Source organism: Anabas testudineus, chromosome 9 (assembly GCF_900324465.2).
Source record: "Anabas testudineus chromosome 9, fAnaTes1.2, whole genome shotgun sequence".
Lineage (NCBI taxonomy): Eukaryota > Metazoa > Chordata > Actinopteri > Anabantiformes > Anabantidae > Anabas > Anabas testudineus.
Genome location: NC_046618.1, coordinates 11,996,934 through 12,264,766, shown reverse-complemented (window position 1 = coordinate 12,264,766; position 267,833 = coordinate 11,996,934). Strand labels below are relative to the sequence as shown.

Genomic DNA, 267,833 nt, shown 5'->3' with positions numbered 1-267,833 from the left:
AATTTGCATTAAACCAAAAGCACAGCTGAGGCTGCTGGGCATGGCATTCATTTTGCAGATATCTGGACATAAACAAGTTATACAACACCTCAAAGCGAGCAATTTCAGGGGAGGACAAAGGAGCAAACACTATCATCCAGCTGCATTATGTTGTATTTAATTGTGCTACAAAGTGCTGTAATTTTTGTTTTGTACTGCCCCTGTGCGTTACCAAAGAAACAAAACAAAGTCAACATCCAGTCATCTTTGGGTGGGTGATGAAAATAATGAGCCACCCACAGTTGCTGAGTCATTTTTGTGTGGTGTAAGATGTGCATGTTGGAGCAGAAATTGGTACATTTGACAGAGTTGGCGGCATGCACACCCACTCCTCTGAACAGCTGAGGCCAGTGTGGAAGGGAGATAATGAAACAGAGAAACAGCAAGAAGCACAGAGGTCCTTGGTAATGACCGGCCCTCAGTGGAGAGCTAATTATTTCTCCTCTGTCTATTTACTCACCTGTTTGTCCTGCTGATTCCCTGGAGCAGGTGACCAGCCCGCAGGCACCAGACAGAGCAGAGGAGACATAGACTGAGGCACAACATCTATAATCTAAGGTTAAATACAGAAACAAGCATATATGGCAATACTCAACACATCAATCTATGACCACAGATCAGTTGCAAACACCTGCTTATTTTGTACTGTCCCAGAACAAATAATGTTTCCCCTCACACAAAAATCACTGTCTGTAGTTAAGTCATTCATAAAGAGTGTTGTCTTTCTTCAGGGGACTGTGACAATGAGAAAAAGGACAGACTGACGGGATCATTACCTGAATAAATCATGTCAGGTCACTGAAGGTTTAATGCAAAGTCAAGCCAAAAAGGAGAAGCATTGAGACTACCATCTTCACTGTTGGTGAACTTACTGCACTATCATTCATCTGATTTACGTATGGCGGCATTTTATAATCTCTCCATAACATGTAAGTTCAGTCAGCCAGCTCAGTCATATTACAGTTAATATAGTAAACACCAGATGAGCTCCAGGGAAAAAGAAAAGGTGAAGTTAAATAAACTTACTGTAGGTAAGGAACAGAAGGGAAGACAGTGAAAAATGTAGGGACAAAGCTTCAGTAATTATCCATTTGACACCTAGAGAGGCCACCACAGGTGCACCACATCTCTTTGTTTTCCTCTGACCGACTCTGAGCTCCATTAAGCAGGGACAGCAGAGGGGAGTCTCATTATGCACGGTGAGGCTCATCGGGCCGCTGGATTGAGGGAGATGGAGGATACATCAGATTACTGCTGCTGTAAAAGAGTTCATGTTAGAGCTTGTAATCTGGACAAATCATTGCTGTTTTAATTGGTCTGATTTTATGGAGGCGCTTCACCTGAGCTGAACCTGAACTGGGTGAGGGAAACCAAACACAACCCTCTGCCCTCTACTTTAGACGTCTTAACCTCCCAAACTGTCTTGTAACAGCACCTGTCAGCCTGTCAATGAGTGGGTTGACATTGCATTTTGGTGCAAACCCCCTATTTAGAAAGGTATTTTGAATGCTGACAAGGCCGTTGTTGCTCCCAGTGCAGCTCTCCTTCACTCTGACATCCATTTTATGACCCCCTCATCCCTGTTTTCTTAGCCATCCACACTCAGAAAGCGGAAAGAAAGCCACCATCCCTCTCTCTCTCCTACTGTCTAACGAGATCCTCTATCTCTGACACCTAGCTCTGTCACCCAGAACAAAGCCCCTTCTCAGACAGAGAGGCAAGCAGACTGACGGCTCCACAGAGACTGCAGAGAGGAGACCGAGCCAGTAGGGGAGGAGGCGAGGCGCCTGTGCCAGAGGGATTTATTTCCTGCCCTGACAGGTCACTTTTTTTTCCAGGTGGGCAGATGGATTTTCTACCTCTTGAAGCACAGTTCCAGCAAGTACTGAGAAGACAGGTTGTTATTTTAACAGTCTGTGACAGGTCATCTCTGGAGTGTGCTTCAAGTTAACGTGTCAGCTGGTGTGAGGATCATACTGATGCATGTAGCTGCCTATTCTTTTACAAAATCTGAACAATAATCAGATGAAACACGGAAACACGAGTTTTTTCACTCAGATTCATGAGAAAGTTCATGTTTCATGTATCACTGTAATTTAACAACACAAATATAAGGACTGAAAAATGCACTGTAAGAACGTGCCTAACTTTTCATGAGACCTTTCCATTATGATTTTGATATCAAAGTGACATGAGGCAACAGTTACATTAATTAATCTAAACAGAATTAGTAATCATCACTGATTTTTACTTCAGACTAGTGGTTTTATCCATTTCTGTAGCTAAAGGGCTTTTAGCCCATATGAACATATGCCAGATGGGCAAATATTCAGTCCACAACCTGACCTAAAAGCCATTCATTTCACACAATAATTTCTCCCTCATCAGCTGCTCTTTTCATCATATTTGTCATGGCTTTTCAACTCAAATGGAGTTTAAACTCGACTGTTGTGAAGTCTTTTGTGCAGAATGTGTCTGTAAGCTACTGCTTTGATGCTTGTTTGTGCTGCATGCAGCTGGATTGCTCCCAGATAAGATAACCCAAGAAAGGAGCAAGACTGACACCTAACACAAGTTCAGCTCATTCTTCATCCTAATTAAATTCCTTCTCACCACTGTTTTGGGAATGGTATGCCAGTTAAAAAAAAAAAAGGGGGGGGGGGGGGGGGGGGTCTCTGGCTTTCAAGAGAAGAAGTCACAGTTGGCTTCACAGGAAACCTTGAAAGAGGTCTGAACGTCAGATCCTGATTTGAAGACGCATCAGTCACTTTTTTTTTTAAAGGAAACACTCCAACAATAGCTTACCACTTCCAACAGTTGGGTAATCACCAGAATCTGATTTTAAAATAAATAGCCAAAATCAATGCAAACACAGCCAGGCTGTGCTGATTTTTGTACACGGCAAGAACTAAATGTTACAAACACAGGATTCTACATTTTCTATGATGCAACTAATGGCACCTTTTCATTAGACTCTGTCTGCCTCGTAAACATCACATTATTAGTCTGTAACTCAGGTTTTCTGTCAGGATTCATAGTTATCTTCATGACAGGTAAATTAACTTCAGTATATAAAATTAGTTAAGTACTTCTTTGTGTGAAGACTAACAATACAAATATGTCCATCAAAAGCAATAGATTGTCCTCGTGGCACTGACATTAGTGAACATAAGATAACCTCCTCAGAGATGATCATCTCTGAATCTGCATGTGTCTGAAAACAAAAATATGAAACCTCTACTTATTTTCCATATGTTGACATGACTGACTGTATCAACTACTAGTGTAGCAGAATAACAGACTCTTATGGCGTCACACCTGACACCAATATATGACCAGTGACATCATTAATAATTCACACAGGTGCATGTTGGCTAATCACAACACAGAAAACTAGAAAAAGACATGAAAACAACACACACTTAAGCCACATAGCCTCCATAAAACATGTATTAAGGATTATGACTTTATTGCATAAATACCATAAGCTATATATATTTTGCAAAAATAAGGAGAAAACAAAGAAATTTGCAAATAATCCCAAACTTTTGAGTGGTAGTGTATATTTTTTGTGAAGGATATGTAGAAGTGTGGGTGTTTTATGTGTTTTCCTGCATTTATGTTCTGTGATGAATGTAGCTGCACCTTGTTTAATTGCTGATAGTGTCCCTGAATGTGCACTAAGATGTGTGGACATACAGTAAAAGTAAAACTTTTTACCTTGAAGAAGACAAGATAGGCTTGAAACTTTGGTCTCAACAAGAAATTTTACATATTGTGTTACATGTTACATATTTTTGTCGTACGCTGTCATGTCCAGTAGCTATATTTTGGTGTGCACTAAGTTGACCTGCCTTTTTAAATGTATTTGTTTGCATGTAATACCAAAACACAATGGTTAGAGAATATTATGTGAAGGCACAATTCTTACTAATAAAGAGTAAATACAGAGAAACTAGGCCTGGTTTCATGCATTCTGGGCTAAGGACTGCACCCAAGTCAAAAAGTAATAATAGATTTGAGTCTGATCTGTGCTACAAATGAACAAAATGCCAATATGATACATCACAGGCAGCAGTTACCTTTCCTGCAGTCACTGTTAATTATTGGCAGCATATTGATGAAATAACCTTTCTTTCTCTCTGAGAAAACATGCTTTCTGTAAACATGCTCTTGGCTACTTCCACTTGCTACAGCCTTCCCCTTTTTAAGAGGTCCATGTTAAAGCACTGAAATAACACAAGTAAAGAAATTCAACTCACATACACCCAAACAGGCTGCTCCATTACCCTGCAATGTTAAAACTGCTGTGGGTCAGAGCAGCACAGAGGGAATCTGTGGTGGTAAACGATGTTAGCGTGCAGCTGCAGAGCTCACTGTGAGTACACTGTGCAATGTGATTGGACAAATTAAAAAATCCCAAATTATAGATCTATAGACCTCCAGAATCTCTAACCCGATAAAGCATCATCTGTTGTTCATTCATAACTTTCCCTGCTCTGTTGCTGCACAGTCTCAGGCATGTGTGAATATGAGCGGTTGAGCTGATGCATGTAGCGGCCCATCTGCTGAAGATACATCTAATAGTGTTGGCTTTGGCACAAGGCCCGGAATCAATCCTCATCACTACAGGCTGTTCACAGCTGTTGGTAATTTCTGCAAAGGCAAATTCACTATAAATAGAAAACACATATAAAAGTATGAAAGCTTTGAAAAATACATAAAACTGAGACAACTGAATACCAAGGACACAAAGGACAAGTATAAATAGAAGGGTTATTAGAAAGGGGAGAACAAAAGGCTGAAGAGGAAGATATCAATCTTTCTTCAAACAAATACAGAATCATTTTTACTGCATTCAATATTTGGATGAATTAAGACCAACTCTTGATTAGATTGATTTTTAGAGGAAGAGTGCTGCTGCAGTCTTCTGAGAATACCCTGTACTAGGACTGTGACATTTGCAAAACAGAGCCATGCTGCCCTCTTCTGTTAGGAAAGCTGCATCAACATGTAGTTGTAGGAAAACTTAACAATTTGAATGAAATAATCATCAAATATGATCAGAGTGGTAAATATTGTGTTTAAAAATTGAATAACCACTGGGTAGCTTAAGCCCCCAAATATCAGACCAGCTCAGCTCCGCAAGTATTTGCACCAATAATTAATTAATAATATTATAAAATCTACCTGACGAAGCAGGTCACTTTAATCATGGGGCTGTAGGAGTCAACCTGAACCCTATGCCCTGAACTAACATTTCAGGTAATGCGACTAACTACACAGAACATCCGGCTTGTGTTTAGGATTTCATTTCCATTGTCGTGGAGTTGTGTATATTATATCCTGTCTGCCGTAAGCTGTCAGATTTATGTATGTTGCTACTTACTATGATCCACCAGAGTAGATCCACTTAGGTTAGAAGAGGGAGAGAGAACCCATGTACCCTCCTGTAAAGAAATTCAGAGTTTTAAAACATTTTTTATTATCCAACAGACTAACAACCAACTGTGATTTCAACCCAAGCACAATAATTTGATTTCTCGAGAACATGCATTCTTTGTTATTTGCTTTAATGATTAATAATGCTGTGCGTTTAAATACAAAAATGACAAGAAACTAAATTGTTTAGATAACACAAAAAGTAAATAAAAGAGTAACCAAATAAAAACAAATATAAAATGACAAAAAAGATGAAAGAATAATCACAATAAATACACAATGTAAAATATAAAAATAGTTTAATCTTATATTGATCGCACTGTTTTGGCGTAAGCATTACCTGCGAGGCTAAACTTTGGGCAAACCGTACCTCCAATCATCCAATCAGAAACAGCTACGAACCCTGTGTCGTATTGGTGTGTTTTCAGCCAATCAGCATCATTCTTGATATCACTGTGACCAATGAAATTTCGGAATGTTGACACGACAAACGGGAGGAAGTTGCTGATGTAAATTTTGTACACAAATGTAGTGACGCTAATAATTAGTCAACCATTTCTTCGTCGTTAATTTACTCAGTGTTTCAGTGTCTAAAGTTTCAGTTCGGAGCTACGTCAAGGAGTCAGAGCGCGAATAGACCAAGCTAGCTCACTTACGAGCTGGGAAAGTTGTGTAACTGAGCTCCCAGCTGTCACGTTGACCGTGTTTTCCCTCCTGTGAGCCGCCCTTCGGCTCTCCTAGCTGGGGTGCAAGCATATGGGGGACGGTATCACCAGAGTATGGAGGGTTTAACTCGGGACCATTATGGCTGCTGTAACGGTGTGGCGCTACACCAGCGGCCGTGTTCTCGGAGGATGGGGCCCGCTGCTGTGCGTCTTTCTCGGCTCGCTGGTGGCCCTCCTGTTGCCCCTGGTTGGAGTGGAGGACCAGTGCTGCGCCGGCCTGAAGGGTATAGCTCAGCTTCGATGTCTGCTGTGGGGAAGGTCTCGGCAACCGCCAGCTGTGCAGTCCACCAGCCTCACTGTCCCTTTCACTGCCCTTGATTTGCTGCCTCAGAGGTCCAAGCCGAGCATAGGTATAAATATAATGAGGTTCACTAAATTTACAGTTGAGTTTAACGTCATCTATCAAAGCTAACGTTAGATTCACATAAATAAAGACCACATAAGGACATACAGTATTTATATATACACCTGAGACCCTTAAAGTTACCATTCACTGTTCCCAGGAGGTTTTTAATTGGTTGCTAAACAAGGAATTTGAAGACATCTGATTATTGAAATATGTTATTACCTCTGTGCTGTTTACCTGTGTTGGAGTTGAGTTTCTTGTGTTCTCTGTGCAGAAATGAGGCTGGAGGCCAAAGCCGCGCTGCAACAGGCTCTAGAAATGAAGAAATTGGGGAAGAGGGAGAAGGCTCACAAGCTGCTGGTGCATGCACTGAGTATGAACCCGGACTTTGTGGATGCTCTGACGGAGCTGGGAACCATTCTGGAGGAGGAGAAGGATGTTGTCCAGGCAGACCATCTCTACACCAAGGCCTTGGCCATCTCACCATGTAATGAGCGAGCTCTGGTCAGCCGAGACCGAACTCTTCCGTTGGTGGAAGAGATAGACCAGCGTTACTTTAGCATCATTGACAGTAAAGTGCGCCAGCTTATGTCCATTCCTAAAAGTAACTCTGCACTCCGCCGTGTGATGGAGGAAACCTACTACCACCACATCTACCACACAGTGGCCATTGAAGGCAGCACGCTCACTCTGTCTGAGATCCGTCACATCATTGAGACGCGTTATGCTGTCCCTGGCAAGAGCCTGCAGGAGCAAAATGAGGCCATTGGCGTGGATGCTGCCATGAAGTACATCAACACCACACTGTTGTCCAGATCAGGAGCCATCACCGTCAGTGATATCCTGGAGATTCACCGGCGAGTGCTTGGCTATGTGGACCCTGTGGAGGGAGGGAGATTGCGCACCAACCAGGTGTTCGTGGGTCACCACATTCCACCTCATCCTCGGCACCTGCAGAGGCACATGGAGGAGCTGGTTCAGTGGCTCAACTCAGATGAAGCATTGCAGCTGCACCCTGTGGAATATGCAGCTCTTGCCCATTACAAACTGGTGTATGTGCATCCATTTTTAGATGGCAACGGGCGCACATCACGCCTGCTCATGAACCTTGTGCTCATGCAAGCACGATATCCACCAATCACAATACGCAAAGAACAAAGGGCTGAATATTATGCAGCCCTTGACACAGCCAACGAGGGTGATGTACGGCCCTTCATTCGCTTTATAGCCAAATGTACAGAGATCACACTGGACACACTGTTGATTTCTACAACAGAATACGCTGTGGGGCTGCCAGGAGCCAGCCACGGCCAGGCCTGTCCCGACTACAAACAGACTATCCCGATCCACAACTGAGCTGAAGACAGGAGAAGGGAAGCATGAGATACTAGCATGCAGGGATATGTTTCCATTAATCTGAAAGCTCTTTAGTACCAGTCCTTAAAATCTGCTGAATTCCCTTCATTCAATCATTCTGTTGTTTCAGTTTGGTTCTGTACCTGCTGAATTCCCTGAAACTGGTGCAAGAAATCTGACTGTGCTGTGTTTAGATTTGCTTTCATGCAGATTTTTTTTTTTTTTTCTGTACAATGAAAATAATTTCCCACTTTTCCCACCAGTGGTGATACAGTACATATTCATTTCCATCAGAATGGAATCTGAACATTAAGTACAATTGATGTAAGAAACAAAGCTTTTATCATCATGTCATTTGAGGTTTGTGATTTCCACTGCAAATTTGTACAGTGTGTGAATGTTTAGTTGACGTTCTTTGGGATAAAGATGGCGACATTACACTGTAAAGCACTTTAACGTATTTGACTATTTATTTTATTTTAAAATAAATCTGTTCTATTACCTTTATGTCTGTGGCTTGTAAACTTTTAGAATGAACAAAGCTAAAACCAAGATTTACATAACTTTATTAGAATAAGTTTTAGACCAGAAAAAAATACAACATGACATTATCTTCTTTATTATACAGGACCCAAAAACACAATGGTAGGAAATGGAGAAAAAGAAAGTCATTAATTACCTCTATACCAAATTCAAAACGCCTATAGAAATTATACAAAACAGCAATGCACACATACCACCCTACAGTATTAGAACATGAAACTGAAAGTGACGTCTAGAGACCAACATATGCAGATATTCTTGTTATAGATTAGGCCACTGTGGTGAGAGCAATACATATAGCTTGTATCCCATCTGTTCTGAAAACATAGATATATATTTATTACAAACTATGGTGACCTTTTAAAATTAGCTTACTGAACATTATCTACAGAGGATGATTAATATCCAAACAAGACAGGTGTGATGGGCACATGGTCAACTCCAAACGTGGGAAAACACAAATGGAAAAACTGCATAGATTCTCTTCTCTTGTATCGAAGGAGTTGCAGAGTTAAATCATGTGTGGATTTCCCAGAATACTGCAGAGCTGTGTCTGAACTGTGGCTCATTCAAAGTGAAATCAGCTCCTAACCACATTTGCAAAACTGACCATTCATTTGGAGGTGATGTAATGAGATGTCTGGATGTCATATCAATAATCTAAAACCCAAAAACATTAATCTTACTATAATGTGAGAAACAGAAAAGCAAATCATCCTTACACTTGAAAATGCAGGAAATACAATATGCCTATATAATATGTAAAAGTTTTTTTTTTGTTAATGAACTAACTGCTGCAGCTCTTAACTGTGGGGCAAATTAGTTTAATGTAAAGATAAAGATCAAAACCATAGAAAACATGTTTTATAAACAAAACTAAAGCACAGACACAATAGTCGAAATGTGTGGAGCTGCGTGCACACTATGAATTTCACAGGGTGAAGGGAATCTGGTCCATTTCCCTCTAACTCTTTCAGTCCACAGCACAACAACTGAACTTACATGATCATGCACATTTTTACCCTCAAAGACCGGTCACAGCAACAGTGATGGAAGTGACAATAAACAGGTAAATCATAAGATGTTATATTTAGAGCAGCTCTGTAAATATTGTAACTTGATATAAAGCGCTGGTGTATGACAAGACCTGAGCACAGTTCACAAACTGTAACAACTCAGGTCGTGATGAAGCCAATTAGCTACCCTCTAGGGTTACTTCATAGTCTCCAATACTGATGACAGATAGCAAATGGTAAGTAAGACGCGTATTTAAACCGATTTATAATGAGTTAGATGTAGTATATAAAAAAAAATCATTGCTTGCCTTGTTAGCTGTATCCTTAGAGGTCAAAATAAGTTACACAACAAAGGTTCTAGGTTTTCTAAAAACATCAGAAGAATATGTCTTATTATCACTGTAGCACAACCAACTTATGTACACGCACACACCAACTATATTACAGCACATACGAACTGTCAAACATTTGCATATACCTTTTAAAACAACATTCACAAGTTTGGCTGCTATGAATATTTAAAAAAATACTCTCCCACTGCGTTTCCTTCGCATCCCTTTCACATTACACAATAGAAAGACATCTTGCACCATGAGGCTTACAATTTTAGATACAGTATATTTACACACAAATATTATACACAAATTTTATAAAATGGCCTGCCAACCACCTTCAAACACACCCATCAAAATCTGACACACCGGTGCAAAGTCTTGGGCGAAAAGGTTTTGTGATGGAGGGCAGGAGTTCGGCAATTAAGGCAATCTCGCAGAACAGAGAATGAAAACAAGACGGAGATTAAAGGGAAGTCAGATAACCAATTACAGAAAAATTACCAACACTCATTTGTAAGGTCACAAGATGGCTTTCAGTGTGAAGGTGGGCATAATTCTCTTGCTTGTCTTCTCACTTGTTGAGAAGCATTCTGGCAAAGTCTGAATTGGATAAAGGTTTCGGCTCTCCAGCTGCGCTCACTGATTCGCTCGCCATCGCTTGTACTCTCTCATTGGCAGTGCCGTTCTCCACTTTGTTTCCAGGCGCACTCTGTCGTTGCAAGGAACGAGGGAGTAATGACAGCTGTGTTCGCCCTCTTCCTCTCCTGGAAAAAGGAAAAAAAATATTCTTAGTGTCTGCACAGTTACACGTCAGACAAAGAGGAACATTTTAGGTGAAATGCATCAATCAACTCACGATCCATAGACTTGGCGAGGCATCATGTCTGACATGGGTCTACTGGAACCAGGTTTATCCATCATGTTTCTGCGAGGAGGGTTACTTATAGCAACAGAGATTTTGTTGCCCTCAACCTCCATGCCATCCATTTTCAGAACTGCCTGAGATGCCTGGGTTTCGTTTGCAAACTCGACATAAGCCAAACCCTGCACAGCAACGGGACAGAAGGAGTTAATACATTAACACCAGACTCTATTCACATGCCCCCTGCAGATGCTGCTTATGAGGCAGCATCTGCAGGGGTCGGAGGTGATAATCATTAGGTTCATCAAGAAAACTATTTTTAACTGAACATCTGGACACTGTCCTCCACCTTACGCCTCACCTTGGGTTTTCCTGAGCGATACGTGACCAGTCGAACTTCTTTGATGGTGCCATAACTTTTGCAGATTTCCTCCAGTTGCTCTTTAGTGCACGAGAACGGCAGCCCAGAAATGAAGATTTTGTGTTTCTCCATTGATGTGTTGTACTTAAACACCTACAAGGATATTAATGTGTAAATTAGTCATTTGTATTGCACCTTTCTAACACCACATAGATTAAATAATTCAAGACAACAATTTATTAAATACCTTTTAAAGCCCTTTTTGAGGAAAACTGATTCATTGACTTAGGCTACACTTACTGTTATGAAACAAAATTTGTGTTCATATTTTATTAATTACCTTAAAGTCAGGATTTTTGTTTTTATCCACACAAGGAGACACAAACATTGGCCTGCCCTCCACCTCCTGTCTGTCCAGTTTCAGGGCTCCAGGGACTGACACTGAGGATTCAAACTGAATATAGCAGTATCCTTTGAAGTTCCCTTTGTTACTGAAGACTGGCCGAATCTGTTTAATGGGTCCACACGTCTCAAACAGCACCCTGAGCTTTGACTCCGGCTCCTCCAGGGTGTAGGCCAGGTTGCTGATGAACACACTGCAGTCATCATTTCGAAGTTCTGGCTTGTCGTTACTCTGCCTCTGGGCAGTTGCTGCTGCTCCCTGCTGAACATTTTTAGTTTCAGGTGGAGGAGGCTTAAATACAGGAAGAGCGTTCCTCCCAAGGAGTCCTGTCTCTGTTTCCATGTACTCCTCTGCATTTTGGTCACCATTTCCTCTGTGTCTTTTAGGGGCTTTGGAAAGTCAAATTAGGAGAACACATAATGAATAATACTGTATAACACTTAGTTTTGGTGAAAATTTTAATCTCCTATGATTAGTAATCTATCTTACCTGAATCCTCATTCCACTCATTCTGATAATCATCCTGGTCTGCTTTCCTTTTCTCCCCAGCTCGATTTCCTTTCTGGACCTTTTTCTGAGCCTTCTTGTCTGCCTTGGTCTTCCGCCGCTGCTCAACTCTCTCCTCCTCTTGCCGAGCCAGGTTGGCTTCTTTCTCAGCTGCCTAACAGAAGGGCAGAACACCGTAACATTAGCCAAAAGCAGCTAAGTGATACTCCTGCACAGTACATTGCTATATGTGCTCTTACCTTTGCTCGTTGCTCATTAATCCTGTTTAACCGAGTCTCTGTCTTCTGCACTGCTATATCCCAGTCCTCAAGAGAACCTGTAGATGAGGATGTAAAATATTGAGGCACACCATCATTAGTCAAGCCCCCTTTATGACCATTGATGTTGATTTTTATAGTAGAACTCACCTTCCACCCTCTCAAAGGTGAGCAGGACTTCACACACATGCTCAGGGTAGTCCGAGGTGCACTGAACTGCTCTGTGGAGAGCTTTCCGACAGTGAACAGGGTCCCCATAAGACCTACAGATGAAATAAAAATATAGGTGGCATACCCAAGTTTTAACTAACAAAGACTACACTTAAAATAACATTTTTTTGGAAGATGCCTATTGACAGACCTTTCAAGATTATAATACTCCAGCCACATGTTTGCATATTTGGCATTCCCTTTGGTCATGATACTGTCCCAGAGTTCTCTGGCTTTCTGCATGTTCTTGCAGTGGAGAGCCTGGCATGGAAAGGAAAGATAAATTACGTGTTTTTTGTCACAGTACAATAGCAATACTGACAGCATGACAAAACAACACTGTTCTCAGTTTGAGTCCTACACGAGAAGAAAGTGGTCCTTTAATTATTTACCCTGTATCTCAGTGGGTCTTTAGCAGTGCTACGAGAAGCCTATAACCAGTTTAAACGCAGTCAATTTTGTTATATAACGCCTTAGTCAGGTCAGTAGTTGCATAACAAATATTTACTCTAACATCAAAATAAAAGACTTGATTAAGAATAAGTACAATGTGTTAAATGCTTTACTTGACACAATTCAACACTGCAGAACAAACACCGAAAATGGTTGTCATAGTAACAATGCTTACTTCTATCCTTGCCCAGATCTGCATTATGATACAAGAGGGATCTCCACTTTCACCAAACCCTAAAGAGCAGCAACACATTGAATTACATGAAAATCAAACAAAGAACATCACAAAAATAAATCTCACTGAAATCCACTTACTTTCTTCAACATCTTGTTTCATGTAGTCTAGAGATCGCGAGAAGGCTGCCCGTAATTCCTCTAACTCTTTACTGGACTCTGCAAAAAACACAGGCACACCATAAACAAAGAACAATCTGAATTCAGTGTTTTTTGGGGGTTTTTTTAAACAGAGTGACACACTGCTGTCTTCTCATATGAACTCCAGACAACATCTGATGAATCAGGTGTGAACATTGCTATTGCAAACAACAGGAGATTGTTCAAGTCAGATTCATTCTCCCTTAATATGCAAAATACTCTGTTTGGTCTAGGTGAGGGGTGGTGCTTGCAAAATGTGCAGAAAGCACAATGTGAAACCTACAATGGAAATTTCAATGTTTTGTTAACAGCACATCGTGGCAGCTGCAGCGTTGTCAACATGCCCACTCACTCACTGTGAATTCTTTGGACAACGTGCTGCAACAACTATCCACACATGGGCTCAATCGGATATTACCAGTACGTGTCTGAAAGTGGCTTTTGACACCAACTGCTCTCACCTTTGCTGAAATCAACACGTCTCCTCAGGTAGTCAAGGTCTGCCTGCCAGATTTCCACATAATCTGTAGCTTGGATGAAACCTGCATTCAGCGCCTTCTCAAAAATATCTGTGTGCAGTGAAAAGAAACAACATGACAATACCAAAAAAAGAGCAACTATTTATAATTTCTTGCATTTTGAATCAGAAACATGTACGGATCAGGTTCAGCAATGTTTGTTGCAAAAACCTAAAACTTAAATGACATTAACACAGGTTACATGAAAACAGTGACTCAGTGATCATCTGAATAGCTTCATGCTGCACGCATTGTTACCTGAGACAGTCTGATGATCAGCTCCATGCCTCTCCAGAGCTAGTATGTAACTCTTCCACAGACCCATGGTCCAGGGGCAGTTCCTGACTGCACGTTCATGACTGGAGAGAACCAGGTCTTTGATCTTCAGCTGACGATCCTGTAGATCCCAGAAAAGACGAATAAAATAAAATGGTTAAAGGAACCTTGAACATATCGGAAAATGCAATACTCAAGATGTAAAGACTTCCATCCATTTTCTAACATTTAAATACAGTAAAAAAAAAAAAAAAAAAACATGATTCCCTTTCAAGAAGTGGCCAATTCCAATTCAAAAAACTCGTACACTGCAACAATTTCATCATAAATGTTCAGTCTCTGCTGCTGTCAGCTCTCCAAATTTTAGATTTTAGGAGTTGAATAGGACCCGTTAGACTGGGAGGCAATGGCATGTGAGTCAAACCTCTACACAGGCTGACTGGGAGTCCTCAAAGCTTGCATCACACCAAACACTAAATACTCACAAGATAGATGGTGTATTTTGCCCACATGTCTGGTACCAGGCAGTTCTCTGCCAGAGCCCTCTCAAAGGTTATCTGGATCCGTGCCGGGTCGCCCTCCTTTAGCTCAAAGTTGATGTACGCCTGATATTCTGCTAGCTTGGGAGGTTCTGCTACAAACTGCAGCAAGACAACAACACACAGATGTTATGCATCACACAAATGTGTGTAATGATGTGAGTCATTGTTGAAAGTCAGGACAACTGTAACAGATGTCTGTTGCAGCCAACAAGATAATTCAACATAATCAATGCAAGTCAGGTACCAGTGATTCTTCAAAAGATTTGCGCTTCTCCATCTCCTGCAAAGCCTTTTTGTACTGATGTGCGACTGTCTCTGGCACCCCCTGTTCAGACCACTCTTCATATTCTGCATAGGTGGCTTCCATGTCTACAAAGCACAATTCAATTATCATGCTTTCGCTCATTATCACTGAAGATGCATTCAATATGCACAGCTTTTCCAAAATATATAAATAGTGACATTGCCAACATATTTCAAGTTAGTGTCAGTGAATGTTTTCATCTCTGCCCCACACTTTAAACAATAATTGTGAATAACTGGGAAGTTTGAAACAGCTGAATTGCCACTAATAATCCCATAAAGCGGCGTCTTTTTTAATGGGGTAATTCACAGTTTTTCAGGTGGGCTGTAACATTCAGACCTCACAACAGGAACCATGCCCATTTATAGCAAACCATCTGGACCATGAGGCATCATGCTTACCCATTAAGGGGACAGCCAGCTGGCGGCGAAACAGTGTATGGATTCTCTCGAGCTGAGTGTTCAGCAGCTCCTGTTCTTCGCGGCTGGGAATTCTGCCAGGAGGAGGCTGAGAGGGAAGTCAGAAGAGAAAATGGTGTCAAAATTTAGTAAAGGCCTATTTAGTCTGACATCAAAGAACTGATTTAAAATGTAAGTTTCTGCATTTATTCTGAGGTACATGTAGGTTTACTTCAGAATGAAGTTAATTGACTAAGACAGTTTTTAAAGTTTTGGGGCTGAACTATATGATAGGCACATATGGCATTGTCATCCACAATTAGATAATCATATTTATAATACATATTATAAAGATAATAGAAGAAATTAAAATAATTCTCAAATCACATGTCAAAGCTTCTAACACACACACACACACACACAAAGAGAAACGCATAAAGCTTCTTCATTATGAATGAGTATCGCAGCAAGATCAATAACAGGAAAAATAAAAAGTTTCCTAGTGATGGAAATACAAACTTGTACTGTGGACAAAATGGCGTTCTCAAACTCTCGATATGCCTCCCACACTGTCTGCCCCTTGGTCATGTGAAGCCCCACAGCTGTCACAGCTCTTTCAAAGATGGATCTCACTTTGTCTATCCCACCTGGTGAGCCCATGCCGCCAATTGAATATTGAGCATATTCAAGCCAGATATCTGGACCTGTGAATAAAGGCACAAAATTAAATGCTAGTTTCATATAGTAATCAAATGTCAAACCAAAAGGTAGAAACAATGGTGTCGCACAATGAAGCACTCACAAATATAGTCTTTTGTAGCTCTCTCGAAAAGTTCATATACTTTCTCCCGGTTTGGCTCCTCTTCAGTCAGGCGGATTTCATCCTTCAGCCAGTCTAGCCAAATCTCTGCATAATTAAACAAAATATGGTTTCAACTGCACAAATATTGCAGGGCAGACTGATTATTTTGACACCCAAAACAGAATTTTCCATACACCAACCTTCAGTGAGAGGGAAGAGTTCACTCATCTTCTGTCTGGCCTTTCGCAGACGTATAAGTTCTCCCTCCTGCTTAAGTAGTTTGATGAGGTCCACGTGGCAGTTGTAGTCGAAAGCATTGATCGACAGCTGTATAAACATGCAACAATGGTAAGCTACTGAATAACAATACAATTACATTTATGTGGATTAGCTTATGCTCGTTCTGTATGTTTGCCACATGGAGCCAAGACATTAAACTTGAAATTATAATTAGATTTATAATGTATATAATATATTATATATAGTCTTTAACAGCTAACTTCACTGATTCCAAAATCTGTCTAAGAAATACAACTGAAGCCGACCAAGACGTACTCAGACACAAATACAAGGTACAACAGCTGCAAATACTTTCACCAGTTGCCAGTTTATTAGTCATATCCAACTAGGAGTAATACAGTCCAATACTACAGCCCTGCTGTAAATCCTGCTTGAGATGATTCATGAAAATTTAACTAAAACTATTTTAATAATCAAGACTTTTTTTCCTAAGTAGAAATAAAAGATCTCCCGTGTTTTATTGATTTTACTTCGAAGGCTACAAATCCATCATGTTAGTCTGTTTATTAGGGAAAACAAGCAATTTAGGAGAAATCAAACAGGTTTATTTAGTATTTAACACATAAACCAACTTAATGTTTAGTTTTCTGTTATCTGCAGAGGTTGAGACAGATTCAACACCTTCATGTGACTCGCAATAAAGTTAGGACAGTACGCACTTTCTATTTACATGTGCACTTTTTTCTAACGTGAGTAAAAAGGCGCCTGTGACACTGAACAACCCATTAGCATCACAGATTTAGCCAACAGCTAATCACGACAGCTATAGATGACGTACTGTACGCGCCCATTTAATTGATTTGGTTAATAGCAGCTAACAAAACTAAACATACAAATAATGATGTGGTTGCTATATGTTCAGTGTTTATTATACCAGAGCAGGACAGAGCACCCCACATTGTGAGGCTGCTGCCTTGTTGTAGTGCACTGTGTTTACCATCCATTCATTCTCATTAGCTCGTCGGCTAATGTTGAGCTTGGCTCGCTTGTTGGCTAATTACCTGCTCCTCCAACCGCTGGATTTCGGCTTCATTTTCCTTCTCATCTTCCGACGAATCGTCCTCGTCGTCGTCTGAATTTTCTGCTCCCATGCCCACCTCCTCCTCTTCGTCCGACTCCATCTCTCTCTCCTCGATCCCTGCATCTTCCTCCTCCATATCTTGCAACTGCGTTTGTTCTGCGTTACTTGACGCTGCCATGTTGGAAAGGCTGTCTGCCTGGTAACAACCTAACGAGGCGGCCGTGTCGTGAGAGGAGGAGCCTGTTTCTGAACTCCCCGTGGATCCCCCGATGTGTAACGGCCAATGCTAACCGCTAGTAGGGGCTCCGTCGTCGGTGAACCCCGGGGTGAAGCCTCCCTTCTTGACTTGTTTGTCAACAGAGTGTTCGTTTCCGTTCGTGTTTACTCGTTCGTTTCCGTTCATCACTCGCTAGCTGAACATGGCGATCTTCCTACGAAAGTCAGCGACCTCGCTGTTGTTATTTAGCAGGTTTCTCAGACCGGAGCTGAACGCTCTGTGTTCATATCACAAAAAGGTAACAGAACTAAAACGATTTCAGTCCGATTATCGCCATTTGTCACTGAGCTATGTCATTTGAGTTATGTTGACAGTTAGCTAGCGTCAGTGCTGTGCGTGTGATGTCTGTGTTAACTGAGACCTTAGCTAACGAGAAGTCTTTCTAACTTACTACCCTAAGCAGCAAAGTAGTAATGTGTGCGTGTTTTCTGTATTTGTTACTATCCTAAAGGTGGTAGACCACTATGAAAACCCAAGAAATGTTGGCTCTCTGGACAAAAACTCCAAGAATGTGGGGACAGGATTAGTGGGTGCACCAGCCTGTGGCGATGTCATGAAACTTCAGGTAAATTGAAGGTGACGAGCGGGGATTACAACCCACTTCCTGCTGCATTAGTGACTCTGCATTGTTTTCAGATCGAGGTGGATGAAAATGGGAAGATCGTGGATGCAAAGTTCAAGACATTTGGCTGTGGGTCAGCCATTGCCTCCAGTTCTCTAGCAACAGAGTGGGTGAAGGGGAAGTCGGTAAGTGTAAAACAGGAAGCTTTATAAACTTTATAGACAGCTGTTTTAGATTGTTTGTTGGCCATCTGCTCAATCTGCCTTCACCCTTCAGGTTGATGAGGCTCTGAAGATCAAGAACACAGATATTGCCAAAGAACTATGCCTTCCCCCAGTAAAGCTTCACTGCTCTAGTAAGTACAAAGATACTATAAAACCAACAGAACAACGTGCCTGCTGTCACAAAGTTAGTAGTATTACACACATCGAAGCCCAATTACTATTTCATTTGGTGTTTTGATGATGTGGTACAGTGTTTTTATTGCATTGTTTTGTTTTGTTTTTTACTATTTTAAAATGTATTACATTACAAAATGGCATAAATAATGTTGTTTTGTTTAACTATTCTATGATGTAGTTTTATTTGCAATCCATACCTCTATTTTTCAGTCAAATCAATTCATACCCAGAGTATCTCTGAAACCTCTGCACTTCTCTTTCAGTGCTTGCAGAAGATGCCATAAAAGCAGCGCTGTCAGACTACAGAGTTAAACAAGAGGACAAGACAGAGGAACATGTCAAAGCCAGCAGCTAATACGTTATATAATAACTATTCATAATGGGGTGTCTCATTGATATCTCAACACCAGCTAAAATCTGGCAGCAGTGTGATGCTGTATGGATGATGAATTTCCATTAACACTACTTCAGGTCTTACAGCCTTCTGGGAGTTTTATACCCTTTAAAAAGCTCCAAGACTCCCATAGTGTTCCGATGCCAGATGTTAATGCTGTTCATTTGTTTTTCATCAGATGATCAGAAATGTTTATTAATCAATGCAGATTTTGGAGTTGGAAAAACAAGACAGATGTGTGAAGATAACTGCTTCTTAAGGTTAAACAGGGGAGTTCTATGGAGGTCCCTACATTGCAGGTCTTTTCTACACAAAACACAAACAAACTATGTCCTGAATCAGATGCTAAAGGTCTGTATGTGTTTTTTTGGCGTTTAAGCTCAATTTTGGCTTGATTGTAAAAAAAACAATGGTCTCTTTTTGAGTATTTTGTATGAAAATACAGTTGAGGTAAGAACAAAGAACATATCCAAAAACACACTATAGAATATTTTATGACACTGTGTGCCTAATGTGAATTAAATAAGTAAAAGCATGTTCACTGTGTCTGTGCTGATGTCATCCACTTGATCCTACATCAAGAGGAGCCACCCTCAGTTGGTGCAGAAGAACATTTTTCAGTACCACCAACACTGCCAGCAGTAGGAGAACCACTAACACACACAACACAGCCAGCAGAGAGACAACCACTGCAGAGTGTTGTGTGAATAGTTGTGGGTCAGCAGTGGGCAAAGGGGCTTCTCTGTTGGTGGAAAACAAAGATTGTGTCCCTCCAGCAGATGTTGCATTACTCCGAGGGTAACGACCTGTGACGTTGTTCTGACATTTCTGTTCATCTAATATAGAAGTAGTAGTTTTTAAATGGGGAGGGTTCACAGGCTGTGTTTTATTTAGGGATAAACACTCCTCATAGGTAAGGGTCTCTAAAGTGTAGTGTTCAAGTAATACACGGGTTTTGGGAACATCTTTTGGAGGGAGTCCAACAGTTGTTTGTGTTGATATTTGCTCAGAAAAATCCCTCAAGTCCCTTCTGTTTTCTAATGAGCTATGTGCTGTTGGCGTCATTGTCGGCGTCTCCAGCTTTCTCTCCAATGCAGCATTAAGATCCAGTTGGTGTGTCCGCTCATGCGGCTTCAGGACATGAGGACAGATAGCCATCACTGAGAGGTTCAGAAGCAGACACTGAGCAAGATGTACAGGCTCAGTGCAAACCAGGTCTGTGGCCATTTTCAGTCGACCGCTCAGCAGCCAGCGGTAAAGATACAAAATGTCACACTCACACACCCACAGGTTGTTGGTGAGGTCCACAGATCTGAGACGTGGCAGGCTGTCGAAGGCACTCTCTGGGACTGAGCGCAGGCAGTTGCTGTTGATCTTCAAGACCTGCAGGTTGACCAGAGTAGACAGCGAGGGCAGGTCCAGGACAGAGATACAGTTAGCTGAGAGGTCCAAATGGGTGAGTGATGGAGGGAGATTCACTGGGAGGCTTGTAAGCTTGTTCCCCTTCAGTGTCAGGACCTGCAGCTTGTTAAGTCCCTCAAGTGCCCCAGGTTGAATGGCACGGATGCGATTGTCCTCCAAATCCAGACGAGTGAGATTCCCCAGGTGTCTCACTGCGCCTGAGGTGATAAAAGTTATACGGTTTTCTTGCAGCAGCAGGGACTCCAGGCTAGAAGGGAGGCCACGAGGGAAGCGGGCCAGCAGGTTATGGCTGAGGCTGAGCTCCTGGAGGCCGGAGAAGGGCCGGAGCAGGTGGTCCACATTACACAGCTGGTTTCTGGCCACAGACAGAGCTGAGGTGCTGAGAGGGACAGAGCGAGGGAGAGACCTCAGACCCAGAGACTCGCACAAAACCAGAAGTCCTGGCTGAAGGCAGCAGCACCCAGGAGGACAGGGGGACATGGTGAAGCAGACTAGAAGACAGATGCAGAGAACCAGTAGGACACCACATCTCCAAAGCATGACTCACTGTGAAGAATAATAGATGCACGATGCATCAGTAAATAATCAAATACATCACTTAGTTTTGCTATAAGACACCCTTTCTAAAGGTCTCTGAGACATAATTCATGGCCTGATAAACAGTTATATAAATAATTTACTGTAGTTTTGATGGACTGTTATTGTTTAGAAGTGCCTTACTTTCGCTATTGTTCGCAGGTGATTCCTACATAATTACTATCTAAGTGGTTATACTTTATTTACAAATTTACAATAAGTTAACATCTGTAGCTGGTGGCAATAGTCTAAAATTATTGAGTATTTATTAATGACTTAACTATTAATGACTAGATTTTAGGTTTTTCCACAACCAGACAACTAAAAAGGTGTTCTCATCAATAAATGATGTATTCATCATTTGTAGTAAGTCGTTAAGGCAACTTAAAGTGGTATTATATAAATAAATACAGGCCAAAGCACTTACCATTTTAATATTTCTGTAAAATCTGCTCTTCTGAAGAGATGAGCAAGTAGAGTGTGTTTCCCGTCGGTCCTTATATGATGCACCGTCTAAAGATAACCACTGTCGCTGTTGAGAATTCCAGGCAGATGCTCATCAAAGTTTAACGACAGCCTTAAGGTGCTGTATTACCTAATCTGGATCCTCTTCACCATTCAAATTGATTGAGAGGTCCTATTGTTTATCAGTGGCAGATGCGAAGAGGATCAAAATACACAGAACGAGAAGTTGAGCAAGAGTTATCTTGTGAAAAACACGAAAAGAAAACAACACCGGTGTCCTAAGTAATCCTTAATGTGAAGTTACCACAGGCTGAGACTCCTGAGACTCACACACACAGTGAGTCTTGTGAATGTGCCCAGTGTGAGAAAGTGTCACTGTGTGGTTCTGTTGAGCGTCTTCTATGTCACATGGTGAGAAGACTGAAAGTGAAGGGGTTGTATTTTCTCGAATTATTGAGCACCTCATTGACAAAAGAGTGAGGAATCTGACCCCTGTGCAAGGCTCTCAGGGTTCAGGTTTCAGCCAGCACAGGATAACATTTGCCTTTCAGGTGGAGTGTGGTCATCTTTAATGTTTGATCTTTGACAGGTCAATCCACTTATGATTTTTATTAAAATCTGGTTTGTCCCTCAGAACAACATTTAAATACAGAGTGGGTGAAAGGAAACATGAGATAAGGTCAGAATTTACCCAAGAAGGGGATATAGCATAAAAAGAAGCACTAACACACAAATCTGATTCAATAATACTTAAACTGTTCACATGAGGGCAGTAGTGTATTACATAGCTTGTTCAGAATATAGAACCAAAAATAAAATGTGTTTTAGTTTAAACTTCACTGAAACAAATCAGTGTCTCCAAGATTTATAAAGACAATACATTGGCTCATGTTTTGGAGCAAAGGGCTGCGTATGTATCTGGTTTACTGCTGTTGAAATATTTAAACATACTTGTACAGTAGCCAGTGAAGGACAAAGAGGGCTCTCGTCACCTCCAGACTAATACCTTCAACAGTCTTTGTGTTTGGGTGTGATGATATCAAGTCCTGAAAACTGCTGGGGAACTGGTTTCTTGGGCTTCAGAAGTCAAGTCATAATACAGGATACATTTTCACAGCAAAGATATCTCAGATCTAGCATTTGGGTAATTATCTTTAAAATAGTTCCCATCATTCTTGAGTGGACGTAGCTTAAAATTACAGCTGAACATAATATGCACGTAGAGAGAAACCTCTCTCTTAGCCTTCCCATGTCGCCTCTAATTTTAGGTTTCTTCACGGCTGTGTTTGCGTTTCATCATGGCACCGCTTCAATCATTTACACTGCTAAAGATTCAATAATAACAGAAACTTTATTATTAAAGGTTTTATTAAACATCAGTAAAACAAATTGCTATTTTGTAAACAATACAGCTGTCACTTACAGAGGAGCATCTGTCTGGAAACATCTGAGGACTGCAAACAGTCTGAGGTTCAGTGGAAAAAAGTATTTAAACAGGACAAAATTGGCCCATAACTCAAATAAAATGGAAATCACACACTCGTTTTCAGGATTTAAAACTTCAGTAACGGGACAGTGTGTTGGGGAGTTTATACAAAGAATCATCTAGGCCTACTGTGTAATCTGGATTTTTAATCAAATAAAACCTTTATGACAAACGCATACTTCAGATTTTTAAGTACTTTTTAGCCACAACTCATTATCAAACCTGTTACACCAGCCAACCATCTATCCCTGTACTCAAGTTTTTTACTAAAGATGAATACATTACAAATTAAAAAACATAATTTATCTCATACATAATTATTGCTTACCTTAAACAGAAATAAAACCCTTATTCACAAAGTTTTTCAGCCATAAAAAAGCCAACTTTTCATGTAATTAAAGGCAGATCAAAATTATCCACTAAATAAATATGTAGACAAAAAGTAAAGAGATCTTTTAAATTCAGCTACTCAGAAATAATGCAGTTGCAAGTTGTGCTTCTGATGTAAAGCTTTGTGAAATAGGTTCTTAAAGTAAAATAGAATATATGACTTAAAATAACATTTTGCAAACAAAATTAAGTAAATATGAAAGTAAATATAAAGAAATTTTTTCTTAGTTGTCAAAACTAGCCACTCAAGTTCACTGGTGCCTCACTTTGCTTTAGTAACAGCACCGAAGATTTTACTTTGAATAAGTAATTCAGCCTTATAGCTGCTAAAAAGGTGTCATGGTGTACAGCAGGACTTACTGAGGAGATTCCTCTGTCTTGGCAGGCATGTGGAGTTAAACATATTAAAAACATTAATATTTCCTATTCATCTCTTTGTCATTTGACATAGAGTTTTTTTTAATTCACTTTATTTTCAATGTGTGCTACTTTCCTCTAAAAAATGTCTTGCATAAGGAGAATGTGGGATGCAGCATCGACAGCGACATACTTGCTGAGTGACCATGGCAGGAAATCAGCTGTATTTGCCAACATTCCCCGTTATTAATATGATTAAAAACCTTAAAGATGTAAATAAAATTTGTAGCTGTCTTTCTGGTCACATATGCATTTTTTTTAGTCCTGTCCTTTTTTTTTATTGCTTTAGATAAAACATGATATTTTTATGAATCTTTACATTTTCTTGCTCCAACATTGGATGGCATTTCATGTGAAGCTTAGATATTTATATAAGATATTTCTAATTAAAACATTTTGACATATTTTGCTGTTGTGTGGAATAAACAACATGTTTTAAGGTTTATGTCACGGCTGAAATGTTTCACCTCTATTTCCATCAACATCCCTCGTCGTGCCCTAGTGGTGGGCCTTCTTCAAATGGCAGGTGCAGACCGGCTGGCTGGAAATGGAGCTGGAGCTGGAGCTGGAGCTGGAGCTCTGCTGCACTTCCTCCTTGTGCCTCAGCTGCTCTTTGTGCTTGGGCTCCTCTCTCCGCTTTTCCACCACCTCCTCTGCCTCCCTGACCTTTCTGGCCTCCTGACGAGGTGACGACCTGACATCTCTTCCTCTCTCTCCCACCAGAGCCTTGGAGGGAACGCGCAGGTTCTTAGGGGAGGCCGTGCTCTGTGTCTGGACCCTCTTGACATGGTCAACGGCATACGGCCTCTCCTGGAGCTCGCTTGAATTCTTGGGTCCACTAGTTTTATCTGCCACATACTTCCTAGGTGCATTAGGTGGGGGCTTGTAGGCCTCCAGCTTGCGCTTATGACTCATGGCAGAGGCACAGCAGATGATGAAGACCATGACAATGAGAAGAGAGGTCACTACAATGATGATGAGCAAATTCTCCTGCAGGAAGTCCACCACTCGGCTCAAGACAAAGTCCTTCAGTCGGACCATGGTGGTGGTGATGGTGTTGGTGAGGCTGGGTGGTTCAGTGGCAGCGGTAATGTGAACAGGCGCACGGGTAGAGAAAGAGGTTGGGAAAAGAAGTCCCAGCTCTGCTTCATCACCACTGCCGTCCATGGAAATGTTGTAGAACAGAGGAGTGGAGTGACACACACCGCACAACAGTGAGAGCACGGTGACACAGGTGAGCTGAACCAACCGGGACTTCATCTTTTTTACTTTTCTTCCTGCAACAGCAACAAAAAGCTGTTAGTTCAGACCTCATCCATTAACACTGTGCTTTGATTCTTGTTGTCAACAACAAATCTGGGAAATACACAAAACTGTAAATGAGGAGGTTTTTTATTAATTGTTGGTAGAATTAGGAGTTAATAAACATCAGTCTTAACAGAAAGACTGGAAACAAAGGGAAAGTTCACCGACACTTTTATACTCCAGAAAGTAACCAGCACTTAAAAAATCACCAATTAACACACATTGTTTTTAAAGGAAAAAAGCTTCTTGCAAACCTTCATAACACTAACAAGACTCCAGCTTTAGCTGAGTTGATTTGGTTTTGGACAGAGACAGATTCACTGTTGCCTTTAATTTAAGTCAAGCTAATTGCCTTCTAGCTCTAGTTTTCTCTTTAATGAACAGGCCAGAGAGCAGTGTCTCATCTCACTCTGGGCAAGAACACAAGGAACCACATTTCTCACAATGCACATGTTGCACATACATTCTCTTAGCTTATTTACTCACTTTTGTTATATCCTCATGACCCCATATATTTGTCGTGGCACCTGTTGATCAACCACTGTACGAATTAAAGTCAAGCTGTATTTCATGCAACAGACAGACACTGATAAAAACGCAGTGAGTTCAGAACTGTTTCCATTTGATATGTAGCTGCAGTATCTTTCTTAAGTCAGGGTTTTCTAGGTTTTCTGTCGTCTCAGTCCTGCCCCACATCTATTTTAGCAGGCAGCAGAGTAGCCATTACTTATTTGGGGTGGAGACAGAGAGTTTGGTGCTGAAGGCCTTATAATTTGTAAAGTAGAGGGAGGCCACCCAGCCACCACACCAAAGCCAGGAGGAAGCTATGTTCCAGAGGGAGCGCAGAGGCGTGGGAGATCTGTGGCTGTGGCCTCTATATTTACACTGGGCAGCAGCTGCTCTGCAGCAGCCCACAGCAGCACAGACCCAACAAAGATATTTCTGCCTCCAAGGAAACCTGCATTTACTTACAGTACAACCGACTGAATAAACTTCCCCACCCCACATTGTTTTTTTTCCCCGTTATTCTCAAGTCAAGTTTTAACAAAGAAAACTGCAACCTTTTGTGCTGAGCTCAGACTGTTGTAGTTTAAACCCGACTTTTAATTGGCTGTACAGTTTTAATTCGGTGTAATTACACAGCACAGAGCTGTAAAGACAAACTTCCAAACTGCAGCTATGGTGAAGCTGATGCTGATAAACCCCCCCTTCTTGTGTGGTTAAACATACAATCTCTGCTGGACCAGATGGGAGGCTGGGTCTTCATCCTTGAATGTGCAGCTACAGAGGTGCACTGCTGCCTGAATCCCCACAATTACAGCTATAATTACATTTCCTGTATTTTACTCATGGGTTGAAAATACCTTCCGCTGGAGGTCATCCAGATACAGACATGCAATTAATAGCTGGCATTACATTTGAGTACTTAACCACCCAAACTCTTTTGATCTAGTTTTACCTCCTTACATATTTTACCACACGGTGCGACAGCATAATTCATGTGCTTGTTTAGTAAAACTTACAATGAGTGAAATACACTTCCCATCCAAAAAAAAGTTACCAGCTGGATTTAACTAATCAAAAGCCTCCCATTGAATAATAACTGCATGGATGGTTATTTTTTAACTTACAACAAGTTATTTTACTGATATGTAACTGATGCAGTGAGTAGCTTCTCATTTCTTAAACAACTATGTTGGAAGACACAACCTGTGATTGTGAAAAAGATGTTAATCTGTTTCAGGAGAGTTAAATTACTGGCATGAAGCAAAGAAAACACTCTGTTCCAGAGTGATGGCGCATCAGGGTAAGAAGAGAGGAGGGTGAAGTGATGCACCCATCATACTTAGTGCTTACTGTACAAGCCTGTGGGGGCAGTGCTATGTTCTGGGGTTGCTGCAGTTGGTCAGGTCTAGATTCAGGAATGTTATGTGTCCAAAGAATGAGGTCAGCTGACTACCTGAATATACTGAATGACCAGGTTATTCCATCAGTAGATTTTTTCTTCCTTGATGAAACTGGCATGTTCCAAGACGACAATGTCAGGATTCAACAGGCTCAAACTGTGAAAGAGTGGTTCAGCAAGCATGACACATTTTCACATCTAGACCTTAACCCCATTGAGAATCTTTAGGATGTGCTGGAGATGACTTTGCGCAGATTTGACTCTCCCATCATCAATACAAGATCTTGGTAAAAAATTAATGCAACTCAGGACGGGAATAAATGTTGTGATATTACAGAAGCTTATCGAAACAATGCGACAGCAAATGCGTGTCTTATTCAAAGCTAAAGACAGTCCAACTAAATATTAGAGGGTGTGCCTTCTGTTTTTTTTTTGGGACGGCCAGCGTATTTAAAATGTAGGATGCCATGTTTTTGAGAACCTTGGCACTGGTAGAGGTTGGATCAGCTCAACACATTATCTTATGTAAAACTGTATCACTTTAAACACTGTACAAGCTGTACTGTAAAACATACTAAAGATTAATACTGGTTTAAATTAAATCATGTAATGTCAGCAGGCGTTTAGTATTCAGTATGTAGACATCTGATTAATCATGTTTTACTTACTATAAGTAAAAGCAGCAGATCAACAATGCATAAATATATTTCATTGCAAGTAAAAGTTGTGTATTCAAAACCTTATTTGGATTAAAGTACAGAAGTACTAATGCCAACAAGTGTCTATAGGGATCAAAAATAAAGGTCTTTAGTATGTAATAAGAATTACCCTGTAAATGTAATGGAGCAGAAAATAGTAGTAAATGTATAATATTCCAGTACAAATACATAAAAATTGAACAGCATAGTACATGTACTTTTAAAATTCAAATGTATAATGAAGTTAAATATAGACTTACTGGATGTGTGATCCCTGGTTTATCTGCTGGGCAGCACAACGCAGTGCAGAAGTCAGAGAGGAAAAAAAGGAGGGAGAGGGAATAACAAGAGGAAAGTAAGAGTGAAAGAGAGCTGCAGAGCATTTACCCTCCCTGCTAAGTTTTTACTGCGCTCTAAAAGTCTCCTCACTGCACACTCATGTCCAGCCCTCTATCTTCAGTGTCTCCTCCCTGTTTCTCAACCCACCTTCCTGATTCTCCCTCCTCCTGCATCCATTAAACATCTATATGAAACTGTGATTGTTACTGTAGTTTTTATGTTATGTACCATATTATGGGGAGAGCATCCATGTAGAAGTGACACTTGTGCATGATGACATTTTATAGCATGCGGATAAATTGCCGCCTCTAGAATTGAGGAAACAAGTGTTTTTTGGAAACAAGTGTGATCTATAAGAGAACTGAATGTTTTGATGCATTCAAGGTCAAAAAGGCACAACTTAACCTGAGTTTTCTGCTTTACAATTTACTGTAAAGTTGTTACAGTTGGTACATCGAGTCCATGTTTCAGAGAAATGGATATTTCTGTTCTTGGCTGGGCGAGTCCCAAGACTTCTCTGCCTCCCACTGTGTCCTCTCTAATTTAGTCCTTGTAGATTACAGCCTGTCTTTACAGGGCACACATGACCAGTGGAGGGAAAAGCATCCCTTTCATTCTGAAACATATGTACAGAGCGAACATATAAACTTAGTCTTTTAGGAGTACTTATCTCTGGACACATCTCTAAATGTGCAGGACCTCTATTTAAAGCTGCCCATGACTCCTTTCTTATTTCATTGCTCCTTATTGTGACAGACGACGTGAGATGGTGATATTATAGCTGTCCAACCTGACAGTTCAAGTGTGAACAAGGTGGTAATTTCTTTTCTTTCTAGACAACACTAAAGTGTGTTTGCCAAACGGTTGAAGATTTGTTTGTATCATGTGTATATTCTGTATGTCTAGGGGCGACCGTGCTGTAATTGGTAAGGCAGGAATCCTTGTTCGCCTGATTTCTTACTGGGATCACAAGTTGGAAACACCAGTGCAGTTTTTATAAAATCTAGTTTGAGCTTTTTCATATTTTCCAGGCAGAGGAAGAAATATCAGGAACTAAAAGGAGAGAGTCTCCATACCAAAATAATGGATGTGATCACTGTAACTCACAGTGGTTATGTATTTAGAATTGATGATGGCTGCCCATACCTTATGAATGTCTAAATAGTTTCTATAGTAGAAAAACACATTATTAAAAATATATATCAAAGACACAAATGAGCCACAGCTTTGCACTAGACTGGCATCTTTGTTCTTTATAGTGAATATTGGCACAGCTTGTTTTGAATCCCACAAACAAATCACATTACTTCTTGAAATATTCACTAGAACACCAAGTGTGAGATAAATTCAACAGATGAAAATAGTCCCAGCCGTGTTCATACAAGGAGCAACAGCGCTTGATAAAGAGTCAATCGCTGCCGAAGACAGGCTGGGAAGGTCTTTAAGAGAGAGACTAACTTATTAGAGCTGGTATTTTCATGGGGTTTGTTGACAACATACACACGTAGTTCACCTTCAAATTCAAAACTATACAATGAGCCCATTTTAAAAATTCTTTATTAAGTTTTCTTAAATCAATGTTTGATACTTGAAGCAAGAATGAACAGAAATGCTGAGCAGACATCCACATGATGAGGATTCATCCTGGTTTGTTCAGGTACACTTTTCTTTCTTGATATTCATACAGCCTCCAATATAACAGAGGTTCTGCTTTTTTTTCATGAGACATTATGGCAAGGTGCAGGGAACGCAGACAAGAGGAAACATTTAAAACCCACCTCCCATACAAATACCCTCTTCAGCACAACCACAGAACAGAAAAAAAAAAAACAAAAAAAACAAAACACCTTTTCCTTTTACACAAAATATGGTCATGTTATTTACACAACTTTCACTCACCTAGACCATAAGGTACAAACATACATCTATCTTTCAACTGCACATTTCTCCAACCTACAGTGTCCCTTTGGATCGCTACTCACTACTACATCTTAAAACGTAGCTCTCATGCCCACAGTGCTAGCAAGAATCTATAGAGTGGCAGTCTGATATACCACACAGGGCAGTATAATTTGCATCAGACCCAGATTTCACTAATATTCTGCAACTCACTGTTCAAATTGCATCTTCAAGCCACGATGACGCAAAAGGGTGCTCAGTAGACAGCGTCTCGGTTTGACATCATTATTAAAGATGTTTTTAATACCCGTACCGAGATGGAAAATGTCAGTGTCAGGGGCACAACGCTTCTCAGCAGACCCCAACCAGTTGTGCTGCCTGGTAGATTGTGGTATGTGTCGGCAGGACTTCTTGAGGTCATCCAGGTGGCTGATATACAGTACTTTGGGAACAGGGTCTTAGAACATAACATCTGAACTAACTATAGCACCTCAAAGTGGTTTGAAATCCGGGCACCTATGAACTCTTCCATTTACTATACAAATCTACTCGCATAACAGTCTCCTACAAACACTTCCATGGTCACCTCTATGGCACTTTCAGGTCTTTACAGTGGTAACAATTATTAAAGGCAAACAACAGACTGAACCATTACCCGTCTCAGCTTCCCCCTGGGAAACAAATCTAAACATCAAGAAAATAGAGCCTTTTATTTTAGCAAAACAGCTCAGAATAGACAATTCAATGGTTCCTAGTTTTATACTGGTTTGGGGCTTCTGAGAAACAACCATTAAAGAAAACAAAACCAAAAAAAACAAACAAGTGGAAGTGCTAAGAGGGATATAAGCACAGCTGGAACAAGAAACGGGCTAAAATTAACAGTGAAGTAATAACCAAATAATTAGATCATCCAAGATACAGGCAAGTCTCGGATGTCCATTTTCAAAGCCCTCAAATAAGGATGAAAACAGGAGTTTATAGTGAGAGGTACCCGAAAGGCCAATGACACGAGGCACATATTCACACACAATCTAGGCCTTTAGGGTCGATCATGAGCAGTTTCTGTAGCAATCTCCAGTTTTATCACCAGATGGGGTTTTTCTTTTATTAGCCAAGTCAACGTGTGATTACTTGGTGTCATTATGTGTCTATTCCTGTTTTGTTTGTACAGAAAATATAGATCTGAGATGTGACATAATGTAAAGGTACGGTGACAAAAAATAATCCTACTACACTTGACTATAGTGGTGTGTTGAACAGACCCGTGGATACTAAACAGTGAGGTCATTAACTGAACCTCCCACAATAACAAAACAGAGCTGAGACAAAAATCCACAAATTTGGTCTTTCCCCGGGCAGCAAATTAAGTGTCACAATAACAACCAACCAGTGTAAATGAGTTACTACAGTAAAGTGTTTACAGAAAGAAGTTTTTTTTTCCCCTACACCATAAAGGGACAACGGGATTTGTGGAATGTATGTTCTCCAATATGTACACAGTGCATGTTCAAGAATCAAGACAGAAGGGAATGCATGTTTACATAGACACATGTGTCCATAGTCAGGTTGTCAAGAAGCAACTGAAATACAAAAGAAACAAGACAAAGCAGGTACTGATTTGTGCAGAGTCAACACAGACAGCAAGAATTCATCATCCATGATATATCTGAGTGTTGTATAGACTGTGGCAGCTAAATGTGGTTTCAATCAAAAATTATGACCTTCTAATTACAGGGCATGTGATGTCAACCTTCCTTTCACAACTACTGTACTTAAATCATTATAATTTCATAGTAAATTACTGATGAAATTCTCCTTGTAGCATAACCAGTCTACTGCACATAACATCACTGTTATCGATGGTGAATATTACCACAAAGGGAGAGAAAGAAATACTGTTAGGGAGGTGTAAACAAATTTCAAATTTGGCAACATAATCATTTTGGAATGTCCTAACACGAAACACTGATAACTATTTAAAAAAACATTTGGGTATGCAATAGTAAATGGGAACTGCTGACATGGAAATTTCCTTGGTAATTATTCTAAAACTTTATTAATAATTATGTAAGACCTTTTTATACAAGTAGAGAAAATAAAAATGACTGCCACAGAATAAAAGGAAGTCCTCTGTATTTGCGTAATTTCCGCTAAATTTGCCACATGTCCTTATTCCACCTGTGTTAAACTGAGGGTCGGGGGCTGGCTAAGAAAAAGTTCATCTGGAATGTTGCTAGGGATCGTTGCTAGGCAGGACTCAGACAAAGCACGGCCACTGAGGCAGACAGTGACTGGTCCCGCTCACCCCCAGCTGATGAATGTCCTGAATAGTAGCAGGTTGGGTACAGGGTCTTTAAATGGCAACTTTGGACATTTGCTCTTCAAGTTTGATGATTCGCTTCTCCTGACTGCTGACCAGGTCCTTGAGAGATTTGATTTCTTTCAAGATCTCCTCCAGCTTGGCTTCAGATTTCTGTGAGAGACAGAAAACACAAGTGAGACTTTTCAGCATGTTTATATTCATTTCTATCACAATACAGCTAAAGCCACAACTATAGTCACATCTGAACCAATGTTTGACCTGACGTCTTAATAGTGCACAATACACCTCGTGTGTTAAAGATGCTACTTTGAGTCTTGCATTGTATATGCCATGTGGCAGGGCCTGGTATCCTGAGGGTTAATATGTGGCTTGTGATTACAGAGCAAAACTGCAGAGAGACGAATGGGCTTGGTCCCAAGAGCTTGGCTGTATTGTGGGTGAGGTGCGGCAGGACGCCCAGCAGCAGGCGCCCAGAGCAACAGCAGACCCCTCAGTTTGTGGGTCAGAGAGTAGGCTGAACAACTTCTTCAAACCACTTCATGAAGACAGGGAGCAATTTGCCATGTTTCTTACACATATTATTTGTCCTAACAAGCACCAGACATGAGTCCAGCGGTGAGGGGCATTAATGACTAAGTTGGGTCAGTTTCAGCTCTAGACCAGACCAGAAAGTGTTGTTTTACTAAATGTGAAGTATGTAAAGTGACTGTTTGACAAATCTTTAGTTTAATTATCAGACACACTGGATAAACGTAGAAAAAGCAAACACTCACAACCGATACATTTGGGGAGGCACACTTCTTGTCAGGACTTGGGTGCTCCGTCTTCTTTGGGCCCTTGTGGTCTAAAACGTTCTTTTTGACCACCTTAATTTCACGGTTCTTGCCCGGGACATAGCCATTCTTGAGGGAGATGAGGATGGGGTCTCCATTCTTGCCTTCACACCACTCCTCAGCCTCCAGGGCAGAGTCTGGTCCAGCTGTATCTGGGTACAAGTCATCCTGGAACAGGTCCGACTGAAAGGAAAAAACAGAGTGTCAAGGCATGATGAAAACAAAATATTATAAAACAAGTCCTCACTGAGTTGCCTGTGATTTAACAAGCAAATCAGGTGCAACATGGACCCTCCGGACAAAGACCCACCTTTCTTGGTACAGTCATCACAATAGGCTCACACTTCCTTTCATGCAGTTTGTAGAACCTGGCAACATACAAATAAAACCAGTTATCGAAAGTTTACTGCTTTAGAAAATACAGAATAAAAGCAGCAGAATGTTTTAGTGGACTGTCAAGAGATTAGCAATTCTTTTGTTATTACATTCTGCCTCCTAGTGGAGAAGCTGGGAATTGAACTGACCAAAAACTCAAAATGAAGTGAACTCCAGAGGAAAATTTGTGATTTCTCTTTGCTTACCTTGCAATTTCACATTTATTGACATCAAGTCCCCTCTTGGGCATGTAGCCCATGCCCCTTTGGGGTTCCTTGCTCGCAAAGGTGTTGAGGAAGTGAACATATGGTGCCTCATCCGTGATTTCAAAGTAACGAATGCTGCTGTCCCCCTGTGAAGGAAGAGTGTTTTAATGTAGTATTAAAATTTGTGTCAATCAAACTTTTCAAACAATTCCAACTTTGTGCAGCTACAATAATGCTTGATTTGACTACTGAGCATTTACCTTTCCACAGAGGTAAACAACATTGGTGTCTGGATCATAGAATGGCAGGAGCACTCCATTGCTGGTGTCCATCTCATTAACAGTCATGGGCTCCTCCATGTTTTCCTGAAAACAAAAAAAAAAAAAAGGAGGAGGAAAAAAAAGCACAATTATAAATCAGAGCTTTGTTAAAAAATAAATAAATAAATTTAAAAGAAAATACACAAATGCTGTTAACTTTGTAGGGCAATTCTAACACTCCCGTTTTCCGCAGAAATTGAATATTGTGTCAAATATAGAATCTAAAATCACTTGATGTAGTTAGAAGTATGAAGCAACTTACAACGTTCCACAGGGCCAACTGTCTCTCACTCATGCGACTGAAACCTGTGGTGAGGATGTTGCCATTAGCCAGGAAAATGGCCCTCATGGGTCGAGCCCCCTCGTGGGCCTTCTCCTTCTCCTGTGAAGTAGAGTTTATAGATCAGGTCTTGTGAACTATGTCACAGTTTGCTAACCAATTCATTTTGTGCAACTTTAACTTTGTTTCTTATTGCTAATCCTGTCCTCTGTTGTAATTGTTGTGTCAATGTCTTTATACTAATGTAAGCATGACTTTTAGATTAGTAGCAATACATGGCATACATTATTACAATAAAAATTACTCCTAAAAAATTACAGATACAGTAAAGTATAAATAAAATGCCAAAACAAAGAAATCTTTGAAAACTACATACCGCAATAATCTCCCCTTTGCGTGGGTCGATGACACGGATGGATTTGTCCTTGCAGGCGGTGCAGATAAGGCTACCATCGCGATTCCAGCTCACATTGTAAATGACATCAGGGTGCATGTCTTCCATGGTTATTATGGCCTCACCTGTGCCCACGTTCCAGATAATGATCTGGTTGTCACAACCTGGAGAAACAGTGAAGTACAGGTTATTCTTGTGCCTTTTTTTTTTTTTTTTTTTTTTTTAAATATATATTTTGTCATTGAGACAGCTGCCACCATGATGATACATTTAAAGATTAGTGTTCAAACTCAACTTTAGCAGGTTCATATTGTAGATTTTATGTTGCAAGGACTTTACCTGCACTGAGAAGCATGTTGCGTGCTGTTGGATGCCATGTAATGATGCCAACACGCTTGGAGTGGCCTTCCAGTACCACCACAGGCTCAGACATGGAAGTGACAAGGCCATTCTCAGGAATTTGCCACACCTGTGGAGTACATGAATATTATAGAGGTCAGGAAACAAAGCACACACAAGAATGGGGGAGATTCCTGTTAGTTCAACAATTTAATTTAGATTTTACATGCACTTATGTAACTACATTACTGTCAGTCTTCTCCAGTAAACCGATTTAACAGTCATGTAAATAAGAAATCTGATATCTTTAATTGGGGTAGGGAATCAGGAAAATGCAAATTCACAAGGTAGATTTCTTCTGGTCAATGATGATTTCTCAATGCTGCTTTTACACATGCACTGAATCCTGAACTTCTCCAGACTCCAGAGACATGTGCATGTGAGAACACAAACGTCTGAGTCAGTCACCACTGAGATTAATTTATCTTTCATACCCTTTACTACAAAGTCTGTGAGACCATGTGAGCTCATGTGTGAATACAGCAGGTATTAGTCCAGTTTAATTACAGCGAACGAGGGGGAATTTTCTTTCAGACGATGCAATCAGCACAACACCAGAAAGTATAGGAAATATTTACCATGCTTTATGGTGTTGTATTGCACTTCTCTCTGTAAACAAAACACTTTTGCAGTGTACATTTGTGTCACATCATTGCTCTCGCATGCTTTACACAGCAACCACCCCCCAAAAGCTGAAACCAAATGAACTATATCCCTAAATGACAATGCATGTCACCCAGACTTTATCCTGCTGTGAGCTGCGTGTGTGAACGCACAACTCCACACAATGTCCAGCCCTGATTCTCCAGACATCGCAAATGTGGAAACAGCTCTAGTATAACTAGTTTTCCAATCAGCAGACAGTTAAAATTAGCAGAGTTGAGTGGCTGGATGAAAGGAGATCAATTATTCTGGGATTCAGTCTGTGTAAAATCTGTAATTTATGCTTCCAAAATAAGTTAAAGGTGAGGGAGAGATCGCATTTATTATCTGTTGCATGTGTAAGCATATTTGAAATAACCTGGAAACTTACCTGTTTATCTAAACATAGTCATGATCAACCCCAGTATTTCAACTGGCACCAGGCACCAATAATTTGTAGTTACACAAATATACCTGAGAGGGGCAGCAGCAACTAAGATTTCACTGGCCAACAAGAGACTATGATTCAGAGATGGCAAATACAACAAACAGGGTTTGTGTTTTTTGAAGGGTTAACTCTAACCTTAATGTATGTACTAAGTTCTATTTGAAAAACTAAACCAACACAAACTTCCTCATAGTAAAAGTATAAAGGCTGCAGCTGCTTGACAAGATTTTAATAATGAGTTAACTTGGAGGTTTCAATACGTGCAGTTATTCTGAACAAAGTTCTCATAATAAAGCTTTGAGATAGGAACAATTATGTGAATCACTGCACTGTTATCTGACACATCATCCCATCATACTTTCATTCATGTTAACCGAATGCAATAAAAGACTGCACGTGGCAGTTAAGGGCGGCATGCGGTTGAAGTTATTATTAGTCATTCACATTTTATTCAATCATGGTGGGAGTCACTACAAATTCAGTGTACAAATTAATCAGAGAGTGTATGCTCACATGATTTAAATGGCCTATATGTAACATATAATATGAAATTGAAATGGACTAGTAAATTACCAATAATATATCCACTATATATAGTATAGATATTAGATATTCATAATAATTGATATTCATAATAATGGCTATATATAGATATAGCCATTATTATGAATTATAGCCACTTCTGTCTGCTAAACTAAAAATCACAGACAACTATTTAGGTTCTAAAACCTTTTAAAAATGAAATGTTACAAAGACTGGAACTATTAATGGTTAGATTTTGTAATGACAGCCCAGTCTCCTTTACATGGCTTATACTTCTGCAAGCATGGAATGAATATGGCATTTATTCAGAGGGATTAACAGGAAGTAAGGACTTTCAGGTGAGGAAGTGGCAGCACAGGCAGCAAGGCAGCACAGGCAGCACACTAATCTCAGCCTAAATAAGGGCATATGGTGTAAAGAACAAATACAGTCTCAAAAAAGTCAGTGACCTCATCTTAACAAACAGCTAAATCATTCCCCAGCTCTGATTCCTACAACACATATTTGAGCTTAATCTAATCCACAGGGTGAGGCCCAAACCCATCCCTTTTGTACAACAGAGTAGCCTTTCACAATAAAAGCATGCAGTTTCTTGTGTCAGTGAGATGCCATTTCCACACAATTGGGTTTGAGTTCAAGTGTACAAGTAAACCTTACCATCACTGTGCAGTCCTCAGAGCCGCTGGCGATGACCTGATCATTGTGGGGGCACCAGTCAATGTCTAACACTGGACCTGTGTGACCACACACTGTGGGGTAGGATTTGTCAATACGTCCCGTCTGTAAGACAAAGATAAACAACAGAGAGTAATGAGATTAGTCTTAGTCTAGTCCCGCTTAGAGAACATTGTCCATGTTTTGAAACAGGACAATTACAGTATAATCCTAATCCCACCTGTGAAATTAAGCTCACATACACAACATCCAAGAAAGGCGCTTAAACGGATTCATCCTACAGGGGAAAATTAAATTACATGTGAATGGCGCAGTCTCAGAGGAACTACAGCATTTTGAATGTTACCAAACATCATAAGAGAGTCAGAATTCAGAACTGAAAAAGACAAGTTGCAAAACTTTCTATTTACAAATTAAAAGACAAACTCAGGGGTAACTTCACATTTAAATCCCTGTTCCACATAAACTCTGAAATTAAAGCTAGAAAATCATCAGTCTTGATTTTTCACATCCTGGCTAAGCCAAAGAAGAGGCTTGGGCTTTGTTGGTGCTACACAGAAGCAAACTGAGATTAGGCTTAGCCCCTGGTTTGGCCCACTGACCACCCACAGTAATTAAGGAAAGTTATTAGTGGGGATTCCATTATATAGTAGACACATGGCAACAGATGCTTAGTTTTGCCACAGCATCCTCTTACTTTAAACTGGTAACTGAGCACTAAACTATCTCCTTTACATAACCTACTTACACAACTTGGGTCACAAATGAATATCTTGTGAACATAAACACACACATGTTGTAGCCATACACCTAAAGGACCTTCATTATAGTATGCATCATCCTCTATTCTCTAAAAATAATTCTGCAGCTGCATTAAACCTCTGGACTCTATGAGCCAGGAGAACCAGGTGTTCTCTCCACTTGAAACCAATGCTATAGTGACTGCTTTGGGTGTCTGAGACACACCCTAGTCTGTGTACCACCGCAGGGCCAGAGAAATGATGTCACTTACTGTGGAAACAGACCTGCTGCTGCAGCAGCCCTATTTCAAGAGTGATGGCCTCCTTAATACAGAAAAAGAAGAGAATCACCCACTGCCTGTAGCCATTATTCTGGGAATAGTAACAATTGAGACATGAGAATAGCCGCTACATCTAAGAACTGTATATGAGTACTCATCAGTGATGAGTAAGAGGTACAACCAAAACCATAATTAAACTCATGAGAACATAACTTGAAGCAATTACTAATGTTAATCCAAACATTTAACATGTTGTACCAAGCAGTCACACACAGTATACAGTAATACAGTACACCAAACACATCTACAGGCCACACAAGCACCAGGGCATAATTCTGATTAAATACTAAATTAAGTTGGTACAGTGTGTGCACACTGGCCAAATTGAGTTTCAAATTTGTAACTAGTGTTTTCACCACCCCGATACACCATGACCTGCAACTGTGTGCCATGTAATTGGTTGCATTTCTTTAGTGGTCTCCAGGACCCATCTTTCTTGTTTTAAAAAGACACTGCTTAGTTATGCAGTATCATCTTCCATCACAGCATGGTTCATATCTCAGAGGTGTCCACATTCAGTAACACTAGGTTAGTAGATGCATAGTTTACTGGGTCACTACAGTCCTACTATGGCATCCATAACAAATAGCGAAGTGTGAGTTCCTGTACTACATTGAATTGTTTTTTCTGTAACCATGCTGGCACATGACTGATATTGTAGGGATGTGACACATCCACAGCTTCAAGTTTATCAGTGAGTATCTGTGTAAATCACAAGAACTTGTCTAAACCTGAATCCTGAAAACATACTTAAGCAGACTTTGACACTGATGTCAAGAGGGACCTACTGTACTGTATGAGCTACTTAGCTAGTAATTTGTGTTGTACATTTATTTTTATATTTATGCTTTAAAGTGAATTAAAACAGATCCAATAGATTATGTTTAAGACCAAAAGGCAGTCAAGTGACACGGAATGAGTATATTATCACTGTTTAGTCAACACATTTATCTCAACCCCATAGTTCAGCTTAACCATCAAAAACATGTGGTGTGCTGTGAATGTGTTAGGTTAAATACTGATGCAACCATATAAACTGAAAATTTCCAATAAGCATACATTCATGCTTTATGTCTGTCCTTGCAGAAGCCTGGTTGACTAAGCTCATTTTTACCATCTACAGAAGCAATGAGCATTTAGCCCATCTCACACATTAACTCAAGTCCAGACATGCCGAGAAGACTCCTGTGTGAAATACATAAGTCTCAGTTCTCCATAATTTTCCTTCAAAACGTATTAATTTAGTGAAAAAAACTGCTGCTACATACAGCTGACTTGCAGCAATGAACCATTAATCTTTGGAGCTCGACCTCTTGATCAACCCGACCATGGCAAAGGACACAACAGTTCGACCAGAGAGTCAGGCGTTCTTCACATTCCACACCTCAGGCCCAGGCAGCTCTGGTATGGATATGACTAATGAGAGCAAGAGGGCTGCTAGGGTGTCAAATGTAGCACCCTTTGAGGTGTTAATGCTGTTTGTGTACATGATTAGGAATGTCAGGGTCTGAAAAACAAACACAAATGGATCTTGCCTCATGCCTGCATAAATATGTGATAACATGAACTATACGGCAGGAATTCTGTTTGTATGGAGTGAGATCACCCCATATCACAGAGTGTATAAGCAATCTTGTAGCTAGGTCCTACACCAGAAATGTGGAATCCTGGTACTCAGTTGAAAATGTAGATACTCTCTCTGATCATCTACTACTACTGCTACTGCTACTAGAAGAAAATGTTGTTTAACATATAGGAACATATCTTAAATTAGCCTGAAGGAGCTGATTAAAAACCCTGAGCAGTATACAAAATATCTTGTCCTAAAGCTATGTGGTAGCAAACATTAAATATTTGAAAAAAAGGCAGTATACACCTGTGCAGAACCAGCTGGTTATATTAACAATCTTACATGTTGGTGGATGGGTCACAAGTTAAATAGGACTCCTAGTAATGTCACACTTTCACAATACTGATGATAAAACAAACCCTCAAACAGACTAAACTAGCAAAGCAAGAAAATCTTAAAGGGACTCTACCCACAGGTATGGGGAACGTGCTTAACAAGACTTTGTAGCAGAAGTGAGCATAATTGTGTCCAGAACAAGAAACATGAAAACTGCACAAGCAGAAAAGAAAACCACCCAAACCAGAAGAAAAGGGCTAAACTCAGCTGCTCAATACCCAACATGTCCAAAACTACACTACAGACATTTGTGTCCTTCGAGAGGAATGTCTGACGCCTAGAAAACAACCAGTTGCATAGCAACTGGTAAGACAGCAAGAAATGAGAGTGATTCACACAGCGACAGATACACGCCATAACAATAAAACACACACACACACACACACACACACACACACACACACACACACACACACACACACACACACACACACACACACACACACACACACACACACACACACACACACACACACACACACACACACACACACACAAAAAATGGATGAACAACATTCCCTCAAGGCAAAAAAGGACATTCTTTTCATTCACACAAGAGGCCTGCACATTTCCTTTACTAGCAGCTCAACATGTGATTCACACATGCACTAAAGGGTCTTCCATGCATGCTGTCCAGTGCTGCCTGGAGCTCCATGGAAATTTCCACTTTTACAAGTTTCTATGCCTGTATGGTTGAGACACCCGCCTCTTCAGATCTTAAGATTTACAACCTATGAATGATAGGGCAGAACAATACAATGCAGCAGACTACAGGCTGAGTGGAAACCTGAGCTATAAATAGCCCATGAGATGAAGGAGACATACCTATACAGAGATGTGCCGTAACGGTACATTTCATGGCTAGGGAAACTACCTTGGTGAAAAGATGAATTCTGAGTGGTATCAGAGACATGTTTCAACAACATTTCAGGTTGTTCAGATCGGACAGTTGCCAGTAAGGCAAGTTAGGGCAACTTTACTTTTAAACCATACTTGTTATCAGTATCTAAGTGCTCCTGCAGCACAAAATATTTGCACAGTCTAAAGGCGTGATTAGTGGTTTATGATGACTGATGAGTGAAAACAGGTTTTCCAGTGTATCTACAGGCATAGCAAGTGGGTACAAGCGAGTAGTTGATTACAATATAAGAGGACATCTAATGAGAATCAGAAGGGTCATTTAGTTTGGCAATTTTCTTTGATGAAACTGCTCTGAATAGATATTGTATGCCCTGTAATTGATAGCCACTGTCTCCAGCGTCTCCACATCTTCCTACTGTTTCCTCAGTGCATGCTGTGACCAGCATCTGTGGTGCAAAAAAATACCAACATAAGGAAAAAAAAAAAAAAAAGATAGCATATGTAACAGCAGATATTTATTATATTATAAATAAAAAAACAGTTTTGAACATATAAAAAGCAGCTTTTCTCTGGCAGACTAGTTAGTTTGTGACTGATTTGCTCTTTTACAGAAAATATTAAATGAATCAAGACTTTAAATTGAGTACACAACACAGCATTATATTTATAGATTATAAATCACCCAGTGATCATTAAGTAAAATAATTATTAAAATCTGGCACTCGAATACAGTGAGTGACTCTGTGACAGAGACAAGATGTGACTTCAACCCATTTCTCTCATCCTGGCCGCTCTTCATATTTCAGCCTATCCCAGAATTCACAGTGTACCAACACTGCATGGAGCAGCCAATGGCAGCACAGGGAGGAAATGGTCTTGGAAGGCCGTCAGGCAGGGAGCAGTGAATGACCATATATGGTAAAATCTGCAGGCAGCGGGACTGAGCGGTAGAAGCGGCAAAGGCAGAGGCAACCGGGCGGTATAGAGGACTTGGATCACAAACTGACCCAAGTATGGGGAAGACCCTGGATGTCACCCAGAGTATTTTTGTGTGAAATGACAGACTGTGGCTTAGTTAGCAGCCAAACTGGTGTATGCGAGACAGAACATAAATAATGTGTCACTGTGCACACACCCAGGGACTGCTAACAGCAAAGGTTGAGCACTGGATGAATGGTGCATTGAGGGCTTGAATCCAAACCAAACACACACACTCCACATCCGAGTATCCTGTCCGTACAGAGACAGCATTTGATGAACTAACATGGAACATGTCTTCTAAATAAGGAAATACACTATGTGGTGTTAGGACTGTGGTTTAGGGCACCCTTAAAAAGAAACTAGAGATGCAAACTATTGAGAAGACGTGGAAAATAAAAATGTTGATGACTAAACCGTAGGAGACAGCATGTAAATTTTATCAGTGGCACAAATAAAATTAGAGATTTCTACTTAAGGAACATCATTCTCAACTACTGTAATCACTTACTGATACTTCCCCACTGTTATGCTGAGCAGACAGAGAGGAATTATCAGGAATGTTTCACTTGCTAGCGGCCACATTCACTCCCACTGCTTCCTTCATATGGAAATCAGGGAATAAATTAGGAGGCATCCAGCTAAGAAAGAGAAAGAGAGAGACTGAAAGCATGAGGGAAGGGAATGACATGTGCAGAGCTGGACATCTGATGCCGTCTCTATAAATCTGTGCTCTGACAGGGGGGAGCAACAATAGTCATGGCTGTGCTGAGTCACAGCAGTCTGCTGCCCTAACCTCACAGGCTGCACTAACCTCTACTTCCGTGTTAATCATGTGATACACACTGACCTAAAAAACATTTTCCCCCCACACAGTAATTGGAAAAAGGAGTGACTGCACAGCAGCAAATACATATTCTGAGTATAACAAACCCAACAATAAGACTTTATTAACAGAATTTAATCCATTTAGTTACTTTACGTCATTGAAACGAAAATTGTACAGAGACCCAACAGGACCCGTAGGCCGGGGGCTGGTTAATAGAGAATATTCCCTTCTGGCTGAACTAGAGACAGTACTATGCATGCTCTGCATGCCCAGAAAGGAGGAAGCCCACTCCAACATGTGCAGTTTTCAAGTGAATAACTTTCACAGGAATGAAGGAGACGACAACTTTAAAACCCAGTTTGCTTTAATACATTAGTGGGTTCATTTCTCAAAATGCATCTCAAACCACAGCTAAAGTCATAGATCCACAAGATCACAACCTATAAACTCCAGGAGACGATTTCCTGTCCATTTACAGACACGGAAGGTTTTGACAAATAGATTATTCACAACATAAATAGAGGAAAAACTATACCTTTTTAAAAGGACCAAAATTTCAACAATTCATTCCCCTACCATTAGTGCATCACTTCAACAAAGACTGTGCACAGTTGGCTTTATTGTGAAGGGGGAAGGAGCGTCATCACACTTCTGCCTCCCCCTAGATGAAGTGTAGTAATGACAAAGGGCTGTGCTGGGAGTAAACGTAGGACAAAGGCCCTGAGCAGCTGGCTACCCACAGAGGCTGAGAGCAAAACAGCATAGGCAGATGGGTTAGCTGGACAGATGCACCCCCACATTAGGGACAGGAAGAGAGGGTGGGGGTGTTTAAGGGATATGTGTCCTTGCAACAAAACTGAAAACAACTGATTTAAATCTCAACTATCCCACTATCCAACTATTATTATTATTATTATTATTATTATTATTATTATTATTATTATTATTATTATTATTATTATTATTATTATTAATTTATTATTCAGTCCCACGAAAACCTCTGAGTGAAGCACAAAATTGGCAATACGATCTACAGAAGTTACTTAAACCATGTGACAACGAAAATACGGCTTTATCATCATTGCTTATTTAAAAAAAAAAAAAAGCTCAGGTTCTGAGAGCAACTCTGTATTACTAGTTACACTAAGAACAGACTTTTGAGACCTGCACTACCAGCCTGTACTGAGATTTCCAGATGAACCTGCTATAAAAATAAAGGAACACAAATGCATATAAAAGGGAATGCCTATTAATTAATTCTTCATTTCCATGCCCAGTGACTGACTTTCTCCATTAAGCCCAACTGTAACTGTTTGGTGGCAATATACACTGGTCACACTGTGCAAGCATACATATACACAACAAAATAATATTCTTTTGACAAAAAGATCAACTCCAGCCTGTCAATGCAATTGCCTGTTGAAATGAGAAAAACACAGTATATAAAGAATTAGCCTGTGTCAGCCTGCCAGCTTGTATGTGGGTTGAGCTAAAAATCAAGAGAGCTTCTTTAATGTCTCACTTGAGGAAATTGCCTAAGGTTTGCTTTGCACATAAAAATCCCCATCTCCCACAACTTTTCAACTCAGTAGTGAAAGTGGACTTTGTTCAGCAGACACACCATTACTGTACTGAAACATGGCATGCAGAGGGCAGCTCTTTGAAACTCCGACACAGAGAGGAGGGCAGGACAAGTGTGAAACCGGTCGAGTTTGCAGTCCACCTCCAGCACAAGCTCCGCATTGAATGAGGTGCTGAGGGGTGTAAGCTGTGTGATGACAGGCCTAATGACCCTGTACCCTATGCCAGAGCATTCTAAAATGATAAGGCAGTTTGTACTGGTGTACACTAATTACAGGCACAGGTTAGATCTGTCAACAATATTGCAGTACTTGTGTCCGGACCTGCCACTTGGCCACTGCTTAGAGGTGCCAAACAGAAACACCAGCAGCCAGCAATTCATCCCTATCAACCATAATAGCACCTAAGGGCTCCCTGAGGGACATGCTCTATCACACTCGGGAATGTACCTCAAAAGACATGCTGAGGCATGGATTCAGTGTGACCTCTCCTGTACCTTAATTAGACCAATTATGAAAGCAGGGTTAAGACAAAACGTAGGTCGTGTTCACCCAGCAAACCTGTTTACAGCCAAATGCTCTTCAAATGCTGTGTTGCCCAACCCATTTCTAGTTAGAGTGGAGAGATTCCTTATATGGAGGCAAGGATCAGGAGACACAAGTTCACTCCAAAGGTTCAGAGTAGTTTCTGTTTTACAGTTGAGGGGTATACGACACAGCCCGCTGGTAAGCATAAATACTAGGTTACACTGACATGAAGGCATGACAGTCATCTTCAATGCAAATGACCAAGTACTGTCCACAAAACAAAGAAATACTATCAAAAAACAGGAAGGAATCCAGATATTTAGGTCAACTTTCTATCGTGCATATGTACTATGAACTTAGTGAACACAAAATATTATCCCTCAGAAAGCATGGCTTTCTTTCTTCTTACATAGTCACTGACATAAAGGATCTTAGCTCTACTCCTGTCTCTGTAATTTGATTCTGTATTTAAATAAAAAAATCAAATCACATGCTAAAAAGACACATAATTCTTTGAAAATGTTTTACAATTGTATTCACTGTGTATTTAGTATAAAGGCAAAACACTTCACATACACATTTATTTGTGTAAGTGAAGAATCTCACTATCAGTGAACAAACTTTGATGTTAGAACCTATAAATGCAAAGTTGTCATGGGGTTATATGTGCAGTTTGTTGTGCAGCAGGTCATTAGAGTTGATAGGACCTGAAAGTTCAAGGAAACCAGAGTCAACCAAACAAAGTATCTGATTTCACCTCACCAGCACCAAGCAATAAAAAAATACCATTATCCAGTGCATTATTAGGCTCACTCAGCATACACTACTCAAGAATCAAGAAGCAGTACGTGTAAACATGCTTTCCCATCCACTTTATCACTGCCTGGTTGTTTTGAGGCCAGCTCTGTCTGATGGGCTCTTTTCAAGAACCTAATAGTAGTATTAACTACTATACTGCACACTATAAATCTTACCTTGTGAAGGGGGAGGACCAGGAAAGCTCCACCACCACTGGCCTCAATAATTATGGCAACATATTTGGGATTGACTGCACAGAAAGCACTGTCCCATGTGACCCTTGAAACTCGGATATCGTCATAGCATTGGTCGTTCTTCGCCGCCTGGCCAAAGACGTGACGGAATTTGCTCTGCCGTACAACTCGTCTCATATCTGTGGAAAGAAAGGCAGAGGATTTAACGTGTTGCTCAGAAGATTTATATTACAATTTAAATTACTAGTCAAGTTACATTAAAAGACCTAAGAATACACAACATCCCTTCCACACACTGCAGCAAAGCTGCTGAGACCGACTAAGATCATGTGTAAGCTTTTGTTCCTAACATTCCCTTTGCAGATGTGTTTGAGTGTCTCACTCTGAGGGTGTTTTGTCCTTCCTGGTATTTCTGGGCGTCACGGTGCCGAGATATTTAAAGAAGAATTACCAATCTATGTTGCAGGCTGTTACAATCGTTCAACATCCACTTTTAGAAGAGAGAGATGACAGTGAGGATAGAGCGGAGAGCGTGGGTGTAACTTCATTGTTTCATTAACTGCTTTTGCAAACAAGTCTTACAAACTGTCTTAAAAATAACCTTTTTTGGTTGTAATATTGAAAGGGGGTTTAAACCCTTTGTTTTACAGAGATAGAGCACAGGAATTTTTATAGGGGAATATCTATCTCACAAACATGATTGAGAATTCATATGACGTGAAACTTTTCTTACTGCCTATTTGTTTCATTTAATCTTCTGTTGAGTCAAATATCAAACAACAACTTAAATACCAACACTCTTTATCTGGGGCACACTTCCAAAGGAAAACAGGACATATCCGATCCAAACAAAAACACACTTATAGCTGGTTCAGCTAAAACCTTCACCAAGACAAGAATCTGCTGGCACACAAGAGAGCTTTGGAAAACAAGTCCATTCAAAAGCTACAAGTCCCACTGCTCTGCTTACAATAACACTCCACTTCCAAACATAATGGAAAGCTGGGCAGTTTTAGATAAACGACTAAGGCCGAACCTAACCTGAAACATAAAGGAAGACAAAAGCTCTTGAGTGCTTTTACTTTTGTGAAGCTTCTTAAATGTTTTCCTTCTTGGATACAGCACATGGTAACAGTTTACCAGCCTGGATTACCAACATGACCAAAGCACAGCACAGGATGTGGGACATGTTTGGAAGAGGTTTCCATTGTGACTGTGCATGTGTGTGTGTAAATGTGAGAGAGTCGAGACAAGATGGAAAGAATGAGCAAGAAACGGTTGCATGGCATGTTACTGACAGGACAAGCATTGAAACACAAGCAGGAAGTTCTTCCTGTGAGGATAGGGGAGTGTCTTAACTCCCCAACTCTTCTGTAAAACCCGACAGAGCTGCCTGTTCATTTCCTATATCTCAAACAACAGTGAGCTAAACACAATTTTACTAGAATCAAACTTACTAACACCTGAGAAAGAGTCACAGAAGTTCATATACCACCATATCTTAACACAGCCGAATGAACAGCTGTAATACTTCATTAGACTTTTTAATAACCCAGCCTATTCTCTTTAACAGGGTGAAAACACTGTAAAAAACAAACATGTTGTGATAAAAAAAATATAACACTAATAAATGTACAAAATTACAAAGCAAACAGCAGGTTTGGTAAGCCGGCTAGCTAGCTAGTTAGCATTAACGGTCTCCGGGAGAGGCGAGACTATGTCCCTAGGAACTAGATTAGGGTGTGAAGTAAGAAAGAGCAAAGATGCACCAGAAGACCTTGTTCCCAAGACAGAGGCTGTGTCTGCAGTTTGCAAGTAAGTTTTGTTTGAATAAATCCAAATTAGATTAAAGGACTACATATTGCATATTTGTTGAGCCACAATTGTTATCGCTGGCAGCTTACTCCATCACCAATACCGATACCAAAAGTGGATTACATTCATCATTTAAAACCATAAAGCCACAGACATGAAGAGGCATTTTCTTCAGGCACTGCATGTGAATTAAAAATCAACAGTGGTGCTTGATTTTGAACACACCGAACCTATGCTACAAGGAGAGAAGACAGTTTCAGAGCAATAATTAGAACACTGGATTGGAGGTATGTCTTACCAGGATGAAAATACTTTAGGCAAACTTAAAGGATATATTAATTAAGATGCAATTATGTTAAAAATTAACATTTTTAACATTGTATTTGTTAAAGGAGAACCCAGGGAACTGGGAAAAGATGAGTTGTTCTACTTTACAGTAATGTGATGGTAGTCTGGGGCAACATTCAACAAAGATAACTTTGTCATGAGGGGTGAGGCTTGTTTGCTTACCTATAGAGTTATAGCTATGTCACGCGGCCTGGTTGGAATAGAAGCTATATGTGAACAGACACCTAAATCAGCTACCTGTCTTGTGGGAGACTTAATAACTGCATTGAAAACTTCAAAAAACTTTTTGTTATGGTGTGAGCAGAGCCACTGCTGCTGCCTTTTCCATTACTGGAGGTTTGCAGCTTTTTACTTGGCTGTGCTGTATCTGTACAAAATACCAGGAATCCTCAATGAGGAACACTCTGTACCACAGATGTGACATGTGTCTGCCCCAAATATACAAACACACACAAATTACATGAATACTGTCATGATTGTATATACTGTGACTAAAATCAAGTTTTTTTTGTCACTTTGCGGCTCAACTTATATATAATTGTTTTTTTTTTAATTATTATTTCTGTGGTGGATGAATGCGCTTTAGAAACATTTTCACAATCACAGGCTTGATTCACACAGACATTTGCCCTGTGTTATAACAACACAAAATGCTCTGCTGGTGGGGGTGGCTCATCTCATGTACTGCTGAGAAAATGAAATACGATCCGGTAAGTCCAGAGGGATGGATTTATGTGTTTAAAGCTTATTAAACACTAAAACACAGCACAGTGGTTTGTAACACTGAAAGACATGACTGTATAACTTAAGAAGTGTCTCCCAGAAGAAACTGTTTCATGTTTGGTTTTGACAATCTCCAGGTAAATAGAAATTCAGTATCTAAGTTTCAAAGTAAACTCCCAAGAACATGCATTTAATTGTAGTGATTGGCCAACACAGTGCCTTGTCAGATGAACTGATAGTGTGTTGTAGAAAAAGCTGAGTGAGATGAAACTTTCTTCCTCTCGCATAATGAAGCACCTTTAGCCTCCAGTGCCACTCCCCGATGCTTTAGGCATTTCCACTTCTACATTCAAATCACAAAGAACTAGATTTTTCCATGCAGAAACAAAGCCAGCATGAATCTAGACACTCGGGTCTAATGTGAGCCATCAAATAGTTTAAAGTAGTTGCAATTAGAGATGATGGCACAGTGAAGTTTTAGTAGTTATTTGGCTAATAAAATGTTATTTGTCTTTTACCTAGGCTTGGTTGCTCTGTCTGAAAATAAGAAAAAAACTCCCTCATGATGGCCTCGCCAAATATGGGATTAAAAACCCTATAAAGTAATATACTAGGGTAAAATATTTCATTGACATTGGAATTTGGTATATTATTTTAAATCAAAGCTTTGTCAAATGTTTGACAGGCCAATTGAGGAATACTCCAAATGTTCAAGTTTCTACCGTTGTCTGTTGGAAACATGTGTTCTCTTGGCTCAAGTGACTGACTCTTTCCTAGAAGGAAATCAGTGAAAAAATGAGGAGCAAAGCAATAGCTGACACTCATGAGGTCATTGCTAATTCATCACAATTTAGCAGGAAGAAGAAAGAAAAGTAATCGACTGTGGTCATTTCTGCTCCGTAGTAAGTTGTAGCTACACTGAATTTAGTTTCAGTTCCTCTACAGTGATTTGCGATTGCATAGCTCTGTGAGACAGCTTAAGTGTGTGCCAGTCAGTATCGTGTCTGCCCATTATTGACCTCTACCTGTGAGTATCCATCAGGGAGCTAAACAGCTGCTCTCTACCTGTACTTGTTGGTCTGTATCACTGAAAATGATTCTGCTCTTGGAATTATGCTTAGTCTTGTATAAACAGGTGGGAGCACCAGTAACTTAGCCTTCCAGCAGCAAGAGAAATAGTTGTGTAGAAAGAAAAAAAAAAATAAGTAGAGCAAGTAGAGCAATTCACTTTATACCATAGCCAATTGCATGGGTGTTTTGTGCACTGCAATCTGTTTCCATGACATGTTTAGCAACACAGACACGCTGCTTAGCAACATCAGTGAAATACCAACCCAGGTAGGAAACATAACAGTAAGAAATAAAAACTAATGTTTCTTATGATGCCAAAATACAAAGATCTGTTTAACTTAATTATACCTCCTCACCTTGCATAACCAGCCAACGTTTAAAGGGCTCAGGTTTCTCAACATAATTTTAGGCTACAAACATCCTCTGACAATGAACTGTGCTGAAGCCAGACCAGTAACATAACTATGCGGATAGGTTAAGATGATGGATGAGAAGAAGCAGGCCTGTATTTGTAATTTTAACTGAACTCACTACTTTGACGTAGGAGATATAATGCCGAGCTCTTGCAGGACATAACAAAGAGGGAAGGACCACACAGTGACAATTAAAGTAAAAATAAATATTTATTAATAACAACTCAAATTGATAAAGGCAAGTTATGCCAAGTAAACAATCAGTAATGAATAAATGAAGGTGCAATTGAAGCCTGCATGTTCCCATGAACTGAACAAACTAACCAGCACAACCGAACCGAACCGAACCAAAGCAAAAACTATGTCGGATGCCTCCAAGGCACCAGCCTTCCAGAAGAAAGAAGAGAGAGAGAACGGTTGACTGCCACCAGTTTTTATACTGCAGCTAGATCAGGTGAGCTGAATCTAACTGACAACCCAACTCAGCCAACCTGGCTCCTGCATTGAGAAAAGCCTGAAAAGGCAAAAGGCCCTCACAGAGAAAATGACAAAATAGTGAAGTATGACTGCATGGCTTATTTCTCACCTGAAATGTAAACTGACTATTTAGGTGTTGTTTGAAAACAAGATAGATCCTCAAGGCAAACTATCCAGTCAGGTGAAGTTGAGTTAGCTGAATAAAGGCCATTGATGACACACCTGACTCATAGAAATGCAATGGAGCGTTTCACAATACAGAACAAGTATTCACAGTTATTTATCTCAGTCAATTTGCAGCAGAATAGCACATTATTTTAAGAGCTTTATAACGTGTTGTTTTATCTCCACAATAGTGGGACTAGCTTAGACAAAACAATCACGGCATTCTTGAGGTCAGTCTGGGCTTGTACAAAGATTCCCAGTCACACTATGCTTTAGCTCTACAAATAGTAGTAAATGCCCAATATAATACAGTATGATACTACTGAAAAAAAACAAGACAAAGAGAAGACAAATCAGGGCTAGTTTTGTCCCAATGTTCCCAAGGTAATACCTGAATATGAGCTTTAAAACAGAACAGAACTAAGTTTAGCCAAAATATTCTCATGAAAAGAAATCACTTAACAGTGTTCACCATACCAACTCATCATTACGCCTGCTTTTGTAAAATGTGTAAAACATCTCAGATAAACTAGATTGCAGACATTGGATATAAAACCTTTAAGGAATTTAAGGAGGGTTGGGCTGTATCAGCATACACTGCAGGTCGAAGCAGAATGTGCAGAGTTACAGTCGATTGTGCAACACTGGGTCTTGGTGAGTAAGCCTTGGTGGTGTATCCTGATAATCCTTTTCAGGAGCATGTCATAATATCTTAGGACACTCACCATTTAACAGCCACTCCTATTGTTCCAAGTGTTGCACTTGCACATTAAAAAAAGTAAACAACAACTATACAACTCAAGTCCTAGACTCACATCAGAAAGTTGAAATCACCTCAGGCTCAACACAGAGCTGGAATCATTTTTAGATTCAGTCATCTCTGTCCTTATAGCACATGAAGGGACTTGCTGAGCCTTGCACACAAAACGTCAAACAAATCCCACCTCCTTTACTGTGAAAGGTAGAGCCTAACCCTATCATGGGCAAATGCCAAGCCTGAACTCCTTTATCTAACAGAGCTCTTATGTAAGAGCATCATTATCCCCTACCCACACCTGCCGAGCTCAGTCTGAAGCAACAAGCCCACAAAGACACCAGGGGCTACACAAAATGAGGCTGAATGCTTGTGCAGCACCAGCATATGTTTTTAAATAGGGCTCTCCCGTTCACCTTTAGGGTCAATTAATCATCTTTTTACATAAAATGTCAGAAAATAGTCTTCAACATCTCACATTGCAAAGTAAAAAATGTGTCATGTCACTCTTATTTAAATAAGTTACCTTGTATGTCTATGTTAAACTCTTGTGGCTACCACAGAAATCCCTGGAAGCAATAGTAAACAGTCCTGCTCAATAACTGTATGAGCTAAATTGAAAAATAAATAGGCAATGCTGTAACTCTGTATTTTTACTCAATTATTTGGTTTTCTTGACCTATCCCTAACCGAACATCAATGATCATGACAGTTGCAAGTTACAGTGTGAGCAGGGTCAGTGTTGAGGCGGTGAAGGGTTGGCATCAGTCTGACAGCCTCAGGCATACACCTGAGATACAGACATGTCCCTTGGTGGGACACTCTCCAGAGATTTACAGCTCACTGATCCTGTCCTAATTCGAGCACAAATACATCAAGTATCTGTTGGGAAAATCAGATGAAAGGAGAGCTATGTACCTTACTGCCCCTGAAACAGTAGAGATGACCCTGATGTGCAGAGACAGAAGGACCCCACAGCCTGAGGAAATGGCCAAACAGTGTGACACAGTTTTTAATATTGTTCTCGTTTCTCCTCAACTCCACTCACATCTGACAATACTGTTGACAAAATGTGGATCTTATGATAAACTGGGCAAAATACTTTCTTATACTAATATATTACTATAATACTTTGCTTTATTATTATTATTATTATTTTTTTTTTTTTTTATTCTAGCCATACCAAAGTAAAAGAACTAATTCTGTGCTGCTGCATTTTTTTTGTATTATTACCAAATAATAATTAAAGAAGTATGAAATTATATACAACCCTACACTTGAGGAAATGGTTTGAAAAGCAGTCGATAATGACAGAATCTATGGTTGCTCTTAGGATCACTTTGCTAGACTATCAAAGGTCTACCCTACAGTGATAGTACACACTGCTGCCTTCCATTAATCCAAGGGGAAATTGTTTCGCTCTGACATAAGACTGCAAAACAGCTATAGAGGGGAAAGTTTAAAAAGAAAGCTCATATTTGGCCACTGATAACATTTTACTGTAAGAACAAACAGCTTTTTCTGTCACTTGATCCACAATGCATTTCAGTAACTGAACACTGTAATCAATAAAGCACTTAGAGGTGACCACCATCCACAAACAGCTGAATTTCTCCTCTTACTGTTATTGAGTCGTCTACACACACCATTTTTGAAAGAGACCATGTACAGATTTTGGAGCATGTGCATAATTATGTAAGTATGTTATGGCACGCCTTCAGTGACGAGAGACATTTAACACCGCCTGTCCTGCCACGTTCAGTTATGTTCAAACATTCAAATGAAAACATGGAGCCACCTCATTATGTCAACAGCTATTTGTACTCCAACTGGTTTCTTACTGGCATAACTCATGTAGAGTACACGTCTTACACGTTACTGTCCCACCTTCATAATAACGACACAGTGGTAGTAAAAGAATTACTGCCTTTCCAAGAGAAAAGATAAGATTTACTGAACAGCAACAGTTGGACTTTAAGATCTTCAGCCTAACCTGAATAAAAAAAACTCACGGCCTAGTGCAGCTCTGTGAAAACCAAAGAAAATAAATTAATTTGGACATTGCAAAACAAGCGAGATCAGTGTTTATTAACACAAACTAGACAGACTTGTTGTTTGAGTTGCTTAACAGTCTCTGATGAGCTGTGTTTGAGTGAAGGAGGGGCAGCAGAATTAAAGTGGAATTAGGACAAAGCCACAATGATTTTACAGAACAAATCCATACTGTGTGTACTAGTGTCGACTATTTGTACTGCTCTATATCATTTGAGCTATTGCCATCAAACATGCCCAACATAAATACGTCTCAAATAGTTTTTCCTGTGGTTCTGACCCTAAACTGACTTTACTGTTGGCAGAAAACAGACCCGTTTCTCACCATGGTTTGGAGCTGACTAGGAAGCAAATGTCTATAAGTTCTCCCACAGGTCAGCACTGGTAAGTACACACCTGCACAACATAGCAGCTGCTACAACTGCAGTAACACTTATTTTATTCCTGTTTTCATCTATATTCTCATTCATTCAAGTTCATCACAGCCCAACGTTTGTCCCATTTGCAGTTCTTTACCTTATAAACAGTATGAAGTCTAAAGATTAGGAGGATAATATCCATACAGCTCATCTCTGGACACATGTAATAACTAAACAAAACAAGACAAACCCATGTTGCTAAATGGGACTTCTCTTCCCCAAGCTAAGTTTGGCAATTGCTTTGTTTGTTGATGCTTTTCATTACCAACAAGCAAAGCTGACCTCCCTTCAGTGTGGCCCCCAACGTCATCTTGGCAGCTGCAGTCCAGATCACAGTCAACCTGGCATAGGGTATATCCCTCCAACAAATGGCAGACTATTATCCCAGCAATACAGGGCGTATAACATGTGATGTACATATGCGAAGGCATAACAGCCTTTTCTTTCCCACACTTTGATATTCATGCCACCCTTGCCCCTACTACACACACCAGTGATGTCGCCTCAGTGCTCTCTATGCACCGGCTGACTTTTGCCTTTTGTCACCAAGAACGCATGAGACACCACCTAAATCCCTTTCCTGTAACCAAGGCCACGGATCACCATTGTAACTAGATTCCAGCTACATTCCACTGTGTTTTGCAACAATGAGATAAGGTGCAGTTTTTTCCACTTCTCTCCAACCCCAAGTGACCATGCAGTCAGTTCTCTTCTCAATTCAAATACTACTGGAACACAATACATTACGCACTGTTTCAAGTAATGCCATTGTATTCTTTTATACTTTGTAGAGGAAATGACATTTGCAGACACATGGGTATTGTGGCTGAAAGTCCAGCTCAGTTCAAGGTACCACATAGACAGGACCCATTATAAGCTGAAATACAATTTCTAAAACTAGGTAAAGACTATATACATTTGTCATTAGCACGTCTTTATAGGACATTTACAGATAAACATCACAAGTGAATTGACTGTTCCAACTTCATCATTCCATAACAGGAAAAACAGACTCCTTAGATGCAGACAATGCAGGAAACAAATGTGCCAGATAATGACTAGCTGAGCATACTTTAAACTATATTTAATCAATAAGCCCATTTTAAACTCTATCACTTTCTGTGCCATGAGACATTAAAGTTGAATCCTAAATGTCTTATCCTACTTAAAGTCAAGGTTTAAAAGCTTTAAATCCCGTAACATTTCAAAAGAAAAAGCTCCACTTTTTGAGAGCCTGCATGGTGGGTTACTTTTGCAACCTTCCTCTTCCTGATCAGCTTCTTCCCCCTCCCCCAGTGAACAAAGGACAAACCACCGTTCCATCCATTTCAGCAGATGTAGTCAGCTGAACTGAGAAAGACAAAATTGGTATTTGTCCATGTGCATCTGCTGGAATTGCAAAGCTAAAAGAGCAGGTTCAACAAAAAAATCCACACCTGAACTTAATCTTCGATGGAGATTCTAAGAAAAAAACATTTCTATTATATCATATTTAATTGTGCATATTAAATGAAGAGGATGAAGAGGTTTGGCTTGTTTTCCAAAACAATTTTGTGTTGTTTTCTTTTTCTGTCATTTATGCGCATTCAGTTAAACTGTGATGAATATTTGGTACAGTCAGTAGGTTGTGTCAGTATCGATTTTCTGGTGTGTAAACAATTAGTGCCACAGATTTAGGCATGTGATCCTTCATTTATTAGACTGTTCCAAACAAACAAAACACAGTAATGTGCTAAGCAGATGGTTGGATGGATAAAAACAACAACAAGATCTACCAGACATCTTGTGAGGGAAAAATAAATTTATAGCAAAACAAACCCATAAAAGAACACAATCCTGGAGTCAAAGTGAGAATCAGATTTAGTTAAGTTCTATGTATGGTATACATTCCTTAGTCCACAAAGCCCAAACCTGAAAAGCTGCTTTGTAACAGTATCAGTAGTGAACAGTGTCACCCAGGGTCCGGACTTGTGCCAGACATCAACCAGCAGATAAAATAAATGTAACGGATATGCTTGATACTGGACAAATCTCCATGACATCTTCCTGCAACTAAATCAAATGTTTAAAGAAATACACTCAAAGAGTTCATCACAGTCGACATAAGAGCGCCTTGCTGCAGCTGATAGGAACCAACACTCCCTCACATCTTATGCTTAGCTTCCCTCTGCTTCCTGACCCACTTCCTCTCTCAGCACTGCCAGAGGAAGACAGGCTACGCACTTCTGACAGCCTTGTACTGGAGCACAACCAGCAGAGCTTGATGTGTCTGGAATGGGTAACAAACCCAAACACAGCTGTAGTACTGCTGACCTGGGGTCACTCTGTCAGCCTTCACCTGTTCTGCATCACAGAGCGAGACTGAAGGTGGGAAACTCCTTCGACTCCAAAGATGATTACACACAGGAGCTGAGTATCCTTGTTCAAGGCGGGCCAAACATGTAAATCAAGTGCCCCTTTTTGCACACTAACCATGGCCTTTACAAAATCAAACTAATCTATTATTGCAAGGGACAAATTAGTTGGTGGCATACAAACAGAGGGTTCACACAGAGCGTTACATGGATCATCAGAAAGACACTACCTAAATGCCAATTGAAAAGGGAAGTACCATCAAGCCTTTAAAGATACCCCTTTAAACTTCAGTTTTGGATCAATCTCTAATACACTGCTTTCCTAGAACTGTTTTTAGGAGTTGAAAATACCATTACTCACAGCTCCAGGGCTGAACCAAGACAAATTTAAAAGGGATAGTATAATTCATAATACTTGTAACCAAGGATGAAAAAAGTCCATTAATTGATTAGCTGAGGGGAAGAAAACTAGCTAACTGGTTATCGAAATTCATTCTGTAATTCATGCTGTAGCAACTCAAAGTGAGGTTTTGCTGCTTTACCTGTGCCCTATTTCTCACTCAGACTAAATTTCCCTGCCACACCAGTAATGTGCAAACCCATTTTAGTTACAACATATGTGGTCGAGTTGCAGAAACACTGATTAAAAATATTTAAGCAGCTCAAACTAATCAGGCAATAAAAATGTCTTTAAGTACATGCATACTGCATACTAGTAAATAATGTACCCTATTTTAATTAGACTAACCATAAATAAACTAAAAACCTTGTGCTTTTGCTGTGAATGGACTGTAATAAAAAACATCTGTCAACATAATGCTGATGGGCTCCGTCATTTCTAAATCAGGAATATTAACCTAAGGTGCAGCAACATGACATGTCTCTGCCTGCCCTCATTGGTCAGTAGTATCCATTTATTCTGCATAGTTCCTCTACATGCTACAACCAAACAATCTGAGCTGGTGGAGGACGATATGCAAATGGTTGACACATCTAACAGCAAGCAAGGAAGGAAGCGACCACTTCTTTTCTATGACCATCTTTATTTATCATCTACCCTCCACAGCAGTGTGTTAGTGGGTCAAATCTGAGCCTTGCATCTGAATGAGCATTTTAGATTTAAATCAAAGGGGACAATTGAACAAAAACACTAACTGTGTGTGTGTGTGTAAATGAAAGAGATGAGTCGCAGGTAGTTTGCAGCCTATCCAGTTCATTTTGAAGAGATTATATTAATGCCAGTACAGCACACCAGGGGCCAGGGCGCGGTTGTTCTGCCTTCACCTCCGTCTATGTGGCTTTATCGTTTCGAGATAAGTTTTCCTGCCGCACTGTGGTGAGCTACCCCACCCCACTACAACGACCAGCAGCACATTTCATGTCCTCAATTGTCCAAAAAAAAAAAAAAACCCACCTCGCACCGAAAGGAAGAGAAACCTTTCATGAAAACAGCATTTTCTCCCCCTCATTGTAAGAAACCTGTTTGGTCTTGTAAGTTAACTGCCGCTGAAGGCTAATGCTAGCAACAATGAAAAAAACAATTCACATTATCAGCCGATTCATTTTTAGCTAGCGCATGCACTTTCCTGTGTGGACGGCCGGAGGTGGACAGGCGGGGAAGGAGGGGGAAAAAACACCCAAAAGACCCAAAACAAACCACGCACTCTGTCACGTACCTTCTGAGGGGAAAACGAAAGTATTCCTGAAAGCCGAATGATAAAACACAACCTAATCCTTATCCCAATTGATTCCTCGTCCCTGCGCCGGAGCCTCTGCTGAGCTGACGCCACTCGCTCTCTGAGCTCTTTCCCAATTCTAACGGCAGCCCGCCCCCTTCGCTCGGCTTGGCGAGCTCAGATTGGATCAAACTGTTTGACGGACAGCACCAAACGCCAATCACCAATCGCTGTGGCGTTTTCACGCCTTCTTCCTCCAGGTTCCCACTTAAGGAAAATCACAGTTGTGTGTTTGGATTTCTGGCGCTTTTATCTCTACTTCTGTCATTATTTAATAATAATATTCATCCATTATTATCTGTCATATTATTCATAAATGTACTATCTGGTAATATTTTCATTCATTCATTTGATTCATGAAGTTATTCCTTAGAGAGATAGACACATGAATCTAACTGTATATGACAGCATTTAGCAACTTTATGAGTCAAGATAAATATAAATCAGATCAGAGCGATTTCACAATAATTATGTACATGTGCGTTTGGGATTAAGTGGGGGTGCCTTTAGAGATAACAAACATAATGACATAACCACAAAGCTATATGGCTGATTGTTCTCTCTGAGGAAGTAATTCATAGATTTAATTAGTTTTTATACTGAGTGTCCATAAATATAACACAGACTGACACTGAAGTTCATTTTATGATTAGTAGAAAGAATAGCACATGCTTATACAATGTTGATGTTCTGTATTTCAGTTCACTGCAAGAACACAATGTACCAGTGTATTACTGCACCACAAGATGGCAGTACTTTGCAAATCCAAAGTGATGCACACTCCTGACAGAAGCAGCTGGATTCCATCATCTAATCTACTTTTTCTTCCTCCTCTGTCAGTCTTGTAGATAGGGTTGATGCAAATGTTTGTGGTGACATCTAAGGGCCCCCATACCAAGAGAGCAGACCTCACTGATTAATTAATTTACTGATTCACTTACCTGCTATGTTGTTACCAACAGTGTGCACTGCACTACTACAGTTTCTGCTTATTTGATGGTGCATTATGCTCTGAAAAAAGATTTGAATGTCCTTACCTTTTCTCACTGATGGCTTCCTTTCAATCGCCTTGTCTGGGGATTTCTGAGCGGAGTCGAAAGCCGCCTTCATCTGTGCCACTTTCACAGACTGGCACTGCTCTTCAGTCTTGACTTCAGCTGGCTTGGGTCGCTCCTGGTGCTGCAGCTTTTCATGCAGTTGAATTGTCTCCTTTATGAGGTCTGATACAGGCCTAGATTTAGGAGCAGTCTGGGATTTGTCCCTCCTGGAGACATTGTCATCTTTCTCTTTACCTGGATTTTTATCAAGTTGGTCTGGGTCTGGTTGTGTTTCTGTGTTCAGTCTTATTTGAGGATCCTTCTTCATACTGGTTGTGACCTGGCGACTTTCCTCTGGCATAACTGTCCTGCCTGCAACCAAAGCTGAGCCATCATCAACAACCACTGCATCAGTGTCCTCAGTGGAGTCCTCCACCTTCTTTATGCTCACAGAGTGACTTTCTGCCCTCTCTGATCCAGATAACTCTGGATCAGGTCTGCAGTCACTGTCACTCTGTATTTGTGGAGGTGACCTCATAGTACTGGTGTTTGTCTCCTCAGCAATAACTGATTGGCTTGAGTATGTGATTCCCCCATCACTTTGTGTGGGTGGAGTCTTTGTATCAGACACAGAGGTAGGTGCAGATCCCTCAGTGATCACACCACTCACTTCACATGACGCTCTTTCAGATGAATCAGCTGATGTAAGTTGTAAGTTGTCTGAGAACAGGGTTTTAGAGGGACATTCATCCGGCTTTACCTCCATCTTACTATTTAGTGAAGAAACTGTGTGAATGTTCATCCCTGAACTCTGACAGCCAGCTCTCGAATTATGTGGTTTTGTGAGTGGGTTCTCACAAATATTATTTCCAGGCTGGAAACAAAGTCCATCTGAGGTCACATGTGTCTGTTTCATGTGCATGCCCTTAATGTGGTCATCTTTTGTTATAAGGTTTGCTTTTGAATCTGCAAAGGAGGGTAGAATACCCTTTGTGTCACATCCTGAGTGATCCAGCCCATCACCAGACAACTCTGTTGCTGCACTAACGCTGTTTGCATTTAACTCCACTAGAACATCTCTGCTCTCCTTGCTGTCGATGTTGACCTCTTTTATTTTAGAAATATCTGGGTTTGCCTCCTTTTTGTTTCTTTTCAGTAACTTCTCCAAAATAGAGCTGGGTTCAATAGATAAGGCTGGATTTGATGCAGAATCCGAGTCCATCTCTCGATGTGTGGCTGCTTCAGCTCCGTACGTTTGTAGATAAGGCCTCACTGACTCTTTTTGAATATCAGCGTCAGTGACCTTTGCTTTTGCTAAGGAGTATTCACTTAAAACCGGCCTCACCTCATTATTATTATTCTCTTTTCTATAGTGAATGGCATCACTCATGTCCAATAAAGACTCTTTCTGCTGACTGTTTTTCAAAGGATGTAGGGGCTGAGCCGGAGGCGGTTCCTTCCTCTCCCTCAAACTCCACACTGTTCCTGCAGTTAATTCAGTATCTTCATTCTCAACTTCTGCTATGATGGTTTGAATTTGAACAGACAGCAACTCACTTCCTCCTGGATGAGCTCCACGTTGGCTGGTCCTTACAGAGCCCTCTCCACTGTTGTCCAAAGTGTTTACATCCTCAGAGGTACCAAGGCCAGGCTTTTCATGTGAAATTTCCTCTTGGATCTCCTCGTGTGGGACCGTTCCATCATCCTGATACTCCATCTTGATCTTTGAGGATGTCTGAAGCACCTCCTCAGCCAGCCTTTCCTCTCCCTTTATTTGATTGAATAGCTTGTATGCTCTGGTCCTTTCCTCAGTCTTTGCACTACTTCTTTGGTTCGTGTATGTCTCCTGTAGAGCCACTGGAGCGGTCCTGCCTCCTACTCCTCCCTCCTTTCCTGCAGCCCCTCCCTGCCTCACCTCTTTTGCAACGAAACTCGAACTTGTGCACAAATTTATACGCTTCTCATTAGAAGGTGTTGTTGCCTCTTGGCAGGGACTCCCATCCAGATCCTCAGTGTCTGGCTCCCCTGAATTTTTCCTGGTAATACCAGCCTCCTCCTCACAGGAGCTTCCTCCCTCAATGACATCACCTGTTAGACTGCCGGCACCTCCCAAATCAGGATACAGCCTTGTCTCCTCCAATCCTTCACAGAGGGCCTGCTCTTCCCCTTCCAGTTTGTCTTGGTTCTGTCCCATACTGATCTGTGGATAAAGATATGGTGTTGACGTCACAACAAGATCCTCTCAAATAATGCCACGTGTTAACAATGCCAGCACAGAAGCATTTTCTTTTGCCTGAGGACCATAAGTGATCCCTGCTCCACCAAAGCAAATGTTAACATCTCCAGTAATGTTTGCTGTGTATATAGTAAACTGAAAAGCAGGAGCTGCTGAAAGAAAAGAGGAGGAAAAGGAGAAGACACCTGGGATGAACTTCACAGTCTTCAGATCAGAAATGGTTTCATTCGTGGGAACAGATCAGCTACCGTGCAAAAAACAATTCACTCTCACACAGTCATTTTCAAGGAAGTGGTGAATCGTCGTATCATATGACTTGAACTGCTATAATATACCCTCTGTTGGGTTATTCATGCACTTGCAATGTCTATACCAAGTTCAACTGGATGATAAATTACAGTCACAAGATGTTTCTACAACCTGACATGTGAATTTTAAAGTTCCCCCTGTCTACTAAATGTCTTATGCTTATTTTTAAAACACTCTCAATATGACCTTGACTATAACACACTGAATATGCTGAATTTAAACTGGGAAGCTTTTATTATATTAACCTGTTGACCAGAGAAAGTTGAAATCACTTGAAATAAGAGTTTAACAAATGCACACAAATGATGGTCAAATAGGAAACTTACACATATGTTGTATAGAACGTTTAAAACAATTAAAAAATTAAAAAAAACAACAATTATACAATTATATTTATACATAACATACATGTGGATTTGAAAAAGAATAAATGAGCTTTGAAGAATTGTTAATGTGGCAATTAAAGTTTACATCAAAATGCATTTCAGACATAAAATATTATACAACATAGATTATTTTTAAATGCCTTAAAGTACTCTAAAATAAAAACTTATAGTCTGTTGTGATAGCTACAGTATTGTTTTCTTTTAACATTATGAGTAAATATTTGCCTGTGAACAGTGATTTGGAGGAACAGACTGCGACGACAGGAACTGACTCTGACAAACGTAAATAGTCAAAGCATTTTTAGTTGCAGTAGGCACAGGATGAGTGTTACATGAATGCAAAATGTTGTATAATTCTTTAATAGGTGTTTGACCTCTAAACTGCAGCAGCAAGCAGAGAAGATGGTGAAGCACAATACACAATGATCTGAACCATGAGTCTGTTTTCTATCAGCCATCTGTGTGTCAACATATGACTGCTGTTGTCTTATCATCTGACAGGCCTGCACACTTCCCAGATACATGGCTAAGAAAGCTAATGTTGCATGAAAATAGTGCCATAGCAGAGCAGAGAAGATACAGATGTTTTCCATATTGATATATTGAAAGACAAAGTACAACAGTACACATGTATGATCAAATGCATAAAGAGCAAAAGCATAAAGTTTGCATAGCTGTCTTTTCTCCTCTTCCAGCTGATCTGGACCCGTCACATTGAAGCCACTGTCAGAGCTCAGTGGAATTTGTGTTCATTGATTATCCTCCACTTACTCTATAAGTAAGTGTGGGTAACCCCTTTCCTTCAGGCAGTCCATCCCTGTTAACAACTAGTTTATTATCTCCTGTCATCCTCCTGAATGCCTAAAGCTGATCACTTGATCACCATGTGTTCCACTGCTTCAACATGCTCGGCAGACATGCAGGAATTCAAATCCACAAACCAAAGCATCTGGGAAAACGGACTACTTATTTCTTCAGCTCTGACGATTACAAAACGAAACACTGGACACACGCCACATGACAGCTCACAAGTCTTACAGACTGCAGGATGTAATATTGATCTCCTATCATATGTTGACACTTACCAGTTAGATGCTGTGGAGTTGATCGCTCTCTCTCAGGACCCACAGAGTGCTCTTTGTTGGCTGTTGATGTGATGCTCAATCCTCCCTCAAATGCACAAGCAATGGGAGCCTTATATTGCAACCATGTGACGTCACAACACATTTGACTAATACAATCAGGGTAAATTCAGACTTGTAGTTTTACTTTTTGCTGTCTTGAGAAAATTTGGACAAGTTATCTCTTTGTTTGCTTGTATGGAGTTTGGTACATGGAGAATGTGTTTTCACTGTGGTCAGATATTAGAAACATAAGTGGTAACCGTTTCACCTTTTATCCGACTGCAAGATGGGAGAATAAAACTAGATGTTACACAAAGATAAATACAAGACACGGCCTAATTGTAGTGTTTCCTTCACCTAACACTGCTGCTGCCGCGTCCCACAGTTTATACTAGTTCACTTCAGGAGCCCAGTTAAGCTTGAAACCTCGTTTCTGGGATAAATAGTAAGTAATTGTAGCAAACCTGTGCACATCCAGCTGTGTGGGAAATTATCTGAAAAATAGCTCAGACCTTTTTCCTTTGTTTGTCTTGGTCTCTATAGTAACATACAAAACAGGATACCTCCTCAGATAATACAACAGAAGTGGAGGTATGGCAGCCAAGAAGTGACCGGTAGAAGAAGGGGCTGAGGCCCACACCCAGAGACTGTAACGATAAAGCCTGCTGTGCTGACAGACAGGCGGTTCAAGGTCCTAAAGTTCTTGCCAACCAGTGTTTTTGTTTTTAAAAAGTGCTACAGGTCATTCTCAATCTTGTCTAGACTAAAGCCAATCTGTCTCTAATTTAAGCTCATAATTAATTCAAAACAGACTCTGCAGGCTTCTTGGCACACTAGCGATGAGGTTTACAAAGCTTCTTATTTAGTCTCTCTGTCATTTAAATGTTTACAAGTTTACAGTAGTCACACACATTACTTTTCCACTTAACATGAAATCTGAAAATACCAGTCTCAGATTTCATGAACATGCACAAAAAACAGTAGCTTTACACTGGTGTGTATCAATCCACACACAAACAATACTTAATAACATATTTACAGCATCTGTGGCCTACGCACATGCTGTACTGCAGAGAGGGCTTGTCTGCCATTCATTAAACAGACACCCACAGTCATATAGGCCGGGACGAACAAGAGCGAGTAACTTAAGTGATTCAGTGATGTCATGCAAACAGTGACGGAAAGCCAAATGTTATATAACTTGGCTGTTAGAAAAAGGCTCGCCTGCCAAAGCATAGAGATGGGGGCACGATGATGTAATTTGAGGTTACACACACACACACCATCATAATCGAGTCATTGCACAGATATTTAGTTATGTCTAAACAGCATCTGGATCATACAGCGTGTTAAAGAATATATTCTCTTTCCATTTTCTGTTCATGCCAAATTGCTGCATCATTTCCCTGCAGGCAGCTGTTTAACAAATTTACCACTTCAGACTAAATTACTTCAAATAACCACTACTGTAAGTTTAACAAAAATTATGTTCAGGAAAAAAAAAGAAACAGGATCCATGATACATTATGTAAAAGAAATGTTTATTTCCATAATTAGCACATACAGTACATTATTTTGACCAACATAAAAAGTGCAATATGCATTCAAACTACAGCAATGTACAGTACAAAAGTTACTGCATACTTAAATATAAAAAGAAAATGGTTACAAAACTGCGACGTAACCCTAGTGATCGTTGTCACGTCAGTGTGACAAAAGCTTTAAAACTCATTGATGATATGAGCATAAAAGCTTAACAGCTATGAGCCTGATGACTCCACCGAGTCTCTTTTGTTTCTCCCAAAAGGTGCAAAAAAGATGTGACAGCATTTAAATACGTACATGATTGACATTATGATTCACATGTTTTTGTACAGCTTCAATGGTGTTTCCAATTTGTCGAGACAGTCAAAGAACTTTGGTCTTTCACATTTCAAAAAGCACAAATGAGTTTAAAATGTTGGCATGAATTTAAGGTAAAGATGGTTTGGAAGTAAAATATTTAGTTTAGTCCGTTGTGATTATAACTTGTCAAAAATGTTCCAATAACTCCAGCTTGGGAACAAAAACCCACTTACTGTACATTACACTGTACGCTGCCATAAACCCTCAGTTCCTGTCACATTAGGCATTTGTAGGATGACTTCAAGCCATGCAGTGTGACTCCTCACTCTGCTCTCCTACGAACATCGTACATCGTAGGGAATGATGAGGTCAATAACATTAATCTAATGTTATTTTGGAAGATAGCTTGCTAAAAAACAGTGCAAAGGAACAACAAACTCAGAAATGTTTCTGTTCTGTTTGTTGAAAACAGTGAGCATGCCTCTGGCAAAACAAAGCCTCAGCCTTCTCTCAACCCTTTCATCCCATTCACCCACTCACAGAGACTCACACATAGTTACGCATTAACGCACTAAGATACACCTTTGCATTAAAACAAGTTCAAAAGTGATTTCCTTACTTTTACTCCACAATCAGCAACTGAATTTAACTCTAGCCTGGAGTTCATCTGAAAAGAGCTCCGTGAATGTAACATGAGGTAACCATTAATTTAACAACCCTCTAGCATCTAAAACATCAACAGTGCGGTAAACAAGTCTACATTTATTAACACTATACTTTCTGTCAAGCTCCACTGAGGGACTCAAGTTCATCAATGTAGGCTACCACTTTCTACCAGATGGGTAAACATAAACTAAGTGCCAATGGATATACCATACCATAGTTCGGTAGATAACAGGTACTAACAGCTGTGAAGTTAAAGGTTATAAAGCATGTTGTACCTTCTCATCCTGCGGTCTAACACAGCTCTGTGCCTCTGGTCTCGTGGGTAAGGCACTTGTTTGTCCACGAATCGAACCAAGTTAGAGGTAAAGTAATGGCTTTACGCACTTGTCAGATACAGCAATATGACTTTCATCACTGTGAACAGCAGTTTGAGAAACAATGTGGCAAAGGAGAGTGTCCGCTCCTTACAACAACAGTTGGCATCGTTTTGTTTGTTTTCATTTGCTTTCTACGTTTCAACTCCTCCTGTTTCGACAATCTGTACAACCCTCTCCGGCACAACAGGATGGCTGGAGTGCATACAACCTCCACTTGATGTGTCAGCTTCTGGGCTCACCTGGCAGTGCTCTCTCTGGAGTGTACAGGTCTTTGCAGGGTCGGGGCAGAGCAGAGGTGGCAGGGGATTCCCATTCCAGGCCTGGGTCTGGCTCTGGGGACAATGAGAGGAGCAGAAGGGTTCCTGCATCGGAGGAACAGGCTGAGCACAGGTCCTCAGAGGAGAAGTTTAGGCTTCCCAACTTGGCCAGCGAGTTGGATCGCTTCAGCCTGGAGGATACAGTTAGGCCTGCCAGTCGCATGCGGGTCTCGATCTCCTGTGCCCTCTGACGTACGAGGCCGGGTTTCCCCCTCACGCTTCGTAGACTGTCACTGCTGGAGCTGCGTGTTAGGGTTGAACCATGAGGTGACGAGGTTGGTGTGAGCAGCCCAGACCCCACCACCCCCAACAAAGAATCGCTGGTCAGTGGCACGACGAGTGGCTCTAACCGCACTTGGCATGGTGTAGAAGATTTAATATAGTCCCCAGAAAAGCTGGAGAACTCATCGTCCTCTTCGGTGTGAAAGGGACCCTTCTTTGACCTTTGGCATGCATGCAAAGGCTTCAGAGATTCCAGGCTCTCCTGAGACAAACCTGAAAGTCTCTCAAGTCTTTCTGCACGCCGGCGGACCAGTCCAGATCTCTGCAACTGTGAAAGGGTCTCCTGTTGTTGGCCAAGATAGCAAGCCACTGCAGGCTTCTCTTCCTCCAAATCCATTCTCATCAGCTCAGGGAGAGCATCCGAGGGAGCTGCAGGTTGCCTTTTGTCAAGCTCAGGCTTTACTTTCAACGAATCGCCACTTTCCTCAGGCTCCTCTAAGAGCAGTGATTCTCGTGGCTGCTCCTCTGTTTCGAGCAGAGCTGTGGGCACGGAGGCAGCACAGTTGGCACAGTCACACAGGGGGTCGCATGGGCACAGCAGTCCCACTGAAGACGTGACGTCTTCAGAAGAGGTAGTATGGGACTGTGGGAATGAAGCACTTGGGACTTCAAGAGGACTGGGGTTAAGGCAAAAATTAGAAGCCAGGGTTGGAGAGTCTTGTTTCTGATTGGACTTACAATCCCTCCAAGACACTGTAGAAGCATCCGCTGGAAAAAAGATAGAGGAAGCTTTTTCCTAAATAAAAGAAAGAAAGAAAAATAATAGCCTGTGGGAATGTGGTTATTTTATTTTAAATGCAGGTTAATCATATTACTCCAACTTACATTGTGGTTGTGTGGCACACTGAAATGGTTGTTATTGTTGGAATTTTCATTCAGGGTTGCCAAGTCCATCCCGTTACCCTCTGTATCCCCTTCTACCTCCACATCTTGCGTTTCCTCTCCTCCACCTTCTTCTCTGCCCCCACCGTCATCTGGCTGCATTAATACCTCCATCTCTGCCTCCTCCTTTTGCACCTCTTCCTCATCCTCTTCCTGCACAGTGCTAAACTCCAGCCTCAAACGTAGTTCCTCGAGGGGCTCAGGGCCACGACTGCATGTCTGGGCAGCCGTTCCCTCTGCTGTAGGCCCAAAGTGAGGCAGGGGTAGGCCTTCACGCCCATCAAAGGCCTCATCATCCAGAAGAGCGTCCCGCTCCACATCCTCAATTTCTATAAAGACCTTTTCCATGCCAAGAAGTGGGGGACCACGCACAGGCGTTGACGGCTCACTGTCCAGAGCAGAGTCAGAGAGCCGGCGAAAATAGTAGTTGTTGTAAGTGGGGTCAATCTCTAGTGCAACAGTCCTGCATGGGGAGGGGCATGCCGCACCTTTATCAGACAACGCCTCCTCACAACAGGGAGACATCCCTGGCTCTGGAGTCAGGTGAGCTCCCTCCTCCCCTCCACAACACTGAGTCAATCCCTGCTGCCCCTCTGTCATCTCACAGTCTCCGTCTGGATGCCACAACTTGTTATGACGCTGTTTGCTGTGTAATAAAATGTACAAAAGGAAAACAGACGTCAAACTGAGAACAGACAACTAGTGAGCAACACTGACTGCACATGTCAAGCGAGGGACTGTACCTGGCATCCAGGATGCCCTCATACTCAGCCAGCTGCCTCATGAAACCCGGATTCGGTCGTGTGATGCTCCTCTTTTGCTTGACAAAGTTATAAGCTTTCTCTAGCGACCAGCCATACTCCTTCATGGCGTAAGCAATGACAGTGGAGGCAGACCGACTGACACCCATCTTGCAGTGAACTAGACACTTTGAGTGGTTCTTTCTGTGGACAAGAATTATATTTTCATAAAAATATACATGTAATCTTTTTCGAGCAAATGGTTTGATTAACTGTAAAGCAACAAGAACTAAACTCTAGGAGCTAACACAAAAAAACCCAAAACAAAACAGAAAGTGCAGAGTGAGGCAATTTGGTCCTACTTTTAGGAGTAGGAGTAAAAGCAATTTACCAACATTTGCAAGTTAGGAAATTACTCCCTTCTCCACCAAAATGTAGCAGGGCTCCAGGTGTCCTATTTAGTTAGGAGTTGCCAGGAGATAGTACAAGATGTGCTCAAATTCTGTGGGAGTAGAGTTGTTTCTAGCACTCAATGACACAGAGCTTATTGGGGGAAAAAAACAGATCCTGTTCGTGATGAAACAGCTCCATCAAGAAGAAAAACAAATGTTTACACAGAAACCACAGTCACTGCAACAGACAAATTAACAAAGTAGATGTGACTGATTTGGGTCCGTCATAACCAACAATTCTGACAACATAAATGGTCTGCAACAGTGGATGACACATTGACAGTGCTTTATGTTATCAAGTTGATGATAAATTGGCAAAATAGTCTGATGAACATAATTTCAAACATTGGACTAATTACACTGTGGCTCTCCAATAAACTACTCTGCTACAGAAACAGAATTAATGTAAAGCATATTATAAAGGTTTGTCTTGTGTCATCTTCTTTTACCTATATGTTAAAGACTCCACTTGAAAACAGGTATTGATGTTAACATTGAAATGTTGAACAGTCTAAAACTATGAAGTGTCGCCCTCCATGCTAGAGACCGGGGTTCAAACTCATCTACCGTAGGGGTCCTTAGGCAAGACCTCCTTACGCTTACCCTGCTTTCCCTTGTACTTTGTAAGAATCTAGGAGTGATTCTAAAACACCTGATAAATACGAGCACTATGCGAAACAAGCCTATGAAGATACCAATATGTTTCCTGTTCCACTTAGGACTCACTTTGCTTTAACAATGAAGTTGTACGTGTCATTCCAGTGAGCCAGCAGGTCAGTGGCCTCTTCATCGTAAACACGTATGTTGTGATAACTGAATGTGCCTGGAAAGAAGTTGTCTATCTCCCTGGTAACGTTGAGAATATAACCCACCCTGGAGAGGAAAGATAATGTTAACTCACACCAACATTCTTTCTTGCTCAAATCATAATCAAAATATGTTTTATGTATGGTTATCTTAGCTCCTCAGTAATGTCAAATAAATCACCCGGTCTCTTGCAACTCCTCCAAATTGGATGCATTCCATTCAGATCCCTAAAAACAAATGAGAGAACAAAAATACTATTTAGATTGAGTATATTCTCAAGATTTTGTAAGATTGTGCTTACTCTATAAACAATCCTTAGACAATTTCTTTAGACACCAGTCCTTCTTTGGATGGAAAGAAAATTATTATTTGTTATTATTATTTTATCTCCATTGTCCACCGGAAACAAATATACTGATAACAGATGTTCTTGCATGTGTAGCATGATCAGGAACAGCTGTCCTACCAGGTAGACATGGTCAAAGATGAGAGTGGCTTTGTCCATTTGACCCAAGATCAGCAACATCTCGTTGTCAATGAACTCTTTGTACTCCTTCAGGTTGCAATTCATGTGCTGCTCCAACTCTGTGCGGATCTGATAAAACATATACAGCATTACTTCAGTTGTGTTTAGAGGGTTATTTTTCATGTTGTTTTAATGTGTTACAGACAAAATGAGACAGTGAGTATGCTTGCGTGATATTTCCCAAGAATAGATGAACTTATGTTATGTCTCCATCTTGAAATAATACAAACTACAACAAAGATATGCAAAGCAGTGATTTACTTCAGTATAAGTGTATATTTACCTGTTTACATGTGACGTTCTCAAGGTCTTGGCACGTCATGATGCTTCTGAGTTTGGCTTTGATAAGGCACTCGGTCCTCTCCCTCTCTGAAGGCCTATCAAAGATTCAAATCTCAGCACTTATCTTTTTCTGAAATTTCAGGCTACTTCAACAACAGGTATATGAGTGGCTAGTTTTGGCATTTACGCACAGAATCAGGTTTAACTTTGTTTGTTTTTACTGACTTGTCATCAAACATAGTGGGCGAGTCTGGCCGTGTCGTCTCCAAGTCTTTCATGGCATTCCATTCGTTGATACAGCTCTGGTCTGAAGCAATGCAGCTCTCATAGTAACCCATCCAGGTGAGAGCCATGCCTCCAGGGAAGTAGTTATACCTGCGTGACACCTCACATGCCTTGTGCAGCACCTGCAGGGCTGACCTAGATTATTGTTGTTTGAAAAGAATAACACTTAAGAGTTGTAGATTACCACTTTTATAAGCTATACGTTTAAAATCAATTAAAAGACTGCATTTACACTCTGGCTTTGCTGCAATTCTGTGTAATTGCCTCTGGGAGCCAGCAGGTGGCAGAACGAATAAGTACTGCCTTCACCTGACTCACTGCAGCACTGTGAGTCTATCAGGAAATTTACTGTGGTGTGTCATCACGCTAAAACATGGTAGACAGCCACTGTGGCTCTAGAGGTTGTTCATTACTCACCACATAGCCTGCACTGACACGGGTTTGAAAACATGAGTCCGACCTGCCGTGTTCACTGTAAAGCCCCTGAGGACCAAACAAAACAGATGGTCATTCCCTGAGCTGGAACAGTGTGTAGCTACTGTATGTGTATATCATGTCTAGAAGCAGAGTTGGATAAATAGTAGAGAAAAATCACTGGGTTAAACGGCTGCAGCTGTGTTCTCTTTGCTGACAGCAGGGGTCACACTGACAAAGAAGACTCACCCATCTCCATCCAGATGGATCTTAGTATCACTCCACAGAGGTAGCACCATGCCAATCGAACAGCTTTTGCTGGCATAGGAGAGAGGGAATCAAATTGTTTTTCACATGTTTACAGTGATACTTGTGTGTAGTAATACATATCTTATATAGCAGCTTCAGTCACCACCTCATATAAAGCATCTTGTCTACAGACCAATTGAACTATGAGCTCATAAATTATCCTTCAACAATGTTCATGAAATTGTATACACTGGTGCTCTTCGTACCAGTCTTTGTTAGTAAAGTCGATTCCCAGTAAGATGTTCTCCTCTGTGTCCTGTCGCCCACTGGTGTACACTACCACCATGTACCGCACGCGATCTGACCATGCACTCTCCAGCCGCACCGCCTGTACAGGGCACAGAGAATTTACCTTCAAAATGTTTCCTGTTGTTACTACCTATTACTACCTCAGAACTACCAGGCTCATAAAGTTCCTTACCATTTAAAAGAGATTAGTATTGGCATAGAAAAAGTTTTCTTTTAAATAATAATAATACTAAAAATAATTGTGGGATGTACATCTGTAACCCTTTACATCTTAATGTGCAAAAAAAAAAAAAAAAAAAAAAAAAAAAAAAAAAGTGGAAAAAAAATTGAATGTAATAGGGTAACAGATTCCTCAGGACATGTAAAACACAGGGCTGGTAAACATAAAATGAAATAACTCACAGGAAAGCATCCACACACAGCATGGACACATAAGGTAATGCTCTCCTGAGTGTGTTCAAACCTCCCCTTACAAGTTAATAACCTACACAATAAAATGCATTCTGGAGGACTTGCTATGCCAGACTGTTAGTCACTGGCCATTAAATTAGTGTGTGAGCACATGTTTTTATTTTGATGTATGCACATACTTATGGTGTCTCTTACCAGTTTGATTCTGTCTTCTGAGCGAAGAATGTTTATCATCACCTGCAGATGTTGAGGTAAGTCGCCTGTTGAGAAAGATTATACAGAAAACTTATGTATGATGACCTATTTGGTGCCAGTGGTTATAGATCTATACTAAATGGGCACCTTATTAGGTACACCTGTACAATCTAATGCAATCCAATACAGCAGCTCTGCTGAATTCTACTTTTACAAGGTTTTAATTTCTCAGTTTTTGTTGAAACTGTCTGAAAGGTGATAAATCTACTATATGTTTATTATCACAGAGAGTGCTGGAGTCAAACTGGAAAGAAACTCTAGTACATTATATTGAGGGGTGGTTCTAATAATTTGATTATGCCATTTAAAAAAATCATGGTAGAACTGCTGTATTGGAATGCATTGGATTGTACAGATTTATCTAATAAAGTGACCAGCGAATGTACATACGTTCATGTTCATACATACTGATGCAGTTTGACCTGAGAGAGAAGATGTAAGGATGATAAATTAATGAAGATCAGATAACATTTGGTGACCAATTGATGCAGGAAACCAGGAAACTGCCGTTACTTTTCCTTGCGACTGAAAAACCTGGTGAGTGATTTTTGTTCGTTTTGTTTTCCATCTCCGCGTGAACAGATCTATCAGCCTCAAAACACAATTCAAGAACCTGTCTTTGTGCATGTTGCACCCCTCAGTGCTCTCTGTGTCAAGACATGTCAGTAAAGTGAAACAGCAAAACAGGTTGTGGAAATAGCCCAACAGCAAAGTGAAGTAGCAGTTGATGGAGAGCCAACTATGTTGAATTATGTCACAGCAGGTCTAACAAACAAATAACGACATTCTCACTGTTAACTATAGATACTGGCAAGAAGCAGAAGGTGTCAGACTCTCTGGCCATGTTTAGCATGATTTACAGCCTTAAGTCTCTCTCGCTATGAAAAGCATTTAAAGCAAAATTGCATCTACTGCAGAAAACTTAGTTTCACTTTAAAGACACGTAGAAGAAACAAAATTCACTTATAAACAAATCCTTCACAACTTTAATAGACACACATACTAAATGTTTTATCCTTCTGTAAGCAAATAAAATAAAATTATTGGCTTCTGTCAAGATGTTACATTTAAGCGGGCTGAAAATCAACCCCAGCAGTTTCATGTACTAATACAACATATTTTTTGAGTTTATTATTGTGGTGCATGTATGTAAAAACTGTATCTACTATGTGTTTTATAAAAGTTTTATCTGTACTTGGAAGTATTCACGGATTCATGCAAAGTAAAAGAAGACACTCGGATATAAATGTCTGGTCGACTCATCTCATAATTCTGAGATCACTGACTCTTAGAGCAGAAATATCCTTATAAAGCACGTTGCTTAACTTTTTTCAACCAAAAAGGCACAGTTACTGGGCAGTAAGAAAGTTATACCCCTAGCTCACCATTTCTGAGAGCAAACAGCAGGAGAACAGGAGCAGCAAATATGTGAGTTACCCGACACCATGACTTGCAAATGAACTGGCAGTATTTTGGTTGTTGGCTGGTGCTGAACCTGCATCATGTCCGAGGACTGTCTGGTCACACTTGTGTCTCTAATGCATTAACAATGACTTTCAATGTGGACATTTTAAAATCAGTCACTGATTTACCACTATGTTGGAGTTTGGGAAACAAAAACTCTGTGGTTATCAGCTGTACAGTGGCCATTACCGGTACTCTAGAACAACTGACAGAACATGCATAGCATGACTGCTGTAAGAGCTGTAAGTAATGTGTCTACTGAAACTGACTCTAAAATAAACATTGTAATCTATCAATGTCTTTTCCATTTTCAACTAACATACAAAATACCAAAAGCTGCTACACCTTTAATCTCAATTTTACCTTGAAACCTACACCTGAAAGGTAGAAATATAGTCACAGGGGAATAATACGAACACTCACATTAATCTTATTTACCCTTTACTCTGTAAAGTTACCACAATGAGAAAAGCAGAGAACACTGGTAATACAAACAATAAGACTCTTTTCAATCACCAACAGAGGTTTTGGCCATGCGCTGGACTGAAGCACTAATCTGCTTAAGCTATATGTCTGGAACATGCTTATCAACAAGTTTCCATCCTCCTCACCTCAGCTACAAACATCTGCTGCAGCGCAAGTGAGTGCAGCACTTGTAATCATTATACAAACGCACCACTTAACTTGGACAAGAACTCTGACGAGCACATTGATGCGATCCAAACTACCGTTTGGGTAAATTATGGGTGTTAGAGAGAATGAGCCTTTTTTGATGTTTTGCCTTGTGGTTCTCACCTGCATGTTTGTGGTGAGGATGTGCTTTCTGGCCCTGGTGACTGCTCCCCTGCTGCAAGAAGAGAGCAGCGCCCTTTACCATGAAGAAGCTCTCGCTCAGGCTGCAAAACAGAGGAGAGACAATAAGTACTAAAACACAGATGCTGTACATGAGACACGGTGCTGCAGAACAACAGCTCAGCACAGTCGTTTCACCTTGTTCAGTGGACAGCGAGGCTGCGAAGTGGAATGCAATACAAATATTCAGTTTTACCAGGACAGTTCTGTTTTCTAGTGAATTACCTGAAGAGCTGAGTAGGAAAGTCCAGCTGCTATGTTACAGCGGCAGACTTCAGGGCTGCAACAGCAGTGAATCAAGCCTTGATGCTGAATGCTTATCTCGCTTCTTTTCTGCTGCATGGACTACGCTCACATTTGACCTGTCAGGTGTCTGCTGGCTTGGTGTAATACAACACAGACCTGAATAACTGACCTAACTGCAGTTCTTTTCAACACTTAGCTTTCACAAAGACTAAAAGGCAGAAATAACCAGTTCACACCTGCCTCTAAAAGTGTCGACCTTTTCAGGTTAGGCTTTAGAGCTGTCAACAGAGCAATGTGTCCTCCAGGCTGAATTCAATCATTCCACTTAATTGAAAAACAACCTGAGCACATTCATAAATCAGACAACAGGGTGGGACACATTCACTGTGTATTCTGTGTGTGCAGTCTGGTAAACCAGGACATCATTAGGAAAGTACAAAACTGATGAGTGACAGCTGCAAAACAAAATCCAAACAGGTGTTTAGGACATACCTTTGCATAAATACAGATGCACTGTATTCAGTATATGTATACAGGACAGCATGAATACAGCATTACTGGTTGACTTTAAAAGCAATACTGACCAGTCTACTATTATTTTTTACTAAAGCTAGGCATGTCAGAAAAAAAACAAAAAACGTATACTGTAATACTATAAAGTAAAGTTTAAAGTACTGTCCACTGGAAAACGCTGATGATTGGTATTAGTTAAAATTACCTATATTGTGAATGCCTGGCAAAACATTTTGTATGGATCACCTATATGTCCCAAAACACACAAACAATTGACCAAATGTCTTCTGTTTACAGAGGTATTTTTATCAGTTCTCGTCTAAACAGCATCACAAGTTTCATCCACCATTTTTACCTCTGGCCATAAAATTACGCTGTCAGGCAGCTCACTATAATCACACTTTCAAAAACGACATACAGTACAGAAGCACAAGCCAAACTGATGATTCTGTGGGAACAATGGACTTCGTTTTTTGCACCTCACAATAAATTCCCTCCACCCCAGCACCAAAGAAAAAAGAAAAAAGTTCCACAGTGACAAAGCACGGGGGTAGACACATCTCAGCGAGCACTTTTGTCTCTCTTTGGTGGATTTTTGTTTCAGTTAGTTCCCTGTTTGCTGATTTATGAGAATGTCAGGAGGCTCTACTGTCAGGGATGATATGTGGTAAAAGTGGTGATCCTAAGAGCAATAAGAAATCAAACAAAATCGATGGTGCTCATTTTTTCTTTTCAACTTGTAACCCAACTCTAAATCCACGGGTATTAACATGATACCGGATAACTTCCCGGGGATAGAAAAAACACTTGAAGGTGCACTTCAGTGAAATGTGAGGATGTGTGAAACTTGTCCTTAGCTGTAAATCAAGAGCTGTCCCACTGCTTCACAGTCTGTACTCAGACATCCTAATTAAATAGCCTCAGCTCTACTGTCTCTTGCCCCACGGCACCCTGCTATCAGCTTCTCCACAAACACTCGGGCTAAAAATACATCTGGTATCAAAGCAAACAAAGACAGAAAAGCTTGCCAGATAGCCTCAGTGATTCCACATGATTACAACCTAGAGCACCGACCTCCTTCACAGAAAGACAAAACAAAATGCCATTAATGCAGTGATTTGTGCACCCTAACTGATTCCCAGCTGCCAGCGTGTGAACCTGTATCAGCTGGACAAGTTCAGTGATTCAGTCTGCTTGTCTAAAACTGACATATAATCTGTTATAAAGTGATCCAGTCGACATTCAAACTCAGAACTGAACTAAAAATTTTTATATTACATAAATATAGCAACCTGAAATGTATTTAAAAAGTTCAAAAACATTATCAATGATCTCAAAACAAGTCCAAACATTAGTCTGTGTTTGGTCTCAAATCTGATAAGTAAAGGTATCAGTTTTCAACAATAAACTACACTTACATGCGGTTTATCTCACTCTGGGTCAAGACAGCATTCTCTACAAAATAGGGCAGCATCTTCATCACGACCTCCTGAAAGGGTTCTACAACCAGATGCATCCTGTTGACTGGAGCAAAACCCAGGCGTCTGACTTGAGCTAACTCCTCTTCATCAGCCTCCAGAAACAGTGAATCAGCATCATTCAAATGAAGAAGAATGGCAATTTAAGGTCTTGGCCCGCTGCTTATGAATGACAGACCAACTGATATAGTCTGCACTCATCTGTGTCTCTCAGAAGTGAATAAGTGTGGTCTGTTCAGACGCCACTCCCTCTGTTGCCTCCTCCTCCTTCATCTAAGAGTCTGTGTGTGCAAGTCACTTCTGCCTGCAAGGACATAGTGCAACCTCCACCCACTGCTTTAGGCACACACACGTGTGCTGCTAGTCTCCCCATCCCTAAGTCTGTTTTGTCAGTATCACACTAACTTAAAGCCTACCATAGGTTACACATTCACATCTATAACAAGGACAGCAACAGTTAATATTGCTCCGTTATTCCTAATCCACTCTAATAAAGAGACACAAAGTCACTTGCATGCATTGTTCTGGTTTATAAAAAAAAAAACAAACATGACCAATCAGGCAGAAAGCTGCAGAGGAGGATAACAAATTCTATGCAATTCAAGAAACTGATTTTCTGTTGCTTCAGCATGAACTCTGTGATTCTTTTCTTTCATCAACGTTCACATCTGAACCAATAAAAAAGAGAACAACAGGTTTCCTTTTTAGCCACTGCAAAACATGTCCACTTCACCAACAAAAAACATGTCTTCAAAACCAGAGAGAAGGGGAAATGCAAAACCACTTGCTTAACTGGAGGAAGACAGAAAAGAGACAAAGGAATTTTGGCCCAAAATGTCCTAATGGGATGTCTCGATGTGCATGCCACTTTAGGGGTCAACAGAATCCAAGGTAGTGCCTCCAGGGAGCTTAACGCATGGGCCAAGCATGGGGGGAAAGGGCAGTGAGAACTGGCAATCTCCCAGAACTCCCAAATCTCATTATACTCAGGCTTATAAAGGAGGGGATTATCTTGTCTTTCTTTCCTTCAAGTGGCCAGCAGTAACTGTCACTCACCCACATGTACCACAGAAGAACCACAATGTGTTGCAGTATTGGACCCTACAGTGTCAGGCTAAGAGTAAAGTCTGCAGCAACATCTGCAACAAGAGTAACTTCATAGATGACAGAAAGATGAAATGAGAAGAAGCAACTTTGTAGTAAAATCATAACTAAAAGAAATGTTAAAATTAAGCCTGTAGCTAAATCTCTGTTTAGAAGCTGAAAGCAAATATAGGCAATACAGTTTCCATTTTCTCTCACTAAGCATTCAAACCCTGACATACACATTGAAGAGACAACTATTGTAAGCTGGGAGGATTTGCTGACAGACATTAACAACATCTGAGACACAGATAACAAGATAACCCTACTATTCTTCAACAACAAGACTAAGTCTGGTGACATGCAGATTCTGTACTCTGCAATGTAGGTTGACTGGCATTCCAGGTGGAAACTTGGACAGCTCAAAATGTCAGGTGCATGCGGAGGGAGTGGAGGGAACCTGACTAGATGCTCCCCTGCACATGAGGTCGAGCTTTAGAAGCAGTTGGCAGGAATAATGGCATGTCACAGACTTAAGGTATAGTTTGTTGTTGCAACAGTAGCCAGATGGACAAGGATGGGGCCAAACAGGAGCAGATGTCTTCTAAGCCACTGAGTCACAAGGTGTGCTGGTATCCGAGAAAGGTGCACTGGATTACACAGTGGACTCCCTACAAAGAGGCTACACAGAGGCAGTAACCAGTCTGGTTTATTCATGGTGTCAGAGCATTTTGCACACACTGACACAATGAGGAAAAAACTGCTCTTGGGGCTTCTAGTTGCATAATGCTGGCATTTTCTCACTTACACAACTGAAAGGGGGATAGTGAGAGAGGGAGGGTTCAGTACAGGGAGGAATAAATGTCCTCAGGTGTCAGTGGAGACATAGAGGGACTTAACAGGAAACAAATGACATCATCATGTTACTAAGGAAAGAGTCGATGTAAAATGCTACCCAGAGCTAGTGCTTCTCTTGCAGTTTGTCTCCTATAAACATATTGTTCTGTAAGTTCAAATCTATAGAGTGTTTCTGAAATTTTGTGAATATGACTAAAGAAACTTTGGTGAGTTTAAATTAACTTTAAATGCCCTGTTTTTTTGTTTTTTTTTTCATAATTTGTGCTCAATTCCTCCTCCTAATTCCAAACAACACCCTGAATGTATGAAACATATACACACACGTTTGCCCAATTCTGTTTCTTGCTCAACTCTGCTGTGTACAAGGTGGGAAGATGAAATCATTCCTTGGTTCGCTGCCACTGACACCTGCACAGTGTTTACATTGGCCTCCATCAACCCCTTAGGCATCGCTATCAAGGTCAGCTGGGAACAGCATGCGCAAATACTCCCACTTGGCAGTCCTACAGCTGTCCATCAACAAAGGTAGTTATGTATAAAGTGTATCAGAACACCCTGATCTGAAAAGAAATACACATGTCAAATAAAAGACTACTTAAATTGCTATAACTTAGTAAGACATAAATTTACTGGCAATTAAATTACATAACATGGTTTATGAGCTCCTAAAAAAAAAAAAAAAAAAGGAAGAAACCGTGTGGCAAGACAAGACTCGCATCACGCATAGATCACTCTGAAACACAAACATCGCTCAGGGACATCACCTAGGCTGCTGCATAACTGAAAACAAACTGAACTCTTACAATGACAGGTTTGCTTTTTTATGGGGTCAAGTATTCAGTTCAGGAATGCATATTTCCAAACCCAAATATATAAGAGCAGAACACAGTTTAAACAAAGACATTACAAACGTTGATTTAATCCAGTCAGCAGGAAATTGTAAGATACATAATATATATTTTAGATCGTATTAGGCTTAAAATGTCCAAAATGTGCACGAAGTGTGAACACCGTTAACACTATTTAATCTTTACAGAAAACTGAAGAAGTGGTTTCCTTAACCATAAAATGTATTCTCGGTTTTCTTGTCACATTATTGAGAACCACACACCAACATTTTAGACTGAATAAGCATTGACTGCTGGCACATTAAGTTCTCAAAACAGACTTTAACATGACTGTATATTGCATATAGTCATCCAAGAATGTAACGCCAGCTGCCTTGCCCAAACTTGCAGGGTGAAAATGTTCATTATGCATTACTCTAATTTATATCTTCTCTGCCTTTCTGATTGTTGTCACCAAAATCTAAACACGACAGTTGGTAGAAAAAAGTATTTAAGCATATAAATGAAGAGAAATAAACTGAGAGAATCAAGCTAGTGCTCGCCTTCAAAGCTGCAACCACCAATTATTTTGGTGTTTCTACTCAGTAAATGACTAAAACAACCAAGTGCCAAAATTATAATCAGCTTTCTGCCAATCCTATCCTGTACATGCACTCAGTGGAACAGCCAAGTGACTCAACTGATGATGCAAACTTCAAGAACAAGTTCATCAGTTGAAGCGCTGATAAAATACAGACACACTTGCCAACATATTACCTGAGAGACTACTGGTTACAACGTGGTGTTACTGTTGGCTGTTTGGAACTGATGACTTTGCTGACAGGACAGACAGATGTTTTATTACACCTATGTTCAATTGTTCTCATCTGTTGATGCCAGCTTGTCTGCTGCCACTCCAGATTTCATATGAGTCAGCAGTCAGTAACACCTGTGTATAAAATCTGACTTACTCTGCCCTGTATGATGCAACAAAAAGGCTGAACTACACTGAAAAAAAAACTTACCTCTGATTTAGTCGTCGTTCATCTTCACTTCCAAAATCCTGCAATACAGATAATAGGAACAGCTTAATAAAATAAACCATTTTGACGACACACTATAGACCTATTTTTACCACTGATATGTTTTCATTAAAGAAATTGATAACAGAACTCACAAATAGAATCTAAATCCATTATAGCAATTGCCTTAAATCACAGGTACCATAAGAAAAATATGTTAAATGTTAATCTTGACATACCCTCTCGGATTAAATAAATCTACTCTTAACTTAAATCATCTCTGAGAAAACCACATCAATCCTTTATAAGAGCAACATAAAATTTCATGTGTCTATCTACTTTTCACCCTGAGAAGAATGGACATAGTAATATTCAGATGGGTACTCATCTTATTCATTCTAATAATTTAATAACAGCCACACCAGTGGGAGCTTGCAGTAAAGCCTGCAAGTTGTAGGTGCTGATGTGACTTGACCGTTCATCATCAAGAACATAAGAAGCAGGCATATAGCATAAGCAAGTAAAGTGTAGTCAGGAGACAACAGAAAAAAGCCATACAGAAATATGTAACGTGTGATGTCTAGAAAAGATGGAAGACTTGCCAGCATCTTTTAATCCCTGTTTACCTCTGTTCCCCACCCCGCTTCTTTCAGTTGTACGCGTTCACCCCACCCTCACCACATGAGTAGATGACATCATAGCTGCAGCAGCTTCCTGCCAGCTTTATCTGTCACACCTCACCATACTGCTGGGTACACCAACAGCTTCACTAGCAGGACTCTAGGGTACAGGAACACTACCGAGCCACATCAACAAAAGTCATTCATTTCAAAGAAGCACTCTGTTTGCAATAAGCGAAACCTCTGTTGTGACAGTTTAGTGTTGCATGCCACGCTGTTAAAACAGAGTTTCAACTAAACGCATCTTTAGCCTAAATACTTATGATAAATAAACCCAGCCTCTAATGAAAATCTTGTTTCCTCTGATGTGGTCACACAGATCAGAACAAGGTGAGCTTTTCTGTTTCTAGCTGGTAGTTAGCGCCTCCATCTGGCAACTGAAAACGGTGCATGTGAATAGAAAAAGGAAGCTATCTTTGAATGATTATAGGTTTGTGACACAGGCAATGGCCTTTTTTTTCTGCGAGTGCCCAAAAAACAACACAGCTCAAACTGTTTATAGATGTAGAGAAGCAGCCCTTTAAGGAGAGTCTGTCCCCATATATCTGTTTATCAGTCTGGACATCTCATACTTCCCTTTCCCTACTGCCACGACCAACAAGACAACACAACGAAAACTGGCATAGAAATAGCCTGTACAGTTGACTGACTGTTTCTAATTTGATTTCTGCTGTAGAGGATATATCTAGATCAATCCACCGAAATAAAACATCAAATCTCAGATTTAGTTCTACCTAAATTAAAGTGGATTTAGCATTATTTGGACTGCAGCAGGGTAATGGCAGCTCCGTGTGTCCTGTTACTGTAGGCTGATGGTATGATAAACAGATAAACAGTGATATAAATTGATGTTTAAGAAAAAACGTACATTTCAATGTTAGCCAGTTACTTAGCGTTACATCACAGAAAGCTAACGTTACAGCTCATTTTATTCATAAGGCACTTGTCAAACTAAGCTAAGTCTGTGGATATAACGAGTAATAAATATTGATGTGATGATTATTTTACTATTTAACTGTTATTAAATGATAAAGCCAACACATGTTGCTGATATATGTGGAGGTTATATATATCTGGTTACAAGTAACGAAGACGTTTGCTAGCTACCTTTAGCTAACAGCTTAGCATAACACTAACGATGCTAACTTAGCTACAACCAGCGGGCCTTTCTCCAGCAGCATCTCCCTCATCCTCCACCTTCCCACCAACACTTCACCACACCAGGACTTCGTTTTAGTTCAACCAGGACCAGACTGACCTCTCCCGCGGTCGTTGTTGCTGTGCTGGCGGTGGATGCGGCGCTCGGGGTCGGGGACCGCTGCAGAGTAACCAACGCCATGGCTGGAAGCTGAGGATGATGCACCGGCCGCCGGTGGCCGCTGTGGCCTGGTGAGGTGCTGCTGCTAGCTGATGGGCTAACGATACATACAAGTGATGGAGGCAGGGAGAGGAGCTTTATTATCGGGCAGGGCTGCCTGTGCAGGAATCTGATGGCACTCTACTCTTGTAATAAAATGATAAATAAAAATACGAACAATTATCCAGGCAATGCAACTTTATTTGTAAAGTAACTTTGTGTGAGAATTAAAGGTTGGCAGAAAAGGAAATATGAATAAACGGGATAAAGAGAAAATGTAAAGGATGCTTAGTTTCAGTGTAATGCAACCACAAAAAGACGACAATAATAATATCACTGTGGATTATAATAAGAAGAAAGAGACGGCCTGTGGATAATGTAATCAGCTCTAAAGTAATCTTATAGCACATGTTGTCTCAGAATATGTAAGTCATCAACTAAATGTACCAATTCCTAACTAGACAGCAATTCTGACAATAAGTCTGTCCTAATAAGTCTGTCCTCTTTAATGAGAAATTCAGTTTTTTTTTTTTTGTTTTTTTTTTTTGAGGACAGGATGTCAGGAAAATAAGAAACACATACTGCTCGTTTCCCCTCTTAGCTACAGCCATAGGGGTGCACTTCAAAATTATGAATGAAATCTACCCCTCTAATGATGTTCTGAGTATCAAATTGAATAACAATAACAAAAAACAAGAATTGCTGTAATTTTTTTGGCAAATTCTTTAACAACCCATAACGATTGGTTAAATAGCCACTGAACTTGTTGGTGAAAGTTAGAGGATTGTGCCTGGGCTGGACAGAAAACGTACCACGGAGTATGTTAGGACCATTATGAAGATTTTTCAGTAGAAATTTCGAGAAAAACGTCAAAATCCATTTAAAGGAAAGATCGATTAATGCAGTTAAAAGAAAATAATATATTTATTAAAATGAAGGGGAGTGGGGGATGGTGATATAAATACAGTAGGCCTATATTACTTTCAGGACCTATTACTGTTTTTATATTTTTATCATCCAATTTTTTATTTAGCCATTCATGCATCATGCAAACATATACTGCCATATTTAACCAACCCTTCAGCCCGAAGATCGGCTGTAATTTCAGCGAGTTCTGCAGATTTTCATTGTGAATAAACCCCTGCCTCCATGTAAACACGTACTTCAGGATTTCCTGATGCACATGTAGCGCTGCAGGCTCGCTTCGTCGCGCATGCGTAGAGCAAACCGGTCTATATCTAGCAGTGACATTTCCTGTAGCAGTGAGGAGTGAAATTGTTTGAGGTAAAGCCAAACTTTTTTCAAATAACATCTGTTTGAGTGAAATGTCTGATCTGTTTTATCATGCAGCATAGGTCGCACATACGTTTCAAGCTAAATATATCTGGAAATTGAATCATGGAAACTGAACTTTTATTCTTATGTTGAAATGTTTCACTACACTACTCATTTAAATTGCTAAAGTTGCTCTTCATTCCACTTAAATGTCCAGCACGTTGGATCAGTGATCTTTGTTTTGATTGTTATTCTTTTGCAAACTTTTAAATGTGACTTTTTGTGCATTTGTTTGAATTTCAAACTGAAAATGATATTATATAATATTGTGCTTTTAAAATATTGTATGGTTTAATAATAAAATAATTACAGACATCTTATCCAATCATAGATCACAGGTGTAACTGTGTTGTATCTCATGTTCATTCAGACATGCGGGTGGCAGTGATTGGAGCCGGAGTCATTGGTCTGTCGACTGCTCAGAGCATCTATGAGCACTATCATTCAATTGTCAGTCCACTGACTATTGAGGTGTATGCAGACCGTTTCACTCCACTGACCACTAGCGATGGAGCTGCTGGCTTCTGGCAGCCACACTTGGATGACAAGGGCAAGATCCAAGAGACGTAAGTGAATCGTCTTTTGATTCTGTTCCTTGTTTCCAAAAAGCACAAAAACACAAACACAATCTCTAACTCCAGAAAATGGAACAAAGATACGTTCGACTACTTGCTGAGCTTCCTCAGTTCACCAGAGTCCATTAAAATGGGGATATTCCTTCAATCTGGCTACAACCTGTGCACTGAACCAGTCCCAGTGAGTAGTACTTTGTTCTTTGAACTTTGTAAAATGCATTTAACGTGAAGATAACATGTCGCCCATGTTAGGAAGCCTAAACAAAGGTCTCATACAACTGTACAGTTGCAGTGTAACATCAGTTAATAATTAATAAATGCATTACATACCAGTGAAACATCTACCATATACATACCCATGCTGGTAGCATGCATCTGCACAATAAATTGGTGCTTGAGGTGTTTGGGAAACATCAGAGATGTCTCACTAAGGTTTGGGTTAGACTCAGACTTTGGTTAAATGGGAGCCTGTATCCTGAATACAAACTAACACAGACAATTAAAAATTTATATATTAATACAGTTTCTTAGTTAGAGACTTGTTTTTAATTACAGGATCCCTCATTTAAAAATACAGTCCTGGGATTCAGACAGCTCACAGAACGAGAGCTGCAGATGTTTCCTGGATACAAGTAAGTTCTCACTGAAGCAGCCATGAAAACACATATAAAATGTAAACAAGCAATTTGGTAATTATATGTATATCTCCATTTTCTTGACCCTCTGGCCATAAAAATGCAAGACACGTCTTTCAAAATAAACTTACAAACCAAGATAAAAACATAAATCATAACATTATATGCACATCTATAAGTAATAAGCTTAATTGGTTGAATTAGTCTAATTGACAAATAACTTCTTACACTCTGTTTGAATTTTTTACTCACCTCTACCAGGTTAGTTTGTTGAGAACAACCATAAAAACCTCATAGTGTCTGCGAAAAAGTATGTGGAATTCTTACTGGTTGACCAACCCTTGGATCAGACCTGCACATTGTTCAGGAGGGATTTTAGCCCATTCTTGCTGTAGAACTGCTTTAGTTCTGTCATATTCTTTGGACGTTTCATGTGTGTGGCTCTGTTATAGTTGTTGCATCTCTATTGGGTTGAAGCCTGGGCTCTGACTTGGCCACTCCAAAAGGCAGATTTAGTTTTCTGGGACCATTCTGTTGTGTGTTTTGGGTCATTGTCCTGATACATCACCCAACATCTTCCCCATCTTCCCCTCAATCACTGCAAGCTTGCCAGGCCCTGATACAGCAAAGCAGGCCCAAAGCATTATGTTTCCTCCACCATATTTTACATTTACATACTTTGCTTAATGCTTTACATACTGTAGACTCATTGACACAGATGTTATCCAGTTCAAATGATGCCTTCAAATCTTTGGCTGTCACCCGGGGTTGTTTCGTTACCTCAATAACGAGTGTTTTTGTGCTATGAGGCACTCATTTTGACTGGCTGCCCACTTGTTCGTAGATTATCCACACTCCAAAGTGCCTCCATTTGCCGACTGTTTGCCTAACACAACATCACCTTGTAACCATTTCCAACTTTATATAAATCAACAATTCTTAATCGTAGATTCTCTCAAAGATCCTTTTGGCGAGGCATGGCTCACATAACCTCATTCTTCTTGTGTGGAAAAAAATTAAACAGTTAGAGTGGTTTTTGTCAGTTGAAGTAGCTCTATTCCACACCTACAAACTTATTTTCTTAACCTATGCTAACACCTGACTCCAATTAGGTTTTTTTAGTTAATTATTCAACTGGCACTATGAGCTTTTTATTGTTGTCCTCAATAAAGACATAAAAGATTCGATTTCTTTTGTGTTTTTATTTTAGGCACATCATATTTGATAACACTCTTTAGATAGATGATGATCAGATCACATTGTATGACAAATTAGTGCAGAAAAGTATGACATTCGAGGTTCTTGCCACTGTATATTTTATATCTTACTAATCAGTGTATTTATGATTAGTTAGTGGATGTAATGGATAAGTCTGTGTACATACTAATCCATCCATCTCCTCATAAACGTTCAGTTATGGGTGGTTCAACACTGCTCTCATGGTGGAAGGTAAAACATACTTACCTTGGCTGATGGATTGGTGAGTGATTAACTTACTGAGTGACCTTCCCCTCTTGTGTGACCATTTTTATTTGATCTAGGTCTCATCTACTGTTGCAACTTCATTTATAACACAATAAAACAATGAAAGCAAAACAAGATTGCTTGTTGTATAAATGTTATATTTTGTGTAATTTTTACTTAAAGATCATCAAGATTTATCGTACGTATTACATATTATCTTCTGCATTCAACTCATTGTCTCTGTGTATTTAGTCTGCCTGTCTAAAACTATTTGCCATTGTAAAAAGTGGTGTACAGTACAGTCAGTGGATACTGAAACAAGCTGCTAGATATAAGGAATGACTTGAGTAATATCAGTTTCCTTGTAACTTAACACACTTAACAGTTCACAGTGTATAATGATTTAATTCAGTTTTTTTTTTTAATCTTATTTCCAGGTTGCAAAAAAGGGGTGTGAAATTTTATCACAGAAAAGTAGAATCATTCAAAGAGGTAAGTCAAGGCTTTCTAATGTTACAGTTGAACATATTGTATATTTTACAAATGTTGTTTATCGCTAGTTAAGTATTAAACCTGTAATTTCATTCCTACCACCAGAAAGACTCAAAGATCTTATCTTATGTCATATTTGTTATCTCTTATCATGCTTGCTTGTTTTTAGCTGGCAGAAACTGGGGCAGACGTGATCATAAACTGCACTGGGGTAAGATCAGGAGAACTTTTTATAAACCTTTGCACTGCTACTTGTAGAACCAGAATGGCCAAAGTCTGTCTTCATATCACCTTTGTCACAAAGAAAACCAAAGACAACGACCAAACCAAGGACTGATAAATTATTTACACAAAGACAGAATGGCTCATCATGCTAAACAGTTGTGAATGCATGTGTTGCTCAAAGTGTGCAATGTCACAATCTGGTGAAGAGACATACATGCAGTATGGTTAACAGATGTTAACACATTTTAAAATCCTGTAATTTTTATAAAATATGATGTCACAAATGTTTTGCTGATTATAAAAGGAACACAATAAAGACATTTTGTTATTGCTATTACTATCAGTATGGTAGCAATATTAATTTTAACACTATTCACTGTTTAATCCTATATATCATTTATAGTGATATGCATGGAAAAATATGCCTGCTGCAAATTAGCAGAGGTGGTAAACAACTGTACATTTCCTGAAGTACTGTAAGTATTGACACTTGAGTAGAGTCCATTCGATGAAATCCATTTACTCTGTTTCAGTTCGGAAGGAATTATTTTACTTTTAACACCACATTTTGTTACTAGTTACCTTTTAGATGCAGATTCCCAAAATATAGTCAGTACAGTGTGTTATTATGAACTGACCATAAAGGGGTTAAAATCAGCAATCAAATTATTTCTTGAAAAGTTACTTATGTAATTAACAACGTCAATAGTGTTTAAAAATCTGAAGATCTGTAACTAAGTCGGACAGATGCCCAGTAGTACTCAAACTTTAGAGCAGGGGTGTAAAACTCAATTGCACAGGGGGACAAAATCCAAAACACCTTTTACGTTGCAGGCTGAATAGGATGAACATTTATTGAACGCACTAAAACTTAACTTTTAAAACTTAAAAACTTTTCAAATGTAACTTTATTGAACACAGATATGAATAAAAACAGACAGGAATACTATTCCGGAATAAATCAATTCAAACCTTAAATAACTTTAATATTATTTATAATATTATTATAATATTTTGCAAATTTATACACGCTGAACATGCTGCATAACAAATCCTGGAAATATAAATACAATTTGTGCTTTTCCGCAATAATAATAATAAATCAAATCATTAAGTTGTCTTTGCTCTTCAGTCATTTTGTCAGAACTGGATGCCTGGCATCTGTTTTTTTTGGTTTGGAGCTGAAGGTGATTAACACGTTCGGCAAGGCAGCTGAAGCGCTGCATTATGGGATCTGTAGTTTATTGTGTTACCAGCGCTTCATATCACCGGACCATTAATATCAATAATATATAAAAATGATCCCGGATATAATTACACGCCGGGCCGGATGTGGCCCGCGGGCCGTGAGTTTGACACATATGCTTCAACTTGAATGACTTCATTTCGTGAATTTGTTTTACGTAGCTCGACATGAAGCAGTAGCAGCTGTGATGTTAAAGTCTAAGTTGAAGCTGAGACACGGACTCATCTTGGTTTCATTGCGGTACTTGGAGCAGATTCTGCAGGCGGACCGGGTCCTGGCTCCGCCCCCGGTCCATGTGACACCTGGACCACCAGTCAGTTCAGTTCAGTTCCTGCAGAGGTGACAGCGAAACTTTCTGAAGGTAAACTCTGTTTAGATTCACTTCTGAGTGGATTATATGCTCAGTATACGACTCTGATCTGTTTTAAATGCTCGTTCGCTAAACTAAAATGTTCAATTATCCGATTTTCTATTCGCTTCTACATAAGGTACAACTCTCTTAAACTGGCCAGACAACAACAGGTAAACACACAGTTCTCTATCCCTGCAATCTATCTGAAATAATGATCCAGCAGGTTTGAAGAGATGAACTTTGTTTTTACTGAGGTCACTAGTTTCAGTACTTTTCAAACCTTTATATGTTATTGATTGATTATGACTCTCAGTGTATCTAATAAATGATAAAACATTTTAAAGGAATGTTATTATATAGAATATAGTAAGAGTGACCCAGATTGTCATGTTATGGGTGAGTGAGTCTCTGGTGTAACTGTGTTGTATCTCATGTTCATTCAGACATGCGGGTGGCAGTGATTGGAGCTGGAGTCATTGGTCTGTCGACTGCTCAGAGCATCTATGAGCACTATCATTCAATTGTCAGTCCACTGACCATTGAGGTGTATGCAGACCGTTTCACTCCACTGACCACTAGCGATGGAGCTGCTGGCTTCTGGCAGCCCTACTTGTATGATAAGGGCAACAGCCAGGAGACGTAAGTGCACCGTATTCTCTTCTTTAGCTACAAAATCCAAAATCACTTGAATACTACAAATATCTTCTACTTCAGAAAATGGAACAAAGAGACGTTTGACTACTTGCTGAGCTTCCTCAGTTCACCAGAGTCCATTAAAATGGGGATATTCCTTCAGTCTGGCTACAACCTGTGCACTGAACCAGCCCCAGTGAGTAGTACTTTGTTCTTGTAAAATTCATTTTACCCAAAGTTAACGTTTGACCCATGATATGATGACAAAGGTCTTACTGTATGCAAAAATGTACAGTTACAAAATAACCACAAATAAGTCACCTACCATATACAAAGGCCATCAGTATTCAGCTGCACAAAGAATGGGTGCCTGCAATGGCTGGGAACCATCAACATACTGTAGGGGCCTCACTTGGGTTTGGGTTAGACTCAGACTCAGGGGTTAATTGGGAGCCTGTATCCTGAATACAAACTAACACAGACAACAAATAATTGATGCAGTTTCATAGTTAGACACTTGTTTTTAATTACAGGATCCCTCATTTAAAAATACAGTCCTGGGATTCAGACAGCTCACAGAGCGAGAGCTGCAGCTGTTTCCTGGATACAAGTAAGTTCTCACTGAAGCTGCCATTAAAACAAGACTCTCGTTTAAAGCAGAACTAGTTAGATAATTAGCTGTTTCCCTGTCATGCAAAACCTTTGTCCCTTACTATAAATGTACTATATCCATCTATTGTATCACTTATTTTGTTACCACCTATTCAGTCCCAGCTGTCATTTTGAGTTAGAGGTGGGGAAGAGTCTGGACAGATCATCAGTCAGTCACAGGTCTGACACATAGAGACAGGCAGCCATACGGAACTGACTTAATTATTTACACATGGATTTTTTCAACTCACTTTTTGCACATTAATGAGCATTCACAACATAAATGCCTGTTTTTATTATACTAAACCATATTTGATGAATAACTCTGTGGGTCTCTCTAACTCATCTGTCTCTTCAAATATGTCTAGTTATGGGTGGTTCAACACTGCTCTCATGGTGGAAGGTAAAACATACTTACCTTGGCTGATGGATTGGTGAGTGATTAACTTAAGTTACTTCCCCTGTTTTATGAACATCTTTTTTGTTCTGGAGCGACAGAACACACCGTTCATTCTCTTCTAGCACCATTTTACAACATTACTTATAATCTAATAAAAAATAAATAAAAGAAACACACAAATGATTGTCACATACAGGCGTGGACAGAATTGTTGGTACCCTTCCATTAAAGAAAGAAAAACCCACAAAGGTCGCTGAAATAACTTGAAACTGACAAAAGTAATAATAAATAAAATTTTTCTACAAAATAACTCATGAAAATCAGACAAAGCTTTTGAGTTGTGGCTCAACAGAATCATATTAAAAAACAAACTAATGAAACTACAATTTTTATTACTTTTTTATTATTATTACTTGTCAGTTTCAGGTTATTTCAGTGACCTCTTGGTTTAGCTAGTCTGCCTGTCTAAAATTGTAGTAGTGTACAATGAGTGCACTGAGCACACATGGGAAAAAAGACAAAGTTAGGCAGCTGCTGGATAAAAGCAACTATCAGAGTCATGTCTGATTTTATGTAACTTCCTCCACACAGAACTCCCTACACTGTGTAGTAATAGATAATAAGTTTGGACACAGGCTCAGGTGCAGATTATACATCCACCTACCAAATATCATCATATCCTTAATTTTTTTTTTTTTTTAATCAAAGATGCTACCTTTAAGTGTTGTTTTCTAGTGCGCATAATACTTTTATGTTTTTCTCTCTTATGTCCAGGTTGCAAAAAAGGGGTGTGAAATTTTATCACAGAAAAGTAGAATCATTCAAAGAGGTAAGTGAAGGCCTTTCAGCATTATAGTTGCATATATTGTACAACATATATTTTGGCAAATTAATGCAAAAACCTCAACCAGGCACTTCCTGTAGCTGTGGATCAGACCTGCACATTGTTCAGGAGGAATTTTAGGCCATTCTTCCTGCAGAACTACTTTAGCTCTGTCATATTCTTTCTACGGATTGTGTGTGGCTCTCTTCAAGGTGTTCCTTAGCATCTCTGGGTTTAGGTCTGGTCTCTGACTTGGCCACTCCAAAAGGTGGATTTTGTTTCTCTGAAGCCATTCTGTTGTGTGTTTTGGGTCATTGTCCTGTAGCATCACCCAGCTTCTACAGAGTTTCAGCTGAAGTACAGACATTCTCACATTATCCTAAAGAATTTTTTATATACTTGCGAATTTATCTCCCCCTCAATCACTGCGAGTATTTGTCATATCATATTTGTTAATACTCTTCACTTAGATGAAGAGCTGATCACATTTTATGAAAAGTTAATACAGATAACCATGAACTTCCAAATGGTTCACATACTTTGTCTGGCCACTGTATATTTTACAAATGTTGTTTGTAAATGTCAGTTAAGTATTAAACCTGTAATTTCATTCCTACAAACAGAAAGACTCAAAGATCTTATCTTATGTCATATTTGTTATCTCTTATCGTGCTTTCTTGTTTTTAGCTGGCAGAAACTGGGGCAGACGTGATCATAAACTGCACTGGGGTAAGATCAGGAGAACTACAACCTGACCCAGACCTGAAACCAGGCCGGGGTCAGATAGTGAAGGTAAGAATGAGTAGCTATATGTAAATATATTTTACTAACTATAAAGTTAGTTAAAACTGTTTACTGTGTTATTACTTTGCCTTCCAGGTGGATGCTCCATGGTTGAAACATTGGATTGCTACCCACGATTTTACAAAAGGAACATACAATACGCCTTACATCATTCCAGGGTAGAATTGCAGGATCACACAGCCATTTGTCTTGTAGTTCAGATAGTGTAATTTATAAATAGGCTATAGGATGCACTGTACATCACATTTTCTGTGTTGACCTGGGTCTAAACTGCAGTGCAGACAGGAAGTAACTTCTGTCTTCATGAGCAAACAGAACATCTGTGTCTGCAGGAGTCGTCTTGTGACAGTCGGTGGGATTTTTCAGTTGGGAAACTGGAATGAACAGTGCAACTCTACTGACCATAAGAAAATCTGGGAAGAGGCCTGTCAGCTGGAGCCTAGTCTCAAGGTGAGAACATATCAAAATGCTTTGTGGATGAAGCCAAAAAATGTGATTCATTATTTATTTATTATTTACAATGTGTCGTCTCTAGTGCTTAATAATTAACAATTTGCACTTGGTAAATTTAGAATATTTATTCTTTAATTCAGACTTCAAACATTTTAGGTGCAATAAACAAGTTGGCTCTGACAGAGAGAATATTTACTGATTTTAAGCTAATTAATTACAATATTGTACTGTGCAAGGCAATTAGAACTTAGTACAACATTTTAATTCATATTTTAACTAATTTTCAAGGTTGAAATTTGGGAATGATTATATTTTATTGTTGTCTAACCATAGCATGCCAGAATAGTAGAGACCTGGTCTGGACTCAGACCTGTACGCAGCAAAGTTCGACTGGAGAGGGAGACCATACAATGCGGTGCAACTACAGTAGAGGTAAACCTTAAACAGCTATAAGCAGTTGTTAAATATGAATTTTGCTCAGTTGACATCTAAACTTTTATGGCTGTCTTTAAGGTGATTCACAACTATGGCCATGGAGGTTTTGGACTCACCATCCACCAAGGCTGCGCGGAGGAGGCAGCGAGGCTTTTCAGTCAGATCGTGGAACAAAAAGGAAAAGGTCCAAAAGCTCGCTTGTAAATTTGATTCTGGGAGCAGTGATTGATGCAGTCCTTTCTCAAAACTTGTATGCAACATGAAAGAGGAGAAACTCTTCTGTCAATGTTCTCATCCATTATTAATTCATGTTTAAAATGTTTTCAGTCTATGTAGAAGAAGCAGATGAACTATATTATAGATTGATAGATTTTGAGAAATAATAACAAGACTTCATTTTTCTTTTTGAAAGATTATTTACTGTATAATCATACACATTTACATCCAGTGCATTGACGAGAATCGGTGCACACAGACACTTAATGCAGCACTATATCTCAAACACTGGCAGGATAAGAGCAGCTTGTTGGACCTGTGCTAGCTAATCCCACTTTTCTTTTTAAAACAAAACGTTTGCTCAATGTGTTACTTGTAGAACCACAATGGTTCTGTCAAAAGTCTGTCTCCACATCACCTTTGTTACAAACAAAAGCAAAAACAAAGACTAAACCAGGTATTGATACAATATTTACAGAAAGCCTGAATGACTCATTCTGCTAAATGGTTGTGAATGCACGTGTAGTTCAATGTGTGCAGTGTCAGAGCCAGATGTAATTTCTATTCAATATGATGTCACAAATGTGCTTTGGCAAGTTTGCTGTGAATAAAATGAACAAATACTATAAGTATGAAGACATGTAGTGTTATATTTGTTATTACTGGAGTATTATCTTCATTTTACTTATTTGACAGGAAAATGAAAAAAAGAACATATTTTACAGGGGATTTCAAAAAAGGATGCTTATTGTATCTGGGAAAGTGATTTGCTGTACAGTATTAAGCCCCATCAGACCATCTTTATCCTGATGGTCTGCAACAGTTTTTATAAAGCTGAATTTGTAATGAGTTGTGAAATTGGAGAAAGATAATAAATCTTTCTTATCTATTCATCTATGTCCAGCATTATAATGAAAGCAGCTTTTTCATACATTTAGAGGAAGTCTCTCAATCCTAAACTGAATAACTCATTTTACGGCTCCTTGAACAGAAGATAGTTGTTTGAAGCGAACTGATAATACTTTTACCCCTTTTATTCCAGTTTTCTAAAAATACTTAGAAGTAGTTCAATTCTTACATTTTCCGATGTGCCCACTGACTTTTGCTCTTGTGTAGGTCATTTGTCACCACATGTGCACTTATATAGTGGCAAAATTGTGACAGCATTGGTGGTTGAAGACTACAAGAACACTAACATGTTTCAACAATGTGAAGCCACTCTGGTGTCTAAACTGAAGAGTCATAGGGTGGGACTGGAGATGGACATCTAAAGCCATTCAGCTTTCTTGCCTCTTCCCCTTCTTTTGTTCACCATGGTCACCTCTGAGTCACGTTCCAGCTGGCATGTCCTCAGCCCTGGGAGCCAGAGCTGGAGTGAGCGATTCCCCCTGAGTTATGGGAGGATGCCCGGCCCATCATCTCCTGGCCCCATTCGTGGTGGCTGGACTCCTGCAGGCCTCGTCCTGTTGTCTCAATTGGCAGTGCACAAGAGGCGATGGCAGCTAGAAGGCAGCAGCAGCAGTACACTGAGAGAGCCAAGTATACAGAGGACTCCAGCATCACCTGTACAATGAGGCCGGAGGACATACAATGTTATGAAAAATAATATCACAAGACTTTCTCATTTTGAGCTGTATTTAAATGTGAAAGCGTGTTGTTTGATGTTACCTGTGCAACAAAAGGTGTAATGAGGGCACCAACTCTGGCCATTCCACTACTTGTTCCCAGACCTAAAGCCCTGGTCGCTGTTGGGTACACCTGCAGACAACACTCTCTTTACTCAGCTATTGACATGCCCTGAACTGTATTAATAACTGCATTTTTGAAATACTTCATTCTTACCTCTGGAGTGTACACATATGCAGCCTGGAACCCTCCTGCAATAAAGGCTCTGGCAATGAATATTAACACTGTCATGGATGCTCTGCAAGAGATAAACCAATGACAATGTAAGTGGATAAACAGGGCGTCCACAGTTCATAAAACGGTTACCAAGTGTAACTATGGGACACCTGACCTCCCAACACAACCATAAAGTGGAATGATGCACAGAGAGAAGACAAGGAAACACAACGCCATGGTCTTTCTTCTTCCCAGTCGATCAATAGCCCACAGTGTCACCAGCAATCCTGTGAAATATAAACATAATCAGTGACTGTTTGAAAGAGCATCTCCCCAATGTTTCCCCCTGCAAATAATCTATTATTATAAGTGGTAACATATGTTTTTATTGCTACACTCTCTCTGTGATCTTTGCATTTTATTAGTCTGTCCCTAAAATGAAACTAAGTAATTTAGTAACAGATATAAGAAACACATAATATATGGCATTATTGTTGCCTTTACTTGTGTATAAGCATACCAATCGTTGGTGCAGTTATTTGTATGCAAAAATAATAATTACTCCTTAGTAATATTTAATGAGGATACTAACACTTTATAGTTATGGTTTTATTGCAAAATGCACAACAAAATTAGAAAATAAACATAAAATATTTAATTCATAAGTGCATTATTTACACATGATTTAATATCTACCACTGTAGAAATTACTGTACAGTGAAAAAACATCTACCAAAAGTAAGGACTAATAAATATAAACAATATATTTGATGTGTACCTGGAAATTCAGATAGTGTTGTCCACAACAGGTCTTTGTAGTCGTCAGAGTTCAGATATTTACACTCCAAGCTGCATCGGGGCTCCATCTTATTGCCTTTTGACACTAGAGGGAGGTATAAAGCAACAAACAGCACTTGTTCAGTCTACTCCGCTGCCTTTTTATGACATCATAATATCTGCAATGACTGACTTTGAGAAGCACGCTTTATATGATATTTGAATATTTTAATATATGTCATTGAGTGTGTGTGTGTGTGTGCGTGTGGGGGGGCGGGTTCTGTCTGTTGGTGTCTGACTTACTTCCACAGGCACCTCCCTCCTGAAACAACTCTGTGGTCAGAAGAACCAGCCCATAGTAGGAGAAGGCATTTGCAAACCTGTAGAGAAACAGCATGAAACAGAGTTATTTATTATATTATTTATTATTATATTATTTATATAAAGTGAGAATCTTCAAATCAAACACAGATTTGTGTCTGCACCGTGCACCTATATCATTTTAAAGAATAGGAGAGTATAAAATAAGTAAGTAGTGACTGAGAATATAAGTGGGTGGCATTCACTCTATTTACCAAATAAACCACAGCAGAACTGTGGTCCAACGAAAGTGTGATGAAAATAAGTCCTGAATCTTCCCACGATCCTCCTAATTAAAAGAGGTGACATAAAAAACTCAATACACACAACAAGAGACAACAAGAGGTCATACATGAACAGTGCCTTCATCACATTCAGAGCCTGTGTTCTGCAGAAACACACTCTACCTGTCTGGCAGCAACTAGTTTTCCCAGAGGCATGGGTGCTCCGTTCTCTGTGGCAATACGCTTCAGTGTGGCAAGAGCTTTTTCCTGATTCCCCGTCAGGACATCATATCGAGCACTCTCTGGTAGCCACTGCTCCCAACCCCGACAAAACAGGCATGTACTTATCATAATGTGATTTATTCTGCTAATGCATTCGAGACAAACTCATAACATACTCACAAAACATAAGACGGCAAAGATAAAGAGAGGAATGGTAGAAAGGCCAAGCAGCCAGCGCCAGCCCAGAGTGGGCATCACCAGGATTGCTAAGAGCACCTCAAACACTGTGCCTAGTGCCCAAAATATCTGCAAGGCAACAGCAACAAACATATGTTGTCAAACAAAAAGAGATTATATCAAAGTCACATAACTTTCTGCTAGAAAAAACATGCTTAGCGTTTCTCTGCTGAGCAATTATGGTTGCATGTACAGTATTTCAGAAACTATGACTGGGTGCATCTATACCTCAATCAGCAAAATGCATGTTGCTCTGGACCTCATGGGCAGAAACTCAGCATATAGTGTCACTCTTAAAAAGAAAGACACGTCATTGTTAATCCGAATTCAAACCATTAGTGTTGACTTCAAAAAGATAAATGAGATACTCACGACTGAGGGGCCCCTCCAATGCCAAAGCCCACCAGTGCCCGGAGGACGAGGATCCACCCATAAATAGGTGCAAATGCACTCATCAGGCCATAGAACATAGTCCACAACACACTCATCTTCAGACCCTATATTACCAAAACAAAAAGCAGCTGAATAAATGAGGGTGATCTGACATGGCAAGAGCAAAACATCTGAAAACTCAAGATAAATATTGTCTTACAGGAAACAAAAATATTTGTTGTTAGAACTTACTGTTTTTCTGCCATATTTGTCGGATATATTTCCCCAGAGAGAGGAGCTAATCATCATTCCAATGAACACTGCCTGCATCAGTGAAAAAAAGAATTGGACAGGGCCTTTTGGAGCAGTTTGAACAAGCATTTCACTTGTAATTCACTACACAGATTCATATACATCCTGTTCATAGCACTGCTATGTTTGGTTTTGTTGCTTTGGTAAAAGTCGCTGAGTATGAACTTTCCATTTGAATATCTTCCAGTCATTTAATGTTGCACCTTTGATGCCACAATTAAGCAATATTTGTTGTTCAAGGCTTCTCTGCGCAATATTGCAGTTCCCCACTTAGCATGTTGTTTTATATTCGACTCAAAAAAGTAAATGTGGTTTTGATAGTCCCTCAAATCAAATCAAATCATATTGAAACACTGTCTAGTGACAATGAAAACTGTAAATAGAAGCCTTACTTTTTCCCACATGGTTTTCATTGATCAATACAAACACTTATTTCAAAACCAAAAAGCACTTAATCAATAACTATCAGAGCAGCCTAAAACTGCAAGCAAGTGCACTTTATGTATATTGAAGAGCTATTACCGATGTAAGCAGTGCCACCTCGAGGCTGGGCAGTCTCCACTCACAGTGGAGCTGTGGGGCTAAGATGCTGAGGATCATCATCTCCATTGCATCTGCCATCTAAGAAAACAGCAAACACAGAGACACAACAGATTAATATTTTAATGGAAATAACACCTTGCATGGTGTCATTTTTAATTAAATAGGAGTTCTCACCCAGGACAGACCAGTGAGGATGGAGAGTTTCCACTGAAATGTCCCAAAGCCAATGGCCTCGACTGCATCTTCTACCATAAATGTATCTGAAAAAATTAGAAATGTAGACAACATGAGGGCCATATGCAAAGTTTTACTTCTATGATCCTAATAGCAAAGTCTTAAGGAGTGGAGCCCTGCCATACTGTACCATCAGTTGGATTGGCAAACTCCCGAGGCACTGGAGCACCATCTGCAAGTGCCACAGATTCCAGATCAGTCTGCTCTGCAATCCTGACAACCTGTTCTCTGTTCTCACCATCATCCTCAGAGCGTGTGCTCTCACCTGTCCGACGAAAGCGGACAACACTACATAAACGAAAAGAAAGACCACAAGGATTAACATATGTACAATATGGCTGGTCAGAGGAGAACAGCCACAGCAAAGCAGAGTGTGCATGAGTTGGAGGCTGTTGCCTAGGTGACCTGTGCTTTTTCTAGCTGTGATTTTGTCAATTGGTGGTAATATCGTCCTATGGGTGAACAATGTCAGGCCAACAACTCTGATAACCCTGCACATTGTATTTTACTTCTTGGCAAGTTTCTAAAGGCTAAATGTGAAGAGATGTGCATCATTTCTATAGACGGAAGGTATAATCTTCCCCCACATGTGCATAATGGCTGGTTCTTTAAGCATTAAACACAAAAGAAGGATGTGGAGGGTTCCAGTGATGTCTTAATCACTGTAATTACACAACAGAGCCCACATGCAATGGAAAGTATCAGTGCTGCAGATGGCTTTGTGACATGTACAGGAATGTATGTCATTACATGTAAACCACTATGAATTTGATTTTCAAACACTTTATAGTCATAAATACATAGGAGTGAACGCAGCAGTACTGTAACAACACCTTGAAAGTATATCCTGATCTGTTTCTTTTCAACACCTAACTAGACTACATTTGTAATTTACAGTTTAAAAACTATTTCTTCCTTTTTTTTTTTTTTATTCTGGAATTTAAATGCATGTCTCTTGAGGCACAGGCTAGACTTGAATGGGCCAGACTTTAGCTTTAGCCTATGTGCAGCAGGGTTGAAATATATCACGTTGGGTACTGAGTCATAACAGCAAACACAACTGCAAGTTGGAAATCAATGCTAATCTACTTTTAAAGAACAAATAAAAACCAAAACAATCCTCTGAGGCAAATGTCACCAATGTAAACAAACGGCACCACAACAGCGTCTGGACATGCTAGGATACCTGCATGTTTCCTTCAACCTCAGAACATGTTAGCTAATAAAATGAGCTATGTGTTGTTATTAAATGGCTGTTGTTGTTTTGTTTGTTTGTTTGTTTGTTTTAAGATTATCTGGGTATTTGTGGTCCAGCAAGCTAATCAAAGAAACACAATGCGAAGCTGTCATAAGGAGACTGGTCGGCCAAACATGCTGTCATGGTTGAACAAGATCCAAGTAAAACCAAAAGGCGTTAATTTGCAGACGGTGATCTACTCACGGCAGCTGTCTCAGTTGGAACAGATCATCGTCCATTTTGGTGTTTATTGGCTCCGTTTGGCCTCATCGCCGTTTACATTATCACGACGAGCGGCGACTTCAGCACCGAGGAGAGCGACCTGCTCTGATGTCGAATCACAGCAGGAGACACCGAGGTGGGGGGTGGTTAGGAGGATCAGGAGGATCCCAGACCACATAGCGGCTGATCACTGTGGTCAATATAACAGTGGTAGAAAACCAGGTGCTTAAGGCTGATCAGGAAATCGTGGTGTAGTATTATATTTATTAAAACCTCCAGTCGGTCCGGTTTGTAAGATATTTGTTGATATTTCATGCGAGCAATTAATTTTCTGTCGCATCCTTTCTTCCCTTAAAGAACGGGGTTTACAGCTTACAACCAGTTATGTAGTCTAGGAGGACATATCCAACACATGCACATTTAAAGTTCTTTAAAAACTGATAAAAAATGCAATAGAGCCACATGCTTTGGAAATAAATGAATTTAAATAGAATAATAATTCTGATGGGTACTGTAGCTGTAATGTGAACTATGAAAAATGTTTACATTACAAGAAAATGTTTGTTGGAGGGATATTGCTTTTAATAAATAAAATAAATCGATCATGGTTTAGGTTGTTTTATAACCTACTTTATTTAAAACGCTAATAAATGGAAACCATAACTACAATTTAATAGAAACAGTGACAAAAGTGAAAACTATATTGAAGCAGCTGGCCTTAAGAACGAGCATGTGGGATTCATAATTTATGAAATAAACACATTTGTAGTTAACCTTTTATGAGCAAAAAGAAAAACAACACTTGAGTAATAGCGGAGAAATAATATATTAATTTATCTTTTATATATTACCAAGCATTTTAAAAGCGTATTTTATCATTTCATACAAAATGTGCAAAGCAAACATTCTGGTGGTCGGAGTGTCTACTGAGAACACATCGGTCCGCTCTTTTGTGTGTCCGTCCTGAAACACGTCACTACAGATGGCAGTTCCGCAACGAAAGCAGGATGTTGTGGTGCAGACCAGAAAGCTCTGATAAGCTTGTTGGCGAGTACCTTGGCACTGGACCCGTAGTTAGGTAAAACCTCTCCTTCTGGCAAAACACCAATTAATGCTTCATTTGGGAGACTGGGGCAGGAGTGCGTTAAAGCAGGTCACGTCGCCGCTGTACGTTGGACCCAGAGTGTAACATGCGCAGACAGACACGGAATCCGGTTTAACGTTATTAACGCAATTACTGAACCTGCTGACGGAGATACGTAGTTATATACTCATATTTGAAGAAAGTAACTTTGATATTCATTTATGGAGACGACATGGTGCACCGTATCGTGTTATTGGTAAGTTAGCTGAGGTTAGCCTTTAGCTGCTGCAAGCTAATGGTAGTGAGCTCTTTCTGAACACAGTTTCAGATGGGGGTTGGTACCGTTACTAACTTGGTATAGCATATATATGCTATTAAAACAACTTTAACCATCCACTTTAAGCTTGCTTGCAGACCAAGATTTGTTGATAGGTGTTTTGCTTGATGTGATCAAGTCGTCATGTTTTTAACAGAGAGAAACAAATTAGATCACAAGTCAGTGGATCAAATATCGTGACCGACATTAACCTCTCTAGAGGATCACAGGGCAAACATTTGTTGTTGGGTCTCTGTTGACGCATTATATACGTGACAGTGTCATTATTTTCCTACTAAGCAGAAAACGAACAATGTGAGCCGCGTAGGGAAGAATCAGTTGATTCATTAATTAGTGAAAAATACACAGTTTTATTAAGTGAACGTTTATTATAGAAAATTGCCAGAGTACTGAAAATAATTAGTGGCTGTGGCCTTATAGTTCTGCTATGAATAATAATATTGTCTTTTCAGATGTTTTCTGTGTTTAAACAACAAAAATAGTCCAAAATCAAGTTCAAAATTCAAAGTAAACTCCCCTATGAGAGAAAGGCCACAGGATGAAGGATGTAAGGCCCATCATAGATGCTATGGTAGTTAGGAAAAGTAAGGCTGATAATCCTGATATCATTACACAATTTAGCTACCATTGCCTTATGTGTTGTTTTGTCTGTATTAGCAGTTACTTGTAAAACATTGTAGGTCAATTTAAATGTCCTGTCAGCTTACCACATTCACTGTCAATAACTAGATAAAATAATTTAAGCCCATCTCGTTATAACATAGGATATTATACAGCAGCCACAAACTGTCATCAGTATCTCTGTGTTGAAAGGTTTTATGTGTGTTTGTTGTAGTGATAAAAGTTATAATACCTACCTCTGTTGGTATTATCTGTCTTATCTTGTTTGTCCCACTCCCAACAAAGTCTTCAGTTGTGCTTCATTAACATACTGTTGTTTTTTTAGAAACAAGATGATAAAAAACTGGAGTGTCATCGGTGGGATAGCTGCTGCGATTGCAGCTGGAGTATATGTTTTGTGGGGCCCAATTACAGAAAGAAAGAAGAAAAAGAGAGGTTAGAATCAATCTGACAATGCAATATACAGATTACATTGGCAGCACTGGTTATAATGGAGTAAATGAATAATGACTCGTGCTTCCCTACAGGTATGGTGCCAGGTCTGTTAAACCTAGGCAACACCTGCTTCCTGAATTCTTTGCTTCAGGGTTTGGCAGCATGTCCGTCATTCATTAGGTGGCTGGAGAACTTTTCAGGATCCCCTATGATCCAATCATGCAAAGACAACCGGCTGTCCACAACACTGCTTCAGCTTCTCAAAGGTATATACAAGCAGTTTGTCATGTAAGAGTGCTGTGAAGATGCAGTGTTTGTTCATGTTTTTGATATGCATGTTGTTTCTGCACTGACAGCTCTGTCCAGTGATGAGCCTGGGGAAGAAGACGTACTCGATGCAGGATGTCTCCTTGATGTGCTCAGACTGTATCGGTGGCACATTAGTTCATTTGAAGAGCAGGTTGGTCAGAAAATGATGTTGAGTGTTACTTCTAATATTTCTATATATAATATATGGTGCTGTGTTTTAATGAAGTCATAAAAGTTGTCTGTTTGCTTTGCTGTGTCCCCACGTAGGATGCACATGAACTTTTTCATGTCCTTACATCCTCACTGGAGGACGAACGTGATCGTCAACCTAAAGTCACTCACTTATTTGACATGCAGTCCCTGGAGGCAAGTTATCTTCTCCCTAAATTCATTACCTCTAAAACTGCAAACAGTTGCATGTTGCATGCCTCTCTTATACTTGCACATTTTTAACAAAACTTTTGAACTTTTTTTTTTAAGTGGCTGCTCCTGCTTCTTTCGCAGTCTCACACAATCTCAAAATATGAACTTTAACCAGACTCGCAGAAGTGTTTACAATGAATAATTCTGCATTGCACTCTTAGTTATTCTCTGTGTGTGTGTTTATTTTATGTCAGAGCCTACCTGATCAAGATGAGAAAACTATGAGCTGCAGAAGTCGAGGTACAGAGATAAAAACATTATGGAGCCTAGAATATAAAACCACAAAGAAGTATATTAAATATGTCTTAATTTTTTATTTGATAGCCCCTCTTCATCCAATACCAAGTCCTTGGAAGTCTCAGCATCCTTTTCATGGCCGTTTAACAAGCAACATGTCTTGCAAGCGCTGTGAACAACAGGTGAGTTTGTTGGTCAAGGACGTGTTTAAAAATTCAGTTGATGCCATAGCATTATTTTTTACCTTCTCCAGGTGATTTATTGTTCTGCTTGGCTTGTTTATAGAGTCCAGTGCGGTATGACTCATTTGAGAGCCTCTCTCTGTCTATCCCATTACTTCAGTGGGTAAGCGAAAATTTCCTTAAAACTTGTAGAAACTTGTCCTACTGTTTGTTGTACATTGACCTGTATTTGTCCTCAGGGTCGACCTATCTCTCTAGATCAGTGTCTTCAGCATTTCATTTCCTCAGAAACCATCAAAGAAGTGGAGTGTGAAAACTGCACCAAGGTACGTTCAACATATTATTAGCAACTTGCCAGATTTTGGTAATCAGTTTATTAAATGTAATCCACCAAAAACAGGAAATTCTTGTGACAAAATTTATATCAGGCTTCTTCCATTTGCATTCATATGACTTTTACAAAGATGTATTTTGCTGATTTTATTTTATTTTTGTTTTGGATAAATTTCCCTCAGCTTCAACAAGGGACCAAAATAAACGGACAGGTTCTGGAAAGCCAGAGAACCACTTTTGTGAAACAACTAAAACTGGGAAAGGTAACTGTCACTTTTGTCACGCCAATTAATTAGATACTAACTGCTTTTTAGGCAATCTGCACACAACTATAATGTGTTTTTACCCAATTTAGGTAGCGAGAAATAACAGTAAAATGTTAGGCAGAACAAAACGCTCCCTTATTTCTTATAAGGACATGTTCTAAAACAATAAGACTTGTTTTGTCCTTTCAGCAACTTGTCTCTGTTTATTTTTTTTCCATATTCTAGCTCCCTCAGTGCCTCTGCATCCATTTACAAAGATTAACATGGTCGAGTGAAGGAACTCCGATCAAAAGACAAGAGCATGTGCAGTTCACAGAGTATCTATCAATGGACCGCTACAAACACAATGCTTCCACACAGAGGAGCCAGCACATCAAATGTGCTCTGAAGCCCATAAAGACGGAAAATTTAAGCGATGCTGTGGAAAAAGCCACTACCAATGGCACTGGTATGCTGGAGTTATCAAGTCTAATATCATTCTACTTCATATTCATTTCTTTTGTCGTGCATCTTACATTTGGCGTATTTTGTTTTCCAGATTTAGAGCATCATAACAACAACAAACCTTTTCCCAATGGAACCTGCTCATCTGTGTTTCTTCACACTCCAGGAATGAACTCACAGCTCGGCCTCACACATGACTACAGGTACACTTAAAATTTATCAAGGTGGAAGAAATAACTTACTAGGCCCTAGCCCTAGTAACTAGGGTTTTTACCAAAAGCAAATTTATGCTTTCCATGTGTTCGCTGCCCGTATCTGTATCGTACATTTTGAAGATTTTGTGCAGAACCTCTATAAACAACTAAAAACTAGCTGCTCATTCCTTGCACAGAAGGAATTAACTTTTTATTTCATCCTTGACACTGTGCTTGTAAAGTAGTTACACATGTTGTTCGGCCAACAAACAAAGGAGCATTTCTTCTTTCTGACGCTACTGCTTAGAATTATTATATCGTGGTTGTAGTGGGCATGTGTGAAATGTGTACGCAACCTCAGTTGTAGTGTGAATAGAAGCCCTTGCAAATCCATAGCACAAAGACATTACTGCCCAAGGACAAGTGGTAGGCATAAATTAGCTTCTACATTATTGACTTGCGTGACCAAGGACATTTAGAATTGCCTTTAGATTAATGTAAAGGGTTGCGTGTCTGAAGGGGCTCATCACAGTATGTTATTAAACTGTGGTATTTGTCTATAAAGGTAAAACATAAACCTTAAAATATCAAAATAATCGAAACTAAACCTATTCACAGCTTCATGTAGCAATTAGCATTAAAATGAAAATGTCAATACAATGAAGCACTTGTGAGAGACTATAGACTTCAGTGATACACTGACACTGTTTTCCAACACAATCATCAATATACTCTCATAGAGAAATGTTCATAAACTTTGAGAAACTACATCAAGCTTTAAAGAAACTTTGTTTTCACATCCATGTGTCTTTCGATTGTTTCTTTCCTTACAGCTCTACAGAGTACCTTTTCCAGCTCGTGGCTGTGCTGGTTCACCATGGTGACATGCACTCAGGACATTTTGTCACGTACCGCCGCAGCCCTAGCTCACCTCGCAGCTCATCACCCTTCAGCTCACAGTGGCTATGGGTGTCAGACGACTCTGTACGAAAAGCAAGCTTGCACGAGGTGCTGTCTTCCAGCGCTTACATGCTCTTCTACGAGAGAGTCCGAAAACAGAACCCTGCTCTGTGCTCTGAGGAGTGACCAGAAGCTGCAGACAGACATTGTACTGTCACAGCTGCATGTGCCAGTTACAACATTATTACCAACAGGTGGATTGTGACTTTTTGACAATGACACCAGAGACGAAAGCCATCCTACAGTAACTGTAGAGGGAATTTAGCATCATAGGTTGCACCTACAAGTTGATCCATGAGTGGACACTTTTCCTGCTGCTCTGATCCGGAGTAGGAGACTCTTAATTCCAAAGATAATGGACCAGGGTTTTCAATCAGATATCTTTGATCATGTGAACGACTTTTGTTTGACAGACATACAACAATTTCTGTCATGATACATTTTGGGTTTTACGGGATAAGTAAAAAACAGGAACGCCTGGCACACGTTACAGTGAATTCTAAAGTAACATTCCTGCAACACGGTGTCCGTGTGTGCGGCTAATGTTGTTATTTCCTTTTAGACAGTCAGAGGTTCTAACTCAGTTCTGTGGCATTTTTATTGGGCTGTAGTTGCTGATGTTACCGTTTATATCTGCAGTCTATTGAGGTTACATTTGAATGCAGTATACAGGGTGTTCCTGTTATTTTGTCCACTTCCTGTACATTTACAAAAAGAAGTAGCTGATTATGACTTACTGGAGATGTTACTAGTTGCATAATATGAAAAGTCAGATAGGTACACTTCTCACTAATCGGATCTCTATTATCTACTCTAATTTGACTAATCCTTCCCAGCAGTCTATATAAGCTGTTTTGGAAATAATATTTCAATTGACACCATTCATAAGCTGCTGAATTTGATATTTTTCTGTTTCCAATAGTTCTTACACTGTCATGATTTGCAGACTTCCACAGCCGTGGTTAAAGTGCCATGTTGCCTTTAATGCTCAAGACTTCTAACACATGAAACCATGTATGAAAAAACAGAGATGGACTTTTCCTAAAAATATGATGCATCGGAGCTGTTTAGCATGGTGTTGACAAATAACAGTTTAATAGATTCATAATGATCTGTTCTCTGTGAATGGAGGAAGAGTATGAGTGCAGGTTTTCTGGACAAGCTATCCTGGATGTTTTTAATTCTGTTTAACTGATAACTGCCATTGTGTTCCTACCAAACCAACAATCCAGTCAGATACAAAAATGGCCTGGTGCAAAACCTGTTGTTAATTTTTGCAATTTGCACTAATGTATATTCATCAGAGACTGTGTGTACTGTGTGCAATCTGTAAAGGTGATTGTTTTCAGGTATTAAAAAATGTAATAAAACACAGTCTAGTGTCGGAAATCAACTACCTATGACATAAGTGTCCTAAGATCTGAAGTTAACCTGACCCAAACACTGAAGCTCTATTTGGTACAGCAAACTAACTAAGAATGTGGTTGTGGGTTTAAAGACAAGTAGTAGTAGTACATTTTTCAAAATAATAATTAAACCACCCACTATTAAGGGATAAATACTCTTAGTGTCAAAGACAGAGACTGAAAATAATAAAAAATAATCTTTGGTCCGGGTCAGCCTACACAGACCATGTAAGCTTTGGAAAAGAAAAATGTTTTCAAGTGTAAGTGACTTGTTACAGTCGTTGAAATTACACCATCATTTTGCTATTTACAAATAACTAAACATGTTCATACATGGATTATTAATTCAGCAGGCCTCATGAACTAAATTTTAAAGCTGAGTCTGGCCTTTATTGATCCACATTTCAACCAAGCACATGAACATTTGTGAAAAGTGCCACGTCTTACACGTGCACAAATGTGTTACAGTGTCAAAGTACATGAACAGTGCACAATAATAAACAGACAGCAAGATGTAGCCTCCATGGTCTGCACTCAGTGAGAACCACAACTTTTTAAGAGCTTTGGTTTAAAATAACATAGGCCCATTGATTCACAGCTGACACTTGGTACAGTCACGAATCTCAGACTCACTCGCTACATTATCAAACACATTTTAGATTTGTGCTGTTTGTCCATATAGCTGCATCATAGGTTAGATGTCTGAACACAAAATCCTCAGTCAAGCATGCTCCTTAAAATTGGGCCCCTGTGTGTCTTTGGGTCTGGTTCCATAATATTCTCACTTGTTCAATAGGATGCGTCTGAAAGTGAGGTTTATTCGAGGCAAGAGGACCTTCTTGCGCACAGGAAGGCTGTGGTACCAGAAGGTGTTGGTTGGCTGGTTCATAAGGAGCAGGCTTCCATGAGCAAGCTTCAGCTTCACAGGTTCAATCTGTCGGCAGCTCTGTTTTCCCCGAGCATCTCTGTGCCTGCAGACAAAGTCTCGTGCTGCTCCTAGAGAGACAGAGGCGATGGGACAGAGGGGGTCCAGCTCCTTCTCGTCATCACGATGCTCGCCTATGTGATCCTGCCCGTCTTTGTACCTGATGTTGAGAAGCACACCTTCAGCAGGGTTCAAATGTGATCTGTGCAACTTCTACTTAGTAGTGTCTCACCTGTTGACTAAGACAAAGTTAAATGTGTGTCCTGTTGTTTTTGTGACAGCATCCCGAATGTATTCCAAAGTTGGAGTCCATGTGCAGGCTAAATGTTTCATCCCAGAATAAGTATAACTTAGACCAGCATCTCCATATGTTGCCTGCCTTCTTGGTATATTGTACACCTTTCCAAACACCTGGACCTTTGCTTCTTCCCCTAGAAAAAAAACCCAAGCACTCTCATTTAACTGCAACGCAATGAACGGTGCTAATTTTACAGAACAATGGTTGTTATACCTGTTGAGTACATCACTTCCTCTTCCAGCTTTTTAAAAAGGTGGTCTGCTTCCTCTTTAGAGAAGAGTAAAGCATAATCAAGATCTAGTCCTTCTGCCTCTATTTTTTGCCAGGGAACAGGATGAGAGAACTCTGCTAAAACTGCATCCTCATCTTCCTCTTCCGTCATCTCCTCACCATATTCCACCTTAATCTTCTTCCTTGGACTTGTTAGGACATCACTGATACACAAGCGTTTACTGGGACTCTGATTCACAAAATTTTCCATTCCAGTTCTCTGTTGTCTGAACAGCTTAATTTCAGAATTTCTTAGACCTGTGATGCAAAGAAGATTTAGATTAGATTAGATGTGAGAAACGTATCCTCACTGTGGCTATGCCTGGTCGACTGGTTATACTGTATTTCATCCAATATTTCAAATTTTCAACTTTGAAGTTAGTTTGTTTTGTCAAACTTTTTTATTAAAAGTTCAGTCTGCAAATTTGTCACATCAATTAAACTGTTAACAAATTTCTTGATTATGTTTTACTGATCTTGAGGCAATATCAAATAAAATAAATTTTAAAAAAGTAATCAAACTTGTAAAACAACAACAACTACCAACTTGAATATGCTGCACATTATTCTCGGATAAATGTTAAGCGTCATAACTTCCACAAACTGTAGGAAACACTTGACAGCAGTTTATCTTGAACAGCACTCAGCTCATTAACATAATTCGGCTTTCGTCACTTTATGTTGGCGCCAAAGTGTTTGATCCCATTGAAGGGGTTTTTCTTTTTCCCGAGGAGTCTACCGCTGTTTTTTCTGTCATATTCGCTGCTTAATCAGTTTACTGCAGGTCACTGTCAAAGTGTTTTTCAACAAAATGATTGGACAGAAAACTATTCATTCATTTTTTTCGCCTGTCTCGAAAAAGCGCATTTCTAAGGAGTTAAATGAGTCCGAGGAGGAGGCGCAGCACACGGTGAGCGACACTTCAGCTTCCAACACTTTGTCTACTAACATGAGACAACGTTAGCCTGTGCTGTTAAAGTGTAACGTTATTTAAATTAAAACTACTTACTGTGTAGTTGCTGCAGTATTTTAAAAAGTTTACTCGATTTCCCGCGACACGCTCAGCGTTATCTAAGCTGCATTCACCACCACCACAGTGCTGTTCAGTGTTGGTAACAGTGCTGCTCACAGCTACCACCGTGAGCATGTTTACACTCCACTGTCGACGGTTTCTGGAGCTCGCTTCGCCTCCATCTGCACGCTTCTCACCAGGTCTGTGTTTTTCTCAATACACTAAAATTGTGCAGAAAAGGGTGAAGCCCTCGGCGGTGGAGTCTGAGCCGTCCAGCCCGCCTTCATGCCCCCTGTCCCCGGAGCAGCTGGACAGGATCGCCCGCAACAAGAAAGCTGCGTTGGAGAGACTCTCTTCCGCTCAGACACCTCCAGGGTTTGGAGAGAGCTGGAGAAAGGGGCTGTCTGCTGAGTTCGGAAAGCCCTATTTCAAACAAGTGAGAACTAGCTATAGCTCTGCTGCTGGTGTCTCCGGGGTCTTTGGACCAGTATTCATGTCTCCTTGTGTTGTTTTACAGCTGACGAGTTTTGTTTCTGATGAGAGGAAGCGCCACACTGTGTACCCACCAGCTGAGGATGTCTTTACCTGGACACAGATGTGTGACATCCGAGATGTACGTGAAGTAGCACTGGCTCTTTCTCTAACATGCAAAATTCTCAGACAAAGTATAAAACTTTTAATAGATGTCGACTCTATCGAAGAACCTGGAACATAATCTCCAGAGTTTCAGTTGTCAGAACATGCTCGACACAAACTCTTGGAAAACGATGCCAATAAAAACAAGTAATTATTAGTTGCTAAGCTTCCACTGACTTGAGGTAATTCATACAGTGGCAAGAAAAACTTTGTGAACCTTTTGGAATTTCATGGTTTTCTGCATTAATTTGTCATAAAATGTGCTCTGATCTTCATCTAACTCACAACAATAGAAAAACACAGTCTGCTTAAAATAATAGTACACAAACATTATATGTTTTTATGTTTTTATTGAACATAACATGTAAACATTCGTAGTGCAGAGTGGAAAAAGTATGTGAACCCCTAGCTTAATGACTTCTCCAAGAGCTAATTGGACACACACCAGTTTTGGGTTTACTGTTGCAGCACTGTTGCTACTCTACCTAGGCGTGGTCGTCCTGTAAAGGTGACTGCAAGAGCACAGCGCAGAATGCTGAATTAGGTAAAGAAGCATCCTAGCGTGTCAGCTAAAGACTTACAGAAATCTCTGGCACATGCTGACATTTTTGTTGACACACCTACAACAAGGAAAACATCAAAAAAGAATGGAGTACAAGGGAGGACACCACGGAGGAAGCCTTAGCTGTCCAAAAAAGGCAGAAAACCATAAAATTCCAAAAGGTTCACAAAGTTTTTATTGCAACTGTATTTACTGGTTTCAATAGGAAAAGACTATTAGAAACTTTCACACATCCCCTGACACTGACACACCCCCATAGCTTTTTCACCTCTCGGTCTGGATCCTCTTTTTCGATTGGCACAGACAACCAGAAACTTCATGTGGACTCAGAACACGATTTCACTGTAGCCATCCGTCTGATGTGAGCTCTGGCATGGATGACGTGGTGGCGTTTCTGTACAGAATTAATGTGTGGCGTCCTTCTTGTGTAATAGACTTCAGGTTGTATGTCTGGATACAGCAGTGTGGGCTGTCTGGGTGACAACGGTTTCCCAAAATCCTCTGGACAGTATTGGGCTATATTTGCCATGATGTTTTCTCATGCAATTCCATCTTTGAGCTATAGCTCAAAGGTCATACACATTCAACGGTTGTGTTAATGGACCCAGGTGCCTCACAGTTTATCTGTCTCTCACCCCAGGTCAAAGTGGTGATCCTAGGCCAGGATCCGTATCATGGTCCTAACCAAGCCCACGGACTGTGCTTTAGTGTTAAAAGACCAGTGCCTCCTCCACCCAGGTTTGTAGCCTTTATAAAGTGGGGAACTAGTCTTTTATCTTATCTCAAAGCCAGATAGACATAATAATAATTGAATAAATCTTATGACATGAACATAACATCCTTTTTTCTTTTCTAGTTTGGAAAACATGTACAAGGAACTGGTCTCGGACATTGAAGGCTTTCAGCACCCTCGGCATGGAGATTTGACTGGATGGGCCAAACAAGGTACTTCCAAAATAGTAGTGTACTGAATGTTTACGGACAGTTACCAACAAGAGAGCAGTGATTCACTAACAGACCTGCTGTCTTCTCCATCTGTGACCTCACTTATCAGGCGTGTTGTTACTCAACGCTGTGTTGACCGTGCGAGCACACCATGCCAACTCCCACAAAGACAAAGGCTGGGAGATCTTCACTGATGCTGTTGTGCAGTGGCTCAGCAACAACCTGGAAGGCCTCGTCTTCATGCTGTGGGGGTCATACGCTCAGAAGAAAGGAGCTGCTATTAACAGGGTGGGTCTACACTGCTCTTTTAATACACTTTCCACAGAATATTCTTATCATGTTCACATATCTTAAGTTTTCACACTCTGTTTATAGAAACGCCACCATGTCCTGCAGGCTGTGCATCCATCTCCTTTATCTGCCCATCGCGGATTCTTTGGTTGCAAGCATTTCTCAAAAGCCAATGAGCTGCTGGAGAAATCTGGAAAGTCTCCCATAAACTGGAAGGCACTTTAAGTCAGTGTTACTTTTGTTACATGTGTGACGATCAACTACAGACCAAAACCCACACATAAGCTTTCTCATTTTCCTGTTTTAGCAGTAGCATGTGCAGATTTTTTTTGTTTTTTAAGTGTTCATGTTGGGAGTTTGTTCTAAATATAGAATTTCTTAAAAGCTTTTTCTCAAACATACTGTTCTATGCATATTTGTATCATCTGCACTTGTCTGTTTCAAAGTTGTAAATATGTTTTTGTACAGTAATAGCCTTTGTAGTTAGCACATTAAAGTTGGCTTCTTTTTCTTACTATTCTTTTGTTTTTAACTGAAATGTTGTTTATATTATAGTGGTGGTAGTATGTTTTCTTTGAGTTTGCTCAGTGCAGTCTAATCTGAAATATGCTCACTACCTAAGACATGCAGTAGATATTATCCACACAACTACAGCTCATTTCTATAATACTACATTAGCAAGTGTCTGTAGCTTGAAATAAAGAAACAGGCAGATTGGTATTACAAAATTTTATGTTGAGCTCAATGCCAGAATACACTGAATACAGGGTATTGTATAATTCTGCTTTAAGAGCAGGTTGAAGAACTCTTTCAGCTCTTAAAAAAACAAAAAAACAAGTCCTAATCGATATTTCACCTTATGCTGAATTTGTGTATGGAACTTAAACCAGAAAATAAATTAAACGAAGAAAACATTAAGTAAATGTAATGGTGGTCTGTTATGATCAGCATTATGAATTCATTTTTACCATTTTAAAAGTAAAATAGGGAGCTGATTAAGAAAATCAGCACGAGTTGACTTCAATATAATAATAATATTGGTCAACAGTGAGTTCGTAATATCGTAAGTTTAACTGACGAGTATTTTTAATTTATTACAATAAAACTTGTTCGAGTAGTTGTATAGTTCACTCTATTATTTTTCTCTTTAGATTAAGTTGTGTTATTCGTCCTGCCTCATTCTTTTCTCTGTTGATCATTTAAACATTTTATTATGTGATCCTCATGTTTATTTATTTTATTTTTTAATTTATTTTATTTTTTAATTTATTTTATTTATTTATTATTTTTTTTGCACTTTTCAATCAAAAAGTTTGTTTGGCGAATTTAGACGTTGACGTATGGGCGTGGCTTCACCAGTGACGCCATGACGTTGACAGGAAGACGGGCGGAGTTTTTTTCTTCAACTTCGCCCTCGTCGGTTTAGTTTGCAGTGCTAATGTTTGTACAGTTAAAGAAGTTACACAAGTGACCATGCCTGTGCAGAGTGTGTCAGTTCGGGATGCGCCCATACATTTCGGTTTACTACAGCAATATCTGCTGCTTCTGAAGAAATACCCCATCCTTACTAAATCTATAACGAGGTCAGTTCTCTTGCTTATTCTCTGATTGGTTAATGTCCTGCAGCCTGCTTCTTGTTCTCTGCTTTGAGGTCAAAAGTAAGCTACCCCCATCTAATAAATAACTAACTAAATGATAATTAAGTTATTACGTTACTGTGAGCTTGTTAATACATGTTAGTTTCTTGTTATCTTCACCGTTTGTCCCCTTGACCACTTTTGTTTGCACCACAAATGGCCACTCGGGTTTTAGCCAATCAACGTGCACCCACAACCTACTACCCACCATCCTGTCTTATCACCAAACAGTACAATATTTGATTTATTTTGTACTATTACTAACCTACTTTATTTACCGTTTCATTTATTAAGCACCTGTTGACACAAAGTATAATTTGTGTGCGTGTCTTTCATATTTTCAGTGGCATCCTCTCAGCTGTAGGAAATCTTCTGTCTCAGATTTTGGAGGCAAGAAAAAAGACCAAAAATGGAGCCCGGATCAATGAGATCGACATGGCCGGAGCGATACGTTATGCCACTTATGGGTGAGAGACATTCTTGGATATGCTCTTTCAACTAATAGTGTAAAATAAACTCCCCTCTAAAAGTATTAAAACTGTGAGACCAGTTTCTCTATTTTCGCTGTAGACTGAAAACATTTGGGTTTGACATCATAAGATGAATATGAGACAAAAGATAAGCATTTCAGCTTTTATTTCCAGGTGTTTACATCTGGATCCGATGAACAACTTAGACGATGGCGCCCTTGGTTTGAACCCACCCATTTTTCATGTGAGCAAAAGTATTGGAATATCTAGACCTAAAATAGATTAAAGGGAATAAGACTTAATATTTAGTTGCAAATCATTTACTTGCAATAACTGCATCAAGCCTGTGACCCATTGGCATCACTAAACTTTTGTATTCCTCTTTTGTGATGCTTCTTCAGACTTTCACTGCAGCCTTTTTCAGTTTTGTGTTTTTGGGGGTTACTCCCTTCAGTTTCGTCTTTATAAGGTAAAATGATCTATAGGGTTTAAGTCTGGAGACTGACTTGTCCAGTCTAAAACCTTTCACTTCTGGCCTTTATGAACCTCTTTATTGTTTTGGCTGTGTGCTTTGGGACATTATGTTGCCGCATGATAAAGGCCCTCCCATTTAGTTTGGTTTCAGCTGTCTTTAAATTGTCAGACAAAGTGTTTCCGTTGACTTCTGAGTTCATTTTGCTGCTGCCATCATATGTTACAATATTAGTGAAGTTTATTGAACCTGTCCCAGAATAAGCCATGCAGCCCTGGGCTTGTATGTTCAGGGTCATGAGCAGATCTGATTGATTTTCCATCTTCTCTCAGCTTAATAATTGCTTGTTTTTCACCCATAGACATCTCTCTGGTTTTCATGTTGGTTATACCTCTTAACTATAAATGCAGTGTGAACAGGTAAAACCCAAATCAGAAACTGAGTGTAGACATTCAGTCTAGTTTCAGTAAAGAATGTTATAGGACACACCCGTTAGTCACATGTTCCAATACTTTTTCTCACATTTCTAACCTGTTGTAACATGGAAATAAAAGGTGAAATGTTGATCTTTTGTCTCATATTCGTCCTTTGATGTCAAACCCATGTGTTTTCAGTCTACAGCAAAAAGAGGAACTGGCCTTACTGTTCCAATACTTTTGAAAGGGGAGTATATGTAAACCATAGTGCAGCATAATTACTGTCTACAGAAAGTGTTTCATGTTACAAACCTTGTATCTTAATATCTTCTGTAACCTTCAGATAAATGTTTTTTGGTAGTTATTTCTTCTTGCTTTTTGCAGGTTGTTAATTACTGGACCGGTGAGCCATTACTTTTACCAGCTGATGGAGGTCTGGATGCCCACCACAGATCCATACTGTATAGTGAAACGTCTGCTGTTGGATCGGCTCATTTTTGCCCCTGGCTTTCTGCTTCTTTTCTACTTTGTTATGAACATCTTGGAGGTGGGTCTCATCAGAAACTCTTCCTCCTAGTATCATTCCACAAATTTCATTTTGATCACCCATAAAGGTATGGGACTTGATAAAAGAGATACATTAAAAGAGAATGGTAAAAAGTACTGCAGCAGAGCAGAGATATCCCAACTATTAAACCTTAGTATGGATCGTAGACATGTTGAGAGGAATAGGCTTATTCCTTAACTGCTACATGCTTTGCAGTGCAAAAACAGAAAATAATGTACGTGGCACAGCCAGCACAGATGAATTGTTGGAACAGAATCATTTAGGAAGAGGAGGAATATAATTCATCAAGCAGGAGGTCTGTTATATTGGCACATACCCTCAAAATATGTTGGATCTCATACTACTACCCCCCTCATACATCCCTTCAACCAGTTTGAAACACCGGCTTTGCGTTGTCATTCATTTACAGGATGAATAGTACACCACATGATATGTGAACTGATTTGTAAAAGTGGTTCAAATATGATTTAAATTAGATTTACTGCCATTCATGTTTTAGTCCAGTCTTTATGCATCATTTGTAATATTAAACACATGCTTGTTTTTTCAATATATATAAACAAATCATGTGAAAGTGTAAAATAAATGTATCACATACTTATTTCAATTTGTTTACAGGCTAAAGGGTGGGAACACTTTGAAAAGAAGATGAAACAAAGTTACTGGACTGCTCTGAAGATGAATTGGAAAGTTTGGACTCCCTTCCAGTTCATCAATGTGAACTTTGTGCCTGTTCAGGTACAGAATGGGTTTCACTGGCATCCTGTTGTTGAACACGTGATGAGTCATATACTGACACCAGCTGTAATGTTGGTTTTTGTGATTGCTTTTAGTTCCGAGTGCTGTTTGCCAACGTGATCGCCCTGTTTTGGTATGCCTACCTTGCATCTGTGAGGAAATGAACCTTCCCAAGACGTCTTCACAGAAAACCAAACTGGAGGAAGATTCTTGACGGTGACGTTGGCACGATTGTCAGTGCCAGAGAACTGAGCTAATACAACCAGTGTACTACTGTTCCTGCTGTTTCTAATATCTAGTAATGACTTTAAGCCATGATAAGATGCTGCTCTGATATTGTGGATACTTGTTTGTAATATCACAAAATAAGAAGTGTAACATATGACAGGCTACATTTCTTTTTCACCGAGCACTGCCAACATGTTGTACAGTGGAAGAGAAAACTGCTAATTATATATTGAGAGTTTTAAAAAGTTAAATAATGCCAATTTTTAATAGTATATTCTGAAGTTCACCTTTCTTAAAGGTACAGCTCCACCCTGAGCTAAAGGAAGACACAGGAAATGACACAGGACATAGACTTGTCAATGTTTTATTTCTAAAAATTGGTCCATTAACATAATAAAATCATGTGTTTATCAAAATATAATCATTACATGCTGTGTTGTGTGTATTTAACATTTGGATTACCAAAGAAATAAAACCAAAAGATGTATGACAGCATGGAGCAAACATACAAAAATAAAAATACAAATAAATTAGAATCTCAGAGTCTTTAATCTTCATGTACAGTAAATGAAGGAATGGTAGTTTCCTCCTTTCTGCTTTTCTCAACCTTATGACAGGATCCTCAGCCTCCTCTCAGACGCAGGTTCAAGTCGATGCTGCTGAGCTCCCTGACGCCGTAGTCCGACAGCCGACCCTCCATCATCTCCCGGCCCTGGAAAATGAGCCTCTGCTGGCTCACCTGGACCCCCTCCCTGCACTGGACCTTGGTCTTGAAGTCGTTCACAGTCTCGTCGGGTTTAATATCGTATGTGCTCGACCTTCCCCTGTCGTTTTTGACGAACACTTGGATGGTGGCCGGTCGGGTCAGCAGCAGAGAGACTCTGGACCCGGACTGTAGTCCGTAGGACCGGATCGTCTGGGAGTCGTCGCTCAGATCGATCTTCTGGCCGTTCACAAAGACCAGCTTCTGAGTGGAGGAAGGTGCTCCAAACTTATCCTGGATGAGTTTTTTCAGAGAGCCCACGGTGTCCTCTGGCTGCACCCTCAGTGGGTGGACGTCCCCGTTCAGCATAGTGATGACAAGATCCATGTTTAAAACCAGCTGAAAGATAATTCAGCACGTTTAAAATCAGTCTAGAAGTCTAGTCTACGATGAAATACAGAGTTATTAAAGAAGAGCTCTGACCTTCTGAGATAAAACTGAAAACTTCTTCAGGTAGAAGAATGATGATCAACATCAGCTGTGCCTCAGGTTTGAACTCCCCTCTGTTTATATAGCAGCTGATCAACACCCTCTTGTTGTTCTTAAGATTCGTTTTCCCTCCTCTGTCGTCATAACTTTCGGTTTCTATTCTCCTAACGTGACTCCGCCGGAATGAGGGCTTGTAATGTTGTGATCATTGTGCATTTTCAGTCTGTCATCCATTAATCCAGTGTAAAGGGTGGATCAGGACAGCAACCAGCAGCAGATCTACAGGAGGGACTTTAAATGATTAAGTCAAGTCATGTCAGGATTGTCCAGTTCCAACAAGGAGAGAAGCAAATCATTTCATCTGAATTACTGCTGAACGTCACCACAGCCTTTAGCCTCTTATACAATTAAGAAACACAACAGAAAGCCAGAGGAAATATAAAGTTTTTTTTATTTACACCAAACACCTGAATAAAAACAGGACATATTAAGATATTCATGTACATCACAAATAAAAAACGATGCGCTGCCTAAATATCCTCTTCACACCAGCTGCACACACAACAAGTGATACTGAAACTCTAAACAGTTTGACCACAGACATCAAGTAAAACTGAAAAATAAGATCTCTGTAGACGTCCAGTAGATTTCTTTTTTCCTGTTTACATGAAGCTGTTCTTTGTGTAACTGTGCCACTGTACCACACCTGTCCTCCAGAACCGAATCCAACGGTTCAACTCCTGATGTGTCAACAACATGAAGCTGATCTGCAAATCGGATAGCTTTCTCTAAACAGGCCAGGCCCTGTTTGGTTCGGAAATCAACCAAGGCCAGTCGCTCTAGTTTGTCCACCAGGTCAGCAGGAATTTGGGTGGGCTGTAAAATCCAACAGGTAGTGGTAAGTAATGTGTGTGTGTGTGTGTAGAAAATGTCTTCAACTGGATCTAACCATTGAATAAGGACATAACAAATTACTTCTAATTTCCAAACTGAGTTCTTTTTGCTGCTGCCATCATGTGTTACATCATCTGTAAAGACTATTGAGCCTATACCAGAAAAAAGCCATGCAGCCCAAGTCATGACATCACCTCCACTATGTTTCACAGATTAGATTAGAATAACTTAGATACTTTATTGATCCCAGAATGGAAATTCTGGTGTTGCACCAGCCATTACACAGAGAAACATACATACACATGCAGAAGATAACAGGAATAACAGGAAAAAATACACATCTAACAGAACTAGACAGAAAACAAATTGCACCTTAAATTGCACACAGTTAAATCTAAAGAACAGAACTGGCACCTATTAAAGACTTTCCAGTAATCCACTGCCCATTCTGGTTAGTAAGAATAATGTAAACTAGACAGAAAAGAGTAGAAAGAGCAACAAAAATACAACAAAAACTACAAAAAGAACAAATCGAACCGGAGCTACTGCAACAGGCTGCCAACCGAGGTGGCGCCAACATTTGGGGTCATGAGCGGATGCTTTCTTTTGCCAAACTTGAGCCTTTTTGTCACTTTAACACGGATTCATCTTTGTCTCATCAGTCTAGCAAACTTTGTCTCAGTATTTTTGAGGCACATTTCTATACTTTTTCACAAATTCCAGCCTGGTGAACTTATTCTTCTAAGTGGTTTTCATCTTCTGGTGTAGCCTCTGTACTTTTGTTCATGAAGTCTTCTGTGAACAGTAGGTTGTGATCCCTTCTCTCCTGCCCTCTGGAGGTTGTTGCTGATGTCAGTAACGTTTGTTTTAGAGTTTTTCTTTACACCTCTCACAATGTTTCTGTCATCACTGGCTGTTGTCTTCCTTAGTCTACCCATTCAACATCTGTTACTTAGTACACCAGAGGTTTCTTTCTTCTTCAATACTTTCCAAATGGTTGTACTGGAAATGGCCAATGTTTGTGCAATGGCTCTGATTGATTTTCTATCTTCTCTCAGTTTCACTGTAGCTTATTTTTCACCCATAGACAGCTCTATGGTTTTCATGTTGGTTACACCTCTCAACTACAAATGCAGTGTGAACAAGTAAAACCACATCAGAAACTGAGTGTAGACATTCAGTGCTGTTTATTGTTTGAATAAACCCAAATGTTTTTAGTCTAGTAAAATGTGTGAAGACTTTGAAAAGAAGATGAAGCAAAGTTACTGGACTGCTCTGAAGATGAATTGGAAAGTTTGGACTCCCTTCCAGTTCATCAATGTGAACTTTGTGCCTGTTCAGGTACAGAATGGGTTTCACTGGCATCCTGTTGTTGAACACGTGATGAGTCATATACTGACACCAGCTGTAATGTTGGTTTTTGTGATTGCTTTTAGTTCCGAGTGCTGTTTGCCAACGTGATCGCCCTGTTTTGGTATGCCTACCTTGCATCTGTGAGGAAATGAACCTTCCCAAGACGTCTTCACAGAAAACCAAACTGGAGGAAGATTCTTGACGGTGACGTTGGCACGATTGTCAGTGCCAGAGAACTGAGCTAATACAACCAGTGTACTACTGTTCCTGATTTTTCTAATATCTAGTAATGACTTTAAGCCATGATAAGATGCAGCTCTGATACTGTGGGTACTTGTTTGTAATATCACAACGTAAGAAGTGTAACATATGACAGGCTACATTTCTTTTTCACCGAGCACTGCCAACATGTTGTACAGTGGAAGAGAAAACTGCCAATTATATATTGAGAGTTTTAAAAAGTTAAATAATGCCAATTTTTAATAGTATATTCTGAAGTTCACCTTTCTTAAAGGTACAGCTCCACCCTGAGCTAAAGGAAGACACAGGAAATGACACAGGACATAGACTTGTCAATGTTTTATTTCTAAAAATTGGTCCATTAACATAATAAAATCACGTGTTTATCAAAACATAATCATTACATGCTGTGTTGTGTGTATTTAACATTTGGATTATCAAAGAAATAAAACCAAAAGATGTATGACAGCATGGAGCAAACATACAAAAATAAAAATACAAATAAATAAGAATCTCAGAGTCTTTAATCTTCATGTACAGTAAATGAAGGAATGGTAGTTTCCTCCTTTCTGCTTCTCTCAACCTTATGACAGGATCCTCAGCCTCCTCTCAGACGCAGGTTCAAGTCGATGCTGCTGAGCTCCCTGACGCCGTAGTCCGACAGCCGACCGTGCATCATCTCCCGGCCCTGGAAAATGAGCCTCTGCTGGCTCACCTGGACCCCCTCCCTGCACTGGACCTTGGTCTTGAAGTCGTTCACAGTCTCGTCGGGTTTAATATCGTATGTGCTCGACCTTCCCCTGTCGTTTTTGACGAACACTTGGATGGTGGCCGGTCGGGTCAGCAGCAGAGAGACTCTGGACCCGGACTGTAGTCCGTAGGACCGGATCGTCTGGGAGTCGTCGCTCAGATCGATCTTCTGGCCGTTCACAAAGACCAGCTTCTGAGTGGAGGAAGGTGCTCCAAACTTATCCTGGATGAGTTTTTTCAGAGAGCCCACGGTGTCCTCTGGCTGCACCCTCAGTGGGTGGCCTTCCCCGTTCAGCATAGTGATGACAAGATCCATGTTTAAAACCAGCTGAAAGATAATTCAGCACGTTTAAAATCAGTCTAGAAGTCTAGTCTACGATGAAATACAGAGTTATTAAAGAAGAGCTCTGACCTTCTGAGATAAAACTGCAAAGTCCTTCAGGTAGAAGAATGATGATCAACATCAGCTGTGCCTCAGGTTTGAACTCCCCTCTGTTTATATAGCAGCTGATCAACACCCTCTTGTTGTTCTTAAGATTCGTTTTCCCTCCTCTGTCGTCATAACTTTCGGTTTCTATTCTCCTAACGTGACTCCGCCGGAATGAGGGCTTGTAATGTTGTGATCATTGTGCATTTTCAGCCTGTCATCCATTAATCCAGTGTAATGGGTGGATCAGGACAGCAACCAGCAGCAGATCTACAGGAGGGACTTTAAATGATTAAGTCAAGTCATGTCAGGATTGTCCAGTTCCAACAAGGAGATAAGCAAATCATTTCATCTGAATTACTGCTGAATGTCACCACAGGCTATTTTTAGCCTCTTATACAATTAAGAAACACAACAGAAAGCCAGAGGAAATATAAAGTTTTTTTTATTTACATCAAACACCTGAATAAAAACAGGACATATTAAGATATTCATGTACATCACAAATAAAAAACGATGCGCTGCCTAAATATCCTCTTCACACCAGCTGCACACACAACACACTGCTCACTCACCATTTTGATTAAGTGATACTGAAACTCTAAACAGTTTGACCACAGACATCAAGTAAAACTGAAAAATAAGATCTCTGTAGACGTCCAGTAGATTTCTTTTTTCCTGTTTACATGAAGCTGTTCTTTGTGTAACTGTGCCACTGTACCACACCTGTCCTCCAGAACCGAATCCAACGGTTCAACTCCTGATGTGTCAACAACATGAAGCTGATCTGCAAATCGGATAGCTTTCTCTAAACAGGCCAGGCCCTGTTTGGTTCGGAAATCAACCAAGGCCAGTCGCTCTAGTTTGTCCACCAGGTCAGCAGGAATTTGGGTGGGCTGTAAAATCCAACAGGTAGTGGTAAGTAATGTGTGTGTGTGTGTGTGTGTGTGTGTGTGTGTGTGTGTGTGTAGAAAATGTCTTCAACTGGATCTAACCATTGAATAAGGACATAACAAATTACTTCTAATTTCCAAACTGAGTTCTTTTTGCTGCTGCCATCATGTGTTACATCATCTGTAAAGACTATTGAGCCTATACCAGAAAAAAGCCATGCAGCCCAAGTCATGACATCACCTCCACTATGTTTCACAGATTAGATTAGAATAAATGAGATACTTTATTGATCCCAGAATGGAAATTCTGGTGTTGCAGCAGCCATTACACAGAGAAACATACATACACGTGCAGAAGATAACAGGAATAAAAGGAAAAAATACACATCTAACAGAACTAGACAGAAAACAAATTGCACCTTAAATTGCACACAGTTAAATCTAAAGAACAGAACTGGCACCTATTAAAGACTTTCCAGTAATCCACTGCCCATTCTGGTTAGTAAGAATAATGTAAACTAGACAGAAAAGAGTAGAAAGAGCAACAAAAATACAACAAAAACTACAAAAAGAACAGATCGAACCGGAGCTACTGCAACAGGCTGCCAACCGAGGTGGCGCCAACATTTGGGGTCATGAGCCGATGCTTTCTTTTGCCAAACATGAGCCTTTTCGTCACTTTAACACGGATTCATCTTTGTCTCATCAGTCTAGCAAACTTTGTCTCAGTATTTTTGAGGCACATTTCTATACTTTTTCACAAATTCCAGCCTGGTGAACTTATTCTTCTAAGTGGTTTTCATCTTCTGGTGTAGCCTCTGTACTTTTGTTCATGAAGTCTTCTGTGAACAGTAGGTTGTGATCCCTTCTCTCCTGCCCTCTGGAGGTTGTTGCTGATGTCAGTAACGTTTGTTTTAGAGTTTTTCTTTACACCTCTCACAATGTTTCTGTCATCACTGGCTGTTGTCTTCCTTAGTCTACCCATTCAACATCTGTTACTTAGTACACCAGAGGTTTCTTTCTTCTTCAATACTTTCCAAATGGTTGTACTGGAAATGGCCAATGTTTGTGCAATGGCTCTGATTGATTTTCTATCTTCTCTCAGCTTCACTGTAGCTTATTTTTCACCCATAGACAGCTCTATGGTTTTCATGTTGGTTACACCTCTCAACTACAAATGCAGTGTGAACAAGTAAAACCACATCAGAAACTGAGAGTAGACATTCAGTGCTGTTTATTGTTTGAATAAACCCAAATGTTTTTAGTCTAGTAAAATGTGTGAAGACTTTGAAAAGAAGATGAAGCAAAGTTATTGGACTGCTCTGAAGATGAATTGGAAAGTTTGGACTCCCTTCCAGTTCATCAACGTGAACTTTGTGCCTGTTCAGGTACAGAATGGGTTTCACTGGCATCCTGTTGTTGAACACATGATGAGTCATATACTGACACCAGCTGTAATGTTGGTTTTTGTGATTGCTTTTAGTTCCGAGTGCTGTTTGCCAACGTGATCGCCCTGTTTTGGTATGCCTACCTTGCATCTGTGAGGAAATGAACCTTCCCAAGACGTCTTCACAGAAAACCAAACTGGAGGAAGATTCTTGACGGTGACGTTGGCACGATTGTCAGTGCCAGAGAACTGAGCTAATACAACCAGTGTACTACTGTTCCTGCTTTTTCTAATATCTAGTAATGACTTTAAGCCATGATAAGATGCTGCTCTGATATTGTGGATACTTGTTTGTAATATCACAAAATAAGAAGTGTAACATATGACAGGCTACATTTCTTTTTCACCGAGCACTGCCAACATGTTGTACAGTGGAAGAGAAAACAGCTAATTATATATTGAGAGTTTTGAAAAGTTAAATAATGCCCATTTTTAATAGTATATTCTGAAGTTCACCTTTCTTAAAGGTACAGCTCCACCCTGAGCTAAAGGAAGACACAGGAAATGACACAGGACATAGACTTGTCAATGTTTTATTTCTAAAAATTGGTCCATTAACATAATAAAATCATGTGTTTATCAAAATATAATCATTACATGCTGTGTTGTGTGTATTTAACATTTGGATTATAAAAGAAATAAAACCAAAACATGTATGACAGCATGGAGCAAACATACAAAAATAAAAATACAAATAAATAAGAATCTCAGAGTCTTTAATCTTCATGTACAGTAAATGAAGGAATGGTAGTTTCCTCCTTTCTGCTTCTCTCAACCTTATGACAGGATCCTCAGCCTCCTCTCAGACGCAGGTTCAAGTCGATGCTGCTGAGCTCCCTGACGCCGTAGTCCGACAGCCGACCCTCCATCATCTCCCGGCCCTGGAAAATGAGCCTCTGCTGGCTCACCTGGACCCCCTCCCTGCACTGGACCTTGGTCTTGAAGTCGTTCACAGTCTCGTCGGGTTTAATATCGTATGTACTCGACCTTCCCCTGTCGTTTTTGACGAACACTTGGATGGTGGCCGGTCGGGTCAGCAGCAGAGAGACTCTGGACCCGGACTGTAGTCCGTAGGACCGGATCGTCTGGGAGTCGTCGCTCAGATCGATCTTCTGGCCGTTCACAAAGACCAGCTTCTGAGTGGAGGAAGGTGCTCCAAACTTATCCTGGATGAGTTTTTTCAGAGAGCCCACGGTGTCCTCTGGCTGCACCCTCAGTGGGTGGCCTTCCCCGTTCAGCATAGTGATGACAAGATCCATGTTTAAAACCAGCTGAAAGATAATTCAGCACGTTTAAAATCAGTCTAGAAGTCTAGTCTACGATGAAATACAGAGTTATTAAAGAAGAGCTCTGACCTTCTGAGATAAAACTGAAAACTTCTTCAGGTAGAAGAATGATGATCAACATCAGCTGTGCCTCAGGTTTGAACTCCCCTCTGTTTATATAGCAGCTGATCAACACCCTCTTGTTGTTCTTAAGATTCGTTTTCCCTCCTCTGTCGTCATAACTTTCGGTTTCTATTCTCCTAACGTGACTCCGCCGGAATGAGGGCTTGTAATGTTGTGATCATTGTGCATTTTCAGTCTGTCATCCATTAATCCAGTGTAAAGGGTGGATCAGGACAGCAACCAGCAGCAGATCTACAGGAGGGACTTTAAATGATTAAGTCAAGTCATGTCAGGATTGTCCAGTTCCAACAAGGAGAGAAGCAAATCATTTCATCTGAATTACTGCTGAACGTCACCACAGGCTATTTTTAGCCTCTTATACAATTAAGAAACACAACAGAAAGCCAGAGGAAATATAAAGTTTTTTTTATTTACACCAAACACCTGAATAAAAACAGGACATATTAAGATATTCATGTACATCACAAATAAAAAACGATGCGCTGCCTAAATGTTCCTCTTCACACCAGCTGCACACACAACACACTGCTCACTCACCATTTTGATTAAGTGATACTGAAACTCTAAACAGTTTGACCACAGACATAAAGTGAAACTGAAAAATAAGATCTATGTAGACGTCCAGTAGTTTTCTTTTTTCCTGTCTCACAACACGTAAAACTTACTGTATACCTGACAAAGCCTCGGCCTCAGCTAACACCTGTACTGCTTAGAAGATCACCTCCAGTGTCTGCACAAAGAAATGTAGCTATAAATATCAAAACTAAATTGAGAATTCAGAGTGTTTCATCATGGCAGCCCTCTCCTCCCTCTGTGGTAGGGGAATATTTCCTGGGGTAATAAAATACATATTAGTTAAGATTTCTTTTCAAGTGGCAACCAAACAGGATAAAAATGTGCACAGTCATATTGAAACTCTTCAGGTTTTTAGTACCTGGTGGTGCAACAAAATATTCTTCAACTGTGTTTTTGGAGAGCTGCAGCAGCTCTTCACCACAGTCCCCTTCCATGACTGTGTCGTTCCTCAGGTACAACGCCCTTAACAGTTACACAAAATAACCACAACCATTCAATATGCTTCACATTAGTTTCACATCAAGCTGCATTTGTAACTGTGCCACTGTACCACACCTGTCCTCCAGAACCGAATCCATCGGTTCAACTCCTGATGTGTCAACAACATGAAGCTGATCTGCAAATCGGATAGCTTTCTCTAAACAGGCCAGGCCCTGTTTGGTTCGGAAATCAACCAAGGCCAGTCGCTCTAGTTTGTCCACCAGGTCAGCAGGAATTTGGGTGGGCTGTAAAATCCAACAGGTAGTGGTAAGAAATGTGTGTGTGTGTGTGTGTGTGTGTGTTTGTCTGTGTGTGTGTAGAAAATGTCTTCAACTGGAACTAACCATTGAATAAGGACATTACAAATTACTTCTAATTACCAAACATTGTTATGACATATTTAACATCATGTCGGACCTTTAGTTTTTGGTAATATTGGGTATTTTATAGTATGCTACTTAAATGTTTTTGACATGATCATGTGATTTTGTCTTACTGTCCTGTGTGCTATTACGTGTCTGACTCAGCTCAACAAGGAAAAGCTGTTTAGGACAGAAGCTTTTGTCCACCATTACTTACACTAGAAGTATGTTATGGAAGGATCTTTGGTCCAGTGGTCAGAGTTAATAGTCAGTATTAAGAGGAGACATAATATCTCCTAAGCATGCAAAAGCTGAGTGTACACAAGGGCAGTTGGCTATTTAAGTCAGAGTTAAATTAGAGTTTACAGTAAAGAAAAAAAAAGTACAGTGTTTACATTCACCCAGTCATGAGAACATTACCGTGGGTAGTTGGTCTTCTGTTACTGCTTCCCATGTCGCAACATCTGGTACCTGTTACAGAGAAACCCGACTGATGAGCAGATGTGATGAGAGTTGTAGAAGTACCCAAACTCAACACTGAAGTAAAAGTGGGGGTACTTCTGAAAAAGGACTCTGTTACAAGTAGAAGTACAAAGTGTCATATTTATTTACTTTCATTATAAACAGACTCAGATAATAATCACTGATGTGGACCTTACCTTAGGGTTATGTGGTTGAGAGCTGAACAGACGAGGTACATTCGTGATGTGGCTCTGTACGCAGCTGTTTGTCCTGTTTAACTTTGCTGCATTTGAGTGTCCACCGTTTGCTAACGGGATGAATGAAGGACGCTTCACTAACACACAACATGTGCGTTTAGCACAGAGGCTAAACACTGACATTTTCGACGCAGCTAACGTTCGCTAACTAATTCTCTTGTTCTAGCTAGATGTATATAATAGGGTATTACATTTTCAAAGGCTATACTAAATCACTACACGGGGCCTTACGGAGGTCTAACGTTAGCAACACCTTGACGTAGCTAGCCGACGGGAAGCAAGATGTTCACCCCTCACGTACTTCCTGATTCGCTTATGTTGAAGACAGTGAACTGTAAAATAGGGGGAAGTTTGGATTATTTCTTTTTGCTCCAGATATCGTTACTGCCAGAGCACCCTAAACGTGGAGGAATTGTGTTATATTACATATTTAACGTTTCATTTCTTACATAAACCTCATAATGTATAATATCTTCGAAAAACTAATATATTGTCGCTTGCTGTTGTTGAACGATGCCGTCAGTCGTAACATAGCGATAAGCTAACTAAGTGATAACGCTTTACAACAACTTATCGTTATAAATACATATTATTGATGAACTTCACACACTATTGAGAAGGCATCAAAATTGTCTTTCATAAACGTTTACTGTTGGGGGACCTTTCAGAGCCCGGATAGCTCAGTCGGTAGAGCATCAGACTTTTAATCTGAGGGTCCAGGGTTCAAGTCCCTGTTCGGGCGACAAGTTTTTTTTTGTTACTACCTCAAAGTAAAGTCGGTGATCTAATGATCACCGCTGATAATTATAGTGCGAACATGCAGATGTTTGGCAGATGCAGGATATCTCTACAACTATATTTAGCAAGGTATGCTAGTATCTGACAAATTACAATTTACATAAGAAGTTAGAGGATGGTATTAAAGTTAGTCTGCACATGCATGTGTGTAGCAAAGGTTGTCAAAACATCTAATTTAAAATCACAAATATCACTTATGGTGGTCCTACAGGGAAAGTCAGGGGGTCAACAATGGGGTCAACCTTGATGTTTGTCATCTCTCTACCTTGATGATAGATTTCCTTTGCACCCCAAGTTTTATTCAATTCAGCAAATACACAGTACAATATGTTTTGGAAAAATAACGATTCCATTTTTATTTTTTATTATAAGAACATATACCATTTAATATATATATACATGTATATAGCATATATACATGTATATAGTATTGAATTAGATTTGTTTTACAATACACATGTAGAACTGGCCACAAAATAAGTTTTATTCGCTTTACAAACAACGCAGCATCTAAATGAGGAATGAATAAATAAATAAATAAATAAATAAAATGAAGGAATGAATGAATAAATACTTTTCCAAATAAACATTACAATCAATTTAAATAGGCTTCTGACAGCAGTTACCATTCACAAAGGAACATCTACAACAAATGTAATTCATCTCAACACATTCGTTAAACAACAAGCGAGGAGTTAGTTCACGTAATGAATGACAAGAACGAATGGTGGAAACTGAAATGAACATTAGCATTAATTTAACGGAGTAGAAAGCATATATTTTGTATGTCTTCACAAGTCCCAGCTCTGCCAAATAATGAAACAGTTTTCCTTACAATAAACTGTAGTTCATACTGTACCTTTCATTTTCATCTCTCTCACGCTAAACAATCTGAATAACACGTGGAACAACAAAACCTTTCATTTGGTCACTGTGACTGAATATAGTCACTGCCTCATCCAGTCTCCCTGTTCATAATCATCCTGAAGCTGAAACAAGCACCAGACAAAAATCAAGCTGGATAAACTGCACAATTTACAAAATATACAGCAGTTCACCGGTAATGAAAAATAACTTACGAGGACTATTAAATCATGTTTGTTTCTTTATATAAATCTCAGTCCAGACAGCCATACGTCACTTAAATAGTACATTAAGATTTTACAAGTGTTAACATAATATAATTCTCATTATTTAAACACATGTTTCTCTTGAACACAGTACAACTGACACATAACAAATAAAGACATACTATTTGGCAGACAAGGCAGTTTAGTCACACTGAAAACACTGCTGGATGATAAATCACTGGTGTGTTGCTGAAAGCTAAATCATTCTTAATGCTGTGTGTTAAATACAACAGTAGTTGGGTTCATCTGAAGAATGTCCAGAATCAAGTCATCAGTGTAAATTAAATTGTTTCGGGGTGTTGTACTTACAATCTTTCTTTCATTAAGAGGCTGTCCTGTTGATATATATTTAAATTTTATTCTTGTTGACTATTAAAATAATTATATAAACTATTATCACAATGCATTTTTCTCATAAATATAGTCTCTGGTTGAATTCAGCTCTGTGTTTTGGTTTGAAATATGCAACAAAATCCATCTTTATCTCAAAATATTAAGAGCACTCAAGATTAAGATCAACACTTATTAGGCATTTCTGACAAAATAAACAGTGTTTCGGCTACACTTGTTTTCACGTGAACATATACTGACAAATATTAAGCATAATTTTCTCATACACCTGTTGACAACACAAATAATGTAGTGGATGCAGTCAGTAAAGCTCATAGCAGCAAAGTGTGATTGTAAAAGCTTTGTGTAGTGTGTGTGTGTGTGTGAGTGAGAGAGAGAGAGCGAGAGAGAGAGAAAGCATGTGTGCACACATGTATTTTACTCTTGTGCTGCTACAGCCATTCACACTTTACTTGGAAGGAAAGGAAAAGAAGACAAGCAGCACTATCACTTGTTCTCTATCAACATCTGCACCTTGCACACCAGATCTCTGGCCTGGGTCAAAATCTGCGTAATGTTGTGGTGCTCAGCCATTTCTGAAAGACACAAAACACTGAAGTTTAATCTTTCTACCAATGCAAGAAGAATGTATCTCCTAAAATATCCTAAAATCATGTTGTGTCAGTCCTTCAGTGGTCTGATAAAAGAGTTGCTGGACTATGTAACGTCGTGCAGGCTAATTATTTGTATTAAAGTAGTCTTGACATTTATAGATTTTCTTCCTTAACCTTAATTCTGTTTTGTTATTTTATCAAATTACATTAAGAAAATTAAATTCTAACTAAAGGTCTGTATTAATGTAATTAGTCCTTGAAATTTGTGTGATCTGTTTGGGGTAAAATAACAACTTCTATTAAAACATCAAACATCATTCTAACTGCTTGTGACTGTCTGATTTATCAAGGAGAAAAACTTTTTAGCAACATGTTTGTTTCTACAGATTAATTAGTTACAGAAAATGGTTCCGTTAGTATTTTAATCCCAATAAAATTAAAAACTTTGGCTGATCTGCTTGCTGCTTGCTTGAGACCACAAATACCTGCATTAGAGGATCTATTTTCACAACTAACAACCATATTTGTAAAGTTTTACCATTGAAGAACTTAATGATGTCTGTGAAGTCCATGTTGTTCTCCAGGATGATGTCCCTGTAGATCTCCACCAGGGCCAGAGCAATGAAGAGCACAAAGTGACTAGAGGACACATACTTGGCTGCCCAGATGGTTTCCCAAACTGCGAAAACATCGTCATACACCAACTCTGGAAAACAAGCAGACGTCTGTTCAGGAGGCAAAACAGATACTGTCCACTGAGAATCCTAACTCACTGTTAGCTTATTGTAAACCCATAATTATAAAACCATCTTACGCACTGGCTGTTACAAACAACTATTTATTCACTGGCTCCCAGGAATCATTTTCCAGAACTGTAACTGGCTTCTTAGATACTTTCCAAACCTTGTTAACCGCATGTCTCACTAACAAGCTGCCAAATGGTTTGGAAATGTACCCACAAGGTTGGTGAATTTCCTCTTCCTCTAATTGGAACAGACCGTCTCGCACTGTCTCACCACTTTACCTCGTTTAAAGTCGAGGAGAAACCAGCGGTAGCAGAAGTAGAAGTGGGTGTAGTCTCCATTCTGGTGCATGAGCTCAAACAGCTCTGAATCCAGGATCTATACAGAGAGCGGATCAGGAAAAGAAATCATTAGACTAAATTAAAAATACAAGCATTTTTAAGTAATGAATGCAGATCACTGCTGCTCGGTCACCTGTATTAGAGAGCGCATGTTGGCAAAGTGAGTATCCATGGCTCCTCCATGCGGAAAGTTTTGATTCATTCTTTTCATGAGCTCGGTGAAACAGCTAAAGGCCATGGCCTCTGAAGGGAGGAAACAGCGAGAGGAAGTTGGAGTGAAAAAGTGAGTGGGCAAACTCTGTGTTGTTCCATCAATACATGTAAAAATACACCAAATGTCAGAGGAGAGGGAGAAGAAGAAGTGAAACAGCGTGTTGACTCACCATCATCTAGAATGACGAGAAGTGGAGCCAGCAGATCACACATGCCCTGTACGTAACCAATGTCAAGGTGCCTCCAGATATAGCTGTGAATATACAACCATGAGGAGTCATTTGCTACCTTCCACATTAAGATGTATTTATATGATTTGTAGTGCTTATAATACATGTTGTATATTTAAAAACCTTCCAAAAAGTTTTGCTCAAAACAGGAATTAATGGTACATTTGTAATTTTCTTAGCTGCAAAAAAAAATAAATGTAAATTTACAAAAACAGGATTTGTTTAGCTGTGAAACGTAGATGAACAACTGTATGTAAATAAAAGGTGCATGAGAACAACATGTGAGTTTATTGGTTGCTTTTAGATTTTTACCTGCACATAATGTTGCGCAGTTTTTCCAAGTTGGCTGGAGTGAAGTACCAGTAGTTCCTGTCGCAGCGCTGGACGTCCTTCTCAATGCGGTGTAGATTTAATGTATACAAGTCCAAAAGTTCTTGCTGAAACAAACAAAATGACGTCAATGAACAAAACAATCGGACAATGACGCCTGAACATAAATGAATTTGCACTCATAAAAAAATGTGTGCGCACAGAGAAGTTACTCCCAGCAGATTCTTGAGAGGTTGCTTCATTCTTGGTGTGTCCAGAACTGACCGCAGAGTCAAAGTGAGGATACAGGCTCTCCATCTCTGGCTCCTCAGACAGGATGGACTCGGTGCCTTCTGGACTGGGCTTTCCTTGCTCCTGCTGCCTGAGCTCCATGTGAGGGGCTGAGTCCTCAGAGGAAGACGAGGCTTCACAACGTTCCTTTCTGCTCCAAGGCACCATGGAAACTTTGGCTTTGGGAATCTCCTCCATCTCGATGGCCGAGGGAGACTCATCGGATTCAGTCATGACCTGACTCTCGTCTTTCTGAGAGACGTAGTAGGGTTCTCTTGCTCTCGAGACTCTTGTGTCTACAGAGAGAACAAGATTCTTTTCCACGGTGTGAACAGACATTTTTTCTTTCCCCTCCATCAGTAAAACCTCTTGCAGTTTACTTGTCTTTGATTCATCCATTTCTTTAGTCTTCTCCACATTCCTTTCTTTGACCTCTGATGTTTCGTTAGTACTCACTTCTATTTCTTTTTCATGACTTGCGTCAACAGGTGCTGGTTTGGATTCTGTTGCAGCTGCTGATATGGTCATACTGTCCACACCGGGCATGTGTTTTCCCTTTTCTCCTGTCTCTAAAGATTTAATCCCTTTAATGTCTGTATCCCGGTCTGTATCTTCAAACTTGCTTCCCACTGTTTCAATAACTTCTGACTCAGCTTTTTCTTGGGTTTCAGTTTGCAAACGTGCCTCTTTGCTGGTCTTCACTTGTTGAACCACCTCAGTCTTGCTATTTTCTGTTGGTGCTGTCGCCTTCTCTTCTTCTTTGTCCCGTGACACACCTTCACTCTCTACCCCTGCAAGCTTGACAGGGCTCTGTGATGCCTGTGGCACAGCTGCAGATCTCTGCGTTGTATCAGGTGCAGTACTGTCCTCCGTGCTGAGCGAGCCGTCTGACAGGCCAGAGGTGACAGAGAAATTGCGGGAGGACGGATGTCCAGAGTCGGGAGAGTTTGTCTCATTCTGCAGAGCTCCGTTGGGCATCTTTGGCACCTGTTTGGCCTCTTCATTCTTGGGCTCTGTCTCAATCTGGTCCACCTCCTCTACAGACTCAAACACCTGAAAGAACAAGCCAAAGGGAAGCAGGCTACTCCAGGGGAAGGGATGGGAGGATGTGAAGAACTAGCAGGAGAGAGAATGCAGGCATGAGCAATATTGGTTCAAAATGTTGAGATCACATGCATTATTTGAATCATGTATTGAGAAATAAGTCAATACAGATCAGGATATTAGCTCTGAAAATACCACTTTAAAAGATGGTCTATAGGAGGATTTGAGTTTTTGATACCTGTGTGCCGTTGCTAGAATCACTTTGAAGGCGAGCCAGACTCTGCCTATCTGAGCTCTGGGAGGACTGCGACTGCACAATGAAAGACATTCAGGCTGACATATTAATATATAATAATATTTTCATTGACAGTTTTATCACATGTTGCGTCATGTCTCAGACCATAATATCCTGAATCTACTTCCCTTGGGTCTAAGTAGGAAAAAATGCTGAATACTATATTTCCTATAAGATATACATTTTTATTACACCCTCTGATACTAATAAATGTCTATGGTTTCCCACAGACACCAGACTGTAATATCTAAATCATAAATTGACTTTACTTGTGGAGCCACAGAGCACATTCCTGCTCGTTTCACAGGCTGAGTAACACTGCCCATGACTAGTAACCTCACATTTATATATTTAGTGATGGATAGGGGTCATAAGGGGAACATTTGAATGCTGTCAGTATCAGACCACAGACAGGTCAGAGCCCACATGCAGACACCTGTTCACCATGACATTAATACCACCAGGTGGTGTAGTAGCTGATCAGTGGATTGTCTAATAAAAAACTAAATAAAAAAAACTAATAAAAATATTTTAGATTCAAACACTGAAGTCAGATTTATGTTTTATTATTGGTTTATGGGATCGAGGGCTACTTACTTACTTACTAATAACTAATGTAACTAACGTATGAAGGTAATGTAAGAGTTTGTGTTAATGTTTGACAAATGTATGACCACGGCAGCTGTATTTTTGGTGTCTTATGTCCATGTAGGACACTTACGTGTGATGTATATTTTGTAAGATCTTAAACCTTAAAGACTGTAAAGTGCCTTGAGACGACATCTGTTGTGATTTGGCTCTATACAAATAAAACGGAATTGAATCGAACTGAATTGTATGACACAATAACTAACATACATGTTCTGGACACAACACGACAATATTGCTTCTCAGAAATTTTAGTAAATATCTCCAGGTACAAAGTATTTGTTTAATCCTGTCAGTGTTAGTAACTCTATTCACTATTTATTACAGTTTTACCTCATTGCTCACAGTTGAGTCATGATGGATCATCTTCTGACTAGAACTGTCCATACTCGCCCCAGAGGAGCACTTTGCCAGTGCTGCAGCGTGCTGCTCTTTCTCCCGCTGGCGGACAATCTCCTCACAGCTGAGCCACTCCCGCATGGTCTGTTCGTAGCGCTCACTGACCTGTTGATCTACCTGGGGTGACAGGTCAACGGTCAGTGGATCAAGTGAAAAATGTTTGAAGCAAAGTAATTATTGCAGAAGCCACAAACCTCCTTCCTCTCAGCTTCGGACATTCCAAACTGGTAATGACCCAGGAGGAAAGGCCACACCTCTTTACGTAGCGAGGGGTCCACACCGCCAAAGTAGACCAGCCGCAGCAGCTCCTGCTCCTTGTAAGCCTGGGGACACAAGGCATGCCCCACCTCAGTACTTTTTTTAAAATCAAAACAGCATGTCAAGACAGCAGGATTGAAATCATGTTAGCTTTTAATGTGTCACTGCATGTCGATGGCACGGTGCATGTGTATGTGCTACTAGTCTCATCCATTAATAATCTTAACCACTTGTCCTCTATAGGGTCCCGGGAATGGTGGCGTCTATGCCAGCAATCTTGGGCAAGAGGCAGGGTACACCCTGGACAGGTTGCCAGTCCATCACAGGGCAGACACAAAGAGACAAACAGCCTTTGGGCAATTTAGAGTCATCAATTAACTTTAACCTAATCAAACCTAACCTACATGTCTTTGGAGGTGGAAGGAAACCTGAGTACCCAGAGAAACACCACACAGACACGGGGAGAACAGATGTTCTGATCTAAATCCAGATCAGAACATGCAAAGTCCACACAGAAAGTAGACGTGGACTTCAAGACTAACAATGCCATTAGTCATGCTCCATGAGCACTGTTGTGAGACTAATGGTGTGAGCCACATGATTAGCTGGATGAGACAAAAGAGTGGACATGCTTATGTGCGTAGTTGGTGTGAAGTCTTACTTCGCAGTTCTGGAGAAATGCGTGCCACACATCTGTGGTGAGCCCTCTGTAGGCATCGCACGGCACATCTGGCGCCACAATAGTGTGATTGACAAGGGCAGAGAGATGTGTACGCACAGTGGACAGGTGACGGCAGTATGCCAGCCCTGTTGGCAAAAAGGTTAATTAGTTAATGCTTCTGCAGAATAAGAATTTTGGATATTATCTAATTCCTGAAACATAATTCATGGTAACTGTGAATTAATTATATATTTAAGGGTTTCAGTGCACACAAAAAGTAATCACGTACAGCCATAAAATGCTCGAGAGATGATCTGATACTTCATGTTGTCACATAGCAGCTTCAGTGGAGCCCTGAAACATTAAACAGACATTAAACCGCTATGATGTTGTTACCTTCAACAACCATTATTACGCAAATCATCACATAAAGTTATCTATATTATCCTGAACATATGAGACACTGTATCGACTGTAGTTTATTATAATGTTGTGGCTGACCTTCTATCGTTCAAATAACAAACTATATTTCTGTCATATAAATTACATTGACCCAACACTTTGCTTTTTTTCATAGCCTTCAAACACAGTACACTGTGTGCCTTCCTTATCACCTCACTTTTCCAACACTTTCTCTGTAAATGTCGCATCATTGTCTTGGGTAATTGCTAGCCTCTTGTATCTTTGCTCCTCTCCTAGTTTCCTCTTTCCTATCTGGTTGGCAGTAAGGGATGTCAGTTGAGTGTATGCATCCCCACGGCCTTCAGCAGTTTCACCTTACACGATCCGAGATAACTCAGCTGAGCTTTGAGTGCGTTCATCTCTCACCTCTCATGGTTGCAGCCCTTGGGTGTCATCCCATCCGAGAAGCTCCCTTGAGAACAAGAGGAACACGAGGACTTCCTGAGAGTGGGATGCCACATCGCAGCTCCCTGATCCATCAAATCTGGGGGAGTCACTGCAACATGCACAAACAGAGTAATAAAAACACACAATGTTGAGCTCAGGCCTTCAAGAAACACTGCAAAGTTGGAAAAACCTTTGCAAAAGCAGAATTATGGTGATCAGTTGTGCTTGATTCCTGATAGAGCAAAGATAAAGTATACATACAAAACATTTATGCAGTCTGGAATTGATGCACAATTACTATAACAAACAAAGTCAAATTATGAAGCCATCAGTTACATTTTTATAGAGAAAAATCAAGTGATCAAAACTCTTCTTCACTGTGGGGTCACATTCAATTAATCAGTTGTCCACCCATCAGCTGTTATTAGGTTACGGCATCGTAATGCAGTAAAGAGGACGCAAGGTGGCAGGGAGTAGGAGGGGCTTTAATAACGGGACACATCAATAAACTTTGCCGGAGGCACAGAGCAAGCCAGGAGGATATTAGATGCAGGGAATTAAAAGCAAGGCAAGCTGACAGATGGACAGACGAGCCGAGGCGCGACAGCGTTACAGCTTCTTCCTGTGAGTGAGGGGGATTCTCCAGGACATCTGCAGGACCTCTTGGGAACAACCAGGGTGCCTGTTTTGGAAGTGGACTGTCCACTCAGTTGAGGGGAGAGGGAGGAAGTCAGATGGAGAGGATGGGTTACAGTCACTGGAACAAACAACGAGCAACATCTTCACAACATTTCTTATAAAAATGCAAAAAAAAATAGAGAGGCTCTCAGGCGCTTCTCCTGTTAATTTGATGTTCCCTGGAGAGAAACTCACCAAATTCAGACTGGCTGTTTGGAAAGAGAATGCGGAAGACATAGTCCGTGGCTTCGTCCTCCTCCTTATCTGAGCACGACTCTGTGGATCCAGATCCCTGAGGAACCCTTTTCCGCAGCTTAGGAAACACTTTTCCCTGCAACAACAAAATAACTGTTATTAAACTAGAGCCAGGCAGAAAAAAATACTTAACGATTAGAGCACCACTAAGCCATTCATATGAATGAAAGATGATTAGTGTCTGTATGCTTCAGTAATAGTGGCTGAACATGCATGGGTGGTTTTCATTATTCAGTTTAGCTGCAGATACAAAGCTATTCACAGTGTAACAAAAGCATCCATTCATTTCAGTGGACACTTCATTTGTGATGGTGCAGAGAGAACATTAAGTCACACATTTACCTGCATTCACTCCAACTGCAACAAGTAGTGCCTCTATTCCCAAATCCAAATGTCTTTTTATTGATTTATTGATCAGATAAGGCTGATTTAGTATTTTACTGCCACTTTCTGGAAGAGAACGACCCCAAAGAAGAAATCTCCTGCTGACCTTTCCCCTCTGGGACCAGAGTGGTGGGTCCAGCTGGCCGTGGGGGAGCAGGCCGTTTTCCAGGCAGGAGAGGAATTGGAGCAAGTGACCTCCTTTGGGGAAGCGAAGTGGAGGTCTCTGGATCCCATCCTGACTGACCAACACCACTGTCCCCCCACTGTCCACTACAAGAGATGTACAGGACGATTTTGTTATAAAATGTTTTGTGACATATTTTTGTGCAGCTTGATTGCAAAGTGCAAGAAAAGACAGACATCAAACATGAGCATTAATTATAGTGGTGTGCATAGTGGTAGTGGTATCAGACTAAAGGTTGTGAACCCACCTTGTTGATGACAGTGCAAGTAAACTATCTCCTCTAGGGGGATTGTCATGGCATAGTTCCAGTATACACTGAAAAGCATTTGATCAAACACAGCCAGTAAGATACGAATCATGGTATACTGAGAGGATCACTAGCTAATAAGTGAAAAACCCACCCAGAGCAAATGTTTAAGTACTCAAAATCTCAAGGAACACTCATTGTATGGCTAATAAACAAAAGCAGAGTGCGCACTTACATAAGTGGAGATCTGCCTAATGCAATAATCAATCTTTTTGGTAGAGAGGCACCATGCACAGACACAAGAGCATAACATGGTTTGCTAGTTCGAGAGATGTCTGACAGTGTCTCAGTCAATAAACCAGTTACTCGTGTGCTGAAAATAAGATCAGCAGCATTTAGTCTGCATTCTGAGCCTCTGAGCCACAAACAAACACACTGCATTATTCAGTAGCACCAGAGTGTTATACAAACATCAGAGAGAAGATACAGTATAAAGAAATAATGCAGAGAATTTCCATGTCTTTGAGGAAGCACATAGCGTGTTAGATATTCTTGGTATGAGACAGATAACCAATAATATCAAAGGCAGGCTTTGTAGACAGACACAATGACCATAATCATAATCCATTTGCAGTTGGATAATGTCGCACCTGCGTTCATAGTCCAAGTCTCCAACAGAGCCATTCATGAGCTGATTGGGCGTCCACTTCAGTGTCATGATGTCAGCAGTCTGGTGCAGAGAGAGGTAACCTGGAATAGCCTCCATGTCGTCCCTCTGAAACAAGCACAAGGATGGACATGGATTAGATGCAAGAACACTATATGTCAGCTTGGAAGCATAGTAATAATGGAAAAGAAAATAGAAGGTAAGTCAGAAAGGCAGTTTTCACCATGTATTTACACACGTTAACATAGTGACAGGCATTTAAACAAGATTAAAATCAACTCTTTGCACTATTTCACAGAATAATTTACAGCACTACATTAATACACTCTGGTCAAGTATTAAAAGTAACTATTCTGCTGGAGCAGGCTCATGAATTTTCCACTACAGAAACTCTGTAATCTAAATCACTTGTTCCTGATGAGATTTGGGGTTTATTAAGCAGAGAACACATTAGGCTCTTATAGCGTGTTCTGAGCTGATGTCGAGATGACAACATAATATGCAGAATACCATTTTGTTCAGGGCCATGAAATACTCCTCTGGTTTTAATGATACTATTTATCTGTGACCTTACTGGAAAATGTCAGAATGAAATGTTGGCAGTCTGTTAATATAATGTTTTTCCAGAGTTTGCATTGTGCAGAGCAATCTACTGCTGTGAAGCGTGAATTTCCCCTTCATGGGATCAATAATGTCTTATCTTATCTTATCTTATCTTATCTTATCTTATCTTGACCCACCTTTAAACTGACATGTTATATCTATAGACAGTCACATTTTTCTATTACTGCCAGTGATTAATAGGAATCCGACAGTTACCGGTTGTACAAGCACATTGTTTTTGCCAAACAGCAGCGTCGCCCTGCTGTTTTGATGGAGCGACTCCACATATTCACGAGCTGACGGTGAGGGAGAAGGGCGTTCATCCATGCTGCTGCTGGAGTGCCGCTTCTGGATCTGCACAACACATGTACAAAACATATCAAATCATATGATGATGAAGAGCTTTGCAGAATGAGTTACAGCTGGCCAGTCACAGTACACCCATTTTTCATGAATCAAAACGTCTTCCTTCCTCCAGACTTACCTACTTTGCAAATTACACAGCACAGAACAACTGTAAAGAGTATGATGCTTCAAATACAGTAGTACAGCAATCTGAGTAGTTATATCTGCTGACACATCAGAACAAATGTGTACTAGATGCACACAGAATAAAATAACTTATAATAACTACTAAAGATTGTAGCTTACACACAGTGCAGGCCTCTTGGTGGGAGAATCCTGTCTACAGTAGCCTCCATGGATGCGATGTCTTTGCACCAACTCGTCAGCAGACGGGTCTGTCCAGAAGTGGTCGGCTGTCTTCATCTTTGTGTACTCCAAAGCACAAGGTCCAACTATCACAGTGAACGAGCACAGTTATTGTAGACTTTGCTGACTCCAGCTGTTTGATTTTGTTAACCAATGATGATATTTGGATGATCTTGAACATAAAACATCAAACTAAATACAGGGTGATAAAAGAACAATGTTCAGTAGTAAAGGTAAAAATTTAGGGATGTATTATACTTTGCTCAGAGGATGTTCCTCTAGAGAAACTGTAAAAAACAACAAGAACAATTAAAAAAAACAAAAACAAAAACAAACACAATGTTTGCTTGTTCTCAACCTCTGCCTCCAATTCGACATATCCCTCACTGGCTTCAGTGGTAGGAAGCCAATGAGTGCTGCAGCACTACTGGTTCTTAGCACTATACCCTTTCGTCCCAGATGCATACAATGGCACATACAATTACCTAACAAAGAGGCGAGGATGGGTCCATCTACAGGGTCCATTAGAAAAGCCTCTTTCTCGTAGTACTTACTGGAAGACAAACATAAAGGGGGGATTTTGAGGGGACATAGAGTTCTTGTAGCAGTTGAATAGAGCGTTATTTGTCTATAACAATGTACCTGCTGTTTTCCACCAAGTAGAGGACAATCTTGTCCAGCACCTTCTCAAACAGAGCTGTCCGGATCCACAGGTTCTTGACTCCCTGTGGGGTGAGGCTGGGCAGTCGGGGCATCTTGCGAATGCTGTCTTGACTTTGCAGGCTTTGACTTCGTCTGTAGATGAAGGCAGTGTTTTAAGTTTTAATTTAAACGCGGCGAGAACAACAAGTAATTTCGTGAAGCTAATGACATGATTCCCAAAAGTGTATAAACATGAATTCTTTTTCATAATTAAAAATGCCCTTAGTTAGCAGACAGCCATTTGTTTTCAGTGCTTTTACTGGTGCAATCAAACAGGCTTTGATGTAAGCTTTGAGAATGAGCTGAGCTGTGTGTGTTTCTCACTTTGTCTCGATGAGCTGCTCGAGCTCCTGGGCCTTCCTGCACAGCTCCTCAGCTGGAGGGAAGCTTTTTCCCACCTTCATGAAGAGTGCTGCTACCTTGTTGCTACGCAGAAAGCCCGCTGCTCGTCGTTTCAGCCCATGTAGGACACATGCTTCCACTGCGGCTGTGTGGACACAGACGCACGGTTAAAATATATCAGGAAGCAGCTGCCTCTTTACCCATCCAGCAAGACGGAGCAACATTAGCATTTATTGCTTTGGAGTTATGCTTCTGACCATCTCACAAATCCAATAGCCAGCCTCCTTTTAGCTTTGTTTTGGTCTCCACTGACTCCTCAGAAAAATACAGTGTATAGGTGTTAACATAAGAAGTTTGTGCAATGTAAATCCAAAACAATCAGCTGAAAGATGCCAATGTTTTAGACTGTATGTTTCCTAAATAAGAATCTAGGAATTTCTTTAGGGTCAGTATAGCCATTTTAATTAACTCATGGTTTTACATGATTATGCATAAGATAAGTTTATCTAATAAGCTGTAGTGTAGCACACAAATCAATAATATGATGACACGCTCGCACAATCGATTGTGCAAAAAAAACAGACACCCTTGTTATCTCTCAGGCCTACGTGGCAGAGCCTGGAGTCGTGTTGACATTTGAGTTCTCTTTCAGGACTAATCCTGTGGCTCTGCTCACATGGGGTCAGGGGAAAGGCTGGGGTTGCCATGGCAACCCCTGTTGATGGAGCAATCGAGCTCTGGGAGAGACGAGCGGAGCGAGGGGCGGTGGCGGCTGATCAACATCACGATCTCTCTCTTTCCATTCTCACTCCTTCTAACACAGCTTCTCTCCTGTCTCCATCCTGTCAGTCTGTGAATCGCTGTCACCACTGTTACTATGATCACAGTTAGCAGGGGTTTACTTCAAGCTATTCAATAAAACTGTCATCAGTGCCATCAGCTTTTTTTTTATTAAAATACGTTCTTGTCTTTTCTGCAGTTCAGTTTATCTTCTTTGTTCCTCTTTGTCTGCCGTATTTCCTATTGTGTCTCTCTGCTACTTTTCCCTCTGCATCATTAGAAGAGCAAGAAGCTAAATGTCAGAACAAAGAGTAACATCAAAAGGTCTCCATGTGTAGTTCACCCTCTTTACTCTCTCATCACTTTCTCTAACTGGTCTCAGATGGCAACTCCCAAACCTTTCCACTTTTTAAGGGCTCTGTCTACCCAGTGAGATCCAGAAAACAGCATAAGCTCCCTGTGTGCCACAGTCTCTGCAATGAAAATCTTAACAGCATCACTAATAGTGATACACACAGTATTATTCTTATCACTGTTTCTTTCCCACTGCACATCTAAGGCAATAACTTTTTTACAACATCATTAAAGTCATAGCAAGTAACTTTCTTTCTAATATTCTTTAGTTCAAACACCATATGATCCATGTGCAGAGGACCCAGACCCAGACTTATGGAACATCTTGCACTGCAGAGATATTCCCTCAGAGACGGTCAGGGGTGAGAGCTCAATCTATACGTGAACATGGTTCTGGTCTACTGTTACACTCATACTGAGACTAAAAGCAAGTATTAGCTGCTGGAGGATGTTGATTTGGATGCCCAGGCCACCAAGGTCCTGATTCCTGCATTAGCAGAGACACAGTGAAGATGTAGATTAACAGTGTGGCACCTACATGTTGTTTCTCACATCAGTCACAAACAGCAGGTGAATGTGCTATGAGAGAAATTCTCATCATGTCAGCAGGATCATACCCACATGGTAAAAACAGGTAACATCGTAAATTACCTCTAATCATCCTCCATTTGTGGCAACTAAGTGCATTCTCTTAGGAGAAAAAAGGCTGACTAACACTTTGCTCAGAATAGTCAAAGGCACAGGTATCAGGTTTTAATATGGCATTTGATATAAGAATTAGATTTTGTATCTACATGTTATATACATTTGGTATTCATAGATAGATAGGATACATTCTAGTATCCTATCTATAAGATTCTGATTCAATTTCAAAACTTTAAAACTTTATTATTATTCATTTAAGCCACATGTAGGCAATTTCGAAGCACTGACTCGCTAGTTACCAAAGAGACAGATTTCAAGTGAAAACTAAAATAACTGAAACAGTCCCAAAATAAATACTGTACATGTGCTACATATAGTCACTGATAGACACAATGTAAACACCATGCAAGATGTAGTCTAATGTTCACTTGTATATTTGAATTGAAAAATAAACCACATGCTTCCATGGTTCTTCTTTATTCTAATTTAAAGTGTTATTAAAAATTTAAATGAAGAGATAGCATCCAGAAGAAAAACACCACAACAAACTGCGTCAGGGTTGTGTCTGGATGTGCCACCACACTCTTGGGTCAGAAATGATGCCATGTTATTGGGTTCTTGCTGGGAACTGTTCTAAGCACTGAACTAATCCATTTTTGGTTGTAATGCTTAGAACGTGGTGAATTGGTTCTTTGTTTGTCAAAAAGCCTGTGAAACAGGTTTAAAAGGTATTTTACACTAAACTATGTTTTGTGCATTAAAGTTGAGAGACTCTTTGATTAGTCTGTAAAAGACAAAAACTGCTGCACATACTTTAGAGAACGTGGGAGTGGAAATTTTAAAGCTACTGCATGTTGGCTGCAGAGGCTGTGTGGATGCTTGGGCACCTTGAAGTGATCACAAGTATCTGTTCGTATATTAGGAACACAATTATATAGTATTTAAGCGGAATTAATTTGGTGATGGGCTGATTTTATTTGATATCATGAACACGTAACAGTATGCTCTTTCTTGCTGCATTAATCCAATCTTACCAAATTTCCAATTTCAACCACTTTTCAGATCTCTGCACTGGCTTCCTGTAGCTGCCCGGATCAGGTTCAAAGCCCTGACCATGTCTGCATGGTGGTTAATTCAACAGCACCTGCCTACCTGAACTCTCTCATCCTGGTCTACAGTCCCTCCCGTCCACTGCGCTCTGCCATTGAAAGACATCTTGTCCCTCACCTCAAAATATCCCAGGCTAAACTTTTCAGCTCAGTGGTTCTACAACTTTGTACCTCGTTTGTAAGTCGCTTTGGATAAAAGCATCTGCCCAGTGACTAAATGTAAATGTAAAATGTAACTTAACTTGCATTTTTGCCTCCTTTGTCTACAAACTTTAGCGTCACTACATTTAATTGGCACTTTTAGAAGAACAATATTCACACTTTACAGCACAAGTTTTCTAAACACGTGTTTGCACATTTTCATCGACACTTCTCTCGTCTCCAGGAGAAAATAGTAAACATGACTTTTTGATAAGGTTGCCGTGACTCCAGGGTGAACTTTTAAAGGCGATAATTGACTGATAATAAGTGATTCAAATCTGTTCAGTGCTATCAGTCAGGGAGACTGAGAATAGTTTTGACCTGCAAAGAAAAAGCCATGAGTTTAGCAGCCAGGGTCAGCGGGAGAATAACGCACCAAGTGCAATTTGTAACTGGATAAACTAATAATTATCAACTGAATTAAAGAAATAATCAGAGCTTTCAATCTATCATTGTCTAATAAGTTGTGCTACTTTTCGTTGGTGTTTTGACACACATTTCCTCCATGGGGTCTACATTTCAGACTCTGGCTGGGCAGCTCATCAAAGTGGAAATGATGGTGGAGGCTAATTGCTCCCTGGTGGGCTGACCGAGCTCCTCGCCCATCCTCCACCTGCTCTCATCTCTAAACAGACCACGGTTAAAGGAGAATGTGCAGTAACAAGATAGTAACAGGGTACCTAAGGATCACAGTCAAGAGGAGGGAAAAGATGTCTGACAACAAAACAGAGAGCTGAGGTGCTCATCCTGAGCTGCTACACGTCCACTGGGATGTGTGCTAGTAGAGATTAAAGACATACGGACTGACCAGCAGCTATTACAGCAGGCTGTTAGATGTTCAAACAGATAATAAGCACACAGTAAACTGATGACACACAGTCACTAACAGAAGCACATAAAACAATGGCCTAATCACTGTCATAAGTAAAAAAGACTTTTATAACCCTCCAAGAGAGTAATACAGCTGATTTGCTGATGAGCTCATTTGCTTATGTTGGTTTAACAGGGCGTCAAGCTGAGCTGTAAATTTCTTTCACTACAAGAAATCCACCATATCACACCATAATATGAGGCACCTTTAAAGATTTAAGAAGCTGATCAAATTTACTGTGTATTGTGTATACTTTTACCTGCACATTCGTTTTTCAGCCGGCAGATTTTTAGGTGCTGTTGAATTGTATTGCTTTGTTTAACCTAGCATCTTATAAATTAATAATAATTTTAGGAATAACGTTAGGGAGGGAAGCTTATAGCAGCATGCTGTATTAGGTTAGATTAGTTTTGCCCACATGGTTTTCAACTAATAAAAATATCACATTTCTTCAAGCTGAGAATCATTTTATTCACACTGAAATGTCCAAATATATCCTGTTACTGATAACAGCTCTGGACAGAGCCAGACATCTGATGAGTGTGAGCTCCTGCATGTGGGCAGTGTGTTTCTCACAGTGATCAAGCTGCACCCTATTAAAGCCATTTGGAAGCAACAATAATAACATTTGGTGAAAACTGAACTTTAAATGTCCTTTACTTGTGTTTTGCACTAATTATACACTGGTCTAAAAGTTATTTAGATGATGTAGTTCTTCGTGTCACTGGTTCCAAATGCCAGTTTCTAAAATCCCTTTTTCCCAACAGTTTAAAACAGATTTATTGAAGCCATTCATTTGTGAATAATTCATACTCACTGAGAGCTAGTTATAACTGGTGTTTATTTTTCATTTGTGTTAATGCTGAAATGTCCTGTGTTGAACTTACAAGGCCATCATTGACTCATGGCATCTGATGTAGAAGTTAGGTGTAAAACAAAAAGCGAATTCATCTTGAGTCGCTGGTCCTGCCTTTTATTTTGTGCAGACTTTTTGACCATTTAATTCCCAGTTGTTTCCGTTACCATAACTTTTACTTTCCCACAATGACCAAGGGATTATTGCTGTCCACTTGCAGAGCTGGAACATAAAATATCCAAGTTGATCCCGACGCATAGTGAACCACCTTCTATTTTTAAGTTGGCTGCAGCAGAAATGTGTCGATGCTAAAGATAAACTAACGCTTTGAATGAAAACTCACTTGAAAACAAATTCTAAATTTCTACTACAGTTCTGTTTTGTTCATTTTCCTCACTATGTATTACTCTGCTTCATCATGTATTTAACCCTTTCATGCATGAATTATGAAAGCCACAGTCAGGATTTTTTTTCTCAGTGCTTTTATTACCCTTTGGTAGTTTTTTTTTTTCCACTTGCAACTCTCAATGAGTTCTTCACCTGTCCACTGGCTGACCAGTGAGGGGCAGTATAACAGACTAACAGACTAAGTGGATTATATGCAACTTCTCAGTCAGAACCCATGCACATTCAAGAAAACAGCTTTTAAATAGCTGTCCACTGTAGTGATGCATGAAAGGGTTAATTTTGTCCTGTGAGCAATAATTGAGCTGTTGGATTTAATTTGACCTCAAATACAGTAACATACAAATACTAACATAATGTATAGTTAGGGGATAAAGTGTGGTACATTTTACAAAAACTAATGAAATAAACATTACTCAGACCCATTTCAGTGTTACACAACAGGTCAACTAGAAGAGCTTATTAATGAGTGCAAAAGATGTGCGATTAATTTTTATTTGGTTACTCACCACAAAAGGACACAATATGGCTGCTGTCTTCGTGCACAAATTTCCTGGTGACGGCTTCCTCCATAATCTGCTTCACCTGTTAATGACACAGCAGATGTCGGATGACTGATTCATTAATATGCTACAATTTGCACACACACAGTCTGCGAAGGTGCTTGTTTGTTGACTGTGTGATGAATTTATTTCAGAGAATAGTTATGAGTATTTATAATGCTAACGCATGTGTGTGTATAAAAAAAAAAAGATGAGAAAACAGAGCAGGGCCCATGGGTGAAAAGTTAAAAAGAAACAGAGTGGGAAGAGTACATGTTAAGTTGATGGATGAGTCACCAGCTCTCATCCCAAGCACCACTACTGGGAAATGGAGGTGGTGCATTTGGGGGTAGAGGGGGTATAAAAAGAGAGGAGGGGGGTGTTCACCCATCACAGACTCTGTTTTTCTGTGAATAGTTTTTAATCCTCGGTGGGTTGATTCCACCCTGTTCTGTTTTTAAAAATGCTCATTAATTAGTTCTTCGTTGTCAAGGTGATCTGCTTTCTGCCAGGTTGATCAGACAACAGCTACAGACCAATAGTTAAGACGACTGATAAATCAATCTGTCTGGTGGCTATGGAGATGTCCCCCTGTGTGGGCACCACTCTGCCATCTGCATGACGAAAATCAACCTCCGGACAGAGACAGACACACAGATAGCTGTAATTTCCTGCTGAAATGAGTCTGTCCACAACGACCATATTACACTGACATGTTCACCTGCTACACAAACACAGACATACACACACTCATGCACTATTTGCACCAGTGGTCAAGGTTTGAGCTATTTAAAAAAAAAAAAAAAATTCCAGTCTACAAACTGAGTCGATCTTTTTGGCAGTGTGAGAACATATTTTCTCTGTGAAGCAGTTCCATGGTCATGAAGCAGCCATCTGTCAAACTTTAGATTAGTTTTCATTGTTTGATTTACAACCCTATCATAAAATCTTCTGAGAGATTAAGTTGCATCTTCAGGTTAGATTTTCCACTACGGCTCAATTTTATGGACCAGTATTGTTAATATATAGAATACTTGCTGTGCACAGATAATGCTTGTAACTTTCAGTAGTAGAAGATGTGTTGCTGCTTAACTAAATGTGGTAATAACTAAATGTATTATTGTTTAAACACATTTATGAAGCATTATGTTTTTATTTTTATATTTTTACTAACACAACTATCAGGAGTTCAATGTACTTAAACTGTAAAAGTACTAATAGGACAGAAAAATAGCCTCTGTCAGAGTGTTAAGTAGTTATGAGATTACTACTGCCTATTTCTACGCTGTGTCTATCTATGCTGTAGCTACTCAGTGGGAAGCTAATTAGTTTATATAGTGCAATAGTACAGTGTTGAGTAGTTTTATCTGACAAACATCATCTGTCATAACTTGATGAAAACCTCAAAACTGCACTTTGGTAAACTTACTTCAGGTAACTTAATAATGTGAGATTGATGTATCAAAGTATCATCATATCACATCACAATATGCTTTCTGAAAACTGAGTTATGTAGTCGTTTATAGGTAATATAAAAATATCTTTTCATAATCCAGTTAAAAATACCTCTGGAAATCTTCTCAAACTGAAAGCTTTTGTACAACCTGTTCAGTCTTAACTGTTCGACACAGAACAGCCACTTTCTTCTGATTGCACCTTTGTTGTTACTGTAAGACAAAGAACTAAAACTGACTAATCTCCAACTAACTTCCAAGTAAAAAAAAGCTTTTCAGGACCAGTGCACCCACTCTTTGCATCCTTAAAAACAATGATATATAAAAAAAACATTTGCTGAAAAGACAGCAGTCATCACACAAATGTGGCCTGTTCACATCAGCAGCACTGTTATCTCCAGCACAAACAGAAATGATTCATGCTGCCAACACAACAGCGATGAGACAGTGCCAGTCTGATGCGATGCTGCTGCTCCGCTCATGATCAGACTAATGAAAAAAGCCTGTATGCTCACACACAAAGAGAGCGCAGAGGACTCATGTGCACCAGCTTTCTTTCTGAGTGCACCTGACGTACAGAAAGCTGAGTGATTTGCCAACTTGAGGATGTGGGCTCCTCGTGTTTCCTCGTCTCTCCCTTCTGAGCTGGAGATCAGGCCTCTGTGGAATTTATACGGTGAAGTGTCTAAGCACTGACAACGCGCAAGTTTCTATGGAGACGGCACGTGTCGCAGAGTGGATCACTTCCGGCAAAGGAGATGCATCAACAAAATTCATTCATCTCTGACATCCTCAATTACAGTCCCTAATAACACCGAGTTGTATGGCGCATTCATCATGCACAGCTCTTCCGGCCTCATAGACACTTAATGTGCTAATCTGTTATCATTTAAGCACAAATCTGTCCGAAATCTACCAATTAAAGCAACCATAAAATGCTGCCACGACATATATTCTCACTAAAACTTACAGATAAAACAATGATCCTGACAGCAGGGATTAAATATCTCTGTTGCAGCGGTGAAGCCTGATGAATCTGCTCTAATCAACCACTGTAGCTTGAAGGCATCAGTCAAAGTGATAAAAGATCTTGAAAGTATTCCAATTAACTCCAGCGACAACAGAGCCAAGAAATTAAAGCCACAGAGAAAACCTCATTCATTAGCATCCACCCTTCATTATTCATCATCTCTAATTAATGAAGGGAGCACACAACAGAAAAAATAGAAGAAGAAAAATCATTACAGTTATTAATGTTCAGACGCACACTGCTGCAGTTTCAACGCACAATTACATGTGTGTAATGTGAATTATGATTCTATTATTTCAATTACAATTAAAAAACTATTAAAAGGCAGACAGCGTGATCCCACAATAAAATAAATGAAACCCAAACACAGCCTGAAATAACCAAGAGAGCAGTCAGTGAAGCTTCTGATCACATCACTTGATCTTCCTCTTCAGCAGGCCTGCTGTTGTCCAGGTGTCATGTTCACATTTCTGTATCTCTGAGCACTCGGAGAACTTCTTGTCCACTTTAGCTAAACCTTGTGACGAGATTGCTTTGCCGACTTCTAAAGTCGAGAGACCTGAAATAATTTTATGACTCAAGGTTGAGGTGGACGGTAAAGATGCTGCGGTTTCTGATGTAAACAGACAGAAGAGGCTTCACACTCACTCGCAGAAGCTCTCACAGTTTCTAAAGCATTATGTCAACTGTCAGGCCAACAGCAACATTCAGTTTGATTTAAAGCTGTGTATAAATCTGTACAAGATGTGCTGTGTCTCAAACTTCTGGCTGCAGTGCGTGTCTCACATCGCTGTCTGTCCATACCAAAATCTGAATAGTAATATTATTAAGACATTCATTGATAATGGTCAACTTTGTCATGATCTATATCTGTATCTATGACAACAGATGACAGATAGATGATTTCTCATCAAAGGAAACCTTAACCCACATAAGAAGTCCGCCTTAAAACACGTGACACAGGGAAGTAAACGGTGCAGCATTCTGTGACCCGTGGGTTTCTCGGCAGTCTCCCTCCCTCGCTCTCCTTTAGCAAACACAGGTGTGTGCTGGTTTGTGTGCACGTGTGCCAAACAAAAAGATGGAGGGAGGAGCATGATCACAGCAAGACAAATAGAAAGAGTGATGGCTTCTGTATCAAAGCTGAGGCAAATAAGAGATCGCAATTTTGTTACCACAAGGTAATTCTGCTGCCACAGTCGTCCTGTGCTCTCTGATTAATGGCCCATATCCAGGTATACTTGAGCAGACTGGTGGCACATAACCAGCTGGACAGGGACAGTGTGAGAACACACAGCATAGAGACGCCATATGGCATAACCCACACAGAGCAATAATCATTGTAAACTAATGGGAAAATGGTACAAACAACATTTTTGTTTATCTTTCTGGTAAGGATAGAGTATATCTGAAAAACACCTACAAATGAATGAAGATTGTTTGTTAACTGGTCTTAATGTAGATGTTCATGAGGTGTTAAACTGCGTTGGGTCCATCTACAGACTCGACTGGGCTGCATTTGTGAAAGGCAGTGAAACAGTCGCTCTGAATGAATGTCTCAGTGAAGGTCTATCAGCACACAGGAGGCAGGTTTAATAATGGGAAGGGTCTGGTCTCAGCTGATAAGGAAGCAAAAAGGACTGAGAGGAAAACAAAACAGATCAAAGTCGCTCCATTCCTTCTTTCGCAAGATCTAGGGTCTGTATGGCGGTCTTGTAATTTACGAGGCAATCAGAGATGAAACATATTTTTAAAAATCCATCAGTTGTCAATAAAAAGGAGGATAAGAAGTGGTCTGGACTGAGAGAGATCTGCCCCAGAAAAGGCACACTCTCTGCTCCTCTATTAATAAGTTGAATAGGAGTTTTTAATGACCACAACCAAAAACAGAAGAATTTATATTATGCAGTGAAGCTCACTGGGTTTAGTGTTTTTACAGCAAATAAATATTTAGTGAGGTGTTGATGATAATGAGAAAACCTTCCCTGAACAAACAGAGGGAAACAAACACCTCCACTATAGCGACCACAACGCACACACCACAGCAGGAAAATGGAGACACAGTGGAGTGACACACATGTCAGTTTGCTGATATCACAGAGTTGATATTTAGCTATCATCTATCTCCTGTGGATGTATTTTAGTCTGTTTGAATGAAGCTGAATTGGTTCACCTATAAATATTTAACTACACAGCTGTGAATACTGTCATGTGTTTCCAATGTTATTATGATTATTATTGAGTTCAGTGGAAAATGTTAGTTTCCTGCCAGCTGTTCACAAGTTCTAGCTTAGCATGTTAGCTCTGACATTGGTACATGTGTATATTGCCATTTGGAAATAAATAATCCAAGAATAACAGGAAAATCACATGTTAGTCTGACTAGAGTGTAGCTCTGCTAATACAAGGTGTTTAACCCTAGTGTTAATCTCATCCTGCAGATTATCTGTCTAAATTAGCCTTTTGTTGTGATACATATCTGTAGCAGTTTGTTATCAGGTGAAATCAGATGCAAACAGTGTAGACCCAGATCTTACAAATAAAATCTATTGAATGGATTGTAAAAGTGTTTATATTAAAGTTTTGTTACTGTAACCAGGATTAGTACATTCATAGTGTGTCAGCACATTGAACATATGTTTGCACTGTTCACATGTTTTATTATAGTACGTGTGTTGGCCACGGTTTTTGTAACTCAGCTCCTCATAAGCATAATTTAAACAATGAGACATGGAAGCAGCATTACTAGCTTAGGCATTATTGACCACCTGTGGTACCTGTGGTACAGTATGGTATTATTACCCATCCTGTGGTATTAATACTTTCAGTTTACCAAGAATAAAAAGCTGCTGTGGATCTGTTTTTGTATTTTTAACCACTACTGTCGGGGACGGAGGCTACTGTCGGTCGGTTTCAAGGATAACACAATAGATGGCCCTAAATATGTGTTAATATTGAGCTATATCAAATATCAGCCAATATCAGTGAGCAGGTTCAGAAAGTGTTCTTCTGGTTTGGTTGTGCTTTGAATGTCCAGTAGCTTCAGCAATTTTCATTTAAAACACAATGAAAACTGATGCTCGTGCAGCTTGAGCTTCGGTTTTTCATGGGAAACAAAACGACTGAATTTATGTGACGTTTCTAAGCAATTAAGTTACATTTCAAATTGTTATGCAAGCAGTCTGTATCCTTTCGTAAACATTTTGAGTGTAAAATCGAACACAAACGATGGTTTTACAAAGCTTGAGAAAGACAGATTCACAGTCTAAGGCGAATCCACAGTCAGGGTTTGACTGTCAGGCAGACTAAATGGTAGTGACATTTCATTTTATCCATACTGAACTCTGGTTGTCAGTGTTCCTGCGGTAATGATGAATGATGATGACTGACACAAAGTGAAGAAAAACCAGCAGAACAGGACACCAGACCTGCTTCCATATTTGTTTCCACTCAACACCATATAACTCATTACATGCATTTTACGCACACACACACACACACACACACACACACACACACACACACACACACACACACACACACACACACACACACACACACACACACACACAGGCCACTATTTCTCTAAATAAAACAACCGTTTGGCATGGCAGAAGGCTGATGGTGTGCTCTGTCATAAACACCACCAACACTGACTCCAGTCAATCTGTTTCCTTTATGCAGCTTCTCCACCCGACTAATTACTGAGCTGCAGCACGAGCACTCAGGGAGAGCAGTGAATGAAATGTTCAAAGAGAATTCAGTTCAATGTCCATGAATGGCTACAAAAAGTAGAATAAAATGTTTCATTTTTAATTTCTTGTTTTGTATATTTTCCAAGAGGTTGTTATAGGGAGAGCTGGAAGCCACATCTGTCTCAGGTGTCACCAAGAAAAGACACAACAGTGAGAACAAACACTCTGGTTGATCATCCGAGAACCCTCTCTGTGCACAGGATGAACTATTCAGCTTCATACAAAGCAAAGTGTTTGTTTTTCCGACCCGATAACTGCTGAGCTGAAAACACCCACCTCCTTCTTGACGGTGCGCAGCAGCTTCTGACGGGTCTCTGCTTCTAAAACACAGAACAAACAGTCCCACACAGGAGATCATCATTCTGTATCACAACTTCACTTCACTACTAAATAAAACTAACTGGCTTTAGAAATGTTTGCCTTCATATTTTTATTGGCTCCCACCTGCCATGATTGTTGCCATGGATCCGGGCTCCTGTCTCCCCTCCTCACAGCTGAGTGCTGCTCCTACACTGAGATGTGGCTCACGACTCCACCTCCCTTTACGCACGCCTCTTAAAGACACACGCAGAGACTGCGCTGGGTGGCCCAACACCCAGTGAAGACTAGTTACAGTAAAGTCCAGAGACAACATTATTAAACATGCTTTTATCTTTGCAGACAACAATTTATCAGAACAGCCGGTGCAGAAAAGATTAGAAAAAGTATTTAACTGAACTGAAAACAAACAGATGTGAAAATCTAAGTTTCCTTGAGATTGAAACATTTTGTCTTTGCGCCATCCTGTGGACAAGATGTGACAAAGCAGATAAACCAAAGACCAAAGTGACTCTACACGGACCCAAATCAGCGTAATGCTCCGCTGACTGTCAAACCAAATAGGACCTGACACTTTGTTTAGGAGCATCTATGTTCAGGAAAAATGTGTTGCGTTCAAAACATGAGACACATCAGGTCAAATTTCTGAGTTCATGTCAACAGTAAGGAAGAAAAAATATTATGCTTCTTCACAGAATATATTACACCCAGGTGCTGAGAAACCACATATTTCTGTAAATGAGTTAAAGAAAAATGTCCAAAAAGTGTTGAAACAAATTGACAAAGGCTGATTTTGATTATTCTGCATGAGCATCAGTAATGCTTTCAAGGTGGTGCAACAAATCCTGTCCAGAAGATGGCGACTGTGTCATTGTTGATGGCAAAGAAGAGGTACATTTATTTAGATTGTAATGTTTCACATTATATTGAAATATGGTGACAGTTTCCACACTTTAAGAATATAAGCGAGAACATGTGAGGAGAAAATCACTGTCTGTGTGAAACTATGACCAAGAGGACGTTGGGGTTCATTTCATTCGAGTCTTGAGGCCGTGTGTGTCCAGTTGTGCCTGAAGATCTGAGCTGTCAGGTAGATCGAGTGGTGAAAGAATGGAGAGGTAACACAAGATGACAGACTGAGAGAAGCACAGCTCCACAAAGGTCCTTTCAGTTAATTTTGTGGATGAACACATAAAGATATGATTCTTAATCCTAGTCCTAAACCCTCAATTCTACAATATAACCATGTGGAGACCAGTAATCTTACAGTTGAAAGTGATAATGCCAGCCAAAGCAACAATTACTAGACTATATTGATGTGACAGGGGGTATACCCCTTTTTTTTAAAACATTCATTTAATACAGCAGATTACGTGTTTTATCTGTGTCTTCTTCCTGCAGCAATTTTATTGTAATGAAATTTCTGGTTCATCATAAACATCCTTCCAACCCTGGATTCCCTCTCTAGGATGACTCACTCCTTGCAGTTGCTTTAGATAATATGAGGTAATGGCCTTGTTATTTGTGTGTGCATTAGTTGTTTACTTAACGTGTTATGCTGGCACAAACAGTATTTATTTACAGCCAAGAAGAAAATGTATATTACGCATGACTATTTGAAGTGATGCTCTGACATGGCAGCAGGGGACAAGAAGATCTGAAAAATCCCCAGTCATTTCTCTGAATCACAGTCAGATGCAACTTAAATGTTGAATGAGGCTCTAGTTAAAAGTTAAAAAAAAAAAACTTTCCTATACTCAGGAAAGTAGAGATGAAAACATAAAAGAAAATCAGTTGCCACCAGTATGCAGAGAAAATATGGATAGAAATACAGTAAAAATGTTTCTATGTCTGTTTACATGTCCATGTGTGATTAGAGTCGACGTGCGGTAACAGACACCAGGGCATTTGATGGAGGCTCCTGTCAGTCCGATGTGCTTCTGCCCATGTGTGCCAATTCAGATTGACAGGACTGACTGTTAGAAAAGGCCAGTACTATGTGGTTTGTTGTTCTGCTGTTGTGCTTTTGGCCCCTGGGGACCACCACATCTGAGCAACCACGACCATACTTAGGAACTATTTCACTGTTCACATCATTACACGCACATTAGTTCATGCAACTGTCAAAATAAATCAAGCCCTCAACTATTATGGGTTTCACATGCACAAATACAGTCAGTTCAGAAAGTATCTACACTCCTTCGCTCTTTGCACATGTCACCGTGTTGTCATTTTATTTTGAAATGAGTTTTATTTGAGTTCCTGTCACCATACTCTCCATTCTTGTATCCAGCAGAACAAGCGTTCTTCTGCATGGAGGTGACTATGGACCAACAGACATCAAATGATATATTTACTACAGGAAAATGTTCCCCACGTTACTGCTTATCTAATTGCTCTATCATCCTGTAGACAAAACATTTTGAAAGCCTTGTCTTGACACTGTGCTACTGGAACACACTGTAACAGGGTTGACAGGATCTACCTTTCAAACAGAAGCTTGGGTTTGGGCCTGTGCTTTTGCTTATGCGATGTGGATATGTGCTGTATTTTTTTTTCTATTTTATGTTTCAAGAAATGAGTTAAAGCTTTAAGTGACAATTTTACAATGGCGCTGGATGTCTATTGTCATATCCATTTCCCAAAGTAACTTCGTTTGATGCACTCTCTCTGCTCGCAGACCTGAGTGACTGATGCTCTCTGAACATCAGCTAGCAGCCTTTTCAAACTGCTCCATACTAAAAGCAGTGGATTTGATTATAAAGTATTTTATTAGGTTTTCCTAATGAGTCCAGTTAAGCCGCTGTGGTTCTGTTCAGCTGTCTTCACCAAACTGTATTACTGTAACATAGGATCAGGAAGTAAAGATGGCTGAACGTGCTATTTATAGGACGTCTCTAACAAACGTTTGGACATCCAAATGGACTGTCTGCTCACTGGGTCTTGAACTTTTACAAAAATTCCCTTTTCCCAGTTCTAACCCACCTACTTACTGCATTTACATTGGTTTATTAATTTTTATTTGTTCATTACTTTTGTGTGTGTGGTTTGTTGTGAAACACTTTATGATGTATAATGTACAATAAACCTGACTAACATGGAAGGTGAACAATTGGAAATAAATGTAAAATGTAGCCTATATGTAAATATTTAGACTAATAATAATCAATCATAACAAAGTATTTCACATTCTTAGTGTGAATATGAAGTAAAATATATGTGGTATATGTGAAGTAAAAAAAAAAACATAAATTCACAGTGATGGAAAACTTCAAAGGTTGGTTTATTACCAATGGATCCATTTTATTGATCAAAACAGCTGGGCGTATAAATCAGCTTAAGCATTGTAGTTGACAGAGTGTTAAAATCTGCAGTATTTAAAAGTCCGTGAGTCCATCAAAGGCTTTAGTAGGATATTGATCACTGTTTTTCATGTATTGATCATAAAACATCAGCTGGACATCTCACATTGCTGTTATAGAATCACTTTAATGGTCAAACTGTGATTTAAAAACTCACAACAAGGTCAGCTGTTGTTTAACTGGAAAACGTTCCTCTGTTCAAACCAAACTACAAAAGTACAGAGATCAGGTTATTGATCAGCTATAGTCGAAGAATCAGCTTCAGCTTTTCAGCTGTGAGAAATCAGAGCCCCCTCACTAACAGGTGTCTGCAGCTCCACCACCAACTCCTCCCACTCCACCCTGTCATCACTTTAGGAGAAGCAGTCGTCTCCCTGTGGAGCTGCTCCTCTGACTGACTTTTCACAGTCCGGTGCCCCGACAGGACTCAGCAGTCATGGCCGGCAGTCTGACCCACCACGGCTCACCGAACAACGTGGTCCCGGTGCCGGTCATCACACAGACGGACTCCAGGGACAAATGGAGCAAGAAGATGGACTTTCTCTTGTCTGTCATTGGTTTTGCGGTGGACCTGGGAAATGTCTGGAGATTTCCGTACATATGTTATCAAAACGGCGGCGGTAAGTGTTTTAATGGTGTTTTGTTTTTTATTCCACATGTTAGGATCTGTGTGACACTTCTGCTGCAAACAGTTTTAAATCTCACAAGTTCTGTTTATTGAAGTGATTTTAAATTACGGAGAAAACAGGGAAGCAGAAACTGTCCATGGTGCTGAAGTGAGCATCTGTCAGCTTGTAAAAAGTTTGTGGTCCTCACTTTTCTTATGATGCGTTTTTAAAATCAACACATTTGACAACAAAGAAACTCGACACAACTTCTCTATTCTAGTAAATATCCACACTTTAAAAATCAGCACAGATTTGTTTTTATCTTATATTTATATATATATCTTTTGGGGGAATAGGTTGAGGTTTGATCATCAGCAGCTGAAGGTCTTTGCATTACATCAGCCAGTCGTGCTGGAGGGCGAGGCGAGTGTGTTTGTGTGATATTCAACAAGTGCTGCATTCATTCAATTAATAAATGAAAAGGCCCTATTGATCAGGAAGATTTAAAAAACGAATAAACCTATGTAAATATTATTTAATTAATTTATGTAATGAAAATTGTGGAATCTATTTTTATATTTATATTAAAAGTTACTGTTTTTATACAGATTCAAACCGTGTAACGTTTCCTTTCTTCAGGTTATGAATGTTTTCAGTTTGTAATTACTGTGTGACAGTATTAATGACCATGAAGCAAAGGTTTCATTTTATTATAATTATTTGGACTAAATGATAAAACGAATATGACACTAAGAATCGTGTTGTACATAGTTTATCTTAATAATCTCTTTGTCCTTGACTGTTGCTTTCTTGCCACTTGTTGTTGAATGATGATATCGTCATTAAGAGATGAAGAAAAGCTGATTTGTTCAGTGTTTTATCTGAAGGGTAAAGAAAGTTTTTTTCTTATTAAGTATCATAAAAACAGATGTACTCTATTTATAATGGAAGTGTGTGTGAAAATACAGATACTTGGACAGCTGTATATGTATATGTATATGTATATGTATATGTATATGTATATGTATAAATTAAAAGCATGTGTTGTCTCGTAAGGGGCATGAATATGAATGTAAAAATCGAACCAACTAATGAGCAGTAACCTCATGGATCTCTGTGCAGGTGCTTTCCTTATTCCCTACATTTTGATGGCCATCTTTGGTGGTGTGCCGCTCTTTTACATGGAGCTGGCACTGGGACAGTTCCACAGAACTGGAGCCATATCCATATGGAAACACATCTGTCCCATTTTCAAAGGTAAGGCTGTGCACCTCACTTCTCAGCTGCAGATGTTCAAATCTAGAAATTCAGTTACTCATACTGATTAAAAAATGAACTAGATACAGTGACTTGTACTTCTTAAATCTTCTGTCCCTATTTCACGCAAAAGCAATATGATTACTGTAAATGTATTTTCAAAGAAAACCATTTCACGTTTATCTGTTTCAGGTATAGGATATGCCATTTGTATCATCGCTCTCTATGTCTCCTTCTACTACAACACCATCATCGCCTGGGCCCTCTTCTACTTCTACTCCTCCTTCTCCACCATTTTGCCTTGGACAAACTGCGACAATGTGTGGAATACCCCCGACTGCACCAACTACTTTGGCGTGGACAACGTCACCTGGACAAACTCCTCCAGGTCTCCAGCAGAGGAATTTTACACGTAAGTGCATGTAAGTGTGAGTAACAGCAGCCACGTATATAAAGAGTTTTACAGTAATAGTCTACAGTCACATTGTCGGCGTAAGATTCTGTAAATTCCTGAACTGAAGATATAGTGATTCATATGTTTTCATAACAGGAGGAATGTTCTCGAAATCCACAAGTCCTCAGGATTGAGAAACGTCGGTGGAGTTCGTTGGCAGCTGATGCTCTGCCTTTTTCTTATTTTCACTATTGTGTACTTCAGCCTCTGGAAGGGCGTGAAGACTTCAGGGAAGGTAACACTTTGCTTTTGCTTTACCACTGTGACAATGTAGAAGAATGCTGAGTATCTTCAATCACATCTGATTTAACATTTTCTTCCACATCAGGTAGTGTGGGTGACTGCCACCTTACCCTACATTGTGCTTTTCATCCTCCTAATTCGTGGAGCCACTCTGCCAGGAGCCTGGAGAGGTGTGGTGTTTTACTTGAAGCCGCAGTGGGAGAAGCTGCTGGAGACCAGTGTGAGTTGGACAAAGTTGACTGGTTAGAAAATTAACCTAAAAAGACAAACACAGTAGTGACATCCTTGAAAATCTTATGTTAAAAATAGAATTTAAGCGATCTGAAACATTTAAGGCAATTCCACATGTGCAGAGTGGTGGTAGGTTGGTCAGATTACCTTCATTAATCTGTACCTATATTTTCTTTAGATCTATGAAACATGCTTATCCTTTTTTCCAGCATGCTTTTCCTGTTTGCTAAACATGTGTGAGCGCTTTAGTTGGAAGAGAATATGGATGAGATGAAATGAGATGCATAAATAAGCCACAGAGCAGAATAATAAGATGCATAATTGGTTTAGTTTTTCTGCCCATTAACAAAGGCCTCCCTTTCTGTCTCACTCACCAGTATCCAACGCTGCCCTCCTCTTTTTAATGCCGAATACGTGCTTATCTTCAGATCTCCCTGTGTACAGCTGTGTGGCTCCTAGATTTTTATCCAATTGACACAGCACAAAAAATTATACTGAGGGTTGTGAACACAGACAAGAAAAATATATTTTGGTTATGTTCACAGAGTTATAATGATGTATTTCTGTGCTGGTATAAACCCATGAGAGTCTATGCTAATTAGTTGGAGTCTGACATAGCTCCAGGTGTTAAATCTGTCTCTCTTTGTTTCTAGGTGTGGGTGGATGCTGCTGCTCAGATATTCTTCTCTCTGGGGCCGGGGTTCGGGGTCCTCTTGGCTCTTTCTAGCTACAACCCTTTCACAAATAACTGCTACCGGTAAGACCTGAGCTGTCCACCAGCCTACAGTACGACACATAGACATTAATGTTTGTGGCTTATATGTGACAGGTAAGTACCAATGAACCTTTCTACACTCTGTGAACTTGGCATTACAGGAAAACAGGATAGGAGGAGTTGACTTCGATAACTTTGTTTCACAGTGAGCAATTGAAACTCTGAGGACTTGGATTGTAAATGTGTTAAGTGACCTGTTGTGCATGAGTCGATGATATCAGAGGGAGTGGTGAATATTACATGGTGGCTATAAATGCCAAGCTGTATACAGCAGATATTAAATGCTACATTCCCAGTATGACTAATAGAGTGTGTGGAGTGGTTTGTGATGAACCAGCTGCACAACATACACAAATCATCAATGAAAATTAAAAACGATATGTAAAATACGTGCTGTTTTATTGGCTTTTAATTTGTTTATTAACAGTTTTACATTTTACAAACACATAGTAAATGTATTTTGCCACAGTATGTTCTTTTTTATAACAATAGACTGAACCATATTTCTTAATACACGACAATCTGAAGGAATATGAACGAAAGAAATGACTGTATTTGATGGATGCTTAGTGAGATGGTACACTGCCTGTCCAAAAAAAAAAAGTCATACACACTAATATTTTGTTGGACCGCTTTTAGCTTTGATTACAGCAGTTATTTGCCGTGGCGTCGTTTCAATAAGCTTCTGCAGTGTCATAACACTTATTCTCGTCCAGAGATGCATTCATTTTTCACCAAGGTCTTGTATTGATGATGGGAGAGTCGGACTGCTGCTCCAAGTCTTCTCCAGCACATCCCGAGTTTGGACTCTGTGGTGGACAATCCATGTGTGAAAATGATGTGTCATGCTTCCTGAACCACTCTTTCACAATTTGAGACAGATGAATCCTGGTATTGTCATTTTGGAATATGCATGTGCCATCAGGGAAGAAAAAAAATCTATTGATTGCAATGCCAGGTGAAAAAATAATCATCCATGCAGTAATTATCCAATAGGAGGCTTTTACCTATTTGTTTAGTTAAATCCAGGTGGTGACTTTTTTTGGACGGGCAGTGTATTATTGCAGAGATGTGTATGATTGATAGGCAGGAGTATCATCAGTAACGTCAGAAAGCTCAAGAAAATATTTAAATGAATCATTAAACAAAGCCCAGAAAGGTCAGTAAAGTATTAACAGGCGTTCACAGTACACAGCAGTACACTTGAATACCACAGTACCACTGAGAGAAGTGAAAAATTCATTTAAAGAATTATATGAATCCAAACTATCTGAGTAATATTTATCTTGTACATTCAATTTCTTTCGGAACAGTGACGCCATCGTTACGAGTTTGGTGAACTGTCTGACCAGCTTTGTGTCAGGGTTCGTAATCTTCACGGTGCTCGGCTACATGGCAGAGATGAGGAAGGTGGAGGTTGAGGATGTAGCCAAGGATAAAGGTCAGTGGGAAAAAAATGATGAATACAAAAAACCTCAACACTTATTAGTTAAATCTCACCCCGATCTTACGTGTATGTTGTTTTTCTACTTTCAGGACCAAGTTTACTCTTCATCACGTACCCAGAGGCCATAGCAAACATGATGGGCTCCACCTTTTTTGCGATCATCTTTTTTGTGATGATGATAACGCTGGGACTGGACAGCACGGTAAAAATCAAACTAATCGGAATGATTTCAGTACTTGACAACCTCTGAATTACACGTAATCAAACACATTTAAACTGGACCCTTAAACATTAAATGTAATACTCCTTCAGATTAATTTCTTCATTGACACATATGTGGACCTACAAGTAGTTCTGGGGTGAGGTTATTGTAACTAAAATGTGCTATTGAGACAAAAAGTCTTCTTCTTCTTCTTCTTCTTCTTGTCTTTCTTTCAGCTGTTCCCTTCGCCACAGTGAATCATCTGCCTCCATTTAACCCTGTCCTCTGCATCTTCTCCTCTCACACCCACTAACTTCATGTCCTCTCTCACTACATCCATAAATCTCCTCTTTGGTCTTCCTCTAGACCTCCTGCCTAGCAGCTCCAACTTTAGCATCCGTTTATCGACATGTTCACAATCTCTCCTCTGAACACCTCAATATGGCCTCTCTGACTTTATCTCCAAAACATCTGACGTGGTCTGTCCCTCTGATGTACTCACTCCTGATCCTCTCCACCCTCATCACTCCCAAAGAGAACCTCAACATCTTAAGCTCTGCTACCTCCAGCTCTGCCTCCTGTCTTTTCTTCAGTGTCACTGTCTCTAAGTTGTACAGCATCGCTGGTCTCACCACCATCTTGAACACTTTTGATTTTATTCCAGCTGATACTCTTTAATCACACAACATTTTCTCCACCCGTTTCATTCCTACTGTATATAGGCTGCACAGTTTAACTTGACTGTGTCTGTGTGTGTCAGTTTGGTGGGCTGGAGGCGATCATCACTGCTGTGTTGGATGAATACCCAGATCACTTCTCTCACAGACGGGAACTTTTTGTCCTCTGCTTGGTACTTGTCTGCTTTTTGGGCTCTCTAAGCACCCTTACAAATGTAAGTCTGTCTCCCATCACATTTTAACAGAACAAAACCCCTCATTAGTTCCAGCAGTTATCTTTTCATGTTGGTGTATGTACTTCTAGTAGATACAAGGTTGTGAATTCAAAACAGAGATCTGTAGCATGTTACTGAAACAGATGTTAAAAGCCAGTATAAAATGTTATTGACAGGGTGGTGCATATGTGGTGAAGCTGCTGGAAGAATTTGGTGTTGGATGCTCCATTATTGCTGTGGGTTTCCTCGAGGCCATTGCAGTGTCATGGTTCTATGGTAAACCAGAGATTGTTATTGATTTATTAGTGTTCAGTTTCTTTTCTCTGTAATGAAAATAGATTTGTCTTTAGAATTAAATATAATCTTAGCATGAGAATGACTTTGTCTCGTGTTACTTTTGCTGGTTGCAGGCATCACAAGATTTAGCAATGATGTGCAGGCCATGCTGGGGAAAGCTCCAGGTTTGTTCTGGAAGGTGTGCTGGGTCGCCATCAGTCCAGCGTTTCTGGCAGTAAGAGATGAGATATTTTGACTTACTATCAAAGCCTCTACTACATGAAATGTCATCCTCAAATACTTTTATACAGCCTGTATATTGCAAAACACTTGGGAAAATGTCAAGTTCCCTCCTCTACATATGGTCTTATATCCCGATTTGCATCCATCTCCCAGGTCATCTTTCTGTTGACATTTTGCATTATTACACTGTTTTGACTTCTTTTAAATAGACTTTATAATGTGTGGAAGTATGACAGATCTATAGCTCTCCCCTGAATGTCATGTATCAACTCTTTTTAGTACATCATACTGAGCTCCATGCTGAAAGCACCGCCCCTCACACTGTTTGATTACAAGTACCCAGACTGGAGCATCACTGTGGGATACATCATTGGCTTCTCATCCTTCATGTGGATTCCCATCTACATGGTCTACAAGCTTGTGTGGACCCCAGGATCTCTCAAACAGGTCTGTGGATGCAGGGAGGGAGTAAATAATATGCTGATGACATGAAAATTCTCACACATTCAGTTTTAAATTAACGTCTGCGTTTCCTCCACTGTTTGCCAAAGAGACTGGCGGTGTGTCTGAGACCAGAGAGGACCATACCAGACATCCACGCTGACAACCTCAACATGGCTGCTGTGCCATAGGAACAAAACACACCTTAACACATGAAAAACACACTTGTAGTCTCCCATTCAAACCATGTTTTTAAGTCATTTGTTACCAAATCTAAACAGCATCTGACATCACGACTGTTACCTGCTTATGATTTCAGACAACCTTCACTGCACATGTGTGCACAGACATCCACAAATGCTGCTAAATTTGTAATTCAAAGAAGAACTGAGATAGCAATAGTCACATTTTAGCTTTGTGGTCTGTGTGATGCAGAGCTACCCCATCATAGTTTGTAGCTTATACTTCACATGCTGCCATTTTCAAGTGGTGCATTCTTGTGATCATAGAGTCAGTCTGTGTGTCTTCTCTTAATCAGCTGTGTTTATGTCATGAGATCATGCCAAGGAAAATAAAAACATCTACTTCTATTTGAAACATTCAGCACATTATTTCTATATCTTCTGTACATTGGGGAAGACGTACATCAGCGTCTGCTCAGTCACAGCAACAAGTTAATGCAACTATGAAGTTTTTACCACTAAACTAATAAAGGGAGCCGTGTTTTGGATGTAATGTTATTTTAAAAAATTTAAATTAATTTTTTTTTTTTTTTTTTGCTGGACAGCCCAGATTTACATGAGCAAAATTAAGGTACTTTCTTTATTTTTGGCAATGTTGTATCCTATTTTATATTTGTAGAGTAGATTGGTAGTAGAGTGCTTCTATAGGATTTCTTGCCAGCTGCTGGATCTACTTGCTAAAATGTTTCAGGCACTCAGACAAGAATCACAATTAAATTAAAAACTTCTCATTCTAATTAAGGTGTATTAATGTATTTCACATAGGAAGTAGATGCTTTGTACTTTATTGCGATATGTAACAAGCAATTTAAACTATGTGCGACTGTATGTGTATTACTGCAGTTTTTCATATTAAAAATGAACTTTTCTGTGTTCATCTGGTGGCTTCATTTGTCTCTATACTGTGTGTATTGTCTTAATTTACCCAAATATTAAACTGTTTGTACCACAGTTGTACAGTAATAATATTGTTGCTCTCCAGACTTTTCAATCTCTAACTATAGACTGCTCAAATGTTTTATTGCAGTATGATATGTATTGGTCACATGTTTAAGTGCTTTACCCTTTATTTATACCGAAGAGCAAAGTGATTTTTGTTGTTAGCATGATTTGTTAAGACAGATGTACATACATTAATTATAGGATAAATTACATCTTTTGTCTTTCTTGTCGTCTTTGTTTCAATATAAACATGCATACAGTATTTTAGGCAGTTAAATTATAATAGCTAGGCTTTTTTAAAGCAACAATTTTCTCTGACCTCTAGGTGTAGGAGGCCACATAAGGGATTTGTTCATGAAAATCTCCATATGGTGATCATCTTTGTGACGCCTGCTGGCTGTTGCAGCTCACTTCTATTAGATATTCTAATTAACAGGCTAATTTGCAATATCCAGAATCCATCAACATACAAGGGGAAAAGAGCAACCTCTGCCTTCAAATGTTCCCTAGACGCTTACACATACACACACGCACAAGCACTCACTTCAATAATGGGAAGCATGAACATATACAAGAGTGGAAAGTGGTTTGGAACATATGATTCCCCACTGAGGTGCTGCTTGATGGACATGCAGATCAAAGACCTTTTGTGTCATCGACTGCTATTGAAGTAGAGAACAGGCAAACACAGGAGACACATAAAAGAGACACTGCTAAATAGACGCATTCTCCTCTATCTGCCATGAGCGGCTTCACAAACAGTATAATAAGGAAAAGGAAAAATGCTTTTAACATGTTACAGTTTTGCTCATATGTCATCAATAAGTCATGTAACTATCCAAATTCCACTGACACTAGAAAACCTTTTATCCATAAAAGTCTCCATTTGTAGTTTGTCACCTGTAGGTTTTCATTGCTAATGTGTTACAATACTAATAGGGGCCATTAGTAAACAAATCCACTATTTTGACTTCCTTGTCCTTGTCGCATTAACATTCTGTCTTCTGTTGAAATATATAAAAAGGAAAAATGTGGAATGTGTGTTGTTAATCCTAAGACATAATAAATCTGTCACCTGTCAGACTTTTATGTTATTTCTTCCTGTAATATCTCTGGGTTGTTATTGTGAAGTATACTGTTGATCGGTTAATACCACTCATTTATGGGAAAATTGGATTTTTACTGATGTCAGCAATTTGCATTAATGTTGTTATTATTATAAACGCTTTGTCATTTGGTTTTCCAGGAAATGTACAAAGTTTCATGGGAATATTTCAGCCTGAGCCAAAGTGATAAACTTTAGGGATTTGCTGATATTACCAGAGTCATGCTGACTGACTGACCTAGTCACAGAATCATGCTCACAGTAAGCTCACTCCAAATTAATCCCATTAAGTCCATCAGTGTTCATTCTTATTTACTCAAGTTGTTATGTAAAGATCTATTAAAGTTAATTAATTAAAGCCCTTCAGATATCCTTTTAAAACACGACCTTTAAGTTCATGCTGTAATGAAATGTTTTCTTGTTGGGGTGAATTTATCCAGCAAGCCTCCACTTTTCATTTCAGGCCACCGTGAGCGACATTTCCTGACACTCATTAGGCTTCTCCGGCATATAATTAAGATCTATACTAAGTGTTTGTAATGGTGTGAACTCTGGTGTTTTATAGAGAATCAAGGTAAAGGCTGTATGTATCAGTCATGCATGGTAATTATATAACCTTTAGGAGCGTGACCTTTATATCTCTTCTTTATTCCTCTTTGACATTTGACAGAAACAGAAAATGTGATAAAGGCCTCACACTTGTTGGATGGTTACCAAAAGGAGAAGAGACTGTCCAGCCTTTATAAAGGCTGGAAAAACCTGAGACTTGCAGCACTTTGGAGGCCTGTGAAGAAATCCATGCAGTTATATAATAATAGACAAGTTAGAGCTGAGATGATTAATCTGTTAATAATATATAAAAAAAAAAGTGTTATCTGGTCTTATTATACAATTAATGAACCGACATAAAAATGATCAGCAACAACTGTGACTATCTCATATACTATACAAGAACAAATCTCAGATAAGTTCACTGGTTCATATACAGAAAAAACTTTCACCACCTGGATTTAACTAAGCAAATAGGTGAGAGCCTCCTATAGGATAATTACTACACAGATGATTATGTTTCAGCTGGAAACAAGTTATTTAACCCTTACGGATGCAGTGAGTAGTTTCTTAACAACCATGTCTGAAGACACATCCTGTGGAAAAAAAGTTCCAGGGTCAAATTATTGTCATGAATAAAGCAAAGAAAACATCTAAAGAGGCAGATGAAACTACTAAAACTGGGTTAAGAACTGTCTAATGCAAGGTCATGTGGTCTGATGAGTACAGATTTATCCTGTTCCAGCGTGACGGGAGCATCAGGGTAAGAAGAGAGGAGGGTGAAGTGATGCACCCATCATGTCTAGTGTCTACTGTACAAGCCTGTGGGGGCAGTGCTATGATCTGGGGTTGCTGCAATTGGTCAGGTCAAAGTTGAGCAACGTTAGGGTTTGTGACTTTTTATGTGGACGAGCGGCGTTTATTCTAAAATTTAAAAAGGCTATTTGCAAATTTTAGCAGTCCAACATCATTGACAAAACTGCAACCAACATTTAAAAAAAACAAATATCCACCAGCATTTGTAATTACCACCTGCTCCTTTAATTTGTTCTTGCCTAAATGAGTGGACTTCCACTCAGAGAAGTACACTTATTTAGAAAACAAATCAAACAAGGAGTAGCAAGTTACACACTTCTATCCAGGGAATCATTGATTCCTAAGATAAAGTAGTGAATGTTAAATTATTAAGCCTCAGAGTAAATGGCAATTAATCTTCTGTCATCTAATCTAGAGTCGAGCCACAAACCCAGCGGCCTTAGGACCCAGATCCTGCAGCGGAAGAAGAAGCGCCTCACTCCCCTCATCACCACCACCAGCCTCCAGCCTCCATCGCTGCTAAGATGCTGCCTCTCATCTCACAAGCTGTGATCGTGTGTTTTAGTGTTTTAGTAAGGGGCCAAGCCGAGGACTCCAAACTGACTGAGAGAGCGTATGTGGTTTTACAGAAGCAGAATTTAGGTGAGACCCGATGTGGAAACGAAAAATGCAGTGATGGTGACACAATAACAGGTTTCAGAGACGTCGTTTAAATCTTATTCTATATTGGCAGCGATTTAAAAACAGGACAGTTAAATCCAGTAAATCCAGTAAATCCATCCCCTTCAACAGCCTGTGTCTTTGTTGTTATAGGCTGTGATCAGCTTGTCTTTTTGTCCCCACAGTCACGCTGGGGAGTGTCCTCGCTGTCCTGCTGGTCCTGATGATTATCATGGCTGTCTGCGTGTACAAACCGCTGAACCGCCGGTGAAACCTGGAGGAGAGAAGGACCCAAATGTGCAGTCACAGTTGTAAAAGTGAGTCCAGCACTGAACCAAGGCGCTCATCGCCTCCGGACGGGACCGGGGGGACCTGCAGCTACCTGCCTACAAGCTTCAATGAAACACCCAGACTGCACCATCAGCTGTTAGGTGGCGTTTCATCCTCTGTCATGAAATCAGATCCATCACATAAGAATGACACCTGCTCTGCTGTAGTTTAATTTGAACTGTTCTCTAAACCAACAGACACTGGATTGACACCCAGTAACATGAGTCACTGTAAACTAAGCCTTTATGTCACATTGTTTTATTTATTTGTGTTTCATATCTAAACATAATAAATGCTGCATCTTGTTTCACTAAATGTTTGCTTTAAGGCTTAAATCTAGTGTTAGTGCTGATTACTCCACATTAAAATTAAATGGTAAACCAAACCTGTTTCTCCTACATGTGTGAATGTGTGAATCTATGTTTAATTATAATTAATTTAATTAATAATTCAATATAAACAAAAAGGTGTAACTATGTGTATTTTATTTGTAAGGCTAAAAGCTAGACAGTGCTTTCAACTGAAACCGGATCAGTAAGCTACCTAGTAGCTAAACAGATCAAGCATGTAAGCTTTTCTTGTCTTGTTTCTAGGGATAACACAACTTCACATTTGTAAGAAGAGCCTAACAATCATATTACACAATATTAAAATCCACGTCCTTTTCTCTAGTTCTGTATATAAAGTACATGGATTAAGTCACATTTAGTCCTCGTGGAAATAAAGTGCTTTTATTTTAGAAACAACATTTTGAAACAGACATGTTTTCTTAAAACTTTAACATATTAAAAAAAACTCTGCAGGTTGAATGGTGACTTACAAAGATCTGCATTAAATTAACAAAGCCAGCCTCTTTAAAGTCGACTGTTCAGCAGTTTGGCAACTTGATCATTACAGTTAGTAGTTGTTCCACTGAAGCCCCTGAAATTCAGACACAGCAACACAGGGAGACCTTTATTAAGTGGTTGGTTGTCAGTGAAATCAACTATAGTGGTTAATGCATGTTACTCAGCATCACCTGCGTACACCTGAAACCTTCTCACCTTGTTTTTAAAAGATTAAAGGAAAAAAAAAATCTGTTTAAAAGATTTAGTGTGAGAGGTACCACTCCTCGTCGCCATCAAACGTTATCAGGGCAAAGCAACCAATTGGCACATGCTGAAGACACATGCTTGATCTTTCAGTCTGTGCTGCTCTTTCTTCTTCGGAGGGCTAGAATCATTCGTGGCTACAGAAGGCAGACTGCTTTTGGGAGCTAGAGTAATCTCTGCAACATGGCAGTAAATCCACAGATCGACTGGTCTCTGCTATTGCATTTTTGAATAATGACGGTGACAAAACTGCTCTAAGTATTTTGTCACCATGGAATCTGAGAAAATGTAAAAATCAGACTAGGAAAGTAAAAGCCCCATCCATATTGTAAAAAAGACATTACATTCCCATGCAGCGGCATTAAAGTTTCTTTCACAGCAACGTGCTTTCGTTTTCCAATCCATAGAGTGTACATTCATAAAGTACAAGGATCTTCACTAACAGAAAAAAAAAAGTTTTGACCAGGCTACAATTTCCAAATGTTTTACAGCTAATTCTAAAGTAAAGAGAAAAGTTGGAACCCTGAGATTTCCGTTGTTTAATGAACCAATAGTCCTCCACAAAGTGACTGTCAGAAGGACCTACATGTAAATATGTCAATTTAGTCTACAGAAATAGCTGTTGTCATTCTAGCTTTCTGAACATGAGAGGCGACAGTTACGAGGAAGATAAAAAAACAACAGTTTTCCCGACTGCATCTGCCATATTTCAGTGTCAACACCATTTGAAATTTAGATTGAGCTGTCAGATTTTACAGGAACATAATTACATAGATTTGACCCCATTCCAGATACACATATGATCTACATAAAAGGGCTGCTGCTGTGACTCTGAATTGGGAAAAAATTAAATAAGAACCCACTTGAAATTATCTCAGAGTCCACGAATAGAGGTTAAGGATGAAGATGCACTATGCTGAGATACAAATATATAAAGGAGAATGCTCTCGGCAAAAATACCTATTGGAAAATATTGGATACCGAGGGTTTGATATTGCCTGTGCAAGAATGATCCATTACAGAAAGAAATCTGCAGTTGCATAGATGACTGTGGCTAGGATAGTTGAGGTGTGGTGGTTGCTTCTGGATCTTAAAAAGTTAAATTATTATTCCCTCTTCTTCTTCCTTTCACTTCTCCATGAGTGATAGCTGCAATATTCTCTCCAGTTCCTCTTCCTCCTGCTTTCTCATCTTTTCCTCTTCTTCTTGAGCTCGTGCAGAGAGCTCCATGGCCAGGCGGAGGTCAGAGTCAGGGCTAGAGGCAGACGCAGAGACGGAGACAGAGCTGGAAGGGCTGGAAGTCTCTTCATATTCCACTAGCACCCCTTCTGGGATACTCCTAGAATGACATTGAGAGAGGAAAGTGAGATTGAGCAATTTTATATTGCACATACAGAGCCATCTAAATTCCTGTAGGACTAGCAAGTAGGGAAACCAAACTGCTATGCTAGCAACCGTAACCTGTCCTCTTACCTGTCACTCTGACTACTCGGTATTACATCAGAAAAATCTCCACGAACATCTTCCCAGCTCCCCTCCTACAATGACACAAACAAAAGGAGTGACTTATGGCACGTGACGCAAAGAAATGCAAAATCAAGAAAATGTGGGAAAATGATAAAAGATTTGTGCGTGGCGATATAACTGCCAGCTGAGTGATGATTGCTATGACCTGGGTTGTGGCACTACGTGACTCAAGGAGACTCTGATGGATGGCATACTGCAAAAGCTCTTCATCATTGTTGGACATGGGTGTGTGGCGGCTGCCTCCTCTGCGGTGGTAATTTACAGGCACCTCAAACACCTCAGGAGACACCTGAAACAAACTCAGTGCTGGACAAACACCAAAAAGCGGTTTAGAAATCAGAGAAATGCATTTTGTATTTAATACAGTCGTTACACTGGCTGCATTCCTACCTGCAGCTTCTTCATCTTCTCCTGAGGAGGTTGGTGTGGCTGCTGGGGTGGTGTTTGCTTCCTCTTCAGTACTGCATTTATTTACATTACCAAATGTAATTCTGGCAATCAGCACATGAAACAGTGGAATCTCTACAAGGAAACAACACAGAAGATGGGAAAAAACAGATAACAGAAGAGAAAATAAAATGCATATTTAAGTGTCGCCTTACATACCTATTTTAACAGGAAATCCAGGAGGAAATTTCAGGGTTACAAAGTCTCGTAGTCGTGCGAAATGGGAACTTGTGCGGGCCATGAGGTCAATAATGGGGGTCACCTGCTCCACCAGTGACAGAGGATGTTCCTCACTCATCCACAATGTACCTTTGAATCTGAGTGAGATAAGGTTACAGAAAACATTGTTCAAACATGCACAAAACTTATAGCTGTGACAATTAAAGTATTGGGTTACTATAACCTTAAATGATGTGTCTTACTTTTGTGTTCGAATGCTCAGTTCGATGGGTCGGCCAATGTCTCTGTTCCCAAGGTCGAAATTGGGATCAAAATATTCCTCTGGAGTGATGGCAGTGGGATTGTTGGCAGTTGCATACTCAAGAGTAAGATCCTAAAAAGACAATCAATCATATGAAACCAGCTGGAAAGTTGGGAAAAACACATAGGTTTTATGAAATTACTGATTGCACACCTTACCCCTTGTGCACTTATGTGCTGCTCCACAGTCCCCAGTAGAGACTCCAGAATGTTTCTTTCACCTATGAATAAAAAGAATCGACTCTAATTTCATGTAATTAAATATATTTTTGTTACTCAGTTGGAGAATCTTTTACACATACTTTTTATTCTTGCTTTCTCCTCATCTGTAAGGTGCTCCGTCCTTGTCCGGATTACTACACTTACATTGTTAACGCTGAAAACCTGAGAAAACATCCAGAATAGGATGTCAGACATCATTACACACAGCCTGTATAATGTTCAGTTGCAGTATGGATAGTGTGTCATTTCTGCAAACCTTTGCTTCAAATCCATTAACCACTTCAGTTTTGTCAGTTCTCCAGCCCCATATCCCAGACTTGCTCCTGAGAAAAACACATTTGTGATTACCATAAATCCATAATATCCTTCAGTGAAAATGCCATGAGCTGTCAAGTCTCGTGAAATCTGCTTACACTGTAGAATTTGTTTTTGGATTGATCAAAGGAAATTAAGTGTGCATGTTCTGGGGAAAAGAACATCAGAAAAGGTGTGACTCTTGCCTCTCAAATGCAATATCCTTGGTGTCCAGGTAAGTGTTGATAATTGGGGTAGTCAACCTTTTGGCAACTTCCTGTTCAGCTGGCTGCATTGACTCAAGAGTGACTTCTTCCATTTCTTGGGATATGTTGAAGCGTTCAGTGTCCACTACCTGATCATCATGGTTCACCTCCATCAACTCTGCACATGAATCTGTAAAAATACAGTCACTAGATTTAAAACATTTTACAGAAATAGTATAAATCATAAAAAGAACTTGAACTCTTTTAGTTTTGAGTGTTAGAGTAAAACACACACCATCTCCTCGGAAGATGTAGCTTCTTCGCCCTCTGATCCAGGTCATGTTTTCGAAACCAAGAAGAGTGGCATCCACTCGCAGGTTGGCGCCACGTTTCCAAATGCGACAAACATCACTTGGACAAACCCGGGACACGAGAGGGACTGTAAAACAACAGTATATAAAGGTCCCATGAAGGAAAGAAAAAGTATATCACATGAGAAACAGTGTGACTCAGTCATTCCTAAACCAAATTAAATGCTTCACATGACAAGTAACAGGTATGTAGTGTTACCTGTATGACCTGATTAGAGCACTTGCTGGCAAAGACTTTGTATTGTATGTAGATATTACACGACAGGGTACTGCATTAGAACACTTGCAGATACCTTTTTCTTTATCTTATAAAAACACTGATAACCAGCATACCCTAGATAAACAGTCAACATACACACACAGAGTACTTTACAAGAACTTACTCCAACTGGTGAATTCCCACTTCATTTCCATGTAAAAGTCTGGAGACTGCAGATGAAAACATACGCAGAGAAATAAGTCCCTTTTCCAGTAAATGTTTCCAAGAACAGATGGAGATGAATGATAAAACAATTAGAAATAATATATTGAGTAAAACCTCTCGGATCTTTGACAGCAGCTCAGGCACTCCTCCCAGAGCAGTGGAGGCTTTGAGGTAGTCTCTGCGTTGAAGCACCAACTGAACCATCTCTGGATCTCCAGTACTTACTGCCTCCTGCAGCACTGCGCAAACACAGAGAAGTATAAACAAACCACTAAACCTTTTAAGATAACAGCATCTGTTCACCAGAAGTAGTAAGCATCCATTAAAAGCACCTCCACAATGACGGTAACATCTAAGGAAAGTGAAACTGTTTTACTTCAGTTTTAGAGGACAGTATGCATTTCTACCAGAAACCCCATTAACACCAGATGATGTGTGGCTTAAAGAGAGAGCTAAGTGATTCAACAACCCATGAGTCCTTGAAAAGCATATTAGCAAGGGATGGTAACCAAACACTCACAATATCATAGCAAACCTTTTCTGTTATGCCAGTTTTATAACTAACCTGTCCAATTCTTGGCGTTTTCTTTAGTCACTTCAGCACCATGTCTCAGAAGGACTCTCACTGATTCTAGGTGACCGAGTGACACGGCCAAGTGCAGAGGTGTCCGACCTCTGGGATCCACGGCCTCGATGTCATTCTACGGAAATCAAAGAGAGACTTACATGTTTCCACTGCACTTTTATTTGTGTAGCAAAACCACTTGGTTACACTAAATACTGTGCTATGGACATGAAAACAAGTTACATGAACAAAGGAGCCTGTTTAACCTTGTTATAGTCATTCACTTCTAACTGAAAGCAATGCTGTTTTATGAGTCATAATGTTATAGTTTCACATCTTCCAATGTAGGTCATCCCTAAGAATGATGTAGTAAAGCAGTGGTCAGTACACTGACAACACCGAGCATCATGTCTGGTACTCATGAATCATGCTGCTTAGGTCAATGTATTATTGATCAGCACTTTTGGGTAACACTAATAACAAATAGATAAATTAGTGCGAATAGATTGTACTCCAACAATAGGCAGTGTAACCTGTGATAAGTTACTCTGAAGAAGAATATGTGAGGAGTATCGCCTCTGAAAAAATGTATAATACTTAGTAATAACTTGTTAGATTAGTTTATGGCACGGTTGACAGGAAAGAAAACATCATCACCATTACGACATTTCTACTACAACAATGAGGCAAATCAGATCGGATTTGCAGCCTGTAGCACAGCAAGCAATCAAATCGTACAGCAATAATGAACTATGACTAATGAATTAACATGAAACTTAAACGTATTGCTCGTGAATCGTTAACTTTTATTCATCTCCATAAACATTTCAAGCGTTTTATGACCGTGTGGAGCATCTGTCACACCACCGGCCTACTTTCACCGGGTGGCTACGGAGATTTCAGTCCTGGCTTCATCTAGCTAGCTAGCATGGGTGTGTGGGTCAGCAACAAGTTCGGTGTTTTTACCAACCGGTGGTAAGGTTATGAGCTCCTCCAGCCTCCTGTAATCATTCTCCCACACGGCGGAGTGCAGGGGAAACTGCGCTCGGATGTCTTCGCTAACGTTAGCCCTGGACATCTTCCTCTTTGTGGAGCCTCTCAGTGCAACGTTAGCCAGCTCCTAATGATTACAGCCATGGGGAAAACCGCGACAGCTCCACGCTATTTGTGCCACTTTGTACGATAAATATGATCCATGTCCTTGAGATGTGACAACAACACGGCAGAAAATATCCAAACCGGTGAACAACTTTCCCCGAGCTCTCCCCTAAATAAAACTTTTGAACAAGGAAGTACCAGGACTAGTACCCGATAACGACAGGGGTGTCGTAGCTATAAACAGACCCACGGCGTAGTCAGTGTCACCTAATTAAAACAGATAACCGACCACATTTAAAAAAGAAGGTAGGTTAGGAGTAATACACTATTTTATTTTGTCGATACACGACGTAAAAGTCATTTGTAAATAAATATTTGGTCTTTAGAAATCGGAATGGTCAATTCCAGTTTGGGCGCAACCATTCAACATGTGGGGGAGGGGGGGGGCTCGCAAAAAATTCAATCTAAGTACAATAACTGAATTCACTTCATTCTCACTTTGACGTGTTAAATGGTTCATTTTAAACACAACTGGGTCCTGAAATAATAAACAAAACAAAACACTACAGGAAATAAATATCTATTTTGCTTATAACGTCGAAATGACACCAGCTCCTTTTATGTCGCAGAGAGGGAGGTTGAAAATCCGACACTTTACCGTCAGCGTAATGATGTGTAAAATACTTTATACTTTAATTTACTTTAACATTTAGCGTCAAAACATCTGTGGCGTCAGACAATGTGAATCACAGCTTACTTTTATCAACATGTGGTGGCTTGTTCTATCAACATATGTTTGGTGCCTGATGTCATTGTGTGGACACATAGCTTTAATACTTGGTAAATTGACCCACCTGTCACATGTGTATTATTATTATTTATAATATTTTCGACGTTTATTTTGAATACAATTAATTGATGGTGCTATGTTTTATGAATGTAAATCCAGCCTGCACCCTCCCATTAGTTGTAAAACCTACTCTTTGTACCGTGTCACATGGTGAATAGATCAAACCCACCTCTTACTCCTGCCTGGGCCTCTATGCCCTACGATAGGTCTGTCAGGCTATGCGCCGCCTAAACATCAAACATATTGTCTGCTACTTGTGTTTTATTCATAACTGTAGCTGTAAAATCAGAGCCACCATTGGAGTTGCTCATTCCATAATGCGTTTTCATTACCATGTTTTTGTGTTATTGTTATAACAACGATTTTATTTCCTGAGAGGCACACACCTGGGGAAAGTGACCCACCTAAGGAGGTCACCGTCGTAACAGCTGCTCGTTGGTTTGCTTCTGTCTACCAGACGCTCAGGACTCAACTAGCAGACGGGCACAGGCTGGTTAGCTAGTCAGGAGCCAAGTCAAGCGGTTTAGCTACTTCCAGGGGTAATGCTATAATATTTACACAGTATAATGGTTGCAGCGCAAACGTTAGCCAAAACGAAAAGGCTAATAGTTCTAGTTAGCGTTAAGTCCTTGTTAGGGTTGTTTTAATTAGCTAGGTTAAGTCTAGCTAACGCGGAAGGCATCCACACAGAGTAATCAATGGTTAGCTTAACGGACCCAGCACTCAGTTCGCTGTAAAGAGACATTTCTTCCTGGGTAAAGGATGTCTAAACGCCTGCGAAACACTGAGGTCTGCGCTGATTGCAGTGTTCCAGGTAAGCAAGTCCAGACCGTCCATGCACATTCAGTTGTTAGCTTTTATTTTTCAATAGACATTTGGTCCTTAGGCTCAGTAAACCAAAGCCTTGTACTTCACACTTGTAGTTAAATAGGATTATCAGGGCTGGCCCACGCTGCTTTCTTCTTTGCAGTATTTTGGCCATGCAGGTTACTCCTCTTTCAACAGGGAAACTTGTTAGTGTTATTAACAAGTAACTAAAGCCATATCTCTTGTTTGAATATGCAATTAGACCTACAGCAGCTGTCTTTTAACTTTTTAACTGTCTTTAACTCACTTTAATTAGTCAGACACTTTATATATATATATATATATATATATATATATATATATATATATATATATATATATATATATAATTACAAGTAAGCCATTATAAAAGCTTAACATAGACTAGCAGGGAAATACTTGCTCTCTGCCATGTCTGAAGTTCACCTAGGTTGTCTGCATTATTCAGTCAGCCTGGTTGTAACGTTACTTCTTGTGTACAAGTGTACTTTTCATACACCACACATGAATTTTGGAGTAAAAGACAGGCCATTCACCATGTTGGCATCGTGTGACTATACTGTACTACCTGTTTTGATAAGATATAACTGCTTAATCCGTTTCTTATTCATTCGACTTTTCCCATTCACTATATGATTGCGAATCATAATTTCATGAACGTATTAGTGAAAAGATTAAAGAATACATCCTCAATCTAAAATGTTTTTGAGGGTTGAACAGTACTGTTATCTGTAGATGAAAGAAATGGTACAGATGAGAAAATAATTAAATGAATCCTCCTCAATTAAACCCTCAAAAGTACTTTCAGACATCTCATTTATATAGAAATGACGTGATGTTTTTCAGCAGGCACAGGAAGCAAAACAGGATGCTGAGTGAATTGACCGCATGCTTTCAATACAGAAGTTTTTTTTTTTTCTATTTTGACACCACAGTGTGCTGTAAATGTGATATACTGCAACAATAGAGCATACATTGTTTTAGTGTTACTGCACCATAAGAATCAAGAAACACTATAACAAACATGCTAAAAACTCACAGTTACTCAAGTTTTAGTATCTTGTTTCTCATTATGTCATTCATACTAGCTAAATACCCCAGATCTCCACAGCAGCTGGCCCACTTTGCCTTACCAGTTGTTGGGTATGAATATTTTTAGAGTTTCAAGATGTGGTATTAAATTTAGCAGCACTTGTTGAGGAAAGAGTAAAAGAGGCTTGTCAGCAGCACCCAGGTCTGGGTGAAGAGGAAGTTAGTAGCAGACTCAGGGGACCAGGTGCTAGAATCTGACTAGCAACCTTTGCAGCTGTTCCTCCTACACTTCAGCTGCTGCTAAGACACTTAGTGTTCGCTGTCTGTCTTGTCTTAGTGCCAGCTGCTCAATCTTCTCAACAGTTTATTTGCTATCAGAGTCATATGTCATATGGATTTACAGTATTTCTGGTCTTGAGAACTTTGCGACCAGAAGAGTCTTAGTATAGACAGTGGACAGAACAACTGTGTAACTTTTAAGTTAGATAAAGTGTATTTCCTATGCACATTATATACAGCGTTTACTGAAGATAACAAGTGTATTTTTGTACCAATTTCAACACCTTATTATGCAGTGCAAACCCTCTGAACAGCATTTGTTGGTTATTTTTTACAATGTTTTGAAAGAGGAAGCTGCTCTGTTACGCAACAATAAGGTTGAGGTGCTTCAACCCAAGCCTTTACTTCCTTTTTATACAATGCATTACTGTGCCTAAAAGGTCTCATAATGCCTGTTACGGCTACACCTATCACAGTCTCCTGAAGTTTCTCTTTTTACTTTTGTTATACTGTGTCAGTCTGCATGTGGTCTAACACCTTCCTTCAAACATCATATTATAATTTAAGCTGGCCTAGCATAAATCTCACTGTGTAATATTTGTACCCTACTTTATGTTAACTGTTCGTGTTATATTAGTGTAAATAATTATTCCAGGGAATTTAGAGGCATCATTCAGTTTTTTGCTTTCTCTTAAAATGCATCATAAAAGTCTGTAACCAGCAACATTTTGGTTTGTTTCTCTCCTTTTTCTCTGTTCATGCCAATTGACCCTGAGCTAATTTCATCTTAATGTCGACATGGATCTTAAAACAACTGGTAACAACTAGGAAACACCAAAAATTTTAGCAAATTATATAAATAAATTAGTAATAAATTGTGTATTCATTAGGTCCTACACCACTACATCACTGTGGTTTACGGATGTCTTTATAGTAATTTATGGACAATGATTAAGCGCTACACAAAGGCCAGTTCTTGTTAGTAATCATTAGTCTTTAAGATTTGCTTTTGGTCTTTCTCTTGTATTCGTTGAGGGGTCCAGTGTGTTATTCAGAATAAACAGAAATGGGGTATTAAGATCAGCATGTTACTGATTTTAAATATTGGTACTGAGCATGAAGAGAGGAGATGACAAAATTCCTGACTCAACTGAAATTATTTACAGATAAGCTAGACCAAATCAAGCCTCTGAGAGCCAGAGATTCAATATGCTTTTAGCTTCTCCTTAAATTGCATCTTTAAACCACTGTGATTCATCAGTGAGATCACTGCAAGTGACATTAATTTCTACTTTGTGGTTTTCTCTTGCAGAACCTCGCTGGGCCTCAGTGAATAGGGGTGTGTTGATTTGCGATGAGTGCTGCAGTGTTCATCGAAGTCTGGGAAGACATAGCTCTCAAGTCCGCCACCTGACACACACACCATGGCCTCCTACACAGCTACAGGTAATAACCTTACACTTGATAATGTTAAATTTATATTCACCTGTTCTCCATTGTTTTATATTCCCATCGGTGATGTAGTTAACTGTAGTTAATGCTCAGGCTAAATTGTCTACTGTAAAATGCCTTGAAGTCATGTCATCCTTGCACACAATCTATATTTCTGTGGTTTTAAATTCTGCAGGCCTGTATCTTGGCTCAAGGTGTATTGATTTAGTCCAAATATAGAAAGTGTTTGTTCAGGACGAGAATCACAAACAGTAAGTCAGCATTCTACAGTCTCTACATTTCATAGGATTCATGTTTTTACATTTCTTATAGATGGTTCAGACGTTATACAACAATGGTGCAAATTCAATATGGGAGCACTCCCTTCTGGACCCTGCGTCTGTGATGAGTGGAAAACGCAAGGCCAATCCTCAGGACAAACTGCAGTGAGTGAAGTCTGTTTGAAAGTAATCAAGGAGTACTGTTATTCACTAAATGTTAATTTAATAAACAAAAACAGTCAGTGTTAATAAGTGCTGTGTTCTCTTTCATTTCCTTTCATTTTTTTGTCTTTTAACCTCTGTGTTTCATGTGACCCTCAAAAGCCCAAACAAATCAGAGTTTATAAGAGCCAAATATCAAATGCTGGCATTTGTACATCGCATGCCTTGCCGGGAGGATGACAACACAACGGCCAAGGATTTAAGCAAGGTAATGAGAAATGACTACTCATAGTGATTAGGAGAAAACTAAAAGAAGCTGTATTGTTATTAGTTGTTTATTTTTTCAGCAACTTCACTCGAGTGTACGCACTGGGAATCTCGAGACTTGTTTGAGACTGCTTTCTCTGGGAGCACAAGCAAATTTTTTTCACCCTGTAAGATTCATCCACTCTACATAAAACCTTAATTTTCGTCTTTGCAAAGGTGTTTCTGTTGATTTGATGTTTTACCTTTACCTCTTCTGTAGGAAAAAGGAAACACTCCATTGCATGTAGCTGCAAAGGCAGGGCAGGTATCTCAGGCTGAACTCTTAACTGTTTATGGGGCAGATCCTGGAGCCCTTGACAGCAGTGGCAAAACTCCCATTGATTATGCAAGGTTGGTTAATTTCTAATGTTTGTATCTTTTGTTATTCAAACAGATAATCTTTCACACCTAATTTGGGCCATTCACCCTTTGAATTGTCATTCAGTGTTTGTGACATGCTTTTGTAGGGAAGCTGGCCATCATGACTTGGCAGATAGACTGGTGGAGATTCAGTATGAACTAACTGATCGCCTGGCATTCTACCTTTGTGGGAGAAAACCAGGTATGAAGCAAGAGACACCTGCAGCTAAAATCACTGTGTTCAAAAAGAAGTGCATCAGATAAAGTGTGCATTTGGGGCTGTAACGAAAAACGCAAAGTTTTGATCAGCACTACAATAAGTGAGAAAGCTAGTACTTCAGTTTACATGCTTCACAATTATGCTTAACAGAAACTTTAAGTATTGTCTCTTACTTTTGACAGTCATCAAGAAATTTCTTGTTCCTTTCAGAACATAAAAATGGCCAGCATTTCATTGTTCCACAAATGGCTGACAGGTAAGAAAGTAAAAGCTGAAAGTTGATATTAAGGGACTTGTCTCTAAATGGGTTTAACTTGAATCAAGGCATCAACGTGAGTGCAGTGAGGCAGTGGTGAATGGTTGTATTTTTGTTCTAAGGCTTGTTCTGACTTGCTGATGAGCTCACTGCAGCATGTGTTATCTAAACTCGTGGAAACAGATCCACTGAAGAAGTTTACATACCCAGAAGCTCTGTAATTGCACCATGTATTTGAAGTTCTTTGCAAACAACTGCAATATCAAACTTTAATTGCTTTAAAGTCTTTTGTACCACAACCACTGGTGTTTGTCTTAATTTTGAATGTTACATTTATTCTTTTTCATTGCTTACTTATAATGGATAAGGAATATGTAAGTATGGGTCAGAGTGAAGTATGCAGCATGTAGACCTAATGGTTCCGCAGCAAATATTTATGAGAGTATATTTTGCTTGTAGCAGTGCAGATTTATCAGAACTGGCCAAAGCAGCAAAGAAGAAACTACAGTCTGTAAGTGTTGAACTTTTTTATTTTTTAGTTCCACTGTGCTGAGCGTTCTTCCTCTTTGACTGGTGTCTGTTTCATTTCCTTGTTTTAATGTAGCTCAGTAATCACTTATTTGAGGAGCTGGCCATGGATGTGTATGACGAGGTGGACAGACGAGAGACTGATGCTGGTAAAGATTTTTGTGCTCTTGTATCCATGCTAAGTGCACAAATCAGAACAGTACATTCATTGCTACTGTGTTACTTGCAGTGTGGTTGGCCACACAGAATCACAGCACCCTGGTGACGGAGACAAACGTGGTGCCTTTCCTTCCTGTGAATCCAGAGTATTCATCAACACGAAACCAGGCAAATCTTTACAGAACAATTTTCAGTTGTCTCTTGGTTCATTTTTTACTTTGCCATTACAGTAAACATTGATTTTTTTTTTTTAATAGGGAAGACAGAAGCTTGCACGATTTAATGCACATGAATTTGCAACTCTCGTGATTGACATATTAAGTGATGCTAAGCGCAGACAACAAGGAAATTCAGTCACTAGTCCCAAAGGTCAGTGTCCAAATGTTTATTTCAAAATCTTACTGACGCTGGATATTTTCTGTATCATACACATACGTATTTCTTCCTGTGCCTCTTAATTCCAGAAAATGTTGAACTTATTTTGAAGAGTGTTCCTGTCAGACATTGTAGTGATAGCCAGGACAATGATCAGCCTGACTATGATAGTGTAGCGTCTGATGAGGATACAGATCAAGAGCTACCCTCGAGCAAAGGAGCAAGGACCAAGGTATTGTGCCATCACTTTCTCTAATTATATGTCATTATATGTCTCCCTCCAGGTACCATTAGTGTTTTGTTTTTCATCTCTTTTTCCAACAGAGTCTGGACTCCGACGTCTCCGATGGCCCTATTACTATGCAAGAATACATGGAGGTGAAAAATGCGCTCTCTGCCTCTGAAGCCAAGATCCAGAAGCTCATGAAAGCCAACAACAACCTGAGCGATGAGCTGAGGCTGATGCAGAAAAAGGTATCCGGTGCGCTCCACCAATAAGTTCACTAACACTGGGGGCCGGACTGAGTGGGGGCCACAGCGGTCATCAGAGCTCTTCTCTCCCTCTCTCTCTCTCTCTCTCTCTTTGGTGTGGAGGCCCAGCCTGTGGCTTGTAATGAGGGCTGAGCCACCTGAATAAGAATGATCTGTTGCAAGATAAGGCTGCTGTGACACCCTGCTCTGCTCCACCCTCTGTTTTGGCCAGCATGTTCAATTTCACAGCTTGAATGTAAACTGGAGATTTTTTTTCTTGTTCATTTGTTTTGAGTTTCAGAATTTGAAAAGTGCATCTTTGCACCAGTTAACAACAAAAACAGTTTATTTTCCTTTTTGTAATGCGTAAATTAAAGCTATTTTGACTAATGTTACTAACGTGCATGTTTATGAAAATAGCATGATGTGATTAACAGTGTTTTTTAATCCTTTTTTCAGTTGACAATGACTAACTGTAATAGTATGTGTGCGCCTTTCTTCATCACGTAAAGTGTGTTTACTGCATTTTTTTTTTTTTTGGATGATTTTCAGTTTTTTTTAGTAATATTCTTTTCTAATTGTGGATTTATTGTTTTCTGATGTTATTTCATAGAAAGCATATGCCTTAGCTGATACTGTTACTCTGTTTAAACAAACTGCTGATTCATAGAGTTTCTAAGCATGTTACATCTTCCTTTTTAGTTAAACTGATGTTTTCTTATGTTAAACGCTTTAATTTGGCTGTTTTGAAGGAGGATGCAGATCATATGTCCATTATTTATTGGGGTGACTCTCTTGGTTGCACTCAGGATCATTCTCTTACTCCCTGACAGTAGACAGTAAATACTACAACGCTGTAGCATTTACTGTCTGAACAGATTTGCAGAACACACAGCCTGTTATGACGTATTAGCTTCATTGTTTACAGTTGATGACATTTCAGTGGACAGATCTATCCACTTTTACTGATCAGTACACAGTATCTCGTATTTCTCTGCATTGAATGCAAGGAGTTGCATTATTGAAGGCAATTTCTTCTTGAAAGCCTTTATCTTCCCATAATTCTTGAGTCAATCTGTCTATACTATAGCTACATCTTTGACTTGATCTGCACCTGTGTTACTTACCTATGCAACAATCTATCGCTTGCTTATCACTTGCTTTGCATCTTTAGACCAAGAGAAATTCCCTCCCAAAGCAAATTTTAGGTTAATTCTGTGATTTTAGATAGTCGATGATGCCTTGTTCATGTGAATTTGTCTCTGTGAACAGTCCTAGTAACAATCATAAGGATGATAAACTACAGTTGTAGTAAAATACAAAGCTATTCTTATGGGAAAATGTAGTGAGTTACATTTACATTTTCCCGTAGGAGTAATCAAGCTCAGCCAATAGTCAATAAACTTTTTCTGAAGCTTTCTTAAGTTCATTGCCATGAGACATAGGTTTTGCTATGTTTTTTTTATTTTGTGTGAGAGCAGTATCCAAATATTGACTGAAGTTTCTTTAACCAAAAATTCAAATCACAGGTCTTCAAATGGTATGACATCTACAATGATACGTTTTATTTCTGCCACATGAAAACATTGGCATATTTAGGTGACTTTGAGCATTCTGATGGCAGCAGGCCGTCAGTGCACTAAAATAAATATTTGGAGGAGAAATGGGATAAAGCTGAAATGGTATACTGTAAAGAAACAGTAGATCAGGACAGGGAACAAAGCTTGCTTTGCTGAGAGCACCTCTTAGTGTATTGCTGACATCTCTTCCAGCTGCAATCTCTGCAAAGTGAGAACACCTCTCTCAGGCGGCAGGTCACAACCAATATCTATCAGATCCCCAGCGGTTCAGACTTCCCTGACCCTTCCAGCCCCTCAGCCCTGAAACGCCGGCAGTCAGCGCGGGCTAGCCGGCCCATGTCTATGTATGAGACCGGCTCAGGCCTGAAGCCTTATCTCCCTAAAGGAGAAACTCCCTACCCAGAGGAAGGTATCCCCACCCTGCAACCATTCCCACCTCATGTAAGTAAGACCTGTTCCCTGCTCTCCTTTGCCGTTTCCTCTCAATTGCCCTCTTTCCATGACCTTCCCTCACGTCTTCACCCTGTCTGCAAACCTTTATCTCTGCCTGTTTTTTTTTTTTTTTTTTATGTTTTTCCTTGCTTGTTTGCGACTGGGTAGTGCTTGATACGTCAGAGGCTAAATCATCCAAAAGCACAATTCCATACATTTAAATACATCTATTCACATCCCAAATTGTGGCGTTTTGAAACACTCGACAGGATATCTGCACATATCGCACACGTGTTGTTCACTGGAGTGTTGCTTCCGAGCTTAGTTGTACAAGCAAGGAGATGCTGGTATTATAAACTCTGAAGGTTTGTGCTGTGTTTAATGTTGATGAAGCATTAAAACTGCCATACAAATACTCTGTGTTTTTGTAATGCATGATACATTCACACATCACTCACTTTATATTCATTAGTGTTTGGATTTTCCCTCTAAGTAAAAAAAAAAACAGAAGATATTTATGCAGATTAATTTGAATCATAGTTTTCACACTGGTCTGATCTGAAAGGTAATGGGTTGGAGTTGATACATTTAAGGGAATAAATGTATGACTATGATCTGTTAAAACAAATTTAACTCCTTTAAATTGCCCACAGTTTTTTTAACCCACTCTTTTAAAATTATTTAATTTTATCATTTCTAATTAAAAACTCTGTCTGTCTGTCTGTACTTGTACAGATGTAGTTTTGCATCATCTCCATTCTCAATATACAGTATCTGATAAGTCAAAACTGGTTTCAAAAGACCTGTGGAACATCTCATCTTATTTTTTACTTTGCATAAATGTTTTATTTATTTAAAAAAATTGTCTTTAAAATGTGATTTGAACCTGTCTTTAGAGGGAAAAGGGCGATTTTGTGACCACCTCCTCATCCCTCCCCTCATTTCCATCCACCTTGTCTTGGTCGAAGGATGAAAGTATTCAAAAGGTTAAGTACATCCTCACTTGGTCCACACCTTGTGGAAGGCGGCAAATCCACTTGAAGCACTTTACCATTTCTATCCCTTCCTCCTCCCTCACGTTCCACTGTCCTCCATATGCTGCTCCTTATGTGCCCTGCTGCATGAGCCAACCCTCACCATCAGATACCTGCCTTCATCAGCATCATCCTCATTGTGCAGTTAATAAAGTGTGCGGTTTTGCACACGCAAAACCTGAGCTCTGACCGCTGTGCAGAAAGTTGCATTTGAGATGCAGGCTCTTATCATTTTAATGCTTTCTTTATTTAATCCAGAAACGTGTGCAGCAGCAGGATGATGGGTGGGAAAAAAAGTTTGATTCATGTTAGTTAGTAATATTTTTATAAAGCAGTCCCCACTTTGTGAGTATATTTTACATCTTCAGTTGTTGAACTCATCCAGTTTGGAGTTTACACTTAGCATAAAGAGAAGTTTACTCCGTCTCCAACAACAAAAGCTTGGCTGTTTTGCACAGTAACTTCTCTACAGCATGCACTCACTTTCTTCAGTAGTTCCCCTAAAACTGTACTGATCCACAAGTTGTTTAGCCCAAGAAGATTGATGCTTCAGAGCAAAGACTTATGTAAATATTTATGGTAATCACATCTCCTGAGGCTGGCTGATGTGTGCTTCGTTGCATTTTGTGCTGCACACAACTGAAGCATTTTGACTGAAAGGGTATGGACGTGTTGTACAATCAGCATTTTGACTACACTTGTTTGCTTCTGCTTCCGGTTTATAAATGTAGTTTGAGTCTGAGATAAGACATTTTGCACAGTGCAGCACAACTTTAACAGTTTTGCTTTGTGTGATTCAGTTTTACTTTCCCTCAAATTATGATCCCCTGAGGGTCTGCTTCTCTTTAAGCTGGAGAATGAGTAAAGCTTGTGTGTCCCGGTTCTGATGTAATGCTTCTAGCCATGTGTTGCTGATTCATAGTATTGGCTTTTTGTTGGCGCCTGTGAATCAACAACTTCCTCAGGAGTTCTAAAGTTTTCTTACAGAAATGTACACATTTTAACATTTGATGACTGACAGGTCTCTTTCAAACAAGTCAGCATTATGTCTGAACTCTGCATTAACTGTTTTACTAATCCTGTATCCGATGCTTTAAATGAATTTCGTGCTCTTGCTTCACAGCTTTATTGGCAAACTTCATTCCGAGGCCTTTGCATTGCTTTTACTTGTTTTATATTCAAATTTGGTGTTGACAGTTACAATAGTTCCTCATCGATTTGAAGTGCAGAGTTGATACTGTGACTTCATTGCAGCTGTTTTTGGTTTATATTGTCAGTGACACGGGACGTTTTGCACAAGATATTATTAGTTTTATTGTCTTCTCTTTCCCTTCTAGGCCTCAAAGTTAGAGAAGCAGAGCAGCATGCCAGAAAGTGACTATGACAACACCTTCAATGAATCTGAGATGGACGATTCAGGGTAAGGGAAGGTTTATTTGTTTTCTGACTTCAGTTGAACGTTTAAAGTTAAATTACACACTGCTTTGTCTTTAGAGTAAGATAAATAAGCAGGGTTTTGGCAGTAGATGTAATTTGTTGTGATTTTCAGTCTGTGCAGGAGGGGGAGGCTGAGGAGCAGTGGCTGGCTGGGGGAGGGCAGCTCTATCCCTGAACTGGATGATCTGGAGATGGAGTCAGATCCCACGCTTCCCAGCACGGAGGATGTCATCCGCAAAACTGAGCAGATCACCAAGAATATCCAAGACCTGTTGCAAGCTGCTCAGGAGAACAAACACGACAGGTCAGAATGAGTCAAGACAAAGAGCTCTGTAGCTTTCATTGCCCAGCCTCCATTTTTAAACATCAAGTTCCTCTTACAGTCATTATAATTATGTTTAGTACCTTTCCCCTTCGATCATTTCCACTTTTTCTGCTGCCTTGAGTCCACCTCATTCTACTTCCACTCTGTTCTGCTGTTATGATGTTTTGGCGTTGCGGTCCCCGTCCCTCAATCTGTGAGCAGACCATGTGAGCGTGAAGGTGTGCGGCGGCTCAGGCACAGCCTGGGATGTTTCAGCACTCTGGTGCCCTGGGCTGAGAAGGCCTCCCCTCCCATTCAGCCGCTCAGCCTCCGGTCCCCTGATCCCACCTCCTGGTACTCTGGCTTCTGTCCCTGCCTCCCAGGCACAGTTTTATTTTCCTCTCCCTCACACCGTTTTGCCTCGCCCTTTTCCTTTATCTCACCTGCTAACAAGCTGTCTCTGTTTCTTGGATGTGCTTTGAAGTTTGAAGTAATTTCAGTCAGTTGATGGATACTAAGTTACATCTATGCCACTTACTTTAGATATAGAGCTAACATTAGATTTGAGTGTAACAGAATGATGTAACAGCGTAATGTTGTTTCTACTATGAAGCCATATTTTTTAAATACCTAAAAGGATGATGCCGAATTGAGGACCTCTGTATTTACAATGCTAAAAATGTGTGCAATAAAATGAGTGTTAAATGTTAAATGGCATGTTTTTAGTTGATTAACATTAGGTTGAACATGATGCCGCACGGTGTGTTGTAAAAGCGACTTTAGAGCACCCCACTCTCTAAGTGGACTTGCATGTAATAGTTTTTGGTTGTTGATCTTTTAATAATATTCATTCTATAATTTTGAGATTTGAGCTCATTACCAAATCTTTTCTCCTCACAGTTTCATACCCTGCTCAGAAAGAATACATGTGGCTGTAACAGAAATGGCCGCCCTATTTCCCAAGGTAAGGAAACAGCCTTGCATATAATTTGTTTTGAATTAATCAGTCAACTAGTTTTTAATTTATTTATATTTATTAATATTTTAAAGGATTTACAAACACAATTATCTGCATTTTAATGTACAATATTTCTAGTATTATTTTTGTTGACTCTTAACTAATATATATACTTCATATATATATTTATATACTTAAGTGTGTTAAAAGGAGTGTATGGTAGACAAAGCACCAGAAGGTTCTGGTCAGATTGGGTTTTAGAGCAGCAGAGGTTAATATGCTCTCTCTAAGGATATGCTCTCTCTGAGGATATGCTCTTATTGTTGCATTGACTATTTCCATGAGTATCAAGATATTTTAATGTTCCTTTGCAGAAGCCACGCTCAGACACTGTGAGAGCCTCTCTGCGCTTGTTGACTTCTAGTGCATACCGGCTTCAGAGTGAGTGCAGGAAGGCGTTGCCCTCAGAAGGCTGCCCAGGGCCGGACATGCAGCTGGTCACCCAGCAGGTCATCCAATGTGCTTATGACATTGCCAAGGCCGCCAAGCAGCTTGTCACCATCACCACAAAGGAGAATACCAACTAACAGCACTTACAGGGCTGCAAAGCCATTAGCATCTCAGTTGTGTTCGTATATTTTTTAAATGACTTTGCTGTTTTTGTATTTGTGGTATATGCATGCATTCTTTTTTATTTATGGTTAAGTATTAATACTATTTAAAAACAACTCTGGATAAAATCTGAATGTCAAGGGAAATAGTCAGCAACTTTACTTAGGGATACCCAGCTGTTGAAATAGCACACTACATTTTGAGGCAAATAAAACCTTCCGTTTGGACACCAGGCAGCAGCTGGTAAGCTGGGGAAGAGATGATTTCTAGATTACTCTTGGACAATTAGAGTAAATCGGCTCTTAGTTACAAATAATCTTTAATAATCCGTAAATACCTTTCATTGAGAGAATTAAGCACAGTACAGTAAATCCATATGATGATACGGATTAATGTCGTCAGCCCAAAGCCAGATATGTATGCTGAAAAGCCATAAATGAGTCATGAATCTACTGTCATTGAATGCTATTGTACACTCTTGTAGCTAAAGGAGCTTCCTTTCAATAATTGCACTGTGCAAACATAATCATACTGTAAAGTTTATTCTTCAAAAACAAAATGACCATCAAATGTTGGAAAAGTTCATTTATGCACATTTTGTAATTGCAATGCTAATGTTTGTTGCATCAAAAAAGCTATTTATATGGTTTGTTCCCTGTCAAAGTGTAATCCAGTCTGCAGTGTACAGCTATTTATGTGAGCCTGTTTGTCAAGTCAGTGAATGCAAATAACACTCCTTCAGGGGCCAAGCTATGTTCTTCACCAGCACCAGGGTGTTGTATTAAGTTATAATGGTTTGGTGTTTTAAACAGGCTCCACATTGCACTGTATTCTGCCATCATGTGTGTCACTGCAGTGTTGGTGACGTTACAGGACATTTAGAGCTATAGCCATACTGTATGTATGTTCAGCTGTTTTGTGCTCTGTTCCGTTGCTGCTAGTTTTGTATTTAATGTGCAACAAATGGGATAGAACTCTAGACGTCTCGTGCATTATTGTGTAACCCAAAGTTCATCTTCACCAAGTGTTTTCAGAGTTCATTGTCCATTTGAAATCTGATCAAGGTAATGTCCCTCTCTGCACCTGAAAGGAGTGCAGGGATGTATGTGATGCAGCTGTTAAGTTGCACTTTGGAAAAGTAATTATTTTCTAAATAAACATAATTTATAACTTTAGTCTTTTGTGGTTTATCAGATTTTGTATTCATCACATTCAAGACACTGAATTGATTTCATTGGAATAATTTTATTAGAAACTGTCTACACATTCAGGATAGACAATATGAACTGAACAGCTCTAGAAGTGCAAAAATCATAAATCCATCAGTTCTTCTCTAAATATTCAAACAACCTGTATTAAATTATAAAGATTAATATGGCACAATATAAAGCATCACACCTACAGTAACTTTTCATTTCTTTAAATGACTTTTCAAAAGTCTTTAAAAAAACAAAACAAACCCAAGTCCATTTGTGTGTTCAGAGTTGAAGTTTGATGAAATTGCTTGTCCTGTTGACTATAAATGTATAAATGTCCCTTTACAATACCAGTAGCACAAGGAAATTCTTTCCTTGTGCTACATTTCCTCCACTGTGGCTCAGTAAGGAAACTGAGGAAGCAAAAGGGCTTAAAGGAAAACTCCCCACTTGATTTGATGTGGTCATTCAAATGCATTTTGACCTGAGGACTATGAATGGTACATCTTGAAAGGCAATATGAAAAAGAGGACCAATTAGAGTGATGGCATCTCTTATAATTTACATTGGAACATTGGGGTATTGTTCTAAGGTAAACTTTAAAAATAATCTACCCACCCTTAAAAACAAAATTACATAAAAAAGTATACGTCTCAAAATCCTGTTTTGACTTCTGTTTTGTAGGTTTTTTATGTCCAGGCCGATCGAGGTCTGCTGTGAATCTGAAAGAGGCCGTTTGAAGCAGATTTTAATGTTTACAACATTAGAAGTATTCTGAAACTTGAATATGAACATTCAGAAGTGTCAGTTTCCTCCAGCTTTACTTTCATCTCTTACCTTTTCCTGGTAACCTTTCTTTGCCATTTTCTGCATCTCCAGCCGCAGCTCCTCCTCCTGGATTTGAAGAGCCTCCCTCTGCTCTTCCTCCTCTTGCTCTGTCCGGCGCTGCTCTTCCCACTGCCCTTGGCGCTGCTGCTCCACCTACAGTACATACACATAATAAGCTTCAATCAGGTCAGTGTTAATATGTAATATTAATAAGTAGTCTGCTGCTGTGATTTGAGTTTACTCTAATGTACATAAGTAGCTTCTACTGCCACCATTATTCAACACTAGGTTTTTTTCTCTTAATGTTTAACTTCACTGTGTGAACACAAATAACTGCAACATGTGGAAACCTGAGCATTTATCTCTTGCATCCGTGCTGTCCTACAGGCCTCTTCATGGTCCTTCTCGCGCCGTCTGATCTCTCTCTCCAGCTCCAGATCCTTGATTAGTTGTTCTCGTCTCTTCAGGGATTCTTCCTGAGCTTCACGGTTCTTTTGCATCTTCAGCTCCAGCTGTTGCTGCCTCCCTGTAAGCACCTTTTCAAGACAGAAACAGAAAGGCTGTCTATCATCAAATCTTTCAAATTAAATCTCATTTTAAGTGTCTTCTGAAACAAATTTACCTCATACATCAGCCGCTCTCTCGCTTTCCTCTCCCTCTCCCACTCTGCTTCTCGTTTCTCCCAAACATGTTGAGCTTCTTCTCTAAAATGAAAGGCGTACATTGATATGTACTTGACAGCAGTCCCTCCCTGCAGAGGTCAAAGTTCACAGAATCTTACTTCTCACCTGTGTAGGATATCAAACTCAGCCTCTCTTTCCCGCTCTAACTGAAGCTGCTCTTCAATCACACGTTTCATCCAGGCAGCATCAGCGATAGCCCTTTCCCTCCGTGCCGTCTCCATCAGCTTGTCCTCCTCCTCTCCTTCCAGCAGCGCTGCCAGGATCTTATGGTCAGCCTCCTGTTGATGTGTTCAAAGGAAATGTTAAAGCCAGGCTAGTTGAATTACATGTATGAACAGAAGAAGTAGATTTACCAGTTCCTCCTGCACCCGCTGGGCCCTCCTCTTCAGCTGAGCACGATATTGACGGATCAAGAAATGTCTGATGGAACACAAACCCAGTGAATGTAATGCTGCACCTAAATGAAGCTTCATCTAAATTGTGATGAGTCATCTGAGCAAAGAGCTTCCCTTACCCCATCTCAGACTTTTTTCTCCTTTCCTGCGCTTTCATCCTTTCCTCTTCTATCTTCTCCAGCTCCCACTGTTGGAGCAGTAATGCCTCTTGCTCCTTCTTTAGACGAGTGGCCTGAGAAAGAGAAAAATATAAGCAATATACAAAAATGCTTAAATCTGCAATATCAGCTTTGTACAGTAGAAATACTTTGCCCAAGCTCCAAATACCTCTTCTTCCCTCAGCTTCAGTTCTTCCATTTGTTTTCTAAGTTCTTCTGCCCTCTTGTGTTCCTCTGCTTTCCTTTTTTCCTCTGCTTGCTTCATCCTTTCCAGAGCCTCTTTGCGGGTCCTCTCATACTCATTTTCAAAGTGTCTCTTCTCCTCTTGTTCTGCCAGTTCTTGCTACATGTTTGAAGAGATGGGTCACTTACAGAACGTGTCAAAACTTACTCAATTATGTACCATTTTCAGGGGATTAACCTGAGTAGATTTCAGAGCTAATACTGTGCTCACACATGACACAAGCACCTTTTAATTAAAAATTGATTTGACACATAAATAAATTGTTAGGTAAAAGGATAATGACAAAAGTTAACAACTTGTGTGTCTTGTGTGATATCACTGGCTTAAGGAAAGTGGTATTAGAGAGTTACTTCTTTAGTCTGGTCTGAATAAAGTTCAGTAACACAAAGGTCATGAAGGACCAGCAGGCTGTAGGACTTTTGTCACATCTTAACCCTTGAAAAGTTCAAATAAACAGAAACAAAACTATTTTGTCTGACACATATGATGAAAGTCGCACCTGTTTCTTCTCAGATATCTGCTCCTGCCACTGGCCGACAACATGATCTTTATGTAACGCCGACTCAACCTGTTGACAGATTAAAAGAGCCGAGACAGAGATACTGACAAACCTGACTGCTAGAGGAAGCGATACTAGAACATTTTATTCTCTTAAGTCAACTCCGGACTCAGGTTAACAGAAAGTCATGGAATATCTGGATCACAAGCCCTATTAGTTTCCAGATCAAATGGACACCTTGACAAAAAGTGTCTGTCTTCACTACCTCTACGCTCTTCAGACATTCAGCCAGTAGACTCCTAACCCCATTTATCATGTCATTAACAGTCAGACTTTAATGTAAGTGTAACTTTAAGATAAAGTAGATTTTGCAAAGAGTTTAAACTTGGCCACCTCTCTCAGCTCTGGACTGTTTTTCTTCCAGTGCTCTCTCAGTAGTTCTTGTGCAAGCTAGATATAAAACAGAAAAAGAGAAATAACATGACATACACATGTACAACATCACTGAAAAATTCACGAAATATGCATAAATGTACAGCTAATTCAATGCAGCAACCTTTTTTCTTCTTTCTTCTCTAGCCGTACGAAGTTCTTCAGTTTTTTGCACCAGCTGACTTGCCAGTGTGCTCCTGTCAGGAACCACTTCTTGGAGCTCAGCCTCCAGTCGGTCTTTCTCCTCCTGAAGCATGGCCCTAAGCCGATGCCTGCGCTGCTCCAGACTGGCTGCCTTTTCCTCTTTCAGTCGCTGTTTATGATATGCTGACATACTGAGAACAGTGGGAAAAAAAAAACTTTTTCTCTGCATCTTTCTTATTTGTCAGCTTGTATTACAGGCACAGGACTATAAGATTATAACAATAACATTTTTGACAATACTTAGACTAAAAAGAAGACAAAATGTTACTCTGTTTTCCCACTGTATAATCAAATAACTAAGGGATGCAACGGAGGAAGTAACTTGCACAATATTTCTCCAGTATATAATCAGTTTTGAGATATTTATAATTCCTAAATGTACTGCACACAAACCCTCAAGTAGTGTTGATCCTAAGTAGGACCATGACAAACCTCTAGGTTATCTTTTACCAGGATAGCTCCTTTACCTTTTATGTAGGGGAAATCTCCAGAACTGCCTTCTTCTACTTAAGGAAAATCATTAAAACTAGGATCAAAGTGTCTCAAAGTGTGCTGAAAACTAGTCCTCTAGACAACTTCGCTGTCAGGTCTACTTGTGGTTGCTGACAGTTAATGTCAACAAAAGAGAATGAAGCTTTTACTGTGTTTTTGACTGACCTGTGTTGTTTCCTTTTAAAGAGTTGAAGCCTGAAGTAAGTGTTAAACTGTGGTAATCAACTACTAGTAGAGGGAGGATTAAAAACCTTTAAGTAAAAGTGTAATATTTCCATCTGAAATGTAATGTGTATTTAACTGCAATACTTGAGTAAATGTACTGAGTTACTTTACACCCTTGTAAGTGAGTGGGTCCATGTCTGGTGGATGAAGTTACCTCTGCTGGTGGGAGTGACGGGAGCTCCACACCGTCTGTTTCTGGCTGCGGACACTCTGCTCTCTGAAGTACTGAGCATGCAGCTCCCACTGCTGCCGCCAACGGGCCTCCTGCTCCCGCTGCCGGGCCAGCTGTCCGGCCAACACCCGGGACCGACTGGGCACACGGGCCGAGAAGGTCGGCAGAGCCATAGACCTGAATTCTTATGAGCATAAACCATAAGCACTAGTTCCTTAATACGTTCCTAATAACGGGTTGTTATTTGACTTAGGCAACTTAACACTGCTTTATCATTTGAGTTTTAAGCAACGCTAAACACCTAAGCACACAAAACAGAAAGTATCCATTAGACTTTGTATGTAGTGTTAAATGTGTTGTATTTATTATTGGAAGAGAATAAAGGGAGGAAAACCAAACATTATGAACAAAGCGGTAACCTAATGGTATATTTTCACTAAGCTGCTGCGTATGTAGCTACTTAAATATGCGCATGGCTCTATAGATTATTCTTACTTACCCTTATGGTAGTAGAGTGAATTCTCTTCTCTTGGTGTTTAATAAATTAAGTCGACTTTTTCCATGTCTGACAACAAAACGCGTCTTTATTCAATCCTCCAGTTTTCCTTAGTTACCAATTCACTTCCTAGTTACTCCCTCGCTACGGGACGAAGAAAAGGTCAAAATTACCCACCGTGTTGAAACGCGCATTTGTTTTGGTCAAACATCCGTACAAATATGTTTTCCTTGATATGTTTGTCGGATCATAAATCCCAAAGTTATACAAAGATGAAAACCAAGTGTCTCAAACCCAAATAGAGATTTTGTATTATTATTTTGTAATCATTTCATGTTTCATTGTTGTCGTGGTGCTATCTGCTATTGGAAACGGGGGTCATGACCCCATCAATGAATATAAAGCTTAAATACAAGAGATGGCAATAATCACCGATTGCTAATAATAAACTATTTATTATAGGCCTATCATTTCCTAATTTACCTGTTGTTAAAACAACACAATGTGGTAACAGTAATTTATAAATATAAATGTCAGACAATTTAATCACTGCATGGACCTACATTGGTTTAGAGGTTGAAATTGAGTTTAGTCAATTAAAGATACATGCAGATTTATTTAATCTGACAACGTTTTCAGTTGAGACAGGCCATTCCATAAACATCCGCAAGTTGGCAGTATAGCAGCATGTGATTAAACGCAGACGAGTAAAATCAGCTGATCGGGGAACATCAGGAGTGGTCATGCATTGGGACTTTCATCTAAGTGGTGTTTATCAGTCCGTTTACCCGACAGGTGGCGATGACTCTCGGTTCTCAGTAGATCACATGAGCCGGCTGCTGGATAGTCCACCATCACATGTGTTGAGTATAGTTGACTGTGTGTGTGTGTGTGTGTGTGTGTGTGTGTGTGTGTGTGTGTGTGTGTGTGTGTGTGTGTGTGTGTGTGTGCGTGCGTGCGTGCTGGTTCTCTCAGGGTGGGGTATGGCCCACACACACACACACACACACACACACGCAGAGTTTCTCCTTGACAGCCCGTTGCTATCATTTCAGAGGTAATAGTGTGCACGGACTACAGACATGGCTCTGCTAATGGAGCACCAGTTCAGGCAGCTGCCAGCTGACAGACAGGTGGAAACAAGACCGTTTCTGGAGGCAGTGTCATACCTTCCACCTTTCTTTGGTAAGTGAAGTTTCCACAGTTTGACACAGGAGAGAGCGTCTAGTGACATTCCTGAACATGAAAGTATCTGGAAATACATGTAGAAAACTCTTAAACTCAGATGTCACTGCCTGCAGGGAAATGGGGCTCTACTGTCCACACCTGTATTTCTATTCAGCTGGTTGTAATGAATAAGTTTTCAGAGGCCTTAATGACAAAGTGATTATTCATTTAAAGCACGAAGAGTCATTGTGCTGTGTAATTCAAGTATTGCATATTCTACTTTATCTCAAACGAGAATGTTCAACCATCCTAAATTTTTAATTTGGATTTAGTTCTACTTTAAACAATAAAAAAAAAATTGTTGTCTTTCCAAAGGATTTTTTTTTTTTTTTTGGATTGCATTTCTCTCCATCAAGCTGTCCACAATCCTAACATGCATAATTTAATCCACTGGCCTGGATTTTAAGTTGTGAAAATTGATTAGTACGGTGTTGAGTTCCCTTTGCCCATTCACCAGGGGCATGGTGCATCTTCTTTGTGCAGCTTCATTCTGTATTAATATGCCAAAGGTCCTCTATTGAATTTGCCACGTGAAACCCTTGTGGGAAACCAAGTCTGATGTCGATATTAAACTCTTTCCTCCTTGTCACCATTGTTTTTCGTGACCTAGAAATTTCTTGGCCAACTTTCCTACAAGCCATTAAAGTCCTGCACAGTCATAGTACATTCAAACAGGTGTTTTGCCTAATTAGACCTCTTTCTCTAGACGGTGTGGAAGGTACTTGATTGACAACTTAATAAATATTTGAATAAAAATTTAAAGTAGCTTAGTGACTTCAGCATCATGACCCTGTCCAACCATAAACCTGAGAAGAGGTCTAATTAGTCAGAATAATTAACACTTGTGTGGGTGTACAGGGCTTTTAACAGGCGTACGACTGAACAAATTATGCTGCTTGTTTTCAATAATTTATTCTTGTTATAAGTTTTTATTTTTTCCTCAAACATTTGCAAAAAATGAATTCTTATCCTGTGAAGAGAACGGAAAATGTAAAGTGAACCATACTGTACGAGATGAAGATGTATCCGAAACAAGATACGGTGCCACCAGTGTGAAGGCCGTGCAGCACATCAGCAGGACTTTGTCATGAGTAGTTTCCACTAACAGCTCAGGGGATGAAAGCTGTCTGTTGTGTCAGTGAATCAAACAGGAGCCGTGTGTGGTCAAGACTCTAGTTGTCTCATTGTTCACAATCCCGTCACCAAATACTCAAGTCTTCTAGTTGCCTAATTAAAGGACACCTAATGATAATACTGTGATGATATGTTTTGCCAAATGAGGCCCTTTACCATTTAAAGTTTGTTGTACGTAGGTTACAGATTAAAGCATAGCATATACAGTGGCAAGAAAAAGTAAGTGAACTGGGAATGACCTTTGGCAGCAATAACCTCAAGCAAGCACTGTGTGTAGACCTGTACAATGTCCACAAGATATAATTTGGACCATTCTTCCTCACAGAGTTGCTTCATCTCAGACATGTTCTTAGGATATGTGATGTGAACATCTCTCTTCTACAGCATCTCTATTTGGAGCAAATGTAGATTCTGTAAGCGCAGTAAAGTGTAAACAGATACATAATCTAAGAATGATATATAGAACATAACCGCATACATGAAGGAAAGATATAGTTATACTGAAACTGTAATGCGTCTTAGTGGTGCGATTAAAAAAAAATGGCACTTGAGCACAAAAACAAAAAAAAAAACGTCTTGCATGCATACAAACCTGTACTGACATTTCAACAGTTGGTAGATTCCGAGGTTATTTACTGATGAAAGCACCAAAGAAAGCAGATATTTTTATGAAATACCAGTATTGTTGACATGTAGGTTTTCCCTCTCAATCGTGCTATAAATGATGTAAATCCTTCTCCTCAGACTGCCTTGGTTCGACCATTTTTGCACCAATCAAAGCGGACATATCTGGGAACATCACAGTAAGTGTGGTTATTCTTTTGTGACTTGAGTTGAAGCAGTTTCTTCACTCTTCTAGTAATCATTTATTTTTACAATACTCTAAAATCTACTATTTTACACAACAGAAAATCAAGGCAGTTTATGACACCAACCCAGGACGGTTCAAGACACTTCAGCATATTTTGGAGGCAGAGAAGGAAATGCATGGAGCAGAATGGCCTAAAGTTGGAGCAACATTGGCTCTTATGTGGCTTAAAAGGTTTGGGAAACCCTACATTTGTGTTTCTTTATTTCTTTTGTTGGCAAACTCTGTATGCATAATTACTGTACATATATTCTTTATAAACAGGGCTCTAAGATTTGTCCAAGTCTTTCTTCAGAGCCTGGTGGATGGTGAAAAGGATGACAGCAACCCCAACCTTATTCGAGTCAATATCACTAAAGCCTATGAAATAGCCTTGAAGAAATACCATAGTTGGTTGGTGCAACAGCTTTTCAAGGTAAGTTCAGAGTGTCAAACTTATCCGAGACAGCAGATGTACGACTTGCTCATGTGACGAGGCCTCGAGTGGTGTGTAAATTTGGTGTATATGTTTGTTTTTAGGCGGCACTCTATGCTGCTCCGTATAAGTCTGATTTCTTGAAGGCCCTGTCCAAGGGTCGGGATGTGAAGGAAGAGGAATGCTCGGAGAAAATCAGAAAATTCCTCATCAACTTTTCTGCCACTGTTGATGCTGTATATGAGTTGTACAGTAAAATGAATGCTGATCTTGACTACACAGTGTGAATAGTAGTAGGAGCAGTAGGACATTCCACTTTCGAAGTCATTTACATTTAGCAGTCTGGATCTCTGTGGCCTACATGTTGACTTGGCTTCTTTCAGGTCATGTGACAGCTTACTGTATGAGAGTATTTACACTACTCACAACTACTGTAGCAAATGTTTGTGCACTTTTAATTAGCTGTGTGCCTACTCTGGCTTCTACACCTTCTACACCTTTTCCTAGTTGTTGTTTGGTTATGTGACAGGTTTTACAAAGCATTTGCATATTTATTATCAATTTGAACTGCAATGTGTCTTTAAAGCAAAAGCACTTCATGTTTTAAAACAAGTATTGCCAGATATTTATGCACATGATCTTGGCTGCTTTCACTAATAAGTGAAAGTTACACAGAAAGTTGAAGTGCTACTTAACAAAGAAAGTAGCACCATTAAGATGACTTATAAAGCACTTACGTTATTTTTTTAAAAACATAAAACATTAAGTAATTGAGTAACGTGAATGATGTTGACAGATTTAATGAGTGACTATGACTATGGGAACAAAATAGAATGCAAAAGTATAATCTTTGCTAATGTTGTGAGAACCTTATTGTAATACTGTTTTGTTCTAAAATTAGTTTATTAGCTATAGAAATTGTAAAAACACATTTAAGTTGTACTTATCAAATTAAATCTTAACTTATTAGTCTTACAATTTGTCCATGTGACCTGTGTATAATGTACACAAGGAAGCCCACAGAGTAGTTTGAATACAGTATGTATGTACACCTGTTTGTGCCTTTAGTTGGAGGTATGGCTCATTTAAGTGACCACACCAGCTCTTCTGTCTTTTATTATATATATATATATATATATATATATATATATATATATATATATATATATATATATATATATGTATGTATGTGTGTGTATATATATATATACACACACACACGTCAGGCAGGTTGTGTAAACTAGGTAAACCAATAAAGATCAAAATGGTAATTATTGTCACTGAAGGTCTGTTCTGCCTCCTTAAGCCTCAGTGTTAAGGCGTGTTGCATTACAATGTTTTACCTTCAACACTGTTGTTACACAAATGTGACATTTCACAAACTAAACATCAGTGGTGATGTTTACTGTTGCTGAACGGTTGGACAGAGGTTATATTGATGGCCTTTGGTTAGTCTTTACTGTCTGAGTGCACAGAAATGCTTGTCTGATGACTCTGGCTTAAGTTGTGTTGCAGTGTGTGTACGGTGCAAAATAAATCTTGTATTTTCCAAACCCACAATTATTTGAAATAAAAATATGTGCAACAATTGAAGTATTCTGCACTATATTATTCAATTTCATTAATTACTTCTTATACATTTCTAAGATTTTCCTTCATGTTTTTCACAAACAGAATACAGTAGGTGCACTCACCCCAGTTGTATAGACCCATTTTGAGGTATCAGTACTGGGAGTTTTTCCATTTATATTTCTACTCCAGTACACTCAGGGAATAACTACAATTATTTGACAAAGGTATTACTTTGGAGATCAACATTTGTATGACCGTATGGTCATCTGATGAAATATGAATTGTAAGAGTACAAAACACTGAAAAACTCCACACGTTAACATTAAAATGCTGCCTAGATGTAAATAAACCCAAACATCTAATGCAACACTGACTGGAGCCATTCTGCTGCTAAAACATTTCATCTGTACTTCTGCTTCAAGTTAAGTTCAAGTTAATAGTTTACTGAAACAGCTTCAAAGTGTATCCTGCTTCCAGACACTTAATTAAACTTGCTCCACTTCATTTGTGTGATATTGTGTAGTTCATCATTCATCATGATCATTTCGCAGTGCAGTCACAAATTCAAATACAAACTGGGAAAACAAACAAAGTTTTACAGTCAGGATGGTTCAGTGGTTACTCACAAATACTGAGAAAAATGACTATTAATGAAGTTAAACTTTTACTTGGAGAGTGCTCACAACAGCAACAACAGGTAGAGAGAGAGTGCTCGGGCCTGCTATCACCTGTTACAGTTTTACAGTTTTTTGTACATGCCATAATGACTTGTTCTGACATGTACAAACCTGCATTAGTATTTCCACCAAAAAAAAAAAAAAAAAAAAAAAAGGTTTATATTAAGAAAACCTGTTCACCTGGAAGAACAGGTTTCTGTTGCAGCCTGAGGCGCTTTGTGAGCGAGCCCCCCTGCGGCCATCACCGGTACTGCGTGCCACACTTCCGCGTTGCCCTGGCTCCTGCTCTGATGTAAGGTGAGCTGCTGCTCTGTCCCACCCAAAAAAAATCTGTGAAGGCATCATTTGTTCTGTCGGAGGAAAGCTGCCGTTTAGAAGAAAGCAGAAATAGCACTTTGCGCCATTTGTCTGGAGTCACATTAAACCTGCAGCGGTGGCAAACGAGAGCCAGTCAGAGGACGATCAGACTGGAGACAGACATGTCTTCAAGAAACAGCTCCAATAAGATCAACTAGTCAGAACAAGGTTAGTAGTTCCTCTGGTTCCGATGAGTCTGTAAATGGTACATGTGTGGTAAACAACAATATTTACGATTTCCTTTGGTAAAAGTTTAGAAGAAACCAAAACCTTTTATTAATCCTCAACGTTTTGTTTTTGCTATAGTTGTGTTTTTTAACACAGTTTTATTGTTTAATGTTATTCTTCATTGCTTTATCGTTAATTTGATAGTTTTTAAAAGTGGTGGCATTTTGGTTCTGTTGTATTGTTGTTGTTGTTGTTGTTTTTTATATTACTTAAAGCATTAATGTATATATAAGAATATATGACTTAGGGTCTTTAAAATCTCACATTTTAAGCACATTAGATTTTTTTTGTTTACTTTGATTCCCAGCAGCCAGTTGGTTTCGTGCAGAGCCTCTATTGTTCTGGATAATATCAAATCACTAGTGACAGAGCAGGAAGTCCCACATCTCTGAGGGGACATAAGAGTCAGCCATATTCACAAACTTATACAAGTGGCTTTCCACTTTTTGGCCCAATAAATAGAGACAATATGTGAGCTTTGGGACTACTTGATATTTTATGATGCTGTTCTATAAAGGTGGCCTCCTGGCTGTTTTTAGACATCTCCAAAAAACTACTTAATGCTTTGTTCTTTGTCTGTTTTAATAGTTTGTCAGGGTCAGTTTCTCTTTGTTCCTGTGTCTTTTTGCTATAAAATGCCTGCTGAAGTGTAAAGGCATGATAATCCCATGTGTCAGCCAGGGTTATGAGTCATTCCTCTCCCTTAGGACCCCAGATCCCCTGTTTGTGTTGCTTCTTTGCAGCACAGCCTGACTTAGATAAGTTGTCAGTGTCACAAACAACACTCTCAGCAAAAAGTAGGATTCAAAAGGAAGCTGCAGAGGCACACGCGTGAGAGTGGTTGTATAAATTTCCTGCAGCAGTAAAGTGCAGTGTGTGTGTGCAGAGAGGCTGGAAAATATAGCACTATATACCATCTGTGTAGGGCATTGAGCGTGAATGCTAGAGAAAACATGCCCCCCTGTCCCGTGAAAGGCCAGGCTCAAAGTCATGGTGTTGGCTTTGGCATCAGTCCTTTACCAAGTTTTCCACATGTCCCAACCATAAACTACAGAGCTCCTTTCATGTTGTTCGGGGCCTTCGGTTCGCTTTTTGCTTGTTGTTGTTTTATTTTGTATGTACTGCTGTGTCAGTCATTTTTATCATGGTAACCTTTCCTTCAGGACACCCACATGCTTCAGCATCGTCTCCAGTTTGCAGTGAAGAGGAATTTGGCACTTCATTGTGATAAAAGGGATGAATGAGGTATGAACGGGTAGCTGTAGCATTAAAACAACTCATTAGGTTAATGTTAAATGTTAAATATTTTACCATGATAAGTTCATACTAATCATAGTGACCGGTAGTGTTACACAGTAGTTCCTCCCTTGCTGAAATTCTAAAACAATAAATACATTTGCATGATATATAACACTTTCAGGTTAGAGAACAAAGGAACGAGTCCACACACTAAATGCTATGTGTTTAATCATTGTGGTTGTTTTTAGGCTGCATTGTAACTAAATTGATCATAAGACAGGCAGGATCTAGGTGGTTTACCACCGCGGTTATAGTGAACACATAAACACTTAAAAAATCATACCAACAACAAATGATTGTTGCATACAGATGTTTAAAACACAAATTAAAATCTAAAAGCTGAAGTGATTTCTATTTCAGTCTACCATTGAAATCCTGTTGACTTTGAATTTCCTTTCATATTCACCTATTCACTTATTCACCTATTCACCTATTCACCGATTCAATATTGACTTAACAGATTAAATAAAGACAATGCATCTCATTCTGAACATTTTGTTTGGGTTTCCTCTCCAGGGCCGTGCTGCTCTCTTCAGAAGGTATCACCTTCCTTTGTCCAAGGCCGACAACGTTGGCTCTGTTTCTTCCAGAGGTGCTCTCTCTGTGGACTCAGGTGATGGCGTGGCCGCTCAGCCTGAGACCAATGCTGCGTTCCCCCTGTCCGAGTTGTCGCATCTGTTTGACAGTGTGGATGGCTCCCCGTCAACTCAGGAAACGAGTCAGGATTCAGCGCCCGAGCTGCTCCCTCCCGAGCCTACCGACGGCAGACCCAACCTGCGGATGAAGTTCCACGGTGCTTTCAAGAAGGGCATTTCCAACCCTATGGACCTACTGGAATCTTCCATGTATGAGTCAAGTGTGGTTCCAGGTCCCAAGAAAGCACCCATGGACTCACTGTTTGACTATGGTACCTACAGCAACGCGAGCAACCAGAAGCGACGCAAAAAGAAGGTTCCCAAAGGGTGAGAGGGCACCTCGCTGTCTCTAAACTACGGTTCATGTGTGTTCCCAGGAGTTCTAGTCATGTGTTCTTTGAACATCTTAGCTTAAGGTTTTACTTTTTGGTATTAACACTAACCTTTTCTGCGATGAAGAGGTTGGTTTTGGAAGAAAAGTTGTCATAAAACCAAAAAAAGAACCTACAACTGCCTCTCTGTAGACATGAGGAGGTACGCACACACTCCTTCATTCAGCCCTTTCACTGATCTTACAGAGAGTATGTTGTTGGTTCTTCTGCATCCGTTGAGGTAATATTTAGTCTGCTGCTTGTTGCTGTACCGCTCCCATGTACACAGAGGTCTGTTTATTGAAGGACTTAAGGGTGTGGGTAGTTGCCTGAAAGATGTTTAGTGCATCAAACACCTATTCCTAATTTCCTTTCAATGAAATATAAAAAGAAGAAGTCAATGGAAAAAAAAAAAATCTGTTTCCCACAATGACAAAACATAATTTCATGTTTCTGTGTCTCTATAGTAAAACTGAGACATCTGTTGTAGATGGCTCAGACTCACCAGGCTCAGACCCACCAAAGGTCATGAAAACATTCAACCGCACTGTCCTCTTTGACTGTGTGTCACGTGCAGACCCCGAGGCCCTCGAGGGTCTGTTGGATTACCTGCAAAGTAATGAAAAGAGGTTAACTGATGAAGAATTCAGAGGTGAGACTGAACTTGCATGAGACAGTCCAAATTAACCAGTGAGGAGTCACACTGCAAGAGAATAAAATGGCTTTAGGATGTCAGATGACACTGATTAATTTCCTCGGTTTTTTGTCAAAGTTCTAACTCTTAAATCTTTTGTGAGCTTTTCCACTTAAGAAGAAACTTCAACAACTTTACCTTCTTTACATTTGAACCTTAGCACGCTCCTTCTTCTCGCTCTGCTGTGTTTGGTTCTGGAGATGTTTAAAGGAAATGATAGAGTGGTGTGAGAGTCTTTGTCCCGCCGCTGGCAGGCCCAAGGAAAACTCCCTGTGTGTGGGAACTTATTCAGGCTTCTTACAAGGAGCGGAGAAAAATCACAGCAAACTGTCGTCTCCTGCCGGACTAAAACTAAAACTAAGAGTTGAACAGTACTTGAAAGTCTTTTTTAAAAAGCGAGGACTAAAAATAGTGAAGGGCTTGACCCCTGCCTTTAACACTTTGTTCTTATAACCCTGAAAACCTATTTACATGTATCAATTCCCAGATCTCTATCTTTTTATATGTCACCCCACCTCTGAAGTTACCATGGGGTATATGGAAAGACTGTGGAGTAGCTCAACTTATTATTAGAGATATTGATTTAAACATCACATCCTTGTACTGATGTACTGAATGGTGGGAACAGCTAAAATGGAAAGAGGAATAGAAAACAATAGTTCAAGTAATAAATAAAAGGAAATTCACAAGTTGTTGCAATAGTTATTAATACACAGTGTACCAACAATTGAAAAATATTGTTTGTTTTCACTTCCTTTTTCTCCCAGAGCCCTCGACGGGTAAGACCTGTCTGCCTAAAGCCCTGCTGAACCTTTACGGTGGTAAGAACGACACCATCCCACTGCTGGTGGACATTGCGGAGAAGACTGGAAACCTCAGAGAGTTCATAAATACGCCCTTCAGGGATGTCTACTACAGGGGTAATAGAAATAAGCCAATAATCAGAGCACGCAGTTAGAAAACACTCATGAATTCCTGTAATTTAATGGAGTGGTTTAAATAAATAAGCGTCTCATTTAAACCATACAGTTTTATAGAAGACTACATTCCCTTCATCTTTCACTGAGATGAAGCTGGTGCAGACTCTCTTTTGCTCTGTGTATGCCGAGCTGGTGTGTGAGCTCCGATTATGGAAAAAGGAATGTACGTGTTGCAACTGTGCATGAGAGGATCCAGGCCTCATTTGTTTGGATGCCATCCTCTCACAGTATTAGCTGTAAAATAACGGTGTAGAGAATGTGATGTTACTATTTATTTTTAATTAGCGTATATGCCTAATGTTTGTGCTACTTTTTTTTTCATATAGGAAACATTTTATGTGACAACATAAATCAATTTAAGGGCTCAATGTATGTGCGTTGACCCTATAGCAACAACCTGCACATAAACATAGGCCTAACCCCTCCCGACTTTTACTCGGTTTTTTACAACCTCAGTTCATAATTAGGACTCAGTTTCACAAAAAAAAAAAAAAAGTTGACATTCTTTCACTTGTGCAACTGTGTTTGTTTGGATGCCTGTCAACCTAATTAACTCCATACACTGCTTAGGAAACACAGTATTGAGATGATATACTTTTGAAATCAAACACAAAAGATAAAGCAAAGTTATGAAATAAAAAAGAAAATCTGCATTGTGTTTTGTTTTGCTCTCAGGTCAAACAGCTCTCCACATAGCTATAGAGCGACGCTGTAAGCAATATGTGAGGCTGCTCGTGGAGAACGGAGCCGATGTTCACGCCCAGGCGAGGGGACGTTTTTTCCAGCCCAAGGATGAGGGGGGCTACTTCTACTTTGGTAATATTAAATAATAATAATAATACATTTATTTATAGAACTCTTTTCTAAACATGTGTTACAAACAACAAATATTAGATATATGACCTTTGTCTGCACAGTTAATATTTGAACAGTGGAGTTCCTTGTGCTTCTGTATTTTTATGTTGGGAAAACTTTATACTCTGACCTTAGGTAATAAAACACGACCGGACATAGAGTTCTGGTAAGCTGTTAATATGTTTTCTGCCTCTAGTGATTCTAAGGATGTGGTGCGTCTATGTCGCAGAGGTTTCTATGACTTCACACGTCACTTCTTCAGTTTTCACTCTAAGTTTCTGCTTTACTCACAAGTTGTTATTCTGTCTTTTAGCAGAGTTAACATCATAGTTTTATTATGTATTATATGGCAGCTGCCAAGATAAAATGGTTAACACATGGGATGTTTTCCTGGCAAAGAAACCTCTGTTGCCATGGAGAGATGAAGTGACATAAGACCCCACCCTAACCCCCCCTTTTAACATGGCAGGCTTTAATTGGACTAAAACAGTCAGGATACTGCTGTGGTCCAGTGGTGAACTTTAACATTTCACCAAAATGTTCTTTGTAAAGCTCCATTGAATAAATAAATAAATAGAAATAAAACTATATAAGCATTATGTCATTTTGTTCAAGGTACATCCAGTGAAAGGTCTCTGTGTTCTGTGTTTTGGACTTAACTGACCTCCAAGACAAGGACGGAGGTGGTAGAATAAAAAGTAGTGGAAGTACATGGTACAAAATGTACAAGTACAAGTAATCGAATAGGAAAATTATGTACAATATTTCAAATAGTGTTGAATTTTCTGCTATTAAAACTGTAACATAAATGTTGTCAACAAGCGCTCAAAGGTAAAACATTTGGCAAAGTCATAAAAAATAATCAGTAAAATTAGGTAAAAGTTGTGTGTTACAGTAGAAACTTGGTGTGGAACAAAAACAGCAGCTGGTGAAGTTGGAGGTGATGTTAACCTCTTAATTTACTGACAATACATAACAATACATCGTGTTATTATGTAGTGCAGTAAAATTTCAATATTAAGTATGTGAATCTAATTTGTAGTGGAGTAAGAATAACAGGAAAGTACTTGAGTAAAAGTAGTGAGTTACTCAGAAAGAGAATAAATAAATGAGTGTGTAAAGTTAACTCAACACCACCCTCTGCTGGTTGATGTTGAGACCTCAGACCTTATCCATCACTGAGTCTAAAGTGGTACCCGGAGAAAAATATGTTTTTATTTGGAAAAGTACATCATTTGAACCTTTTGATGATAATTATATGAGATATAATTAATTTAAATATTACTCTTTGAAAATATTTAAAGAAAGGTAGATATGGCTTGTTATAGACTTTTTTTTTCCCCCATGCAATTTAATTTTTTTTTATTTGATTACATTAGAGCATTATAGTCCTCAGTCATCACAGAGGAGATGATTTCTATTTGCACTTAGCACGGTTGTCATTCCCAAATCCCAGCGTGTCCAGGCACAGTGTGAGTAATTTGCTGCGGAGCTTTGCAGTGAGGTGAACAGGAACCTGGCAGGGCTGATGGCTAATGGGATTTAGACTCACGCTAACACTCTGCATGCACCCGTGCAAATCCATGAAGAGGAGCGTTTCTATGTGAGGTGACAAAGTAATCTGTCACCCATGGCAACGGCTCATTTTCAGCAGCTGCTTTTGGCACTCTGGCCCCATAGAGCCCCTCCCTCAAACAACTGCTAATTGTGCTGTTTTCATAGCAGGGATTTAAGTCAGATCTTTGATCCATGTTTAGCATGCTTTGCAAAAATATACACACCCCAGCTCTTAATTAAACCTCCTGTTGATTTGCTTATTTTTAATCTGAAATGCAGTTCTCCTAATCTCTTGTGGATTTAGTATGAAGTGAGCTCTCTCTCTCTTTCTCTCTCTCTCTGTTTGCTCAGGTGAGCTGCCTCTGTCTCTGGCTGCATGCACTAACCAGCCTGACATTGTGCACTACCTGACTGAGAATCCACACAAGAATGCCGACCTGCGGCGCCAGGATTCACGTGGTAACACGGTGCTGCACACACTGGTGCATATCGCAGACAACACCAAGGACAACACACGTTTCCTCACAAAGATGTACGACCTGCTGCTAATCAAAAGTGCCAAACTCTACCCAGACTGTAACCTGGAGAAGGTCCTCAACAATGATGGCATGTCACCTCTCATGATGGCTGCTCACATGGGCAAGATAGGGGTAGGGACACTGACAAATCAGCTTGTCAGACAGCATCACTATAATACAAAATTTTTATCATTATGTTTCTACGTGGCATAATATTGTTGTACTCAAATGACAGGTCATGAGGTTCAGCTTGTCCATATTTCTCCAGGTTTTTCAGCACATTATTCGACGTGAGATTAAAGATGAGGAAGTTCGTCATCTGTCACGTAAGTTTAAGGACTGGGCTTACGGTCCGGTGTACTCCTCCCTCTATGATCTGTCGTCACTAGACACGTGCGGAGAGGAACCATCTGTGCTGGAAATCCTTGTCTACAATAGTCGAAATGAGGTGAATAAAGATAGTTTTGTTTAAGCTTATTTTTCATTTAAACAGCTGAAATTTTATTTAGTTTCGCTCAAGATCTGGGTATTAAAAGCAAACTAAACCCCAGGCTAAACATAAAAACATCAAGACACAAAATAAAAATGTCTGAAAATCTCAGTGCGACAAATTATTTTGCTTTTATTATCTTTTCAGAATCGTCATGAGATGCTGGCGGTGGAGCCCATCAACGAGCTGCTGAGGGACAAATGGCAGAAGTTTGGTGCTGCCACCTTTTACATCAGTGTGGCTTCCTACCTCATCACCATGATTATCTTTACCCTAGTGGCTTATTACCAACCTTCAGAGGGAATGGTGGGTATGAAGCTTCTGAAAAAGGCGATGTAATATGATGCATCACTGAGTCATGAAGTGATTTTGTCGAATGTGCCCGTGCAACACACTGCAGTTTCAATACACCACAAGAACACGTATCATGGCACGTATTTACCTATTTGCATATTTAATAGAGTTCTGCGTTGTTCTGCATTTTTTATGTAGGCCATGCACATGTGAGGTGCAATGTTAATACATCATGTACCAGAGCAAATTTGTATTCCAACTCTCTACTAATTTTAAAAGTAACAATTTACTGTGCTTGTATTAAAGGAATGTTTTAAAGATTTTAAGAAATGCTCTTGTCTGCTTTCCTGGGAAGAAGAAGATTGGTACCACTTTTGTGTCTGTACATTAAATGTGGAGCTTATAACAGAGATGCCATTGTGGTTTTATGTAGGGTTTAGTTCATAAGCTAAACTAAACTAAGCAATGGCAGGTGTCTTCTGTGTGGTATAGGTGTAGTTCCCCTTAAATGCAGCTTATTCTTCTCCGTCTCGTTTTTCTTTCTTTCAGCCTCCACACGCTTACGCAACATCCTCTGACTACCTGCTGATGACCGGAGAGATTATCACCCTGGCATCGGGAATCTTCTTCTTCATCACCAATGTGAGTCTGGAATCTGACGCATCCTGATTATTGGTTGTTTATCTGTTGTTTGCCAGATAAAACTGTTGCTGCTTCTCTGTGCAGTTAAAGGACCTGTTCTTAAAGAAGTGCCCCGGGGTCAAATCCTTATTTATTGATGGATCCTTTCAACTACTTTTGTAAGTTTCTATCCTCCATCATTGCCCCCCCCCCCCCTCTTCTTCAACTCTGCTATTGCTCTTGCTGTCTTTTACCCGAGGCAATATTTTGCATCCTCTTAACTGAGTCATCTAATTAATTTCTCAGCCTCGTCCCTGGCATGTTTTATAGTTTTTATAATTCATGTTGTTAATTAAACCCATGATCCAAACAAAGAGCAGGGAATGTCGAGCACCTCTCTGAACCATGTTGATATAAATCATTAACAACGTAGCTGTGATGTCTACATCCTGTTAAAATGCCAGTGCCAGCAATCACATCTTCCTGCTTTCATAAGTTACTTGACTAGTACAGACTTTAGCTTTGCAACTGGTTCCTTGACAGTGTCTTTCTCTGTCCTCTCTAGTTTCATCTATTCTGTACTGATTCTAGTCACAGCTACTCTCTACCTGTCTGGCATTGAAGCCTATGTGTCTGTGATGGTGTTTGCTCTTGTCCTGGGCTGGATGAACACACTTTACTTCACCAGAGGCGTGAAGCTCACTGGCACATACAGCATCATGATACAGAAGGTCAGATAATGAAATTGGATGGCGCTGTTCAGTAAACTTAAATGTTTTTTGTGTGTCACAGTTTTGTTTTGCTTTGTTTTTGGTTCTTAGATCCTTTTCAAGGACATTTTCAGATTTCTGCTTGTGTATGTGCTCTTCATGATTGGCTATGCATCAGGTAGGTTTATGGTTATCTAACTCTGACGATGATATCAGCTTCAACCTGTTTCTAGTCTGTATCCGAAGCTAATTGTCTCCTGACTGTAACCTCATATTGAATATTTATGACAGTGGCGTGGATCGATCTCCTCATCTAACTCTAACTAACCAACTTCCACAGCGTTGGTGTCTCTGCTGACAGCTTGTCCTACATCTGGCCCTGGGTGTGAAGGGGGCTGCCCCACGTACCCCAAGTGCAGGGACCCGGGCACCTTCAGTGTTTTCCTACTGGACCTTTTCAAGCTGACCATTGGGATGGGAGACATGAACATGATGGAAAGTGCGCAGTATCCAGGAGTCTTCCTCATACTGTTGGTTACTTATATCATCCTCACTTTTGTGCTGCTGCTCAACATGTTGATCGCTCTGATGGGGGAGACGGTGGGGACAGTGTCAAAACAGAGCAAGAAGATCTGGAAACTGCAGGTGAGCTGGTTATATGTAGTGAGCAGTGACAAAGGACATTAAATGTCATTATTTAATGACTTCACAGTTGATTCACTCTAACCATGAAAAAAACTATTTTCTCAGTTGGAAAGGTGAAACTAATTAATGCTTATAGGTCGGAAAAAATGCATTTAAAAAGAGTCTTAAATCATGCTAGTAGCTTTGTGAGAAGCTTATTTATTTTTACTGGGAGTCACAAATGTTTGAAATCTCACAATCTGGACAAATAAGACAGGTATTTGCAAAGTTTGTTACTTCTAATAAACATGTTTAATTCACGTATACCTACAGTGGGCAACAACCATCTTAGACATCGAGCGCTCATTTCCAGTCTGCCTTCGCAAGTCCTTTCGAGCTGGGGAGATGGTGACTGTTGGGAAGAACTCGGACGGCACACCTGACCGTCGCTGGTGCTTCAGGTATTTCTTAATCACTGTCAGCCAGCAGAGCCAGTACCGCCAGAGATGTGAGTTTCTTTGACGTCTTCTTTCATCAGGGTAGATGAGGTCAACTGGTGTCACTGGAACCAGAACCTGGCGATAATCAATGAGGATCCAGGCAAGAGTGAGACCAGCCAAGCCAACGGGTTACACCAGAGCGTCAAAGCCTTGAGGAGAGGTGAGATTTTCACTCATAAATTAATACACAAGCAAATGCAAAGTGCATATTTGTCAAACACAGTCATTGATTTATACAGTGCAGTAATTCCTTCTTCTTCTTCTTATCCTCTCCCAGATCGCTGGTCCACAGTGGTCCCACGAGTGGTGGAGTTAAATAAAGGTCCACAATCCCGTGATTCAGTCGTAGAAATGGATCGGCTGACACCCAGGTACTGACACCTGCAAAGGACTAGTCCTGTCCCTCTTGTACAGAGAGCCATCAGCACCATTGAGATCACTCTGCTGGGGGCAATTTGGCGAATAAGTGCACTAGTTCACACAGACCTCGTATGCCTTTTGTTCAGAGAAAGAATAGTAAATATTACAGTATACATTCAGAATGTTACACAGGAGACTGCACAGAGACACTGAATGTACAAAAGTGACTCAAACCATCATCTGAATAACAATAACACTACTGACTTTAAACCGAATTCTAACTCTGAGTTCTTAAAACAAGAAGTAGTGTCAACGACAGCTGTAAAATATGTGTTTTACTCATCAGGAATAAGGAACTTGATAAGAAAATGTTCTGCCTGTTCCACATTTCAAGCATCAGAAGCTGTTCTCTCAGGGATTTAAGGGCCCAAATATTTCCACCTTTCATCCCTCAACTGAGTGATGTGCTCTATTATAGGCAGCAGAAGCATAATTACTGTATTATTGCATTAGTAGTGTGCAGTAATAAATGTGGCATCTATATATATTTGCAAGGGAAAATACGTCTTTAAGAGAACGTTTTAGCCTGTTTGTATTTGTATTGCTTACAGAATATTAGTCAACTTTTACTTTGTCCTTGTATTTTATATATGATAAACTATGATATACTGTATGTTTCCACAAATTTCATATCGTATATACTGATTTGAATGTTTATTGTTCAGGCTGTGCAGGGTCAATGTACAAAAACAGGAACTATCTATTTTATACCAAATATTTTCTCTCCACTTTCTATATTGTATTAATTAGTTTCAAAACTATGTCAGTCTCAGGCTTGGACTGCCAGCTCAGGCAGCACAGCTTTCATTTGAACTGAAACAATGCACTATGCCAATTTGTGATGTGCACATTATTATTTGAATACAAAGACATTGTTCTTAACAAGATGGGCATGATGAGCAGGTTATACTTGTCAAGCAAATATGCAAATACGAGACAATAGCCTTCCGTGTTATGGTTTGTCTTTGAATTTCCAGAGTTATTGTTCCTTCGCAGCTGGGATATTTGCATAATCAACTCTCAGACCTTACCATTATGTACTTCCCCTATTTTCTGCAATGTTTTTATTTCAGTTGGCTCTTTGCCCTGTTCAGCATCTTAGTTAGGCACATCTACTGTATGTATGCATGTGTTTGTGTTATTGTACTACATGGCAGGGTTTGATTAAGAGCAGATAGACCGTACAATTAATTTTCACTAGCTCATTATTGTTGAAGGCCATAAGTCATTGTTCACTATGTGCACATTGCTTTTATAATGCTGCGTTGTTTATGTTTCTGCACAGAACAATAAATACCGAATTTATTTTATAATACATGCAGTAGTCTGCAGTTCCTGCATTGATATGAGATTCTTTATTCTGTAGAAAATTCTAATTTCTTTTAATATTAATTAATTAATTTCATTTGATTATTTTATTCAAGGTTATTTGCGACTAATGATAATGAACCAGAAATTTTTTTGTCACCATGAATCACATGGAAACTCCAAAAACTGAATTCATTGATCTTTAAGAATTATGATAAAATAAATTATTATAAAACGATAACATTAATTTGGGGAGTACTGAAAACAATACCCATTTTGTAAAAATGAAAAATAGAAAAATTACCCAAAAAAGGAAAAAATATATGGAAAATATAAGCTTCTCATGTTTATGATTTTTGTTTTGAAAAGATTTGTTAGTATAGTTGGACAAAATGTCTATGTATATGAATTTAAATTATGAGCTCAATATTTCTACCGTAATACTTCTAAAAAACAAAATTAGATTTTCATGAAAGTCAGTCATGACATTTTTGGTGCAAAAAGGTCTTCTAGAGTTTCATTGTATGTACATTACAAACTGTATGTAAGTGTACTCCACATTAAACCTAGTTTTCAAACACTCCATTACACTTTCTGATCTGTTCACTTTACCTATAAATAATTACTTGCAGTTCCTCCTGAGGCCTGCTGATGGCTGCAGAGGTCTAACTTCCTCCGCTGTGACTTATGTAGTGATCCCAGATGAGGAGAACGACTGTACCTAGTACTGCTGTTACTGTAGAGCACTGTAAACTATATTTTAATTCTAGCTGTAAACAGTATATTATCATTGCTAACTGGTATTACTATAATAGGTTATAGTTTGCAGGATGAAGTCCCCTTATGAACTAGATTTTCCTCTGGTCTCATTGACCTCACTGTAACACCTGGCCAGTAATTATGGGCTCTTGCCTTCCTAATGAGAGCAAAAGCTGGCAACAATTTATGGACTGCTTGATTGCCTTTCATCTTTTAACATTACACCTCACCTTTCCCTTTCCACTTTCAGATGATTCTCACTCATAACTTAGGCCTCTCCGCTCTCTTCCTTCTTCTCCCCCATCACTCTTTCTCTCGAGGCCATCAGCGCTGAAGGACACTGGGAATCTCTTGCCACCTCAGAGAAGAGGCTAATCCTCTTTGCCCCAACTTTAACTGGGCCACTAATCCTCCAGGTTTATCTAAGCAGTGAGCACCTAGTGCTGCTGACAAGTTGGCCTGCCCTCCTCCATGCAGCCTGTTAAGTAGGGCAGGGCTCGGTCCTGCAAGTGTCACTGTCAGCAACTCTGGAACTGCACACTTGCACAGGAAGTGTGAGCTGTTAACAAAATGGTCCGCTTGCTTGCAGCATGTGTGTGCTGGCTGCCACAAATGTGTCTCAAACTAAGTGACAGCCAGGCAGGATCATGTTGTAACAGTCCTCATTTAGTAACCACACATAGGGGAAAGTTGACAGTCTCAGCCAAAGGTCTTAAGTAAACTAACTAGCTTAGATATTGGCAGTACAAATTGTTCAGCTATTGTCCAGCCAGTTAAGCTTTAAGGTGTTTACGCTGATGAGTCGCAGGCGGATACTGGGCTGGACATGGGGAACTCATTCTTTATTCACTAAAGAGACTAATGGCTTCAAGTAAAACATTCATTGTCTGCCTGAGGTCCAGCAGCCAGACACAGAGAAGGGAAACTCCAGTGTGGTGGTCACACTCTCACTAATCATTTAACTAAAACTGCAAAGTGGTGCATCACTCATTCTCTTGGCTAAAAGGTTAAATAAAGTTTAGACCTAAAGGCTAACTCCTGAAGAAGGGTCATAGTTTTAAGTTAGTGCGACTTCTAATTCTTTGAAACAATCTCTGGAAATTCCTCCCATGATCTCCAATGCAACATTTCACCAAGGTGCGGTATTTCTAAATGAAACGAACAATCACTGGTAGCACCGGGAGATGAGGAGTGAGAGACATATTGGTTAGGTGGCGTGTGAAATGACCTTTCAGTTCATCTAAGATGAAGCGAGGCTGCTGAACCCAAAATGATTCAGAGTGTCTAAATTGACAGGCGAGGGCACGGCCGCGACAGAGAGTCGGCCTGCTGCCTGGCCTCCATAGGCATCTCTCATGATTTATTGTGAAATTGCCAGGGACTCAATGTGGCGTGCAGGTGAATGAGTTTTGCTAATAAGAGAAGCATTTCTGCTCCACAGAGCTCTTTTTCTGTCTGAGTGAGCGTGTATGAAATCAGTGTGCAGCCTCACAGTCCCACACGCTCTGGTGGAGGCGGCTGGCTCATCAGTCTACAGCTTATCTGATGTTTTAGGTGGGTGGAGAGGTTGGGAGTGAGGAGAGAAAGGAGGAAAAAAGCATCAATATTGAGTTCTTGAAGGAACCTGTGTTGTTAAACATTTAGACTGGGTGTATGGTGTGTTCCCTTCCTTTTCTCCAGGAAGTGGACCATGTAGTGCTGGAAAAAACCTATCAAGAAAAATGGTTTGCAATTCAAATATAGAGTACAGATAACTCGGTTTGTCATTGAATTGTCTAACATCAGCATGACTGCAATGTCTTTTGTAATCTTCAGTGAAAACAGCTGATTCAAGTGACTGATATTCCCTTATTGTAAAGCTTGAACATCCAGGTTTCAGAGGACACCTTGTCTTCACCACTTTGATAAATTATGTATAAAGAGCTTTAGCTTGCCTTGGCCTGTGCTTTAAGAACAGTTGCTCATCTGGGAAAAATGTCAATCATTGCCACAGTATTAAAAGGTGCTGTCCCACTCGTCCTTTCATCCTTGATTGTTTGGTTACCCCAGGCGAGGTTGTTATCCACTGATAGTACAAAGCACACATCCTTAATACAGCCACAATTTGTTGCAAAGGTGAAGAAGGTCAAGTCAACAACAGGATTGTAGAGGCCGGCATATGGAGGTGATGTGCAAAGTGAATCCTGGGACTAATATGCTTACCTTCATTAGAGTAGAATATCTTTAGAGCAAGAAAGAGAAGAAGGAAGAAAGAGAAGGAGGACGAGAGGTCGACTGTGTATGAGTATAGCAACAGGACAGGCATAGAAGTCATCAGCTTTATTTACTTATGTCAAACAATAATACATAAGAGAGGAGAGGTCAAATGAAAACCAGCCATCAACATTAAAATAAAGGAATTTCAGTCCTGAGATTGACAAACAGCAGGGAACAGACAAAAATATCTACTGTGGTCGTTGGGATGAAGAGGAGACAGTGGCAGTTTCAGCAAATTGAAGATGATGGTTGTGGGGAGATTAGGGGGAGATTGCAGAACTGGAGAGGGGGTTGAAGGTAAGCAATCACTGGGATGCTTGGCTGTAGGCACATTCAAAAGTTGAAAACCCCACGGCTAAAGGATTTTACAGCTTTTTTTATATTCAGACTTCTTATTTCGAAATCTAAGACTCATATATTATCATTTTCAAAAAAAGCAAGGTATTCTTTACATTTTTTCATCCTGAGGAGACAAAATCATTTTTTAACATAAATACAACACTGCAGGGAGAACAATAAGAGAGATGCTTTATAGATTTCCCATTTCCATATATATTATTTTCTCAAGGTTGTGGCACCCTTAGACTTTGGCAGCGTTGGTGCATTTGAGATCATTTGGGAAAAAACAGCCCTGTTTGTCCACAGGAACATTCTGAGAGCCACGCAAACAATAAAAGAAAACAGGAATTTAAAAAAAAAGCAAAATCCCCAGACTTTTGTGTTTAGATTGGATACATAAACTTGATGAATATTTGGAGGCCATAAGCTTTCTCAGCTGAACATACATGTCTTGTGATGCAGCAGAAATAAAACACAGTAATCTCCTGGAATTATGACCTGCTGCTGTGCCGTTGGAAAAAGATTTTGTTTTAACTTGTGATCTGTGCTGATTTTTACTTTTTGCATTTAATACATTCTATGAAGATTCAAATTGAATGGCGCTCACATGTGTCCCATCAAGCTGAATCCATTAGCACTGAAGAGATGGCAATGTGCTGCAACTGTGCAGCAAAACACAGCAAATCCTTCAATGATATTGTGCGGTACAGGTATGGGTGGTGGGCTAACTATAAAAGTCTCCTTAGGACCACCTGAATTCTTGATTCAAGTATTTTCTTGCTAGCTAGAAGCCAAATAAGGAGGACTGGCCTCATGACTTTATCTTCTCTTGAACGTTAAGGAGCGTTGCTGGGAAGGACCTGGAGATGAGAGCCCCAGGGGCCCAAGGGCAGCCAGGGGACATGACTTAGGTGACCAAAGCGTTGTGGAGGGGACGATATCCCCCCTCCAACCCCCTCTGTCATCTGTAGGTTAGAGGAGCAGTGCCAAGACTCTACAGAGAGAGCAGCTGCCTTTATTTTTTCCCCTCCCGTCCCCTCTGTTCTGAAAGTGGAAGAGCTGACCCTGCTTTGAACAGCTCTATCCGCTCTCCTTCCTTCTCAGCAGTATTTAAGGTGCATAATATGCGGCTAGACCTTTGCACTGGGTAAAGGTCTTCATGGACTTATTGGGATTTACTAAGGGCTTTTTACAACCAGCATTAGTCAATTCCCCTCCACTTTGCCCTCTGGTCATCATCGTGAGTGTCTCATTGCCCTTGAAAACGTGTTAACAGTCAATAGTCTGTAGCCACAGAGATAAGTTATAGATCTAAATGTCCTCTGTCAGATGGGGTTTGGATGGTGTAATTCATCATGTCTTGGTTTTTTTCTTTTGAAGAATATGTTTCCAATATTTTTTGAAAAAAAAACAAAACAAAAACTTAAATGCAAATGATATTATTCACCAGAATTTAGTTAAGTGAGGTACAATAAGTTTTTCAGTGAGAAAGGTGATTTCTTCTGAGACTGAATTTGAATATGAGGCCACCGAGCCAAATAGGGGAGGCTGAAACCAGCACTAGGAACATGGCAATTATCCTGATTACTGATGCTTCGAGGCTTCTCTGACCCCAAAATCCCTCCCTGTATCTTTCTCTCCCTTTCTTTTCTTTTTTTTTTTAAAAGAGATCTGTCACATTGCACAGGGCCCCTCAGCCAGGCAGGGAGCAACCATGTATGATCCAACAGAAAACAAATCCCCTCGATCAAACACAGCCCAGCTTTTAAAGCAGGCCTCTGAGCCCAGGCGCCATGGTGTGGTGCTGAAGCCCTCCGAGACGCTGTGGAGGCTGTGATTTAGCAACCCCCACCCCCCCGCTACATACCCTGCTGTCCTCCCCTTCAACGCCAGCCAGCCAGTCCTAACCTTCAGTTTGTTTAAGCACTGCTGAACCCTGTTGGCCTCGGACAGGGGGAGGGTGGGCTTAGATAATGACATGCCATATGCCACTCTGCTTCTGCAGCTGAGTGAGCTGTGCATGGATCAGCCCAGGCACAAATCTATTTGAAATTTAATTCTATTATACTAATATAGGCTAAGCGTCCATTGTCCAAATCGGGAAGAGTGGAAGCGACCCGAGTTGCAGGGCTAAGATGCATCCCATCAATGGGAGCTCATTAATGTGTATAAAGGACCAGAGGGACAGACAGTTTGGAGCCTGTACAGTAGAAAATGCAGCCACAGAGTCAGAATGATAACAGTATTTAAATACCACCTTATATTTAATAAAACTGCATTCAAATGGACATTGTTAAAAAAAGCTTTTTTTCTGAGGTCTTTTTCATGTTTTATTCAGTTGAACTTGGCTCCAAGAGCCAGATTCCTCTCAGTACCTAATATGAAATCCCTTGGTATTTGAAAAGGGTTTGGTTTCAACCCTTTGAGTGAATAAATACTCTCCACTGGCAGTGTCCAGCAGCCAGGCGTCACCCAATATTCCCATTAGCAGAGAGGCCTGGTGCCTCAGACCTCCACTGGTGGGAAAGGCCAGACACCAGAAACTCCACTGCCTCAAGTGTCTCCTCTTCACTTCAACATCATGTGACAGGGTTTAATGCTTGGATGCAGAAGCCAAACGGAGGGGATTTAGAGACGGGATGTATCTGTAAATCTATCAAAATATTTCTACAAGACAGAAAATATGCTGGAATCAGACTGTGGCTGCGGTATTAAGCTGTTGAAACAACATGAAAAATTTTCACTGGAATGTTAAAGAGGCTTACTGTGCAAATTTAAGCCAAGGGGCTTGGTATTCTTTAGACTGAAATCTTTGTCAGCCTTCAAAGACAGTGGCATGTCTACAAACACCATTAGCTCAACATTTAAGGCTCAGAGTTAACATCAAGCGCGGGTTATCTCGAGGGAAAGGGGACTATTTATGGTGCGCTTCCTATGTGATTTTCAAAAAAGTCATTACATCTTTAGTATGAGAATGAGTCATTTTTCCAACAATACTGTCTTTTCCTTATCTTTGGATGGTAAAGCATAAAGATGATCAATTAAATAAAATAGTACTTAGAGATTGCGTTGTTACAATGCAGGATCTACTCATCACCCTCTGGATTTCACAGAGCTGCTGAAACAAGGGCCCAATTTCCCACTAATTTCCATATGACAAATGTTAAAAAAAATAATGACAGACTTCAAAACCAAGATTTGGCTTCTGAATATATTCTTAAAGAAATTTATTTTACACCTCAAAACAAAAAGGAAAGGATAGGGATTAGGGATGTGGTACATTGGGAATGTATTGACAACTGTAGTTTACATTTTTTGGTGTAAGCTCAGAGAAAAAATGTTAATACAGTCATAATAATTGCACTTCATAAATCTAGACTGATGCCAGTATTTCCCCACAACAAAGCCCCAGCTCTCTCTCCAGTTAATAAATTCAATTTACCATTGAAATTTGACTGACAAAAGAAATGCTAATTTAAGACCAGAGGACTCCTGCACTGATCCAATTTTTCCTCTTACACTTGAGTCCCACAAGGCAATAAAACATTGCAGTAATTTAAGTGCAGTACATTCAAGGGAATCTCACAGTCATAATAAATATTTCACTGCTCTGAATCATCAAGTTAAGACTGGTCTAGGCTAAATGCATCCCGACCAGGGGCTGAAATGGACAAGGAAAAGCTGTGAGCATTGTCTCATTTCATCTGACGCCAGAGGACAAGACATGATTGTTTTCATTTTGTTTTTGTTTGAAGGATTAGAGGTGAACAGTACCCCGAAAATAGGATTTCTATTTGTTTCCACCCCTCTCTGTCGCTATGATAACACCTGATAGAGGACGAGGCTATAGCGTGGAAACTACAGTTATAAAGGAGCCATGTGAGAATTTGATCTCTAGCTCAAAAGAATTTCTAAAGCCTCCAATAAAACAGATCAACATTTGCAAAAGGTCTCCTGTACATTATTTAGATATGTTATTTATGGGACTGGTGAATCCTTTTTCCAGTCTTCATTGTAGAAATCTTTTGATGACAATAAAAAAAGTCTGAGGATTTTGTAGAACACAAAGTAAAATGAACACACGCGCATGCACTCAACAACATACACGCATTGACATACACGTAAGGTTATGTGGATAACCTCCCAATCACATTCTTCATTGTAACATTTCTTTTTCTTGTATTTTTTTTTTGCAACATTTTCTTTTTAAATAAGTATTTCAAGATTTATTGTAGATTCCAGTGTTGGTTAGGAAAAAGAGCTCTCCAACTAGGTTCTTAAAGAACCAAAGCAGCGACTATGCCTTACACCAGGACATAAGAAACTGCACATCAGCTTTAGGAGGAACTGTTAAATCATTAAAACAAAAGTGAAAAAAACAAAAAAAGATTAAAATAATTTTTTAAAAAAAGCATTTGAGACACTTTTCCCCATAGCAGCCAATGCATATAATATACCTACAAATATATAAAACAACAAAAAATAGGTTCAAGTTTTCAAGTTTCTTAAATATATCATATCCAAACTACCCAATTCCAAACTTCAAAGTTAACAAGATTCAAGCAGTGCAATTTATGTATCAATTACAGTATAACAGCAATAACGACTAATATTGTACTATCCTTTTAATTCAACCATATGATCCTTGTACATAGCATCTTGCCTATAATCTTATTCTTCTCTTGTCTCAGTACATTTTTGTAGCTGTATATGTGTGTCTATGTGTGTACTGTTACAGAGTTTTTGGAAATTGAGGCAGCCCTAAACTCTGGCCCTATTAAGGCCATTTCAGTGGCAACCTACACAATAGCTTCATCCTTAGTATTTGGAAGGGGATACATGTGGCGTACGCACTTCATGTCAAGCTATGATTCTCATCAAAAAAGTTCAGGCAAGTAAAACAACAAAAAAACTGAAGAAAAAAATAAATCAATCCAAAATTCCTATTGGCAAACCACACAATGGAACATCTGGAGAATCTTGAAATCCCTTTTCTCAACCTTTTTCATCACTACCACTTCTCATATTGGGAATTCCCACTGTCTGCCTTGAAACTGTCAAACCTTGGGTCACACAGCACCACAACTGATCTTCTCTAAGCTTCCACATAAGTTAAAACAGTGCCACTAGCAACAACTCTGTACCCCCTAAAAACCATCTCTGTTCTTTAGCTTTGATTTTCTTCACAGATTCACAACTCTCGATTCGTTTGCTCCTCTTCTTCCCCCTCTATCTGTAAACAGGGAGGCGGATGTGTGCATGCTGGTGGTCTAACAGACGTGGCACAGACACAGTCTCGTAGCCTTTGCCAAGCATCTGCTCCTTGATGCAGGGTGGGTGGATGTCGTTGATCAGGTACTCCAAAGACTGCAAGCTGCTGCTCAGCACAGATGTATTGCACAAGCTCTTGCTGGGCAGACTGCAGCACAAACCTCCCCCGCTGTCTATAGCAGGGTGGTGATGATGATGGTGGTGGTAATGGTGATGGTGGTGGGGGTAGCCCATCTCCCTATGCCCTGTGGCTGGCCCTCCTGTGGAGGTGCCCAAAAGCTCCTGGGGGTTGTAGCAGTCACTGTCAGGTGTCACCAGCACACTGTTCCATGGCGGGGCAAAGTATTGACCCACTGAGAAATTTCCATGCATACCCACGCAGTTCAAAGGAGAAGAGCTGACTTTGTCTAGCCCACCTCCTCCGCTGGCACTTGCTGTCAAATGGTACGGTCTGGAGGATGAGGAGGACATTTGGGCTGCCATAATCCCTCCACCTGGAACACAAGTTTCAGGGGACTTGCTGATGGCGCCCCCTCCTCCGCTACCTCCACTGTATATACGGAGCACAGCCTGCTGTTGCTGTTGCTGTTGTTGTTGCTGCTGCTGTTTCTGCCAAAGGATATAGTCCATACCCTCTGCATACACACCAGTCTTCATCGTCTCTGCATTTTGAGTTGCCAATCCTGGTCCTGTGTACACCATATTAGCCTGGGGACCCATTCCGACCACATAACCTCCACCTGAGGAGTTAGAAGAGATCCCCATAACAGTTGTGCCCTGCTTGGAGGGGCTGGAGTTTGATGGTGCAGTGGCAGCCCCTTGACACACCTGCTGCAGAGCCTGGGCCTGGCAATGCTGGTTGATCTGGTAGATGATGCTCTGGATGGAGGGGAGGTTGGACTGTGTGGGCAGGGCGAGGCCTCGGCCTCCTGTTACAGGAATCACTGAGCCAGCTACAGTGACGTTTGGGGGAACTGACAGTCCAGGGCCTTCTGGAGGCTTTGAGGGCCCATTGTGGTATACCATTTGGCCATGGCCACTGGCTAAAGTGCTACTACTAGGGGGTGGGTATGGGGCAACAGCTATGTGGGCTGGAGAAAGCTTAGTCCGTCTGCCTTCAGAGTTCTTGAGAACACCTTTTGAAGGGACAAAGGTGGATGTTGATGATGATGACGATGAGGAGGAGGCCTTGACAATGGCCAGCAGGCCCTGGTAGCCCCCTGTGTGGAGATGTGGGTAGGGACTGTAGCGTTGCCCTGTGGTGTCATATCCATTCACAGTCCTGTTAAGGTGCTTATGCTGAGGAACCCTGATGTTGGTGGGGAAGATCTTGATGGACAGAGGGCTGTTGGCTGTCTTCTGAGCGTAGGCATCAAGTTCTGCCGCAGTAGGGTAACGTGGGGAGTGTGCGGGCACCACCAGCTCACCTGCAAGAAAAAACAGAGAGGAAAGTATGAGTGAAATGAATGAATGATAACAAAGCTAGCTACATGTGTAGAAGAACAGAGCACCAGAGCAGGGGGTTAATTACCACAAATATCTAAGGAGCCCACAGCAATGGAAAGCACAATGTCAGATCAATCAATCAGCTGCAATAACCACTATGCTTCAACAGTGACTCTGGCAACATAACAGTGGCTATGTGTAAAGCTCACAGAAAAAAAGACAGTGTTTCTTCAAGAGAAGGTGAATAAAACGAGATGCAAGCAGTAGACACACTGCTGAACAATCCAACCAGAGCTTGCAAACCGTAAATCAGGACTTCATTTATGTTCCATCAGTCCCCTCCTCCAGTTGAGCTTTCTTTCCATCTCATTTTCACACCCTCCTGTGGAAGTTCATCCCTAGACAAATGGATCTTTTTAAAAACTCATTCTGTCAAAGCCTAGCACCTTAGGCGCTGTTAAATCAGTGCATTGTGAAATTAATTCAGACTCTCTTTAGCCTTGAATTGGGTTAGCCTTGGATACCAGGCAAGGAGGGATGAAGGGGAGGGAATAAAAGCTTGTTTAATTGCAGTGGCACATTTGAGATTTATAAGTGGTATCACTTACTAGTTCTTACCCTTTGTCACAGAATTTCCACATTTATTCAGTGCAGAAGTACAAGAAGAGACTCCAACAAAAAAAAAAAAAAAAACACACAACAACAATTAAACACCTATGGAGAATTAGATGCTGGTTTAGGTGAACTATACCAGAACTGGACCAAGTCAAAATGTTAGACTGTTGCTATTCACAACCTTGGTCAAAGATAAAACTGAAAAGCTGGGATTAACACATATTTAAAATAAAGCAAAACTTGTTGAATTAAACAATTAAACAAATTCAAACATCTGAACCGACAATGTCTTGCTGTTGTAATAAAGACTGGTATTAAATATCTCACTTTTATATGAACAAAATAACACACAGAGGAAGAGACAAAAGGCAGATACACACTACTATCACAAAGGCTTTGCTCTAAATGTAGATGCAAATACTCTTTACTGTTTGCCATATGAAACCACTCCAATTCCAAAATTCAATTCAGCAGGGAATGCGGTGAGTGAGACTATAGCGATGGTCCTCGCTCAATGAGCCAAGGCTTGGCCATTGTGAATTGAGGTGGCAAACAGGAAAATGGCAATTTCCAAAAACCCCACCATGTGTCATTGTTTTGCAGGCTGGGCAGGGAGGTGAGGGGCCGCGGTGAGATTGGATTTAAACGACATTATTCAGGCAATTTCATGGCTACTTAGCTCAGTGCAACAAAAAAGGTGGGGGGTTGGGAAAAGAACTCAATTTACAAGCAATATATCAGCTGCCAGAAATGACTTGCAACCCCTTCAGAAATGACATTTTTATGCAAAAGCTAACAAAACGTACAAAAATTAACTGCCATAACAGTGTCGTCAGCAAATGTCCTGGTGACCTAAGGAGTCTGCAGGGTGCAGCCTGTGACTAGGACTCACTCCATTTCCTTTCCGATTGCAAAATCATTTTAAGAGACTCCACAGCCAAGTAGTCACAATTCTCATTTCTTTGCTCCCATTACAGGTAGCATGGGGAGTTCATTTCAACAACCCTATGGGTCTCCAACTGTGAAAATGATTAAATCTACAAGATCCATATCATAAAAAAATAAATTGGGAATTTAACAGCAGAGGCAAGAGACTGTGAATATCTCTGGCCAAATTTAGTGCAAGACCTATTCCAGTCAGTTTGTTTCATCCCGCCGACAACATACTTTCTGAATAGGAAACACTATTCTTCAAATTAGAATTTAAATTGGTAATAATAGCCTGGTTATAATGACTTCTTTTAAATCAGAATGAGGGAGCCTGGTGCCATCCTAATGGGCTAGGCTGAGTGTGCCAGGCCAGTCTATCTAAGATCTAACCAACCTTACGGAGGCAAAGCTTTGCTTCCCTGGTGACAGCAGTGCCATTTCCTTTGATGTTCTGACTTGTAGTGGAAAACTGACAGAAGACTTATTTCATTTGCTCGGAAGAGAAAAACATGCATTTCAAAGCACATTGCTGGTCCACATGCAAATGGAATGGCAGCATTTTTTCTGATCTTCTTTACATGAGGGCAGAAAAAAAAAAAAAACATCTTTGATCATCACATGGTCTAAATGAGGAAAGATACTTGGCTTTCAGGCATATCAAGGGCCTATGCCCTGCCGCCCCTACAAGCCCCCAGCTGCAATATGCCCATCATTCCACCTAATTACTGCCACATGAGGGGAAAAAAAACTATAAAAACAGCCAGGAAATTCATTAAAGGGTGGCTAATTCTATTCCTTCTCACTGACTGAGTCCATATTTTCCATGCCTGAGCCTGCATTTCTTCTGAGCGAGAGGAGAAAACCCTCTCCCTCCGTCTTTTCCCAGCTTGGCCCTTGTTTGTCAATAGGCAGAGCCTTTGGCACACCAACCTGGCATCAAAGGGTTTCACACTTCACAGGCCACAGGGATTAGAAGCCTTTCAGGCCTACAAAACCCATCTCAGCTCCACAAAGGCTTCCGGTTATTAGAACCCACAGGCATAAAGGAAGAAGAGAAGGAGGAGGAGGCAAATGAGCATCTGGATGCTTCTGATTCCAGCTTCCCCTTTAAAAAGTTCCATGGTATAAATTTTATAGCAAAGTTGATTACAGTAAGTATGGCCACAAACCTCGGCGTAATTTTACCCTCATACACATGCTGTTATACACACTGTGTGTTTGATGTGCAAGGTCTTCACATCTCGCTCCTCCAGAGCAGTAAGTCTATAAGTGAGGACATGGAGGTTAAAGGAGAGAGTCTCTTTTTAGGCTGGTGCTCTGTGACTTATTGGTTTAGGCTGCAGTAGATCATAGCTATGAGCAGCAGCATACAGATGGTGCTAGCTGATAAACACCCTCTGAGGCAGCCAGTACTGCCTCCTTTGTGTGAGCCCTCACCTCCTCATAAGGTAGGGGGTTTCCTGCACCTGTGCACACTCTACAGCGTGGTCGTGCATGCAAACACAATGCATGAAAACAACAAAAAAAAGAAAAAAACAAAAGCACAAACATACATACATACACGCACTCAAACACAAAACTGCATCTGCAGTTGTGTGTCTCATTTGCCATCAGTGGAGCATGTTGTTATCCTCTGCTCAGAGCTCTCTCATGAAATGTAGGGCAGGGACAACAACAGGTGCCTGTGCGGGCGACAGCCTGCAATGCCTCCTGGGCTAAATGCTTCACACTTGCTTCATTTCGACATGCGACAGCCTTGTAAGGATTAATTATTTCCCCTGGGGATGGAAGAATATGCTTTTTCCCTTCCTGAGAGCAGGAGGCTATGTGCAGTCACAAGCACATGAAACAGCTTATAGTAAATGAACGGGGAAACCTGGGCGAGCAGAGCTTTTACAATAAGTAAAAACTAAGCTTTCACATGAAAGGAATGTAAACAAACCATGCATATGATTGAACTGCATTGGAGATGAGATAAAAGCTCAGGCAAACACATGCATTAGTTCTGAGAGATCACGCGCCAGGGAGCAGAGATGGCAGGAAGGCAATTAATGGGCTGACCTTCGTCCTTAATCACCCAGTGCCTGGCACACAATGCCCATGTGTCAGAGCAGCACATCTCTAAATGCCACCCCTCATTAGCACAATGCACGCAGTGAGAGAGGCTATCTGTGCAGTGTAACACTCTCCAGCGGTCAGACAGAGATAGCAAGGCTTGGATTGAATAACATGGCAGCAGAGAGCTGGACTAAGCTTCAGTAGTCCATGATATGATCTAGAAATCCCATTTCACTTGGAGGATGGGCAGTCTCCTTTCTCTCCATTTTTGATTGGCATGAAATTCCCCAAGCGCAACGTCCTTGGTGTACCCGGTGCTGTCACTGCGATTGTGTGTGTGCTTGCGTGCGTGTGTGTGTATATGTGTGCATTTGGTGAAGGGGTACCCAATTCTGAACACTCAATTAACACTCCTTTAATTAGCCAGCAGTACATTTTGAATTCTGATGAACTAATTTTCTTGGTGTGAGGGTGGAGGAGGCAGTGGAGGGGGGAGGCCTGGTAAAGATGAGGTCCACTGGGTACAAAACAGCAATAAAGAGGGAACTGGTTAGATTAGACTGTAAAAAATCCATTAAATTCTGTGCACTTCTTCCAAGTGAGAGGTCAAATTGTGTTGATCACAAGAAGCAAAGGCAGACAGAGAGAGTATGAGTGCAGGGAGTTAGGTGAGGTGGAAAGGGGTGGTGGGGTGTAGCAGGGGAGTGGAGAAAAAAGGAGAGGAGATAGGGAGTCAGAGGCTGTGCGAGAGTGCAGCAGCAAATCCAGAGGACCATGAGAATGCTTTGCATTTTAATTAGAGGTTTAAATGAATAAGCGGAGGGAAAAGTCTGAGAGAACTGCCTGAAATGCACTTTCTCCCATTTATTAGTGTTCCAAGTATTCTATAATTATGAGCAGGTTGGAGAAGTTGGCGTCTTCTTATTAGTGGAGAAAATGCTCAAACACATCAAAAGCCCTCTGCATTTTCTCACTCACTCCTGCGCGCCTGTGTGCCTACTTACTGCATGCTTTGATCCCCTCTGACCATGTACACTGGTGAGCAGGGAAATGTGTGCTTGTTTAGATGAAGGCAGAGGACTGTCGGGTTGAACTGCAATTAAGTTTTCACAGAACAATGAGTGCATAATACACATTAACTTTGGGCAAACAAACACAGCAATCTGTGATGAGGTTAGGGCAAAGAACAGGAGCAGAGATTACTAGCAAGATGAAAGAAAGCAAGGGGTCAACTTCAGTCCAACATCAGCCTTGTGCACTGAGAGCCATTTCCCCTGAGTCACAGTCACAGTTACAGTTACAGTTACAGTCCCTGTTAAATGTGCGTGTAAGCTCACAGACATTTACTGCTGCATTTACCTTGTGTCTTTTCACATGCAGATATGTGTGTTAGGCCACTTTTTGTTTATTATTTTAGGAAACTCTATGCAACAAACAAATTCTACTGTGGAGGGCGTTTTAGTTCACAGTTGTGAACCACATTCCACCACTAATGAACACTTTTCCTTTGGGTTAATTGTGACAAAGTCCTTCAAATTAAAAATTAATGGCTACAACAGTCTTCAAACTCCTCACATCAGAATCACTCAGCTTGGATGAATTTTGACCTGTCAAATGTGTTACAGCCAAGAAAGGGGATGATGCAACCCCATTGTTCCATGGAGGAACCCTTGACCTGTGGCTATTGTTCAGCTCTAAGAAGATAGGATCAGGGTCTATGACATCCTCTCCCCACCTCCGTCAGCCTTCTGTAAAAGGACGGGCAGGCGGGGGGAAGCCAGAGGCAGCTTTGCGTCCTGAACAATACCTGCCTTGTACTAATGGAGGTGTCATCTGGCACAGGGCTGATTAGTCAGCGATTACAGCCAGGCCTCAATTGCCGTGACAACTGCTGCAAACACAATGGGCCCTGATAGAGCCAGCTGTTTGGTCCTCTGCAATTAACCCTGCATCCCACTCGTCTCCGGCAGTGCGCTGCCTCTAATTGACTATTGGGCACACAAAGCAGGGGCTGTCGGCCAGACCCCCTGGACATAGCCCCCCGCCCCTCTGCCGAGGTAGAGATGATAATAATAGAGGCGTCCTGTGGACTTGGCCGCCAGTCAATCAAAGCCTCAGTGCCCCATAGGAGCTTCCTGAGGAGAGAGAGAGCAGAGGAAGCACATGTATGAGCCAGTGATCAACAGGGTAGAGCAGCCTCGCAGGGGGCAGACATGTTGAATATGCCCTCAGCCAGAGTACTAATCAATTCAAGTGTACGTGAGGGGAAGGGGAACCCTGCTGCTTGCTTGATATCAGAAAAGCCATTTTTAGGAACACTCATCTCCTTCTGTTCATCTCAAGGTTGATTTTCTGTGCAACAACACAGGGTGGAAAAAAATCAAGGCAATTATTTGTCAGGCCTTTGCTATCTATAATTGCAAAGATAAAAATCAAACTGCAGTGATTTCTCAGAGGATAGAGCTGTCTGAATTCATGGCTGCTTGTGTCATCATAATCATCAAACAAATGCATATTCTAAAACAGAGGGAAAGAAAATGTGCTCTTCCCTTACTTTTAATTCTAACTCGGTTAAATAAAAGTCTGGATTCTGCCAAATAGATCCACCTTAAACGAGTTACGTTTCACTGTCACTGAATCAAACATCAGACATTAAATAACAAGAAAATAATCAAATGAATAAATAAAAGCAGTACTTGGACAGTGTTCAATAGGGGGTGCCATACTGCAATCACATATTGGGCTTTTAACCTGCCAACATGTTTCACAAATAGCAAAGAGGATAATGAGAATGTTAAAGCAATCTGCACACTGATCCTTCACGGGCACACAGACATGGCACAATGTCAAAAATGGATTTAATCATTAAAAGAGATTTTAAAAAAATTGGACAAAACTCCCAAACCTAATCTTTCATTTCATTAAAACCAATCTCATCTAAGATTTAATCTATCTATTTCCTGCACAAGCAGATGGAAGAAATACCAAATTGAGAGCCTAATTTGGACTTCCTCCTCACACAGACTGCAGCATGAGGTCATTTATTCCGCCTGCTGTGAGGCGGTACACGTGTGTGGGTAATACAGCGAGACGGAGATAAGGTCCACAGGTACACATAATAAAGGAGCAAATCTGTTTTTCACTTTCTGTGTTTGTCTAATATTAATTAATATTAAAATTATTTTACCAGTTTGCATACGTGTATAATGTGATGTCCAATCACCTGCTAATTAGGCTTCCATTATAAATAAAGGTTTCCTCAGAAGAAATGTGAAATATTACACCACCAGGACACTGTCATGTTTACATTTTCTCATTAGAATTTATCTCTAAAGCCAGATGTTACTGAATCAGCCATGAAAATTAATTAGCTGGTTTGATGTGGCAACCTTGTGCTCCTTCCAGACAGACCTGGCTTTTATGGGCTGTAGGGGAAATTACTGAGAATTGATTGATCCTGAAGGATTCCTCTGTACACATGGCCTGACTGACACGCACACACACACACATCCTGGTAACAACAGCTGATTCAAACATTTCACCCTACGGATGAACCAGATTTCCTTTTTATTCAGTAGCTACAATGTACATAACTAATAATCATCAAAATCCCTGACTATAAATCAGCCTCATATACGTCCTTTTAACTTCAAAAAGGACGTACAACTATTCGATTTTTACTTGAAATCAGATCCGACTCAAAAAGGACATATCTTACCCTGAGTTCTCTGACCTCCAAAACAGATAAATAAAACTGCTGCACCCTCTGACCCGAGAAAACACTGAATTTACAAGTGGCTGGCTTTTCCTACGTGTCTCTTGATCTTTTTGCTGCTTTCTTTTTCATACTCTTTACCACCCCTCTATATTTCTTTGTGCTCTTCCCTTGCTTCATCCCCCTCTCTGTCTCTTCCGTCTCCCTCTCTTAGTAAGTGAGTTTCATCTGGGGTGCTTGCTGGGCGAAATCACCTAAGGGCAAACACTTTATTATCTGTAGTCAAAGCGTCACCACAAATACCATTCTACACACACAAGTGTCACTTTCCATTTGTCTGCACTCTGGCTGCATTAGCAGAGCCTAGCCGGCCCAGAGCCTTGTCTCAAACACGCCCGGCAGAAGAAAACTAACAGCGTGGGAAAGGGCTCGTCCTGCATTCCTGCCCTATTAACACTACTGGCACAAGAGCAGACCTACTGCCTCTCAAGGGGAATTACAAACATTAATATCAACACTAATATTTGACAAGATAGCTTATGAAATGCCAAAAAGACAAATTTACACAGTAGGTGGACATCTCACAGTCTTCTATGCTACAATTAGCAAAATAAACCATAGCAGGTATGAAGGGAACCAAACAGAGGATCTCCCTTTAATTGAAAGGAGATCACTGCGCATGTTAATTACTGATGAAAGAGTGAGTGTCCAGCACAAACAACACCAGCGGGTAGTTTATGTCCTCGTTGAGCCACAAAGGAATGCAGGCCAGCAGCAGCCATGTCAGGCCTTTTGTGGGGCACCCGTGCACCAAACAAACACAGAAACTGGGGCAACATGTTTACCTCATATTAGACATTGTACTCCATAAACAAACAAGATCCCCCCCCAAAAAAACTAAAGAACTGGCTTTACCAAAAAGTAAAAAAAAAAATATATATAATTTCTGATGGTTTCACATTGTGAAGATAGACCCTCACAGCTACAACCCCATTTCATGCACATGTTTCTCTAGGTGATTTCCAGTTGCAGTTTTTTTTTTTGTCCCCTGTGGTTAGTAACCTCTTTCCATGAGAGACCAGCATTACAATTTTACACAACATAACCTGGACGTCTGTTGAATGATCAAATCTGGCCAAAGTGCACAGTTCTCCATGACGGGATGTCTCCCTTTGGTTACGGGCTGCCTGTGATGCTCCAGACCCCAGGCTTTCCTGGCCACCCTCACTGCACATACAGCATGGTCTAGAAAGCAGAGCTTTATCAGCAAATACCCCGACTCAGCACAAGCAGCGGGGTGGTTATGCGTTGCGACTGGCACACCAGCCGATATTGTCATGTGCGATTAGGTCTGTGCTCATGAGTCTGTGAACTCATTCCTATGGCATCAAAGTCAACCCAACCCCCTACCCCCCCTCCATTTAGATCACCGCCTCTCTGCTGCCCTCTCTACCTTCTGTAGGTTTTACCATTTTACATTCAGCCCTGTCACTTTACAATATACCCTCACTGAAGCTTATGAAAACCCTGTGATCTCAAACAGGAACAAAGTGGAAAACAGGCTAGACTGGTTTGATTCCAAAACAAATCTCTGCAGCTTAATTAACTCCATGCACAAGGGTCATCTTCAAGTTAGAGCTAGCCATTGCACCAAGAAGCAGCTGGTGCCAGTTGTTTTGTCTTGCAACATGTCTTCAGATGACACAGCTGATAGAGAGGAACACAGGGAGACTCGCTTTAGAAAGAAAGACAAACTGTGAGGCCAGTTATGGGGGAACATCACAAAGAAGAAACTGAGATTTAAACTGTTCAGTGATGAGGCAGAGAGCAATGCATTAAACAGAGCCACGAAAGAAACAAGTCAAAATCCTGACCTGAAAGACTCATGTTAGACCCTTTCTGCCCTATCTTTAAGTGAGTATGCCATGCTGTGACACAATTTTCTTAAAGGGTTACATGCACAGCCAAGAGTTAGCAGCATTCACAGTTGTGCACAAACTCAAATGGACACAGTTACAACACAAACACACACAGTCTTGAGTAAAGGACCCCAGAGGTAGAGATTGTAAGTGCACACATAGATAAGAAAAGAAACCAGAGAAGAGAGCAGAGAAGGAAGAAAAAAGGGAGAGAGTGGGAGAGATGAGAAGAGGCTGGAGGCGTCTGGGCAGGCCTGTCAGACCAGAGGAAGTGCTGGTGTGCAGGCCTGCAGGTAAATGGAAGAAGAAAGGCGCCTGCAGGCTGCCTGAGGCAAGCCTGGGCCCTTCTGTTCTATCATTTAGGAGACAAGTCCTCCACTGATTCCCAATTAATATTTAACACTGCGCAGACAACAAGGCACACTGCTGCAGTACACATGCTGAGGAGAGGAGAGGAGAGGAGAGGAGAGGAGAGGAGAGGAGAGGAGAGGAGAGGAGAGGAGAGGAGAAGAGAGGAGAGGAGAGGAGAGGAAGAGAAGAGAGGAAGAGAAGAGAGGAAGAGAGGAGAGGAGAGGCACAGTAAGTTTTAGTACTTTATTTTAAGAACTGCTTAAATATGAAAGCTCTAATATTTCTTAATTGATATATTATATGTATTTTTGTGTTCGCCATTTAATCTATTAGACTGTGATGAAACATAGAAACAGTACAATTATTGTGAGGAGCTGTTTTCTAAATTCTGCCACTGAGAAATATTTTTGCTGGTTTGTGGGTCACACCTCTGTGGCTGGCACAGCCAACATGCTCTTTTATCACTTAATTAAGCACTACTTTGGCTTTGATGTTACCTGTTAGGTCTCTAACATTTTCACTGCATAGCAACAAGAAAAAACAACTTCACAAATTAGACACTGATGCTCCATGATGGAACTTACAGATACAGGCCTGGGTTTGTAGATTTTCCTCTAGGATTAGGTTTAGTGAAAACTGGTTGTTAGAAATCTGTTTAAAGTTCCTGAGGTCCAGTGGAAATTAAGGTTCAGAAGTGGGTCTGGCAGCCAGAGGTCAGCAAAAACACACCCTAACCCTAGTAGCAAATTTAAACTCACTATGGCTGCATCCTAAAATGACGATGGACCCATTACATGTGAAGAGGAAACCACAGAAACTGTAGTTAAATGTCCCACAGGACTGATGATTTCAGCATCGTGCTGTGGTCAGTTTGCACTCCCATGCTTTCTCTGCCAAGCTCTCTTCACTATTAGAGTAGACTGAAAAACCACAGCCAGGGATGGTATTAAAATTTGGTGATACCATCCCTGGCATGACTGATTGGACTCAACTCAGCTGTCAACTCTGCAGTTTTAAATTGTTCAATGTCACATGTGGGTGAACTACTAGAGAGAAAATTAAATAATAAGCTGAGGATGTAACCCACTATGATCACAAAATTAATTTTGCTGATCATTCTCAACTAAACCTATTTTTGCATACCTAAAAAGAATAAATTAAGAAAACAGTTCTTAAGCATTTATAAAGCTGTAATAAATTTCAGATTCATGCTTTTCCATGTGCTGTAATTTCTTCATGATTTGGATGGACTGACTGGACGGAAATAGAGTAATTAAAAGCTGGAAATCTTGTTAAAAGAGATAATGAAGCCTTTCTTCCTACTTACACACTTTGTAAGTCCCAAAAGTTGGACCATGACTACATTTTTATTTAGAGTTTGGTAATGAAAAGACTGCACAAAAAACACTAATGTTACTGCCAGGAGTGTGCGACACCTCCTGAACGCCTCTCATGGTCAGTCTGTGGTGGGCTCAGCTCTGCGATGGCACAGACTGTTTGTTATTTCCTGTGGGACAGCAAGGGACTGTGGACACTCTCTGTCCCCTCTCTCACATCCCCCAACCCACACCCACTCTCTGGCAGGCGAAGACAGAGGGTGTCGATGCCTTGCACCTGGGACGCCCAAATGCCAGCTCGGAGGCTTTGGAACCAGGAACCTGTTTTTCAACCCAAATCCTGCTGCGACTAAAACTAAAGCAGAGCCCCTCTTCCTCAAGCTCACCTCCCAAGGCAATAAGATTGCTTCACCCCCCGTGTTCACAGCAGAAGGCAGAGGGCAGAGGGAAGGCATGGCTCTGTGGGACGCCACCAGCCGGAAATGATCCACTGTGTGCCAGTAGTGAGGCGCCAACATGACAGAAGTGGCCGTAGTATGCATGAGGTAAGACTAGTACAACCAATATCACCCTGCTCTCTGAAATACACTGCAACTCTATTAATACTCTGGAGTTTGCAATATAGCGACGTGATGAAAGTGAATGACACATTTCATGTGGCTATGCAAGAGGAGTGTTACCCAAAATGAGATTGCATAAGTAGGCATCTACGAGGAGGTATGGAGGCCGTGGATAACTGTCAATCACCTTTCACCATGAAAAAATACCTTGTGACCTCTGCTTCCCTGCTGCAGACTGTGGAATAATGACGGTCTCTGTGGGCACTCCGTGGAATTCCAAATGGGAGTTAGAGACGAGGTAGTTCAATCAGTGGGAAAAGGTCAAGTGTATGCAGATTCTCTCTCCCTCGCTCTGTCTCCATTCCTTTTCCTCCACTTCCACTTTATGCCACCTCACCCCCACCTCCAGGGTACTGATGCAATCAGGGTAAAGGTTGTTGTTTCTGCTGCTGCTCGTGATCACATTTAAATGTTTAACTAAAAATGCTCCCACCCTCTTTCTTCCCCACATAACAGTCGTCGAGTATCATGCTGCAATTTGATATGGGCAGCTAATTCCACTGTTATGCTTGCGCTGCCTCAGACAACAGTGGCGGGGAGGGTGGCTGGAGGTCATTACCTGAGCATATTCCCTCTCACTGGTGGTGCAGCTTAGGAAGAGAAGCTGCTAAAAGCAAAGCAAACTAATGGTTCTGGCAGCTCTGCCTGCAGAGGAACAGGGCTATTAGGAAAACTACAATCCCCAGGTGAACCTCCATGTCATGTCCTGAGGCTGTGTGTGACAAGGCCAGGTTGTCTCTGTCGATCAAGCTGGAAGAGGGCTGAACCTTGCCTGACATAGCATGAACCAGGGATATAAGGCCTTCTGGGAACTTCTCATCTACACCTGGCTGATTGGCACCCCAGGCGTCCTGGGTGGTGTCACAGGGGGTTACAGCTGCTTGTATGTGTGTGTGAGTACACGTGTGCATGTCTCTGCTACAAGGAAGTTTTGGGAACAAATTCTGGACTACACATACATAGCTTATTCTAATCATTTAAATTGAGTCAAACAGGTTTGATTCCACCACAGTTTCATTCATCACAGTGCACAATACTTTCTTTCTTAATAAAGGTTACGTTAGTCATTGTAATGTCACCAAAGTTATGCTAAATCACTGTGTCTGTGCATATGAGTTGCAACCAGGTCCTTCTGAGGTTAGAGACATGAGGGAACACCCAGGTTTAGCCCAAAGTCTGATCCAATCACAGGGCAAATATGGGAGTGGCAGTGAGCTGTGTGGTTTACCAGGGCAGAACCTGCAGCGGGTCTGGATAAAGAACAAAAACATGCACACCCAACAATGCCATTCTTAGAAAATGACGTGCTCGCAAACAGAAACTAAGCTAAGTAATGAATAAACAAATAAAAACCTCCTGAAATCTGAAAACATATTATTTGGAAAATAGCCAGACACAAATAACCCCATATCAACTAGTCAATTGAGGGATTCTGGACCTGTTATTCTTTAGCTGACATGTGGCAGAGTAATTGCTGTCTGGGCCAGGGACGAGGCAGGGTAGTGGTGGGGGCTGCTGGGCCTCCTGTCCAGCTATCTCAGTGTTAGTCATCACTGGACTGTTGCACTTCCCTCTCCCCTCTAGGAGTAGGGCTGTTACACTCCCCCTGCTCCCTGGACCTTCAGACCAGCATTGGAGGACGATGATCAAGGAGAGGGATGGGTAGCGAGGGAGGTTGCCACTGGCAGAGGGTGAGCAGGGTCAGTGGCATCCATTCACCCCTCTCCTCCTCCAGGGCCTTTCCCTCTCATCTGTCTGGATGGGTGCCCTCTCTCTCGGGCACAACATGATGAGAGGCCCTGGCTCCGCTGCCGTCTCTGCCTTTCATGTCTCCATCTAGGGCAGTGGTAGAGAGACGTGAAGGGGAGGACGAAGGAGGGGCAAGGTACAAATGTCACCCATAAGGGGGGATTTAATTAAAAATGACAGGGGCTGGCGCTGGAGAGTGCAGCCGCATATGCACAGAATTTGGGCGCAGTGAACGCAAGTGCCTATGATTTATAATTCAAGTAATGCTCTGCACTCCTTTTAATTCTACAGCCAAAGAAAAAAATATCAAAAGGCCGCCCCTGTGAGGCTAATCCAATATGATATTTTTAAGGGCAGGCGGTCAATGGCTTTTTGAAAAGCCAGCTTCTCTGAGTTGCTTTCTGCTTCTCTCTCTTCTCCACTTGTCTGTCTTTCCCCATCTCCCTCTACCGCTCCCTCCTTTTTTTCCTCTGCACTCGCCGCTCTACAGTACCTCACCCCACCCCCCGAGCTCAGACAGAGAGCGGGCTGTGATAATGGAAACATCCCGCTCTCCGCCTCCCATTTCTCCCGCTAAGCTCTGTGCGCTTGGGGGAAATTGATTGTCTGGCGAGCCGATCTGAACGCTTCCAGCTGATGGTAGAGCCAGTTAAGTCCTTTTTTATTGAGGGTATGAGGCATTTTTAATGGGAGTCGCATCAATGAACTGTGCAGCCACTCGGCATCTGCATGCAGGGGCTTTTTCTAAACCCCTTCTCGCCCTCTCATCCCAACTGCTCTGGCACCCCAGTCACTCTCTCTCTCTCTCACTCACTCACTCACTCACACTTTTGTGTAAAGGACAGAAGATGCAAATTACACAGCTCACCTCTACCTCACTGCCAGGTAATCCCCCTCTTGTGCTCTCACTCACTCTGTCTCTTTGAGGGGTGTACTCTAGTATTCAGACTCCTGTTGAGAAGAGGTCACCTTACCCACAACTGCCTACCATGTTGGCACGAACTAGGCCACAAACAATCAATCATGAGGACCTGCTCAGCATGGTGACCTGACCACTTCTGCAGCCAGATCCACTGTCTGCCTTTTTGCACCCTTTCTGGGCCTTGGAGAACAATTGCCTTATTGAGAACAAGAGCTGCACATTGTTGGAAATTCAACACTTGCTCCCCCTCTCCCCCCTCCAAGGACAGAAAGGAGGCTATTATGTTCAAACATCCTCATTATGGACCTCAAGTCAGTTGCTGTGGTAGTCCTTCAATCAAAGCATTTAACAGGTGGAGAAGGAGAGGGAGAGTCAGAGAGGGTCAGTAAAAGGGAGAGCAAGGGGAGACTGGAGACTGTTCTTTTTCTCTATTGATTTGAGTCCTGACTCCCACTGGCTGCTCCTTAATAAAGGACCCTGAAAGGAAGTGGACTAATCCTTCAAAATTGGAAAGAGGGAATCGATTAAGATGACTGTTAAGGACTCCCTCCATTTCTCTCCCTTCCTCCCCATCTTTATCTTCTCTAATTCTATTTTGCACAATTTCTCTTTGTCCCCCCTTCACTTCACCACTCTCTAAAACCTCAGAGAGCTTGATTGAACCCCACTCAAAGCTTAAAGAGGTTCCCCTTTCAAATGTATCCGGAGCTCTGTTTATTTCTATAGTTTCCTCTGTGTTTCACACACACACACACACACACACACACACACACACACCTATACAGCTTTATATGAACCATCTATTAAGATGAGTCAAAACAACTCAAGACCTGAGTACAGAGGCAGCACCCGGTCACCTTGTTGTTTCTGACTCTCCTCTGTAGGAGGTGATTGGAGTGTAATGTTGAACTGAGAAGTAGCTAATTGGTCAGTGAGGAGCTAAGAAGGAACACAAGTAACAGCCAATCAGAGTCTCTTTAAAGCCTTTCACCGTGCTGTTTATAGGCTTGATACAATGTCCCAGTGATGTAGAAGCACAGAACCTGGTATTCCCACTAAGCCTTTTTAAGCTGAGGTAAAAACTGCTAGGTTACTGCTCCCTTGCTCTCCATCCGCCAGTTTTTTTAATCGGCTTGAGGTAGCTTGTAGACTAAAGACTCTAGGAGCATTCAATAAGGAGGAAAGACCTTTCTTCCTTACATCAGAAACAGACTGTAAATGTAAAAGACTCAACCAAAAACAACTAAATTAAGGAGAAATTCATGGTTGAAATACCTGAATCCTACAGCTCTCCCTCATCCCCAACTGGTCCAGACTAGTTTTGCCAACTCTGCAACAGTTTTCAACCCTGGCTCATCTCTGTCCCTTTACACCATTTTGTGAGTGGACAGAGGGTGGTGCTTGGGGAGCAAACAGAGCAGCTGTCATGCTTTACAGGCGGCCGGCACAGCCAGGGCCAGACACTGTAAATGTTTACAGACCCTCAGGGTCACCTAGGGCCAGTGAGGCACGTTAAACACTGTCTGTTCAGCCCTGTTGCCACGACTGCACAATCAGCACAGCTAAACAGCCTCCCTCACAATGAATAGCCAAACAACACGGTAATCCAAGGTCTAAGTGCAGGGGGAATTAAACTGTTTAGAATTCCTCAGAGGAGCGAGGGAACATAACAACAGCAAAAACCTGAAAATCTATTTCCCCCCACTTATTCACAGCCAGGGTTAACTATCCATTTCCATCATTCACAACGGCCGATAGATTAAACACACATGACAAACACAAGCCGCTCTCGTTCTTCAGCTTTAGACAAGCTGGACCCTGAACTGCGTCACTCCGTGTCACTTTGGTAACTTACATTTCCGCCCAAGGGCTTGCGGTGGCTCCAGGGTCTTGCTGACACACACCGGGTGCTGGGGTGGAGGGTTTTGCCTCCTCTGCAAACAGGCCAGCATGGCGAGGTGGGCACAGTACTACAGCCGGGGGAGTTCTGCGGCCAACCTGGAGCAGGAAAAGACCAAGAGAAAAGAAAGAGAGGAATGCTGAGTGAGTTAAGCAGAATGATTTGAGGTCAAAGCTCCATGTATGTGTCCAGCAAACCAGCAGGAGCCAGCTCTGGGCTAGATGGGCTAGGTTTCTTTCCCAGGATTTAATTGAGAAAGCATGCCTACAGCTGCCTGCCTCTCAGAGCTCTGTGTGCTGAATGATAAACACACACCTGCACTGGGGTAGCACAGTTGACACGGGTTCAGAGCACAGTCCAAGCAAGTCACTCTGCAGCTTCAAACAGCACATCCACACAAGCATTCAACCGCATCTCCTGTCTATGAAACCGTCCTCAAAACACACAGGCACACACAGAAAGTAGCAACACTCAGGCACATTCCTTCCAGGGCAGTGTGTACGTGGTGATTGATGGCGTTATCTATGGACAGCAAAAAATGGTAATGCTGAGAAAACAGCAGTCTGTCTGCTACAACTTAACATGCAACAGCTCAGGGGGACTGTCAGGAAAGGCCTGGGGGACTGAACAGTGTGTGTCTGAATGTATGTGTATCTGCGTGTTGAACCGTATGGTTGCACGTGTGCGCGTGTGTGTATGTGAGCAAATGCAATGGCTTGGGAGGGGGAGACTGCCAACCGTACATCAGGGCTAGTGACGGCACTAATCAATCTCCCTCTAGGCCATAAATCTCCAGCTCTACACTCCCCCTTTTCCCTACAGCCACCTTCACTCAGGAACAGGGAGCCAGTTGCTGCTAGTTTCCTCTCAAAAAGCCCATCACAGTCCCAGTGGAAATATAGGTTTATATATACTGTATATAGAAAGAAAGAAAACCCACAACTTCCTTACTCGGGATCCTCAACAATCGAGTAGCATGGAGGGTATCATTCATCAGCAACATACCAATGTCACATAGCACAATGATGACTGATTACAAAGTCTTCTACTTGGATCATGTGCCAGATGGGAAAAGCTAAAGCAAACCATTTAGGTCCAGAAAGGGTTTTTATATGATAAGGATCGAGATTCACTCCTCTATTGTTCACTTAGCGGATATTGTTTGGTTTCCAGGAAACATGTGCTCTTACTGTACTGTGTACAACACTTCAGAAGCCCACTCTCACCTAAAAAGCAGGAGTGTTTCTGCAGAAAGCTCTGTGGCTTTCATTTCAGCCCTGCATGCGTTTGTGTCTCTTGTCCAAAAAAGCATCGATATGAAACACTATCATTTCCATCTGGGGCAGTCTTGTCCCATATTAAAACAAAGAACAGAGGCAAATATTTAATCTATGCTGTCAACGCCAGTGTCTCCTGCCATGATGTGTGGCAGATTATTGAAAAATGATTTCTCATGCGTCTGTCACAGGCTTGTCCCCTGTTATTTATTTTCTCAGTGAATCACTAAATGAACATTTAGCCACCTGCCATCAGTCCATTGCTTAGTATTATAGATTATCATTTTAATATGAAAGAAAGCAATTACAGTGATTATGAGATAAATGAATGCCAGTCCATAAAGTGCCCTTTCCTATCCTTGCTCATTTAAGAAATAAAGCAAAATAGAAATCAAGAGTGAAAATCGTCAAAATATACAGTACCAGAATCCTTTAATCACACCAACCCTTTGATTACAAAATGTTTCTGGAGTATAAGTGTAAAACCAAGATTTAAAATCATGGTAAGCAAAAATCACATGTATATATGTATGTGCTGTTTTAGAGAATACCAGCATCAGAAATCCTTCATAACAATTCACAAGGCTTCAGGGGGATATTTTGATTTCATCGGATGAGTTCTCAGGCAATGTTAAATCATCTGATCTACAGTACAGTCTTTGGTTTGAGGAGAAGAAGTGTTAAGGTTAGTTTAAAAATCCTTTCCATGAGTCCTGCCCTGAATAAATATCATCAGCTGTTGTCACATAGATTTTACTTTTCTCTAACAACAGCTTGAAGCGGTTGATCCCTCTTTATTGAGAGATACTAGATATAGAAAAACATTAATAAAATTGAGAAGTGGAGGACAGAAGGATGCTGACAGAAACTGAAGCAACATCAAGTATCTGCTGCCTATAAATAAAGGTTGAATAACCTTCCTGATTTGAATAGTTGCAGAACAGAAGTCGTCGTTACAGGAAAGATGCATCATCCCTCCAAAGAATTCAGTACATCAGCCATAAAAAAAACACAACTTAATAAAAAAAAAAATTCACAAGACATTAAATTTGACCTCAGACCCTCAGGCTTGTATAACACACTTAACACTCTAAGTCAAATGCGTATTTTTAAACCCTGTCAAACGGAGCACAAAACAACACTTTTAGCACAAACCTGTCAGTGTGAAAATAATGTTCACAAAAATGAGTCTCCCTAATAAATGGAAGTAGATTAAATCTTCGGGCTCAGAATTTTTTCTCCTAATTCCCCAGTTTACTCTCTACGGCTTTCTCTCTCTATCTCTCTCTCTCTCTCTCTCTCTCACACACACACATACACTCTCTGCAGATGGAAGAGAGGGGCCACTCTATTTCTCGCCAGGTGCTTGAGTAAAAAAGGTCGCTTGCAGTGCCATTTCCTCTCACACACAGACAGGCCTGGCCCAAACACACTGGCACTTTGAGCTCATTACTGGCTATTCACATAATCCTTTCTCTGTGTCCTCTCTGTGAGGATACTAATTTCACAACGAGCCCATCCTCACAGCCCATTTGTTAAAAGATAGTGGTTGAGAGAGAGGAAAAGGGACACATGGTGCAGATTGAGACTAAAAGCTAGTCTTAACGGGGATACCGCCACAGTTTTCCCCCTCTCTGAAATGAAAGACAATTGTGTAACTACCCTCCATTTTTCTCCATTTGCTGCTCACCAAATGTATTCGGAGGCATTATACTTCGCTGAAAGAGACACACTTTTTTTTTTCAATTCAATTTCAAGAACCAATTTTCTCCTATTATTGCCTTTAAGAGCTCGGCAGAAGAAGCAAGTCTTTGGCTTGTTTGTCGTGCCCCCCCCCTCCCTCTTTCCCCTCATCTCCTCCTATTAGGTCATTGTGCTACTTAGCAGATGTCTATCAGTGGCAGGAAATTATCTCCAAACCCAAAACCCTGTGACCCATCATACAGATGCCCTAAAACAGCCTGTCATGTTCATGTCAATCCTCGTGAAGGTGCTGGAGAATGTGTTTGAGCACACAAACATATACTCGGTGCCCTACACGCTGCTTGAAAAAAAATAAAATAAAAAAAAACACCTGCACTTCACTCACTCATAAAATCCACTCACAGGTCTCCTATTACACCAGTGTGGTGATATCTCAAAAGCCAGGATGTCTATCTACTCCTTACCCTTCTGCTAACGCTGCTGCAGGGTTTGCAATGGGGGCGGAAGATCAGTCCCATGAGATGAGGGAATAAGCCGGAATCAAGAGGCGGTGGGCTTGGCAGAGGCCGATTTCTTAGTTAAAAGGTTCTTAAACTGCACAGGAGATCAGAAGAGATGGCTCCCCGCGCCCAAAGCTGTCTGCCCAGATAAGCATCCTGCCAAGTGCGGGGCGTAACAGGGTGGTCATGGGTGAATTAACTGCAAGTATGTGTGTGTTTTGAGCTATGTATGTTACAGGTGAAAGAGGAAGCTAATAGTGGAACTCACTACTACTAAGTATCAAAAGACTTCATTGAATTTTTGGTTAGTCTTAGTTAGGTTAAGTTCTTGAACGGCTGCTTGTGTTTGACACCGTTTAACATTTATGAACTTTGGTTTCTTTTGTTAAATGAAAATAGTTTATAGAACAACTGCATTGTTAAAAGGACAATTACACTGACAGTTACAGCATGGAGTGTGGACGACAGGATGATACTTAGGCTTGTAGCCCATCTGACTTAAATACAGGAAACTGGAGTTTTTGTCTTTTTATAAACTGTAATCGCTACCATACCTAACCAGGTGTCTAATCTTATCATTCACCCTAACCATGATATTCATAAAATACTGCACTTGTGAGCAGATGCAGAAAATCATTAGCATTAGATAGAAAACTAATTTAATAAATGTTATAATAAGAATTTTGTGGTTTTCTACAATAGGGGAGCTAAATCTAAATCTGTTTAATTTTCACCTTGTATCAGCATTAGCAGCAAAACGTATCAAACAATTCACGGCCTTAGCATCTATAAGGTTTGACTGTCTCAGTTAAAATGTCCCCAGTGAAACTTCCCTTCGCAGTGTAGGACCAGCCGTGGTCCAGGAGCCTGGCAGACAGCCTCCACAATGAGTGGAGGCGGCGCTTCAGCCTAATTGAATGGTGACCCTGCCGTCTCACTGTGGGACGCCCCATGCAGTGCTTTTAACAAGCTGCTGTGTCTCCTCTCTTAATAAGCCCAAACAAGTTAATCCAATCGACACACTCAAACCCTTTCTTTTTCTTTAACAAGGGACTGCCTCTACCCCCTTAATCCCTGGCTCCCCCCTTCTCCGTCACCATACCGTCACATGAATGGAGGGAGAGTGAAAGGCTCCATTAGGAAGGACTGGCAGTAAAACCCTTCAGTTCTGCACTTTCCACACTTCCATATGAAATAATTTGCACTCATACTGTATATTCAAAACAGACACACACTAATGCTCACATGTGCCTGATACAAGACTGGTCTATTTGGACGCAGCACACAGTGAGAGGGTTATGTTCGCCGACCCTGATCCACACATACACAACAACAAAACAATACACAAACAAAAATCCTGAGGGGACATTTGCCGACAGGCACGCACTCTGGGACATGAAAAAGGCATTGTTAACAAACCCTCCCAGCTCCACAAACAAGAGCCACTGATTCCCTAACAATACAAGCCCCTGGATGCACTCACCCACTAGCTCTGCACAACCTCACACCAGCACAATAAATAACCTGCACAACAAAAGGCTATTGTGTGTAAAAGCCCACAGTTTAGGCATTATTGCCATGATATACAGTGTTGGAATAAGATATTGGCAGCTGTGTCTTATATATACGATGCAGTGTGTTGCTGTTATTGGGGCTTATACGGGCTTGTATGCCATGCAGTCGTATTTATAAGAGGTTTCTGTGCAGATGAACGGCATCTTGGCAGAAAATCTCAGCTGTTAGCTTTCCATATTCCAGTCAGCTTCAATAGCTTCACCCATGGGATGAGGGATGAGGAATGTCTGGCAGTCCAACAGCAGCAAGTTGTCTGTCATTTCTAATCACAACACGCCTGCCTAGACTAATGTCAACTCTGTAATAGCAATGAGGACTAATTGACTTCACAACCAACTGCTGCATCTTTGTGCTGGGTTAGGTTTCATTAATGGTAAATACCACGCTCACAAAGCAGAGAGCTATTATTGCTGTGTGGCAGCCACACTTAAAATGTAGAAAATGACAAAAGCTAAGGTCCAGCAAATATGACATTTTGATTCAAACAAAGGCAGCGCAGAGTCTGAATCTTTAATCTAAACTCTAGTGTGAACGTGTTTTCTGTATTACTGGAGTGGGGAATGTTGAGGATCCTGTGAATAACTGAGGATATTATACGAAATTAAACCATATTTTTTCAGCCACTGCCTGAACTGCACACTGCGAGTAAAGTTTAGAGGGTTTAGACTGGGCCTGTCATGTAGTACTTATTTACTTACTTGGTGAATCAAATGATTTACTGAGAAAAAGTTTCGGTAAATACTAAAGGCTTGTTCGTGTACTAGCTTCTCATGTTAGTGAGGAAAACACTGCACATGTGCTGCAATCCTAGGAAACGACCAGAATCACCAGTTCTCTGAAGTGTTACATGTGCAGTTTTTGGCTTTTGGTTATGTAAGTCTCTACATGCTCTTTTTTTTTTTTAAAACACCTACTGAACAATATAAGTGTGCAGTGTACATGTGGCAATAGTAAGCTAAGCTGTGATTAGTCTGACCTTGACATCAGTAGATCACGTGAATTTTCCATACAAGTGCCTCAACACTAAATAGATTATACAAGAAACGCAAGTTTACCCTGTAGCAAAAAGGTTTTTTTGATGTTGTTTGTTGCTCTTTAGCAGCTTCAGAGATCATAATAACATTAAATTGATATTTTTACAAAACGCTATCACTACACATAAAGCCATAGGATGGTAACATGGTCTTCTAATTACAAACGTCATCACTACAAATCTTTGAATTGCTAGTTTTGATATAAAAAGTTGTTTCCTGTTTGATCAACATTGCGAAACCCAACACATGTCTGTGCTCCCACACTCTGTTAAATCTGCTCCAGCACAGCACAGCCAAGGTACTTTTACAACTCGACTGAGTCTCTGCTTGTGCTGGTGCCAACAAGGGACTTTGAGCAATGAGAACGTGGCTTAAGATTGTCAGACAAACCACAGGGAAAACACATCCTCTTCTCCTCTTATTACCTCAGCCTTTGTTGTATTGTTTTGCAGGGTAGCAGCATCAGTTGTCATCTAATAGTACTTTCACGCAGAAACCCTGTAAATGCTTTGACATACTGAACAGATGGTGAAGGGTAGCTGTGGAGTTCACCACAGATGTTGATCACAGATACACAACCACATTTAAAACTAAATTTCCCTCTACAAAACAGATTCTTTTAAAGATTGTTGCCGCAGATGCAACCTCACCAAGCAGGAGTTCCTCACATAAATCAAAAACCCTCTGCACCAACTTCAGCCAAACGTGAAAAACGAGTTGTGCTTTCTTGGTTTTCATGCTAGGATTTATATTTTCTCAGTAAACCTTATTACACACCATTTGTATAGCATTGTTGATATTGCAAAATTTCTTATCCCAATGTGACACAATCCTTTATTGTCCCAGACAGGTCCATTCATGGCTTAACACAACAACAATAAAACAAGGGTTCTTTTTTTCCTCTACCCATCCTATGGTTGCTCACTTGAATATTCAAACAGTGTTCATTGTCTTTTTGTGTTTTGTTTATTGTTTGTTGTGCTGTCATTCCTCAGCTTGGCTCCTGAACTTCAAAGAAAGGCTTATGTCAATTTATGATGAAATGGAGTGAGCAGGCGAGAGAAAAAGGGGGAGAGAGAGGAGGAGAAAACCTCCACGCAAAATGGCCCTGCCACGAAATGTATGCTTATTAATGGATGTTCAATAAATCAATGGAATATAATTAAATTCAAACAATGTGATTTCTTCTCCCGCTTGCTGAAGCCTGACTACAAACATCACTCTCTGCAGGGCCTAAGGTGACCCCAATTTCTATGGTCTTTTGGACCATAGGACTTACTGGAGGGTGTCACAGATCCAATAGCCAGTCATGCATAGCATTAGTTTGCTATGAAGCCCACAAGGCAATCGAATAGTACACCGTCAAAATGTTGACACTGATCTCATTTGATATATTTAAACTGTGACAAAGCCATTTTTGCTCTCCTGGATATTAAGGAATATAAAAGAGAGGATGACATGACTGCTCACGGCTAAGTTAGCCGAGAGGAAACAGGCATTTTTCTCCACATATTCTCTCCACACGGCAATTTCCATCTCTGAGACTCAGCAGCATTTCCCTTTATTCTATAATGTGTGCTATCCAGCTGTTGTCATCCTGCTTCCTCTTGAAGCTGGCCCTGACCAAGCCAGCATAGGGAATCCAATTGGACAGAGTAGGAGGTGAGGCTGCGGTTGGTAATCACCTGCTGGCCAAAGGCACAGATGGTACAAACAGCAGCAAGATGTGTGTGCAGCAGTAGTCCACCAAGTCTTTGTGACAGGTTGACAGACAAGCACAAAAACCTGAGAAAGTCACAGCAAACTGAGGAATTACTTCATGCAGATTTGATGCAGAAACCTGGCGGCCTGGGGTGTGCGTGTGTATGTGTGTGTGGGGGGGGTGGTCATGGACCTGTCTGACAACACTGACCCATTTCCAGCCCGTGAACAGGCTTTATAAGATGGAATTAATCGCTTGTTTTCACAGGCAAGGTTAGTGATTGAGGAAAGTGAAAAAGTGGGCAGCTTGTAATGATTTAAAATGGCAGATGCTTTCCATGACAAAAGCAACCTGATAAGGGCTCCTGTTATCAGCGAGTCTGACCAGCCACAAAGAGAATTGAGAAGCGAGGTCATCGCGGAGATAAGAGCATATGTGCCGACTGATTATCTCGTCCCTCTCAAGGATTTTTGATACATTTCGTCGCTCCTGTGATTTATTCTGAAGACCAAAGACTTGCTTTATGCTTCAGCTTTAGGAACTTTACTTCAAGGAGAACACGGCCGATGTTCACCTGTTAAAATTTATTCTTGGGCTGCAATGATTTTAAGTCTTCTGACACACCGGAGACAGTCAATTTAGGTTTCCACCAGGATTAACAGAAGATATATGCTGATACATTTAACTGAACGTGGAACTGACACAGAAATCAGGTGCAGAGTCTGTTAGCTCTTCACTTTGAGCTCTAGATGAAGGGAAGTTGGACCAAGTCATTTAGTTTATTGATGTTGCTAGCAGAGATTTTTTTTTTTTTTTGATAGTCAAGGCTCCCAACACATCAAACACATCAGAGTAAAAATGCCCTGGAGACATGCCTCTTCCTGAAGACTCCCCAGCAGATGAGCTCCTTCTGCTCTGTGTGTTACTGTTCAGTGCCTTAGTTTGTCCTTCACAAGAGACAGGTAACACTGCCAAGACCCTGTAATTAGTACAGATGGAGACTGTTATAGTCTCTTCCCCTCCCTGCAGAAATGTCAAGGGAGGTAATCTATAAATTCCTGCATATTAATGCAATTTAAAACCACTCCAGACACCTTGCTGGAGGCAGGTGATAAAAAGGTGAGAGGCAGAGTACCTGGCTCACAGCTGCCGATATGCTGGTGACATCAATCCTGCAACTTCCTGACCCCACACCCTCAACATACACACACCAAAATAACTTGATAATCTATCTTCATTCTCAGAAAATGCTCTCCAAATCCTGACCTTAGGCCTTACAACTGGGTCTCTATCAATAATTAAATGGTAATCTAAAAACCCATTTTAGTTGGGTCATCTTTCTGTGCCATTGTCCCTGCTTCTCTTGTTCCTCTATCTATTTTTTCCCTCTTTCTGTAAGATCTAGTTAGAGATTCCATTAGCATGAGAAAGCAGGATGGTAATTGTCTTCACCCTACTGAGTGATCCCTGGGTAGAGGATTAGGCTGAGAGAAAGCCCTATTTCAACTCGGAGCACAGATGCTGCCCACAGCCACCCATTCCAGATTAGATTAGACTGCAGAGGGATGAAACATATATATACGTACATATTATACACAAAAAACGTGAACCGGAGGTTTAAACCAATAAACTTTTGTTCACCATTCGCCACCCGCTTTGTTTTCCTACCTTCTTTTTGTAAATTTCCCTTTTAATCCACTAATATACTTTTCTGTTAAAAATATGGCATGTGGGAAGGAGGCAGCTTACAATTTTCTTTCTTTCTCTCTCTCCGATATGCACAGAGTATTTAGAGTTGAATCTCCCTAAATCATCTTCCCGGGCCACCCTGTCCGTCACTAATCTGCCTGCCACCGCCCACTCATAAGGAGGTGTCACATTTCTGGCACTCTTCCATGGGATAAGCTCTTCAAACACCAGAGCTTCTCCTCTTGACCTTTCTGCGAAGATGATCGATTAAGCCCATTGGATTTATTCCATAAACAGCCAACCATTACATCAAAAAGGCAAGGAATTTACCTCTGAGGCAGAACTTAAAATCCATATAAGCTTCATGAGGCTTCCATTTTTATTGGCTTTTTCGATCCTTTTGATGCAGCACATTAATAACCACCGAGTCTTTTTAGAAGCTGTTTCTGTATCTGAATCACTGCAGTTGTCTACCTGTAATTATTGAAGCAAATGACAACAGAGTGAATTTCAGCTGCTGTAATCTGTGATGCAGTTCACTCTCTTGCCTGCACAAAGCAGAGGGAAAAAAATTACTGAAAAGTTTTAAATCAAAAACGCTGCAGTTAAAGTTGCCTCGTTAAAAACAGCACGTGTTGTGGTAAGTCAGGCAGAGCCTTTTTTTTTTTTTTAAACTCTGCTTTTCACCTGTCCAGGAAGCTCTGTGGGGTAAACCAAGGAGTACTGAGGCCAGTAAAAGGGCCGCTTCTTGCTTGCTGCGTGAGCCATTAAGTTACAACACTGCAGGCTTCCTGTTTTCACGCTCGAACACCTTCTACATGCTTTCAACAAGGACAAGACTAAACAATCTCAAGTGAAACAAGAGGGAGCAGAAACCTGAGAAGACAAAGAGTTTTCACACAAATCACATCAACAAATCACATGTCATTTTGAATCCCATTTGTGAACGTTAACACAGGAAGTCTAAAACCAGTTCCATTTCACCAGGAAACCGGGAGATCGCCCTCTGAGGGACCAGACTAGATTCCTCCTCTTTGTGAACGCAGTGGCCAGCGAGCTGTGCTTCAGCTCTGAGGGACTCCTGCTCTATGGTAATCATATCCTATTTGAATAATGAGGCAATACCATCACTCCTGCTGCCTAGTCCTCTGCATCCTTGACTGGAGTCTTTGATAGACACTAATTCTAGCTCCATCTATAAAGCTCTTCTCATGCATTTTTAATAGAATCTATTACTTTAGGATTAAATTATAAAAGACTGTCCTCCTTAAATTTTTAATAGTTTGCATAATTGGTATCAGGGCCTCAATGCGAATCATAAAAACCCAGTTTGTACAGGACTGAGCTGCGGAACGAGACAGACAAAAAAACCACACAGCACTGTTGCACAAAAATGACACACATGGAATGACACAATTGCAGACAAGCATACATCTGCACACGCTTGTGCATGCATGTGTGAGTGAGGCCATTATATCTTTGGGGTCATTGCTGTGGAGAATAAGGTGATGTGAGCTTAGCAAAGTAAATAAAGAGGACAATAAGGTCAGGGACCATGAGAGCTGCTTTTGGCTGCTGACTTCCTGAAGGAGGCAGGAGGAGCCACCTGATGGAAACGGGAGACATAAACCAAGTGTCCACAGACACCTGTGACCACAACACTCATAGGAGCAAACAGCAAAAACTACTTAGCAGGTTCACAGCCTCCCTTTGTCCCCACAGTCACTGATTACTGTGTTCAGTCAGCATGAATGTCTTTCCCCCTCTCTGTCCCCAGTTTCAGGCAGATCAGCCATGAGTTAAATGTCATCTGCACTCTCTCACTCTCACTCTCTGCATCTCCAGCTCAGCTCTTTCCAATAACAGACGCAGCATACAGCAGAGTAAATGTGTCTGATGCATCTCCTCTAAACTAGAGCCCCCTTAGAAATCTATGCACGTCACCATCCCCCAAATTAGCACCACAGGGACACCCCCCTCACTGCCCTCGCCTGCTGGCGGCAGCTCTTTGGCATATCTGTACCAGGGAAAATATTTCACACTGTATGAATTATTAAGTGTGGGGCCAGTGCTAAGCAGCGTGGAGATAGACCAGTTATTCACAGCTCTATTGGGACGGATGCGCCGGAAACCCAGGCCGCTCGCCTATCAGATCGTTTGTCACCAGCGATAGTCAATTTACAATGAGAGAATTTTTCAATTTATTCATTCTGCTGTCACTGCAGTTTTCTACCTCCACTCATTCCTCTCAACAACCCCCATCCTCCTTTAAGTCTGTGTCATCTGCTGAGGGGGCTCCACGCCTGCACCAACTGTCTGCTTCTCTATCTGATACTGTTGTTCACTTTGTCTTTTCTCAGCCTGGAGGTGAAACACGTGCAGCAAACATGAGGAGAGTGATTGTGCTACTTTAATCATCTTAACTGAGGTAAAGGTGTGTTGGGGACATCCTGTGGCAGCCGAGGGGTTTTGGGCCCCAGTAGTAAAGCTGTAGCTGACTGTGGTCCTGCGATAAAGCAGAGGAACAGGAAACTGGGGTAGGGGTGGGGTGCTTAGTTGTGCCTCTTCATGGAATGAGCTCCTGGCAAGAGTTAGGACCCCCCATTAGATAGGAGCAAAACAAAGAGAACTCAATTAAACAGCAGCAGAATTATTTACACTGTCAAAAGCGAGTTAAGGAAAAGAGGAAAAAAAGTTTATAAAAGCATATTCATGATAAATATGCACAACTATTTGAACCTGCATTGCAATAAAAGAATGCTTTTCCAAAACACCCCAGAGGGCAGGATCCTGCTTATTTTCACTTAAGAAGAAATGCCAAATAACAACTCCCACACAGATAGATGGAGGACCTCAGCACAAATGTCTGGCAGACTGTAATTTCAACATTAATTACTGAAGGTGAACCAGCTGTCAAAACAGCCACAGATTTCATTTTTGTTCACAAATACCCTCTGTTAAAGAAGACGAACAGCACAGACCAGCCTCAAAAGCCCAGAGTAGCATTCTTCCATCGCTTCAAGAGACGGGAACTCAAATTCACGAGAGACAAAACATGGCTAATGTTTACCTTTTTTCTTTCTTTCTTTTTTTCTCGTTTCTAAGTTGGATATACAAGAGAAATAGAAAATGACAACATCAGCTTTGTTGGTCTAAATGCTCAGTGAGAACAGTCTGACCTGTAAAGCCTGTAAAGTGTTTCTCTATCTGTTATGTTCTTTGAAAGCCTGATGCAGACGGGTTTCACTGAATGGGCTTGATGTGAAAGGCAGAGATGTTAGATAAATGTCCTCGCAGCCAAGGCCTCTGCCCTCTTCCTGATGATGCATTCTTATACTCACATACCCACTCCCTCTATACACACACACACACACACACACACACACACACACACACGAGTGCCAACAATGCCACTGAGGGCAGCATTTGTTTGGGGACAAGGTGACCCTGTTGCCTAGGGGCCTGTGAACAGGCACAATGAAGGCCTCTCATCCTGCACACACCCAGCCGGCTGTGTTAGGCTGATGATGGGTGGAGGGAAGCGGGGAGAAGGGTGGGGTGTGAGAGGCATTACGACACCCCGCTACAGCAGTTTTAAAACCCTATTCAGACAGCCTCCTGAGATAGCCCCTTTCACACCCTGCACAGACGGAGTAAAATCCCCGCTTGTAACCTAGAGTCACGCAGTCAACAGATGGAGCAGCTATTGAGTGAAGGATCGCGCCGCCAGAGGCAGCTCCCCATCCATCCCCACTGGAAACAATGGGGCAGCAGGTCAAGAGTGCCGTCTCCAGGAGGAGGGGTCACAGAGGAGGGGCGTGCTTCAACACAGTCGAGCTATGCAGGCACTTTGAAACTGGAGGAACTGAGAGAATCTTTATTCCATGACGGGTGGAGGGGAGGATGACTGGGCTGCATGCAAGGTGCCTGTGCTGTGGCACAGACTCAGGTCGAGCTTGCTTATATGTAAATCTGGGACAGCAGTGTTTGTGTTTAACCTGTATACAAGAACAAAAAGACATCCCTGTGCAAACACATTTGCATGTTCAGAGGAAACACACACTTGCTGTTTAATGCACATTTCAAGGACCAAATGTGACGGAGACTCGCTGCTCTGAGCACAAAAAATAAAGCACAGAAACTTCCTTGTTGATAAAAAGCCCTCCAATGAGACTAAGTACACATAGAGAAACCTTTACCACTGCTAAACTGTTGCAGTGCCCCAAGGACATTTTTCATAAGCATAGTTTCAATAAATACACACATAAAACTGGAGTCACATATTACAAAATTAGTCTGCTTTTCTTCTAGTTATTAAAGTACATATTTTAAAACAAATGCTCTGCTTCAAGGATTCCTTGTTGTTCAAACTCTGAATATTCTCCTAGCAGCAACATGTGAGATTACAGTGAAGTGCCAGACTAAAGCCTACATAAATAGTGGCGTTACATTGTTCTGAAGTCATTATTAACGGATTGATTTCTGGCGTTGTTAAAGTGGAGGAGCAACTGTGAGCCACACAAGATGAACAGTCATGTAGATGTGCTCAAATGCTCACGCGCCTGTGTATGCACAGATACGTAATCACGCAAACGATCACATAGCTGTAGTAGCTCCCTTTAGGGGAAAGTATATCCATTTCCAATGACCAGCAGTGTTGCTATCATGTGGCTCTGACTTAGGAGTCAATTAGTCATCTGGGCTGCCCTGCCTCACTGGGTTTCTATGGCCTGAGAGGAGACAAAGACACGAGGAAGGTATACAATGATCCCATACCTTCAGTCTTTACATGGCACAAACATTCCTACTATTGAGATGCCAAATACTGACACTTGTTTGGTTTATGGGGCCACAGGAAGGTACTCATAAAAAAGCACAGGGTTCAGGAGCATCGCAGCAATTCTCACTCTCCAAGTGACAAGAAAAGACTCAAAAAAACTAATCACACTTAATTAAACAAAAAGCGTAGCCTATTAGTTAGTAGAGGTAAAAAACTCAGGGGTCAGTTAATGTTTTTCTGGGTTGTATTACACTAGTGCCTTGTGCTAGGACACCGTCATTTCATCCATCCAGGCATTGTTATTCTTTTCCCGTGTCCTATCACAATATAGCACTGTTTTGCCATTTCAGAATATGCCACTGTTATGCTATTTGAGCCCAAAAATTAAAAAAATAAAGCCTATTCCAACCACGCTGAAAGGGATCAATAAGTGCATAGAAAAAGAAAATGGCCATAAACACAGAGGCTTTTATTCAGAGTGCCACGATGCAGATGAAAGCACAGAATGCACCTGCAGAGCATAGCCGGGCGCCCAGAGAGTTATCAGGTGGGGCCAGAGAGCGCTGGCTATATTCAGACCTCAGCACCATCTATCTCCACAGCAGCTATTAGATTTCTAATACTGTTGGTTTTAAGGAGGCTCCGCTTTCCTGCCACAATGAGACAGATTCAGGCCTGGTTGCCACCTTTTCCTTTTCAGTGTGGTCTCACAAGGTCCTCTCGGTTTTCTACAAACAATGCTGCTGGGCTGCGGCTCTTATTTAAAAGATTAATAGGATGCTGTCTTGGCACAGAAGCAATCAGTGAGGTTTCTGTGACAGCAGAAAAAGTGTGAAAACAAGGCAAAGAGGAGAGACCATTGTCACGGTTACCAACTGGCTGCCGCAGCTCAATTGAGATAGCTCTGGCTTTCAAACCCAGCTGTCAATCACAGTAGTAAGCATCAATGGGGCGAATTTGAATGATAAAACGATAAGTCATGAGCAGGCGAGTTCCCTGTCATGAGGAAAAGGGGCTGTTTGAGTGTAACTCGCTATGGGTGGAGATATTTCACTGCAGCCATATGGAATTTGGTTTTCCTCAAGTTCCAGGCTTCACCCCTCAATCATGACAGAATGTGTAATCACCAAATGTCTTCCTCTCAATCCCTGTTACAACTGGCAGCACAGTGCTGTCACTAGAGATGGGGGAACAAAATGGAAAGCTGACTAAAAGACAAGCTTTAAGTGACACTTAATTTGAGATACCCAGGCATTCTCTCAGCTCCAGTAAACAGGATCCATCAAACTTCGCCCAGAGCCTGTATGAGTCTGCAGCTGTCTGTGGGGAGAAACACAGTATGCCTGAGAGGTCCTGCATTATCAAGAGAACTGATGAAGAGAAGGAAGAAACCAAAGTCCTTTAATAGTTACTAAAAACATCCAAGAGGAAGCACTGGATTGATGATATTATAAAGAGCAAATTTTCATCTTAGCCATGTCTACGGGTCCATTCAAAGCATTTCCTCTTTTAAAGACAAACAGGCAAAACAAAGCATAACAGAAGGTAATGACAGCCTCAGAGAAGACAACACAGAGGGTAAAAAAAAACACAAGTGAATTGGTGGAGAATTCGGAGAAAAACACTGAACAGCTGCTTTTTCCCAGTGCTCATCCCAGGAGAAAGTCCCATGCGATCTCCCTGATCCTAGTTTGTGGCTGACAGAGGGGACCGCAGCTCTGCTCATCTCCCGATTCACATTGCTCTGTACCCCCCACCTCCTCCTCCGCGCACTGCCCGCCTCACTGTCGCTCCACTGCCAGGAGGAAAAGATGGCAGGGATGAGAGCTGAGAGTGGGGGGGGGGGGCTACATCAAGGAGAGACTCTCCCAGTGGGCTCTCGTCAGTTCCAGGCCATTGCACCTTGCTCGCTGGGATTTTGTTTACACACACACACACACACACACACACACACACACACACACACACACACACACACACAAGCAGAGGCAGATGACTATTAATGGATACAATAATGTGGTGTGGTTTTTTTTTTTGGATGTACAGTCACATTTTGTTTTTGTAAACTGATAAAAATCTGATCACTATAAGTTGGTGACAAAAACATAAGAGTGTGATGCCTCACAGAGCTCATTTAAGTGACACAGGAGCAGATAACGTTCAATCAAAACTCAGTGATACGGTTCATGTGGTCAGTGGTAATGTGCAGCCAAAAGGCCTGACACACTTCCACGGTCTTTGGGGACGAGCAGAGAACGCCAGGCTGCCCTTGTGTGTTCAGTCTCTACAGATGTTGCCTTGGAGAGCGGCTGACTGGCTGGCTGCGGTGACAGCTGGACAGCTGTTCCTATAGACGCAGCCACAGAAGCATGCCATGGAGATGGGGGGTGGGGGATAGTGCTGTATGTTTAGTTTATCTGTATGAAGTTCCCAGGACATGTAGAGCTGTCATTTTTAGCAGTGGTGCATGAGCCTGGATAGGGAAAGATGGCACTGAACAGGATTCGGAGAGAGAACACAGATGGGTAAATAACAGACATGCCTGACATTATTTAAAGAAGCTCCAATAACAAACAGATTTTTTTGTACATTGTAATTTGTCTATCCAAAAACGAAGTCTAATGCAACACCAACTGGCTACACTGGCCTAAGTCAAAACATTCAATTTGATCCATGAAGTCTGTTTGAGCAGCTGTGACTTCTTATCATCATAAACAAGTAAAAGTTTAATATGAACTTCATAGGGAATTTCAAATTATTTTCTTTACTTCTTCATAAAAGAGCAGAGGAAAAAATTCTATTTTCAAAAGCAGAGAGGATAATTGGCTGAGTATTAAAATGACTCTGGACTTTGTGCCAACATCAGTGGCTGGTGGTGATGAAAGGCGGTTTAAATTGGGGTCATGTTCAGACATTATACCTTTATCCTGCCACTTAAAAATATGGTTACCTAAAATTATAGAGACCTCCAGGAGAAGCCCTGATTGAAGACAGCCTATACATTCACATCCTGACTGAGCTGTGGTTGGAGAATAAAATATTGAAAAAGCAATATTAAATCTTGTCACCTGCTGAATAAACACACTGCAAATCATGAGTTAAACAGCTTGGATTGACGCCAGTCACTTCTGCCAAAACTCTGATTTTTTTCCTATGCAGACCAGGCTATTTATTATCCCACAAAAGGTCAGCAATTTGTTCAACTCAATAAAAATGTTAATAAAACTAAGAGCCGACAAGATGAAGCTCTCATCGCCTCTGGTGGCCCATCAAAACATGAATATGTGAATGTTTGTGCATATGTGGCTGCATCCATGTGAGCACAGTGTTGCCACTGCGGCGCTACACAGGTCAAAGGTTGTACAGCAGCAGCTATCTAGCTGGAAATATAGTCATAATCCCGGTCAAACTCCACCAACCTCTCAACACAAAGCTGATCTAAACACATGCTCACAGACACATGCACATGCACAATTCTGCTACCTACAACAACCAGGAGATGATAAGCAACCCCCCACCAAAAATCCCCCACTGCAGCTCGCACCCGCAACCCACTCTACTAAATAAATGAAAAGACCCATTAGGCAGATTTCAAAGGCTGGCAGTGGGCTTGTAATTATATATGAAATATTTTACAGGAAAAAAAAAGTGATTACTCTGGATGCAAGTCTGGAAGTGGGTGGGGGTGGGTTATTGCTAAGCAACCAGTCATTATCCTCCAGAGTGGAGCGAGGTGACCGGCCATTCGTCTAACTCCGTGGCTTGCCAGGCTCCTGTGCAAACCCCCTCCCCTCCTTTCCTGTGCTGCTCTCTCTCCGTCTTCACTCCCTCGCTCTCTCTCTCTCTCTGTCGTCTCCCCGTCCGAATACAAACAGAGATAAAGAACGCTGCAATCGCTCTTGACACACAAATAGGTTAACACAATAAAGCCGGCTTTGCCTGGCTCACTCGAGGGAGGAAAGCAATTCCAGCAGCAGGCAGGAGGTAATAAAACAGGGCTAGGAGTGTGTGTGTGTGTGTGTGTGTGTGTGTGAGTGAGAGAGAGAGAGAGAGAGTCTGTGTGTGTGTCCATACATGTCCTCATGTCAGTGTTCCTATGTTTTTGTATGTGAGTGAAGGCAGGCACACAGAAGCTCTTTGGCCTCAGGGTCTAATATCCCACGGATTTTCAACCTTTCCTTGACACAAATAATAACACAAGATAAAATGACAGAAATTCCAGACCACTCCTCCATTTAGATTAAGGGAATGGTGACTTTATATGAACAATATAGCTGGCCTGGCTAGCTATATACAAAACACATAAACGTTTTCCTGTGGGTCACATGCCAGCTCTCTTGTAAATGGTCTTCGGCCTGGTTAAAATTCAACAAGTAAATTGAATGAGTTTTATCTGTGCAAGCCTCGGCTTACTCTCCCTGGCGCGGCTGCCAGGGCTGGCAATAAATGATAAAAATCTCCAGAGTTTTATTAAATCGTGTTGCATTCACGCTGAACTCCGGAAAATGGTGAGGTGGCTTCTGCAATTACAATCCGGACCAGACAACATTGTTTTCTCCAGTCAGTGGAAATTTCATTACCTCACAGCAAACACCTTAGAATTGGGTAATAGCCTCTTTTTGTCACAGACACAAACCGTCTGACACCCCATAAGCATTTGCAACAATATGCATCTCGCCAGTCCCAGTCCGGATGCTGGTCAGCATAATGTGCACCGTTACTCACTGTTATGGACGAACTGAATGGAGAAAATAGCGGTCAATAGCTAATTTGTGGATTGACTGTAGTGTAATCAAATGCACTGAACCTTAATATATCCATGCAACTGACATATCGCTCCTCAGGCTATTATAGACAAATGATGTAGGTGACACATGGCCCCATCTCTCACATGTCAATAAATAAAGAAGGGGCTATGTGTTTCCCAGTGGAAGGAATGAAATGTCAAGAAAAACCCCAATTAGGGCTTCTGGAAAAGTTTCACACGTTCAGGTATAACGACATAGCCAAGTGTGAATCTGTTTCTCTGCTTTTACCCACCGTTCTTTTGACCAGGTAATAAAACAGCAGAGATGTAAAGTGGTGGACATTGTCAACAGGGAATAAATTACCAAAACATGATGAGAAAACATCTTATCTGTCTGATGTACTTCCTGCTTCTGCAGAAAGCTACAAAGCCCGAGGGAGAGCAGTCAACCAAAATGCAAGGAGATGGAGATTAGGATGATGTGCAGTTCCTTGTTCCATTAAAGTTTGATCTTCCTCAATAGCCGAGGAGAATCAGATATCTCCCATTCAAGATTAAAGTACACCAGCATAGAGGGAGAGATTAATCAGAGGACTGCATGAGATAAAAACAGCCTTGCTTCTGGCATGGAAAACAGTGGCAATAAAGAGTTCAGCTGATAAAGTGAAACATGGCGAAGCACAATGGCAAATCAAACAGCATGTACGGGGCTCCAAAACAAATCAAAGCACTGACTAGACTGTGATACAGTGGCTGAAGATGTACAGCAGGGGCTGATCTGATAGTAACCAAGGCCTTCATTTTATTACTGGTTAAGGTTGAACAGGGCACGCCGAGGATTTTCCCATGTTGCTCACTGTCGCCAGGCCCTCATTCCTTCTCCTCCTCTTCTCCTTGAGATCAATGGCGCTGGGGTGATTTCACAGCAGCCTGCACTGTCACCCAGAACAAATCAATGTGACCATGAGGAAAGCAAGAGCGGTATTGTTTTTAAGGAGAGCAAATTCGCTGTTGGAGAGCTTGTCAGATTTGCTTTATTCTCTTTGTTCCCCCAAGAACATTTTGGAAGGAGCACGCCTCCCCTCACTTTTCTGGCTGGGTTAGAGAACAACCCATAAAGTGCACAGGACTCTTGTTCGCAACGCTATCATCGCTCGCATTAACCACACAGAAATTCCACGACTCCCGTTCTCCGCTTTTTACTTGCACAAGAGCAGTTTCCAACAAAAAAAAAAAAAAACGAACTAACTGCTGTAACCTTTACGAATTAAAGGCTGTGCATTAACCTTGAGGCCTTGGTGAGATGCAACTTCCATTCAACCTCACAGAGGGTGAGAGGGCAAGAGAGGGGAGGAGGGCAGAGGATCAGGCTGTCCGTCATGCGCTAAATGGCTGCAAAAAAACTCAGAAGAGCTGCCTGCGTCTGCCATGACAGCAAGTCAGATCACATGAGCACACGAGCGGTCAGGCAAACCTTCTACTGTAGCCTAAATAACAGCAAATCATTGGTGGCGTAACAAGCCGAGAACCAACTCATCAGAAACACTGCAGGGGTGCACGTATGCAGCCTCATGTCTCTAGTCTGTTTTTCCACAGCTAATCCACATGAAACAAAAACCTTCTTAAACTGCAATTTAGAAAATCAAGAGCAAGTTTGCATAGTACAAACCTTAATACATTTTACTGTGCATGTTTAAAAAAAGAGATTGTGTTTGAGTATTTGACTCTGATGTTGTTGAAATATTGACAGACTGGGGAGGTAATGATAGCCACCCATCTGACGTTTGTAGTACAGCTAATAAGAATAAGACAGGCGTTATAGAGAGACGTAAATATTGATATACTGCATTAGCCAAGTAAACGACAAGGCAACACTGTCAAGCATAAAGTTCTAGTAGTGCCTCCTGCAAACACTAATGCCAAATACACTAACAGAAGCGCTCCAGCTAATCCCGTCTGTACATTTATTGTCAAAGCCCATCAACACAATCATCTCCATGGGAAAGAGCCGTCACTTTCAACCCCTATTCATTCACTCTGACTGGCTAAGGTGTGTGTTTGATTCTCCGCAATCATTTGACTGTAATGCTTTTGTTTTTTTTCCTCCCAAGCACTGATGTGCATGACAAATCTCACTGCAGGAACATCAGAGTTTATATTAAATCATGTAATATACAAGAAAGGGCACAGCTCCTTTGTTTGCCTACACATGAAAAATATTAAAACAAGGACTGTTATAGATTTTCTCTGATATGAAACACTTTGATCTAGTACCTGATGAGCTGCTGTTGACATGGCTTTGAGAGAAAACTTTCATGTTCCTTACTGTGTCCAATGATATTTCGAATTAAGAAGCTTTTCTTAGATATCAGCTAATCTAGGAATATTATTTTTTTCTTTGACAGGAGTAGAGAATGTTTTACATGATTATTTACATCTACTGTATATTATTCTATGAATTGAGTCTGGGGACAGTAAATCTGTTTTGACAATGTTATTTTATTTTCATGAATAGAAAAGCACCACTTTCAGTAATAAAGTCCGCACAAGATTGGACATGCATAGCTTAGAGACTCCAGGGGTGGGTAGATCTTGACTAAAACTCTCTGTCTTGCTCTCTCGTTCTCACACACACGCACACACACACGTGCACACACACACACACGTCTGAATCTACTATTCTAGTCATCTTAAGTGCCAAAATGAGTTTTGCTGCCTCTGGGTAGGTGTTGAGACAATCAAACCATGCAGGGATTAAAAAAGATTAATACACAGTGCAGGAAATTAAACTTCAGCGACTTTAACGATATTCATGAGTGGAGCTCACTTATTCACTTCAGGCAGGCACTTTAATAAGCAAAGAATACAGTAAGGAACCCAAACGCTATCAATCAATCAAACTGATATGCAATTTGAGTTGGAATTTGATAAAATGCCAGGCTTCTCTTAGTGTATTACTTTTGTTAATATGATGCTAAAATATGTTCTCTGCCTCAAACTGTTGGCAGCCTAAATGAGTACAGCACATCAGTTTTTACTTTAGTCATTTAGGTTTTCTTAATTCCATTAGCAAATAAAGAAGAGGAAAAGAAATTCCTGGTGTGGCCAACATGCATTAGATTTTCAATATACAAAGTACAAATCTATTTAAGATTATTTTGTGTGCTGATAGATGTTAGCAGGGCGCAACAGGAAACATGGTGAAAGCAAGAAGAATGAAATGTGAGTCAAGTCCAGAGCCTGCAGCAGGACACTTGAAGGTCCATTGTTAACAGAAAAAAGATCTAACTGAGAGGTGGAAAAATAAAGAGGCAAAACAAAAGCTACAAACTCCAAAAGGTAATTCAGTGACCTAGATATTAAAGCTTTTCTGCCATTCCATTCTCTGCTGCCTTTTCCAACCATCATGTTGAGTTAAGGCAAGCATTATGCTGGGAAGACTATTTGTTTAGGTGAGGAGCAGCCGCAGAGCTAATATGAGCACAATTTGCTCAGCAGGTCATAGGCGCAGAGTGGAGGAAGTAAATGAGGCAGTTCTGCCCCCTCGGGTGCAGCCCCTGCCTCATACATCACTGGATGTTTTATTCAATACAGCCAGGAAGGCTCCATGGCAGGTGCCCTGACTGTGGGGGCGCCTGCCCTGCTTTAGGGGCCCATAATACATTCAGCGAGCTGCCTGTCTGCGGGGCTGCTGGTGAGAGAATGACTGGAGCCGGTGAGGAAGATACATTTTTAGGATGCTTGTAGTCTAATGATAAAACATACTGTGTGCAGTTTCCCCCCCCCCCCCCCCTGCACAGTCAGCATAATGTGTAGGCCCTCATTTATGTGCAGTGTGAGCGATGAAGCTAAATATTGCAAAGCAACCTCAGCAACCCATAAGGCTCAAAGTTCACAGCAGTCCAAACAGGCTCAAGTTTATCAGAAAAAAAAAAAAAAAAAAACATCTTCAGTTACATTCAACACGATCAGGCTTTTCCGTTTGCACTGGACTTAAAGCTGCGGAGGACAACATTTACTGAACAACTCACCGGACAATGACAAACTGCTTCCACATCTCAATGCAGCACGGACCATCATCCGTGTCGCCGAGCGCAAGGTGAAAAGTTTTCCAGTGTTCCGCACACACCTCCATGCATTTTATGAGCTCCTTGATAAACGCCTGTCATAATATGCAGTCACAGTATAAGAAGAGACCGTATATCATTAACACTCCGGGGCGAAAAATCTCTAATTGCAGCAGACACCACACTCGCCCTCCCCGCGCGCAGTGACGCACGGGGGCGTGCAGATGAGAAATTCGCACCTTTTGCTCTAAGCAGCAACTCCTCGAGTGCCACATATCCCTGCCTTTGGTGCCTGCGGTGGAACCCCCTCGACAATACACTTAATTGCTACCCATACTTGAAAAGACCAATATTACACATCAAAGCAGTTCCTGAAGTCATTCGGGAGCGGCTCTCTAACAAGTCGATTTTACAACACTTCCTTTACTGTGGGTCACACATGGAAAACAAAGGCTTTAAAATGTGAAGCATGCTTATGTGAGCAACATCCTGAGAAAGAAAGGAGCATTTCCAAACATCCATTATTGTCTGCTGTTTGTTTCTTTACCGTGCCAAAAGGATCCAAAAAGGCTCAGACAAACTGTGTTAATGGCTACAAAGGATGAACTAGAACACTGACAAATCTTTTTTTTTTTTTTTAAGGCTTAGAGAAACAGAATGTATAAATATATTTACCATAAATTGCTCCGTAGTGCAGACTAGAACTCCATGCAGATTGTAGCATTCACTGAGCAATCTGCCTCTCACACTTCTGTGCTCCAAATTAAAAAGGATTCATTCTGTTCTCCAAAATCCAGCAGTCGCTTTGTCGATGTCAAATGTTGATTAAGTTTATCCTCCTCTTCCGATTGTATGCGAGCACGCCAGTAACCCTGCGAATTAGATTCCTCACTCCAGCTTCTAGCATGCAAAGTTAATAAGCTTCGCGTTTTTCTCGACTCGGCTGCCAATTTTGTTTTTTTTGTCGAGTGGAAAAGCGCAGGTCGGCAATTTCAGGAGCGTCCTCGGAAAGACTGCGCACCAAGTGCGCTTCGGGTTGTCAATTTTTGGCCTCCAGAGCAAAGTAATATGTCCTGGTTGCTCTTCCTTTTGCTTGAAAATGTTGGAAACGTTAATCGAAAGACTGGATGGTTGAGCTGCTACGCAGTATTCCCAAATCCTCCGCTGTTACGCACGGGTTTAAAGTGGTCCGTCTGCTCGCTATAGACGACCTTATGTGAAATATATCATGCAAATGTTAGTAATATTATCTTTAGGCAATATTATGTGATGGTAACCTGGAAGAAATCAAGGCTGGGTAAATGCAGCTGCCTGAAATATCCTACACTGGTGCGATGCGATGTAAAAAAAAAAAAAAAAAAAATCCCGGTGATGAGAATCTGCTCTGTCCGTCACTTTCTCCGTGGTGTCGGCAGCCTCTCGGAGATGTCTTGCCTCCCGATTCAGACTCAGATTTCCAGCTGAGGCTGTGGAGGAACCTTTATAGCAAAGCTCCGAAATGCTCTCTTTGGCGTATTAACCAAATAAGAAACGGTTAAGCATGTAAAAAGGGCTAGCTGCTGTGGGCAGCTCCGGGATGCGGTCCTTCCCTTGTGCCGAGCTGCCGAGACTGACAATAACCCGGAACGCTGCAGACTGTCAGGCTGCACAGACCGCCCACCGACCAATCACTGCACTGGGGGAATAGAAACATTCCCACGGGTTGGCCAATCATCGGTAATTGAGGGCTGTTACCATAGAGATGATCGGCGTCCAAGCGTCTGAAACCACGTTGTTTATTCGCGGAAAAATAAAATTAAAAAAAAAAAAACGTCAGATATAAACTGCTGTGGCAGAATGCAGATTGAGATCTTTAATAAGTCTTTTATCCTATAAAGCGTTTCAGCTTTTGGGGGGTTAAAGACATCACACTTCCACCAAGTTGGGTTCAAACCTGCAGGCAGAGGAGTGCCCTTGAGCCTCCGGAACACAAGCTGCAGGGATGCTGTGCAGGGAGAAATTAAGTTACTATGCAACCTGAATAAAATTAAATATGATTAGCATGCTAAATCTACTGTTTATGAATCGGTGGCTTGGTGGAAATACTATTTAATTTGGTTGAAAATCCTATAGGACAAATATCCCATACAGTTAATAAGGCTTGCAATAATCTGTTTGTAATATCAAACGTTCGGCTGATGTGTGATCACCAACCTCAGAGACAGAGTTTATTATGAGCTCCGATTTAATAAGGGTTCTGTTAGGATGCATAGGCACTTTTATCTCAAATTATAATGAGTGGAACGTTCCTGAACATGGATAGTTTCTTTCAGCAGTTGCTATAAGATACTGGGTCACTCACACACACTCGTGTCATCTCCATTCTTCATTAAATACAAATCACTGGGATGAAAATGTTCGAAGTGTGAGTTCAATATAGCACAGAAACAATGCTGGGCTAACTTCACTCAGTGGGCTACCAGTAGGGTGATGTGACCCAGTGATGGAGCATTGTGTCGGTGCATATCGGCCCAATACTCGGTCAGTTTGAACCCACTGATTTTTTAATGTGCACCTTCAATTTGAAATGACCTAAATATACTTCAGCAGGATGATCTTTTTCAAAAAACTATAGTATTTCTGAGGCTGTCTTCTTAACTTTGCAGAATTCCATTACTGACACCTCCAGCTTATATGAGTCACAGGAAACCTTGCAAAACACCTATTTTTGCAAAATGTCATTACAACAGTGAGGAAGTGGAGGGTTTACTCTGACAGAGTCCCTCCGTATTCTTCTTCTTCTTCTTCCACACTGTGTCCACTGCACACAGACCCTGGGACACACAAAGGCAGTACAAGCAATCACACATCATGGACTCTCATAATAAGCTGACGCTGGGAAGTGGGTGATGCAGCACTCAGCTTATGCCAGTGCTGATAAGAGCCTGAAAGTATTACCTCGGTCTGGCAGCCTGCTCCAAGAAATCCATCCTGAGCCAGGTCATCAATTCTGCCCTATCTGATTGCTCACCAATCCCTGGCAGCTCCATGTCGCTCTCCTGGCTTCTGCCTTTGAAATTCTCTCTATGACTTGCACTTTCATGCTAGTTCTTTGACAGAAAATAGGTACATACTGTATGTACACATAGGGTCTGGTATGTGGTCTAATACCTACATGACAAATAATTCCAGTGTGAACAAACGCTCTCCAAGAGGTGAAATTTACACCTGACACAACGAGTCTTTAAAATGTATAAGCTTCAATCACACCTCGCCCCTTATTGCTGCAATGGCCCTATAGAGCATACATTAAAGCCGGTGCAGTTCAATCATATCACCTACACCATGTGGCTGCATAGTCAATCAAACAGATGAACAATTAATTGAAAAATACTCAACCAGGGCTGTGTTGTGCTCCAGTGAGGCAGGCAGGCAAATAAGCCATTTGATTAGCTGATAAGCAGATGACTCAACAAACATTCGAGGCATGTTTACTGTGGTTTGATTAGAGTACGCCCAATACGCCAAAGATTGGACACAAATACGTTGTGAAAACACTCAACTGTTTCAATCCCCAAGGCAACATGAGGGCACATAAAAACAATGAATTATTTATAGGGGAGACTAGTGAAATATCACAGTGGATAATTTTCTGTGGGCTTTTTTCTAAATAATATGTCTGTGTCTGTGCATTTTCCAGAAATCATTCCCAGTGACAGGATCTAGAGGCTGGAGATATGGATATGAAATAATATTGGATGCTTCCCTGCCATGAAACCTATGAGGTTTTTACTAGAAGCAGGGGTTATTCACATGCTAATTGGACCTCTGTCTTTCTTAGTAAATATGATCAAAGGATATTTGCTTTGTCTCTTTTAGTTATTAGCTCTGGTTCAAAGTGAAAGACTTCACTATCAAGGCATGACTCATCTGAAAGAGGCTTTATAATACCAATAATTCCAGGGTCAGCTTCAGTAAAAACCACTGCAGCTTCTGTTTGAATGGGGCCATCTCATAAATAAAGCTCTTGCACACCAGAGGTAACATTAGTGTCTGTCTCTAAGCTGAAAGCCTTACGCTATTACACTTTGTTCCTGAAAGTGAACTCAGTTTAATTGAGCAAAGTTCAAGTCTCCACAAACAGCAAAGTAACAGAAAAAAAATCAATGGCAGCAGAGGCATGGAAAAAAGAGATAGCATTGATTTATCTGCCATTGATTTGTGAGGATCGCTGCATTGTACCCTCTGGGTGAAATACATGCTGCCTGCCAACTGATGGGGATGAATCTGAAAAGGTGTCAAGTGGTTAGAGGACACAGAAGTGGAGGATGAGATCAGGGGCAGCCACAGTTGGCAGGCGAGGAAGAGTAGACTTGAAATGGAAGCAAGAGCACAAAGTATCAAACAGAAGAAG

At 40.5% G+C, this 267,833-nt stretch overlaps 25 protein-coding genes and 1 non-coding gene across 40 annotated transcripts; 12 read left to right on the top strand and 14 right to left on the bottom strand.

Annotated features, from left to right (window-relative positions):
• The first annotated feature begins 5,980 nt into the window (after positions 1-5,980).
• Positions 5,981-8,368, top strand: ficd (FIC domain protein adenylyltransferase). The gene is made up of 2 exons (XM_026342942.1): positions 5,981-6,556; positions 6,827-8,368. Exons 1-2 carry the CDS (start codon positions 6,286-6,288, stop codon positions 7,906-7,908), a joined length of 1,353 nt encoding a protein of 450 aa, XP_026198727.1. The 5' UTR covers positions 5,981-6,285; the 3' UTR covers positions 7,909-8,368.
• An 891-nt stretch (positions 8,369-9,259) lies between these two features.
• On the bottom strand, positions 9,260-17,601 carry sart3 (spliceosome associated factor 3, U4/U6 recycling protein). Its single transcript, XM_026342941.1, has 19 exons — positions 17,372-17,601; positions 16,271-16,397; positions 16,071-16,175; positions 15,788-15,972; positions 15,272-15,377; positions 14,811-14,935; positions 14,510-14,665; positions 14,007-14,145; positions 13,692-13,799; positions 13,171-13,248; positions 13,031-13,089; positions 12,554-12,663; positions 12,343-12,455; positions 12,175-12,251; positions 11,918-12,089; positions 11,366-11,817; positions 11,026-11,178; positions 10,659-10,846; positions 9,260-10,566 (listed from the first exon to the last, which is right to left on the bottom strand). The coding sequence occupies exons 1-19, from the start codon at positions 17,567-17,569 to the stop codon at positions 10,374-10,376; spliced, it is 2,844 nt and encodes a 947-aa protein (XP_026198726.1). The 5' UTR covers positions 17,570-17,601; the 3' UTR covers positions 9,260-10,373.
• Positions 17,602-17,775: 174 nt separating this feature from the next.
• On the top strand, positions 17,776-19,561 carry iscu (iron-sulfur cluster assembly enzyme). Its single transcript, XM_026342944.1, has 5 exons — positions 17,776-17,906; positions 18,120-18,233; positions 18,305-18,415; positions 18,507-18,585; positions 18,895-19,561. The coding sequence occupies exons 1-5, from the start codon at positions 17,811-17,813 to the stop codon at positions 18,984-18,986; spliced, it is 492 nt and encodes a 163-aa protein (XP_026198729.1). The 5' UTR covers positions 17,776-17,810; the 3' UTR covers positions 18,987-19,561.
• Positions 19,562-24,251: 4,690 nt separating this feature from the next.
• On the bottom strand, positions 24,252-25,041 carry tmem119a (transmembrane protein 119a). Its single transcript, XM_026343308.1, has one exon. It carries the CDS (start codon positions 25,039-25,041, stop codon positions 24,280-24,282), a length of 762 nt encoding a protein of 253 aa, XP_026199093.1. The 3' UTR covers positions 24,252-24,279.
• A 4,528-nt stretch (positions 25,042-29,569) lies between these two features.
• On the bottom strand, positions 29,570-58,573 carry coro1ca (coronin, actin binding protein, 1Ca). The gene is made up of 11 exons (XM_026343307.1): positions 58,449-58,573; positions 46,164-46,360; positions 37,349-37,471; positions 34,999-35,128; positions 34,642-34,823; positions 34,248-34,367; positions 33,926-34,030; positions 33,666-33,811; positions 33,395-33,452; positions 33,025-33,267; positions 29,570-32,401 (listed from the first exon to the last, which is right to left on the bottom strand). Exons 2-11 carry the CDS (start codon positions 46,356-46,358, stop codon positions 32,282-32,284), a joined length of 1,422 nt encoding a protein of 473 aa, XP_026199092.1. The 5' UTR covers positions 46,359-46,360; positions 58,449-58,573; the 3' UTR covers positions 29,570-32,281.
• A 6,549-nt stretch (positions 58,574-65,122) lies between these two features.
• On the bottom strand, positions 65,123-83,124 carry ssh1a (slingshot protein phosphatase 1a). 2 transcript variants are annotated; one of them, XM_026343695.1, is made up of 15 exons: positions 82,981-83,124; positions 81,046-81,083; positions 74,959-75,059; positions 72,640-72,704; positions 71,991-72,112; positions 71,725-71,793; positions 71,479-71,544; positions 71,002-71,196; positions 70,778-70,871; positions 70,435-70,563; positions 70,149-70,195; positions 69,888-70,034; positions 68,713-68,913; positions 67,913-68,615; positions 65,123-67,823 (listed from the first exon to the last, which is right to left on the bottom strand). In XM_026343695.1, exons 1-15 carry the CDS (start codon positions 83,059-83,061, stop codon positions 66,711-66,713), a joined length of 3,171 nt encoding a protein of 1,056 aa, XP_026199480.1. In that variant the 5' UTR covers positions 83,062-83,124; the 3' UTR covers positions 65,123-66,710. The 2 variants fall into 2 exon arrangements, with proteins under 2 accessions (XP_026199480.1, XP_026199481.1); XM_026343696.1 differs by lacking the exons at positions 81,046-81,083; positions 82,981-83,124 and adding an exon at positions 77,193-77,652.
• Positions 83,125-84,323: 1,199 nt separating this feature from the next.
• Positions 84,324-87,917, top strand: LOC113150460 (D-amino-acid oxidase-like). Its single transcript, XM_026343009.1, has 7 exons — positions 84,324-84,363; positions 84,785-84,980; positions 85,056-85,170; positions 85,545-85,621; positions 87,039-87,104; positions 87,526-87,580; positions 87,750-87,917. Exons 2-7 carry the CDS (start codon positions 84,787-84,789, stop codon positions 87,915-87,917), a joined length of 675 nt encoding a protein of 224 aa, XP_026198794.1. The 5' UTR covers positions 84,324-84,363; positions 84,785-84,786.
• A 1,328-nt stretch (positions 87,918-89,245) lies between these two features.
• Positions 89,246-93,601, top strand: LOC113151215 (D-amino-acid oxidase-like). The gene is given in 12 exon segments (XM_026344121.1): positions 89,246-89,412; positions 89,540-89,573; positions 89,847-90,042; positions 90,118-90,232; positions 90,570-90,646; positions 91,056-91,121; positions 91,862-91,916; positions 92,598-92,702; positions 92,790-92,856; positions 92,859-92,872; positions 93,047-93,164; positions 93,501-93,601. Coding segments are annotated over 9 exon segments (744 nt in total). The 5' UTR covers positions 89,246-89,412; positions 89,540-89,573; positions 89,847-89,848; the 3' UTR covers positions 93,098-93,164; positions 93,501-93,601.
• A 1,155-nt stretch (positions 93,602-94,756) lies between these two features.
• svopa (SV2 related protein a) lies at positions 94,757-100,517 on the bottom strand. Of its 2 annotated transcripts, none has more exons than XM_026344119.1 (16): positions 100,383-100,517; positions 99,072-99,229; positions 98,882-98,967; positions 98,687-98,785; positions 98,105-98,176; positions 97,853-97,977; positions 97,709-97,772; positions 97,424-97,549; positions 97,205-97,333; positions 97,013-97,086; positions 96,741-96,817; positions 96,439-96,543; positions 95,836-95,947; positions 95,661-95,742; positions 95,487-95,576; positions 94,757-95,381 (listed from the first exon to the last, which is right to left on the bottom strand). In XM_026344119.1, the coding sequence occupies exons 1-16, from the start codon at positions 100,415-100,417 to the stop codon at positions 95,169-95,171; spliced, it is 1,647 nt and encodes a 548-aa protein (XP_026199904.1). In that variant the 5' UTR covers positions 100,418-100,517; the 3' UTR covers positions 94,757-95,168. The 2 variants fall into 2 exon arrangements, with proteins under 2 accessions (XP_026199904.1, XP_026199905.1); XM_026344120.1 differs by having other exon boundaries at positions 99,072-99,206; positions 100,383-100,479.
• Positions 100,518-101,390: 873 nt separating this feature from the next.
• On the top strand, positions 101,391-107,618 carry usp30 (ubiquitin specific peptidase 30). 2 transcript variants are annotated; one of them, XM_026342319.1, is made up of 13 exons: positions 101,391-101,478; positions 102,768-102,877; positions 102,970-103,143; positions 103,234-103,337; positions 103,454-103,552; positions 103,804-103,849; positions 103,934-104,028; positions 104,132-104,191; positions 104,268-104,354; positions 104,544-104,624; positions 104,853-105,075; positions 105,166-105,274; positions 106,099-107,618. In XM_026342319.1, the coding sequence occupies exons 1-13, from the start codon at positions 101,408-101,410 to the stop codon at positions 106,349-106,351; spliced, it is 1,512 nt and encodes a 503-aa protein (XP_026198104.1). In that variant the 5' UTR covers positions 101,391-101,407; the 3' UTR covers positions 106,352-107,618. The 2 variants fall into 2 exon arrangements, with proteins under 2 accessions (XP_026198104.1, XP_026198105.1); XM_026342320.1 differs by lacking the exon at positions 101,391-101,478 and adding an exon at positions 101,515-101,740.
• Positions 107,619-107,988: 370 nt separating this feature from the next.
• alkbh2 (alkB homolog 2, alpha-ketoglutarate-dependent dioxygenase) lies at positions 107,989-110,260 on the bottom strand. The gene is made up of 4 exons (XM_026342323.1): positions 110,134-110,260; positions 109,068-109,382; positions 108,789-108,987; positions 107,989-108,716 (listed from the first exon to the last, which is right to left on the bottom strand). The coding sequence occupies exons 2-4, from the start codon at positions 109,333-109,335 to the stop codon at positions 108,413-108,415; spliced, it is 771 nt and encodes a 256-aa protein (XP_026198108.1). The 5' UTR covers positions 109,336-109,382; positions 110,134-110,260; the 3' UTR covers positions 107,989-108,412.
• unga (uracil DNA glycosylase a) lies at positions 109,420-113,490 on the top strand. 2 transcript variants are annotated; one of them, XM_026342322.1, is made up of 7 exons: positions 109,420-110,034; positions 110,372-110,572; positions 110,654-110,749; positions 111,975-112,072; positions 112,191-112,279; positions 112,389-112,567; positions 112,655-113,490. In XM_026342322.1, exons 1-7 carry the CDS (start codon positions 109,936-109,938, stop codon positions 112,793-112,795), a joined length of 903 nt encoding a protein of 300 aa, XP_026198107.1. In that variant the 5' UTR covers positions 109,420-109,935; the 3' UTR covers positions 112,796-113,490. The 2 variants fall into 2 exon arrangements, with proteins under 2 accessions (XP_026198107.1, XP_026198106.1); XM_026342321.1 differs by lacking the exon at positions 109,420-110,034 and having other exon boundaries at positions 110,153-110,572.
• Positions 113,491-113,959: 469 nt separating this feature from the next.
• On the top strand, positions 113,960-117,541 carry pxmp2 (peroxisomal membrane protein 2). The gene is made up of 5 exons (XM_026342324.1): positions 113,960-114,153; positions 114,552-114,674; positions 115,950-116,112; positions 116,752-116,871; positions 116,967-117,541. Exons 1-5 carry the CDS (start codon positions 114,044-114,046, stop codon positions 117,033-117,035), a joined length of 585 nt encoding a protein of 194 aa, XP_026198109.1. The 5' UTR covers positions 113,960-114,043; the 3' UTR covers positions 117,036-117,541.
• A 155-nt stretch (positions 117,542-117,696) lies between these two features.
• Positions 117,697-118,440, bottom strand: LOC113149972 (polyubiquitin-like). Its single transcript, XM_026342326.1, has 2 exons — positions 118,286-118,440; positions 117,697-118,201 (listed from the first exon to the last, which is right to left on the bottom strand). Exon 2 carries the CDS (start codon positions 118,187-118,189, stop codon positions 117,722-117,724), a length of 468 nt encoding a protein of 155 aa, XP_026198111.1. The 5' UTR covers positions 118,190-118,201; positions 118,286-118,440; the 3' UTR covers positions 117,697-117,721.
• A 2,846-nt stretch (positions 118,441-121,286) lies between these two features.
• Positions 121,287-125,801, bottom strand: LOC113149975 (polyubiquitin-like). 2 transcript variants are annotated; one of them, XM_026342328.1, is made up of 3 exons: positions 125,668-125,801; positions 121,941-121,970; positions 121,287-121,856 (listed from the first exon to the last, which is right to left on the bottom strand). In XM_026342328.1, the coding sequence occupies exon 3, from the start codon at positions 121,842-121,844 to the stop codon at positions 121,377-121,379; it is 468 nt and encodes a 155-aa protein (XP_026198113.1). In that variant the 5' UTR covers positions 121,845-121,856; positions 121,941-121,970; positions 125,668-125,801; the 3' UTR covers positions 121,287-121,376. The 2 variants fall into 2 exon arrangements, with proteins under 2 accessions (XP_026198113.1, XP_026198114.1); XM_026342329.1 differs by lacking the exon at positions 121,941-121,970 and having other exon boundaries at positions 125,651-125,670.
• LOC113149973 (polyubiquitin-like) lies at positions 124,997-125,786 on the bottom strand. Its single transcript, XM_026342327.1, has 2 exons — positions 125,651-125,786; positions 124,997-125,566 (listed from the first exon to the last, which is right to left on the bottom strand). The coding sequence occupies exon 2, from the start codon at positions 125,552-125,554 to the stop codon at positions 125,087-125,089; it is 468 nt and encodes a 155-aa protein (XP_026198112.1). The 5' UTR covers positions 125,555-125,566; positions 125,651-125,786; the 3' UTR covers positions 124,997-125,086.
• A 339-nt stretch (positions 125,802-126,140) lies between the features above and the next one.
• Positions 126,141-128,117, bottom strand: gatc (glutamyl-tRNA amidotransferase subunit C). Its single transcript, XM_026342325.1, has 5 exons — positions 127,782-128,117; positions 127,543-127,593; positions 126,836-127,005; positions 126,639-126,742; positions 126,141-126,535 (listed from the first exon to the last, which is right to left on the bottom strand). The coding sequence occupies exons 1-5, from the start codon at positions 127,962-127,964 to the stop codon at positions 126,468-126,470; spliced, it is 576 nt and encodes a 191-aa protein (XP_026198110.1). The 5' UTR covers positions 127,965-128,117; the 3' UTR covers positions 126,141-126,467.
• Positions 128,118-128,510: 393 nt separating this feature from the next.
• On the top strand, positions 128,511-128,583 carry trnak-uuu. Its single transcript has one exon. It is a non-coding gene; the product is annotated as a tRNA-Lys (tRNA).
• Positions 128,584-129,039: 456 nt separating this feature from the next.
• Positions 129,040-154,281, bottom strand: sgsm1a (small G protein signaling modulator 1a). Of its 5 annotated transcripts, none has more exons than XM_026343859.1 (26): positions 154,214-154,281; positions 154,046-154,089; positions 147,498-147,573; positions 141,750-141,912; positions 141,366-141,518; positions 141,209-141,276; positions 140,664-140,809; positions 140,229-140,366; positions 139,393-139,517; positions 138,743-138,810; positions 138,418-138,581; positions 137,868-138,003; positions 137,608-137,751; positions 136,974-137,103; positions 136,435-136,499; positions 136,146-136,291; positions 135,421-135,549; positions 135,161-135,343; positions 134,123-134,194; positions 132,772-133,956; positions 132,553-132,677; positions 132,181-132,263; positions 131,931-132,040; positions 131,738-131,834; positions 131,252-131,419; positions 129,040-130,695 (listed from the first exon to the last, which is right to left on the bottom strand). In XM_026343859.1, the coding sequence occupies exons 1-26, from the start codon at positions 154,230-154,232 to the stop codon at positions 130,607-130,609; spliced, it is 4,026 nt and encodes a 1,341-aa protein (XP_026199644.1). In that variant the 5' UTR covers positions 154,233-154,281; the 3' UTR covers positions 129,040-130,606. The 5 variants fall into 5 exon arrangements, with proteins under 5 accessions (XP_026199644.1, XP_026199646.1, XP_026199645.1 ...); XM_026343861.1 differs by having other exon boundaries at positions 132,835-133,956; XM_026343860.1 differs by having other exon boundaries at positions 132,772-133,893.
• A 3,586-nt stretch (positions 154,282-157,867) lies between these two features.
• slc6a4b (solute carrier family 6 member 4b) lies at positions 157,868-164,709 on the top strand. The gene is made up of 13 exons (XM_026343865.1): positions 157,868-158,069; positions 159,180-159,314; positions 159,507-159,726; positions 159,865-160,003; positions 160,097-160,231; positions 160,896-160,999; positions 162,331-162,458; positions 162,554-162,666; positions 163,427-163,558; positions 163,735-163,834; positions 163,969-164,069; positions 164,357-164,524; positions 164,629-164,709. Exons 1-13 carry the CDS (start codon positions 157,886-157,888, stop codon positions 164,707-164,709), a joined length of 1,740 nt encoding a protein of 579 aa, XP_026199650.1. The 5' UTR covers positions 157,868-157,885.
• A 5,508-nt stretch (positions 164,710-170,217) lies between these two features.
• Positions 170,218-176,244, bottom strand: ankrd13a (ankyrin repeat domain 13A). Its single transcript, XM_026344031.1, has 15 exons — positions 175,760-176,244; positions 174,790-174,925; positions 174,339-174,463; positions 174,184-174,229; positions 173,725-173,868; positions 173,430-173,619; positions 173,186-173,252; positions 173,010-173,091; positions 172,867-172,928; positions 172,650-172,780; positions 172,387-172,544; positions 172,171-172,302; positions 171,926-172,086; positions 171,727-171,791; positions 170,218-171,592 (listed from the first exon to the last, which is right to left on the bottom strand). Exons 1-15 carry the CDS (start codon positions 175,865-175,867, stop codon positions 171,382-171,384), a joined length of 1,818 nt encoding a protein of 605 aa, XP_026199816.1. The 5' UTR covers positions 175,868-176,244; the 3' UTR covers positions 170,218-171,381.
• Positions 176,245-177,031: 787 nt separating this feature from the next.
• On the top strand, positions 177,032-190,975 carry git2a (G protein-coupled receptor kinase interacting ArfGAP 2a). Of its 5 annotated transcripts, XM_026344029.1 has the most exons (21): positions 177,032-177,551; positions 180,207-180,340; positions 180,659-180,771; positions 180,931-181,036; positions 181,116-181,202; positions 181,295-181,425; positions 181,542-181,636; positions 181,865-181,910; positions 182,370-182,421; positions 182,515-182,587; positions 182,668-182,765; positions 182,855-182,966; positions 183,062-183,204; positions 183,297-183,446; positions 185,216-185,464; positions 186,352-186,441; positions 187,827-187,909; positions 188,039-188,230; positions 188,453-188,584; positions 189,131-189,194; positions 189,563-190,975. In XM_026344029.1, exons 1-21 carry the CDS (start codon positions 177,500-177,502, stop codon positions 189,773-189,775), a joined length of 2,415 nt encoding a protein of 804 aa, XP_026199814.1. In that variant the 5' UTR covers positions 177,032-177,499; the 3' UTR covers positions 189,776-190,975. The 5 variants fall into 5 exon arrangements, with proteins under 5 accessions (XP_026199814.1, XP_026199810.1, XP_026199812.1 ...); XM_026344025.1 differs by lacking the exon at positions 188,453-188,584 and having other exon boundaries at positions 177,037-177,551; XM_026344027.1 differs by lacking the exons at positions 185,216-185,464; positions 188,453-188,584 and having other exon boundaries at positions 177,039-177,551.
• A 63-nt stretch (positions 190,976-191,038) lies between these two features.
• On the bottom strand, positions 191,039-195,951 carry tchp (trichoplein, keratin filament binding). Its single transcript, XM_026344032.1, has 13 exons — positions 195,828-195,951; positions 195,311-195,512; positions 194,360-194,570; positions 194,197-194,253; positions 193,804-193,872; positions 193,230-193,403; positions 193,022-193,134; positions 192,861-192,927; positions 192,613-192,785; positions 192,447-192,528; positions 192,175-192,360; positions 191,834-191,977; positions 191,039-191,718 (listed from the first exon to the last, which is right to left on the bottom strand). The coding sequence occupies exons 2-13, from the start codon at positions 195,499-195,501 to the stop codon at positions 191,686-191,688; spliced, it is 1,500 nt and encodes a 499-aa protein (XP_026199817.1). The 5' UTR covers positions 195,502-195,512; positions 195,828-195,951; the 3' UTR covers positions 191,039-191,685.
• Positions 195,952-196,791: 840 nt separating this feature from the next.
• Positions 196,792-200,575, top strand: gltpa (glycolipid transfer protein a). The gene is made up of 5 exons (XM_026343591.1): positions 196,792-197,009; positions 198,930-198,988; positions 199,094-199,227; positions 199,318-199,468; positions 199,573-200,575. Exons 1-5 carry the CDS (start codon positions 196,907-196,909, stop codon positions 199,753-199,755), a joined length of 630 nt encoding a protein of 209 aa, XP_026199376.1. The 5' UTR covers positions 196,792-196,906; the 3' UTR covers positions 199,756-200,575.
• Positions 200,576-201,997: 1,422 nt separating this feature from the next.
• Positions 201,998-214,183, top strand: trpv4 (transient receptor potential cation channel, subfamily V, member 4). The gene is made up of 17 exons (XM_026343482.1): positions 201,998-202,242; positions 203,466-203,547; positions 204,118-204,563; positions 205,075-205,259; positions 206,069-206,221; positions 206,957-207,097; positions 209,045-209,343; positions 209,480-209,659; positions 209,849-210,007; positions 210,545-210,637; positions 210,722-210,795; positions 211,182-211,347; positions 211,438-211,504; positions 211,667-211,971; positions 212,284-212,411; positions 212,489-212,610; positions 212,728-214,183. The coding sequence occupies exons 2-17, from the start codon at positions 203,539-203,541 to the stop codon at positions 212,826-212,828; spliced, it is 2,628 nt and encodes an 875-aa protein (XP_026199267.1). The 5' UTR covers positions 201,998-202,242; positions 203,466-203,538; the 3' UTR covers positions 212,829-214,183.
• Positions 214,184-217,257: 3,074 nt separating this feature from the next.
• On the bottom strand, positions 217,258-265,034 carry fam222a (family with sequence similarity 222 member A). Of its 2 annotated transcripts, none has more exons than XM_026343767.1 (3): positions 264,116-265,034; positions 240,321-240,463; positions 217,258-224,230 (listed from the first exon to the last, which is right to left on the bottom strand). In XM_026343767.1, the coding sequence occupies exons 2-3, from the start codon at positions 240,415-240,417 to the stop codon at positions 222,762-222,764; spliced, it is 1,566 nt and encodes a 521-aa protein (XP_026199552.1). In that variant the 5' UTR covers positions 240,418-240,463; positions 264,116-265,034; the 3' UTR covers positions 217,258-222,761. The 2 variants fall into 2 exon arrangements, with proteins under 2 accessions (XP_026199552.1, XP_026199553.1); XM_026343768.1 differs by lacking the exon at positions 264,116-265,034 and adding an exon at positions 255,874-255,963.
• Between the last annotated feature and the right edge of the window lie 2,799 nt (positions 265,035-267,833).

Coding starts and splice junctions, on each gene's coding strand:
- coro1ca (XM_026343307.1), bottom strand. CDS start 46,358: ATGAGACGAGTTGTACGGCAGAGCAAATTCCGTCACGTCTTTGGCCAG. Junction 37,472..46,163: donor TGGTCCTCCCCCTTCACAAG/GTAAGATTTATA, acceptor TTTGTCTTACAG/ACGGGACGTATTGACAAATC. Junction 33,268..33,394: donor TGATGACTGTACCAAGAAAG/GTGGGTCTTTGT, acceptor TTTTCCTTTCAG/TCGGACCTGTTCCAGGATGA.
- svopa (XM_026344119.1), bottom strand. CDS start 100,417: ATGGACGATGATCTGTTCCAACTGAGACAGCTGCC. Junction 99,230..100,382: donor TTCCAACTGAGACAGCTGCC/GTGAGTAGATCA, acceptor TCGTTTATGTAG/TGTTGTCCGCTTTCGTCGGA. Junction 95,948..96,438: donor AACACTATCTGAATTTCCAG/GTACACATCAAA, acceptor TATATTTCACAG/GATTGCTGGTGACACTGTGG.
- slc6a4b (XM_026343865.1), top strand. CDS start 157,886: ATGGCCGGCAGTCTGACCCACCACGGCTCACCGAACAACGTGGTCCCG. Junction 162,667..163,426: donor CGCTGGGACTGGACAGCACG/GTAAAAATCAAA, acceptor TGTGTGTGTCAG/TTTGGTGGGCTGGAGGCGAT. Junction 164,525..164,628: donor CCCCAGGATCTCTCAAACAG/GTCTGTGGATGC, acceptor TGTTTGCCAAAG/AGACTGGCGGTGTGTCTGAG.
- fam222a (XM_026343767.1), bottom strand. CDS start 240,417: ATGCTGGCCTGTTTGCAGAGGAGGCAAAACCCTCCACCCCAGCACCCG. Junction 224,231..240,320: donor GCAAGCCCTTGGGCGGAAAT/GTAAGTTACCAA, acceptor TTTTTCTTGCAG/GTGAGCTGGTGGTGCCCGCA.
- LOC113150460 (XM_026343009.1), top strand. CDS start 84,787: ATGCGGGTGGCAGTGATTGGAGCCGGAGTCATTGGTCTGTCGACTGCT. Junction 85,171..85,544: donor TGTGCACTGAACCAGTCCCA/GTGAGTAGTACT, acceptor TTTTAATTACAG/GATCCCTCATTTAAAAATAC. Junction 87,105..87,525: donor TTACCTTGGCTGATGGATTG/GTGAGTGATTAA, acceptor TCTTATTTCCAG/GTTGCAAAAAAGGGGTGTGA.
- pxmp2 (XM_026342324.1), top strand. CDS start 114,044: ATGCCTGTGCAGAGTGTGTCAGTTCGGGATGCGCCCATACATTTCGGT. Junction 114,154..114,551: donor CTTACTAAATCTATAACGAG/GTCAGTTCTCTT, acceptor TCATATTTTCAG/TGGCATCCTCTCAGCTGTAG. Junction 116,113..116,751: donor TTGTTATGAACATCTTGGAG/GTGGGTCTCATC, acceptor ATTTGTTTACAG/GCTAAAGGGTGGGAACACTT.
- unga (XM_026342321.1), top strand. CDS start 110,270: ATGTTTACACTCCACTGTCGACGGTTTCTGGAGCTCGCTTCGCCTCCA. Junction 112,280..112,388: donor GACTGGATGGGCCAAACAAG/GTACTTCCAAAA, acceptor CTCACTTATCAG/GCGTGTTGTTACTCAACGCT. Junction 112,568..112,654: donor AAGGAGCTGCTATTAACAGG/GTGGGTCTACAC, acceptor CTCTGTTTATAG/AAACGCCACCATGTCCTGCA.
- LOC113149973 (XM_026342327.1), bottom strand. CDS start 125,554: ATGGATCTTGTCATCACTATGCTGAACGGGGAAGGCCACCCACTGAGG.
- iscu (XM_026342944.1), top strand. CDS start 17,811: ATGGCGATCTTCCTACGAAAGTCAGCGACCTCGCTGTTGTTATTTAGC. Junction 17,907..18,119: donor TGTGTTCATATCACAAAAAG/GTAACAGAACTA, acceptor ACTATCCTAAAG/GTGGTAGACCACTATGAAAA. Junction 18,586..18,894: donor AGTAAAGCTTCACTGCTCTA/GTAAGTACAAAG, acceptor CTTCTCTTTCAG/TGCTTGCAGAAGATGCCATA.
- sart3 (XM_026342941.1), bottom strand. CDS start 17,569: ATGGCAGCGTCAAGTAACGCAGAACAAACGCAGTTGCAAGATATGGAG. Junction 13,800..14,006: donor TGATCATCAGACTGTCTCAG/GTAACAATGCGT, acceptor CACTGCACACAG/ATATTTTTGAGAAGGCGCTG. Junction 11,818..11,917: donor TGAGTGGAATGAGGATTCAG/GTAAGATAGATT, acceptor GACTTTCCAAAG/CCCCTAAAAGACACAGAGGA.
- gltpa (XM_026343591.1), top strand. CDS start 196,907: ATGGCTCTGCTAATGGAGCACCAGTTCAGGCAGCTGCCAGCTGACAGA. Junction 199,228..199,317: donor GCTCTTATGTGGCTTAAAAG/GTTTGGGAAACC, acceptor CTTTATAAACAG/GGCTCTAAGATTTGTCCAAG. Junction 199,469..199,572: donor TGGTGCAACAGCTTTTCAAG/GTAAGTTCAGAG, acceptor GTTTGTTTTTAG/GCGGCACTCTATGCTGCTCC.
- sgsm1a (XM_026343859.1), bottom strand. Junction 140,810..141,208: donor CATCCTCGCCTCTTTGTTAG/GTAATTGTATGT, acceptor TCACTGTGATAG/TTGGACCTTGTGCTTTGGAG. Junction 139,518..140,228: donor ACAATGTGCTTGTACAACCG/GTAACTGTCGGA, acceptor TGCTTGTTTCAG/AGGGACGACATGGAGGCTAT.
- gatc (XM_026342325.1), bottom strand. CDS start 127,964: ATGTCAGTGTTTAGCCTCTGTGCTAAACGCACATGTTGTGTGTTAGTG. Junction 127,594..127,781: donor CTCAACCACATAACCCTAAG/GTAAGGTCCACA, acceptor TCTCTGTAACAG/GTACCAGATGTTGCGACATG. Junction 127,006..127,542: donor CAGAAGACCAACTACCCACG/GTAATGTTCTCA, acceptor TGGATTTTACAG/CCCACCCAAATTCCTGCTGA.
- LOC113149975 (XM_026342328.1), bottom strand. CDS start 121,844: ATGGATCTTGTCATCACTATGCTGAACGGGGAAGGCCACCCACTGAGG.
- tchp (XM_026344032.1), bottom strand. CDS start 195,501: ATGGCTCTGCCGACCTTCTCGGCCCGTGTGCCCAGTCGGTCCCGGGTG. Junction 194,254..194,359: donor GAGAAGAAAGAAGAAAAAAG/GTTGCTGCATTG, acceptor TTTTATATCTAG/CTTGCACAAGAACTACTGAG. Junction 192,361..192,446: donor GAGAGCGGCTGATGTATGAG/GTAAATTTGTTT, acceptor TGTCTTGAAAAG/GTGCTTACAGGGAGGCAGCA.
- git2a (XM_026344029.1), top strand. CDS start 177,500: ATGTCTAAACGCCTGCGAAACACTGAGGTCTGCGCTGATTGCAGTGTT. Junction 181,037..181,115: donor CGGCCAAGGATTTAAGCAAG/GTAATGAGAAAT, acceptor TTATTTTTTCAG/CAACTTCACTCGAGTGTACG. Junction 181,426..181,541: donor ACTCCCATTGATTATGCAAG/GTTGGTTAATTT, acceptor ATGCTTTTGTAG/GGAAGCTGGCCATCATGACT.
- ssh1a (XM_026343695.1), bottom strand. CDS start 83,061: ATGGCGTTGGTTACTCTGCAGCGGTCCCCGACCCCGAGCGCCGCATCC. Junction 72,705..74,958: donor TCCTCACCACAAACATGCAG/GTGAGAACCACA, acceptor CTTTCTCAACAG/GCGACTTACCTCAACATCTG. Junction 70,035..70,148: donor GAGGAGTTGCAAGAGACCGG/GTGATTTATTTG, acceptor TTTCCTCTCCAG/GGTGGGTTATATTCTCAACG.
- ankrd13a (XM_026344031.1), bottom strand. CDS start 175,867: ATGTCCAGGGCTAACGTTAGCGAAGACATCCGAGCGCAGTTTCCCCTG. Junction 173,253..173,429: donor AAGGATATTGCATTTGAGAG/GCAAGAGTCACA, acceptor TGTTTTTCTCAG/GAGCAAGTCTGGGATATGGG. Junction 173,092..173,185: donor TTAATGGATTTGAAGCAAAG/GTTTGCAGAAAT, acceptor ATGTTTTCTCAG/GTTTTCAGCGTTAACAATGT.
- ficd (XM_026342942.1), top strand. CDS start 6,286: ATGGCTGCTGTAACGGTGTGGCGCTACACCAGCGGCCGTGTTCTCGGA. Junction 6,557..6,826: donor GAGGTCCAAGCCGAGCATAG/GTATAAATATAA, acceptor TTCTCTGTGCAG/AAATGAGGCTGGAGGCCAAA.
- tmem119a (XM_026343308.1), bottom strand. CDS start 25,041: ATGAAGTCCCGGTTGGTTCAGCTCACCTGTGTCACCGTGCTCTCACTG.
- usp30 (XM_026342319.1), top strand. CDS start 101,408: ATGTTGTGGTGCAGACCAGAAAGCTCTGATAAGCTTGTTGGCGAGTAC. Junction 102,878..102,969: donor AAGAAAGAAGAAAAAGAGAG/GTTAGAATCAAT, acceptor GCTTCCCTACAG/GTATGGTGCCAGGTCTGTTA. Junction 104,192..104,267: donor CTATCCCATTACTTCAGTGG/GTAAGCGAAAAT, acceptor ATTTGTCCTCAG/GGTCGACCTATCTCTCTAGA.
- alkbh2 (XM_026342323.1), bottom strand. CDS start 109,335: ATGGAAAATTTTGTGAATCAGAGTCCCAGTAAACGCTTGTGTATCAGT. Junction 108,988..109,067: donor GGAAGTGATGTACTCAACAG/GTATAACAACCA, acceptor TTTTTTTTCTAG/GGGAAGAAGCAAAGGTCCAG. Junction 108,717..108,788: donor AACTTTGTCTTAGTCAACAG/GTGAGACACTAC, acceptor TCTCAACATCAG/GTACAAAGACGGGCAGGATC.
- trpv4 (XM_026343482.1), top strand. Junction 210,008..210,544: donor ACCAACCTTCAGAGGGAATG/GTGGGTATGAAG, acceptor TCTTTCTTTCAG/CCTCCACACGCTTACGCAAC. Junction 212,611..212,727: donor CGTCAAAGCCTTGAGGAGAG/GTGAGATTTTCA, acceptor ATCCTCTCCCAG/ATCGCTGGTCCACAGTGGTC.
- LOC113149972 (XM_026342326.1), bottom strand. CDS start 118,189: ATGGATCTTGTCATCACTATGCTGAACGGGGACGTCCACCCACTGAGG.